Source organism: Chlorocebus sabaeus, chromosome 1 (genome assembly GCF_047675955.1).
Source record: "Chlorocebus sabaeus isolate Y175 chromosome 1, mChlSab1.0.hap1, whole genome shotgun sequence".
Lineage (NCBI taxonomy): Eukaryota > Metazoa > Chordata > Mammalia > Primates > Cercopithecidae > Chlorocebus > Chlorocebus sabaeus.
Window position 1 is genome coordinate 97,963,306 of NC_132904.1, and position 288,358 is coordinate 98,251,663.

At 37.7% G+C, this 288,358-nt stretch overlaps 1 protein-coding gene and 1 pseudogene across 2 annotated transcripts; one reads left to right on the forward strand and one right to left on the reverse strand.

Annotated features, from left to right (window-relative positions):
- Positions 1-22,413: 22,413 nt before the first annotated feature.
- On the reverse strand, positions 22,414-154,334 carry TRPC6 (transient receptor potential cation channel subfamily C member 6). Of its 2 annotated transcripts, XM_038005285.2 has the most exons (13): positions 153,740-154,333; positions 76,270-77,044; positions 64,529-64,711; positions 61,874-62,038; positions 55,629-55,845; positions 48,979-49,212; positions 46,253-46,517; positions 44,862-45,057; positions 43,912-44,115; positions 41,863-41,937; positions 26,248-26,331; positions 24,902-24,977; positions 22,416-24,355 (listed from the first exon to the last, which is right to left on the reverse strand). In XM_038005285.2, exons 1-13 carry the CDS (start codon positions 153,907-153,909, stop codon positions 24,204-24,206), a joined length of 2,796 nt encoding a protein of 931 aa, XP_037861213.1. In that variant the 5' UTR covers positions 153,910-154,333; the 3' UTR covers positions 22,416-24,203. The 2 variants fall into 2 exon arrangements, with proteins under 2 accessions (XP_037861214.1, XP_037861213.1); XM_038005286.2 differs by lacking the exon at positions 26,248-26,331 and having other exon boundaries at positions 22,414-24,355; positions 153,740-154,334.
- A 13,120-nt stretch (positions 154,335-167,454) lies between these two features.
- LOC103248324 (putative monooxygenase p33MONOX pseudogene) lies at positions 167,455-168,362 on the forward strand (annotated as a pseudogene).
- The last annotated feature ends 119,996 nt before the right edge of the window (positions 168,363-288,358 follow it).

Consider the following 288,358-nt stretch of genomic DNA (forward strand, 5'->3'; position numbering starts at 1 on the left):
AACCCCCTTTAGCATTTCTTGCATTCTCTTTGTCATTGAACTTCAGTGACCCTTATATTTACTCTTTGGATGTTGTCCCTTAGACCCTGTTAGCTTTGTTTCTTTTCGTTTTGAAAATCTTTTCTCCTTTGTTTATTTTCAACTAGTGTATCTTTGAGCCTGCTGATTCTTCCTTCTGCTTGATCAATTGTGTTGTCGAGACCTTCTATTGTATGTTTGAGTTCATTCATCACACTTTTCAGCTTCAGGCTTTCTGTTTGATTTTTAAATTTTTTTCAATATCTTTGTTAAAGCTATCTGATTAAATATCTGAATTGCTTTTTTGTGTTATTGTGGAATTCACTGAGTTTCCCCAAAACTGCTATTTCAAATTCTTGATCTGAGAGGTTACACATTGCCATCTTATTACAGTCAGTCATTGGCTTCTTATTTTGTTCATTTTTGAGGCCACAGTTTCCTGTTTGCACTTGTTTATTTTGGATGTATGTGTCTGTGTCTTTGCACTGAAGTATTAGGTATTCCAGGCTTTCTGTCTGTCTGGGTTTGTGTTGATCTTTCTAGAGTATATATGTCTAAAGGTCCTAGGCAGACTGTTAAGGTCCCTTATCTCAAGATTGCTGACTCCTTTTCAGCACTAGATGGTTCTCTAAGCTAATGTTTGCTGTAGCTCTTTCACAGGTTCAGAGTTTTGCATAGTGCCTATTTTGGATGGGCCTGGAGGTGGGATGAAAAGTGGATACACGGCTGTCTGGGAAGGCTGGCTGAAGGTTTGTGCCCAAAGCACTCGTGGATAATGCCTCCTATAGCATGATGCTTCTGAGTAGCCTTTCTGATTTCTGCCTCCCTAGGCAGAAGTGAAGAACAGCCACCAGTTTTGCATGCTGACTGCTGCTAGCCTCACCTCCACTTCTTGTCTCTGGCTGACCTAAGGAGTTTTTACCCTACAGACACTTGGAATGATTCCCACAGGTTAAGGCAGGAATGTTTTTCCTTCTAAGGAACCCAGGATGGTGGGGAAGCCAGACGTCTGCCTTGATCACTGATCTCAGTTTTTCCAAGTGTAGAGGCAACACTTTTCCAGTGTAGAAGTCCAGAGGCAGTTTTCCATGTGGTGCCTGGCAGCTTGCTGGAGGGGCATCAAGGTTAAAGAAATTCATTTCCCCTACCTTCTGCTCCTGGTTTTTCACTTCTCTGAGGCTCTAGGGATTGTCATAGCCTCAGTTGTAAGTTTTGGGATATTCTGGGTGATAATCTTGGCACTGGATAGTTATTTTTGCTTTCCTATGAGTGAAGCCAGATTGCTCCTACTCTGCCATTTTGATGCTATCGGTGAATCCATTTTAAATTTTCACTAAATTATCTGCTGGAGGTAATTAGAGAAGAAACTCCGTTTGACATGTTAACAAAAGGCAGCTGAGTGGTTGCAAACGTCACATGGCAGAGTCAAAAATCAGCAGCTATTGCAAGGGAAGAAGGAGGGCAAGAGCAGTCTCTTAAGGTTTCTTTTTCTGAGTCCAGCACACAGTCTTGCAGAGAAGCAACCTTTCTTCCCCTCGTATTTCTTGAATTGTGTGGTTGTTGTTATTCTTTTTCATCTTCTGGCTGCTACTTCATTTTTGAGTTTTCATTTTGACATAAAAGAGGCACTGCTACACCCGTCAGTTTGTGTTATCTTCTTTTTTGTCCACTTTATTCCATATTCTCCTTCTGCCTCTTGGCTTTCACCCATCTTTCATTTGGAGAGTATCAACAGAAATCAGCCAGAGGGATAGTTTGCTGTCTATAGAATGGCCTCTTCAAGCTATAGACAGACTTCCCCAGAAGGTCATTTCAATGTCAGACAGGTCTTCAGGGCAGCCACACAGTACCTGGAAGGATGGGATGGCCATAAAAATGTGCCAATCAGATCTCTTGCTTCGGGGAGCATAAATGATTGGTAGCCTCAGCTGCTCTTCTTCTGGGCTCTTCCCTGCTTATTTGTTTGCGATGAGATCATGTCTCCCATGAATTCCCCCCAGATAACAAATGAGCATAGTGGGGATACTGGCCTAATAGATGCAGACCTATTCCTGTAAAACACAGGACTCCTTTTTTTGGTGACTTTACTTGAGAATTTCCATATGGCTAAAGCCTTCTTAGAACTGTGCTGCAGCTTGGAAGTCTTATTACTTAATCCCTCTTTCTCCTTTGTAAGCCCCAAAGATGTTTAAATGCTGAGAAAGGTTGAAAATGGTTGAGAAAACTTGGGACCCCAAAAAATGAGATGGGGGCAACTGGATGGATTTCCTGAGGATATTGGCTCTGCACACTCCTCCCCATCCTGACAATTCTCAGAGCTTTCAGCAGTTAGCAACCCTTCCCTAGCAAGAACTAACACAACCCTCTTGCTAGAAGATAAAGCAGTGAGTCAAGAAGAATCCCACTCAAGAGCTGCCCCTACTTCCTCTCCTAGATTCCACACTGATAACTATGATTCCAGCTGAAGATGTGCTGGGCCAGATAAGGGAAGGAAGAAATTATATACTAGAGAAACTATGAATTTTAGCTAGCTTATACTTGTATTGGAATTTTAGGGATATTTGATGGAGGGTACTGGAATGTAAGAGTGGACAAGCAAGAATTCATTGACTTGGGGGAACTTTCTTGACACTGAATTTACCATTCTCATGAGGACCCCTGGAGATAGGGCAAACTCACTGCTAGGGTGGCTATTAGAAGCCTGGAGCACTGTGGAGGTAAATTGCAGGCTCCTTCCTGTGAGAAATGCAGTTTTGCCTGGAGTACTTCAACAGGCACCCTCAGTTGTTGTGTTTGCCATTGGCCTGGCTGACACTTACTTAGAACCACACTGCAGTTTGCTGCAGACTGAACTGCCTTCCACCCAGTCACTCTTCTTTCCCCCTCTTTCACAGCTGTCTGTCTCTGCCCACTCTTTGAATTTCCCTCTTCTTTATCCTTATAGGTATTTCCCCCAATGAATCTCTTATATGCAACATATCTCATCTTGGTGTCTGCTTTTAAGGGAATTCAAATTAACATACGGGAATATTCTGGTATTAGTCTATGAGAGGAAAAGCCAGGAAGAGGTAGAAACTCCATAAGAACTTGTTTTTCTTGAGGAATTATTTTCCCTGGATTTTCCCCCAAATCTCCAGTAAATAAGCAATGAGTTGTTTGTCCCCAAGCTATCCTTACACCCTCAGACTTAGAATTCTATTTCCCAAGGCTACTCCCTTTCACAGGCGAATATAAATTATAACACTCACACAGCAGAGATTGAAGAGCTTGAGCTCCAATTTAGACTTCTGAGGCCAAAGGGCTCTGATTCTATCCTCAGAGTTCCCATTCCAAGTCAGTTTTAAGCTGATAATTATGGAAACAAAAGGAAGCTTGCTGATCGCAGTCCTGTGTGGTCTCTCTGTGCAATGTGTCTCCATCCCTCCCTTTACTTTCATACTTAATAATGTTGTCAGTGACCCATTAGGGAGCCATAAGATCTGTTCCCACGTAAAACCCACCGCAGATAAATCCTTGTGTGGTTCTGATTAGGTTTCAGGCTCCCCCCTGCCCAAAGCTTTTGTAATTTGACCGGAAGATCTGCCTTGGGGTTTAGTGAAAATATGTAGAAGTGAGAGCCCACTTTGTGCCAATTTCCTTCCATTTGAGGGAAGTTACTTTTACTTTGCCACTTTCACTTTCATCAAACACACCCTCACTTTTGAGCAAGAATCACCTGGTTGATACTGGCTGCCTTCCCCGAGGCTCCTGTATTTTGAATTTTTATAAATATTCTTCTGCATCCCTCCTCACCTGTGAGTAGTTTGTGCACCTACTTGCCAGTGTTCATTTGCTGTGTGAAGTGTGTGTTACTTTGATATGCCTTTCCCAAAATGTGTATCATAGAACATCGATTCCTTGAGATGTTAATAATTGTTCTGCAAAAATGGCTTCAGAGTCAAATAAATTAGAAAAGTCTGCGTTAAAAAATACATTATGTATAGGAACACATAAAACATTTTGGCTTTAAGACTTCTCAGGGTCTTTAAGGTGATCAAGAGTGTAGTGAATATTCAGGAGGAAGATAAAGTATGTAATAACTTCCAAAATTACTTACCACAAAATTCATGGAGTCCATTTTGATTTTTGCAGTAACTTCACAGCTGATGCCTCAGGGGCTGGCATGCACAAAATTCAGGGCTGTGTGCTGAGAAGGGTGTGGGGTGCCTTACCCTGATAAGGAGTCTCTACTGAAATAAGACTGATCCCTGTTGCCCCTCCAAGGAGCTTCCTGCAGCGAGAGACATCGGGACTGCGAATGATTTGATTTTAACATCCTGGGTGCTTCTATGGCAACATAAAAGGGTTTAATGCTAGTCCCTGCCTTCAACTTTAAACACTGCCAGACACAGACTCTGAGATGTGCAGTTAATTATTTTAGTTCCTTTTCTTCCTGGATTCAATTGGGTCCCATCAAAAACACAAAGCTCATCATGGCTGAGAAAAACAGGTCACAGTTGGAATTCATTTGGCAATAGAGGATATTGGATTATGTCCCTGAACATGTGCTTTGGAAACACTAAAACTTCCAAGCTTTTGCTAAACAAACTGTTCCTGTTTATGTGACACACCATAAGCCACGGGTCCAGACTGTACTTCTGTTCGAAGGCCTCCTAAATTGTAGTTTATATTCAAATCTATTGCGCATCAAAACCCAAAGTTTAGCAAACTCCAGGATACATATACATTCGGAGACTTCCTGATATGTGCTATGGTCTAAACATAACCTGAATTGCTTTAGAATGAACATCTTTGTCAATTATTCTCTGGAATTAGGGACACCTTTCCATGTTGATCACCTGACAAACCCAGGCGGGGAATACAGCCTAAGTCAAATTGAAAAGATTTAAGTGCTTAGCTAATACAGCAAATCCTAGGGATCTAGGATTCAGGGGACATTCCCTTATTGGTGGTTTTCTTACAATCTTGAGGCTCAGTCTGATGGTTGGACATAATTCAATGTTTAAATACTCCAGGAATAACTCAATGAGCCTGGGAATATAAAGAGAACTGCTGTCACACTGTGGAATATTCAGTTATTACTTGCAATTTCTTTAAAAGTTTCCATACATTTTCTTTATACACCACTGAGGATTTACTTCAGTATTTATTTTTATTTATATATTTATTACTCACTTCCTTCCACTGAAGATCTGAGGGCATGGATTTATTCCAAGAATCTGAGATCTTTCCAAATACACAAGACTTGGTTTCTATTCATTTGTTGTTCACTCTGCACTGGTCCTCCAAAAGCAAACCACATTGCTATTCCTATAGTGATAGGACATTGCAACTCCTTCTTTCCACTTGGTAATTTTTTTCCTCGTGAAGGATGACAATGTCTACGAGGGAGACCTGTTTGTTTTGGCATGTGGCATAACAGGGAGAAGGTCCATAAAGGGAGGAGTGATGGAAGGTGTGGTTAAGAAGGGATAAGGGGAAATGAGGACAGAATTAATGAGCACGTTAGGAACAAGAAGATGTCAGGAAACTGTGTATTTGACTTTCTGAAGTTCACAGTTTCAATACATGCATTTGTCTTGTGGTTTAACTACATGGAGCTTTGATAATGCTCTTTTCCTAAGGGAAACACTGGCACTTCAGGCTTGCAGAGACAAAAGCAATCTAGCTCAAGCTTGTCCAACCCACAGCCCACTGGCCACATGTGTCCCAGGATGGCTTTGCAGCGCAATTATGTAAACCTTCTTAAAACATGAGACTTTTATTTTTTTTGCAATTTTTTTAGCTCATCAGCTACTGTTTGTGTATTTTATGTGGGGCTCAACACATTTCTTCTTCCAATGTGACCCAGGGAAGCCAGAAGTTGGAAACTCCTGCTCCAGTTGAACGCGTTTTCCAGGATTTTTTTTTTAAAGTCCAAAGGAAATAAAATACAAATCACAGAATATTTTGCAAGACAAAAAAATATATGATATTAATGTAGTTGGAGGCCACGACACTACAATCTAGGAAGGGGTGGGGGTCATGAGCAGGGAACCTGCTAGGGGTCTGGTCACAGTAGCAGAGGTCCATCACTTGGCAAGGGAGGTTTGGATAGGCAGAGAAGAAAGTCTATAAGGATGAGGCTGTCTTTTTACCCTTCAACACTTTTTAAATCACCTTACAGGAGGGAAGAATTTGAATTATGCATTGGAAAGTTGCATTCTTTAATATGGTCTTCTCATTTCTATGAATTGAGATGTTTTCTACATGCTCCTTATTCTACAGCAATAGAGGAAAGTGCTCCCTTATCTGTACTGCATCTCTGTAGCTTTTGTGCATAGATCTGTTATCACAATTACCACCCTATTTGATTACTTATCTGTCTTCTGTATTAAATGAATCTTCAAAGGACAGGGAGTATGCCACACTCTTCTCACTTCCTCAATGCCCAGCATGGTGCCAAGTATTTAACAAGAACTAAAACAAAGTTTTTGGACTCAATTGAAGGTGGCCACAGTGGAAGTGGGGAGAGATACGAAAGGTATAAAATCTACCTTGTTTTCAGAATCAGAAGGAAATTAAGGACAGAGTTCTTGGAATCATTAAGCTTCATTTTCCACCTGCAGCAACAAATCTGTTAACTACAGTTAAATTTGCACAGACATGCAAGCATTAACCACAAACCCTTCCTCCATTGTAGCTCAGGCTGAAAACCGAGGCTCTATCCTCATAGTTCACAGCCTGACCAAGCCAATCTGAGTTTGTACCAGCCACCAGCTGCTCCTCGTCCTTGTCAGACAGAAAAATAGATACATGACCTATAGCTGTCACAAATTACAGTGCTCATGCTACCCAGAATAGTACAAGCTGTTCTTTTCTCAACAGTCAATCAACCTAGATGTGGAAAACCCATTAGGGCACCTTTGCTGTGCTTTCCCCTGCCTCCTTCATCCTGTCATTGCATCCCCACATGAAGAGCTCTAGGCTGAACTATTTCTTTTACTAAGTTAATTAAGGCAGGGGACAGCCATTGCTGCTGGTGGGAGGCAATTATACACACGAGCAGATTTTATCATGAATGGCTCCCCCTTAAACTGTTTCATACTCAATTTTCCAGTTCCGTGTATTACTTATAATTAGAGCCAGCTCCTCCTTACTCAGTTCACGAGATACTTTTGAAGCATATATGGTGAGACTAAGGCTGTGTCTGTAACCACTGGCAGGGACAAGACACATGTAAACATCTTCTATGCTGGATACTCAGCACGCTCACTCCTGACACATACAAGCAGGGCAGCTCAAAACCGCAGCAGGATGCGTAGCTGGGGAATGTGCAGATCACTTTGTTGCTGTTGGGGGTATCTAAGTATTGAAGCAGGGGCGGCACTCGCACATTCAACCACTGTTTATTACGTGCTTCCTGTGGACAGAAGTCCTCGTGTTGTCCACTGTTGAATAGGTCCGGGGAGGTGGCTGGATGAGAATTTAGGATTGGTGGTGGTGGTGGTGGTGGTTTGGGGATGGGGTTAGAAATCATTCTAGGGCAGTTTAAACTCTGATTCTTCTGGTAGGGCTGGGAAAAGCTGCTGCTTCACAGACTAATCCTCTCTTCCTAAAAGAGAAAATTAAAGTTATTCGAAGTCAGACAGCAGGGACTATTGTTTGTCCTCCCAGGTCTCATTTAGTCATTGAAAAAACATTTTCTAGTGAGTTCAAAAAAATTCTTTAAAGCCAGTTTCAAAGACACTAAGTTACCTGTATCCATAAAGCTCAGCTCCTTGTTTGCTTATTGGAAAATTTTTGACTGATGTTCTCAATTTTGTGGAAAGAAGATGCAGGAGCATTATGACCTGAGAAGTCTGGGACCTCTCGCCTGGACCTTTTCCTTTAGGCAAGAAAGGCGAGCCCCGTGGGCTTGCATGATTACATCTACAGGAAGGGGCAACGGCACCCTCTGCTGGCTTACCTAGGTCAAGATGCTTTTTGCTTCTATCTTTCATTGGCAAATTGAAAGAGGAATTGTTCTTTAACTTCACTGCTGATAGACAGAAGCAACTTGACCTGAGTTTGAAAATTGCTTCAACACTCTTCCTCTTGAGAGAGCCTCTTCTTTTGCAATTACTCTACATGCTTGCATACATAAAGTACTGGCCTTGGTCTTCAAAGTGTTGGGTTTAGAATTCTGGTCTTCAGCAAGAACAATGATTGCTACTTCTCTAAGATGCAAGATAGGGACTACTGTGAAAATTAAATTAGCAAATGTGTTAACATAGAACATGAAGTGCACCCAGAGAAAAATAAGATATATTAAAGAAGCATTATGTAAGCATTCATCTACTTTTTTCTCACTATGAAGTACAACTTTAATAGTCAGATGGGATCCATATATATATGAAAAAAGGGGTACAGTGATGATTAGCAAATCTTTTTGTCTTCTCCCCAAGGTACTGAGTCAAATGCTCTGCAAGGAAAAATAAAGAAATGCTATACATTTATCAGAACCTCTGTATCCATCTTTGATCAGTTGCAGAGCTTAGGCTCCAAGGGTTTCTTACTAAAGAGCTAGCTTTTGTTTTAACCTATGTGATGAGGAAATAGAATTCAGAATAAACCAGCAACAAAACCAAGAGTCTCACCAAAACAGATCATTCTTTGTATGCTAGCTTTATGTTTTTATGTCTTTATAACCACAAAAATAAGTCTTGTGTGTGTGTGTGAACTCTGGACATGGCAGTGCAAAATGGACTGTCTCTGCATGACCTGAGCTTCTCTAGTGCTCTGCCCGTCACAGCTCCTCTGAGTGACTGGCTTACCTGGTGGGCTGTGATAGTGTGTGGAGTGAGTTGTTTTTCTTCTCAGAGTGGGAAATAAAGTGGGAGCTGAAACTATATCCTTCCATTTTTGCAATGCTATAACATACCGATGCAACACCATTAAATGTGTGTAAATCATCCTCCATCCACAAAAGTCAAACACAGTCAGGTGAATTAAGGCACTTTACCTCCAATACCTGTACTTCTTGCGTTTTACTGTTATTTCCAAACAGATCTTACTTAAATCCTGAGTCTATCACGTATTGGCTATATAACTTTGAGCCAGTTATTTGATCTAACTGAACTCCAATGTTCTCATCTCTGAAAAAACATTATCTACATCGTAGGGTTGTCATACTCAATGAGGTGAAGTAGTTAGAAGACCTAGCACAGAATCTGCCATTTATGTCTGTTTAATAGATGACAGTTATTGATTAATATTACTAAATCTTCTACAAGAATTAGGACTTTTACGTAGCAAAAATTAAAAATAAGTTATTTATTAAAAATCTTTATTTTTTCAGATATATTAATGTTATATTTGAATATATTTATTTGCAAAACTCAAATATTGCAGCATCTCACTCACTGCTGGGGAAGATGACATGAAGGAATGACTTGTATATGGCCCATGTACAAGTCAAGGCCATAATTGCTTTGACTCTGTGAATGGTCTTCAGGGCCCCATCTCCAATGCCATTGTTATGAGCAGGGTTATTAGAACCTACCAGCTACTCATAAAACCAGTCCCTGTCACAGTGCTCCAGGCCTCCTGGCAGGCTGCTCCAGAGCTGGAGCACAAGCTGCTCCCTGCTGGCTGCTCCTTGCCTTGGAGACGGCCAACTGGCTCGTCATATGAAGAAGCCTGAAACTGGACCCCTTCCTTATATTGTACATGAAAATCAACTCAAGATGCATTAAAGACTTAAATGTAAAACCCAAACCTATAAAAAACCCAGGAAGACAACCTAGGCAATACCATTCTGGGTGTAGGCATGGGCAAAGATTTCACGATGAAGATGCCAAAAGCAATTTCAACAAAAGCAAAAGTTGACAAATGGGATCTAATTAAACTAAAGAGCTTTGGCACACCAAAATAAACTATCAACAGAGTAAGCAGACAACCTACAGATTGGGGGAAAAGTTTTACAAACTGCATCTGACAAAAGTCTAATATTTATATTTATATTTATAAGGAACTTAAATTTACAAGAAAAAAAAAAACCCTACTAAAAAGTGGGCAAAGGACATAAACAGGACCCCTCTCGAAGGAAGACATGCATGTGACCAACAAACATATGAAAAAAAGCTCAATGTTACTGGTTGTTAGGGAAATGCAAATCAAAACCACAATGAGATGCCATCTCATACCAGTCAGAATGGCTATTATTAAAAGTCAAAAATTACATATGCTGGTGAGGTTGTGGAGAAAAGGGAACACTTACCTTCTGTTGGTGGGAGTATAAATTATTTTGACCATTGTGGAAGATAATGTGGTCATTTCTCAAAGACAGAAAAACATTTGACCCAGCAAATTATTGGGTATATACCCAGAGGAATATAAATTTTTCTGTTATAAAGACACATGCACACATGTGTTCATTGCAGCTCTATTCACAATAGCAAAGACATAGAATCAACCCAAATGCCAGTCAATGATAGACTGGATAAAGAAAATGTGGTCCATATACACCATGGAATACTGTGCAGCCATAAAAAAAGATTGAGATCATGTCTTTTGCAGGGACATAGATGGAGCCGGAAGCCATTATCCTTAGCAAACTAACGCAGAAAACAAAACACCAAATACCACATGTTCTCATTTATAAGTGTGAGCTAAATGATGAGAACACAGGGACACATAGAGGGGAGCAACACATACTGGGGCTGATTTGAGGGTGGAGGGTGGGAGGAGGGAGAGGGTCAGTAAAAATAATTAATGGGTACTAGGCTTAATACCTGGGTGATGAAATAATCTGTACAACAACCTCCAACTCAGAAGTTTACCTATATAACAAACCAGCACATGTACCCCTGAACTCAAGAGTTTAAAAAAAAAAAAAAAAAAAAAAAAAAAAAACGACTTCACGCATCACCCGTTCTCCACCACAGGGTAGTGCTAGAGAGTGATGTGGGCACTATGGCTCAACGTGGCTGTGGCTTGATTTAGTCACAAACCACAGTTGGTTTGCGCTGAAATGCCAGCTCCAGTTAGTCAATTTCAAAAAGAAAAATGAAGAGATTTTAGAAACTCCTTTTTGAAATCAGTGTTCATTTGGGCCTATAATTTCCTGAGGCAAGCCCTATGCTAATTTTATTGCCATTTCTTTACATAAATAGGTGGGAGGATGAAGGAGGGGAAGCTTCCAGGGAAATACCAGGTAGCCTGGTACACTGTCAACACTGGCTTCTAATAGGTATTTAGAAAACCCTGAGGTTAGCATCAGGTTTTCTAGGGCAAAAGAGCCCATGTGAAGGAAATTATGGGGAAAGGGTGGGAGAAAGGAGGGGGAGAGAGATTCAGCTAGAAGCTAGCAGGAAGGAGGAAGGCTTGTGGGGAGGGTAGGCTGGTGTTGGAGACAGTGTGAACTGGATAGTGTGTTCCAGTTCAGCTCCGGCCGTTTGTCAGAACGAAAGTCTGCGCGGAATGTCACAATGTGGGTCTTTGACCCGACCCAGCCGGTTCTGATGCTCCCAATATCACAAGAAACTGCCGTTCAGGAGATGATGGCCAAGTAAGATGAAGAAAGGAAGATCTCAGCTCTAGAAGTGAGGGTAGGAACAGGCCCCACAGACAGCCAGCCAGAGAACAATGTTACTTTCACTGTCTTCAAAATTCTGCTAGGCCTTCCTTTTCCACTCAGTGTAAAAGCCACAGTCTCCCTGTGGCTCTCACAGCTGTCCATGCTCTGGCCCCTCTTGTGGCCTCTCTGGCCTCATCTCCTCCTGCTGTCCCCCTCCCTCCCTCCAACCCCCTCCTTCTCCTTGCTGTTCCGCAACCCCCTGCCAGACATGCTCACGCATCCCAGTCTTTGTACTCAGGTTCACCCAGCCTAGAATGTTCTTCCTACATATCTACTTGTTCCCTCCTCTAGCTCCTTTAGATCTTTCCTCGGGTGGCCTTTCCTGACCACCCTATTTAAAACTGCAACTCCTTTACCTCTAATTATTTTGCTTATAGTCTGTTTTTACCTCCCTGAATACAAATCCCATGGGGACGCAGAGGTTTTCCCTGTTGTCTTCATCATTCAGAACAGCTGCTGGCACTTGTTAGGCACTCAGAGCGCATTTGTTTTTCAACAAATGTATCTTGGACTTGCAATTCTCAGCACTGCATCTCTGACGGGGCACACATGCTCCAGGGAGTCTTCAGTCCTGAGCAGATGGGGCTGTCACAGAAGTATCAAGGAAGGGGCTGTAGTCCAGTGGTGCCTGGGAATGCTTACGGAGTGTTTAAGATTCAGTGATAGATCCCTGGCAGTTTATGGGATCATAACCCAGCCGACTTTGAGAATAGGCATAAGACTAGGGTATCAATGACTGAGCCCCTATCATCAAGATCAGGGAAGTGTCAGAAAATAAAGCCCGGTTGAAGCCACGTCCCCACCAGAGACAGCAGCCACGTATAGAAGAGAAGACCAGTGTGAAGTTTGGAGGTGAAATTTAGCACCTAGAGTAACCAAGAGTTATAGACAAGAGCAGGTGTGTTTGTCTTGTTGCGGCTCTGGAACAGAGCTCCCCATTTCCCACTCTGCTACCTGTCTGCTCCCCATCTCCCCAAGACTGGTCTGTTCATGTCTCAGCCTTGTCTTTATTAGCCCAGATGCATACCCCGGGTCTTGCCCTGGGATTATTTTACAGGCACAAATATCATCTCAAGATTGAGTTGGGCCTGTAGGGCAGACCTGATGCAGATGTATAAGGCATGGTATTAGCCCAGTTCCTGAGAGGGTTGCTCAATTTTAAGACCCTCAAAGAAGAAGCACTTCCTATACATTTTCTTGTTTAACCATCACTCAACCTCATCAAATAGGTTATTTTTAAACAACTGAGGACAGTGGGTCTCAGAAAGGCTCAACATTTGCCCAAGTTCACCTGGGAGGTGATGAGTAGAGGCTGGTAGGTTTTGCTCCAGCTATGACTCTGGAGCTGTGTGCATTTCCTTGAATCACTTTGCCACATGACATCAGCACCAGCGGCAGGGGGTGGGTGCTTCCCACCTACTTCTTCACAGGCCTTGTCACCAGCCTGCCTGAACTGTGTCAGTGTGACCTCTCAATCTGGAGTACTGTGTGTTTTGACCAGCAGTCAGATGTACAGGAAACAAAGAGAGCCCAAGTCAAGCCAGGTTTGTGTGTTCTTTCTGGCAGTCTGTAAGGAGATCCCTGTGCCAGCCAGCCAGAGATAGCTCCCCTATTACCGTACAGCATGTCCTCCACCAAGTCTCAAAGCTGACTAAGCCTGGAGAAGGTTACTGAGGCATCTGTGTCACAAGGCTCAGCCAGAAAGTCTTGAAATGGTCCCTTGGGAGTTTTTCTCTACTTAAGGCCTGTTCCACCTTTTCCCTCCCAGGCTGTGACTACCAGTCCTTCTGGGGTTGCAAGTCGCACCAAACAAAGGCTTCATTCAACAAATGTATTCAGTCAGTCAATATTTTTGAGTACCCAATGTGTGCTAGAATGCCTGAAAGTGACTGTGAACTAATTCCTTGGGTTATGAGTCTCTAAAATTTGTGCAGGGTTGTTTTTTTGTGGCAATAGGAATGTGAGTACTGTGAACAAGGCCACCTAAGGGAAAATTAGTCATTCGTGCTGCTGGCTGCCTATTCTCAAGGCCGCCCTTGGCCCTTACATTTCCCATAGTTATCTAATACATTACTGCTGCCCCTCAGGCCGAGGACATTGCTATGGTATTCTCGGTTATAACGCAGCCTAACAAAATGACCCCATATTCTGGATATTTTCTTAGACCCTCATTTAAAGTTATCGATTCTGGGTCTCCTTTAGAGGTCCAGATAAATTCTCTCATGATAACTGGTTCATGTATAACCCTCATTAAAATTTCATTTCAAAGAAGCATATCTTCACTTAAAGGAAGGACAATGAATGTGCAATTTGAAGGGCCTAGCTGCCTCATAAGGTGGGGAGGTGGGCCTGGGATATTGCTGTAACCAAATTATATAACTTAATGGAGTAAGCAGCCACCTATAAAAACAGCCGTGTCCCCAGGGGACAAAGATGTCACCTGGTTTAACCCCATGTAACCCCGACATTCCTTGATTTCAAGAGGATACAATGCATTTCCTCTACAGACTCAAAAACAAGGAAAAAAAAAATTTTTTCAAAATCTCAAAGTTCCAAAACAAAATTACAAAGTACCAAAAAATCTGCCATCAAATAACATTTTAGAATTCTGATGCAATCTATGACTGCAAAGAGTACTGTTTCTGGTGCTGTGCGTTGGATGTGGAATGGATGCTGTTAGCGTTCCTCCGTGATCTCTTATCAATGTGTCTGTCCATGAAGACTGTGTGGTTTTGCTTCTAAATGCCTACACCTGCTGCTTTCTCTGGAAGCCTACCCTTGGGCTACTGGAGCCTTTGCTGAAAGTGCTCGAGAGTTTACATCCGCCTGAGGCAGCCCTTAGCCAATGACTGATAAAAAATGGAAAATGAAAGTCCAGCTCAGAGAATTCCTGTGCAAGATCTGTTTGAAGTTACCCTTAGCAGGATTTTGCCTGAATTGCACAAGTGCTTGGCTTTCTCCTTCCTTGTCCTGCCTTCCCTACCACTTTCAGTTCTTTCTTGGGAGCATTTCTTCATCAATTGATTGCACATGAATCCTTGTTCTAGGGTCTCCTTCTGACATCGTTGTCCCAAGGAATGGAAGTAACAATGCTTCCGCCTCAGTGCAGGGTTCCCCAAAATGTATGCTACTTCCAAACAGAAGTATCTTTGACCTGAAATTCCAGCCCACCCACCCCCTTCCAAATACATACCTAGATGCTTCTCCTGGGGGCTTTCACAGCTAATTTCGTAGGCTGTATGTCTGACTCAGAACTCTTTGAGAGCATAAAGTGTCTTAGTTATTGTGTGAATTTTAAGTGAAATGATTTGTGATCCCAGAATGATTTGTGAAATGACTGCGAACCAGTCTGAATCAATTTAGAAAGTTTATTTTGCTGAGGTTGAGGACATGCCCATGACACAGCCTCAGGAGATCCTGACAACATGTACCCAAGGTGATTGTGTTATAGCTGGTAGTCAGACGGACATGAACAGGCAGGAGAAGGTCCCCCTCAACCGGGAATGTCAGGCAACCATCAGGTGATGGACAGTTATGAAACTATCTCTAAAATAATTGGTTGCAGCCAGCACCAGGGAAAGGCGGTCTCCCTATAAACAGAAACACCAGAAACTGGTAATCAGCAGCTTCCTGACAAGATCTCAGGAGTTGGGGGAATGGGCTCAAGCGTGTACATTAAGAGGCAAAAAAAAAAAAAAAAATCGCAGAATTTAACTGGTGTCGGACCTTCTAGGGACGTTTGACTGGTAAGGGAAGAATGCCTCAAGTGAGCGTGCATACAGCTCCAGTAAACACACTGCGCATGTGTCCGCTCCCAAGTGCTAGCAGGCCACTGTGCATGTGGACAACCCACCCCAAGGGAAGAATCAGGGCAGAAGTAGCACAAGATCCTGGAAGCATGCCAGTGAGTCGGAAGGCAGAATTGTGCACTTCATCTCTCAAGTCACCCACTTGGCCCTCTTCCAAGTAAGTGTACTTTACTTCCTTTCATTTCTGCACTAAAGATTTTTGATAAACTTTCACTCCTGCTCTAAAACTTGCCTTGGTCTCTCTGCTTTATGCCCCCTTGGTCGAATTCTTTCTTCTGAGGTAGCAAGAATTGAGGTTACTGCAGATTCGTAAGGATTCACCGCCGCTAACAGTCAGGACACAGCTTGGTTTTGTCCGTTTCAGGGACACATGAGACATCAATCAATACATGTAAGATGTACATTGGTTCTGTCCGGAAAGGCAGGACAACTCGAATCAGGAGCTTCCAGGTCATCAGTAGATTTAAACATTGTCTGATTGGCAATTGGTTGAGCTATTACCAGTAGAAAGGAACGTCTGGGTTATAAGAGGTTGTGGAAACCAAGATTTTATGTAGATGAGGCCTCCAGGTAGCAGGCTTCAGACAGAGTAGATTGTGAATATTTCTTATCAGACTTAAAGAGTCTGTTCTACCAGTAATTCCAAAACACAGGAGGGTATAATAAAGCATTCTAGCTCCCCGTTCACATCATGGCCTTAATGAGTTTTTTAGGATAACTTTGGAATGTCCTTGGCTGAGAGGAGGGGCCCATTCAGACAGTTGGGCGGAACTTAGAATTTATTTTTGGTTTACAGATTGAATAAATCACATGTTGCTGGGCAGCCACAAAGTCCGAGGAGCTCTTCCAAGCATGGAGACACATAAAAGTCATTGGAATGAAAATGGCATTAGATACTTCTCTTGCAAAGCACAGGTCAAGACACATGGAGTACTGCCTTATTTTGATTTTCTGATAATGCATTTCTTATGGATATATTTGCAATTCTCATGAAATACTGGAAAATACTAGAAGGCTATAGGCCTGGTGCCTGCTTCGAGAGGAAGGAATTGGGGATGATTTAGATTATCTCATTGGATGCAGTCAGCAGCAGGTAGGTTACAATTAATGTCTAGATTGTAACACTAAGAATAAATGAATTGCTGGAAAAGTTATGTCCTCATGATGTCAACCTCAGGCCAGACTTCTTATTGGAAAAAGTTTATTTTAAAAAATAACTGCTGATCCTGTGACATATTAAATGTCTTTTACCAACCACAATATTGGAGGATTTCTGGCTTGTCCTGATTGATAGTAATTCAAAGGCTATAAGGGGCCATAACTGTTCCTCACACAGATTTTCTTTATAAACTCCCTCAGGGCTCTTAAATCATGAGTGAGATGTCAGTGGTTTAGGAGAGAAACACCTACCCTAAGTTCAAACCTAAATGTTTTGGGGATTTGCAAGAAAAAATAATTAGGTCTCAGAGTGGACAGTATCAGGCAGAAGTGATGAAATTGAGATAGGTTCTTTGTGTCCTGCTTGTCAGTGAGGCTAAATGTCAAATGAACTAATGACACAAAGTATGGATTAATTATATCCTATTAGTAGATCATGAAAGAAAACTGGATCATGGCTCTGAGGTGGCCTGATAGGTTAGACCCATAAGTGGAATAGCAGAAAAAGCTGGCATGTGATTCGTTGATTGTTTACTTCCACTTCTTCAGCCAAAAGATAGCTTTCTTATTAAACAAAAGCATGAGTGAATGAGTCAAAAGTCATCACCTTCCAAGAGGGAGATGCAAATCACTCAGGAGCCACCCGGTGACTGGACAATGTCAAGGCTTTCTTACATGGATTTGGTATGCCCTCTACAAAATAGGATGAAACCACAAGCTGTGGCAGGTGAATTAACCCAACACAAATTAGTCCAGGCTTCACTCTCAAGAGTTGTATAGCTATCTAGGATGAATAAATTAAGATGGGCCTCATGGAAGTAGATTGTATTAATCAGGTCTTTTGCTTATAAATAGACTACTTGTATTCTGTTTCTAGTACTATTACTGGCAATAGCACCCAGAACACTGCAATGAATTTCACAGGTTTCAAATAAAAGTTTTGTGAGCTGGACCTAGTATGGGAGTTGCCCTAAGCCATCTTATGAATGATACTGTTATAAAATGATACAAATTATCATGCTCAAAAGTAATAAAAGTGATTTGAATTTTTCCCACATATTGCTCAAATGTGACTCATCTTTTTCAAAAATGGCAAATATGTGGCATGAGGGCCAACTTCCCATGGCCATGGCAAGCATTATTCAATGTCTCTATGTCATTCTTTCCTACCAATTCTGACTGGGCCTCAGAATCCTTAGCACAATGCACTAGACATGATGTACCAAGTGATCAGAGAAACATGAGTTAGAACTTCAGTTTCAACAGATTTGCGAGGTTTAAGGGAGAGATGTTTAAGACAGAGTGGAAAAAGAAATTTTGAAGCCACATGCTTTCTCTATGATTGCTAGTATTAACTGAATGCTTGTCATCAGCCTAAAATGTATTGACTCATTTAATCCTCACAAAAACTCAATGTAGAAGATATTAGTGTTTTGTTTTTCACCTGTAGAATTGGGATAATGAGGTCCAAAAAGGTTAAGAAACTTGGTGAAGAGTATACAGCTATTGTCAGAGCTGGGATTTACCCAATACTTCTGGCTATAGATGCTATACTCTGAACCATTGGCATGAAAAGAACTCAGAGATAAATAATATAGAGAGACTAAAGAGAGAGTAAAATCACTGAAATGAAGAAAAAAGAATATAAAAGGATATGTGGGAAAAGAAAAAGATCCATATTTATAATTTTTGATAGAATTATAGATAGCTGTGTTTTGAAAAATGTCTTTGAGCATATATACAATTACATATATATGTGTTCTTTGGCTATCCATTGTATATCATGGCAGACTTTATATATATATGTGTGTGTGTGTGTGTGTGTGTATGTATACATTTTTCCCAATGTTAACAAAGAGTAGCAACAACAGGACATGTTAACATTTTTCAAAATATAAGAAGACACTTTACAATTTGACCTTTTCCAATGATTCTGGTGAAAGTCCATTTTCTGAAGAAGAGTGAAGGGTAAATGTCACACGGCTGAATCACAGACTACTAAAAAGGTTAAAGCAAACTCAGAGCATTGCCACAGTTCTTTTAGCCTGAGACATAATAATAAGTAAACTTACTTTATTTTGAAAAAATTGTTCCTATGGTGGTATAAGAGTATCTTTTCATAGACAATAATTAGCACAAAAATGCAGGGACGTGAAATTCCAAACTCACTTCCTGAATGTCAGCACCAAGGTTTTCTTTCATTATTTAGGGGAAAAACAAGTGTGCTTTCGATGCATTTGCGAGAGGTTGTACCTCTCTGTCAACTTTTGATACACTGCTCCTACAGTTTATCAATGTACAATGATGAAAGCCTTGTGACTTCCAGGGTGGACATTAGAAAAAGGTTAAAAATTCATTCGATTCTATACAAACCAGTTGTTATGATCTGAATACTTGTGTCCTCCCCGAGTGTATATGTGGAAATCCTAACCCCCAATGTGATGGCATTTGAAGATGGGTCCTTTGGGAGATGATTATGTCATGGGGCCACAGCTCTCATAAATGGGATTAGTGCTCTTATGAAAGAGGCCCTAGAGGACTCACTTGCCCCTTCCTTCATGTGAGACACAGCAAGTGGACACTATCAAAAACCAGAAAGTGAGCCCTTATCAGACACTGAATCTGCCAGCACCTTGATCTTGGATTTCTCAGCCTGCAGAAGAGTGAGAAATAAATTTCTGCTGTTTATACGCTATCCAATATGGTATTTTATTTTAGCAGCCCAAATAGACTAGAATATCCATCTTTCTTCTGTTTTTTCTTCAGTGTTCCAGGTAACATTATACTTACGAAGTATTACAGTCATTATGAATATATGATCTTCTTAGTAGATAAAATTACCTTTGCCATTGAATAAAGTGCCTTTTTGATATGTAATTTTCATGAGATTTTGAAAAATATGAGCCACTAGATCTGTGATCCACTTATATTGGATAAATTGATTATCCATCAAATGGCACTAATATTAAAAAAAGAAATGATCATACAGTTGGTCAATGTCTCTAGCTATTTACTCAGCTACACAAAAATCTCTAATTTACAATGAAATATTTTTGATAGGTCTTATCATTAAATCCATCCCAGGAAAGTGTTTTTGAAAAGCACTTCCGGTAACTTTGATAGCCGTAGCTATGAACACAGAGTAAGGAAGAAATTTCAAGCAATCATTCCAAGATTCATGAAAAGAAGAAATGAATTTGCTTTAATTACGAGGTCTTTTAGAGAGTCTCTGCTGTGTCTCTCACCTCAGCTAACCACATATAGAAGTAAAGACTTGGACTAGCATTCCATGTTTTGTACAATAACAGATAACAGCTGAAGTTTCAGTTTCCATCCATTTTAGGGTTCTGGGCTGCACTACTGCACAACCTTGGTTTAACTTGGAAACATGTGCTGTCTACATCAAAGGGCAGAGACTCTAAAGTGTAGGAATTCATATTCAGCAGCATTCATCAGATCTGCCAGGATGACTGGCATGACGCTCACAAACCCTGCTTGGCACACAGTGATGAAGCAGGGTTTCAGAGCCAAGAGGGAGATGATATTTATGTGTTCAAATCAGAACTGATGCGGGGCATGCTTAGAACGTACCACCTGGAGAAACATCATCTGTGTCTGGGGCTCTTCCTTGGTCTGAAGCTGGTAACCAATCCTGACAGTGATTTCAGTAGGGGACTGGCTGGCAGGCAAATACTGACATATAGTCTCTCCATTTTAATTGAAAGTTCAGTTTGTTTTCACTATTCACATGGCAGTAAAATTCTTTCATATCGAAACAGTCCTGGAAGGGTGGGAAAGACCGTCCAAATAAAGTGAAAACATTTGCTCCTGAGTCAATCCATTCTCCTCACTGACTCATAGCCATTGCATTTACTATTGCTCTCCGAAGAACTCCCTAAGTGTCCCACACTCATGGCCAGTTCTTGGTTTTGCTCATACTGTCCCTGCCAAGAAATATACATCTCCATCTTTTATTCTTTTTTTATAACTATGACGGGGTTCAGGACATGCTACTCGAAAATATGGCACCCTAGCATATTGAATATTTTGAGCTGAAGGAATTCAAGAAACAGCAGAAGCAGGAAGGTTATTCTCACCTTCCCCTCATCCTTCTCTCTTGAAGCAGGTTTCCCTTTCTAGGGATCTTCCACTGAAGCAGGTCATGAGACCCTCATTCCAGAAGTGTCCTTCCTATACATGGAAGACAGGAACCTCCTTATCTCTGAAGACATGGGGTCACAGATAAGACACACACACACACACACACACAGAGGCTTCACATCTCTCAAAGCCCCAGGCCTTATTGGCTTATTGACTGTAAATAGATTTCTGTACCCTATATTTAATCACATACTTAATCACATCAGTGGTTTTTCAAAGATACTCAACTTTACCCAGACCCCTAAAGAGAATGTTATAGATAGATCATAAATGATTAAAAGAATAAAAGACTCTTGTTATAGAACCAAAGAATAAGAGAAGAATTTGAACAGGCCTTGCTAAGTTCCCACCACTTCAGTACCATTACATAATACCCCCCCATCCAATTCTACTCTTCGTCAAACTTAACATAAAAATACATAAGTTTAAGGGTTTCTTTGAGTCCTCATTTCTGAAGGCTCATGTGCCACATAAAACACAGTAAATAAATTTGTACGCTTTTCTTTGGTTAACCTGTCTTTGGTTATAGAGGCCTCAGTCATGAACACAGGATGAGTGAGAGATATTTCTCCTCCCCTATATCTATAATCCTTTTGAAACCAAATCCTCTTTTAACCCACAGCCGCCTTTGCCTAATGCTCATTTTTCCCTAGACTGGACATATAACAGAAGCTAGGGGGTTCAGGTACCACGTATTCTTCCTCACCTAGAAACTTAAATATAAGCTACACAATGAGACGACCGCTCTTCCATAGGGCTCATCAAGACCTACAATGAATGTGAGGCAGGCATAGTGTTCATTTCTGGCTTTGACACTCCATGTGTAAGTTACCTAGCCTCTAACTCCCTCAGTTGTCTCCTTTCCAAAATGAGAAATGTGATAGCATTTACCTCATATAGTCATTGTAAGCATTAAGTTAGATTACATTTGATAATTCATAGAAAATATTTAACATTTCTCACACTTGTATCAAGGCCCATTACCCCATTCGGCTGCAAGTACTTTGAGTTCATTTTCATCTCCTTTCAATCCCTGGTAGTTTTAAGCAGACAGCAGTTTCTGTTAATTTCTTTGATATGCCTCATAAAATCATACTGAGTTTGTGCTATTTCTCAGTTTCAGAGTCATAAGAGCAGCAGAGAGGAAACCCAGGCATTGATTGACAAAAATGAGGACTTTGTTCTATTCGTTGGTGGTGAATCTGTGGTGAGACGGTGAAGAGTGGGCAGGGCTCAGCCCTTGGGGAGCAGCTGTGTAGTCACAGAGAAAAGCAGCACTGCTTCATCCTCCTCATGGGTGCATGAGCCTCCAGAAAGCATCCACTTGGAGGGGAGAAATAGGATGGAGAGAGCAACTGGGATAAAAACGTTTCAACTTATTATCTTAGTTTCAAAGATGAAGACGACTGCGACGTGAAGGTAGGATTTAAAACCAGTGGTCTTGAGACTTTTCCCACGCTTATGACCACCTTTTGGCAATGTGCCTGTAATTAAGCTCTTGTCAGAATTTTAAAAGATTTCTTAAAATACGTTTAATTTCCTTTTTCATCTTCCAACTTAGAAGAAATGCCTGGGCGACAGAGAGACTCCGTCTCAAAAAAAAAAAAAAAAAAAAAAGAAAAGAAAAGAAATGCCAATTATTCTAAGTTGGAAGATGAAATTCGAAGAGATGTCAATTCAGTTGCACTTTGATGGAAATCTGACTTCAGGACATTAATTTGAACCATAGAAGCCACCAGGAGGGTAGTGCCTTTTGCTGAGGAACCCACAGTCGTGCCTGTTGAGTTTCCCAAAACTTATATCTTGTCAAGTCAATCCAACTTAGAAGACACTGAGGAATCTGAATATCTTTTCTTGAGTCTTCTGGAGTCAAGCCCATGTGCTGTCATAGAGCATCCTTGGGATGAAGGTCCATCTCTTGCATGGCACAACATACACTTTTTGTGGATGTTAGACTATTTTAATTTGCTGATAGTGCATTTAGTATGAGGTTGACTTTTTACAACTGCTGATTCAAATATTGTCACAAAATATTTGAAAATCGATCTTTATGTATCACCAAGTAACTTTTCCATAAGTAACATCCACAAATACAAAATCACTGGATATAAATCTTCAGCTGTATTTTCTGATCTGGTTACATAAATATTCTTTGATTTAAATTAAGCCAAAGTCAGAGCTAAAACAGATTTTCTGCGACCATTTCATCTTTAAGATGAAGTTAAAGACCTGCATTTGAAATCTCCTGTTATTGAATTGGTAGTAGCATTTCCAGTTGATGTCCATCATTCTCTGAATGCCAATGGTCTCTGAGTAAACATATGAACCTTCATCTCTTTTAGTTGTTTAAGACACCACTTCACATGATCAGTAAGTAACAACAACCACCTCTTGATAAATGCACATGAATGCAAATTCCTGTTTTATATATTTGGGTAGGATAGAACATATTGAAAATGACAGATAAGTATTACAAATTCCCACTTTATTTTTCTCCTTTACATTCAATGGCTAAGTGTGGGAATTCATCTGTAAATGCCCCCAGAAATGGCACAAAATTGTGCTATAATGGAACCAAATAACCACAATGTTTGGGGTTTTGATTTTTCTCCAATAAAAGGTACTTATTTAGACAGTAATTTTTTAGTCACAATAAAAATTTATAACAAAGAGCTTTCATGTGCCCACATTAGCCACAAAATAAATAGGGCAATTACTTTATGTATGTGTGTACACATTTATATGTATACACACATATTTATGTATGTATGTGTGTGTGTACACACACACACACACACACACAACTGGATCATGTTTCCAGGGTTCAGTGGAGGAAAAACTTTTTTCATTGTTAAGTGTAATGTTTTCAAATAGATGAATCAGGAAATTTTACATAGATATAAGCCCATTTTGTATGAACAGTATCAGTCATGTGCTTTGAGGGGTAAGTAGGGTAAATGGTGGTTAAACAGCATTCTAAAGAAAGGACTAAAGCATTCTAAAGGCCCATGGACGACTCTCTCCAAAATTTCAGAGCTGGGAGACCCTAGCAGGGGATCCACAGAGCAGGGAAAAAGGAACCTGAAATAACCTTCAGAGGAAAAACTGCATGGGGAATAACGTAGGTCATACCCTGTCTGCTGGGACCCATTTTCAGGCAGACACTACATGGCAATGACATCATCACAACAGTTATATCCAAGAAAGCAGTTTATAAAACAAGCACCAAACAACTGGACATAATATTCATCATAATCTACAGTCTTCACCCTGAACAATGGAGTTTAATCAGCAAAAAAAAATTAGATACTAGGGTTCCAGAAGATAGGATGGCCCAAAGTATCATTTAACTTCTTCTCGTTTAAAAGGTGGGCACATTGGCACTTAAGAAAATAAATCAGAAAATAATATGGCTTCAAATGGACAAATAAATATGAATTTCTAAGGAAGTCTTTGCATTATCTATTGGTTTCCTCTTGATTTGGTTCCATGGATAATTTCTCTCCAAGTTCTCTAATAAGTTCTGCTAGGTCTTCTGTATTCTGAGATTTTTCTTCAAGGAGTTCATAGCGGAGACTTGAGATGTCCTGCTTAATTTCCTTCAGTTCCCCTTTGAAAGCAAGAGTGATAAGAAGTCAACTATAAATACTCACTGCAGTGACTCACTAGTGACTGTGGGACAGGAGGAAATCAGCTCTAGTTTCACACACAATTTTATTTTGAATTCTTTGAAAGGAAATAACTTCCTAATGAACCAAGTTTTTGTTTTCTAAGCTCAGTGTTTTGGTGAATGAAGAGATTATAGCAGAATGGTAACAAAAGCCCTCAAGTAAGTTAAAACGAAACGGTGGTGAATCATTCAGGGGTTGAGGCAGCAGCCCCTTCCTTGCCTTTCCCACCCACTTCCTCCTCCCTCCAAGTCCACCATAAGAATGAGAGCTTTTTATCTAGCAAGGGGTACCTGTCCCCGCCTGTGGAGAAATAGCCTATTCCCCACTCTTTAACAGAATGGTGGCTGGTGAGATCCTGTTCTACTCTGCCCCTTCCTTGAAGTTCACTCTCCCCATGCCCATCTCTGCAGCTCTCCTGCCACTCTGCATCAGGCTCCCGTCCTGACTCACATTCAGGGGCTGATTTGCTTCTGCGTTCAACTCACCTTCGTTCACTTCGTCACTCTCCTTATCTATCTGGGCCTGCAGTACATATCTTTTAATGAGCCTTTTCATTATTTTCTAGAAAACAGAGAAAGGAGAAATCTATGTCAGTTTCAGGTTCATGACAAATCTCTCATTTGGAACAAGTTTCAGAGTCCTCCTCCCTGTAGTGAGCCCTTTGGAAGTGATGGCTGTCAAAGACTAAGATGATTCAGCTGGGATGCATGCGATCGCCACATTTTGCTTTCCTTTTTAAAACAGTCTTCACATCACCTGGGCTAATGGCTCAAAAGTGAGTTCTTAGAAAGAATGTTTAGAGCAAGTATGTTATCCTTTATGTCCATTGTCTGTATTTGATTTGAAAAGTATTAGAGCAAGACAGTCTTTCAGTAGGGTAGGTAAAAGATACACACTACCGCTCATGGAAATGGGGGATTAAGCTAATGTCTACTCATTGGAGCCCAACATCTGACCCACCAAAAAATGGAACCAGTTTTTATTTTAAACTTTCTATTAATTTGGAAATGGCTAGTTTCAATGTAATATATTTTTCAAGTACCTGGGCTTCTGTCATGCAAACACTGCCTTTACTATATATTTTTCATAAAAAGAAGGCGTCTTAGTGGGTGCTCAGAAAGTCCTGATGGATATAGAACTAAACAAAATTTTACACCTAAGCCAAGGTTAAATGATAGATGGTAAAAATCTACCTTCAAGAATCTATTCTAAATATATGGTTTAGTACATTAACAAGTATGTTCATAGAACTAGTTATATAAAAGACAAAAATGAAACTTTAAATGTCCATCAATAAGGAGTTATTTTTAGTAAATTATATATTTGTGTAAAGGAATATGATAATTCACTGAAATTAATAGGAATATATATTTTGTGGAGAGAAAAATCACGAGCTAAAAATGATTACTCATTATATAAGTACAATTAACTCATATAGTATTATATATGCATTTTATAATACTAAAATATATGTAAAATTATGCACATCTAGACATATAATCAGCTAGCAGAATTTTCACCAAAAACAAGCAGTCTTTGTTTCTCAGTGGTGGAATCTGAAATGAATTTTACTCTCTTATGTTTTTTGTAAAGTTTGCCTTTTTCAGTGAACATGGAGACTCTCAGATCTGTGATTCCAAGACTTTATTTTTTTAACTTATATATCTCTATCACTTACAAAATGCCTGGTACTGATAATTAATAAATATTTGTTGAATTAATGCATTATTTGATATTGAGAAAAATATCCTAATACTTTAAAGAATCACATAGTTCAAGAATCTAAATATTGCAAATAACTAGTCTTGTTCCTTTAAAAATCCATGCTTACCTGATACTGTCTTGGAGGATTATTGAAACTATTGAAACGGAAATCTTCTGAGCTCCTTACACTTGGTTGCTTATTGTACCCACCCTGTAATTTGAAAAGATTTAGAAATGGATTCCTAAATTTTCTTTCAAATAATATAATGAAATTAGTTATCTAATGAACTAAGAGTCTCATACACACAAATTATCTGTATGTATAGTGCCATTTATTGTGCTTAATATTCTGTCTTCCAAGACAAATCAGTGACATTTTAGGTGTGTTAGGTTAATGGCTATTAGAGGTTGTCTGAGGAGTCTCTTAGACTTTGTGGCTGCCAATCACGCTGTCATGAGAATCACGCTTTAACCTTCTCACAGAGACATCCGTGGTAGTCAAAGAGCCAAACAAATTGAGGAAATAATGGTGGTGATCTCAGAAGTCCATTGATGAGGGATCAACAGTGTCACCTGATTACCTAAGACATTCACACCTGCAGCAGGGTCTGATGTGGATCCTGCAGAAACACCAGGGTAAGACTGGTGGAACAGAATTCAGTTGCAAAAAAAAGCTCTAATTAATGTTTGAATTTTAAATACTGAATACTATCCCATTTGGGCAGCACTTTTCAAATTAAAATACATTTACCCAAATAGGCAAATAACAAAAAATTAAAGCAATCTGCAGTAAAGATGGTAGCATACCATATTAACATCCTAAGAGGATGATTTAAAACCTCTTTAATGCATTTTCTAAAGGAAAAAAACCACTGGTTTTACAAAGAAATAGGTAGAAGAACTGAAGCAAAACAAGCAGCTCTAAATTTGCATGTTTATGATACACAACTGTTTCCTAGGGGAAGAGACACCTCGAGATTGTCTTCAAAGATACACAGTGATTCATATTTCCTGGTGAAATCTATGTTGCTGTAAGTAAAGCTCAATGAGACTGAATTAAAATCCTTGCATTAACTTCAGTGCTTTGCTTTGATACCTTAAATAGCCACATACCGAATTAAAACAGCTACTCAGACATTCATCTATTGAACAAGTATATATCGAGGGTCCTCAAAATGTAAGCTGCTGTGCTAGGCTCTGTGTACAAATGAACATAAGCAATTATGGTGTAGCTGAGTTATGGTAATAGCTCAATTATGAAAAATATGACAAGATTGATAAGATTAATAATAAACAATATATAAATTTGAAAATAATTTAGATAGCATCATTTTTCATGTATCGATTTCCTTTTTCCTTCACTCTAAAAATGTCTGTGTCCATATATTTTTACTTATACTGAATTTTAAAATCACTCTGATAAATTATATAATTCATCAAATTAACCAAAGAGAGGCAGTTTAGGTTCTCAAAAAGAGCACTTGACGGGAACTTGAAGGATAAATACCATCCGGCTTTGCCACAAGCTAGCCATGGAACAGTAGGCAAGATGCTTCAATGTTCTGTCACCTTGCCTGACAGTGAAGGAAGTGGTCTAGCTAGCTTCTATCATTCAAGCCCCACCAATTTATAAATTTGCAAAATGCATAAAACCTTCCACATAACATTTTAAATAATATAATGGGAACCCTGGTTTGAAACTATGATTTACGCCTTAAGAATATCATAAAAGGTGAGGACTAGTGTGAAGCTCCCATTAAGCCCATTATGATAAAGTGTGCAGGTGAGGACAGGCTCATAACCATCATGTCTCTGATTTATTTACCATCTATTCATCAACTCACCATTGACATTTTTGGCTAGATAATTCTTCAGTGTGGGTGGTCTCCTGTGCATTATGGAATGCTTAGCAGCATCCCTGGCCTCTCATCTACGGATTAGATGCCAATCACAGCTCCCACCACACCTCATTGTGACAACCAAAAATATCTGCAGGTATTATCAAATGCACTAGATTGGGGTGGAAGGCACAATCACCCATGGCACAGTTAAATGGTATGAAACTAAATATCTATAAATTCACATGGAGCATTGTTATGTGACTAGTTTTTTTCTAATTATGAAATACCAAGTTTTGGATGCATATATAACATATTTTATTTTCAGAAAAAAATTCTAGTCAGTTTCTAATATATCATAGAAATTCAGTAAATGTTTCTCAAAAAACGGAATGATACAGAGAAGAGTGAACCTATCCAATGGTGCAAGGAAGTATTATTACCACTTGGTGGCAGAAAATCCTAATAGACAATCATTTACTGTCTGGAAATCCAAGTCTGCAACACTTTTATACATAAAAGAAAATTCAATTTGAAAATTGAATAGTATTTAAAGCTTCAGGATTTGGGTATTTATAGATGGTGTCAACATGTATACTGCCACAGAGGTTGGAAGTGGGAAGCTTGTTGACTATAAGCAAGAAGGACTGGATGCACGTTTTGTTCCTAATATGCAAATAAATACTCTCTCCAATTCTGAATGACCCATTGCCTGCCCCCTTTGTTAATACCTTCTACCACATTTTATGCATTCTTTATTCATTTTTTTATTTCCTAATAATTAGTTTGATATTAACATTTCTCATCTTGTAGGTTCATTGTAGGATTAGAGTGAGCGACACTAATAATTTGTTTCTAATTCATTAAAAAGAACAAGTAATCTTAAGTCTTTAAAGTTTCTTATATTGCTGGATATAGGAAGAGTTCATGGAGCCACCTATTTCCCACAAGCATTAAATGTCCTGCAGCCAGGAACAGAGCAATGAACTGAAAAGGTATGGACAATATATTCAGTCAGCAGTGAATGCAGATATGAAATGAAGCTGTGTTATACAGGGCTTATAAACATACTGCTCTGAATCAAGTGGATGATGGTTCAAATTCAGGCTCTGTCACTTGTTTGAAATGGGACTGTAGGCAAATCATTTCACCTCTATATCCTTAGGATCCTCAGATATAGAACAGGGAAAATAGTATTACCCACCTCCCAGAGCCATTGCAAGAATTAAAGAGATGAGGTATAGAGAATATATAGCTTGAAATACACTGGACATTCTATAACTGTCAATAGCTATTATTTTACAGAAAGATAAATATCTACTATGTGGCTTTTGGTCTATTTCATGGTTAACTTTAATCTACACATACCCCTTTACTTATGATGGGGTTATGTCCTGATAAATCCATTGTAAGTAAGGTGAAAATGCACTGAATACACCTAACTACTGAACATCATAACTTAGCCTCGCTGACCTTAACCATACTCAGAGCACTTTCCTTTGCTTACAGTTGGACAAAAGCATCTAGCACAAAACCTATTTTATATTAAAGTTATTACACAAAATTTGAATCAACAGTCAAACTTTGAAGTACAGTTTCTACCGAACACATATTGCTTTCACACCATCATAAAATTGAAAAATCATTAAGTTGAACTATGGTAAGTCTGGGACTGTCTGTAGTCAATTCATCCTAGAGATATTTTGCCAAATATTACATTTAACTGATGTGTCCAAGTCCATGACTAAGTCCTTCAGGGAATGGATAGTGATTCCCACATTCAGATGAGCATTAAAATCTCCTAAGCTCTACCCTACATGGTTTAAACACCTACCCTAAGACGACAACTGGAATGTGATCTCTTCAGAAGTTGGAACAGGGCAGTTATTCAAGAAGTTATCTGGCATTTTCAGGTTTACACACGTAATAGACTATGGAAGAGATCAACTTTTAATTTATGCTATCCTTTCAGACTGTATATCTGAAAAGCTAATGCTAGCAACCACCACACTCAATGACCTTTAGAATTAAAGGACATGATTGAAGATAATGAATAGGTCTGCTTATTATATGAAAAGCTAATGCTAGCAACCACCAAAGTCAGTGACCTTTAGAGTTAAAGGATACAGTCAGAGATAATGAATAGGTCTGCTTACCTTGTTTCAAAATACATTTTTATATATGGTTCATCCTACTTATATCTGTGGTGCACCTGGAGCAGTGTTTGTGCAGCTAACTAAATACTTTAAAATTCAAGAGGTCAGAGAGAGAAGACTTGAGTGAATCAGAAATTCACTTACCATCTTAGATATAGATGTTATGAAAATAAGATTAAGCATAAGCCATATGAGTTGAGTAGGAAAGAATGAACCATGAGAGTTTTTCTTAATATGTATACACTAGGGCCAAACTATCTCATTAGCAATGGGCAAAAATTATTTGAAATATAAATGATTGCCTTAAAATTTTTTCTCAGGAATACAGTTTAATGTATGTAGTAAAACCAAGCCATGTGAAATGTATCTCAAGTTTTGTTCACCACAGGCTCATATGGCAAGGGAAAGAGATACTTTTGTTGATTTAAGCCTCCAAGAATCAAATGCCAAGACTGAGTTGGAAGTATGAGATGCACCCAGGATTATACCTATGGTATATTATATATTATACCAGTGTGGCATAATATGTGGGAGCAGGAGAAGGCAGAGAAAGCCTCTCCACTGTGAGGCTCTGCTCACCTGTGAAACAGGGAGAGGTAAGAAGATTGTCTGGGAAAGTCAGTCAGCCCAACGGGGAGCGGCACATCTCCATGGCTACCACAATACACAATTACACAAAAGACTCTCTAGATTCTTAAATGGACAGTGGAATCAACGTTTTATTCCAAACTTCACAATTGAGGTCAGACATCACAGGGTTAGTATTTCTTCTACAATTGGTTTTAAGCTATGATTAAAATATGTGTTATTGAAAACTGTAACTCGTTTACAATATATCATATATATTTTGCTGATGATTAAAATAAATTTTGATTTTCCACATTTTTAGAGAAGCTACAGGGAAAAAAAATTATTTCATTTGATAGATACCATAGTTTCTATCATAAAGAAAAGGCATTTTGATTCTATTTGAAATTTTCTCGTATCTGTCCAGTGACTTATACATCCTTCATGCTTTCAGGATGAGTATTTTCTTACCGGAAAAATATAAGATCCAATTACACTGACCTATCTTTGCAAAAAATTTATTGAGTTTTTTACAACCAAATAACAAAAAGAGCCATTTCTTTATAATACGAGTATATTACATTTGCATAGTGTCTGTGATTGTCAAAGTACCAATTTAATCTTTCCAATATGCTTGTGTGATGGGTTGTACAACTTGATTATTTCTGTTTTATAGATGAGGAAACTAAGGTTCAGAGAAGTTAAACGAATTGCTGAAGGGGCAGAGATATACACTTACTATAAGATCTCAATCTTCTGAGTACTTGGTTCAGTACTCTTATTATATCAATTTCCAAAGTGCAGTTTTGATAAGGAAGGAAAAAAAGTGAATATAAAATATTGACCAAACAAGCTGAATTTTATATATTCATATTAATCCATAATATATGTTATATGCAGTCAATTGTATATTATATAAAGTCAGTACATGTACCCCTTGGTATCCACGGGGGATTTGTTCCAAGACCCTTCTGAGCACACCAAAATCCACTGACACCCAGACCCCTTATAAAAAATGGTGTACTATTTGCATATAACTTACTCATAGCCACTGGTATACCTTAAATCATCTCTAGTACTTACAATGCCCAATATAATGTTATGTAACTATAATATAAATATTGTTATACTGTACTGTTTTTTAAATTATTATTCTTACGATCATATTATTTTTGATGTTTTTATTTAATATTTTTGACCCATAGTTGGTTGAATCTGCGAATGCAGAACATATGGACATGGAGAGTGGACTGCATGTGCGTGTGTGATATTTAATTGAAATGCCCTTTGCAAAATTGTGAAACAATTTTGTCATATCACACATTTTATAGCTCATAAATGGGAGGTAGGTGGAAAAGAGCCAGAACCATCTCCTTGGAATATTCAATTAAGAATTAGTTGTCTGCATTGTGAATGTACTTAATGCGCCTGAACCATATGCTTAAAAATGGTTAAAATGGTAAATTTTATGCTATATATATTTTATAACAATGAAAATAAATATAAAAAAGAAGTCATATACATGCCTGTATATGCCAACTCCAAGGGTTGCTATGAATATTTAGGCTTTAGATAAGGATACTGTTATTCTTGAGATTAATAATCCATAACCTCTTATCGGTAAGAAAACATAATGGGCCACATTGTCAATTATAACACAACTCTCATAAGAAAGACTAAATAATATGACTAGCTGAAATGGCACCCCTTAATGCCATTAAGGGGTGCCATGAAATGCTTAAATATTTAAGCATTTCAATATTTAAAATACATACAGTGAAGTTAAACTTGTAAGATAGACTTGATTATATAATGCTTGGTACACATGTTACAAATGATTGAGACCAAACAATATGTCACCAGGAATAATTGAATTCTTTTCTGAATATATCCACTAACTAGGGAAGGCTTCGAGAAATTAAATCATTTCACCTTACTCCAGTTTTCTTATGTGATATGTGCAGATAATTTAATTCACACAAAAGAATTTACTAAAATGTCCTAGCAAATTATAAAATTATTTGGGCCAGGCACAGTGACTGATGCCTGTAATCCCAACACTTTGGGTGATAGAGACCCTGTCTCAAAAAATAAAATGAAATAAAAATAAAATGTTTTGAGTTGAACACTTTTTGGAGAAAAGCTATTTCATATTCTTTCAGTAACTTTTTCCCCTTCATCTTTCTGTCCATACATTCCCTCTGTACATTCATGCATTCTTTCTTTCCACAGACACTTGCAGGTACCAAAACCAAAGAAGTATTAAGGATCAGAGTTAAACTAAGACATGGGCTCTATCTTCGAGAACCCACACCTTCATCAGTTAGTTTGCCTCTTCCTGGTCTGGGGGATTGGTTAACGCACCATGAGCAATATGATTTCACCAAGGAAGAGGAATGGGAGGAAGAAACGGGCATGTGAGTAGCAAAATATACTTCCTACCATGTTCCTTGCTAGGTATGTTATTTCATTAATTTAATGACCCTTCAAGGCTGTAGTAATGACAAGTGAGGAAACTCAGGCCTGTGAAGGCCATAAAGTGTATCCACATCCATTGCTGGAAAGTGGTGGGAAACCAACATGACCCTGTGTGTGTGTGCTATGTAAGTGTATGTTGCTGCTGCGTTCTGATATTACAATTCTCCATTATTGTTTTTGTTTCTTTTTTTTCTACTTTAAGTTCTGGGGTACATGTGCAGAACATGCAGGTTTGTTAAATAGATATACATGTGCCATGGTGGTTTGCTGCACCCATCAACCCAACATCTACATTAGGTATTTATCCGAATGCTACCCCTCCTCTAGTCCCCTACCCCCTGACAGGCCCCAGTGTGTGATGTTCCCTTCCCTATGTCCATGTGTTCTCATTGTTCAATTCCCACTTATGAGTGAGAACATGCAGTGTTTGGTTTTCTGTTCTTGTGTTAGTTTGCTGATCCAGCTTAATCCATGTGCCTGCAAAGGACATGAACTAATCCTTTTTTATGGCTGCACAGTATTCCATGGTGTAAATGTGCCACATTTTCTTTAGCCAGTCTATCATTGATGGACATTTGGGTTGGTTCCAAGTCTTTGCTATTGTGAATATGGCCACAATCAACATACATGTGCATGAGTCTTTATAGTAGAATGATTTATAATCCTTTGGGTATATACACAGTAATGGGATTGCTGTGTCAAATGTTATGTCTGGTTTGAGATCCTTGAGGAATTGCCACACTGTCTTCCACAATGGTTGAACTATTTTACATTCCCCCCAAGAGTGTGAAGCGTTTCTCCACATCCTGTTTCTCCACATCCTCTCCAGTATCTGTTGTTTCCTGACTTCTTAATGATCACCATTCTAATTGGCATGAGATGGTATCTCACTGTGGTTTTGATTTGCATTTCTCTAATGACCAGTGATGATGAGCATTTTTCATATGTTTGTTGGCTGCATAAATGTCTTCTTTTGAGACATTCACCCACTTTGATGGGGTTGTTTTTTTCTTGTAAATTTGTTTAAGTTCTTTGTAGATTCTGGATATCAGCCCTTTGTCAGATGGACAGATTGCTAAAATTTTCTCCCATTCTGTAAGTTGCCTGTTCACTCTGATGGTAGTTTCTTTTGCTGTGCAGAAGATCTTTAGTTTAATTAGATCCCATTTGTCTATTTGGGCTTTTGTTGCCATTGCTTTTGAAGTCTTTGCCCATGCATATTTTCCTGAATGGTATTACCTAGGTTTTCTTCTAGGATTTTTATGGTTTTAGGTCTTATGTTTAAGTCTTTAATCCATCTTGAGTTAATTTTTGTATAAGGTGTAAAGAAGGGGTCCAGTCTCAGTTTTCTGCATATGGCTAGCCAGTTTTCCCAACACCATTTATCAAATAGGCAATCCTTTCCCCATTGCTTGTTTTTGTCAGGTTTATCAAAAATCAGATGGTTGTAGATGTGTGGTGTTATTTCTGAGGCCTCTGTTCTGTTCCATTGGTCTATATCTCTGTTTTGGTACCAGTACCATGCTGTTTTGGTTACTGTAGCCTTGTAGTATAGTTTGAAGTCAGGTAGTGTGATGCCTCCAGCTTTGTTCTTTTTACTTAGGATTATCTTGGCTGTGTGGATTTTTTGGTTCCATTTGACATTTAAAGTAGTTTTTTCCAATTTTGTCAAGAAAGTCAGTGGTAGCTTGATGGGGATAGCATTGAATTTGTAAAGTACTTTGGGCAGTATGGCCATTTTCATGATATTGATTCTTCCTATCCATGAGCATGGAATGATTTTCCATGTGTTTATGTCCTGTCTTATTTTGTTGATCAGTGGTTTGTCCTTGTCCTTGAAGAGGTCTTTCACATCCCTTGTAAGTTGGATTCCTAGGTATTTTATTCTCTTTGCAGCAGTTGTGAATGGGAGTTCACTCATGATTTAGCTCTCTGTCTGTTATGGGTGTATAGGAATGCTTGTGATTTTTGCACATTGATGTTGTATCCTGAGACTTTGCTGAAGTTGCTTACCTGCTTAAGGAGATTTTGGGCTGAGATGATGGAGTTTTCTAAATACACAATCATATCATCTGCAAACAGAGATAATTTGACTTCTTCTTTTCCTAATTGAATACCCTTTATTTCTTTCTCCTGCCTGATTGCCCTGCCCAGAACTTCTAATACTGTGTTAAATAGGAATGGTGAGAGAGGGCATCCTTGTCTTGTTGATTTTCAAAGGGAATGCTTCCAGTTTTTGCCGATTCAGTATGATATTGGCTGTGGGTTTGTCATAAATAGCTCTTATTATTTTGAGATACATCTCATCGATACCTAGTTAATTGAGAGTTTTTAGCATGAGGCACTATTGAATTTGAATTTTGTCAAAGGCCTTTTCTGCATCTATTGAGATAATCATGTGGTTTTTGTCATTGGTTCTGTTTATGTGATGGATTACATTTATTGATTTGGGTATGTTGAACCAGCCTTGCATCTCAGGGTTGAAGCCGACTTGATCATGGTAGATAAGCTTTCTGATGTGCTGCTGGATTTGGTTTGCCAGTATTTTAATGAGGATTTTCACATCAATGTTCATCAGGGATATTGGCCTGAAATTTTCTTTTTCTGTTGTGTCTCTGCCAGGTTTTAGTAACAGGATGATGCTGACCTCATAAAATGAGTTAGGGAGTATTCCTTCTTTTTCTATTGTTTGGAATAGTTTCAGAAGGAATGGTACCAGCTCCTCTTTGTACCTCTAGTAGAATTTGTCTATGAATCCATCTGGTCCTGGACTTTTTTTGGTTGGTGGGCTATTAATTACTGTCTGAATTCCAGAACTTATTATTGGTCTATTCAGGGATTCCACTTCTTCCTGGTTTAGTCTTGGGAGGGTGTATGTGTCCAGAACTTATCCATTTCTTCTAGATTTTCTGGTTTATTTACATAGAGGTGTTTATAGTATTCTCTGATTGTAGTTTGTATTTCTGTGAGATCAGTGGTGATATCCCCTATATCATTTTTTTATTATATCTATTTGATTCTTCTCTCTTTTCTTCTGTATTAGTCTAGCTAGCAGTCTATTTTGTTGATAATTTCAAAAAACCAGCTCCTGGATTCATTGATTTTTTTGAAGGGTTTTTAACATCTCTATCTCCTTCAGTTCTGCTCTGATCTTAGTTGTTTGCTCTTGCTTCTCTAGTTCTTCTAATTTTTGATGTAGGATGTCAATTTTAGATCATTCCTGCATTCTCTTGTGGACATTTAGCGCTATAAATTTCCCTCTAAACACTGTTTGAAATATGTTCCATAGATTCTGGTATGTTGTGTCTTTGTTCTCATTGGTTTTAAAGAGCATCTTTATTTCTGCCTTCATTTCGTTATTTACCCAGTAGTCATTCAGGAGCAGGTTGTTCAGTTTCCATGTAGTTGTGCGGTTGTTATGACTTCTGTTCTTTTCCATTTGCTGAGGAGAGTTTTACTTCCAATTATGTGGTCAATTTTAGAATAAGTGTGATGTGGTGCTGAGAAGAAGGTATATTTTGTTGATTTGGGGTGGAAAGTTCTGTAGATGTCTATTAGGTCTGCTTGGTCCAGAGCTGAGTTCAAGTCCTGAATATCCTTGTTAATTTTCTGTCTTGTTCATCTGTCAAATATTGAGAGTGGGGTGTTAGAGTCTCTCACTATTATTTTATGGGAGTCTAAGTCTCTTTGTAGGTCTCTAATTGCTTTATGAATCTGGGTGCTCCTGCATTGGGTGCATATATATCTAGGATAGTTAGCTCGTCTTGTTGTATTGATCCCTTTACCATTATGTAGTGCCCTTCATTGTCTTTTGTTCTTTGTTAATTTAAAGTCTGTTTTATCAGAGATTAGGATTATAACTCCTGGGTTTTTTGGTATGTTTTTGTTTTTTGTTTTGTTTTTACTTGGTAAATATTCCTCCATCCCTTTATTTTAAGCATATGTGTGTCTCTGCATGTGAGATGGGTCTCCTGAATACAGCACACTGATGGGTCTTGATTCTTCAGCCAATATGTCAGTCTATGTCTTTTAATTGGGGCATTTATCCTGTTTACACTTAAGATTAATATTGTTATACGTGAACTTGATCCTGTCATTATACTAGCTGGTTACTGTGCCCATTAGTTGATGTAGTTTCTTCATGGTGCTGATGGTCTTTACAATTTGGCATGTTTTTGCAGTGGCTGGTATCAGTTGTTCCTTTCCATATTTAGTGCTTCCTTCAGGAGCTCTTGTAAGGCAGGCCTGGTGGTGACAAAATCTCTCAGCATTTGCTTGTCTGTAAAGGATTTTATTTCTCCTTCATTTGTGAAGCTTAGTTGGGATGTGAAATTCTGGGTTGAAAATTCTTTTCTTTAAGAATGTTGAATATTGGCCCCCACTCTCTTCTGGCTTGTAGGGTTTCTGCAGAGAGATCTGCTGTTAGTCTGATGGCCCTCCCTTTGTGGGTACCCCGACCTTTCTCTCTGGCTGTCCTTAACATTTTTTGCTTCATTTCAACCTTGGTGAATTTGACAGTTATGTGTCTTGGGGTTGCTCTTCACAAGGAGTATATTTGTGCTGTTCTCTGTATTTCCTGAATTTGAATGTTGGCCTGACTTACTGGGTTTGGGAAGTTCTCCTGTATAATATCCTGAAGAGTGTTTTCCTATTTGGTTCCATTCTCCCTGTTCACTTTCAGGTACACTAATCTAACGTAGGCTTGGTCTTTCCACATAGTCCCATATTTCTTGGAGGCTTTGTTCATTCCTTTTCATTCTTTTTTCTCTAATCTTATTTCATTAAGTTGATCTTCGATCTCTGATATCCTTTCTTCTGCTTGTTCAATTTGGCTATTGATACTTGTGTATGCTTCACAAAGATTTTGTGCTGTGTTTTTCAGCTCCGTCAGGTCATTCATGTTCTTCTTTAAACTGGTTATTCTAGTTAGCAATTTCTCTAACCTTTTTTCAAGGTTCTTAGCTTTTTTGCACTGGGTTAGAATATGTTCTTTTAGCTCAGAGAAGTTTGTTATTACCCACCTTCTGAAGCCTACTTCTGTCAGTTTGTCAAACTTATTCTCCGTCCAGTTTTGTTCCCTTGGTGCCGAGGAGTTGTGATCCTTTGGAGGCGAAGAGGCATTCTGGTTTTAGGAATTTTCAGCCTTTTTGCACTGGTTTCTCACCATCTTTGTGGATTTATCTACCTTTGGTCTTTGATGTTGGTGACCTCTGATGGGGTCTCTGAGTGGACGTGTTCTTCTTTTGTTTGTTAGTTTTCCTTCTAATAGGCCCCTCTGCTACAGGTTGGCTGGAGTTTGCTGGAGGTCCACTCCAGACCGTGTTTGCCTGGGTATCACCAGCAGAGGCTGCAGAACAGCAAAGATTGCTGCCTGTTCTTTCCTCTGGAAGCTTCGTTCCAGAGAGGCACCTTCCAGGATACACGGGGGTCAGGGACCCACTTGAGGAGGCAGTCTGATCCTTAGCAGAGCTCACACACTGTGCTGGAAGATCCGCTGCTCTCTTCAGAGCCACCAGGCAGGGATGTTTATGTCTGCTGAAGCTGCGCCCACAGCCGCCCCTTCCCCCAGGTGCTCTGTCCCAGGGACATGAGGGTTTTATCTGTAAGTCCCTGACTGGGGCTACTGCCTTTCTTTCAGAGATGCCCTGCCCAGAGAGGAGAAATCTGGCAGTCTGGCTACAGTGGCCTTGCTGAGCTGCAGTGGGCTCTGCCTAGTTTGAACTTCCTGGCCATTTTGTTTACACTGTGTGGGTAAAACTGCCTACTCAAGCCTCAGCAATGGTGGATGCCCCTGCCCCCACCAAACTCGAGCATCCCAAGTCGATCTCAGACTGCTGCTGTGCTGGCAATGATAATTTCAAGCCAGTGGTTCTTAGTTTGCTGTACTACATGGGGGTGGGACCCACCGAGCCAGACCACTTGTCTCCCTGGCATCAATCCCCTTTCCAGGGGAGTAAATGGTTCTGTCTCGCTGGCATTGCAGGCACCACTGGGGTGTGGAAAAAAAAAAACTCCTGCAGTTAGTTCAGTGTCTGCCCAAGCAGCCGCCCAGTTTTATGTTTGAAACCCAGGGACCTGGTGGGGTAGGCACCAGAGGGAATCTCCTGGTCTACTGGTTGTGAAGACCATGGGAAAAGCGCAGTATCTGGGCCAGAGTGCGTGGTTCCTCAGGCTCAGTCCCTCATGGCTTCCCTTGGGAAGGGGAGAAAATTCCCCGAGCCGTTGTGCTGCCCAGGTGAGGTCGTGCCCCACCCTTCTTTGGCTCACCTTCTGTGGGCTGCACCCACTGTCCAACCAGCCCCTATGAGATGAACTGGGTACCACAGTTGGAAATGCAGAAATCACCTGCCTTCTGCCTCAATCTCGCTGGGCGCTGCAGACCGTGGCTGTTCCTATTCAGCCATCTTGCCAGCAATCCTGTTTTTGTTTCTTCCACTCACTACTTCATTTATTTCAAGTTTTTTTTTTTCCCCCAGATATGCCCATTTATGACTTTTAATTGGACCCCTTCTTTATTTTTTTGCATTCTTTTTATAGGGCTTTTAGGCCTAGTATTATTTCTCTGTCCTCACTGGATTAATATCACTACCAAATTATGTGGTATACTTACTGTTCCTGCTCTCTAGTAATAGCAATAAAAATAATAAGTAGCTATTACATACCCACTATGTGCCAGGCCCTGTTGTCAGAACTTTACAGTATTAAGTAATTTAATATTCAAAAGAACATTTGGGTGTTGGTGTGATTACTGCCTACATCCTGTGAACAAGTAGAGTCTTAATGAGACAACATTCTAAGTAGAACACACACAGGCATGCGTTAGAATCATAGAAATTGCTCACAAAATATTTGAACTTAATTCTGTGTTTCCTATGTATTCTCTTCATCATAACCATCATCATGAGAACAGGGGTGGTAGGCTTCTTCTGTAAAGAGCCAGATAATAAATATTTTAGGATTTGTGGGCCATATATAGTCTCTCTCACATATCCTTATTTTTTTCACAACTATTTAGAAATGTAATTTTTAAAAAATCTCGAACTCTCAGTCTGAAAACAGGCTAAAGACTAAACGTGGTCTGAGGGCTATGATTTGTTGACCCCCATACACTAGCCTCCTAACCACTAAACTATCCTTTCTAGAGTGAAATGACTTTGTGGCTCTGTTACATTCCTTATTTTCCATTTCTTAAATTTCCTTTATTGGAATCATTTTTAAACCCAATCTAGATTCACCTGGATAGGCAAGCCAAACAAAACTTGTCTGAACAGCAAGAATGTGCCAATTTGCAATGACCCTAATCTGCTGACTCTCTTGGATGACCAGGGACAATTTCCACTTGCCTTCTTGCTGTCTTGCTCTCAGCCCATGCAGCCCCATTGCTGTGACCAAGCCCCAGACTGTGGCAGGGCTCGCAGAATTCATGCACAGGTCTCTCACCCACGTTACCTCCCATTGAAGCCCTTCTCACCTGTGATATTGTTCTTTGGAAGTTCTTCCCAATCAAACCTCCCAATCTTACTAGAACTAATGGCTTAGGGTTCCCCTTACCTAAAGCTCTCCTGTTTTCTGATTTGTACTGGGTAATGGTTGACATGCTAGTAGAAGGGATGGTTAGAAAGGAAGCTGGGAGGTTGGATATCAGATAGGCCTTAACGGGATTCCTATGTTGTTGGGGGAGGTAACATAACGAGCTTAAAAAACACACACAAAAATGGTCTCCCTCCTTATCATATGTATTCCATGGGATGGCCATGTATCACAGTTCTGGTCAATGAGCTATAACAACAGAAATTGTTGGGAGATTCTTCTGAAGGTGGTGGCAGATTTAGCTAGCATCCCCTACTTTTCCATTGCCCTTACTCCTACATGCCTGAAAAGTAGGTAAAGGTAAAGCTGTCCTCTTGCATCTGACTACGACAAAAATCCAGAAGAATCACAGAAACTCATGCCTGGTAACAGCCCCATACTGCCTAAATCTGGAGAGTTAAATGAGGCGGGGAACAAACACGTGTCTTGTTTAAACCACCATGATGTGGATTTTGTATTACTGTGCGTAATTGAATGCAGGTCCTACCTGATACATTGCCCTTTTCCTGATTCATTCCTTTATCATTTCCTTTTAGCAACAAGCATTTATTGTACCCCTACTATGTACATGCCACAAAAAAGGAAACATGTCCTCATCGTTGAGGATTTTGCTACTCTCAGTTATGGAGCTGATAGATCTCTAGAGCACATTGTTCATTATACACAGTGTCAACCACAATAGCCATTAAGGTCCCACAGTGCCTTTTTCCATCACTTCTTGATTATTGACAAATTGGGAGGCACTGGGGACTATGCCTGCTCTTTACCTGAGCTGCAAAGAGTGAAGTTAATCATACCCTCCATCAGGTTCCTGACAGATTCATCTCTTAATATTCCTTTCTGTAGGTCACTAATCTTATATTCCATCACCATAAGTATATGTAAGTATTTGCTTAGTATATGTCTTAAATATACATGCTATTCTTTTTTGCTTATGAAATATAGCTTACTTCTACCTCTCAATAACGGAATTGTTGAGAACTGTTAAAACAGTTGAATTATTTAATGTATCTGCTCTCTACTTCCTAAAATTACTTCTGAACATCTGTCCCTTTCTTTGAAAAGATGAGCCCGATCATGTGCATGCCTTCATATTTTCAAATATGAGCTTACCTGTTTTTTGTCAAGTGATAATTTTGAAAGGTCTTCATGACTTCCTAAAATTCCAAGTTTCTTTTCTTCATTTATCTTTTAAAGATAGATAGTAAAATGAGTATAACTGCATAACCAATTTCACTCTTCATTCTGTATTTTAAAAGCCATTTTGTCTAATTCCCCACAAGTTTTAATGAGAGAAACATATTCTTACGGGGTTCTTCCCTTTGCAAGTGCTTGGACATTTCCTTTGGACTCTGAATTCCCTCAGGTTGCAGTTCTAAACAGACCTGTAAACCACTCATTTAATTACATAAAATAAAGGAAAGGAAATTTTTGCCACTCAATCCACTGAATTCTACAAGTTATACTTCTGGAAGAATGTCATAGATGGTATTTTTTCTAAAAATTACTACACAAATTAATCATAACTACATTTAAAGAAAGCTTTAAAATTCTCTAAGTACTTTTATATGCTTGAATTGATCTTCAGGATGTAGATATAATTTTTTTCACATATTACAGTTGAGGAAACTAGAACTCAGAGAATGTGTTACTTGAGAACCCTAAATAGTAAATGGTAAACAGTGCAGGATTACAACATTTTCCTTTTATTTAATGATAGAATCTTATTGCAAGGAAACTTATAATCATTTGGTCCAATTGCCCACGCAGTGTAAAAAGGAAAAATCTTCAGTAAATTCCCACTGTCGGCCATCTGGCATTTATTGACTGCTTACAATGGTGGGAAACTCACTACTTTGAAAGGCAGCCCCCTCTTCTGTTGGGCAGATTTTCTTGTTAAAAGTTTGTTCTTATATCGAATTAAAATTTAACTATTTGAGGCCGGGCACGGTGGCTCACGCCTGTAATCCCAACACTTTGGGAGGCTGAGGCGGGCGGATCACGAGGTCAAGAGATAGAGACCATCCTGGCTAACACGGTGAAACCCCGTCTCTACTAAAAAATACAAAAAATTAACCAGGTGTGGTGGTAGGTGCCTGTAGTCCCAGCTGCTGGGGAGGCTGAGGCAGGAGAATGGCATGAACCATGACAGAGCAAGACTCCGTCTCAAAAAAAAAAATTAACTATTTGAATTTTTTGTCCGTTGCTTTTCTTCCCATTTTTGAAAAACAAGTATACTTCCTAAAGATGGAAATTACAAAGATATTTTTAGTCAATTTCAATCTTCCTTTTTCAGAAGAAACAGCCAGCTCCTTCAGTTCTCCCTCGTATGACACCGTATCCCTATGTGTCCCATTCTGGTCTTCCTCCTCTGGATGCACCTGGTATCTCAGTGTTCCTTCTGAGTATAGTGGTCTGTGCTCAGCAGAGATCTTTGCACAGCATAACCCCTCACCTTCCACCTCCAGTTAGACAAAATTCCACATGTTCTCTAAACGTATCTGAACAAGCTGTGGTCGCCCTACTGCCTCATCTAAGCACTAAATCTTTTTATTTTTTTTAAAGATTGCATCGCCTTGTGGGATTATTGTTTTCAATCAATATCCTTAGCTCTTTCTTTCTTGAACTACTTATTGCCAAGCCTGGTCCCCTAAATTACATGTGAGCAACTGATTTCTGAACTTTTCAACATAGAAGTTATCTAAGAGTTAATCAAGCTGCCCCCCAGTCATAACGAGCTGCTGCTGATTTACCCGGCTCTATAAATTGAAGGAGAAGTGAGGGACGTGTAGCCACAACAGCAAAAAAGCAGCCCAGAATAGCTCTTCTTTCAGTGCTCGCTCCAGATAACATATTATTTTAGTTATACTTCATGATTTTTTCTTATATTCTTTTAAGTAGGAAATGTCCAGTGTGCTCATGTTGAACAGACACAAGCCAAAGGACTGTGCTGTGTGAAGTGACTGCATGTGGGAATGAATGGACGAGTCATCAGGAACCGATTCTCTTTAAAGGGATGTGGTACATGTAACAAACCTGCACATTGTGCACATGTACCCTAGAACATAAAGTATAATTAAAAAAAAAAAAAAAGATGTGGCACAGTGGTTACAGCAGTCTCAGCATTTAAGAATACAATTATACATTATCAAGCTAAGTTACCTTGTTCATCTCTGCATCTTCCTGGAAACCTTTTTTATGACCCTGGAACAGCTCAGAAATCCATTTTTTAAGCTTCAGTAAGAGATAAAACAGGGACTTTGGACTTGGCACCAGATTGAAAGGTACGGGAAGTGTTCTCCCCTCCTCAAAGTAGGAGAACCAGAGTTTGGCTCTTGCAAATTTCCACTCCACGTCGGCGTCATCCTATACAAATACACATGACAGTTCAGCAAGGAAATGCATAAACAGAATTACTGGGATGCTTTTACCATTGTGTGGCTAGATGGAGGACAATGATTATAAACACTCCCAGACCCCAATGATCATTCCAAGATTTTTTCAAAACGTTAACATTCTATTCACACACTCTTTCTTAAATTTGTCTAAAATTTTGACAGTCGTACAAGACTGTGAATCTCCAAGTTCCCATGTGTTTATAAATACCTGATAGATATAAATGTATTTTCCTATGTTCTGAAAAACGCTATGAAAAATTATTCTTCTTTTATCCCACAATATACCACTCATTTATTTGGGACACAGAGAAAGATTTCTGGAATAAAAATTTACACTATTAATCTCAACTTGAGAAAAGGTCAATTTTGAATATCACTCAAAAAAGACTTGGAGAATAATAGTATTCATAAGCAGTAATTTTTTGAATAAAATATAAATTCATGCTGATATAGTATTTCTAAAGTTTTTTTATTAAATCGATATCAAATCAGCATTTCTGCTTCTTATGCCTTACTGCCCCATGACACCTTATTGATGTTGCATGTGGAAGCAAAGAGTTAAAATTTTCCAGATTACTGGTCAAATGAGTGTATAAAACAGGGAATGAACAAAGGGGGAAGAGCAATCCATACTTTCATCCTCATTGCTGAGTTAGTCCTTGGAATAATTAAAACATGTAGGCACAAATGATAAAAATGTATTGAAGATTATACCTCAATTTCCTGGAATGAACTGTTGATCATGGCAATTAACATATTTAGCAAAACAATGACCATTGTAACATTATAGACTCCATAAAGAACGTAACCAATGTTTTCAATGAATTTGTGGTTATAGTTGATGACCACTGATTTCACTTCAGAAAGTCCAAATATAGCCCAGAACAGTGTCTTAAAACTCTCTTCAACTCTGGGGAAAAATAAAAGAAGAAAAGAAATAAAGTGTATAAGTAAATAACAATATTACCATAATAAAAGTGAGTTGATTTAGTGTCTTTGCAAATTACTATTTATTAAAAAAAAAAAATCTTCACTTCTCGGAAGCTCACTTTTCTGTAAAATGGTTACAATAGGATTGCTGCAAGGATGGGGTAATATTGTGCATACGAAGTACATAATCATAACTCAATAAACACATAAAAAGCACTCAATAAATGCTATTAACATAATTTCTAACCACAGATATGAACACTTAAATAATCCATAGCTTTGGCAATGGAATTGTTAAATGTACTACTTAAAAATAACATAATTTGTTAGAATCCTTTTAGTTTTCCTGCTGATCTATACTTCTACTCATACCCAATAAATAGATAATAATCATATACATCTTAATGGAAAATACAACAATATAAACAGACAATGTTACCAAAATCACTGACATGTCTTAGGTAGGAATTTCAATGCTGTAGGCCTAATTATTGACCAAAGCTAAGGCAATTTGCTTAACTTAGGTGGTTACATTTCCCTGGCAAACTGTATTTCAGAGAAATATGGAAAACAGTAGGCTTATGTTTCAGTTGTTGCTTCTCATTGTAACACTGCAGACCTAATATTTAAATAATCTATTCCAAACACACTTTATTTAAAAAAAAATGTGTCCATGGTGAACGTAAGTCAAAACTCTTGTCAGATCTACTCAGTAATAAGATCTGAGCAATTCAATTAGGAAAGCAGCTATTTGCATAGTTAGTGTCCCCAGGAGTCCCCTGTAAGCAGGAGGGTAAGGGAGTTCAGAGCAACAGATCCTAGAGTCAGCAAGCAAGGGTTACACCCTGGCTGTTCCACATACAGCTATGGAATATTCAGCAAATTACTTATTTTTTGTGAATTTCAGTTTCCTCTTGGTGAAATAAAGATAATAAAGGGAGGCATGCAAGGTATTTACCTGGCTCTAAAAATGTTAGTTATTATTTAATATTAGAAAGGTTCCTACATTTTAGAGTCCCTCCAACTCATTTTTAAAATCCCCTCATTTTGCAAGAGGAACTAGAGCTGAAGTCTTTACCAAAACATTATTTATCCCATGGACTTACATAAACACTGTTAAACTAATATTTATTTAATTTGCAGTAACTATCATCAAAACATCTGAGATCACATACGTTGTGAAGGCTTCATTTTGTTTTGCACCGATGTAGTAGGAGTAGAGGTTGAACATTCCAATCATAAAGGCCACAAACACCATAATGAATATGACCATGAACTTGAAGATGTCTTTGACTGTTCTTCCAAGTGATATCTGCAGAGGTCCAAAGCTTTCATTTGCTGGCAAAATATAAGCTATCCTAGAGAAACTTAAAACTACAGCAATTGCATAAAGACCTTCAGATATTATTTGAGGATCAGAGGGGTCCCACTTGATCCTGGCTAGGAAAAAGCAAAGATACAGAGTTGTGTGAGTTTCTTCAAGTTGTTTATTTAGGTAACTTCTTTTTCTGCGAAAGAAATATAGTTATGTTAGAATCCAGTTTTCAAATGGAAGTCTCCTATCTTAAAGGGCTTCTTAAGTGTCTGCTATAGTTGAGCTTCTTAGTTTATTGAGAACATGACTCTCCTGGTTTGCTAGCAATTTCCCATAAGGGGATAGCATAATAGTTAAGAGTTCAGACTATAGATTCAGTATCTGTAAAAGTTCATGTATATATATGTACGCACATACACGTATATCAAAGAACTTACAAAACTACTTCTCTTAGTTTTGTTTCTCCATTTTTGAAAATGAGATAATGTCCCCTCTAACTCTCTTTGTGAGAATTCAATAAGTCAACATATGTTCCGTGTTTAGCAAGTGCCTGGCACTTAAAAAATGATAGTGTTTATTATTCAGTCTTAAACTATAATTATACTATAATTTTAGGCTTGTAGCATATTTGTAGTCATTTAAATTTATTAGGAGTAACTTTTATTGGTCACTCAAACAAGTCTATTTTTACCATAAAATGTAGCAATTATTCACTTAGGAATTTTTCTGGCATTATTACATCAGGTCATCAAAAATGCAATTAAGAAACCATTATGAAGAAAAATACAAAACAGTGTGTAAGAAAGGGGAAAACCTAATTACAAATTTGAATTTGCGTATTTGCTGAGAAGTGGAATTAGGAGAGGATAACAAGAAACTAATAAAAGCAGTTTCCTTTTTTATAGTGCTTTGAATATAAGTATTATCTACAAATAGCTTTGAATTTTTTTAATTAAGTGCATTTTTAAAAATCTTTCATTAAAATAAACATTAATAATAATGGAGCCCTTATATGATATTGCCAATAAACTCACAAGTGAATGTTAACTAATGTCTTATCAGAGGGTTTGAAATGAGTATTCAAAGGGAATATATTTTCCCCATCCAGGTTTCTACGAGGTGGTAGTCTCCTTAAGTAAATAACTGAACCAGTTTCCATCCCTTAGTCACTTTCTTCCTGGAAAGCTGGAACGACTTATTTGATTGCTCAATGTGGATGAATAACGGCATAGCTGGCTCTGCATTGCATTCTCTGTCCTGGGAATTCTCCTCTGGTCCTCCATGGAGCTGCCATCCTCTTTTTGTGGGGAGGACTGCCCTGGTCCATTGCTATCTAGAAATTGGAGGATATGTCTGCCTAATTCTGGGGTTCAGTATTACTGAACCCATTAGCTAATAGACTCAGACCTATGTCATCCACCCCGGATTTTATCAGTGTTAGAGGTGATGATCTGGCCTCCATATTAATGTCTTGTTTTATTTCTCAATTCTAAGCCTGGTTGGGAAGCAGTGGTGTTATTGACTGGGAAACCTCTCAGAGATTCCAACAATTCCTTTGTTTTCAAATACTTTTTATATATCTTAAATGAAAATGGCACTCAAATGTGAACTTTATTATATGTATTTATGGGGCACAACTTGATGTTTTCATATATGTCCGTCTACACTATGCAAAGATTAAATGAAGCTAATTAACATATTCCTCACCTCGCATATTTACATTTTTGTGGTAAGAACATTTAAAATTTACTCTCTTGTCAATTTTCAAGTATACAGTACATGATGATTAACTCTAGCCACCATACTGTATATCTCCAGAACTTATTCACCCTAACCGTGTACTCTTTGTAAACTTTGTACCTTTCACCAACATCTCCCCATTTTGTGCCCCTTAACCCAGCCCCTGACAATCACCATTACCTTCTACCTCTTTGAGTTTGACTTTTTTTAGATTCCACAAATAAGTAAGATCATATACCATTTGTCTTTCTGTGCCTGCCTTATTTCACTCAGCATAATGTCTTCCAAATTCATTCATGTTGTTACAAATAACAGGATTTTCTTCTTTTAAAAGGTAGAATAGTATTCCATTGCACATATATATATACACACACACATACACATATGTGTGTGTATATCCGTATACATATATATACACATATGTATATATCCATATATGTACACACATATATATCCATATACATATATACACATGTATATATGTATACAGAGAGATACAGATAGCTAGCTAGATCAAATGTGAACTATTTTTAATTAAAAAAAAAAAAGGGGAAAAATAAATCCAGGACATAAGACATGTATTCTCAATGAAGTTTGGTAATTAGCCAATTGATCCAAGAGATAAAGGGAGATGGGTCTTGTGATTAAGAGAGTTTTCCAGGGAGTTGAAAAATCAAAGGAAGAAGTGGAAAGCATGCTTCCTCACATATAGATGCTCATTCTTCAGATACAGATGTTGGAAACGAACAATTTTATGAGAATTGGGCAGTAACCAAACTACTACTGACATCTGTTTTACAAGAAAATTCTACATTTTTAATTATAGTGACTCTACTGTAAACTCACCCAAATTGTAGTATTTCACATTGTCTCCCAATGTTACTTTCGTCAAGTCCTTCAAAGTGTCATTTGCGTCAATGATGCTCTGGGCTTTGGAAGCATGCCAAAATGCCATGAATCTCGCAATGAATGATGCTGCAAAAATTGCTAACATACCAAAATCAAGCATATTCCACAACTCAAACAAATATTCCTTGGGGCCTTGAGTCCAAATTTCTTTACATTCAGCCCATATCATGCCTGTATTAGAAAGGGGTTAAAATATCAATTCAGTTGCATTCAGTCTTAGCTGTTCTATAAAACAAAATATGTTTGAAAGGTCTCAGCCTGACATTACAAAACCCTTCAAAGTTTGGCCCCAGCCTGCCATCCCACCATAATTCCCATATCCTCACAAATATCATAGTCCAGAAATATCAGTGCATACCTGAGAGCAATTTGACAAAGTTCATTGAACACCTTAAAATAACAAATGTCCTGCTGATCAATTAATTCCACACATAAAAATACATTTAAAAGATGATTATTGTAGGATACTTTATAATAACCCAAACACACCCACACACTCAAAATAGAAGTAAAATAGAAGTGGGACTTCCACAGATGGAGTATTATGAAGCCATTTAATGTGATATTTGATTAATTACCATGGGACAGTGACCATGAGAATGTGCCTCAGTGACATCCAACTATAGGAATTTGATTGGTCACAGGCCTCACCTACTGTCTTCTGAAAACCACTGCCATTTTTGTCCAAAGCCACGTCTCCCCCGGGCTGCTCTCAGCCAATTACTGAGGGTACCTCTTCTTGGGAGACATGGGACTCTTCTGACGGCTGACTTTGGCTCAAGGATTCATGACAGCCTTGCCAAGCTTTCCTTAGACTGTGTAAAGATCTAGGATGCTTCTACTCGACCTTCCTGCCTTCTCTCTGTCCCTTGGGGTTTGACTTATAGCCCTGCCTGAGAGCCTTTGAGACCTTTCTCAGCTTTCTCGCCATTTCCTCTCACAAGAAATGTTCCTTAATAAAATTTCCATTTCCCTTAATAAACCTGTTGAACATTTCATCTTTGTGCCTGCTTCTTGGAGGACCTGGACTAACATACATTGCAAAAACCTTTATATTGTAATGCTAAGTAAAAATGTTTCAAATGTTATGTTATGATGTATGGTTTATATTTAAAACCAGCACAGTGAAAGCCTAGATGGGATGACAGGAACTTATTAATAGTAGTTGCCTTTTTCTGGTGGAATTATGAATAGTACCGCCTATTTCTTCAAAATTTTAGTGTAGTATTTAGGAACACTGGATTTGAGGAATTTAGGTACACAGGCTACCACGGATTTGAGAATTTGTTCTTCCATTTGTCAGTTATGAAGTCGTTGATAAGGTATTAAAACTATCTAAAACTCAGGTTGTAAAATGGAAATGATATTGGTTCATTCCCACTTCACTGGATTGTTATGAGCCTTAAATAAAATAGTTCATGTGAAATACACAGCTCAGTGTCTGGCACTTGGAAAAAATTATTACTAACATTTACTGAGTGCTTACTATTTAAAATTTTCCACGATTGGCACATGTATGTTTTTCTGAATTTGAAGAATCCCACTTTTTTAATTAAAAAGAAGTTGCTTTATCCCTATTAAGATACTCTACTCTGACATCCTGTCTCCTTCTGGAGCCATCTGGAGAAATACAACCCAAACTCCAACAACGGATCAAAACTTGTCTCCATCAAGAAGTCCTTCACAGCTTCGAGTTGAAATTAATCTTTTACTCTCAGCAACCACCTGCCTCAAATTCTCACATTGGTCCTAAATGTCAATCACAGAACCTGCTATATGAATAGCTGCAGAGACCTGTGGGGATTAAGGAAACACCCCATCTCTAATCTCCAAGAGCATATCATGTGCCTTTTCTTAAAGCCAGTATTCAATGCAACATAGAAGATATGGATTTAAGAGAAGACTTCATTACTTATTTTGAGTTGTTTCAAGTTAAGAGGGGACTAGGATTGATTTAATATAAAATCTGGGGGATCAAATTTGTGACAGGAAATACGGCAGTTTTTTTCCCCCACTGTGGTCACCGGGTTCCTGTCAGCCTCACTAGGAGATGAGGATGGTTCAGAGTAACAAGCATGGGGACTAAAGGGACATTTCAGCTCATGCAGCCTAGTTGTTTTCAAAACGTCCCTTCCTCTTGTTCCTCCCACTTCTCCATCTTCTTTTCTCTTTCTCTCTTTAAGAAGTAGAATTCGTGGCACAAGTGATGTCTTCCTGAAGCTTAAAAACTAAAACAAGTAAGTGAGCTATTCTGCTCAAAGGAGAAGTTCCTGTCTCATTTGTCCTGAGGACCCCTGAGAGCTGCCAAGGAGAGTTTGAAATCCCGCATCAAGTCTAAGCTCGCGGCAAGCAGGAGACTTCACAGGGATCAAGCCTCTGCTCATACAGATCTTGCGATAAGGTGCTTCGCTAATTCTGAAGGCTGCTCATCCCACTGTTGAATTTTCAGAATATTCCTTCAACGTGGATGCAGTGGTTCTATTTTTGCCCTCTAGAGAGGTAGCAAATGAGTCAGCTCCGTCTGCCTTCAAATTTATTTTTACAAAAAACAACCAAAAGACCTACCTGTGTGCTCATTAAATCTGTTTTTCTCTAGCAGAGGCAGGTTAAACATGAAATTGAAGCTTCAAGATGTCTTTACTTGCCCAGGCTCCTTCTAAGTCCTCCCTTTGTCTTCTTTTTCTCTAAATGGGGCCCTCTGAATAAACAAGCCTCAGATTCCACTGGGTCTTACCCCAGGCCTCACCCTCTAGGGTAAGCTTCGCCAGCACCTCAAGTCCTGTTCTGAGAACGACTCACTCTCCTAACTGCTGTTGTGCTTGAAATGCTCCTTAGTTTGCCAACGGGCTGCACGGGGCACCCGGGGCCTGCAGATGTGGTCTGGCCATTGGGTAATTACTGCCCTCAACTGCCATCTTCTCCTTCTGTTGAAGAGTCAGCCCAGGACTGCATCTGCTTTCTCAGCAGCTCAGACTGACCATTAAGTCACAAGTGCGCCTAAGGCCCTTTTCACAAGTGTCTTCAAGCATGTCCGCCTCCCTGTGTTCCTGCTATACGTCCTCTCATTGATTTGAGCTCACTGTTCTGCCTTGTCAACATCTCCTGACACATCAGTTTTGTCATTTAGCCTTTCAACTTTCTGTCAACTAAACATTAGATAAATCTGCTTTGTGACTAACAGTGTTGTCCTCTCCCTCCAGCCCACATAACACACCCAACACCTCATCTAAGTAGGCCACTTCTTATTAACATTTCCAGAAAGTACAACAACTTTCTTTCAAGAATAACTTCCAAAAAAAATACCAGTGTCAGAAACTGAACCAGGAATCTAACATATGCTACAAAAGCATCAGCTGTCCTGAGTTGTTCATTATTTTCTCTTTAAATAAACACTGTTAGCTAGTCTCTGAAGTCAAATACAAAGACTGGTGGGACAAAAGTTATAAGGAAAATGCTTTTGATTAAAGCCTCATTTACTATTCCCGCGTTAGGTTTCTAAGTGAAAAAGGAAAACATATACATAAAATTTAAAATAAAACTCAGATGGTCGGGCACGGTGGCTCATGCCTGTAATCCCAGCACTTTGGGAGGCTGAGGTGAGCGGATCACCTGAGGTTGGGAGTTCCAGACCAGCTGGACCAACATGGAGAAGCCCCGTCTCTATTAAAAATACAAAATTGTGGTGGCGCATGCCTGTAGTCCCAGCTACTCGGGAGGCTGAGGCAGGAGAATTGCTTGAACCCGGGAGGCGGAGGTTGCGGTGAGCCGAGACCGCGCCATTGCACTCCAACCTGCGCAGCTAGTGTGAAACTCCGTTTCAAAATAAATAAAATAAAAAATAAAACTAAGACTAGTATGAGGAATTTATCGTAAAGAATAAAATGAACATGTTATATAAAACATAACTCACTGAACTCGTGCAGTCTAGTTGTTTTCAAAGCTTTTCATTCCTCCAGTCCCAGGCATGATCTTCCTTCTGTATCCTCCCTCTTAGAGACTGTAGTCACTACCTACTGATCCAAGGCAGAGCTCACAGCTCCTGCCTTCTGATGTGCAGTAATCACCAAGTTGTTTGGGGTTTACCTTTTAGGGTGCTCTCAAGTTTATATGTATTTTATATGTAAAATATAATATGTTCAATTTATTCTTTGCCATAAATCATTCTCCTCATACCCCTCTCTATAAAATTTAATTTTAAAAAATATTTACCCCTTATAGAAAATTTAATTTTTCGAAGTTTCATCTTGTCCTAAAACAGTCATGTTTTGCCTAATAGGATATAGCCCTCCTATGTAAAAGTGACATATAAACGCTTAGTGAAAAGTTGAATAATAATTATAATTTTCTGAAATTTCTTGAACATGTCCATCGTGCCAAGTACTGTATTATTTACCTTACATATACTAACACATAAAAAATAAACTATGAGACATAGGCTTTTAGTTTAACAAGATAAAGGCCATGCACAAGTGATTGTTTCTTCTTATTTTAAATCAGACATTAGAAGTGAAATATAATTTCTTTTTATAGCCTCATCAATTAAATTAGAAAAGAATTAGAATAAAATCAAAGCCATCTTCTGTGTCCAAGATTTATCATTACTTTGGTGATACAATTCACATTTTATGCCACTATCCATATTTTTCCCTAAAACCTATTCAGGAAATGAAGTGATTTGAAAGTTTTGAATAATTCAAATGCTATTGAATTACATTTAAAGTATTCCTATGGTAATTTGAAAAATACTTCTTAATATTTTGATTGATCATCTCATCAAGCTCCAGCATGAAACCAAGAAGACATGTCCTGCTTTAGAAGTGATACAAAACTGACAATGCTTCTCCAGGTCCCTAGAGAGGGAGTTGGGATGTTATGGGGGGAATGGAGAAGTCTATGGATTATTAAAGGATTTATATGAAAACCCTTGAGCCTAATTTTCTTTACATCTTACATATGTTAACCCGAGGTAATTTTATGCATAGTCAGGGCCTTAAGTACCATCTGGAATTGAGGATTGCTAGAACTTGACTCAAAACCCAAATACTCCCAGGGATCATACTTTATATTACTGAATGGACATTTCCACTTTGAAATTCCATGGGCACTTCAAAGTCAATCATAACCTAAACTTTATCAGCTTTTCATTCCTCCAGTCCCAGGCATGGTCTTCCTTCTGTATTCTCCCTCTTAGAGACTGTAGTCACTACCTACTGATCCAAGGCAGAATCCACAGCTCTCCCTTCTGAGGTGCAATAATCACCAAGTTGTTTGGGGTTTACCTATTAGGGTGCTCTCAAGTCCTTTGCCCTATCTCCTGAGTTCCAGGCCTCATCCTCCTCGCAGGGAGTACTTCCATTGAGTCTCAGCCTCTGGACTCTTTTAAGCCACCCTCTATTTCACAACCACTGTGACCTTTCTAAAACATGATCAGATCAGATCACCAGTTGCTGAAAAGCATCCTCTAGTCATTTCTCCACCCTTATCTCCCATCACTCACATCCATAAATGCACCTTGACTCCTTCTCTGCCTAACTCATCATATTCTGGGTGTGCCAGGGGTTGCCATAGTCTCACATCTCTAACATTCCCGTGCCTTGTAGTATCCTTGTCCCCCAAACAGGTCTGGTTAACATTCTCTTATCCTCAAAGTATCGAATTGGAGGTACTGTCCCGGAAGGGCTTCTTGCCTCTTCCACTTCACATCCCACCTCAGATTTAGATACCCCCAATCTGTGTATGTTCATAATATCCCAATAACTCCTCAATTATAGCATTTGTCACATTGAATTTTAATTATTGATTTACTTACTGACCTGCCTCCCAGACTTAACTTCCTTGAGCACAGGGACTATGTCTCATTCACTTTAGTATCCTCATTACTTACCAAAGGCACTTAACAGTCACTGGATTTATTTATTCATAAATATCTAATTGAAATATCTTTCTTGTTTGCATTATATTTAATGGCAAGCTACATGTACGATTGATTCTTAAGACAAATAGTATAGCAACTAAGACCATATTCCTTCTCTTCCACTTACCACCCAGGAGTCCTAAAGAAAGTTACTTGATCCTTAGATAAATCCTATAAAACAGATGTGATTATACATTATAGATTAGAAAACTGAGGTGCAGAGAAATGATGTGATTTGATGTCTATAAAGTGCTCAGAATAATTCTTGGCACATAATAAATGTTCAATAAATGCAAGTGTCTATTAGCTTCAATTCCTGTCAAATCTCAATGTAAAATTGTGGTTGTGTTGAAGCTTGAAATCACAGCTCTCTCTCGAAATATGAATGGCATAATAGCTTTGTGTCACTGATGGGGTGTGATTGATAATATCCTGTTGGTTTTCTTCCTGGGTTTTCCTTGGAAATGCAAAAAAACGCACAGCATGTGAGAAGACTGTGGCACTGATAATGAACCCAAGGAACTGTACTTTAAGAACACAAAGAAAATTATGATGTGCGGTGCATTGTATCATGCTGCATACATTTGTATAACTGATGTGTGAAAGAATCAGTGTCATTCAGTCCAACTGCTAAGACTGCAAAAAGAAAACATGACAGAAAATCAGTCTTTACCTATTACCCAGGATATAATGAGCATCTCCATCCATGAGAAGCAGGATGTTTTCATCCTGAACAGCTGTTTTGCATTATCTGTGCTGGTTTCATTAGGAAGGAGTTTTGTGCCTTCAAATCTGTCAGCTGCATTCATGACAAGCAGTCCCAGAAAAATGGTGAAGGAGGCTGCGTGTGCCACAAACTTCATGAATGGTCCACGCATTATCTTCCCCATCTGCCACAACACACACCAAAAGAAAATCTTAACTTTGTTTTGTACGCTTTGCAAAGCACACATACATACATGCAAGAATAAACATTTGCATATTCCAACCATCTCCTAATTGTTTATATTTATGCAATTCGTGATAGAGTAATATCTTTATGCTGTTATAAATTTTGTTCACATTCCTTACCTACATGTGCTGATGTTCTTGATTAATAATGAAATACATGTGTTTTTCTAATAAACGATATTTAAATTCTTAAAATATATATTGTTGACAAAATATGGAGCATAATAATGTCAGCATTATTCATATAAAGCAACTAATTTAGTGGGCCTAAGGTATTGAGGAAGTGGCAATGAAAATATGAAACTGAGTCTACTTTCCTCACACTGTTAACTTGTAATCATTACAACAATTCAAAAGGGTAGATGCCCTCAAATGCCCACTTTGGATGAAGAAACTGAGGAAGTGAGGTCAAGAAACGTGTTCAAGGTCACATATCTCCTAAGTGGTAGAGCTGGAACTTGGACCCAGGCATTCTTGTTCCTAACTTAATACTTCTATTTGGTTTACAGAATAATTTCATACTTTGCAAGGTATAGAACCTTGGTGGGTGTCCTCACACATACTTCATTGACAGGCATGCAATTGAGGCCTGAGTGGATGTTGCTATTTTGGTGATCTTGTAAATGCAGTAAAAGTCATGAGTACCAAGAAGAGAACTCCCAACTGAGGACAGGGCAGCAGGGCAGTTCCTATAGTGTACTGGAACAATGTCCTGGAAGGACACTGGATTTAATGTCTAACATTTTAAGTTCAGGTTCCAGTTTCATTCCCTCATTAGCTGAGTGACAATGAGCACACTTCCTAAATTATGTGAAAACCAGATTCTTATATGAAATATGGGGACAATAAAAGCTAGTGTGCCTTTTATAGTATAAGATTCATTTCTGTCTAAGATGTACAGATCTTCACTTAGGCAGAGTGAGGATCTAGGATATGACTAAGGGGTCTGGACACCCTCTGAAATGAACAAAATTCAAACTGTGTGTACAGTTTCTCCTGCCCTTTAGGAGATGGTCCATAGCTTTCAACAGCTTTTCAAATGAGTTTATTACCACAGGAAACTTTACAAACTAATAAAATGCAACCAACACCTAGTTGGCACTCTTTTAAGTGCTTTACACTGTTAACTTGTAATCATTACAACAATTCAAAAGGGTAGATGCCCTCAAATGCCCACTTTGGATGAAGAAACTGAGGAAGTGAGGTCAAGAAACGTGTTCAAGGTCCCATATCTCATAAGTGGTAGAGCTGGAACTTGGACCCAGGCATTCTTGTTCCTAACTTAATACTTCTATTTGGTTTACAGAATAATTTCATACTTTCTCATCAAGGGGCCTACATATGTAAATTATTAGGAATTATCTTTTAAGACTCGGAAAAGATAAATGCTATCATGGAAGGAACACAATTGGTGTTCTCTATTTCCATACCTTTATTTGTCTATATGGTTTTCAAAATAATAAAACTTAGAGCTGGAACCAATTAACTTATCTTGACATTCTGAATGTTAGGCCAGAAACAGGAGATATTGTATTGTATCTCTCTCTCTCTCTCTCTCTCATGCTGTATGTGTGTGTGTGTGTGTGTGTGTGTGTGTGCAGTTGTCCCTAGGTATCCATGAGGGATTGGTTCCAGGTCCTTCCATGGATACTAAACTCTGAGGCTACTCACATTCCTGATATAAAATCATAATATTTACAAATAACCTAGGCATATCTTCTCATATACTTTAATACTGAGATTACTTATAATATATATTATCATGTAAATGCTATGTAAATTTTTGTTATAAGATACATTTTTAAATTGGCATATATTTGTACATATTTATGGGGGGTACGCAGTAATGTGTCAATACATACAACATATAGTGATTAGATCAGGGTAGTTAGCATAGCCATCATCTCAAACATCTATCATTTCTTTGTGTTGAGAATATTCAATATCCTGTTCATAGAATAATGCCAAAAGAAGTCTCTACCTGTTCAGCACAGACACAATTGTTTTCAAATGTTTTCAATCTGTGGTTAGTTAAATCTAGGGATGCAGAACCCACAGCTACAGAGGGCCAAAGATTAGACATAGACACATAGACACAGACACACATACACACACAAACATTGAGTTTTAAGCCAATAGATTCTAGGATTGTAGAGCCAATCCAAAGTTACTTTGTAAAAATTTGCTGTGAAAAAATGCTTAGATAAGATCACCTACTGAATTGATTCAATTTTTTTTTTTAGATCCTTTTAAAATCTAACTCTCAAATAATCAAATGATGGCAAAATTAAAACAAATGGTAGAAAAAGTAGGTTTGATTTTCTTCTGCCTATTGTCCTTTGCTATTTTTCTTTTTAAATATAAACAGTTAAAAATAAACATCAATGTTATATTTCCATGATGTGTTATACATAAAATTTTAATTCTATAATATTTTATGTATGATTTGTTTTAACTGCGTATTAAAGCAAATGAAAATGTAGGAATCCATATCTTTCTCATGGGAAAATCCATTATAAATCCTAAACTATTTTTTTAAAATTCTCAATTTATTTGACTGTTTGGGGAAACCTGGGATTAGAGGCAATGACTGTTAGTGAAATTCATGAAAATGTTATTTGTCACCTGCCTGGTTACAGGAGGAATGAGAAGCAGCTTTCAAGGACATCATACAGTAGAGCATAAGTTAAAATAGAACCAAATAAATAACATAAATAGAAAACATGAGGTTGGGGACACAAAATGGAGTTGAAATAAAGCTATCTACATTAGAATGAGCCACAAATCTGAAAACTCTGGAACCTTAGTTTAATTGTCCCGAACACCTCTGAAGTCAATCTTCAGTTTTCAGGGCAAGGTGTCTGATCTGTGTGCCTGGCCCCTACCTGGCTTCCCTTCTTCCTCCACTGGCCTACTGACCTTTCCATAATATTACTCTTCCTTTATTTTATTCTAAAGGGAGTGTCAATCCAGGCATCTTCTTCTGCTTACTAAAAGTCTTAGGGTATTTTTAGGTTTGTTTGTTGGTGTTTTCTTGTTTTGTTTTGCTTTAACAATCAAACAAAAGCTGGTTGCCTAGAAACTAAAATGGGCATGTTTGAAACCTCATAGCCCTTATTTTTCTTACAAAAGTTGAGAATTATATTTCTCTTTAAACTGAGGCAGATTTTGGCATGTCTCACTAGACTTTAGGAATTACCCTTTTTAGTAAGATTTGCCATCTATATACTCTGGGATATAGACAAATTTCCAAAAAATAATTGTAAAAGAGGAGAGCTAGATGAAGAAATTGAACAACTGATGTACCTGGAAAATTACTGAGGGTAAGCATTGAAATAAATACTTGTCATTAAATATTATATGTCAGAGTCTTTTTAGGTGTTTATTGATGACTAAATACCTAGCTACTCAACACCACATAGAAATGAAAAAGGTTGAGACTAGCTTAAACTAAAATGATTTGTAATTGCAGTGTGACTATTCTTATTGTAATGAACAAAAACAAGTGATGTTTGGATTACAGTAGAAGAAAGAGGGTAAGTAAAACAAAAGGGATTTCAGAAAGGGGAAAAAAGAAAATCAACTTTTGTTTCCTATAGCAAAACCAACTTTAAACAGAAATGGGGACTCAGTCACAGTGCATAGGCCTGCAATTTGATCTTATTGATGTTCACGGATATATTGGAAAATCCAAAATTTTAAAAATATATTTGGAATAAAAGCACCAATTTAGCTGAAGCAATCTCCTCCCGCAAAAAAATTCCTGTGGCCTGTAAAGCATATTTATGTTCATTACAAATGGAAAACTATAAAATAGATTTTATCATCATGACTCAAAGGATAAAAACAGTAAAATAGGTATTGGATAGGAGAAAAAATACCTTGACAATGTCCTTTTAATTTGATTATTTGCCTCAATGTTCATAAACGAGGATGGAAAACAGATGCCAGAAAGAAATATGGCCAGGGAAGAAGAAATAGTAAAGGAAATCAGTTTAATTAGAATTCAATCAAAATTTAAGAAATATGTAACTCTAAGGACTGCCAAAAATAGTCTGTGTCAAAGCACCAGACACTCTGGAATACATTATGCTTTCAAACACATTGGTTATGGAAAAGGAAAATTATTCAGTTTAGGAAAGAGATTATAATTTAACTGGTCACAGAATGAGAACAGGGATAATTCAAAAACTCCCCCTATTTTAATTCAGTTTAAATCTCAGATGACTCAGGAAATATAAGGAGAAGAAGAACAAAGAGACGACCTACATAGATATAACTCATGTTCTAGGGAAATACATTTAGAAATGTATTTGTCTAAATTTAAGGGGTACCAGTGCAATTTTGTTACACGAATATACTGCATAGTGGTGAAGTCCTGGCTTTTAGTGTACCAGTCACTCAAATAATATACACTGTACCCATTAAATAATGTGTCGCCACCTGTCCCTGTTCTGAGCCCCCACTTTTCTAAGTCTCCGATGTCTATCATTCCACACTCCATGTCCATGTACACACATTATTTTTCCAGGCAAAATCTGTCATTTCTAGTAAAAAGGGGAAAAATTTCAACTCTCTAGATGAAAATCTGTACTATAGATGTCATTTCTAGTAAATTGCACTATTTTCATTTTATGTTCTTCATTTATATTTTATGTATCTAAGATACCATATTTTGGCCTTGTATATTTTAAGGAGCAAATGTCTGTGATGATGGATTTTACTCTCATGAGAAAAACGTCCAGTTTCCTGTAGTTCCTATCATCATCACTAGAAATAATTAGGATGTTTCCACTGTCTAAAAGACTTTGCACAAGCTTTCTAGCATGAGTCATTTTGAACGGTCCTTATATGGCTAAAACACCAAAAATATGACAAATTAGAAAACAATATGTTAGTAATGGTGATGTTTGTGTTTGCGCCCACATATTACAGATGTTTGAAAATGAATCATGCCCATATGTAAGCACTGGAAGTAACCCAACTGATAGTTCTTTCTACATAGCACATTAATAGATGGTCCAGCAGACATTTAGCCACTAAGCTTCAGAATTATTTCAATCTGCCTCTCAGAGTTCAACAGATCCAAAAATGTGGCTTCAAAAACATGAAGAATAGGCTTGTTAGCAATGCAGGACACAAATTTCTCCACTTGTTAACAGAATGATAAGTCAATATTTCTCAAACCTGTCCTGTCACGCTAATGAAAGGCTAGATCCATCTGAACATAGCATTTTTACCAAAGCATAGGTAGATAGCTTTTGCTAAGAAAATAGGCTATTTTTGCTCTCAGGCTCTGGTGTACTTAGTCCCTAATATATATATATATATATATATAAAAATATATATATATTTACTTTCTTTACTGAAAGAATATATATATAAAGAATGTCTTAGAATATATATATATAAAGAAAGAATATATATATATATTCTTTACTGAAACAAGTATTACACTAGTATTTACATGACTGCCTTTGATTTAAGATTTATCTGGTCATATTAGCTAAAATACATACAAGACAAAACTTTCATCTCAATTTTTTCCAGAGGAGAAACAGAAAATGTTTTCATCTTTTAGGATGTCATTTGAAATATATGCTCAATGGTACTATGACCTCATTAACTAATATAAAAGTATATGCATGGATGTACATAGAGAAAAGAGTAAAAGGAAATAAACTAATAGTTACTGAGTTTCCTTTCATACATTAACAGTGGTGATATTACAGGTGAATTTTATCTTTTCCATTTTTTTGTTTCCTATAGCAAACATGTATTATTTTATGATAATAAAAGCAAGAAAATTATTTAAGCCCAAACAGGAGTTATTTTGTAATATTAAAAACAATAAAGATTACTGAAACTCAACTACAATTCCTTAAATGTTCACTTTAAAGGTAAGTTTTTACCCCACTTAAGACATTCTTCTAGTAGATAATAGAGGTGTAGGCTTCACATACATACCTTGCTGCATGGAGCAAACCAGTAAATGAGAGCCAGGAAGGGCAGTCCAATGGCAACAGCAAGGACCACAAGGAACTTGACCGCCATTGTCTGCTGTCGTAAACCAGAAAGATTCTCATACCAAATGGAGAGAAGTTGCTGTTGGCAGTTCGGATGAGCTACAAACTAGCAGGGAAGAGACAAAACATTTAAGTTTGATTAAAGAAAGGTTCAGCATAAATGATTTTCATGTGTTCTAATAGTTCCATGCTTTCCAATGAAATATATTGTTAGAATTAAAGAACAAACATAAAACATCAAATGAACAGGCAACAAGCAAATGGGAAAAGGTTCTAATATGTTTTACATAAATTTGAAGATTTCAATTTATCAAGCTTTTCCTTTATAACAAGCTTTCTTTCAAAGCACAGAAAAAATTTTAATGGAATATTATAAAAAGATTAATCTACATTTTATGTAGAGCTTTTATGATTATATAGTTTTTTCATCTAGAAAGAGATCATATTAACTCAGTTGCCTAAATACTTTTTAAAAAATATCACCTTTCCTGCATTGACCTACAATGTCACACGGTTAATACTAAATTCCCATTTGTATATGGGTCTGTTTCTGGACTGCCTATTTTATTCTACTGATCTCTCCTTTTATTCTTGTGCCAAAAACTCTTTCAATTAAGAAGACTTAAATTTTCAATATTTATTTTTTGAGGGAATCTTTAAATTCTCAGGTATTTATTTTTACAACTGAAACACACATATGGCAGAGTTATTTAATATACAAAAAGCAATATCCCAAAATAAAAATTGGTAAAGTTATTAAAAAGTTACAATATTTAATATTGATATTAATATTAAAATATGACAAAGGGCAGGTTATATAAAAGAACTACAAGTGACTCTTAAGGGTGATTAACCTCAAAGATAGTTTGAGCGGTAGGTAGAAAATGGAGTTAAGTCTAAAACAAGATAGAATGTTTATCTACTCAGAATGGTAAAGTTGGATAAAACCCACTGTGGGTGGAAGAAATAAGCCCTGTCACACACTGTTGGTGTTTATGGAAACTGGTACATCATTTTTGAAGGGAAACCTAGCAAATGTTTGGAAACCTAAAAATAAAAATTGACATATTAATTCCACATCTAAGAATTTTTGTTTACAAGTAAAAGTCATGCAAGTAAGCAAGCTATATGAACAAATGTTTACTGTATAACAAATAAAAATCTAATTTAAAAAATCTGAAAATTATAATAAACATCCCTAAATAGTAAACAGATGTGAGTATAATGAGATAATAATACAACCTTTAAAAAGATAAACTGGACATTTATTGACTGTTATGTAAAGTTGTCCAAGAAAGAAATTTGTGTATAGAAACATAACAATGGTTCATTATTCTCCATTCAGAACTGGAAAAATTGGGAGGAGACATGTTTATACTATTTGAAAACTTACCATAAGCATATGTTACTTTTATTAGAAAAACCTACCTTTAAAAGCTATCTATCTATCTATCTATCTATCTATCTATCTATCTATCTATCTATCTATTTATTTATTTTGAGACAGAGTCTCGCTCTGTCACCCAGCCTGGGGTACAGTGACATGATCTTGGCTCACTGCAACCTCTGCCTCCAGAGTTCAAGTGATCCTCCCACCTTAGCCTCCCTAGTAGCTGAGACTATAGGTGCATGCCACCACACCCAGCTAATTTTTGTAGTTTTAGTAGAAACGGGGTTTCACTACGTTGCCTAGGCTGGTCTCCAACTCCTGACGTCAAGTGATCCACTCGCCTCTGCCTCCCAAAGAGCTGGGATTACAGGCATGAGCCATTGTGCCCAGCCAGCTTTTTAAAAGATACCTCACATAATCTAAGAAAGCAGAGAATGGGACCAATGCTTGAAGACAGAGACTAAAAATATTTCACAAATAAAAATGCAGCTGGTGGAAAATCTAATGTGGCAAAGAAGGAATTTAAGGCATTATTGGAAAACAGGAAGAAATGGGAAAATGGAATTGAGTCTCAAATAACGATGTTCCTGTCTTATAACAAATGTTTTAGAATTTGGATTCACAATGTCATTGTTATATAATTATCCCAGTCAAAGAAAAGTGGCAATCTCTGTAAGGTTCTACATAGATGTGTCTAGATTTTAAAGACGACTGGCATTTAGTGTAGGTAAAATGCCTCACAACTAGTATAGACGCTTATGATTTGTTAGAGAATCTGCCTAGTGCAACTGTTAGTTAGAAAATCCCGGCCGGGCGCTGTGGTTTATGCCTGTAATCCCAGCACTTTGGGAGGCCGAGGTGGGCGGATCAGGAGGTTAGGAGTTGGAGACCAGCCTAGGCAACGTAGTGAAACCCCGTCTCTACTAAAAATACAAAAAATCAGCTGGGCGCGGTGGCGGGCGCCTGTAGTCCCAGCTACTCGGGAGACTGAGGCAGGAGAATGGCGTGAACCCAGGAGGCGGAGCTTGAAGTGAGCCAAGATCGCACCACTGCCCTCCAGCCTGCGTAACAGAGCGAGACTCTGTCTCAAAAAAAAAGAAAAGAAAAAAGTAAATTCCAGCTCAATCTAAAACTATCAACCCTTTATCCTTATTTAGCACCAACAAGAACCAAAATAATGTAAATAGGCTTCATGCCTGACCTTACTTTTTTTACTTCATATTTAATGGCAAGTTTTAAACGGCTGAGATTTGGGCGACCGTGATCACCACTCTGGAGCGTTTCAACATCCCCATTCAGAATGGCCTCGACTTCTTCAGTGTTTCTGCACAGATCAAGGAGTCCAACAACAAAGTCTTTGCACTGCATTGACAGTTTTTTGTAGTCATTCTAAGAAAGACAAAGAAAAACAAAAGCAATAATAAAGAATAGTACATTTTACTATGCTTCAGAGACTTGAAGGATTTTACACTTTAGGGGAAACATTCTACTTTTTTTTTTTTTTTTGAGACAGAGTCTTGCTCTGCTGCCCAGGCTGGAGTACAGTGGTGTGGTCTCAGCTCACTGCAAGCTCCGCCTCCCGGGTTCACGCCATTCTCCTGCCTCAGCCTCCCGAGTAGCTGGGACTACAGGCACCCACCACCACGTCCGGCTAATTTTTGTATTTTTAGTGGAGACGGGGTTTCACCGTGTTAGCCAGGATGGTCTCGATCTCCTGACCTCATGATCCTCCTGCCTTGGCCTCCCAAAAGTGCTAGGATTAGAGGCGTGAGCCACCGTGCCCAGCCGAGAAACATTCCATTTTTAGTTTTACTGTTCATTTATCATATTTCAATTGCAGTTTCTGCTGACCTCTAAAATACTTTAGCACATGAAGATTTTCTTCATACCCTCAAAAAGGAAATCTATCTAAAGCATAATCAAAGTTATTTAAAAAGGAGTATGCTGGCCAGGTGTGGTGGCTCCCGCCTGTCATCTCCTCACTTTGGGAGGCTGAAGTGGGCAGATCGCTTGAGCCCAGAAGTTGGAGACCAGCCTGAGCAACACGGCAAAACCCTGTCTCTAAGCATTAGGAGATATACCTAATGTAAATGATGAGTTAATGGGTGCAGCACACCAACATGGCACATGTATACATATGTAACAAACCTGCACGCTGTGCACATGTACCCTAGAACTTAAAGTATAATTTTAAAAAAATACAGAAAAAATTAGCCATGAGTGGTGGTGTGTTCCTGTAGTCCCAGCTACTCAGTAGGCTGAGATGGGAGGATCACCCGGGCAGGTCGAGGCTGCAGTGATCCATGATTGTGCCACTGCCACTCCAGCCTGGGCAACAAAGCGAGACCCTGTCTCAAAAAAAAAAAAAAAAGAAAAAGAAAAAAAGAGTATGGTGTACTAAACTCACCTGTTGATTCAGAAGAAATAAAAAATAACCAGCTTTTTCCACAGCATGATCATAGGACCTTTGCATATATCATCTCCTTCATGGGCACAACTTCTTCAGTTAGGCATGCAATATATATTTAATAGGTCTTTGGAAGACCTTGTAAACTGTGCTAGTAAACTTGAGAAGCATAGAACATTTGGAAAGTTTCCAGAGAAGAGCAAGTACATGTCTATTTAACAGATTTTAATTGAAGAACTTTATATGGCAGGCACAGGGTCAAAAGATGAAATCTAGACATAGAGTCTGCAATTTAAGACTCATCTCTTTAGAGAAAAGAAAGTTTAATGAAACACTGTTGTAGCTTCGTAGTTTGTTGCTGATGACCTAATACTCTATTGGGAAGACTTATATTGTGCAGGTCACATTCAGATTACCATAAACTCATGTCATGCTTCTATATGACATCATTTTACATCTTCATTCATGCCTTTCTAATATTTCCTCCCTCTATTTTCTTACACTAAGACCACCTATAACTAAATGCTAATCAAGAAAACCTATTAGCAGGGGTGTTCAATCTTTTGGCTTCCCTGGGCCACATTGGAAGAAGAATTGTCTTGGGCCACACATAAAACACACTAACACTAATGATAGCTGATGAACTTAAAACGTTTTCACAAAGAAATCTCACAATGATTTTAGAAAATTTACAAATTTGTGTTGAGCTGCATTCAAAACCATCCTGGGCCTCATGTTCAACCCACATGTCCCTGGGGTGTGGGTTGGACAAGCTTGAGCTACAGCTTGTTGTATTGCAGGTGGATGGTATTATCTCATTTAATCTTTACAATTGCTCAGGTTGAATTGTGTGTCCAAAATCATGCAGCTAGTAAGCACCAAAATCAAGCTTTAAACCTAAATCTTCTTGGCCCCAAGCCTTTTGCCTTTGGGATAATGCCACTTTATCTCTCTTATCTGCAGAGTGCTTTTCTACTTTGATTTTTGAAACAACTGAGGGGGCGAGCAGAGCAAATACTGTTACCATTTTGCACATGAAAAAACTAAGGTTCTCACACAGCTTCAATGACAGACTTTTCTCTTAAACCCAGCGCTGCAGATTCAAAGTTAATTGTCTCCTCTTCCTGAAACCAGTGTGTTGTAGGATGAAAAGATTTCTTTGGAAAGATCCAGAGAAATATATGTGATTCTGGATGTCAGTCAATAAGGCCATATTTGGGGGGTGTCTGCATGGAGAACAGCTTAATACTAGGTATGTGTAAGGTACCTACCTGGGCTCCTTTCTGTAAATCATGCCAAAAGTGATTATCAGTGCAATTTAGTAACTGCTAAACAGGCTACAATTTGCTAAAATGCAGGTCCAAAAAGATTCCAGAAAAGCAAATTAATAAAGCAAATTGTGTCTTACTTGAGAATGTCTAGCTAAAAATGGCTCAAACTACTTATAAACAGACATCTAGGCAGACAGTATATAGAGTGTTACAAGGAAATGGCTTTGCCCATTTTATAAAATAGTCTGTTAGGGCCATGGGGACAAACTCTTAGATACGGAGGTACATATTTGTCCGTGTCCACTATACTATAGTAGTTACGACTTGGTAGCTTAGAGCTGGATATATGTAATCAAATCCCAACTCTTTTACTTATGAGCTATGTGACCTTTAATAAGTCAGAAGCAGTCTATCAGGTAGGGGTTCTTATTACTCTCATTTTACAGATAAGAAAAGTGAGGTTTAGTGAGATTAAATAAGTATTAAAGAGATTATGCATGCCAAGGACTCAGCATGGTTGTGAGCATTTAGCAAGCATTCGATAAAGTGTAACTACTTTATTTTACATCATCAAAGAGAAGATCTGAAAACAGGCCATCTCTTGACATTCAAAACATACCATGGAGCTAAGACAAAATTTAATGTACCTGGCTTCTTTGGACTGTAGAGTTCAAGTATAGTGAATTCTTAGTCCTTTTAAAAGCAACAAAGTAATTATCAAAATCAGTGCCCTCTAGAATTCTAAGAAAGCTCAGATATATTTAGATATTGGAAAAGAACGTATGATCTTACAAATGTAGGTAACAATTTTTTAAAGCAGGAACCACATGGACTGAAAAAGTGCAAGAGTTTTGTAGTATTTAATACCTTAATCTATAAATTTTTGTCCAATTCATCACTAATTCCTAAGACATTTTCTTAAGCAAAAATACCTATTGAAAAAGAGAGAGAAAGAAAGAATAAGACTATGATTTCAGAAATATGTACTTTTTCTACTTGGGAATTCATTCACAAATATTTTCATATTTTAAGTTATTGACATTACTATTAATTCATATTTTAAGTAACTGACATGTAAGCTCACTCAAATACAACGTTGGTGGTAGTTCATTAGCTAGAATGCAGCACTATGATGTTGGTTCCGTGAGAGGAAAAGTGAAGCTGATGGGTTAACTTAATTCTGGGTCATGTCTTTGGATCACACACCTACACCATACGTTCATTAATCAGATATGGGTGCTTGCCTATTAACCTTTGAAAAGTTGAAAAGAGATAACTCATAGTGGGCTAATGAAACACAGTTTAGGAACTACAAAAAAATGCCCCTGTTAAAATGATCCTTTCGAAAGTTCCTCTTAGCTGGATTTTAAATAATAGATGTTATGATTTGTGATTTTAATCTCTGGCTCTTCTTTCTATATGAAGAATGAAGTTTACTTCATAGAAATTAACAGGGTAGAGAAAAATGTGTGCCTTGATTCTCAGTAATCTACTATGTGGGCTTTGGAGATGGCAGACCTGGATTTGAAACTTACTAGCTATGTGACTTTAGATAAATGATTTAATCTCTTAAAGCTTCTAACCCTCATGTTAAAAAAGGGAATTAGTACCCATGAATTAGGGTTGTTGTGAAGATTTTACAAGACAATGAATGCCAACATCCTGGCACAGGGCAGTGCAGATCAATGGTAATCATAATTATTACTGTCTTCATTATTTCACAAATAGTATCTAGCTCTTTGCAGTCCCCATCACAAAGCTATGCTATCAAATATCAAGTCATGTTGGAATTCCTGGATATTATCTGCAAACGTTGGAAATAAAACAATTATTCATGTATTTTCACAACAAATATTTTATGCACAGCACTGTGATAGATACCACTCTCTTACTAAAATGGGAGTTTGTAAAATGAGATTATATATGTGAAGAGTAAGCATATTCGTCCCTTCCTCTTTCTCAGTCAGCAACAGAGGCACTGACACTCAAGGACTACCTGAGACTGGGTGATTTATAAAAAAGAGAGGTTTAATTGGCTTATGGTTCTATGGGCTATACAGGCTTCTGCTTCTGGAAAGGCCTCAGGAAACTTACAATCATGGCAGAAGGCAAAGGGGAAGCAAGCACCTTCTCCACGTGGCAGCAGGAGAGAGACAGAGTGATGGGGGAAGTGCCACAAACTTCACACACATCAAATTTCATGAGAACTCACTCACTAGCATGAGAATAGCAAGAGGAAAATCCATCCCCATGACGCAGTCATCTCCTACCAGGCCTCTCCTCCAATTAGATATGAGATTTGGGCAGGGACACAAATCCAAACCATATCAGTAAGATGAATGTATAATACTATGATATATACAGTGTTGCATTGGCCAGCCCTGCTTATTGGGACCAAGTGTAACTCTGGGGCTCTCTTGCTCCTCAGGATAAATGTCACCAAATGGCACATTGATCATGGAGCTCTGTGGTGATGATTAACAAGCATTTATAAAGCATCTACTCTGTGGGATTCTGAGGATATGAAAGTTAATTAGGGACTATTCTATAGAAAAGGTAAAAAGAAATGGAATACAATTTCAAAACAAGAATTGGAGAAAAACATTTTCCTAGATATGTCAGGTTTTTTCTATTGATTGTTGCCATCAGCAGTGGCTGCTCAGTTACCTTAATATAGTGTTTGGTTATATACACTTAGTATAATGTCTGATTAGCTTTCACACTTCCCTTTGCATAAGAATTTTCAGGTCCCATTGAAGCTACGAAGCTTGGAGAGCGCGATGAAGGTACACAGTTTCAGGGGCTGGGGTTGCTCATCAAGCAAACTGTTGCACTTAACTCCCTCCCTAACTGTTGGCTTGTCACAGACCTACAGTCCTATGAGAATGAGATTTTCTCTGCCCATCTGTTTCAAACTACAATAGGACATTCAAAGACATTAACACACATACACACACACACCCATATCACTTTATTGCATTTATTTATGTTTCTGCCTCTCTTGAATAGACTCAATATCCTTCAAGACAAAGATTATATCTTACTCACCTTTGAATCCTCCCAACCTAGCATGGTGTGAAGTACATAGTAGGTAATCAACACATTTTGCTAACTGATGTAACGAAAGGAACATAGCTGAGTAGAAAGCATACCTGGATTTGAATTTCTGCCCTGCCACTTCAATAACTATATGACCTTGAAAAGGTTATTTCATTTGCTGGCCTTCTCCTAATTTCACGTCATTATGGACAACTTAAATTTTGCTATAGCATAGAGTGTAAATAACAGAATAATTCATAAAGCTCAGCTAAGGTACACTTTCTTCTTCCTCTTTGGTCAGGATCCAAGCCCTGTTCTTCTGGAGCTGTGATTCTGCCTCATAGACTATTTTGCATGTGACACCCTTTGTCACCCTGTTAAGTTCTGATAACAGTCACATCATCTTCATCCCAACAAAAAGTACTTTTGAAAGCAGCCATTTTCTTGGAGGATAGTTATCTTTGAAACAATGCCAGGCATTTTTTGAATATTATACACATAGCAACCGTTTAAAAACAGATACGGCGAGAGTTTCTCTACCCTTCCTCTTTCTCAGAGTCAGCAGCAGAGGCATCTGGAGGGCCATGTGCACATCCATGCACAGACCTCTAGGAAGATATAAAGGAGCTGGAAGACCTCCAGAAAAGCTCTCTATCCAGAATGACAGAGAAGAGGACAATTCCTGCTGTATAAAAGAGGGGATTATTTTCCCTTTCCCTTTTTAATTTTTATTTAAGTTCTAGGATACATGTGCAGAATGTACAGGTTTGTTACATAGGTATATAGGTGCCATGGTGGTTTGCTGCACCTATCTACCTGTCATCTAGGTTTTAAGCCCCGCATGCATTATGTATTTGTCCTAATGCTCTCCCTCCCATTGTCCCCCACCCTCTGACAAGCCCCCAAAGAGAGGATTTTTAAGGGGAATAAAAGGAAACATTGTGTGTCACTACAAAGACACAAACCTAAAAGGTAAATAGGTTCAAAAAAAGAGGGAATTAGAGACGTAAGTCATAGACACATACTGAGAACTAAAAAGAAATTAAGAATGCTGGGGAATGTATTTGTGGACAAGACCATCCCTGGTATTGATCTCTTTAAGTCTGTTGTCCCTTATTTGAATGAAAACTCAAGTCAAGGAGAGAAACCAAGAGTTTTCGCTGTCCTTCTTTGGTATCAAAGTCAGTCAAAGTTTTGGGTTTTCTGGTTTTTACTGACTTTGTGTGTGTTGCCAAAATTGTCTTAACCCAATTTTAAGCTTAAGGTGGCTGAGGTCTCATGCTATCAAAACCTAAAACTATTTATAAAGATTCAATATAAAAATTGAATTTGAATGGGTAAAAATATTTATATTTCCCCCAGTTTCTTTTAAAACCTGCAACTCCCCAATATCTCCTGGTTTTCTTCTTATTCCTATGGCTCCATCTAATTGTTAGATTTCTCTGCTGAGGTCTGGTGTCACCTCTATTTGGAACCAGCTATACCTGTGGTGATATGAGTAACAAAAAACTTAGGCTTGGAAGGTTCAAGGCACAGGATAAAACTGCCTCGGAAACCCAGGAACATCTCCCATGGTCTCTTTTGTTAATGGACTATGGGTTATTGTAGTAGGGGACAATTTGGAAGGTGCTTAGAAAAACAAGCTATATATTGGAGCTTATAAAATCTTTATGAAAAGTCTCATTCTCTGACTGTCATAAAATAGATGAATTGTCTTCAAACAGAGGTATATGAATACTTTCCAAGGAGCTGTAGAATATGGACAAATTTTAGGGAATCAATTTGCAGATCTTCCACTTTCCTAAAATGGATTTCCTTGAAAATGCATCTTTTGCTCACCCACCCACCCATGTAGCAAACAAGAGAGAGTCCCCCTTTAAACAACAGACAGTCCCCCTTGTATAGTATCCAGGTACTATAAACCCTGAAGGGCTTCCTATGTTTCCCTGAATAAATACACACTTCTGCTGAAGATGAAGCTTAGTGATAGAAATGCAGCACCTTGGCTCATGTTGGGATGTTCTGATTTCAGATGGCGAGTGCAGGGTGGACACAGAAACAAAGGCCATTTTTAATGACTCTTCCCCTTCATTTGCCAACAATTGTCAAAGAATGAACACTTCTTGAGTGAGAGTCCAGAAAGAGTTAGGCAAAGACAGCGTCAGTAGGGAATACCGAATACCAAACAATACTTTGTCAAGTATTGAAATGTAAATTATTCCTTATATTATTCTTAATATCTTTGAGATGTATCATTAGCTAGAAAAGAAAAGTGTCTCAAACAGGTAAGGCAGAAAAGCTTAGTGAGAGTGATTCTTTTAAATGTGACTTGGAATAGTTTACAGATTTCAAAATTTTTACAGGAAAATGGTCAAAACCCATGGATGAAACTTACATGTGATTTCTTTCTGATTTAGAATTTTAATCCAGTAAGATAGTTATCAAATCATATCTAGAAATATTTATTCCTACTACTATTTATCCTCTTTTAATTTTATTCCATAAAATCTTTAATAATTTATATATCCTATTAACAAAGACTAAAATAACATACTGGCTGCCATACCAACTTTTAGCTACATATACATAAATATATATAAATTGTGTATATATACATATTTTATATTGTGTATGTATATGCACATTTTTCTTTCCTTAAATATATAGCGAAAGTATGAACATCATTAATACCACTAAAAAATACGTCCAATAAGAATTGTGTCACATAGTTAAAATTTATTTTTCAAAAAAAATTTTTTTTTTTTTTGAGACAGAGTCTCTTTCTGTCACCCAGACTGGAGTGCGGTGGCACAATATCAGTTCACTACAACCTCCGCCTCCCAGGTTCAAGCGATTATCCTGCCTCAGCCTCCTGCGTAGCTGGGATTACAGGTGCGCGCCACCATGCCCAGCTAATTTTTTTGTATTTTTAGTAGAGACGGGTTTTACCATGTTGGTCAGGCTGGTCTCAAACTCCTGACCTCGTGATCTGCCCGCCTCAGCCTCCCAAAGTGCAAGGATTACAGGCATGAGCCACCGCGCTTGGCCCATATTAATTAATTTTAACAAGTGGGTTTATTTTTGTAGTTTTTGATCTAATATGCTAATAATAGATATAATGACAACTCTTTCCAGAGTATTTTCAATATCCAGAGCCTTTTGGCAAGAGGAAATGAAACAAATTCTAAAATTTCATATATATGTGTGTTATATGTATTTTATTTATATATGATATAAATGTTGATATCTATATAAAGCGATTTTAAGAGACTTTACAATAATAAAAAGCTATAATATGAGGAATCACAGTTGTGAAGGAAAATGGACTGAAAATATAACCTTAGGAGTAAAAGGAAAGATGCAGCTATTCTGAACATTAAAGATGTTGTTCGCTTAGTTGATGGTGGGCATGAAATCATTACAACATTTAGAGTCCTTTGCATGTATCTGAAGGAGAATTGAAGAGTTCTATTCTTAAATGGCAATATGTATGCCATGCAGAAATCATATCCCTTAAAAACATTTATACTTACAGAAGACAAAAAAAATAGGTATTAATTTTAAACTGTGCAAATGAACACATGAACACAGAGTTTTTCAAACATCTTTCAGATGGAAAGGGAGCAAAATACATACATACATACATACATACATACCTACCTACCTACCTACCTACCTACCTACCATGAACAGGGAGGATCTCGTGTGGCCAGTGCAATCTCTCAGGTCCCTGTGAGGCTGACCAGGCCTAAGTTATCCAGCCTCAGTGACATTTATTTCCTGAGACTCTAAGGGAGTTGACTATTTAAAAAGATTAAAAAGAAAAAAAAAGACTAAAACGGTATGTGCTGGCATGTTTGTAGTATATCAGTGTTTATTTCTTGACGGCCAAAATTAGGAATGATTTTTAAAGCTTCCTTTATTTTTATATTATTATTTTCTAACATGGCGATATATTATTTAAAGTAGGAAAAAAGAAGTTATTTTTAAGGTCAGAAGCAGCAGACTCAGCAGCAAACCTCACCTCAGATACATCAACTTCTCTATTCCTGTAAGGTCCCATCCTGCTGTAAACTGAGGCTGGGATGCTGGGACAAGAGTGAGTGTCGCAGTAGCCATGGGTGGTGGGGGAATGCGATTTCTCTGTGAGTTTACACGTGAAGGCAAGGAAGGCTCAGCCCTGTATGTGGCAAGGCTGTCCAGACTAATCTCAGAGAAAAAGAGTATTTGTTTTAATGAGTGATATCTGGCAGGGAAGAAATCTTTTCTTGTTTGTTTTTGTAAAAAGGCCTTAAAAATCAGCCAACAACTGCCCTTTCTCCTTGTGCAATAATTTTGAGTCAGGTTTCTAATTATAAAAATTGTCAAGTTCTAGGATATACTTTATAAAAGCATTTTTTTAAACTGCTACTCTTGTTTAACAGTAATCAAATTTTTGAAAGTGATTTTTAAAAGCATTAATAACATACTCCTAAATACATTCATGTTTTCGGTTAGATTTATCTTTTCTTTGCCTTGAAACCTTCACAGAGGCAGGGCATTAGAGAAAGGTATGCATGTTCAGAGGTTCTGGGTAACAGCTCAAGACAATGGAGCAAATAGAGAAGCATAAATGGGAAGAAAGTGGCTAATCCATACACTTCACACTGATGAGAGCAGAAAGAAGGATGTGATGAACAAACAGAAGAATGTCCAGATCTTTACGTCTTCATCATCATGTGGAGGCCTCAACATTTTGCAATGCATTTAGGGATCATGAAGAGTTTACATCCTGGTTAAATGTGATTCTTCCCACCTTTGAGCCACTAGCCCCCTCCTCACTCCATAAGGTCATGCCTAATATGATAGTTACTACACACAGATCTTTGCTATCACATTGGATTATAAACTAATTGAGGACAGGGTTGCTGACTGAATTATCTTTGTATTTTGTACTGCCTCGCCATCATCATCCTCAACTATCCCCAATAAAAAAGAGCAGGGACTCAAAAGATGCAGGCAAGTGAATTAATGAACAAATAGAGAATATAATAGCCTTCAGTGGTTTAGAGAAAGCATGTAAACAGGGATACAGTAAAGCAAACAAATGTTGAAACTAGGCAAATTTAGTAATATAGATTTTGAAAATAATTAATATTCATCAGAGTTCAAAATGCTTTAAATTGAATCAGGTGAATTTCTCTGTGTCCTAGGAGGCAAACAAAAAGTAGGTAAGAATCTGAGACAGGGTTGAAAAGGACCATTTGCTTGTCTTGCCCTGTTAGCTGCCAGGTAGCTGCAGGAAAACACCTTCCTCTACCTTGAGAGCCAAGCACATACTGAGTGGTTCCGTAGCCATTTCCTCCTTCTATCCTTTCTGGACAGACTGGACCTGAGGATAGATGGACACATGACATCTGATACTGGGGTGAAACATCAGTGACAGTGGAACCAAGAAGCTGCCCAGGAAAGCCTGGGCTGCAATACCTCAAGAACAGAGTATAGAAAAACAAGCCTTCTCACAGCATATAGAATAGAAAAAAAATGAAACCAATATTCACTTTTGTACAACATTGTACTTAATGAATCAAACCTGTTTCCAACCTGCATTATTTAGTAAAGGAGATAAGCACATCATAAATAACAATAATCCATGGTAAAAGGTGATGGGCACTAGAAGATAGATCAGAACTACCTCAAACAGGTAGAGGGAGTTTAGAGATAGTTTTATTTGGTAGTTTTATTTTTTATTCATGTGTGTATTTGTCTCTCAAGTCAACTGTGACTTCCTTAAGCTTATTCTTCTTTCTGACCTCAACAGCATCTATCACTGTGCTCTGAACATAGAAATAGTGTTTTCTGGGAGGAAAATGCCTGGACTTTTCAGAGAGCACTATACCTGGATTCTGAACCCAGCTGTGTCATTTCCCATTTGTTGATCTTGGGCATTACCAAAACTTTCTATGCCTTCATTTACCCATCTAGACAGGAACTAATAATGTCTCCTCAAGGGGGAGGGATAAAGATTAGACATAATAAATGTAAAATGTCTGGCACACAGTAGAGCATCACTAAATGGTAGCGATCACAACTTTTGCTCCAATGATTATAATAAAAAGCTTGTTGAATAAACTTATAAAATTACCTAGTGTCCACAGTAACTAACACAGTGCTGAGCACATGGTGGAAGCTGGTAAATACACCTTGACTGTGGCTTGTGGAGGGTGAAGTCTCTGTTGTTAATGACCTACCTTGAACTCTTTCTCAATATTGGCCAGCACTGCCAGTTCATTGCTGAGTTCTAAAGCCGTCATGACTGGATCTTCACTAGACAATGACAGGTAAGCCGGACTTGCCAGGCCTTTATAGGCATTAATCCTAGATCTGGAGTGGCTAAATGAGTCATGCTTCTGTTTCTGGTTGCAGTCATTGCACTTGCAGAAATAATCATGAGGCCGTTCAATCCTAGCACCCTTCCGCAGGAGGGTGTGCACAATTTCATATTCCTGGCAGTGGGCAGCCAGAATGATTGGAGTCACATCATGGGAGAACCGTGTCCCATCTTCATCATAGGCATAAAAATCATCTTGCTGGAGTTCAGACTGGCTAGGGCTGGTTGCTAACCTCTTGCCTTCAGCAAAAGCTGGATGACTGAGAATTGCTTCCACAATCCGAACATAACCTTTACTAATAGCTAGAAGCAAAGCATCCCCAACTCGAGAGAGGTTTTCTTTCTTGAGAAGAAGTTCTGTAATTTCCAGATGCTCATTGGCCACTGCCAACTGTAGGGCATTCTGGCCCATGTAATCCACACAGTTAACGTTGAGTGAGTGGCATTCTTCTAACATCTTCCGCACCACTGGGACGTTACCATATTCAGCTGCATCTAAAAAGCGTTCCTCCTCTATGGATAGGCTTGTTGAGCGATCACTAAACATGTATGCTGGTCCTCGATTAGCTAACCTTCTCCCCTTCTCACGGAGAACTGTCTGCCGCCGGTGAGCCAGTCTGTTGTCAGATCCCCGGCTGCAATAAAACAGAAAGATTGTAAACAAATCATATTAAGAGCATTTTAGTGTGCCAAATGACTTGCCATTCATCTAATACAATCCTCAAGTATATTAGATGTTGTCTCATCATCTCTAGACCTACTATATTATAAAATGAAGATGCATTTATTTGTTAATGGATTCCAAGAACTTCACGTCTGAGAAAGCCAAGCACTTTACAGATTTTAACATTCCAATTTGGGGTGGAGACTAGCAATTGCCATAATTACTCTGTGCCATTCAAATAGAAACTAATGTACTATAGATGGTATAGACTTAGGAAAGATGGACTCTCTTATTCATAATCAGTCACAATGTGATAGAGAATATAAGACTACATTTTAAGAAGTAGAGACAATAGCAAATCCAGCCAAGCTAACAATTATTTATTGAGTCCCTCTGATGCCAGGTCCAGGAACTATATTAGGTCCAAGAAAGCCAATAGTTTAAAAAAAAAAACAAAAACAGATGGGTTTCCTGCCTCTACAAGTCTTATAGACTAAAGGGAGAGACGGGCAATCAGCATATTGATTTGTTATCAGCTGCTTAATTATAACGATAAGCCTATAGCGGGGCATCTATCCCAGATTCTGAGGGAAAATGACAAGCTGAAAATGGAAGTATGAGTAGAAGTCAGGTGAGAGTGTTTTTCGGGAGGGTGAGACAGGGGTTGGGTATAGGTAGAAAGTTTTCTCTAGCAGAGGTATCAGCTAGATGTTAGAGTATAGGTTTCATTAATATGGGCAATAAATGCTTGAACTCTGTTGTCCTAAAAATCACTGCAAACTGGAGAAAATTGCGATCAAGCTGTCAGGTAGGAAAAAACACTTTTGTGGTGCAGGCAGTGTTCAGAGCAGTGGCCAGCCGTCAATGTAGTCCTTCAATCTGTTATAAGAACGGAAAGTAAGCCGGGTGCTATGGCTCATGCCTATAATCCCAGGACTTTGCAGGGCCAAGGTGGGCAAATCACTTGAGCCCAGGAGGTCAAGACCAGCTTGGACAACATGGCAAAACCCCATCTCTGCAAATAATAGAAAACTTAGTGGTGCATGGCGGCACATGCCTGTAGTCCCAGCTACTCAGGAGGCTGAGGCAGAGTATCAGTTGAACCCAGGAGGCCAAGGCTGCAGAGAGCCATGATTATGTCTCTGCACTCCAGCCTGGGTGATAGAACAAGATCCTGTATCAAAAAATAAAGGCGGGGGGCGGGGGAGGGGATGTGATTCTTCCTCTGATCAAAATGCTATAATGAAGATTTTTTTTGTTATTAATTCATAACTTTGTTGTTCCTTAAGGTCTTCTGAGCTTGAAGGGATCTCATTCCAATTCGAGGTTCAACTCTTACCAGTATCACTAACTGAACCCAAAGAAGGCATGTTTTTGCAGAACTGGGACAGGACCAGGTTATAGGGGGGGCTAAAGAGAAAGAAAAAGGTATGATAAATGAGTATTGTTTCTTCTCTTTATGAATGTTCAAAGATTCATCCCTCTTTAAAAACTGTCACAAACTTCCCAGTATAAAGAGGACAATAAAAAGATCCAAGGACCTCATAAGCCATCTTTCCCTCCAATATGTTCAGGTCTGGAGAATCTTAGTTGCTTTCCCTACTGGCCTTTATCAATCTTGATTCCACGTCTCCAGACAATGCTGTCTGTGGCAGTGTGATGGCCAGGAATAGAAAGGAAGATAGTAAAGTTTCAGCAACTCACAAACAGATTTTGCTTCTTGGAGGAGCTTGAAGAGTATGCTGCCATATTCACAAATATTTTTCATAGATTTTCATTCAACAGTGATTCCTTTAGCTACCCAAGGCCTATTTAAAATCAACCAAACTGATGTTTTTTTAAAGAGACAACTTTGTAAGTTTCAAAAAAATTACATGAAGGACCAATATCAAATTATACAATATAATAATAATTTCTAAAATGGGTCAGTAGATAATATATATGCCACTTTTATTATAAAGGAATAGCATCTGTGACTATTTTGTCCTGTAGCTATTACTTGATTTTTAATTCCATTTTTAATTTTAGTAAAGTTATACATGTGCATATTTTAGTTTATTCTCTCCATGTCTTGATCTCCAGAGGTGGTAATACATTTCAATTTAACTGTTTTCGCTGGCTATTTTATAATTTTAAATGTTATAACCACATAGCTTTCGTTATATTGTTACTTCTTGATTTTTCAGGTTTGGCATTACCTATGGACTTCCCATTACACCATACCTTCACACTTCTCTCTCTCTTACACACACACACAGACCCCCTTCATGGTGCCGTATCATTCCAGAATCGTTATATCATGACTTTTTTTAGATAACTATTTACTGTTTAAAATATGACAATGCAAGTGCTAATCACAGCTAAGTGGTATACTATAGTGTCTTTTCAGGTATAGCTTCCTTATAACCTCAAACCTAGTAGATAAAAATTATCTTCATTTTCTCAGTGCTCTATATACATATGACTAATTCAATCAAACTCTCTTCTCCATCAATGTAAGTCTTATATTAATACATTCGACATATTATGTGGGTATTTTTCTTCAATTTTGGAAAATCTGGACCAGTTGCTGTTTAGACTTGATGCATGTATGTTGTCTTTGAATCTTCCTTCAGTATCACTCCAAGGATTCTCTTTACTTTGCTTCTGTATTGTAGTCCTTGTTTTCTGTATCCCAGATCTTCTTTTTTCTGAGTTGACTTCTTCGTTCTAGTGCAGCAAATCTTCCAATAGCTGCCTAATAAAGCATGCATAGGTGAATTTTTAAAGAAGGTGTACATCTAAAACTGACTCTGTCCTACCTCTAAACTTAACTGATAGTTTGGCTGGGTAGAGAATTCAAGTTGAGGATAATTTTGGAGGCCTTGCTCTAATAAATTGTAGTTTTATGGCTACTATTGAGAAGCATGACGCAATTTTGATTCTGGATATTGTCTTTGTCTCTGGTGTTCTAAAATTACATGGTTGTTTATTAAAGGGAGTCTCTTCTTCTCCACAGTGCTGACCATTTAATCTGGAAAAAAAATGTGTCCTTTTCTAAGAAATATTCTTGCCCTATTTATCTGATCATTTTGTTTCCTGCTTTCAATGTACCATTTCTGGAACTCCTTCTTTTTAGATGTTGGACATCTTGGAATTGTCCTTTAATTTTCTTATCTTTTCTATTTCCAATTATTTATGTTCAATATTATTTTATTCTGGGAAATTTCTTCAACTTTAGATTATATATATGAAAATTGTTATTATATTTTTGATTTTCAAAAACACCTTGTTTATTTTCAAATGTTACTTTTTGTAAGACTTTTCTGCTTTTAAAGGCCCCAAAATGTTCTCTTCTCTCTCTGGGGATGTTAATGATAAAGATTGCACAGATCACAATTCAGAGAACTTACTCCTGAGTTGCTTTTTTGTGTTTGTTTGGTTTGGTCTCTGTATTTCATAGAATTTTTCCTCATATAGCTAGTGATTCTTAGTAGATATTCTTTGCTTCTTTTTAAAGAAATATTCCTTATAATGTCTAAGAGAGTATAATTTCCCCTTATAAAAACTAGACTGAGCCTAATGTTGGTTTTGGCAAAAGGTGATTCCTGAGTAAGGGGTGAGTTTCTAGAAGAATCACATTATTTCTGAGTTAACAAGATGGATGAGGTAGAAGAGACAGGAGATCATCAAGGTTTGTTACATGAGGAACCATCCATCATCTTCCTGCAGAAATTCTTAACCCTCTTCCCTTCTCTCTCTCACTTTTCTGGCTTCTACTAACCTCTTTAGGTTTTCACTTCCTCTCTCTTATCTTCTGTATTTATTGCTTTGCATAGTTTCTATTGTAGACAAGAGGAAGTTCAAAAATTAGGGGGAGAGACAATATCTTCCAAACATGAAGAATGCTTTGAAAAAGAAAAACTGTAAAATTAAGGGAGAAAAAAATAGGATCAGGGATCTATAAAAGTAAGATGAAAGAACTGGGACTGAGAACTTGCAAGATAAGTTCTCATGTAACTAAAAAAATGACACAAAACTGACACAAAATAGTAACATACTAAAACATCAAGAACAAGCCTCCATTTTGTTCATCCATTAAAATGGGAGAAACAATTATTCTGACCTGTCTCAACAGACTATGCCTCCTGTGTAGCTGGGCTAAAGGCACATGCTACCTCACCCAGTTAATTTTTGTATTTTTTTGTTGAGACGGGGTCTCACCATATTGCCCAGGCTAGTCTCAAACTCGTGGGCTCAAGTGATCCTCCCACCTCAGCCTCCCAACATACTGGGATTACAGGTGTGAGCCACCACACCTGCCCTTTGTTTGTCTTTTTAAAGAAAGAAAAATAATAATTAGCAACTTAACTTATATCTCAATTTTTAATCTGGTTTACAAAACTTTATTTTTTCATCCAATACTAAGTTTACATTGAGCTAAATAGAATGTCTGAGTTGTGACATCTATTATTCTAAAATTTAAAAATAACAATCTATGATTTTCCTTCCCATTTATTTGAAAAATGACAAGTGCTGTCTTGGCAAGCCACTAATCCTAATGATGTGTCCTATTTCCTTCTAAATTACTATCGCTTTTGTACTTATAACTTCTTGAAGGAACAGCAAAGATATTTCAGTAGAATTTTTTTTTTCAGTTTTAAAGCATCTTCTGTCTTAGTTGTTGTGACCACACATATTAATCATATGCAATCATATAATTTTCAGATACATTTTTATAAAAAGTCCTGGATTATCATAATCTCTTTAGCACTCTGTCAACTATATATGAGTCTGTGACAGAATTACAACTCTGTCATTCTGTATCTGAAAAGCCAGAATGTATCTGATACATTTTTGTTTGTTTTTGCTGATTTTAGGAATATTACAACTGCAGGCACAATGAATTTTTATTGTTTTAGGCATATTACAAATGCAGGCACAATGGATTCGGCACCCCTTGCATGAGCAGTGAACACAGTAAAAGCTGCTCGCATGTTGTTGACAGAACAAAACGCATGCCTTGCTGCTCGCCTTAGCTTTCTTAACTGCAGCCTGGAGAGCCAATACAAGATTCTATTTGTATTTTTATGTCACAAGTGGTGTCGCTTAATCCCTGCCTCTCCTACGCAAAAGCAAAATGTGTAAAACAACTTTTTAAGTAATAGGTATTTGAAAGCAATTCAAGAAAGATACTAGATGTTACTAGATTATATCACAAACCTCTCTGCAAATGGTTTTTATAAAACTATGTTGTAGAATTTTACAATAGTAGCGAATGAAACCCAGCAAAATCATCTATTAAAAAGAGGAACAACTCAGCCCATAGCTCCATAGCACTACTTCAACGAAAGACCTGTTCATTTCAGCTCAAGGGCACACTTTTCAAATACAGCTCTTCTATTTATGAAAATATTTATTAAGAAATTTTCTTCACCCATTTAGCCACATTTAGCATGGTTAAAAGCTTAGTAACCTACATTTTCATGTGATAAGGTGTTTATCACAACATATAAATACTGGTTCTAAGAAAGAGTGTAATTAGCCACCACCCCTATGGCACTCAAATATAGATTAGGTCATGAAAACCGTGTTTTTACATACTTCATTTTCCTGATCCCTTTAGTGCTTGTTCTCCCACATAGTGAGAGATCGAATAATCCATCTCTATTGAAAATGCCAGCAATGTAAATTAGCTTCTGAGTAGAGTGGTTTGCATGCTTGAGTCCAGAGCACGTGTAGTAATTTTCTCTACTTCCTGTTCAACTATGATACACTTTTATCACATGGAACTGCTTTTATACAAACTATGCTCCATATTAAGTACTCAGCTTAACTTTGACTTTGTGCTTTAAAAATCCTTACAAATATTTTAAAGCACAATTCTATTACAGCAGAAGTTTTAAAATTGTAAATGGAATGTAACTATTCCAGGCAGTGTGGTCAGCCACAAGAGTAATGTAGATTCATCCTAGGAAAGTAAAAATAAAAGAAATTCCAGAATTTGCATTTTATTACATGCACAATTATAAATGGGAATAATTAGACTCAGATATTTAGAGATTAACATTATACACAACTAGCAAGTTTGCAAACCACTTTAGGGAGAGGAATGAAATAAGTCATTGGTTCTCATTTTACAACACTGACACTGTTTTTGCCCTGACTACTTAATCTCTGGGCACATACCCTAGGCCCTTCCTCTGGGGTTGAGGAAGCAATAAACAATTAAAGTGGTTTTCCTTAGTCCTATGAGAGCAATGATGACTTTGCCTTATTCACACTGAATTCACCCCTCTTTGCAGAGGGACACATTGTAAACTCTCAGAACATACTGCGGAATACATTAATCCCTCCTGTCAAAGGAGTAAAGTTTAAAGCCTGTTTGTTCCCTATTAACCTGACTGCAAATGACTACAATGTACAACCCTACACAGAAAAAAGGAACAAAATATAAATGTTGAGCCACAGTGTGTTCTAGTGTATATATAATATTTTATATTCATTTCAAATAAGTAGTGAGCTCAACAGGGGACAAAGGAAGTTGAAAGCCATGTTTTTAATGGCATCCTTGTGACTTGTTCATGATCCAGAAGCAGAGATTTTCTTGACTTTAAAGGCAGAACTAGGGCCAGTCATGGTGGCTCACGCCTGTAATCCCAGCATTCTGGGAGGCCTAGGTGGGTGGATCACCTGAGGTCAGGAGTTTGAGATCAGCCTGGCCAACATGGTGAAACCCTGTCTCTACTAAAAAATACAAAAATTAGCCAGGCATGGTGGTGGGCGCCTGTAATCCCAGCTACTTGGGAGGCTGAGGTGAGAGAATCGCTTGAATCCAGGAGGCAGAGGTTGCAGTGAGCCGAGATCACACCACTGCACTCCAGCCTGGGTGATAGAGCAAGACTCAGTCTCAAAGAACAAAACAAAACAAAAAAATAAAAATAAAACCAGAACTAATATTTTCTTACCCTGTTCTCTCTCCCTCTTGTTTACACTGTACATAGAGTGTGAGCACCCATCTTCACAATGCACTACCAAATCCCTTGAACTTCCAAATAGTCTTCTAGATAGCAATTCTTTGTTTTGATTCAAGTAGTTTCAATTTTCCCCATGAACTCTTCTCATTTCTTCAAATATGAACTTTCTGTTTGATCAGTCACACTACATCACACCCTGCCTTAGTATTATATGAATGAAATGATAAGAGCCTGAGCTGCCTGTCACTTTCAGTCAGGAGCCAGCTAAAGTATGACTGAAAAATGTCAGGTGCATGTAACAAATTTTTGGTTTGTGTGTATCATTAATTGACATCTTTTTTGTATAAATTAGAACTCAAACTGTGTGAGAGAATGAAATTGTGAGTAAATAATGGAAGTTATAGGAACTTGCCTTTTTATAAAACAACATCTGAAATGTCATTGTTCCCTTTTAGCTTCTCCTTGGTGGTTTAGTTTATTTCATGTGTCATGTCTTCCTACTTTGAAATGCTCTTTGGAAAAGTTCTGGGGCCAGACACTTATGGTGAGAATAATTAAGGACAAGTTGAGGGAAACTGAGAACTGAGTCCTTGGGGATCTGAACTTGAGAAAACTTTGGGGAACCTTGCAAAATATTTGGAAGAACAAAGCTTTAAGAACAAAATAGAGTACTCTTGGGAATATTAAAAAGTTTCTGTGTAATACTAGCAAACTATATCCAAATTATCTCATCAAAGAAGAGGTTTAAATTCTTTGCTTCTATTATCAATGACTGCCATAATCATGTGTATTACACAAGCATTTTCCAATTCCACAAATATCCCGTGCATAAGATAGATTCCGGGGAGGAAAAAACATACTTCAATTAGAAGACAATCTAAAAAAGTTAATGAAGGAACTCTAGGAGTATGTGTTCCGAAGTTAGGGAAATCCAACATGGCACCATGCAGTACTCACATCTAGGACAATGTAGGCTTAAGTCTGAAGGGGCATAAGGAGGGAACAGTTACCAGAACAGGATAACTATAAGACAAGGGACACTTGACAGTGGCCCCTGACCTTCTATAAAGGCTGACAGCCCACCATCAAGGAGAGCGCCAAGGGAACTGATACTCTTACCTCATTCTCCTGTCCTCTGATATCCCACAAGTGCCTCTGATGGGCTGAATTCAGCCCAGTGCTGGGGGACAAAGAAGCCCATTGATGCAGTCTACACAGGCCTGCATTGGTGCTATTGCCACAGTCAGAGAACAGTATGCAAAGCATCAAGAGTAGGCCAAGAGGACCAAGTCAACAACACCCAGCATGTGCTCTATATACGATAATTTGACTTTGCCATAATTAACTCCTTGCTCCAGTGATAAGTGCACTAAAATCTCAGAAATCATCACTAAAGAACTTATCTATGTAAAACACAACCTGTTCCCCAAAAAACCTACTGAAATAATTTTTTTAAAGTTTTTAAACTACTAGAGAGAGAGAGAGAGAGAGAGGAAAAGAAATTACTGATGAAAACATATGTACTAAAAAAATGGTAAGTGTATTTTTGATGATGAGTAATTATGGCATCATCAGTTCACACCTTTCTGAGCTTATTTTTCCCTTCTTTAAGCTGTCAGGAAAGACACCCACATTCAAGTTCATGCAGTCCATTATCTTAAAAAATGAATCTGTAACTAAGATTCATCCATAGAAATTCTAAGTTGATGTTCATATGAGGCTTAGGATGAACAACTCTGATGTGGAGGGTGAGAAGAAGGATAGTCTGATGTCATAGAAACATTCAAAATGTGAAGAGCACACGCTGAAGCTGCTGATTACCAGATATAATGGTGCTGAAGAAAGATTTTAAATAATAGGTCTGGAACATGCTCTAACTCTCCACAATGGGGGACAGCTCCAAATGCTCACAGTACAGGTTTCAGTCTGTATGAGGCTGCTATGTGTAATAGAGTACATGGACAGAGAAATTGGCAGGACCATGCAGCACATAGCTTTCATTTATTGAAACCAAAATTGTGAAATGCTTTTCTTTGCTGATGTGGTATGATTTCAGACATCTTTATCAACCCTCACACCCACCACCACCCAGATCGTGACAGTTCATTCATTCATTCATTCGTCAATTCAAATATTTACTGAACCTCAGCTTCAACATGTTCTAGGTACTATGTTAGGCACATGGGGGTACAGCCAGAAAAAAATAGGGTATGGCAGAAAAAAAAGAGAATAAGCAAAAGATTACAGGGTGATGAATGTTACCAAAAAGGAAGTAGTGTGGTATATAAATGATTAGCAAACAGTTTTCAACCCAATCGGAAGGTCCCGGAAAGCCTTCTGAGGACATGTCACTTAGCCTAAGAATGAAGGAGAGTTAGTTGAGAGGAGGGAAGAGGAGACTCAGCCTGCAGGCAGAGAAAATCACAGTTGTATAAGTCAGCGGCCCAGAAAAAACCCTGAAGAATGTTTATTATGGCTGGAACACATGAGAGTTCCCATCCCCAACACGATTTCTGGTTCCGGGCTCAGTTTAACTAAAGGTCTAGCACTCAGGTTTAGAAGGGAAACATCCATTGATATTCACAGTTTAGCACTTAGCACTTCCACCATAGGGCAGAAAGGTAAACATTTAGGTAATTCCTTAACAGCTCAGGGTTCCGATTTAGGAGATTCAAGCTTCAAAACTCGGAGACTGGATTGCCACCCCACAAGGTTTTGTTCTGAGGGGGGTTTAGAGCTTTTATAATTCAAGATCTCAAGTTGAGAGTAATTGTGGACAAATTGAGGGAAACCGAGAACTGAGTCCTTGGGGACCTAAACGTGAGAAAACTTTGGGGAACCTTGCAAAATATTTGGAAGAACAAAGCTTTTAAAGAAAGATAGACTGAGTTGGGAATCCTTACTCTGTCAGGTACTACCTGTGTCATCCCTCTCAGCCTCGGATTCCTTAACTGTAAAACTGGAAAGAGAACAGCATCAAGGATGGCAGTTACCTGTTAGGGTTACTATGAAATTGGTGATTTGTGGAATTCTGCTTAAGGTAATTCAATGCCTCATCTGTCATGGACCTCAAATCCTTCTTAATCATAATTATTCAAAACTTTCCAGTTTGAAGATGCTCTGCTTATTAAATGAGATGGAAACTAAGAAATCATTAAATGGCTTCTCTTCCTTTAATGCCAGCTGTTAAATCTGCACCACGTATCCAAAGAACACAGTTTGATCCCCCTTTTTTGTTTTTCCCTTGCTGTGATGTCAACATGGCCAAAAGGGCATTATGTTTTTAATTTTCAGAATACTCTGTGCTTTGTTTTGCTACCACTGTTCTTAAAGTGTGTTCTATTCTTATACCTTCATCTGTGACTATATATTTCCCTTTCCCTTCTAACCTGTATTCTTTAAACCTGAACTTATCTTTGAATTCCAGTGCCAAGCACAGAGCCAGGCACAAAATGTTTTATGCATCTACAAATGAATAAAAAAGCAATAGAAAAAAGAATATGAAAAGAAAAATGAGTGGAGAGCACCCTAGTTTGTCACAGTTTTAGAAGTTTCTCAAACTATTTTACTCCCTATCAAAAACGTTTTTAAAAATTAGATAGAATTTCACTTATCGATCAATAATCAAATGCATAACAACATACTACTACACAAACTACCTCTACTGTCAGAGTTAAATTTTGCAAGGAAGTGTATCCTGTATTTACCAAGTAAGTTCTCAGTAGTCATAACTGTATTTTTCACAGTATTTTAAACTAATTTTTACTTGTCATAAAGTGAAATGTACTTATCCACCCTAAGTAAAAATGAAATATAGCAATTCGATAGTTTGATTTTTGAGCATACTAATTGTGTCAAGTAAATTATGTTTACTATATATTTACCCGTTTCTCTAGCTTTATCAATAAAAATATTATATAAACTTGTAAGTACACATATATTAAATTAATTTGACTAAGGCTAGGAGGATGGAAACTGATATTTATTAAAAGTTTTTACTATGATCATATAACTTTATAGGTGTTATTTTATTTAATTTTCACGGCATTTGGTGAGGCTGGCTTTGTTATTTCGCTACATGAAGAAATGTTTGGAGATCACTCCTGAACAGGCATGGCAATATAAGGAAAAACGTTTGGGGGCTTTCTTTGTTTTCTGAATTTCTTTCATAATGCAGCTGAAGAAAAAAAAAAAGCAGAGTTTCAATATCCCCTCCCCCAAAACTGTGAACATTTATGGATTTCAACAATACCTAGAATTGGTTATAAACTGGTTAATATCTAGAAACTTCCCTCTTAAGTTCATGCTGGCAATGAGCGGTAAGGCAAGACTGTAAACCTAGGTCTGCAGATGTCCTATTTCATTTTTTAAATCTTATTTTTTATTATTGTGAAGCACACATGCTGAAAAGAACTACAATTTTAAGATTAATAACAAAATTAACATCATTTTCCTACCCATCTCCACTTAAGAACGTGATCACTGATCACTTTGAAGACTTCTGTGTGCCTATTTAAATTATTATCTTCCCCTGAACCCCAACAACCAACCATTATCTGGTTTTTATGTTAAGAATTCTCTTATTTTTTTATAGCTTTTCCAGCTTTGCATGCCCTAAACAACACAAATTAGCTCAAAAAAAGTAAGTACTTAGCACAAACTTGGTAAAATAAGGAAGGGACTGCTACACTCTTAGAGGAAGGCTCTTAAAATAAGATAAGCAGAGCAGAGTCTGTGGTTCATTATCTGGCTCCAGCTTCCCTGAGAGTTTGTAAGAGCCCCTGTAGGTTGGTCAAAGGCTGACCATGAATTTCATCCTGGAACACAGGGCTCCTCAGAGCTGCAGCAGCTGGCAGGGTAGCCAGCAGGGCATCTGGCCATACATCTGCTGCTCTCTACTCCCTACTCCGCTATAAAAGAGCAGGTCAGAACACATTACCTCAGAGGCGAGAGAGGGGTCACCCTCATTGAACTCTTCCACATTGCCTTTAGGAGTAAGGTTGTCAATCAAGGTTTTTTGCCATGTTTCCCCTTTTGCCCACATTTTAAAAAAATCAATTTTACAAAAGCAAAACACTGAAAGCTACATAATATGAGCAGCTAGTAGCTGGAAAGCTACCCATTATATTGAGCCAATAATGGAATTTGTCTATATCCATTTGCAGCCGTATTCAACTTTCAGGGATGTGATCAGTGTGCCTCTACTTAGAATAGTGTGTTCACTATAAAAGTTATATGACTTCCCTAAAGGAAGGTGAAAAGGAAAACAAATTCAGTGAAACTAGTGAAGCCATTGCTTTGGTACACCATAAAGCAAATCTAGTTGACTAAAGCCTTGGTGTTTGGGTACAACATGAAAAAAAAGTTCTATTTTCCATGGACAAGTGATTCTTATCTTACCCTTTTTCTCTTATGGTAAGAACTCTCATTTTCAGTCTTTACAGATATAACTCAAACCACTTTTACTAATTGTATTTTTATTCCTATGCTAGTAAATTTAAATTTGAGAACTCTGCCGAAGGCTTATATTTCCTCTATGCATCCTACTCGGTGATTCTTTATTACTGCCGTTAGTCACTGACTGAATGCTAGTTATTTAAGTGTTTGCATGCATGGAATACATTTCTACATTACTTCCACTTTACCCACCAAAGTAATAATGATAGACCTACAAACTATAAGTACCAGAAGGGTATTTAAAATTGTCTGTTTCAACCTTGTCACTTTTCAAGTACCTCTTTAAGTTTTCCTGGAGGAGGGAGTATATAAAAATTATTAATTATATAGTTAATTTCTACCTGAGGAAATCAAGATACAAACTAACTTGCCCAATGTTAAACAGCTGCTTAGAACCCTGAGCTGTTAATTCATTTTTATTCCAAAATGCTATTACCTAAAAACAAATGTTATTGAAAGGAAATTAGTTTCTGGTCCCGTTAAGGAGAATTTTCTTATGATGAAGATCCAATTCAATAAACAACATATTCTTCCCTACATATTCCCATAGCTGGTGTTAAATTTGTTACCATTTATACTGTGGCCAAATAAAAGCAGAAGAATTGGCCTAGATTAAGAAGTTGTTTGAGTCAATATTCCTCAGATCTTAGCTGGAGCCCCGAGTTGTGATATACCAGTATATCTGCTCATGAGATGTTATTGTGGAACTTAATCAATAGAATCAGCCAGATTTTTGCCACCATTTCAGTTGAAAGAAAAGCATCATTTGCCCTCTTTAGTCTTCTGTTTCCTTGCTTCTAAAGTAATCTCTCTTCTGCACAGCAAAGGATACAATCAATAAAGAGACAATCCGCAGAATCGAAGAAAATACTTGCAAACTACCCCTCTGACAAGGGATTAATAGCCAGAATATATAAAGTGCTCAAACAATCATATAGGAAAAAAATTAATAATCTAATCAAAAAATAGGCAAAATATTTGAATAGACATTTCTCAAAAGAAGACATACAAATTGCAAGTAGGAATATGAAAAGATACTTAGCATCACTGATCATCAGAGAAATGCCAATCAATATTACAATGAGATGTCATCTCACCCAAGTTAAAATGGATTACATCCAAAAGACAGGTAATAACAAATGTTGGTGAGGATGTGAAGAAAAGGAAACCCTTGTACAGTGTTGGTGGGAATGTAAATTAGTACTATGAAGAATAGTTTGGAGGTTCCCCTCAAAAAACTAAAAATTGAGCTGCCATATGATCCAGCAATCCCACTGCTGGGTATGTATCCAAAAGAAATCAGTATATCAAAGAGATATCTATACTCCCATGTTTGTTGCAGCACTGTTTACAATAGCTAAGATTTGGAAATAACCTAAGTGTCCATCAACAAATGAATGGATGAAGAAAATATGGTACTTATACACAGTAGAGGACTAGTTAGCCTTAAAAAAGAATGAGATCCAGTCATTTGCAACAACATGGATGGAAATGGAGATATTATGTTAAGTGATATAAGCCAGGCAAGGAAAGACAAGCTTTGCATATTCTCACTCATCTGTGGGAGCTAAAAATTAAAACAATTGAATTCCTGGACATAGAGATAGAAGAATTGTTACCACAGGCTGGGAAGGGTAGTGGAGGTTTGGGAGAAGTTGGGGATGGTTAAGGGTACAAAAAGGATGAAAGAACGAGTAAGAACTACTATTTGATAGCACAATAGGTTAACTATAGTCAATAATGACATAATTGTGTATTTAAAAATAATGTGAAGAATGTAATTGGATTGTATGTAACTCGAAGGATAAATGCTTGAGGGGATGGATACCCCATTCTCCATGATGTGCTTATTTCACACTGCATGTCTATCAAAACATCTCTTGTACCCCATAAATATATATACCTACTATGTACCCACAAAAATTTTTAAAAATAATTTTAACAAATAAAATAAGATAAATAAAGCAACCTCTAAGGACCCTTCCAGTTAATACAACATTTAATTCTATTTCTCTGTTTTAACTAAGTGGAACATTTACCTTCATTTTCAACAGCTTTGAAGACAAAGACTAAGCTAAATAACCTAGTCAGGTGAGAACTTGGTGAAAACATGCTGCAAAACAATGTTCTCTCCCATATCTGCTTCACCCATCTTGTTCCTTAAGTAAGTTAGTGGCACCCCAATTTTCTAGTTACTCAGAAAAAAAAAATCATGGTGGTGTCCTGGGCTTCTTTCTTTCATACTCCAAAACCATTTAATCAGGAAATCCTGCTTATTTTTCAAAATTCTGAGCTGTATCTCAAAATGTATCCAGAATCTGAACACCTCTTGCTACCACCACAGTCCAGGCATCTAGATACTAGATCTAGATTCGATGACCTGAAGGCCTGGCACAATCTGATCTTTACTGAGTGAGAGTGTCAGAGAGTTAAAAGAATCAGTACAATCTCACCTGTACTAATTCTCTTAACTCTCTGACCCCTTCACTCAGTCTCTCTCCTCCAGCCACACTGATCTTCTTGCTCTCCCTTAACATACCAAGCGTGCTTGTGCTTTTGCACTTTCTCTACCCTCTGCCTGGAAGCTTTTATCCTGATACCTGAGCACACACTCTCAATTCATTAGGGTATTTCCTTATTTAGAAGTCACTGATATAGTTTGGATTTGTGTCCCTGCCCAAATCTCATGATGAATTGTAATCCCCAGTGTTGAAGAAGGGGCCTACTGGGAGGTGATTAGATCATGGGGGTGGATTTTCCCCTTTCCATTCTCATGATAGTGAATGAGTTCACATGAGATCTTGTTGTTTAAAAATGTGTCTCACCTCCCCTTTCACCCTCTTCCTCCTTCTCTGGCTATGTAAGAAGTGCCTGCTTCCCCTTTGCCTTCCACCATGATTGTAAGTTTCCTGAGGCCTCCTCAGCCATGTTCCCTGTACAGCCTGCAGAACCTCTTTTCTTTACAAATTACTGAGTTTCAGGTAGTTCTTTAGAGCAATGTGAGAATGAACTAATATAGAAATTGGTACCAGAGAAGTAGAGCATTGCTATAAAGATACCTAAAAATGTAAAAGCAACTTTGGAACCAGGTAACAGACAGAGGTTGGAACAGTTTGGAGAGCTCAGAAGAAGACAGGAAGATGAGGAAAGGTTTAGAACTTCCTAGAGACTTGTTAAATTGTGTTGGAGGGCTCAAAAGAAGATAGGAAGATGAGGAAAGGTTTGGAACCTCCTAGAGACTTGTTAAATTGTTGTGACCAAAATGCTGATAGCAATATGGACAATGAAGTCCAGGCTAAGGTGGTCTCAGATGGAGATGAGGAACTTATTGAGAACTGGAGTAAAGGTCACTTTTGCTATGCCTTTGCAAAGAGGTTGGAGTCACTGTGCCCCTCCCTTAGGGGACTGTAGAACTTTGACCTTCAGAGTGATGGATTTAGGGTATCTAATGGAAGAAATTTCTAAGCAGCAAAGCATTCAAGACGTAGCCTGGCAGCTTCTAACAGCATTTGCTCATATACATGAGCAAAGGAATGATCTGAAACTGGAACTTATATTTAAAAGGGAGGCAGAGCATAAAAGTTTGGAAAATTTGCAGCCTGACTCTGTGGTAGAAAAGAAAACCCCATTTTTCAGGAAAGGAAGTAAAGCTGGCTGCAGAAATTTGCATAAGTAAAGAGGAGCCAAATGTTAATAGCCAAGACAATGGGGAAAATGCCTCAAAGGCATTTCAGAGACCTTTGTGACAGCCCCTCCTGTCACAGGCCTGGAGGACTAGGAGGGAAGAATGGTTTCATAGGCCAGGCCCAGGGCCCAGCTTCCCTGTGCAACCTCAGAACACTGATCCCTCTTTCCCAGCCACTCCAGCTCCAGTAGTGGCTGAAAGGATCCCAGATATGTTTTAGAATGCTGCTCCAGAGGGTGCAAGCCATAAGCCTTGGTGGCTTCCATGTCATGGTAAGGCTGCAGGTGCACAGAGGCAAGAGTTGAGGCTTGGAAACCTCTGTCTAGATTTCAGAGGATGTATGGACACTCTTCGATGTCCAGGCAGAAGTCTACTGTAGGGGAAGAGCCCTCATGAGGAACTTTTAGTAGGGCAGTGGTAAGGGGAAATGTGATGTTGGAGCCCCCACACTAAGTCCCCACTGGAGCACTGCCTAGTGGAGCTGTGAGAAGACAGTCACTGTCCTCCAGACCCCAGAACAGTAGATCCATTGACAGTTTGCACTGTGCACCTGGAAAAGCCACAGGTACTTAACACCAGCCCTTGAGAGCAGCCATCAGAGCTGAACCTTGCTGAGCCACAGGGGCAAAGCTGCCCAAGGCCTTTGGGCATCGGTATGGCCTAGATATGAGACATGGAGTTAAATGAGATTATTTTGGAGTTCTAAGATTTAATGACTGCCCTGCTGGGTTTCAGACTTGTACAGGGCCCATAGCTCCTACCTTTGGCTGACTTCTCCCCTTTGGAACAAATGTATTTACCCAATGACTGTACCCATCGCCTCTTAGAAGTAAGTAACTTGTTGTTTACTTTATAGGCTTATAGGCTGAAGGGACTTGCCTTATCTCAGATGAGACTTTGAACTGTGGACTTTTGAGTTAATGCTGAAATTAGTTAAGACTTAGGGGACTATTAAGAAGGGATGATTATATTTTGCAATGTGAAAAGGACATGAGATTTAGAAGGGGCTAGGGGCAGAATAATATGGTTTGGATTTGTGTCTTCACTCAAATCTCATGTTGAATTGTAATGCCCAGTGTTGAAGAAAGGGCCTGGTAGGAAGTGATCAAATCATGGGGGTGGATATTCCCCTTACTCTTCTCATGATAGTGAGTGAGTTCTCACAAGATCTCCTTCTCTGGTCATGTAAGATGTGCCTGCTTCCCCTTTGCCTTCCACTATGATTGTAAGTTTCCTGAGGCCTCCCCAGTCATGCCTCCTGTACAGCCTGCGAATTGTGAGTCAATTAAACCTCTTTTCTTTATAAATTACCCAGTCTTAGGTAGTTCTTTATAGCAATGTGAGAACAGACTAATACAGTCACCTTTTCACTAAGGCCTTCCCTGGTTATTATTTAAAAGTAAAATCTCAACCTCTAACGTTCCAGGTCTATATTCTCTTCTTTATTTTTTTCATCTTATCACTAACATCTGTACATTTTACTTATTTATCTTGTTTATTGTTTGTCTCTTTCATAAGAATGTAGGTTCTATGAAAGCATTTATTTTCCCCCAAAGTATTCCCAGGGCCTGCACCTGGTAGGTACTCAGCACATATCTGTTGAATGGATGAAAGCAGGCATAGAAATAACCTAGGTATCTATGTCTGCAAAGAAATGTTAGGCATAGCCTCAGTGCCAGCATTATAATAGAATTATTTGAGAAAAATCCACAAAATTTGTAAAGCTCTAACAGACTAATTAGAAACAAAAATGATAGAAAACACAAATAGCCAATACCAAGAATGAGAGATGATATCATTACAGAGTCTAGAGATGTCAGAAGGATTATAGTATATTGTGGACTAATTTATGCCTATACATTTGACAGCTTGAATTGGCAAAAGACTTTTAGATATGACACCAAAAGCATGATTCCATGAACTTAAAAATTTGACAAATTGGGCATCATCAAAAGAAAGAATGCTTACTCTTTATGCTCTGATCTACCAAGGCACTTTTTTAGTATTCTTCAGACTTAAGGCCAAGTGAGTCTTTCTGGTAGTGGTTTTAGATCAACTTGTGGCTGTTCACTAGCTGTCTTTGCTTGTCCCAAAACAGGTCAGAGTGAAAGCAGGGAGCAGGAGGATGAGAGACCTGCATTAGGATGTAGCAGAGTTTCTTCTTTTACCGGTCAGAGTATTTTTGAAATTGCTGTTTCTCTGTCTTCAAGTTATGCCATGGGCATGACATCTGTGAAGTTTTATTTCTCCTTTCTTAGTCTATATCATTTCTAAGATATATTAGAAAATGGAACTGAAAAGTTGCCATTGTCTTCAACTATCTGTAATTTTTCTTATAAAACATTTTAAATCAATAATAGCAGAAATAAAATATAGATTACACTAACCTTAATGGACTAAATCTTTGAAGAAACCAATTTGAAACTTCACTGGAGAGTGAAAAAGCAAAAATTCCACATTTTCTCTTAGGTTAGACAGGAGTTCATTTCACAGATACTTATTGTTAGCTGAAACTGAATAGAGCAAATTGAAAAAGACTAAACCATTTCAGTGGTTCTACATTTGAGATGAAATATATCTAATCTCTACTCAAACACTTTGCTCCACTTACAGTGATCATTTAAGGCATGTGCATACAAGTAGGAAACAAGGTTGTTTTAAAACTTTCTATTATTGCATAAAATGATTCAGAATGAAGATGGTGATTCATGTGAAATTTTCTGCTCTTTTCCCTGCCTACATTTTAGTAAAATATATTGTCCCCTGTTATTCCACTCACCCTGATTCTTCTGTGGTTTTAAAATTATAATGGCTGTTAATTTAGAAGGCATTCCTCAAAAAAGAACAGCCATTGTCTTTGTCAAAGTCAACATAGGATTACCCAGAGATACTCAGCTGCCTACATCCCATTGTTTAGTCCACATTCCTCCAATCTAAAAGTAGCCTCTCATTCATTTTACTTTACAACAGCCTTCCATTTTCAAATTTGGGATTATAAGTTTATCAAGGTCCCTTAAGTGAATTTACCAACAAATGGAGAGGTAGGGGCTTCAGCCTCAGGCCATTTTTATCCCTTAAATTTAAATGTATTTAAATCATAAATGTAATTCTACCATTAAATATAATTCTACCATGCTGCAAGAGTTTTGATTTCAGCACTTTGTTTTTTGTTTTTCCATGTCAATATTCTCCATTTATCAAAATAGTGAGTAGCAGCTAGTAGGTGGTATGTATACAATGTGATACATAGACTTCATTTAAGAAAAGCAGACAGCAAAATTTCATGCAGTGTTATCCATAGAAGGAATAAGTACAGGTGATTTTATCTTTCACTTGTTTTTTGTCATTATTTTATGAATTTCCCATGGTGTGCCTGCAATACTTTTTAAATAATACTTTTTTCCTTGATACAAAATGAAATGCTGCTTCAATTCACTTTCCAAGTATTTCTCCATTTCTATGCCTTAAAAATACCTAAGCAACAATCAATCAAGTCTCATTGCCTCACTTGAAATAGCCTTTGCATTAAGTAGAAATCTTAAAGGAACTGTTGAAGAGATGAATATGTTTAAAAATCTGGTGCCAGTTACATTAGCCACTGATTTTTGCATAACCACAGAAGAAACAATTAAACAAAATGAAAAGTATCAAAGTACTATTGTTTTGGAACAAGCACGTAATGGTCATTAGCATATCTCTTGCAATGGAAAGGCAAGGTAGTAGAGCATTTTGGCTTTGGAGTCAAATGGACTTTGGCTCGAATCCTAGCTTATGAGTTATTAAGAGTGTGATCTTGAGTGACTAACTTAGTATCTCTCAGCTTCAGTTTCACCACCTTTGAAAGAGGAACAAGAAAACCAACTGTGCGGTTTTATTTTAATAAGTAGGGGAAATTTAAAAAGTAACCCACAGCAAAGATGCTTAGTCTTAGAATTTCCAAGACATGGTGATGAATTGAACGGAAAGGAGGAAGTCAAGGGAAAAGACTAGGACAACACTCATAGTTCTAGCTTGGATGAACAGATACAAACTGAGACCTACAGGATGAGTATGAATCAGCCAGGTAAATGTTCAGTAAGAGGAAAGAGACTATTCTAGAACTTGGGAGTGCATGAACAAAAGGCAGAAGAGAGAACATAACACATTTTTGGAACTCAAAAGTATTTTGATATACTTTGACAGTCAAGTACAACAGCGTAGCTAGAGATTAAGATGGAGGGAAAGGGCAGCCAGTCATGAAGAAACTTTTGAGTTATGATGCAATGTTTGTACTTTATCCTGAGCATAATGTGGAGACACTGAAAACTTCTACATCATATTTGAAGTTGAGAGGAGAAGGGTCAGGAAGCAGGATGACCAGGCAAAAGACTATGGCTACAAGCCACAGGGATGGCCTAAAGGAGGTATCACCAGCAGGAACTAAGAGACCACATCAGGACAACCTTCCCTGATTCCATAGGATGGGCGGGGCAGCTGCTTTTCTTCTGTGATCCATAGTCCTTTGTACTCATGGCCCTCATTGCAGAGTGCTTATCACAGTATATTTTAATTACATGGTAGAACAGATTCCAACAAGACAAGAGATGTGTCTTGTTTCCAGTCCCTCATGTGATTTCTGGCACCTGAAGTGTTCCATATATGTACATTAATGAAAGGGTGTAAATATGTATCTCTCTCTTTGTTCCTCTCTTTTTAACAATGACCACTCATGTGCATGATGCAGAGCCCTCTAATTAATGGAACTGTTTCTTCCAATAGAGAGAAAACCGCTGTTATTCTTACAGAAACTCTCAGTGCTAATATCTATGCGAAATGGTATTACATGCTGAACATTAAGTTAAATATGGCACATTTTCTGACCTCAGAAACTTTTATATAAGATACTTGCTTTGAACTTAAAAAAGTACATTTTGGCATAGTTTCTCTTCCTTTTATTAAAGTCAAGATCAATAAGTATAGTTGTTTTCTTACTGAGTGAATCTTTTCAGATGTGTTATTCCTAAACTATCTCTTTATTTCTGTACATAAATTCTTTCCAAAACTTTCTGATTAGAAGATGATTTAATTAAATAGTCTTGGCCGGGCGTGGTGGCTCACACCTGTAATCCCAGCACTTTGGGAGGCAGAGGCAGGTGGATCATGAGGTCAGGAGTTTGAGACAAGTCTGGCCAACATAGTGAAACCCTGTTTCTACTAAAAATACACAAAAAATTAGCTGGGCATGGTGGCAGGCGCCTGTAATCCCAGCTACTCGGGAGGCTGAGGCAGGAGAATGGCGTCAACCCAGGAGGTGGAGCTTGCAGTGAGCTGAGATGGCACCACTGCACTCCAGCCTGGGCAACAGAAGGAGACTCTGTCTCAAAACAACAACCAAAAAAAATTAAATAGTCTTAGTTCCTGGACAATAGAAAATGTATTTTTAAAGTATATCTGATTTGGTCATGTTTCTGGTGAGTAATACTATTCACTGTTTACGTACATGTTAAATGAATGAACAAGGCTACAATTTCAAAAAATATTGTATAGCTACAAGGCTGTGTAGTATTTTATAAAGCACACTACTAACACTGGAGAAGAAAAACATGCTGAAAACATGAACAGTTTTAATTATTTATGACTATTCAGGAATAAAATTTTTTTTTAATCATTTACTGCAATATATTATTTGCCTCTGAAATCTATACTTCCTCTTAAATACCAAATAGGGTTTCTTGGTTTGACAAGGCTCTGTTGAATTACTGCCTCCAAGTCTTGGTTAAATATGTTTATGTTTTCACTAATTACTCTGAAGTTTGAAAAACAATACTTGAAAGCACTATAATCATAATAGAAACCTCTAGGACACTTAATAATTTTATGAAGCAAGTCTTTTGCTTGATCATTTTTTGCCCATCATGATTTGACTGGGCTAGTACATGTTTTTATATAACATTCAAGGAAATACTTATTTCAAAATTTACATTTTTAATGACAGAATTCCAATACTGTATCCTAGGTTAACAGGAGATTATATGCATTCATGAAGTGTGTGTGGTTGGTGGATGGTGTGCACACATGCATGTTATTTAATTCTTTTCATGGACATTTTGAAGCCTTTATAAAAACAATGGTATAAAATTTGAATTTGGCTAATTGACTTTATTATTTGCAGAAAGACATTTTAAAATAAAGCAACTAAATAATTGATTAAGTTTTTTTCTATAGTTCTGATAAAATTCATGATAGTACAAACATTTTTTGGAATGTGATGGAGTGTAAAATATTTTTGTTGGCCAGGCACAGTGGCTCACACCTGTAATCCCAGCACTTTGGGAGGCCAAGGCGGGCGAATCATGAGGTCAGGAGTTTGAGACCAGTCTGGCCAACATAGTGAAACCCTGTCTCTACTAAAAATTTAAAAAATTAGCTGGGCATAGTGGTAGGCACCTGTCATCCCAGCTACTCGGGAGGCTGAGGCAGGAGAATCGCTTGAACCTGGGAGGCGGAGGTTGCAATGAGCCGAGATCATGCCAATGCACTCCAATCTGGGCGACAGACTCCGTCTCAAAAAAAAAAAAAAACATATATATATACATATATGTCTATGTCTGTATATCCATATCTATAAACAGATTTATTTCTATCAATATGAATAAATAAATCTATGTTATATTTACATATTCTTTATTATCTTAAAGAATGTGTAATGGGAAAGGTAAAAGTCAGATTAGTGGAGCATTATCTAATCATTAGAACTTAAGATACTGACATGGAAAATTATCTACCACATGGGACCTGGAAAAATGAGGTAGATCATAAGGCGGTATATGCAATATGGGAAGAGTTTTCAATCAGCAATATTGTGCCTTGGATAAACCTCATTGCCTACACATTGCAAACCTCATAGGCACTGTCACTGCATAAAGCTTAATATATGCAATATGATCTCATTTTTTTATATGATCTATTATGAAATACTTAAAATTATCTTTAAATCATTACTACTTTAGAGGGTTGTTGGCATCTATATTACATGAGGCAACATGTTATAAAGAGTTGCACATAATATGCACTCAATAAATGAGCTTATTACTATTGTATTATTGTTTATACTATTATGTGTAGTCTGCTTTCTCTTACAGAAATCTGTGCAGATACGGGACCATCACCTTTGCCATATGGCACTTTCTTAGCCTGTGCATATCTGAAAAACATAAATATGCTTAGCAGTATGAGGTAAGAATTAATTGCATCAATAAAAATTCATTGGGCCAAACAGAATTTCAACAGACTGAAAGATTCTTAAATGTTTTCTGGAAGGCTGAGTTGACCTAAGAATGCGTATGAAGAAATAATTTGTAAAAAATACTACAGGCCAATTGGCATCTGGAATCATGAAACTATTAATGATTCTTCCCAAGCCATATATTCTGGAAAATTCCAACTAATAAGCACACAGCTGCATTAGCAAGCAGGAGACATGAACAGTGGATAGGCACCATTTTTCTCCTTTGAACAACTCATGTACTGAACATTAGTTGAAAGTAAGAAATAATAATTACGTTTTCTAAGGAGTTTCCACATACTTTAAATAGACTTCTGGATCCACAAGACTTCATGTTGTGACACATGGGTTCACAGATCAAACGGTTCAAAAAAGCTTCAGACTTCACTAAAAACCTAGAAAGATCAGAAAGGATGAAGGGAGTTCACTGCCCAATACCTGCTCCTGAGGATGGGAGTAGGATAATGCATATACAGTCGATCAGGAGGGATGGTGAGACATAGACTAAATGAGAGGTCTACGCTAAATATCAGGGCGGTATCTTGGCAATGAAAACTCCTGCCTTCGGAGCACTCCCCTAAGGGAAACAGTAGATGCTGCTGCTTCATCAAAGGAATTAAATTGCCTGGATAAAAGCATGAGCACACACTGAGTCATCTCTTGCCCTTTAACTAGGACTTCGGACATACGTAGTACTTCAAAATTCTTTGTTTCAATGCAGAATCATCTGAATGCAAAGTAAACCAATGCTAAAGCCTGGCTAGAATAGATCGTTCTACAGAATTTCATAATCTCGGAATTAAGAGGGACCTTAAAAAACATGCACTTATTTATGAGCTACAGATACTGCTTCCTATGTACACGCCAGGTACAATTTTAAACATGATTTTATAAATAATAAGTCAGTCACAGTTGGCAGGATAATGGAATAGGATGCCCCCTGCTCACATACCCACACAGCAAGAAGGATTGGCAGCCATCCACTGATAAAAGTGCCTCAGTGGGAGCTTTGGGATCCAGGGAGATTTGAAAACTCTGGTACAGGCCAAAACCAAGTGGGCTCATTTTAATAGGGCAAGCCCACACTTGGGTGGCCATTTTGCTGACTATGGTATAAGCCATTGATCAAAAATGAACCCATCCCCTGTGGACCCAGTGGATCCTGTTTAGCCTTGGTCCTGCCATCAGAACCATCCTCCAAGGAGTCATGCTCATTCATGCCTGGGGTGAGAGGTCCACCAACCACAGGCCTGGCAGCAGATGCTAAAGTGCCCCTGTAACTCAGCTCCAGCCCCTCATCTACAGTCTGAGAACAATCATGCCTGCTCAGAGACCTGCTGGGAGACGCACCCATCTGTGCCACGGAAAGCAGGCTTGCTACCCTCAGTCCCACAGCAGACCCTGAAAAAGCTCTAACTTGGCTGTAGCCCCTATAAACTGCAGTCTGAAAGTAGTCCTGCCTACCCAGGAACCTGCCAGGAGTCACACCTGTATGTGCCCTGGGAAGCAGGCTTGCGGAACTCCATCCCATAGCAGATCCTAAGACAGCCCAGAAATGTATCTCCAGTGTCCTTCAATTGTGATCCATGGTCAGTTCTGCCTGTTCAGGAACCTGGCAGGAGACACGTCCATCTGTGCCTCCAGAGGCAGGTCTGAGACATGAGGCTGGGCTGTAGACCCTGAAGCAGCTGGAACTCACTCAGTTCTAGCTCCTCTTTTCTGTAGCCTGGGGTCAGTCTTACCCACCCAAGGACCCAGAAGAAGCCACGCCTGTCTACAGACCTGGTAACAGGCCCATTGTCTGCAGACCCTGAAGTGGATCCTTGTATCAATACCAGCCCTACTGACCAAGATCCTGGAAGTCCAGTCTGCCCAGGGACCAGACAATATTCATGCCAGCACGAGCCCCTGGTAACAGGCCTGCCAACCACAAACTGTGATCTGGAGGCAATCCCATCAGCCCTGGGACCCAACCAAGCACAAAACCAATGCATCAACAAAATAAGATATTTAATAAATAAATAGAAACCATAAAAAAAGAACCAAACAGAACGACATATGTATTATCTCACTTATAATGTAGAATCTTAGAAAGTCAAAAATATAGCATTGCCAGGACCTGGGGTTGGGGGTTATGGGGAGGTGTTGGTCAAAGGATACAAACTTTCAGTTTCAGAATCTAATGTACAGCATGGTGACTATAGTAAATAATACTGTATTGTTGACTTGAACTTTGCTAAGAGAGTAACCTAATGTGTGCTTAACACACACACACACACATACACACACACCAGTTACAATGTGTGGTGATGGATGAGTTGGTTACTTTGATTGTAGTGATCATTACCCAATGTATACATATATCAAATCATCATGTTGTATACCTTGAACACATATAATTTTTATTTGTCAATCACACCCTAATAAATCTGGGAAAAAACTCAATCCCTGTAAGAACTCTATGAGGTACATAATATTAGTACCACCACTTTACAGGTGGGAAGACTGAAGAACAAGAGTATAAATAACTTGGTCTTGGTAGCACAGCTGCTTACTGGTAGAACAGAGACTTGACTCCAGGAAGTCTGGACCCAAAGTCTGCATCTTAAACCTTTCAAATGCATTGCCTTTTACCTTGGTAGGCATTCAGTATTACTTTTTCTAGATATGAAAGATTGTGTTAATGTGTATGAACAGCATGCATAGCATTTATTCTAAAAAAGCATTTGACTCACAGTCTTGATTCTGGGAATATCTGATTTTACTGAAAGAAGATTATTTGCTAATTACTCTTCCCAAATCTTATGAATAGGATGAATGAAGCAGGCATAATTTGAGACTTTTTGTATTTAATACTATTTTACTACCTACCATATTTTCACCCAATCTAAATATACAAGGCCCAAATCAGCAGCTTTTCCACATCCATTGTTCCCACTTCCAGTTAGTATTGACATTATATACTACATTTTATTTGCATCTTCTATAACCAGCTGAGTTCATTGTCTCTTCTCCCCATTCTTTCTGCTCCACTGAGGTTCAAAAGCCCATTCCCGGGTTATTGCAGAACTGCCCTAAGCATTCTCTCCCTCTCCTGTCTGCCTGTTTTAGTCATAGCAGAGATTGCAGGTTCGGGAGACGTGGGAAGGTGTTTCTGGGCATGGCAAGAAGTGTCCTGAGGCAGACACACAGTTAGATGGACAAGGACCAAAATGAGATCATTCATGGTGCTAAAGCAAAAGCAAGTCCAGGGTTTAGGTCAAGCAACAACATCATACAGTTGAACCCAAGGGCACATGTATCCTGAAACGAAGTAACTCAGTCTTCAGAGTATCTCAGTGGTATAGTTCTCTTTCCAAGTCTTGAGAAAGACTCTAACAAAGGTCCCTAAAATTATATAAGTGCAAGAATCTACAAAACCTAAATCTTCTCATGGAAGCTACGGCTTTAATCACACCGTCAAGGTGGAATTTGGTTCAGCTATTTAGAAAATTGGAAACCAGACAAAATGTGTATCTGGTGTCCTACAGTCTGCTTCACTCCACCTTTGAGGAATTCTCACTTTGTTTTATAAATTATTGAAGCTAACCTGAGTTTGAGATAGATCTTGTTCTTTTCCTAAAAGCATCCAGGAATAAAAATGATTTGCCAGCATTTTGAGTACTAGCCTAGGGTCAGTGTGCATGAGGGTCACTCATAGTATGGTATGAGAACAACTGAAAGATGCATGGCCTGTTCATCAGGACTGTCCAAGTGGTGGAAGTAACTGGGAGAGGACAATGTAGTGAATTTAAGCAACTTCTGAAAAAAGAAGGGGGCTAATGAAAAGTGTGGCTCCAGCCCTCAGCCAACATTGTTTTGCTGGTGAAATTCAGCTGCTAAGAAGGATGCTTTGATTAGGAGAAACAATTAGCCAAGAGCACCCAGTAGCATGACAGAGGAGTGTGGGAGAAAGGGAGAAGCTGTTCCCCTCCCTGTCACTTGGGGGTGGCAGTTAAGAGGGCGAGGCAGTGTATGGGAAGGCACATCAGATTTCCAAGAACAAAGGTTCTTGAGACCATGTGGCAGCCTCAGATCTTTCTTCCTCCCAGCTTCCCCAAGGATTCATTGCCAAGCCAGCAGCCCCTCTGAGCTCCTCAGAAAAAAAGCATCACAAAACCTCAGTGCTGGCTGAGCTGCATGGCTAGACATTCAACAGTGCCATGGTGAGCCACAAACTAAGAAGGTCAGGGTAGAGGAAGCACTTAGAAAAATGGGCTTGAGAATATAGAAAGTGAACAATGAATAAGGTTCAGTCTTTGGGAGGTGATCAGAGATGAAAAAGACGGGAGTAAGAGTTTGTATTAGGCTGTTCTTGCACTGCTATAAAGACATACCTGAGACTGGGGAATTTATAAAGAAAAGAAGTTTAATTAGTTCACAGTTCTGCAGGCTGTACAGGAAGCATAATGGCATCTACTTCTAGGGAGGCCTCATGAGGCTTCCAATCATGGTGGAAGGCAAAGCGGGAACAGGCACATCACATGGCAAGAATGGGAATGAGAAAGAGAGTTTGGTTGTGGGGAGGGGGGTGGGGGGAGGTGGTGCCACACACTTTTAAATGACCAGATCTCACTAGAACTCACCATCACAAAGATGGCGCCAAGCCACGAGGGATCTGCCACCATGACCCAAACACCTCCTGCCAGGCTCCACCTCTAGCATTGGAGATGACAATTCAACATGAGGTTCGGGCAGGGACAAATATGCAAACTATACCAGAGTTGTAGGTCTGAAGTGCCAAGTGGAACTCAAGTGTCAAGGTTTCACAGCAGAAAGAGCCTGACCATATTGGGATCTTGGTGTCACTCCTAAATTTAACTGGGGCTTTGCTTAAGCTTTGGCCATTTTTTTTTTTATGGTATTTCAGTTTATATACAGGGACTTATCTTTCTCACCATTCCTTTATTCTAACTTGCTTTCTGCTTAGGATTCTGTTCCTTTCTGGGACTTAATCCTACCCTGAACCTCAGCCCAATATCAAAGGCCAGTTTGATGTATTCACAGCCCCGCTCAGGCAACTGAGGGCTCCATAATATATTGGCTTATGGCTGATGATCATCCACTCCTGTAACTCCACATTAGCTATTAATAGGTTCCTTGATGCTGTGTGCTATACACCTGTCTGGAAGCTCCCATTCCATCTAGCTCAGGAGGCAGCTCTTCCAAAATCAGGCTCTGCCATCAGGAAGGTCCCTCTGTTCTTACCCTTCCTCAATGATGGATACTGAACTGGGCCCCAATTCCTTCCTCCCTTCCTTCCTTTCCTTCCTTCCCTCTCTTTTCTTTCTGATGGAGTCTCGCTCTGTTGCCTAGGCTGGAGTGCAGTGACACCATCTCGGCTCCATGCAACCTCTGCCCCCCAGGTTCAAGTGATTCTCCGACTTCAGCATCCTAAGTAGCTGGGACTACAGGTACCTGCCACTATGCCTGGCTAGTTTTCGTATTTTTAGTAGAGGTGGACTTTTACCATGTTGGCCAGGCTGGTCTCGAACTCCTGACCTTAAATGATCCACCCACCTCAGCCTCCCAATGTGCTGGGATTATAGGCATGAGCCACCGTGACTGGCACCCCTTCACTTCTTATATAATCTGAACTACTACTGCCCACACTAAAGTATCATTTCAAGGTATGACAGTAAGGATTTGGTGTAAACATAATCCTAAAACAAATGAATTCACCTAGAATTATGTTTTGAAAATGTCAAGGATGTTTATTTAAAAAAAAAAAAACAAAACCCAGGTTGCTAAATAATACTATAGAAAAAATATTAATAACTCCATGTATTCCTAATTAAAAGAAAGATTAAATAACTGATATATATTTAGAATTAGTGGTTCATTTAGCAAGAGATGGCTCACATCTTTTTAACACAACTACTTCACAGCTGAGTGAGGTTTCCATCCAATCTGCATTTCAAAAAACATTTTAAAAGGTTTATTAGGAGATTTCTAAACACCAGAAACATAAATGGTTCATATACACCTGTAAGATTTACATGAGAAAATAAACACACACCAAGCTGGGCGTAGTAGTTTATGCCTGTAATCCCAGCACTTTGGGAGGCCCAGGTGAGCAGATCACCTGAGGTTAAGAGTTCGAGAACAGCCTGGCCAACATGGTGAAACCTTGTCTCTACTAAAAATAAAAAATAAAAAATAATTAAAAAAAAAAATTAGCCGGGCATGGTAGTGCATGCCTCTAATCCCAGCTACTCAGGAGGCTCAGGATCAAGAATCGCTTAAACCTGGGAGGCAGAGGTTGCAGTGAGCCAAGGTCGTACCACTGCACTCCAGCCTGGGTGACAGAGCAAGATTCTGTCAGAAAGGAAAAAGAAAGGAAAAGAAAAGAAAAGAAAAGAAAAAGAAAGGAAGGAAACAAACACAAAGTCTTTGAGGAGCCAAAGTGTTAAGAAATAATATAGTATTTAACATAAAAAGTATAATAACATAAAAGTAAAGGTAAAAACTTTCCAGAATGCTCAGAAGTAGCATGTTCTCGTTAACTTATTTTTATGGATACCTTAGTTACTAGCCAGCTAATTCCTTAATCTTTTTTTTTTTTTTTTTTTTTTTTTGCTTTAAACCTTTGTTACTGAAAGTATTCATAAAAGATATTTGTCTATTTCTGTTTGAAACTTTCTGAATCTTTTTAATGACACAGAACTTCTGAGGACTACAGAGTCATTATTCTGAACATTTATGTTTACCTCAAATATAGAACATACAGAAAACTGGGCTGACTAGGATATGACTTAATAGATTTTTTTGTTTACTTGTTAGTAAAATCCCTGATCATAGACTATTTCTCCTTTGTGATTTGTCTAGTGTAATCACAGCAGAGCATAAAAGCATTATTGATTAGGCATACCAATCAGCTTTTATTGAAGTTAGAAGTTAGGATGGAAAGAATAAAATGCTCTGTAGATAAATGAAATGACCTGCCTGGAAAAATTTTAATAACAAAAAAGCTTGTAACCAGATTAATGGCTATAGAATGTGAGAATACCCTTTAAATAATATTCCTATAAATAAAATAGATGACATCACGCTTGATTTTAATTAATGCAAAGATTAACAAGGAAAATGGCAGACTGTTTAAAATGCTCCAATCCTGTCTATTCAGACAGTAATTCCCGTATCCATTCAATAAATATTTATTTAATCAGCATTGCTATGTGCTAGGAAATGGGGAAACTGTGGGATATAAGCAGACAGATTTCTTTCTTCATGGAACTTCCATGTTAATGAGAAAAACTGCCATTGAAAATGTAACTGCAGTGCCTCATGCCTGTAATCCCAACACTTTGGGAGGCCAAGATGGGCAGATCATCTGAGGTCAGGAGTTTGAGACCAGCCTGGCCAACATGGCAAAACTCTGTATCTACTAAAAACACAAAAATTAACCAGGCTTGGTGGTGGGCGCCTGTAATCCCAGCTACTCGGGAGGCTGAGGCACCAGAATCGCTTGAACCCGGCAGGCGGAGGTTGCAGTGAGCCGAGATCACACCACTGCACTCCAGCCTGGGCAACAGAGCGAGACTCGGCCCCCTACCCCTCCCCGCCCCTGTAAAAAGAAAAGAAAGAAAGAGAAAGAGAAAGTGAAGAAAAGAAAAGGTCACTGCAAGTGCTCAGAGTGTAATAAGAACTGCAGAATGCAATACACTCCCAGGTATATTCTCTAGTCCAGGGTAGGAATCAGGAAAATCTTCCTGGAGAAAACGATTTTTAAGATGAAAACCAAAGAAAAAGTAAGATGTAGTAGAGGGGAGAAGAAAGCATTCCAGAAAGGGAAAATAACTAATATCATGGCCCTTAAGATCCTGGCATGTTTGAGGAGCCAAAAGTGCAGTAGGTCTGGGGGATCAGAGAGCTGAAAGGAGAAGGATGCCTCTCTGGGCTCAGTCATTGGTCAGAGGCCAGAGCATTCAGGCCACTGTACCATTCTTAGGATTCTGGGATGTCATTGACGAGTTTAAAACCTGGAGTGATGCAATCAGATTTGTTTTGTAGAGATACTTTGCAATCTGAGGAACAGATGGGAGGGTGGCAAGACTAGATGCAAGGAGACCAGTCAGGAGACTATTGCAGTACTCCAGGTGAGAGATGGCACCATTAGGATGGAAAGGGGTTGATGAATTTGAGAAATCTTGGAAAGGTAGAATGAATAGGATTTACAGACTGGCTGTGAGCAAAGAGTTAAGGATGTAAAAAGTTAAATGTGTTTACCAAGTGTCAAGTGTCGGGACTGAACATCTAGGGTTACAGTGCTGCCATCTACATTTGGAGCACTTTGGGATAAGATAATGCAGACTTTGAACCTCACTTCCTTTAGAAAATTTTAAGATAATATTCAAAATAGTACTTCCGATTTAAATCCAAATTCAGGACTACAATGTTTTTCACTTAATCTCTTTTATATCTTTTACTCAACTACACCAAGAATCCTGATTCCCAAGGACACAAGGGATGATAGAATATTCCATATATATTCATTTACTTTATCCCACATTACAGTCATTAAGTCTCACTGTTACACTAATGCTACTGTTGCCTATGCAGTTACTGAGAATGGGTTTATTTTTTTCTCCCTGCATTTTTTTTTTTTTTTTTTTGTAGTTACACCATATTCTGTCTGAACATTTGGCCATATATACTACATTCTCTCTCTTTCAAAAACACTTGTCTGAATTCTATAAGTAACTTATAGAATTCTTTAATGCTGCCACACGGCCTTATGTTGATGTTCCTCTAGTCATTTTGGATGTCCGGGGCACATTTTCTAGAAGCTTCTTCAGGAATGGATCTTGGGAACTATTTCCCTGAGTTCTCGTATGTTGTTCACAGTTAAACTGCACCCTTTCTACTTGAAGGTCAGTTTGCTGAATATAAAAATCACTGTCTAATATTTCTTTCCTGGAGTATCTTAAATATGTTATTCCATTTTCTGCTAGCAAAAAAAAATTGCTGTCAAAAAAAAGTCTGATGATAATTTACATTTCTTTGCCTTATAATTCACCTACTGGTTTTGCTTAGATGCCAAATTATTTTTTTCTTTAAAACGAATAATTTTACTAGAATGTGTCTGATGTTGGTCATTTTGGGTTGATATTATTAGGTACTCTATGTACCCTCAATATATAGTTTTAAATGTATACATATTTTTTGCAGTTTTCTTGAGTTGCAGTTCTTAATTTTTCTCTCCTCTTGCTTTGTTTTTAATTTTTTTCCATAGATCTCAATTACCTTTATGTTGATTCTTCTTTGCCTATTCACAATTGTTAACTTTCTAGTTCTTTTTAAAATCCCTTTCTTCATTTTAAAAAAATTTTTTACTTAGCACTCTCTAGTGTATTTCTTCTCTCTTGTGTGGATTTTTGTTATTTCTAATACCTCAGTTCTGTTACTTCCCTTCTGAATTTTTCTCATTCTGATGAATATTGCTCCTATATCATCTTTTTAAAGTATTTCAGCTTATTTTGAAAAAGCTATTTCTATACTTTTCTACTGCCTGTTTTTCTATGAAATTAGTTTCTTTGAGTTTTTAGGAGGTATATAGTTCAGGGTAACCTTCTAATGTCACAAAACTCTCTCTTTTGTCATTTTTGTACAGCAGCTTTGCTTCCCAAGACTTCCTGGCTCTGTGGCCCCTTACCTTATCCCCTCAACCAAATCCTGTGTGGGAGGCTGAATGGTCTCCCAAAGATGTCTGTGCCTTAATCCCTGGAACCTGTAAGTATGTTACGTTACATGGCAAAAGGGACTCTCCAGATGTAATTCAAGTTATAGACTATGAAATACTCTGGAGAGATTTTCCTGGATTATCCATGTAAACTCAATCTAATCACATGAGCCCTTAAAAAGAGAAAACTTTCTCCAACTGAAGGCAGGAGACATAAGGCAGAATGAGAGATCAGAGAGATCTGAGACATGATAAAGACTGGACCCATGTGAGAAGGCCACTGCTGCTGGCTTCGAAGATGAAGAGAGCCATGAACCAGAGAATGCTGGCAGGCTCTAGAAGCTAAGAATGATCCCCAGAACAGACAGCAAGGAAACAGAGACCTCAGTCCTTCAACTATGCACTCCAACGTTCTGCCACCAGCCCGAATGAACATGGAAGTGAACTATTTCTAAAGTCTCCCAACAAGAGCCCAGACAGCTGATACCTTGGTTTGTGCTTCGTGAAACTCAGAACAGAGAAATCAGCCATGCCCATCCAGACTGCTAACCTGCAGAACCATAAGAAATACATTTATGTTGTTTCAAGTCACTAAATTTGTGGCAGTGTTTTACACTAGTAATTTGAAAACAAACATATCCACCTTTATCTGAATATTTTTCGTTTCTTTCCATCATCTTTATTATGCTCAATTTTGACTCCAACCCTCACTGTGAGGTCTAGTCCTAGAAAGCAGCCCTAAAGTCTCAGTTTTCAGATTCCTTAGAGCTAGACTGCTCCAACTCTGAGGCTAGACTGCTCTTATGTTTAGAAATGACCGTAAGCCTTGTGCACTTTGCTATTAGAGTAAGGAAAACCCTCCCATTTTCAGCTGCTGTTCTCAGACTGCCTGGGCCTTCTATTAAATATCTATTTCTGTGTGGAGCTAACCTGTTCTCAGTTTCTCAGATGCTACACTGAGTTTTCCTCTGAAGGCACTTATTCTAAGCAGAACTTTTGGCTATTACTGACTTGCCTCATCAACGTACATTTTGGGGTTGTTGTCACCAATTTTGTCATAAATATTGTCCATCTTTTTTGGTTTTACTAAAGAGTTGCCTTGGCTGTTTATAGGAGGGAGTTTGAAGACATTTCTAAAAACTATGCTTCTTCTGCCATAAACATCTTTCCAGAATCCTGGGCCTAATCTAAACATACTTTAGAAAAATTACTCATATTATTCTTAAAACAGGACATATTTCAATCTTCTAAAGGCAGTTGTCTTTATAAAGAAATTTAGTAATAAGTTTCCTCATAAAGAGAGTGACATTAAAATTTATTTAAGTCCTAGGCCATCTGTTTTATGAATTTGGGAGTGTTTGTGAAATGAAACCCACCTGTCTAGACATCAATGCTGGAGAATTGGCAGGTGGTGAAGGAACAGCCATTCAGAGTCAATCATGGAAGTTTCAATGGGAGCATTTGTTTTTATTATGTAATTAATTATAGATTTGAAATACGAAATCATTTTTAAACCTCTAGTTATGTCAAAATACAGCAAATAATTGAGCGAGTTATATAAGATTAAAAAGCTATTCAAAAGTCCTTTAGCTTCTCTTAGCTCTGAACCACACATATGTGTAAAATTTCCTGTTCTCTAGGAAATGCTGAAACAATTATCAGCAGTGGAAATGAGGCAACACCGATGGGGTAGACACATAAAGGACTGCCTAAGGCCTCTGCTCTTCAGCTGTGATGGGAAGGGCACAGGCAGAACAAGAGCAGATGAGGAAACAAAGTAACGCAGGGTCTAAGGAACATTGTGAGAGTTAAGCAGACTTAGGCACTCAGAGCAGGACATTAAATTACAGCAAATTAAATTATCTTCTGATGTTTTAATTTTTCTTAAAGACATGGAGGTAAAGAACAATGTGATATTCTTCACACCATAAAGTATTTTATCCTTTGCATTTCCTAGGCATATGTAGTGTTAAATGGCCGCATCCTACATGCTTGGAGTTTCCTGAATTTCATTCTATGTTTTCTATGATGAAAACATATCTGACATTTTTAAACTCATTCAGCTTGTTGGTTATCTATCATCCATTTATGTGAGGTTTTTGACAAAATGGGGTAGAAGAGTTATAATGCTTTAAACAAATAAATTTCTTCTTAAAGTGACTGTATTTTTTGTTTTTTATTTTGTTTTGAGACGGAGTTTTGCTCTTTCGCCCAGGACGGAGTGGCCTGGCGCAATCTCAGCTCACTGCAACCTCCACCTTCCGGTTTCAAGCTATTCTCCTGCCTCAGCCTCCCAAGTAGCTGGGATTACAGGCACCTGCCACCATGCCGGGATAATTTTTGTATTTTTAGTAGAGATGAAGTTTTACTGTGTTTCTTATAGTCTATATGAGACAGAAAACTTAGGCCAGAGGCAGTAGATGGATATGGTGAGGGAATTCTCCACGGGCAGTTTCTGACTAAGGGCTCCACTCATGCCTACTTTTGCCAAGGACTGAAGAACACCTTGGAGGATGTCAGGCTGGAGGATGCCTTCTTCAATTGCTATGCAGCACAAGAGAAAAAAAAAAAGCATTACATTATTAATTTTCTTAATAATTCAAGAGCTAAAGCACAGAGCATGCTAATGTATATGCATGTTTAGCATTAGTAATGACAGTGGGCTCTCAAGAGGCTTACAGGGAGGAGTCAAGCAAAGAGCCTCCAACCAAGAACCACCCTATTATCTTGACATATATACTATGTCTAGAAGTTTGGAATATCTTGAAAATATCAGGCAACTCTTGGATAATTCAGTTGAAATCAGCAATTGTCTGGTCTAAAATGTAATCGGTAGAATGGCTGGTGCATTCTCTACTGGAAGAGAAAAAGAAGGATTCCTAAATTTTTTTAATAATTGAAAGAACTGAAATTAGAGCCATAATTGTACTTAGCATATTTACTGTGTCTTAATCTATAGTTTTGACCATTGTAATTTCAAGGATGGAATCAGATGAGACACAGAGTAAAAGAGAAGTGCAAGGACTGTTGGGCACCTGCCTGTGGCAGCCTATCTAAATATGTAATAAATGAATACCAGGATCAATTATAAATAGGGTGCCAATTAACTCCTCTTGACCGAAAAAATGTACATTGGCCACGCTATCCAGACCCGCTGATAAAGACAGTCCCCTTAAGTAAAAATCTAAAATACATCTTTCTGGGACCCATCTAGCTTTGTTAGGTAGTTTTGCAAGTTTGTCTTGTGTAAATGCTGATTTCAACTAGCTGATAGTCACCACTAAAGTCAGCAGTCAAACTCAACTCATATGCGGAAACCAAATGATATATTTGGGTTTTGCATCCTGCATTTTACCCAGAATGAGTAATTAATTGTCTGAAGTTTAAACCATTTATTATGAATCCTAAAAATTTACATTAAAAAAAAAAAAAAACACAAAAGAAAACTAAAGAGAGAATAGTGTCTGCTAAAAAATAAGCATACTTTGCCATTATGAAGACTAGTGAATAAAACAAATTCTGACTATCTTTATAGTTAGATTTATATAATCTATTATGCCTAGTGAATGTGATATATATATAATTTTTAAATGAAAATAAAAGACACACCTAAACAGGTTAAAATTCTATGAACTTCAGACTTCAACACAAAAGAAAAACCTTAGGAAAACATGAGAAAATCTTTGTGACCTTAGACTAGACAAAGGTTTCATAGACAGGATATTAAAAACATTAACTATTTTAAAAATTGGTAAACAGTTCTTCATTAAAATTATAAGCTTCTGCTCTTTGATACTCAAGAAAATGCTAAAAACAAATTATAGACAGAAAATATTTACAAAATACATACACAGTAAAGAACCTCTATGCACAATATATAAAGAATTATTACAACTCAATTAAGACAACCCAAAACAAAGGGCAAAAAATGAAAACATAAATATGCAAATGTCCTTAAGCATGTGAAAAGGTGCTACATAATTAATCAGGAAAGAGCTAATAAGAAAGATTGACCACATCTAGTTTGGCAAGGATGTGGAACACCTAGAATTCATACAGTGCTGGTGGGAATGCAAAATGGTGTAGCCATTTTGAAAAGCACTTTGGCAATTTCTTATGAAGTTCAGCTTACACGTACTTTATGACCATGCAGTCCCACTCCAAGATAAATTGGAAAAAACTACTTTAAATTTCATATGGAACCCAAAAAGAGCCGGCATAGCCAAGACCATCCTAAGCAAAAAGAACAAAGCTGGAGCTATCATGCTACCTGACTTCAAACTATACTACAAGGCTAGTAACCAAAACAACATGGTACTGATACCAAAACAGATATATATATCAATGGAACAAAACAGAGCCCTCAGAAATACCACACATCTACAACCATCTGATCTTTGACAAACCTGACACAAACAAGCAATGGGGAAAGGATTCCCTATGTAATAAATGGCGTTGGGAAAACTGGCTAGCCATATGCAGAAAGCTGAAACTGGATCCCTTCCTTACACCTTATAGGAAAATTAAGTCAAGATGGATTAAAGACTTAAATGTTAGACCTAAAACCATAAAAACTCTAGAAGAAAACCTAGGTAATACCATTTGGGACATAGGCATGGGCAAAGTCTTCATGAATAAAACACCAAAAGCAATGGCAACAAAAACTAAAATAGACAAATGGGATCTAATTAAACTAAAGAGCTTCTGACAGCAAAAGAAACTATCATCAGAGTGAATAGGCAACCTACAGAATGGGAGAAAAATTTTGCAATCTATCCATCTGACAAAGGGCTAATATCCAGAATCTACAAAAAATTTAAACAAATTTACAAGAAAAAAACAACCCCATCAAAAAGTGGGCAGAGGATATGAACAGACACTTCTCAAAAGAAGACACTTATGTAGCCAACAAACATGTGAAAAAATGCTCATCCTCACTCATCATTAGAGAAATGAAAATCAAAACCACAATGAGATACCATCTCACACCAGTTAGGATGATGATCATGAAAAAGTCAAGAAACAACAGATGTTGGAGAGGATGTGGAGAAATAGGAACACTTACACTATTGGTGAGAGTATAAATTAGTTCAACCATTGTGGAAGACAGTGTGATAATTCCTCAAGGATCTAAAAGTAGAAATACCATTTGACCCAGCCATCCCATTACTGGGTATATACCCAAAGGATTATAAATCATTCTACTATAAAGACGCATACACACATGTTTATTGTGGCACTGTTCACAATAGCAAAGACCTGGAACCAACCCAAATGCCCATCAATGGTATACTTGATAAAGAAATTGTGGCTCATATACACCATGGAATACTATGCAGCCATAAAAAAGGATGAGTTCATGTCCTTTGCAGGGACATGGATGAAGCTGGAAACCATCACTCTGAGCAAACTAACACAGGAAGAGAAAAACACCACATGTTCTCACTTGTAAGTGGTAGATGAACAATGAGAATGCATGGACACAGGGAGGAGAACATCACACACAGGGGCCTGTTGGGGGTGGCGGGCTAGGGGAGGGATAGCATTAGGAGAAATACCTAATGTAGATGACGGGTTGATGGGTGCAGCAAACCACCATGGCACATGTATACCTATGTAACAAACCTGCATGTTCTGCACATATACCCCAGAACTTAAAGTATAATAATAGATTTTTTAAAAGTTAGTTCAGTGGTCTTCAAATTAATTGACACTTTGTTAACTTTTCTAGGAATGTACCTGGAGCACCAGTAGTGCTATATGTAGAAACCCTGCCCTGTGAAATAACATTGTAGGAATTCATTCAATTTATGAAGGTCACCTAGCCTTTAAGTATGAGACTCCTATAAGAGTTATTGTTCTGAATGAAAAATAGGTCTGTATTAGTCTTTACACACACACACACACACACACACACATCATATACAGTTAGCCCTATGTATCCATGGGTCCTACACCCACTGATTCAACCCATTGTGGATCCAAAATATTTGAAATAAATAAATAATAACCATACACAATAAAATTATTGCAAATAAACAATACAATATAACAACTATTACACAGTATTTACATTGTATTAGGTTTTGTAAGTTATCTAGAGATTATTTAAAGTATATAGGAGGCTGTGCCTAGGTTATATGAAAATACTACCCCATTTTATATCAGGAAATTGAGCATCCATAAATTTTGCTATCTGCATGGGGAGTGGGGAACCCAAAACCAATCCCCTATGGATACTAAGGAACAACTGTATATATATATCCATTACGTTGCCACAACAGTTGAAATAAACAAAACTTCTGTTTTACAAGGCACATTGGCTCATTTTGTAATCCGTAGAATAGCTTTCTTGAAATTATTAGATCGTCTGCGTCTTTTGACTGCTAATCCAATACTCCGTTAACATCATGAAGTCTCCTGACAAAAACCGAATAGTCGGATGAAGCACTCATTTGGATTCAGGCTTAATACATTTCTTCTAAGTAACACATTAGGAGTTTCCCCCCATTCCTTAAAATAATTTTTAGGTAGATTATGGAGAGGCCTTTATCATTTACCTTCCTTTAATTAAGACATCTTCCCTCTTGCTTGAGATAGACTTTATTTTTCATATCAGCTACTAAACATAGGCATCGATTTTGCCTGACCTAATCACACATGTAGCATTCCTGGTGTTTTCTGGTTTTCACACAGATAGGCCCTTCATTTATTTGCTTGCCTATGATGTTCAACTTGTTTCATTCTGTGAATAGGGCTATAAAGAACAAGAGAGAGTGAAGATAAACTGAGTTCACAGGAAACAGAAAACGAATGGATCTAGTATCACATTTACAACTCCTTATCGTCAGACTCGTGTGATGAGATAAAAGAAGCATTGCAAAGATTTCAAGATAAGATAGAGGTTCCTCGGTAATAAGTTAGTGAATAAACAAATGCATAAATTAATGAATGAGTGAGTGAAGTGGCCAGAGAAACCTGACTTTGAAGCTTAGCTCTTCCACTTAGTACCTAGAAATTTGGACAAGCTACTTAGCCTTTCTGAGCTTTGGCTTTTTGATGTACAAGATGGGAATTGTAACACTTACTTGTAACACTGATCTGAGTTTTAAGCATGATGTATATAAAGCATCTATCACATCATCTGGGAAGCAGTGGCTTTCAAAAAAAGTGAAGTGCAGCTGCAGGAAAATGGATGAAATTTTACTTCTATTCATTATTTTTTTAATAAAGATGTCTTTTACCAAACAGAGACTATATACATGTAACACAAATATCTATCAATAATAGAATGGATAAATAAATGATGGTATATTTATACAAGAGATACTGTACAGTAATAAAATGAATGAACTAGAGAGACACTAACATTTTATGAATGTCAAAATTATCAGATGGGTCGGGCTCAGTGGTTCATGCCTGTAATCCCAGCACTTTGGGAGGCCGAGGTGGGCGGATCACGAGGTCAGGAGATCGAGACCATCCTGGCTAACACGGTGAAACCCCGTCTCTATTAAAAATACAAAAAATCAGGCAGGCGTGGTGGCAGGCACCTGTAGTCCCAGCTACTTAGGAGGCTGAGGCAGGAGAATGGCGTGAACCCGGGAGGCAGGGCTTGCAGTGAGCCGAGATCGCGCCACTGCACTCCAACCTGGGCAATAGAGCAAGACCCCGTCTCAAAAAAAAAAAAACATTATCAGGTGAACAAAATAAGAAATAAAAAAATACAAATGACATCATCCACTTATAGAAAGTTCAAACACATTATATTGTTTAAGGATAAATATATACATGTTAAATGATAATGAAAAACAATAAACGATCTTCACAAGAGTCAGGTCAGAAAGAGGTCCATGGGAATCTCCTGGGTTTGGTGGCATTTTGTTCCTTGATCTTGACCATTGCTACATGGAATTCATTTTATAATTATTAAACTTTATATGTATTATTTACTTTTCTATGTGCATATTGTCTCCCAATAAAGAATGAGAACAAAAATGTCATTATCATTACAAAGTATTAATTATTTTTAGTTAATTAATGTTCCTTTTCTTTCACAAACACATGACATCTAAGTATATATGGGCCCTGAGATTCCCACGTACTCACAAACATTAATGTAATATTTCCTTTTTGATGAGAATAACAAAGCATCTCAAGTACTCTAGAGCACAAATAGGATGGTGTGGCATGGAACAAAGGCTCTGCTGCCAAGAACATTTTGTAGGAATCTAATAGCTTATTTAGAAATTCCCAAAACCTTCTTGGTTCAAACTAAGGAGAACTTACATTCCCTGTGTGTTTAGCACAAGCCCTATCAATTACGTCAACCATGCCCCCAGTATATCAATTGAGACCATCAATTTCTGTTATGAATATTTCTTCCTGTCTGTAATTTAGAAAGCAATAAGTTATCAGAAATTTTGTGTAGACGACATACTATGTTAACAGGTATCCAGGTAGTAATCTTTCTGACTTGTATCCTAGAAAACTGCCTGAAGGTCCAGCATACACTAACAAATGGACATGGAGAATGGAACAGGTGCACACAGGTGTGTATCTTCTTTAATCCCAGTAGGCACTATATGCTCTTAGCCTGCTGCCTGTCTCCTTCTACTCATTAATTTCCAACATTCAGAATCATATAGCAAGCTAAGGAACCCTGAAATAAGACTACTAGACAATTCTGACACCAAAATGTAACTGTTATGTCAATAAATATGCTGCAAATATATTCACACATACTTCTCACATATAAACTGTCTCCAGGAGATGCCAATTATGACTTTAAGATTCCTTAAGACTATTGAGAGTATGGAAGTCTTGCCATGTACAGTGATTCTATTATTTCAGTAATGGGGCTAAAATAGGATTTCTATTCAACCAACTGTAAGAGAACTTCAACAAATAAGGTTTCCTGAAATATTCTCTCCTTTCACTTCTTGAACTGTATGCCAGGCATTTAAAATTTACCATCTCATTTAATCTTCCCAACAGCCTAAGAACTAGATCATATATATATATATAATATATATAATTATAATTTATATGTAATTATATATAATTATATAAATATATTATGTATAATATACTGATATAATATTATAATTATATATACTGAAATCTCTCTCTCTCTCTCTCTCACACACACACACACACACACACACACACAGAGATTAGGAAAGTGAGGCTGAAAGAGATTAAGTAACTTATCCAAAGAAGCGTCAAGCCCTTTAACCACAGTAAGAATCCAATTCTATTTTTTTATTCATGCCATTTCTGTGTGATAGCAAAGCTCATACCACTCTGACTTCAAGAGATGCTGCATCCATAAACAATCATGCTTATTTATAAAAAGAAAACTGAGATAAAATGGTTATTTAAAACTTTTAAGAATATTTCCATACAATGAAATATAGTGCAGCTATTAGAAAGAATACAATAAATGTATATTTGCTAAAATGCAAGATTTTACAAAATAGATATACTATTGAGTGAAAAAAATCATGGTGTAGAAGAGTATGAAGATATCATATAATTTTGCTTTGTCAAAAAGTATATAGGGTTGCATATGCATTGACAAGTTCTGAAAGAATGTGCAAGGAAATATCAGTGGGTAACTCTGGGGGTAGTACCAAGGGTAGGGTTCATGCAAAGAGACTGACATTTTCCCTTCGTATCCTTCTGTCTTTTTTGATGTTTCATGTTCAAATATCACTTTCTAAAATTAAAGATAATCCAATTCTAGAAACGATTGTGAGATGTACAGATCAGAACAAAGGCCTACTAATGGGAGGAGCTGAATACTAGACACGCCTGCTTTAATCACCTGAAGTGATTGAAGAGCAAGTGAAGTACAAAATCAAACACTTCTGTAAGTTGAACAGAACTCAAAACCTAGAAATACATCTAACTTATTCAATAGGTTGATTTAAAAAGGGATATATTGTAAAATTGAAAAATAATTATTGAAACAATGTGAGGATGGTCAGCTATATGGAAAAATAGTTATATATCCACACCTCATATTACACCATAAAGCAAAACAAACATATGTAAATAAAATATTTATACATGTTTTATTTAGCTAGCTAAATAAAAACAAATCCAAGAAAATAGTAAAAAGGCAAGTCAACATTTATCAGATCTTATATTGGTAGTTACAAACTTTGATGAGTTACAAGAGGTTATAATAAAAAGAAATATTTAAATCTTTATGATAAAATCATTTCAATGAAAAGTGGCAGAGAGCAAAACATTGTATTGAATAAGATAGAAAAGAGGAGTTATGTTTAAAATTGAGAGAAAAATTGACAAAGAAAAAAGGGATAGAAAAGAAAACTCTTGTATGTAAAACGGAATATTACAAAATAAATAATAAAAATATAAAACACAAATAAAAAATGCCAAAAAATAAATAAATAAAATAAAATTGAGAAAGGACTAGTATGGCCCTAATAGATAAATAGGTAAATTTCATGTAAACATAATTTTAAAAATATAATAAAGCAATACTTAGAAAAATATTTACTCAATGAATAGACAAATAAATGCAAATTAAAAACACTATGAGGTATTACTTTTTCCATGCTGAGTTAGTAGTTTAAAGAATGATACCGAAAGTATACAAGACTGATACAAAATTATAACCTCACATTTTTCTGATGACACAGAAATTGGAACAGTCTTTTTGGAAATTATAATATAGTCTAAGACTCATGAAAATAATTCTATTCAGATTTTTTGCTTTGAAGATTATTATTGATGAAATTTAGTCTAAAAAGAATCTAAATTTTTTTAATTAAGATTTTTTTGCAACATTATATATAAGAATAAAAATTTAGAATCAACTTACCTATGCCCAACAGTTACAAAATCATCATATAATTAATTCCTTAACAAAAAGTTCCTTTACAGAATTTTATCTGCCTTTTATAATAATTATTATGAAGAATACATATTACACATATGAAAACACAAGTATGATGTTACATTAAATTTAAAAAGACACAAGTAGATAAGCTATGGATGTAAAATCACGCATATATATGGATAGGTAAAGTTAGGTAACTGAGAGAAATATAATTTGATTTGTTAGAGTGCAGATTTATTGATACTTTTTTCTTAATTTCAATTTTATTTCTGCTAATGCTATTACACAAATATGTGTTCAACTGTTAATTTTCATAACCTTAAAACACACAGTAGTGTTTTTAAGCAACAGAAATAAAGAAAAAATAATTTCAACAGCAAAATCTGTAATATTTATCATAAGCATTAATACATAAGGATAAAGGGCAATTGAATAACAGTACTATTCTTTATATATAAATGTTGCCTAAGGCCTTTGTAGGATGATACATTATAAAACACAAACAGATTAAGTAAAAAATACACACAACATGGAGAGTATGTGGTATAACCTCACTGTACTGAAAAAAATGTATTCTTATCAAATGTAGTACTTTGAAATATTGCATATTTATATATTTCATTTTTATTTTAAAAATAACATATGTGCTTAACTATACGTTCATTGAGCTCACCTAATATCATTGTGATATAAAAAATGATTCCCATAGTTTATTAGATCATAGTATTTAAAGTAAATTGAACCATGTGATTTAATAAGGAAATATTTAATTTTGGTGCTGCATTGACCAAAATTAAAATAATCTTTTCATTAAGAGCAACTATACGACTACAAATACATAAGTACACAGGACAAAGTGGTCAGTATCCCTAGTCTAGTTTGCTTAGAGAAAATGCTTCTGTACTTTAGGAATCAGAAAATAGTTTCTCCATATAAGAGCATATCTTCAAGTCAACATCCTTCTATAAATAAATAGTTCAATTTCAAACTTCCTGGAAATGAGTATTTAACATTTAATCATTAAATACAGTGAGTGAAACTACTAAATGAATTCAAAGGACTAAATCAATATTATGAACTGGCAGTCATTAACTGCAACCATAAAGTATTAAAGAATAAACAGTATTGATGGCCAATCTGGAGGGACAATCTTAGTAACAAAATATTTTTATAAACTGTTTGTCAAAAAGAAGGCCAAAAAATACATTAGATTTGACCACTTAAAGTATTTTATTTGTTGGCATAATTTCTCTTTTTAAAAATTACCTAATACAAATTATTCTTCTAAGAAATAATATTCTTTAGAAAAGAAAACTTGATTCATCAGTGCTCCATGAAACTGCTTTTCATTACTCTCCCATACAGTCATAAAGTTGTACATTTTTTCTGTAGTTCTAAACAAGGTTTAAATCAACTTCCCCCTTACCCACCAACAATTGTCTCTGCCAATTAATGATTCAAAAACTTGCCTAAAATTCCATTATTTACAGACGGGTCTAGAGTTTCTACACATACTGTATGCAAGGCAATGTTTGCCCTTTGATCCAAACTATATTTTCAAGGACATCTCTAAAGCAAACAAACAGCCTTGGAAGATAGAATGTCTCCCACCAGAGCCTCAGGGCCATCATGGTTATTGCTCATTACAAAAGATTTAGGTTCTCTAAGCTGAGAGATCCTTTCTGTAACGCAACTCACTGTGAGTGCAGGTACCATCCCATCCTGTTGTGTCTCCTTGTAGAAACTGGGGCTTGGGGAACTGATACAAAAATGAGAATACACTAGCTCGTGTTATTGCTGTGATTAAAGGCTGTCCAACTTTGCCCAGGAGGTTTGTGTCTTTTCTCAGCATCCATGAAACTGTGTCAGGCCATCTTGTAAGTTTGCAAATAAAAATCTCAGACCCCTCACATATACTTTATTTACCCTTTATAAGTTATTTTCAGAACTTAGAAACTTATAGTTTTCTTTTGTTAAGTGAAGCCAGGGCCATTCAGTGCACATTTTCCACTGGGCAGCAGGTCACCCCTAGCTGTAAGAAACAAGAAAGATGATGAAGAGGAGAAATCAAGGTAACCCACATTTGAAACACACAGTGGCCTATATTTGAAAACATAGTAACAAAGCCACCTGAGGCTGGCTTTTCTAATCACCCAAAATTACTTGGCTCTAAATACGTTCATCACCTTCTGTCTCAGCAGTTTGTATGTCAAGAAACAAAATGGTCCAGAAAGTATTTGTACCCAATAATAAAGCTTTAGTCAATCCATTCTGACACAAGGCAAACTAAGGAGGTGAGTCAGAAAGTCCAAGTTTTGCTCTTCAGACATCTTTCTTCTATGTAGGCTTGTTTATTTGTTGCCCAAATCAAAAAGAGAACACTGGTTTACAATCCAACAACAAATCCTAAAAGAAGTTTAGTCTTAGCTATTAGATTACCCATTTAAAAAAAAAAATTCTCCATCTAATTAAGATGATAAATGTCTCAAACTCCGCATCATTCCTCTATAATTCCTACATTATTATTTTTCAATTGGTACTAAATACACATCTTATAGAAGCTGAGGATCAGGTCTAATTCTGGGTTCTGGTTAGTGTTTGGAATAACGTGAGTAAATGATATGGCATAAATATAAATGACAGTGACAAACATTGTCAGACTTTATCCAGTGTGGTTCTTCTGTTTCAAGAAGCAGAAATTAAGTGAAAATATCAGAACCAATAAATATTTATTCTTTTATCAGATAACGGCAAAGAAATATGTGGCATTTGGCTAATGTGAAAAGAGAAGCTTCCTTAAAGTCTGGGTTTGCAGAAATTTGGGAAGTAGAGTATTAATGGGAAGTAAGATGGGGTGAGGTAGAGTATTAATGGGAAGCAAGATAGGTGATGTAATCAAAGAGTCAGTGCCTGTCCCCTCTTTCTTTGTCTGATTCAAGATTGTGAACCTGAGCCAGCTCTGATAAATGTAATAACTCTAGCCAGTGAAGTTTACCATTGAAACACTGAAGTTTACTGCAGAAGCCAAATGCCGTTCTAAGCTAACTCTTTCCTGTAACTTAACCCATCTCTGCCTACTCTGATACCAGCCTTATTTTTTTTTTTTTAATTTTGCTTTTGTTTCCTCCTGACTAGACTTTGTAACCCTCTCCCTGAACCTTTATCACAGCTAGTATTCTATTTCAAACTGGATAAACAAAAGAGTAATTGAGATGAAACCATAGGCTAAATGTAAATATCTCCCTGCCTATTACCTCCTACTGCCTTCCTCACCTGTCACATCAGCCCCTCTTGGATACCAATGTTAGTTTAAAGCAAGTAATGTTAGTCCCATGCCTTTGGACAACATACTCTAGATTGCTGATCAATACTTTAGAATCCACCAGGTTGTGTTTCTAAAAGTTTCCAGCTTTCCTCCCTCTCAACCAGCTCACCTACTGAGAACTTAGCATACATAGTGGATCTCATTCGCTAGGAATTATAACATATTCTAGCACACATGTATGGATAAGCTCCTCTATTTTATTTACGTCTCTTTTGGCTCCCATAGTTACTTTTAGAAGAACAAGTGTACTCATACATTATTCTCTCCACAAAAAGGGTCTTAAGATGTATCATGTTCCAGACACCAAGCTCGGTAATAGGGTATATGTAAAGGAAAATGAGACAATTGAAAAAAAAATTAAGTCCTTGCTCTACACTAGATGCTGTTTTAAGTGTTCATAGTTCTGTGAGGAAAACGTTCATGTGAACACATTTCACACATAGTTTAAATGCTATGCTAGAGGTATGCACAATGCACATAGAAATACGGATATAGACACAATGGACTCTGCATCAGTTGAAACTGAATTCACCGGCCGGTGACTTTTAAAGCACACGTGGTCAGATGCAAAAGCATTCCATAAACAAAGAGGAAGGAGAAATCAGCGCTCCAGGCAGACAGAACAGCACATTCAGTGACATGGATGTGTGAGACAGTATATTCTATACTGTGTATATTCCTTTTCACTTCTGCTTTTCGTTAAGAGGCCAGTAGCAGAGAAGCTGGAACAACAAACATTAACTGGGCATCTAACAACAAATATTAACTGGGCATCTAAGCTTATTTCAAAGTGGAGCAATAGTAAAAAATAAATAAATAATAACCTGTTAAGAGAATAAACAGTAACCTGATTATGTTGGAATCCTTAATGTTTCCCATGTTTGCATGAATGTATATATAAAACATATATATAAATTGGGAATATGGTGGGTTTTCCTGGTTTCAGTGTGAGACACTGACCTCTACAGTATCCTTCAGTGCCCTGGCCAGTTTCAGGTGATGGTTGCCCAGTGCCAGGCAATGGGAAGTAGCAAGTTATCAGCCTCACTATATTCCTTTCCCTGCATCACCCAAAAAGTGAGGAAAATTTTAAAAAACAAAAATGAAAAATAACCAATCAACAAAATTCTTTATTAACTAAAAGTTAATGAAAGTTATTGTAAACGCCAGTCTAAGATGGATAGCAGCTGATCTTCTTTCAAAGCTGAGTAACACCCTCAACCAATCCCAGCCCTATATCCTCGCCCTACCTTGTCCTCCCGCTGGGTGTAGGCACACCACCTGCTTGACTCCCTTCCCTCTCTGTCCTCTCTAAGTTTGTCTTGTTCTCTATGCCTGAGTCTTAAAACAGGCCACAAAGATGCCACTCCATGGGTTAAGGTTGTTCCGGGTTCCATTTGTGTTTGCTCTTTATTCTTACCTAGATAATGTTCAGTGCTATGACAGTGCAGTCTGATAGTCACTGAGCCCTCACTCTGTGGTAGGCCAAGGGACACTGCCATGAGCAGGAGAGTTTCAGGCTTTGGGAACTCATCCTTGTGACATGTACATTCACTAGATGACTATACACCTCAATCTCTTTTTGATGAAATCAGCCTTCACCTATTATTCAAAGGCAGGATGTTTTAGGCTTGGTGTCAACTGGTCATGGAACATACAAGGACTCCACGTTATTTCTTCCGTTCCAAAGGTTGTACCTTTCTTTTCAATTTTGTCACATGGCATCCTACTCTTTCACCATCCTGCAATGGACTTCTCTTCTATTATTTAACAACGACCACAAAAAGGCTTCCTTTTCCTGTCTAGGAAGGGTCCTGTGTACTCAATGTATTTGCTCATGACCTGAGCTTGGTAGGTGGTTGAGCTGATATATTCTGCTCATAGTTATCAATGTGAGTCATCTGCTTTTCCGCATCCTGGTATGAATACCCCTGAGCATGCGGTGTGACCTAAGGACACACAAAGTTATGGATAAACATATTTCATCTTTTTGGAAGAAGGGATGGTGGAAAAACAATTTTATTTTTAGATGAACATGGGAACATTATGTAACAGAATGCAAACTTTTAATGTAAAACAGATGTCAAAGAATATCTGTGTTTATGGTGGACTGTACCAGATTTCTATGAGAACCAGTTTTTTTTTTTTTTTTTTTTTTTTTTAGTCAGGAACATAAAATGTGGAGAATTTTATATAAATAAAAATTTATTTATAAAACTTGAAGAACAGTGCATACAAAACATTCTTCAAGATAGATCACATGTTAGGGCATGAAATATACCTTAGCAAATTTCAAAAGACTGAATTACAGAAATCAGTAACAAGACGACTTTGGAAAAATTTGCCAATGCACAGATACTGAATAGCATGCTCCTGAGCAACCAATGGGTGAAAGGAAAATTAAAAGGGGGTTCTAAAAAATATTTTGAGGTAAATGAAAGTGAAAACACAATATACCAAAACTTACAGAATACAGCAAAAGCAGTTCTAAGAGGAACGTTTATAGCAATAAACACCTATATCGAAAAAGAAGAAAGATCTCAAATTAACAACCTAATATTATACCTCAAGGAAACAGAAAAATAAAATAAGCCCACAGTTAGCAGAAGGGAGCAAATAATAAACATTAGAGCAGAAATAAATGATATAGAGACTAGGGAAACAATCGAGAAGATCAACAAACGAAGAGTATTTTTTTGAAAAGATAAAATCAATGAACCTTTAGTTGGGTTCACTAAGAAAAAAAAGAGAGATGATTCAAATAAAATGAGAAACAAAAAGGAGACATTAAAACTGATGCTAGAGAAACAAAAGCTCCTAAGAGAGATTACTAGAAATAATTATATGCCAACAAATGGGATAACCTACAAGAAATAAATTCCTAGATACACAGAACCTGCCAAGACAAAGAAATAGAATATGTGAATGACCAATAATGAGTAAGGAGATTGAATAAATAACCAATAATTAAAAGACTTTCATCAAAGAAAAGCCTAGGACCTGATGGCTTCACAGCTGAATTCTACCAGACATTTAAAGAAGAAATCATACCAGTCCTTTTCAAACTATTCCAAAAAATTAAAGAGGAGGGAATACTTCCAAACTCTTTTTAAGAAGCCAGCCCTACCCTGATATCAAAGTCAGAAGAGAGCTCTACAAGAAAAGAAAATTATAGGCCAGTATCCTCAATGAACAAAGATCCAAAAATCTTCAACAAAATATACAAGCAAACAAAATTCAACAACACATTAAAAAGATCATCCACCATGATCAGGCGGGATTAATCCCTGAGATGCAAGGATGGCTCAACATACACAAATTAATAAATGTGATCCACTACATTGAAAAACAAAAGGACAAAAAACCATATGGTCATCTAATTAGATGCAGGAAAGCATTTGACAAAATTCAACATTCTTTCATGATAAAAACCTCTTACCAGATTACATATAGAAGAAAGGTACCTCAATAAAATAAAGATGGCCGGGCATGGTGACTCATGCCTGTAATCCCAGCACTTTGGGAGGGTGAGGCAGGCAGATCACTTGAGACCAGGAGTTTGAGACCAGCCTGGTCAACATGGTGAAACCCTGTCTCTACTAAACATACAAAAATTAGCCAGGCATGGTGGCACACGCCTGTAATCCCAGCTACTAGGGTGGCTAATGAATGAGAATTGCTTGAACCTGGGAGTCAGGGGTTGCAATGATCCGAGACTGTGCCACTGCACTCCAGCCTGGGTGACAGAGTGAGACTCTGTGTCTCAAAAAATAAAATAAAAGTCAAATATAAGAAGCCCACAGCTAACATTATACTCAATGGTGAAAAAATGAAAGCTTTTTCTCTAATATCTGGAACAAGACAAGGATGCCTACTCTTACCACTTCCATTCAACATAGTACCGGAAGAGCTTGCCAGAACAACTGGGCAACAGAAAAAAAAAAAGGCATCCAAATTAGAAAGGAAGAAGTTAAATTTTCTCTGCTTGTAGATAATATAATTTTACATACAGAAAACTCTACTGATTACACACACACACACACACACACACACACAAACCTGTTATAACAAAGGAATACAGTAAAGTTGCAGGATACAAAATCAACAGAAAAATCAGTAACATTTCTATACACTAACAAAGAACTCTCTGAAAAAAGATATCAGGAGAACAATCTCATTTACAATCGCTACAAAAAGGGTAAATTATTTAGAAGTAAATTTAACCAAGGAAGTGACTGTCTCCTACAAGGAAAACTATAAAATGTTGATGAAACAAATTGAGGAAGACACAAATAAATGGAAAGATATTCCGTGTTCATATATTACAAGAATTAATATTATTAAAGGTTTATACCAGCCAAAGTGATCTACAGATTAGTGATCTACAGTTTCAATGGAATCCTTTTGAAAATTCCAATGTCGTTTTTCATAAAAAGAGAAAAACAGTCCTAAAATTCATATGGAACTGCAAAAATCCTCAAATAGCCAAGGCAATTCATAAGCAAAAAGAATAAAACTGAAGTTATCATACTACCTGACCTCAAAATCTAGCACAAAACTATAGTAATGAAAAGAGCATAGTACTGGCAAATACACACACACACACATATATATAAACATACATATATACGTGTGCATACATATATACACATATGTATACACACGTACATGTGTATACATATATACACATATGTATATACATGTACGTGTGTATACATATATAAGTATATATACACACACACACGCACACATGCACACACACACACACCAACCAGTGGAACAGAATAGAAAGCCCAGGACTGACTTATGTATGGTCAATTGATTTTTTGTGTGTTTGTTTGGGACAGGGTCTTGCTCTGTCACCCAGACTGCAGTGCAATCACAGCTCACTGCAGCCTTGACCTCCAGGCTCAAGCAATCCTACCTTTTCAGCTTCCAAGTGTGCTAGGATTACAAGCATGAGTTATCATGCCCAGCCTATGGTCAACTGATTTTTTGACAAAGGTGCCAAGAATACACAATGGTAACTATCGAAAGGATAGTCTCTTCGATAAATGGTGTTCAGAAAACTAGCTATCCACATGCAGAAGAATGAAATTGGGCCCTTATCCCATGCCATATGCAAACATCAACTCAAAATGGATTAGATATTTAAACATAAAATCAAAAACTGTAAAACTGCTGGAAGAAAACATAGGGGAGAAATTATACAACACTGACCTAGGCAATGTTTTTTTGGATTTAAGCCCCAAAGCACAGGCAACAAAAGCAAAAAGAGACAAACGGGATTATATCAAGCTAAAAAGCTTCTGCACAGCAAAAGAAACAACAGAGTACAGAGACAACCTATGAATTGGGAGAAATATTTGCAAGCCGTATATATAAGGGGTTAATATCCACACTATATAAGGGGCTCAAACAACTCAAAACAAAACATAGCTAATAAATGAGCAAGAGACTTACATAGACATTTCTCAAAAGAAGACATCCAAATGGCCAACAGACGTATTTTTAAATGTTCAACATCACTAATCTGTTCAGCTAGTCTGTTTAGTGATTAGCCTAAATCCCTAATTTCACGCCATATTCATAAATCATAACACTTTGTACCCCATAAAATTATACAATTATAAATTGCCAATTTACAATTTTAAAAAGTTTGAGGAGCACTAGCCCAGCTATTCCCTAGGGAGTTATTTTCCATGAAGTTATCATCATAGATTTTAACAAAACAAATAATGATCATGACATATCGTGAATACACCTCTAAATAAAAGTGAACTTTTTTTCACAGGGAGCTAAGAGAATTTATTGGCAATTTGAAAGAATTGTTATTTCAGTGATTTTTCAAAATTTATTTTTCTCAACACCTAAAAGCATCTACTATAATGTCTTTTCTTACAGTTCATTTTTGAAGCAAGAACTGACCATCTTGTGAAAAAGTAACATCTGTCAGATCAAGTTTTGAAATAAAAATAAAACCTGTTTGACAACAAGATAACTTCAATTTTGTTTTGGATCAACAGAGTTTTAGATTTCATTATGGTGGCCTAAGAGTGGGCAAAATGTATTCAATTTCCAATTAGAATTTCATGGAAACTGACCTATTATTCATTCTAAATCTTTTAAAAATGATTAGTCTGTGGGTGAGCCTGGTGTATACTTCTTTTGGACCATTTAGCATTTGAAAAAAATCAGAACACTTCACATATAAAACCTTAATTCTGGCTTCTCTTTAAAAAAATAAAGAGAGAATTTGGGAACACAGGCCTCTAGAGTCTCCAGGCAACAACTGATCAGAGTTGAATGAACACTGTCAATTTTATGTAAGGCTCCTCTCAAGGTCATGACGTCCCCAACCGTGCTTTACAACAGATATGCTTTACTTGTTTTCATTTCTTGCACTTACACATTTGAGTTGGCAGGAGTGATTCATTCAACCATCCTTCCATGCATTGAACGTTTTTAGATAATATGTGTGATAAACTGTTCTATAACTAACAGGTATATCACAAAGCTATAGCCACTGCCCTCAAATACCCGAAAGCCCCATACAGCAGACACAGAAATAAATCATTATACTACAGTGTGATTTAAAAAAAAAAATAGCATAGATCTGCTCAGAACATTATAGCATTAGCTGCCCAGAGCTCTGAGAAGCAACCCAGAGTGCAGAGGAAAATTCAGGGAAGGATTCTCTGAAGGGCTGTTCCTGAAGAAAAAAGAATCAGAGTCAAAGGTAATCTAGGCAGAGAACAGTGTAGGAATGGCACAGCAGTCAGAAGCACTGATCATTTATTATTAGCGCACAAAGATAGGGAAGAACATAAGGAGAATTAATGTTGGTGAGGGAAGGCAGAAGTCAGAGTGAAAGTCAACCTGAACTATCCACAATAGGGTCTCAGACTGTTGTCAGTGAGTTAATCCATATAAAAGAGCATTCCAGTTTAATACGATGTCTTACAGCATGAACATTTTTGTTGTATTGGATTTGAAATCTTTCTAAAATACATTGGATACATCTCTCTTTTCTTAAATTGTATTCACAATGATCAGATTAAGCATCCTTGGATGACTCAAGGATACATTATGAATGTCAATCATTATAGCACGCTGCTGATAATGTATCAATGCTCTCAGTGGGTTTGAAGGTTACGGGACTTTTCCTCCTATACTAATAATATTCCACTTGAGTAACTCATCTTTTTGAAATATAAAGTGTTAAGCAAATTGACAACCACAAAATCTCATTCTCAAGTACTGTCCTCTGCTTCTCATTTGTTCTGATATACTATAAGTTAAAAGAGCAAGTTCATTAGATATATATAAAGTAAGTCATTTATTTCAGTTAGAATAAGCACCCTTATAAATTATATACGAGTTCCATGCCAACTCTTTTACTTACTTAGAAGCCTCTCCATACTTTTTATTTTAAATTTTCATGGAAACTGTTGAGAACATTTGAGAACAGTGGATCTCATCCTTTATATCCTTCTACTCTACATTTGACCTGGTGGATATCTAATGAGAAAGAGCTCCCTTACTATATAGAGGCTATAGTGCTATATAGAGGCACTGACAGTGTAGGCTGGGACTTTCAAAAGCCTGATTCCCTTCTCTTCTACTCAGGAAACATATAAGAGAGCATGCCAATATCAGAGTTCCAGGGCTAAACTTAAACCCCCTAAAATTCATAATCATGTTAAATGGGAAAGGAAAACAATTACAATATAAGTAAGCATAGTATGACCCCATTAAAAAAATATATAATATAGATAGGAAGACATTAAATAATATATATTAAATATACATATATTAGTTTATATATTTATACATATTAGTTTATATATATTTATAAATACAAAGATATTAAAGAATATACATTACAATGCTTTTAAAAGTAAATCATTTTAAGAGTTTGGTTCTTTATTCTGATTACTAACAAGTTGCCTGGGGCACAGCTCACAAATGCCTAAGATATACCATAGGGTCACAAAAAGATGGTGCTGGTTGCCTGAGTGGGTGAAGTGAACCTGTGGTAAATAAATATCCTGGGAAACTAAAAATTCAAACTACCTTTGACTGGGGATGGTTCCTATTTCTCAGCTCTTGTCCTTTTCTAATACTCCTGAAAATGGATAAACCTGGTCATAAAATGGAAGAAAAAGAGACACAATTGACTTAAAAATAAAGATGGTAACAGAAAAAAAGGAATACAAAGAGGAAGGTACGAAACTAGGGGAAATAACCCAATTTCAGTGGGACTTGCAAGGATTTAAATGAGCGGTTATGTATTTAGTACATAATTTAGTTAACTATTTAGTACCTATGAATTCGGGATAGTCCCTAAATTCAAAAAGCTTATGGCTTCATCTTGAGTTCCAGAATATTTCCAGGGTAAATCCCTTTGCAAATCCCATGTTTTAAAATTATTTCTCTGTTCTCTTTTTCACTGGATATTTTTTATATATTATATGAAAATGCTTGTTTCTGTAACACCTGAAATTGTAGAACTAATCATTTAAATTTTGCTCTATAGACCTCATACCAAAAATCCCAGTATACATAATAAAATAATCTGAGCCATACTCATATGTAGGTAGCTACCTACTGTTGTGAGTTGAAGCATAATGGGAAAAATGCCTTTATCCTCCTTTCTGACCGCTGTGAAATATGACATTGAAAGTAAGTACTAAAAACACCTCGTCCAAGAGGGTAAAGAATAAGCCCTAAAAATAAACTCTGGAGTCAGACTGCTTGGATTTGAATCTCAGTTCTCCGAATTACCTACGTGACTTTGCGAAAGTTAGTTTATATCTGGGCTTTCACTTCCTAAGCTGCAAAAATGGAGAAAATAATAGGCCTACTTCATGGGGCTGTCATGAGGGATTAATGGATTCCTATGTGTAAAACGCTTAGCATCATGCCTGGCAAATAGTATGTTCTTCATTAGCGTTTCTTCTGCCAGTAATCTGGAAAACTAATCCATGTAAAGAGGTTAGAATTGTGTTGTCCAGTATATATAGTAACCTCTACCCATATATAAAAATTTAAATTCATTAAAATTAAATAATGCTGAAAATGCAGTTCCTCAGTTGCACCAGCCATGTTTCGAGTGCTCAATACCAGTGGTGGCTACATTGGGCAGAGCAGATAATGAACACGTCCACCACTTCAAAAAGTTCTACCACATAGTGTTTTACTAGAAACTGATTATGAGATTGATTACAAGAATAACAGAGACCCAAGGGAACAGAACAGGATAAGAATGTGTTGTTGAGTCAGGTAGTTGTGAAAACACTGAGTGAGGGTTTACTCTGGACCAGAAGCTGCGTGAAGTGCTGAGGATGCTTGTATGTGCATGTGTCTGTCTTTTCCCATGTGTCTGCAAGAGTGGGGCAGGGCTGATATGTTAGAAAACTGAAGCTTAAGGAGTCTTGAAGAGTGAATAGGTTTTAGGTAGGAAAACATTACAAAAAATGTTAAAGCTATTTATTTTCTGTAGGCTGTGTATGTCCTGTAAATCTTTTTTTTAATTTCTTGTTCCTAGTACAATAATTACTGCCTAATAGTACTCACCATACATTCGTTTAATTTATAAATTTTAAAAGTCAAGTATGAATGGAGTGAGGATAGAGAGGATGGGAATATCTGAAAATGGGGCTGGAGGGAGAAGAAAAGAGAGGGGCAGCATGGGAGGAGACACTGGGGGTTTGTGCACAACTGGGTATGCAGAGCATGAAGGACGAAGTGAACACACAGAGGGGCTATAGAGTGAAGGTGAGGGCAGTACAGGCCTCTGCATCCCTCTACCCAAGAATCATCCAACTAGTTTCATATTAAATATTTTTCTTCTTTGTTCCATTTTCTATTTGTACATTTAGAGTGAGAAAGAGATGGCCAGAGGAAAACAGGGTTATATGTTTAACTGCATAAAGCTACAGAAACAGAGAATGTTACTGCACACATTGCAGTATTTAACAGACTTGTCCTTCCTACTCCCACCTCCCCAATAAAGAATCCAATGTGAGACATCAGTTCATAAAGAAAAAGAAAAAGACTGGCATCTTTAATACAGAGTTTTATTATCTGTGAAGATGGTGTATACTGTATACTTTTGCATTGTATGAATACTCTTTAATGTCTTTCAATATAATTTTAAATTTTATTCCATTAAAGCCATGTTTTTTGCTAGGTTTATTCCCAGTGACCTTAAGTTTTGTTGTTTATGTGAACCATATGTTTTCTAACAGTTCATTGCTGATATGAGTATGATTGATTTTATATATCAACCATATATACAACAATTTGCTAAACTCTCTTACTGTATCTAATAATTTTTCCATGGAATTTTTGAGCTTTATTATATAATCTTATGCTAATAGTGGCACTTTTATTTCTTCCTTTACAAACTTATCATTTTTATTTCTTTCACTTTCTACTGTGCTAGTTAAGGTTCCAGTACATGCTTATAGAAGCAGCAGTATAGGCATCATTGTCTGCCTCCTGAATTTAAAAAGAGATGCTTCCAATACAAAAGAAATTGAAGAAGGCACAAACAAATGGAAAGATATTCCATGCTCATGGATTAGGAAAATTGATATTGTTAAACCTTTCATATTACCCAAAGTGATGCAGAGAATCAAAACAATCTCTATCAAAATTCCAGTAGCATTTTTCACAGAAATAGAAAAACAATTCTAAAATGTATACAGAACAACAAAAGACTCCAAACAGCCAAAGTAATCTTGAGAAAGAAAAACAAAGTTGGAGGCATCACACAGCCTAATTTCAAATTATATTTGAAAGTTATAGTAATCAAAACAATATGGTACTGGTTTAAAAACAGACACACAGATCAATGGAACAGAATAGAGAGCCCATAAATAAACTCAAGCATATAGGGTTAAATAATTTTCAACAAGGGTACAAAGAAGACATAATGGAAGAAAAGATAGTTTCTTCAATAAATGATACTGGAAAAACTGGATAGCTACACACAAAAGAATTAAACTGGATCCTTCTCTTACACCATACACAAAAATCAGCTCAAAATGGATTGAAGACCTAAACATAAGACCTTTTCCTAGAAGAACACACGGGAAAAAAGCTCCTTGGCATTGGTCTTGACAATAATTACTTGGATATGACACCAAAAGCATAGGCAACAAAAGCAAAAGTAAACAAGTAGGACTTCCTCAAACTACAAGCTTCTGCACAGCAAAGAAAACAATCAACAAATGAAAAGAAGTGTTCAAACCTACATAATATTCAGAAAAAGAAGAAAGCTACATAAGTGATAATGAGTTTAGTTACTAGCAAAATTTTCATCCTTTGGGGAAATTTTACCCTAAAATCTTGAGTGATTTGAAAAAGGTCAAATTTCCTCAATACTTTCTGAAATTACAGAACTTGAAGTTTACACTGAGAATCCAAATAAGAAGTCAATATTAAGATAAAAATAAAATTCTGAGAAATTCTTTTATCCTTTAATTCAAATATAAAATTATTCCAACAGGCGGTTCTTTAAGAAACAAACTGGAACAGGAATTTTTTTCATATACTTTCTCAAAAAACAACTCTCTGACATTACTCTCCTGACATTTTATCAAGCACATCATAGAGACCCATTATTTCTGCTCCTAAAATATATTAAGAATAGCACCTTTTATATAATAGGTATTTGATGAAAATTTGCTAAATTAGAATATATTATTTTCTAATTTATTTGACAATATCTGATCATTGGATCCTAAATGGCATAGTTTTTTAATCTCATATGTTTTTTCTTGGATAAATACACAGTAACAGCTTCCTTGATTGAAACTAGGTTTATTTTCAACTCTGGTTTTCATAATGAATCTAAAATAGTTGAAATAATAGGTTCCAAAACTACCTACATATTAGAATCGTCTGGGTAGTTTTTTAAAAAATATGTCATTGCTAGGCTCTATCCTCAGAAATTCTGATTTATTTGGACTCTTGTCAGTCTTAGGGAATCTATATTTTTAAAAATCATTTAAGTGATTCAGAAACATAACCAGATGTGAAAACCACTAATTAAAACATTTGTTAATCCCCATCAGCTAGCGTACATGTTTAGACAAGGGCTTGCTAATATTTTCTCTATGTTCACTTAACACACAACACTCTTTCTTCAGTGATATCTTCCACCATAAGTTTCCAGTAAAAGAATATTAGATTCTTGCAGGTAAGAAGTGACATGCGGATAATTTCTAAGCCACTTGGGTATATGGGGCATATGTAATCTAATTTGAAAATGACTGACCTAATTTCTAGAAGACAGATTACAATAAAAATCAACTAAATCACTTTGTAAGTTTTGCCTAGGCACAACATACTACAAATCAAAATTATATTATCAATAATGTGTAACTTTTAGACCATTTTTTGCTTACCCATTCTTTTCTAACTTTCTTGATTTTAAGTTGGATTTCTTCATTTCAGTATTTAACATTTTTTTCCTGGAGATACTGAGCTCTGGTCTCAGGAAGTTTAGTTTTCACAAATTCTTTCAACTTAAATAAAAATTTATACCCCTTTCCTCTTATTAAAATAAAAACAAAAAAAAAGATGTATCCTCACAGGCATTCTATCAACATGAAAAGAAAAATTGTTTATATACACATCTTGTTTGTAGGATTGTTAAAAAATATTTAACAAGCACCATTTTAGAGATCAAGAATGTATCACAGAACTCTTATTACTCATCAAGGTTGCTGGCAAGATGGCAGAATAGGAACAGCTCCCTTCTGCAGCTCCCAGCGAGATCAACACGGAAGGCGGGTGATTTCTGCATTTCCAACTGAGGTACCCAGTTCATCTCACTGGGACAGGTTGGACAGTGGTTGCAGCCCCAGGAGGGCCAGCCGAAGCAGGGTGGGGCATCACCTCACCCAGGAAGACTCCTTCTCGCAGCCAAGGGAAGCCATTAGGGACTGTACTGCGCACTCCAGCCCAAATACTGAGCTTTTCCCACGATCCTGGCCACCCGCAGACCAGGAGATTCCCTTGGGTACTTACACCACCAGGGCCCTGGGTTTCCAGCACAACACTGGGCAGCTGTTTGAGCAAACACCAAGCTAGCCACAGGAGTTTTTTCATACCCCAGCGGCACCTGGAACCCGAGTGAGACAGAACCGTTCACTCCCCTGGAAAGGGGGCTAAAGGCTATCTCTGCCGGTCCAAACCCCATGAAGCCCAGCAAGCTAAGATCTGCGGGCTTGAAACTCTCATGGCCAGCAAAGCAGTCTGAGATCACCTGGGACACACTAACTAGGTGCAGGGAGGGGCGTCTGCCATTGCTGAGGCTTCACTGGGCGGTTTTATCCTCACAGTATAAACAAAGTTGTGGGGAAGTTCTAACAGCGCGGAGCATACCACAGCTCAGCAAAGCCCCTGAGGCCAGACTGCCTCTCTAGAGTCCCTCCTCCCTGGGCAGGGCATCTCTGAAAAATAAAAGCAGCAGCCCTAGTCAGGAACTTAGAGACAAAACCCCAACTCCCTGGGACAGAGCACGTGGGGGAAGGGGCCGTTGTAGGCACAGCTTCAGCAGACTTAAACGTCCCTGCCAGGCAGCTCTAAAGAGAGCAGCGGATGTCCCAGCACAGTGTTTGAGCTCTGTTGAGGGACAGGCTGTCTCCGCAAGTGGGTCCCTGAACCCGGTGTATCCTGACTGGGATATACTTCCCAGTAGGGGTCGACAGACACCTCATACAGGAGAGCTCTGGCTGGCATCTGGCCGGTGCCCCTCTGGAATGAAGGTTCCAGAGGAAGGAACAGGCAGCAATCTGGGCTGTTCTGCAGCCTCCGCTGGTGATACCCAGGCAAACAGGGTCTGGAGTGGACCTCCAGCAAATTCCAGCAAACCTGCAGCGGAGAGGCCTGTTAGAAGCAAAACTAACAAACAGAAAGGAATAGTATTAAAATCAACAAAAAAGACGTCCACTTAGAGACCCCTTCTGAAGCTCACCGACTTCAAATACAAAAGGCAGATAAATCCACAAAGATGGGGAGAAACCAGCGCAAAAAGGCCAAAAAATTCCAAAAACCAGAATGCCTCTTCTCCTCCAAATGATCACAACTCCTCACCAGCAAGGGAACAAAAGTAGATGGAGAATGAGTTTGATGAACTGACAGAAGTAGGCTTCAGAAGTTGGGTAATAACAACCTCCTCGGAGCTAAAGGAGTATGTTCTAAGCCAATGCAAGGAAGCTAAGAACCTTGAAAAAAGGCTAGAAGAATTGCTAACTAGAATAACCAGCTTAGAGAAGAACACAAATGACCTAATGGAGCTGAAAAACACAGCACGAGAACTTCGTGAAGCATACACAAGTATACATGCCAAATAGATCAAATGGAAGAAAGGATATCAGAGATTGAAGATCAACTCAAAGCATGAAGACAAGATTAGAGAAAAAAGAGTGAAAATAAATGAACAAAGCCTCCAAAAATATGACACTTTGTGAAAAGACCAAATCTACGTTTGATTGGTGTACCTGAAAGTGATGGGAAGAAAGGAACCAAGTTGGAAAACATTCTTTACGATATCATATTATCCAGGAGAACTTCCCCAACCTAGCAAGGCTGGCCAACATTCAAATTCAGGTTATACAGAGAATACCACAAAGATATTCCTTGAGAAGAGCAATGCCAAGACACGTAATCGTCAGTTTCCCCAAGGTTGAAATGAAGAAAAAAATGTTAAGGACAGCCAGACAGAAAAGACTGGGTTACCCACAAAGGGAAGCCCATCAGACTAACAGCAGATCTCTCTGCAGAAACCCTACAAGCCAGGAGAGAATGGGGGCCAATATTCAACATTCTTAAACAAAACGATTTTCAACCCAGAATTTCATATCCAGCCAAACTAAGCTTCATAAGTGAAAGGCAAATAAAATCCTTTACAGACCACCAAATGCTGAGAGATTGTGTTACCACCAGACCTGCCTTACAAGAGCTTCTGAAGGAAGCACTAAACATGGAAAGGAACGACAAATACCAGCCACTGCAAAAACAAACCAAATTGTAAAGGCCATCGATGCTATGAAGAAACTGCATCAACTAACGGACAAAATAACCAGCTAGCATCATAATGGCATGATCAAATTCGCACATAACAATATTGACCTTAAACGTAAACGGGCTAAATGCTAAATGCCCCAATTAAAAGACACAGACGGGCAAATTGTATAGAGTCAAGACTCATCAGTGTGCTGTATTCAGGAGACCCATCTCACATGCAAAGGCACACACAGGCTCAAACTAAAGGGATGGAGGAATATTTAGCAAGTAAATGGAAAGCAAAAAAAAAGCAGGGGTTGCAATCCTAGTCTCTGAAAAAACAGACTTTAAACCAACAAAGATCAAAAGAAACAAAGAAGGCCATTACATAATGGTAAAGGGATCAATGCAACAAGAAGAGCTAACTATCCTAAATATATATGCACCCAATACAGGAGCACCCAGATTCATAAAGCAAGTCCTTAGAGACTTACAAAGAGACTTAGACTCACACACAATAATAGTGAGAGACTTTAACACCCCATTGTCAATATTAGAGAGATCAAAAAGACAAAAAATTCACAAGGATATCCAGGACTTGAACTCGGCTCTGGCCCAAGAGGACCTAATAGACATCTACAGAATTCTCCACCCCAAATCAACAGAATATACATTCTTCTCAGCATCACATCTCACTTACTCTAAAATTGACCACGTAACTGGAAGTAAAACACTCCTCAGGAAATGCAAAAGAATGGAAATCATAACAAGTATCTCAGACCACAGTGCAATCAAATTAGAATTCAGGATTAAGAAACTCACTCAAAACTGCACAACTACATGGAAACTGAACAACCTGCTCCTGAATGACTAGTGGGTAAATAACAAAATTAAGGCAGAAATAAAGATGCTCTTTGAAACCAATGAGAACAAAGACACAACATACCAGAATCTCTGGGACACAGCTAAAGCAGTGTTTAGAGGGAAATTTATACCACTAAATGCCCACAAGAGAAAGCAGGAAAGATCTAAAATCGACACCCTAACATCATAATTAAAAGAACTAAAGAAGCAAGAGCAAACTCAAAAGCTAGCAGAAGACAAGAAGTAAGATCAGAGCAGAACTGAAGGAGATAGAGACATGAAAAACCCTTCCAAAAAATCAATGAATCCAAGAGCTGGTTTTTTGAAAAGATCAACAAACTAGATAGACCACTAGCCAGACTAATAAAGAAGAAAAGAGAGAAGAATCAAATAGATGCAATAAAAAATGATAAAGGGGGTATCACCACTCATCTCACAGAAATACAAAATACCATCAGAGAATACTATAAACACCTCTACACAAATAAACTAGAAATCTAGAAGAAATGGATAAGTTCCTGGACACATACACCCTCCCAAGACTAACCCAGGTAGAGGTCAAATCCCGGGACAGACCAATAACAAAATGGGGCAGCAATTATTAGCCTACCAACCAAAAAGAATCCAGGACCAGATGGATTCACAGCCAAATTCTACCACAAGTACAAAGAGGAGCTGGTACCATTTATTCTGAAACTATTCCAAACAACAGAAAAAGACAGAATCCTCCCTAACTTATTTCATGAGGCCAGCATCACCCTGATACCAAAATCTGGCAGAGATACAACAAAAAAGAAAATTTCAGGCCAATATCTCTGATCAACATAGATCCAAAAATCCTTGATAAACTACTGGCAAACCAAATCCAGCAGCACATCAAAAAGCTTATCCACCATGATCCAGTGGGCTTCATCTCTGGGATGCAAGGCTGGTTCAAAATACACAAATCAATAAATGTAATCCATCACATAAACAGAATCAATGACAAAAACCACGTGATTATCTCAATAGATGCAGAAAAGGCATTTGACAAAGTGCAATAGCCCTTCATGATAAAAACTCTCAATAAACTAGGTATTGATGGAACATGTCTCAAAATAATAAGAGCTATTTATGACAGACCCACAGCCAATATCATACTGAATGGGCAAAAGCTGGAAACATTCCCTTTGAAAGCTGGCACAAGACAGGGATGCCCTCTCTCACCAATCCTATTCAACATAGTATTGGAAGTTCTGGCTAGGGGATTCAGGCAAGAGAAAGAAATAAAGGGTATTCAATTTTGAAAAGAAGAAGTCAAATTGTCTCTGTTTGCAAAGGACATGATTGTATATTTAGAAAATCCCATTGTCTCAGCCCAAAATCTCCTTAAGCTGATAAGCAACTTCATCAAAGTCTCAGGGTACAAAATCAATCTGCAAAAATCACAAGCATTCTTATACACCAATAACAGACAAACAGAGAGCCAAATCATGATTGAACTCCCATTCACAACTGCTACAAAGAGAATAAAATACCTAGGAATACAACTTACAAGGGATGTGAAAGACCTCTTCAAGGAGAACTACAAACCACTGCTCAAGGAAATAATAGAGACACAAACAAATGGAAAAACACTGCATGCTCATGGATAGAAAGAATCAATATCATGAAAATGGCCATACTGCCCAAAGTTAATTCATAGATTCAATGCTATCCCCATCAAGCTACAAATGACTTTCTTCACAGAATTGGAAAAACTACTTTAAAGTTCACATGGAACCAGAAAAGAGCCCACATAGCCTAGGCAATCTTAAGCAAAAAGAACAAAGCTAGAGGCATCACTCTACCTGACTTCAAACTATACTACAAGGCTACAGTAACCAAAACAGCATGGTGCTGGTACCAAAACAGAGATACAGACCAATGGAACAGAACAGAGGCCTCAGAAATAACACCACACATCTACAACCATCTGATCTTTGACAAACCTGACAAAAACAAGAAATGGGGAAAGGATTCCCTATTTAATAAATGGTGTTGGGAAAATGGCTAGCCATATGCAGAAAACTGAAACTGGATCCCTTCCTTACACCTTATAGAAAAATTAACTCAAGATGGATTAAAGACTTAAACATAAGACCTAAAACCATAAAAACCTTAGAAGAAAACCTAGGCAATACCATTCAGGACATAGGCATGGGTGAAGACTTCAAGGCTAAAACACCAAAAGCAATGGCAACAAAAGCCAAAATAGATAAATGGGATCTAATTAAACTAAAGAGCTTCTGCACAGCAAAAGAAACTATCATCAAATTGAACAGGCAACCTACAGAATGAGAGAAAATTTTTGCAATCTATCCATCTGACAAAGGGCTAATATCCAGAATCTACAAAGAACTTAAGCAAATTTACAAGAAAAAAAAAAAAACCCCATCAAAAAGTGGGCAAAGCATATGAACAGACACTTCTCAAAAGACGACATTTATGCAGCCAACAAATGAAAAAATGCTCATTTTCACTTGTCATTAGAGAAATGCCAATCAAAACCGTAAATCAAAACCATCTCATGTCTGTTATAATGGTGATCATTAAAAAGTCTGGAAACAACAGATGCTGGAGAGGATGTAGAGAAATAGGAACACTTTTACACTGTTGGTGGGAGTGTAAACTAGTTCAACCATTGTGGAAGACAGTGTGGCAATTCCTCAAGTGTCTAGAACTAGAAATACCATTTGACCCAGCATTCCCATTACTGGGTATATACCCAAAGCATTATAAATCATTCTACTATAAAGACATATGCACACGTATGTTTACTGCAGCACTGTTCACAATAGCAAATACATGGAACCAACCCAAATGCACATCAATTATAGACTGGATAAAGAAAATGTGGCACATATACACCATGGAATACTATGCAGCCATAAAAAAGGATAAGTTCATGTCCTTTGTAGAGACACGGATGAAGCCAGAAACCATCATTCTCAGCAAACTATCACAAGAACAGAAAACCAAACACCACATGTTCTCACTCATAAGTGGGAGATTAACAAGAAGAACACATGGACACAGGGAGGGGAACATCACACACCACAGCCTGTCAGGGGGTGAGGGGTTATTGGAGGGATAGCATTAGGAGAAATACCTAATACAGATGACAGATTGATGGGTGCAGCAAACCACCACGTCATGCGTATACCTATGTAACAAACCTGCACGTTCTGCACATGTACCCCAGAATTTAAAGTTTAATTTAAAAAATGCAACTTGTCAAATGACCTAAGCTTCAAGAATATAAAACTCCAATAATGTGTTTCTAAAAATGCTAAGATGAAAACTTGATACCCTAAAGGCAAAGTCTGGTGATACCGTATGATGTCCGTAGAGGAAAGAATTGTAAAGATAAGGCCAATACACTGAAATCATTTTGTATAAGACGGGCATTGATTTATTCATTTCACAAATATGTCTTGAGTCCCTACTGGATGCTAGTCATTTTTTACAGAGTACATCCTTTCCTCATCAAACTGGTATTCTACTTCAGAGGAAGCGTAGAACAGTAAAAGCAAACAAGCAAATAAGCAAAACAGTCAAATATGAGCCCAAATTCTGAGATACTTAAGAACCATTAATTCTTTGGCAAATTATTTTACCTTTCTGAACTTCTTTTTCTGCATTTACAAGTAGAAATAATATTACCAACCACCCAGGTTTGTTGTGAGGATCAAATAAGCTAATGTAAATAAAGCAAGGGCCTGGCAAGGTCTTATCTGTGTTTTAAAGTCAGCTAGAGAATAAAATCCAAACTTCTTAGCTTTTGGACAGATCATAAACAATACTGTTTGCCTTGTAATCTGTCATGTTTCCTCTTCTTCCTCATTTACAGTGACTCTAGCACACTGAACATCATATTTCATTGATTCTAAGACACATATTTCTCCCATTTTAACTTTTCCAGATACAACACGTCTTATCACCTAAGCCTTCTTGCAATCACTATCAGTCAAGTGTCAGTCATTACCGTAACATAGTTTTCAACATCAGTGCATGTGCCAACATTAAAAACAATGGCATCCAGAGTTTCAGAATGAATGGCATGGCTTGACAAAAATCCTGGGAACAGTAGTGAAGCTCCTTTCAAGCCTGAGAAACAAATGTGTGTGTGTGTGTGTGTGTGTGTGTGTGTGTGTGTGTGTGTGTGTTGAGAAGGGTGGAGAATACATGAGGAACAGTGTGGAATCAGATTTGTTTAGCAACATTCTGGAACTGTTAGTCAAAATAGGCTAGTTATATGTAATTGCAAAGTCAGTTTAATTGTCTAGCACCAAAAGCTTTTGGTCTATTATGGATTCTTTAGATTGTTTTAAAGAAATCCTTCATCACCAATGTCCTTTTGGCACAGAGCACAGCACTGTGAAAAAAAATATGGGCACTGAAGCTTCTGAGTTGAAAAGCGATTCTGAAGACTCCACCCCTAAATGTGAAGGAACTTAGGAATACCATAACAAATGTATTTTGTTTATATCTTCTCTTTTATTATGTGCTTGAGTTATAGATGATCCAAATCTATATCTAATTGAGTATAAAGAACTGTTTAAGAAGTACAAAATAAAAACCTAAGATATAATTTAACTGATAACCCTTCTTTTTGCTTACTTCTTAAAGATACATAAAATGTCAGAGCAGGTTACAATTGATAGAAGCTTAGACTTCATGCTATATGGTATTCATGGTTACCCTAACATGGTGCCTAATGTACCAAAGGAACTTAAACAAATGTTTGTTGAAATAAATTAAGCATCTTTCCAGACGGAATACAGTGTCTGGCCTTCAATGCCCCTCCAAGAAAAGGGTTCCCGCAGAAATCCTTCCTCTAGGTAAGTGTGAGGATTTTCTTACTGCCCAGGGATCAGCTTTTTGTAGCTGCTTCTGCCACCCTTCAATCTACTCCATGTAAAAGTCTGTTTCAAGAAGGCTAACACAGCAACAACAAAAATGATTTTTATCTGTAACAGTTTAACTCCTTAAAAGAATTTTTAAGTTACCTTTAGAAATTGCCATTTATAATTCTTATTATGACTCATAACACTTAAGATAGTTTTGTTAGCGAGTCCCATGAAAAGAATTCTTCCTAGTTTTTTTTTGGTTGTTTGTTTTGTGTGTGTGTGTGTGGTTTTTTTTTTTTTTTGAAAGTTTTGTGCTAGTGCAAGTCAGGACAAAATGCTTTTTGTGTCAAAAACCAAAGCTGCTGCAACTGAAACATGAACTCTGCTTTGAATAGGCAGTCAATCTTAACATGACTATCCACACTATAATTGATTCCCAGCAACTTATATTTTTAGATGAATACCATGTAAATGCTTTAAAATTATGCAAATCTTGTGGTGAAATCCCCAGTTTCACACTGTCATGTGAGTCAATGTCTCTAAAACAACCTGCATTATAGCACAGAAGCAATTGTATCCACATGATGGCATTGAGAAGTAAAAGGAAGCCTTGCCTTTCACAATCTTTAGTCATGATCAGTCTGTGGATCTTTGGTAACATTAGCAATCGACACACAAGTTTGTTACATTCATAGTCTTCCTTTGGTGACAAAGATTGGCAATTTTTCAAAACCTAGTTTCACTGTTTATTGAAATAAGAGATAAAACGAAATCCTTTGCTCTTCCCTTTCTTTCTTCCCATTTGTGCCAACTGCTAGCAGTGTAGCATTTGGCAAGTCACCTACCTTCTTTTTACCGTGATTCCTTTTCCTTATCAGTAAAGTGAGGATTATAAAAATGCATATCTCATAGGTTATAAGGATTAAATGAATTAATACCTACAAAGCACTTGGAGAATGGCCTAGGACACAGAAATCTCTAATAAATCTAGCTATTATTTCTATGCTTGCTGGACATAATCATATAAAATCAACAGAGGTGAATGAATAAATAGATTAATCAATTAATGAAATAAGGGAGATATAAAGCTTGACCTTCAAAGATGACTAAGATTTCAACAGAAAGAGAAAGTGAGGGTTAAACATGCTTATTACTGCTATTTATGCCCCTTTCTTCCAGTCCTCTGCCTGCACCCGGGATATAACTTAGATATAATGAGCACAGCACAAGGAATGTTAGTTCAGTAGATCAGAGCCAATGTGTGGCTCTTCAAATTCCTATGAAAAGGGAGAAGAGAAGGAATGGGGGTGAGTGCACTTTTGAAGAGCATAATCCACCTGTATCCAGCTGTGCCTGGCTGAATACTGAGAGAATAGAGGACTGAGATATGGGATACTGAGAGAATAGAGGACTCCGTGCAACCTGCCAGCCCTTCGGTCCACGTGTTCCAGCCCAAAATATACTGGGTTTTGCCCACTTGACAACGACTTACTGGCTGTATAACTTTCTGCACATGGTTTAACATTTCTAAATTTCAACATTGTTCTTTATAAAATGGATGCTAAAAATAGCTGAGTGGATGCTCTGAAGATCAAATTACATTTGTATGACAACTAGAAAATAACCTGCTACAGAATAGGTATTCAAAAAATGTTAGTTGCCCCAAATATACATAAATATTTTGGATTAGTCCTTCACAGAAACAGCAACTTACATTAAACTGTATCTAATTCTAGTTAACATCATTTCTCCTCTTTGTCATGGCTGAGAGCTGAATTAGGTGGAGAACAGTTATGCTGCAATCATATAGGTTGTTTGAGTATGTGTAACACTCATTTCTGTATTCTGCTCTAAACAGAGATTCTATAAGAACTGTGATTCAGTCAGTTCCAATGGCTTAAAGCCTCTTGAGCAGCATACCAAATTTTAGATGCCAAAGTTTAATTGAAATTTGGCATATGGATGAGCACTTCTGCATGTATTGAAAGCCATCAGAAGATTCCTAAACAAAGAGCAATCGCACATGGTAATTGTATCCAACTGGAACCAATTATATTTGGCGCTTTTTATGAAAGAGGGAGAAAAATAAGAATGGACTCAAGAAAATGTTTTCCTTTTATGACTTTTACCTTCTTTAAGATGAATTGCCTTATGAAGTTACTTCTTACAACTCAAGGAGCATAACTGTCTAGAGAAAAAAAAAATTACGCAATGTCTTCCTGGAGGCAAACATTTTGTTACAGAATAAATGTGGGCTTTTAAGAACATCTGGCAATCATTCCACAACCTACAATGCTGGCATCCTAAAAACGTTTCACGATAATAATGTGTTACCAGTGGAGTTGATTACTTCAAGCCAGGGGAGGTTTCAACACAAAACAGGTCGTTTCCATGCAGAACACAGAGCTTCAAAGTCATCAGCTATGAGACCCACTATTAATCCAAGTGGTTGGGGGAGATGATTACTCCTAATAGAAGGTGAGCCAGATTCAAAGGTGTTTTTACACATGCTTTTCCCCTGGAAGAGCAAGCTTCCACACTGCAAATCTTTCACCAAAGTCCAGGTCTTGGCTTTATGGTTATAGATGCTATTTCAAAGGGTGTAATAGATTATAGGATTCTTTCTGCATTCTAAACCACTGCGTATGTATAAGAAATCCTGGTGTTGTGCATGTTCTCTTTTATTGATTTCACGTATCATTCAATAAATATGTCTTGTAAGAAAATCAGCCCTTTAATTTTATTTGGAAATACCTTATACTGCTGCTGGGCTGTCGTGTTCTGATGTGACTGCCCCTTTGGGGTCAGAGAGTAAAGCCACACCTCTGTGGATCAATGGTGGTATCTTTGCTCAAAGCAGCAGACATATCTAATGTCAATCATCTAGGAAAGAAGGAGAATTTTTAAAAGACAAAGTTTGGAAAGCAGATATTACACCAAAGAAAAAGGTTGTGGTAGGAGGTGGGAAGGCAGTCATTCTTCAGTCTGGGCTAGGACTAAGGACTAGATTAATTGAGGACAGTCTGCAGAGGGAAAGCAAGAACACTCACTGCCAGAGAGATGATGCTTGGGTCCAGGCAAGGGTCAGTCCCTAGGAGACTCCATAAATGAGCTGGAAGAGCAGTTATAGCCAGCCAGGAGTTTTTCCCTTTTCAGTAATTCTCTCTGGTAAAGATATAGCCTCACCTCAGGTGTGTAGAGAGAACTTTAAGGGAAGAGCCTCAGGCTAGAAAGCTAAAAGAAGCGTGTAGTGATTAGTGAAAGATTCCCTGAAAGATGAGTCTTTGTGACAGGCAGCTGGAATATAAGATAAAGGTATCTCTTTCGATATGGACATTCACTCTTCTACTTAACTTAGCTGATCCAGATGCTATTTTATTAAAGCAGCTGGCATCATTGTATTTCTTACTAGAATAAATACCGAGGAGGAAATATCTTTGTTGAGGAATAAATTACAAGGCACCTTCTCTTTGCTAGGTACTGTGTTAAGCATAGGGGGATGAAGGACAGACCCACTTCTTATGGCCTACGCTCTAGTAAGAGGAAAAGGACATGTGAACAAATAAGTGTAGAAATGTGTAGCAGATGTTTCAATGATCAGGGCTGCCAAAAACAAGGGAGAGATAACAAGGGTATGATAATGTAATACTATGCATAGGCCTGAGTCCATGTTCTTCAATCTTAAACTTCTTTAAGAGAGTAAAGTTACCCTAATGGCAAGTAATATCAGGAAAGATTCTCTAGCCTATAGTCTGAATGTTTCATTCCCTTATTTATTTATCAATGTGTTCAATACTAACTTTTTTTGCCTGGAGAAAAGAAAGCACTATGTGGGCTATTTTATTTATTTGTGGTCTCTTACATTACTTTAAACTGGGAATTCAAACTCTGGATCTTGGGGTTCATAAATGGGGTTCAAGTCATCCAAAACCCTCTTGAAGTCAATAAAGTTTTAAAGGATCTGTGACTCATTTTTAAAAAGTCATTTTTTGTGTTTTCATATGAAATAGAGGATAAAATTAAGAATCACTTTCAGTTTCCCCTAAGACTATGATTCAGTAAGTCACCTTTAAAAAATTTTTAGTACATATCCATCAGAGACTTTATCAGCAGTGGAGCACTGACTCCATTAAAAACTAGAGAGTAAACCTTTTATGTAATGGCAAATCCATTGTTCTTACAAGCTATACATTCTATAACTAAGGTAATATCAAAATATATTATGAGTGCATTTCCACTGTAAATACTTTGAATTTTAAAACTCTCATTCAAATCTCTGTTTAGATTAATTTTTAGTATTTCCTCCTGCCTTTGGTGTTCTGCAATTTAAATGATATGTTTAAATGGGTTTATTTTTCTGTTTTACAGTAATATTGGTATACTTCATGAACATGAAAATTCATTATTTCTGGAAAATCCTTACCCATTATCTATTCAAGTGTTGCCTCTCCCACTTCTACATGTTTTCTTTTCCTGGAATTCTTACCTTCTAGCTCCATTACTCTTAACAATGTTCATATAAAATATTTTTTATGTCTCTGCATTTTAGGTATTATCAATTATGCTCTAATCTGCATTTAACCCTTCCATTGAATTTTTGTAAGAATTGTATTTTTTACTTATAGATGTTCTATTTGTCCTTTTCTTTAAAAATGTCATTTTTTTCTTAAGGTTTGATTTCTTGTTTTATATTGTCAATATTTATACATACTTTTCAATATTCTTTTTCATGTTGTTGATTATCTCAACTTTTTTAAAAATCCACTCGTCACTGCATGTCTTATATTGCCTCTCACTCATGGATCGTATTGTCCACTGACTCTCACTCTTGGTTGACTATTTCCTTGTGTGTTTTGTTATTCATCATAGCAAGCATATCTTTAGCAGGACTTGCTTTCTTCTTGAAAAGCCTAGGCAATCTAGATGCTTGGCACTAGTCTTTCATAATGATTTTATGTTTTACTCTTGTAGGAGCCTCAGGAGTATTTTCCAGGCTGAGAATTTCTAGGCTAGTTAGGTAGGATATAAAAACAAAAATCCCAAAAACTATATTCTCAAGGGGGAGAGTTCTTCTTACTAATAAAATTTCCTGTTCTCACTCTATGCTGGTGGGCATATATTTCTAGCCTACATTTTTATTTAATGGTTTTATGCAGGGGGACAGAGATATCTCAGTTCCAGCTCTCTGCCTCATCTGGCACCAAGAGTTCGCCTTCTTTCTGTCTCATATGGACATTAGATTCCAGGCTCCTTGGTCACTGAGATGCATAACTCACAGAACAACCACATCATCACTTCACAATCTTTGTCTCTGTTCTTAGCACATGGTAGATTACCCTTTTATTTTTCACAAAATTGGGAAATGTTTTAAAATCATTTAAAATCTTTTATTCAGTACTGCTAGGTGTCTGTAACCATAAATTTTTCAGATTGTCTTAGTCAACTGCATTGCCAGTGCTTTAGTTTACAGTTTACTGCTTCATTATTCATAATTAATCAATTACTCCTTCCCAAGTAGGAAGTTTAGTTGGACTGTGTTTCCAGATCCTGAGATTTTAGAACTGCTTAACTTTTTTTAATGTCTGGGATTCTTCCCCAAGTTCAGAAGTGATGAACTATAGACATACCTTTAAAGTTCTAAATAAAGGAAATCTGAAATGCCTCCTGGGACCTTGGCAGGACATGGGTCTTTCTTGCTAATCACCATTACAAATCGATAACAATAGAGTGTATTAATTGATTTGCTATTGAACGTCGAACAAAGAGAAAATCTGAGTCATTTTCTTCTAAACACCATTTCAATTTGTTACTACTTTAACAATTAAGGCCTTATAACACATAATTGCTCACAAATAAGATAATTTACCACAATTTTCAGCAGTAAAAGCCCCGTAAATATATGTCAAATCTTTCTAAATAAGAAAACTGAAAGAGAAATTTTTGGCAAGAGTCATATAATTCATTCCACAGAAATGACAACTTACAAAGACTTGGAATCTCATAAGGGAAAATCTCAGTGATTTGAGAAAATGGCAATATTCATATCTAAAATGTACTAGTGATTGCCACTTTTAGAAATGGTATACCCCCTACTCTGAAAAAAAAAAATGAAATTGTGTAACTCACAAGTCAAAAGCATATGGAAGAGTTGATTTCTACTCTACCAGAGGGAGTAATTTTCTTTAGCTCTTTCTTATACATCATAGGTGTGAAGTACTTTTGTTTATTGGTTAAAATGTTTCTGTTAGTTGATTATTCAACTGGAAAAAAATTAAAACCTTGTCAGAGAAAACAGTGGATGAAATGTAGCTATAGAACCTTTTGGAAATAATAGATTCACATAAAACTAAGCTCAAATTCTAGAGCATGGCTCACTCTTACATGTATTATAGTACCTCTGACGTCATGCAGAGGATGGATGTTATGAATTGAAGCACACTAAAATATTTCTGTTGATCACTCTGCTGCTCAGTTCTACTTTTTAAGAATAGTCCAGGATTCTTGAACTAAGGGAGAAAAATACATATTCACTAAATACTGCATGTTGAGGACAGCCTGGGTAACAGTGAGAACCTATAGCTAAAAAAACGTAATGACAATAATTAGACAAATTAGGCAGTAAGGCACATTTGAAGAAAGCACTAGGGAAACTTTTCAGGACAACTTGGCATTATTACTTTATTTAGTCTCTCTCACTACTGATATATAACCACAAGTTTTTTTAATCAAATAATTTTTTGACAGACACAGTGACAAGTGATTATAGGGATTACAGAATGAAAAAAGGTTTTGTTCATGGGACAGTCTAATTTTTAAAAAGCAGTATAAATTTTTAGTCACCTAGTTTAGCCAGGAGGTAATGTTGCCAAACCTATAACCCTCAGACATCGGAGATCTCAAGTTTAAGCCAATAAAAATTTCATCTATATCTTAAACTTACACCTTCAAAGCAAATTTTAAAATAGCATTTCAGAATATCCAGGATTAATTTATTTTTTTCCACTCTTTTTTCTTGTCATATATCACCTTGCTATTCAGGTGATCCACGGACTAGCAACCTTGTCATCATCTGAGGGATGTCAGAAATGGAGAATCTTGGGCTGTAACCTAAGACCTGCCTTCTCAAAATCTGCATTCTAACAAGATTTCCAGGTGATTTGTATGCTACCCATTAAAGTTGGAAGAGCCTGTACTATGAGAAATAAAAATATCTTCTAATATAACACATGAAGTATAAGATTTCTTTGAAGGACGATGAAATTGCCCTGGAATTAGATATTGGTGATGGCTGTACAACTTTAAGGATGTATTAAACAATAGTGCATTGTACAACTTAAATGGGGGAATTGTATGGTACGGAATTATGTCTTGAACTTTTAAAAAGAAAAATATATGCATAATTGTAAAAGATCTTAACTTGCACAGCACAAAGATGAATGAAACCAGTTCTAACTATTTTCCTTTATCTTTGAGAAAAGTTAGATGCTCCCTTTACTGGGGCTCACCTCTTACTTCAGAAGGGCACCGCAGGCCTTGAGGCTGGGCAGCCCTGACACAGCACCCACCTATCAAGAGGGTATGCCAGGCACCTATGGGGAGGAATCCTCCCTACAACTAAAGCTGTTTATAGAGTTGAGAACCTCGGGAAACCGCCTGCGGGTGGATGTGACAAGTCAGGAAACTTGACTACTCAATCACCCAAAGGGCAATGGGACAGAAATGCTATCTGCCCGCTGCACATGTGGTCACAGCAGTGTTGGGGAAGCAGAGTCTTTTCTTCTGGAGTCCACTCTGCTTACTCCCTGCCTCCCCTCCCGTCACCCACCCAGCCAAAAGAAAAAAATACCCTAGATTCATAAACAAAAGCTTGTAGTTACCCATAGCCCAACACAAACGACCCCGACACCCTCACTTTTACAGCCCGTGAGTCTCCCAGCCCACGCCCTAACAGCCTCGTCTCCCCAGACGCCCCTGGTAAAAAGCTTCGCGCCGCCGGTGGAGAGGCCTATTGGTTCTACTTCTGTCTTCACCCCAAGGCCCCAGGAGCGGGGAGAGGTCCTGGTCTAACTTTGGATGTCCCACGGTCCAAGGACTTGAGCGCTCAGCCCGAAACGCTAAGCCAAGCGTGGAGACCGCTGCTGGGCGCACGAGTTCATGAGTTACCCGCACGCACCCAGGCGGCTCCAGCCCTTGGAGTTCTAGTCATCTCTCCCACGGAAGCTAAGAGTCACCCGAGCGCACATCTGAATCAGCCCCGTGTTCAGATCATGCCTGTTACGCAGCGATCCTGTCTCTTGGAGAGCACAGGATGAACGGGCCTGGAGAAATCGACCACCCATCTGATCACCTGCAACGGTGTTGGTACTCTGCGCTCTCACTCTCGTGGGCAAACATATCCATGCGTACCTACGAGGAGCAAACCTAGACACCCCCTTCCCCCAACTCCCCGCGCGCCCCTCCACTCACTCAGGTCCCAGCCCTGGCTCTCGCTGACCTCCCAGCACCGTCCTAGAAGGTACACACGCGGGTTCAGAACGCGCGCGGACCGGGCTCGGCCACTCCTGCTAGTGCACAGCCTCCCTCCGCGCAGCCCGCGCCCTATCCGCCCCGCGTCGCCGGCACTCACAAGCAGGGGTAGTAGCCGTAGCAAGGCAGCGGGGCTTGCGGGCAGCCGTCGTCTCCCAGCTCCGAGTCCATGAGCAGATAGTCCTGGCTCTCGTTGCGCCGCGCACCGGCTCCGACAGCGCCCCGGGGAGAACCGCCCCTCCGGGGACCGAACGCCGGGCTCTGGCTCATGGCGGGAACGCCCGACTGGCCTGGGTCCCGCTCCCGGGGGAGCCGAGTGGGCAGTCCCAGCGGGCACCCGGTGCCGAGGGCGCGCGTCAGCGGCTGAACTGGTCCTGGGCAGACCGGTGCCCAGGGAACGACGATGAGGCAGGGGGTGCAGCCGCCCACCGCAAGTGGCTCGCCCACTGGCCCGGGGAGAAATCACCACTTAAGGGGGTGCAAAGGGGACCTTGACCTGAGCGGGTCAGGCCGAGGAGACCCCGCGAGGATGCGTCCGGGACTCCTGGGCAGAGAGGGCACAGGCGGGGCCGCTGGTGGTAGCGAAGCGTGAGAGCGGAGAGCAAGGGAGACAGAGCTGAAGAGTTACTATGTCAACAGAGACTCTCCAGCCCTCAGCTCCCGCCTTCATCCCCCGGCATTCTCCGTCAAGATCCCCACCTTTAAAGGGATCCGAGCGACGTTCTAGAAAACAGCCAAAGCCTGTGCTGTAGCCACAACTTTCAGGAGGCGGTATGAGCCTGAACTAGGAGGAGCCAGGCACGCACTATTTTTTTCCCCCTCTACTATTTAGTTGGCTTATTTAGTAAGGATACCAACTGCGGACTTTCTAGGAAGCTTCCTTTAAATATCACTCTCGAAAAGCCAGGGAAACCTGTTCCTTAAAAGGGACACGAGCCTCTTCTTTCTCCAAACTGCCTTCATTTTCTTTGGGCATTTTCTCTCTTACTCTCAACTCCTAAAGTTATTATGACTCTGCTTTAAAAATGAACTTTTTATGTTCCCAGCGTCAGATGTTCCCAGTTCCTGAGAAAATCAACAAAAATAGGCAAGCATTTTCCAATGATACCGATAAAGAGGCCAACAACCTGCTTACTTCAGAGAAAAAAATTTCCCTTCCATCACTGCGAATGCCACCATGATTTCTCTGCCAGATGTTTCCCACGTTTCCAAGCTGTTTTTATTTTTAAGACTTAAAGTCTGATTAATATGCACACGTGTGAGAAGTAAAAACTTGTCAACAAGGATGAATCAGTATTTGTAGACCTTCAAGCAGTAGTAGCCAATTAAGAATCCATTCATTCAGTCAACAAATATTTAATGAATGCCAACTGCGTTTCAAATCATTTCAGAATTCGGAGGCAAACAAGCAGATGAGGCACCTGTCTGCCCTCATAGAGCTTTCATGGCAGAAAGGGGGACCAATTAAATAAGTAAATGAAAAAATATCAAGGACAAATGCTACAATGAAAATAAAACAGGTTGATGTGATGGAAGCTGGTGAATGACTACTTCAGATGAGATGGTTAAAAGAGGCCCCTCCAAGGAGGTGCTTGTTGAGACGAGCATGGCAAGCAGCCAGCCATGAAAAGATCAGAGGCCCATTGCAATTGGATGAAAGAAAGCCAGACTGAAATCTGTCTGCAAAGGGTATCTTTGCTTCCCATGAACAGGTGGACAACAAAATGAATGTTGGAAGTGTGGGAAAAAGCAATTGATTTGATAGAGGGGAAAAGAGGCCACACATTTAGAAACTTCTGAGTTTGCCTTTAAATTTAAAACTGAAACTCAAAGCAGAAGCCACTGGGTCCTGAGGATCCAGCTTTGTATTTGGCACAGGTGTGTAGGGTGCATACCTGCATAGGTGGGTGGGTGGGTGGATGGATGGATGGATGGAAGGAATATAGAAACAGTAAGAAAATGCTCTTGGCCCTGGAAAGAACATTTTTCCTGGGGAAACAAACAACCCCCGTATCATTCTGAAGTCTGTTCTTTCTGATTTAAGTTAGAGCCTTCCTTTTTGATCTCTCAACATGTGGAGCCATGATTTAAAATTCTTACAATTTTCTAGTTTTTATGCCTAACAATAAGATATTCTGCCTAATATTTGTTTGTGGCAACTGCTATCTGTAAGTATTCATAAGCTTTGATGCTTGAATGAATTAGTCAATAAATGTTAAGTTAAACAGTGCCAAGGTAATCTCTTTGGCAACACCAAGTATGGGGAAAACATTCATGGGAAAAGTAATATTCAAAGGTTTTCTACCCAATTCAAATTCTGTGAGCTAAAGCCAAATTAGTAAACATTTGTAGTGTCAGTTGAAGTGTTAACCTTTCATGTAAAAGGAAAAAAAACAAAAATTGAGACATAATTTATTTTGCTGTTGTTAACAGTTAGTTGAGCTGTTTGTGCCTTTTCTCATAACTGTTTTTCATTCACAGGTAACAACCTTCACACTGAAAAAATTACTACAGTAAACTTTTATTCTGGCATCAATTTATCATGTGGGAAGATAAGACATGTTTTTCTCTGTTTTTTTTTTTTTTTTTTTGCAGTATAGTGAGTACCGGACCAACAAGCCCAGGCATTTATTGAGTACCCGGAAGGAATAAGGTGGTGTACAAATGTTAGAAGATTCTGAAAGAGCTTATGACATGATGAAGTGGAATCATTAGATCAGAAGTCTCAAAGCCTGGATTTTTATTTCGGCCACTTCCCTAACTGAAGTTGCATGATTTCAGAGAGGTCATTAAATCTCTCTCTGCCTCAGTTTTTTCATCAATAAGCTGGTATACAATTACACCTCAAATCTCCAACTTCCTGCATTCTGTAGTTATCTATGCAGTTTTATCACTTTACATTAAAAACATGGTGAAACCAATTTTTTTAAAAGACCAAATATGATTAAATAATGTATTTTTGAATCCAGTATGGAAGTATTGAGTAGATCTGGAGTCATGAGGAAAGCTGAGTGAACAAAGAAACGATCGTTTTTAAAGTTAAAAATATTGTTGGGTGAATGCAGGGCTGATAGTTCTTACAGAGTTGGAAGTTGCTGTGCCAATTATAGGTTATGTAAGTTTATAGAGTATGTTTATGCCATTGAAATAAAAAAACATTCATTCATTCTGAGAAATGAGGATGAAGGTGAGTTATGTGTCTCTGGGGGCGGAGGAAGCGATGTTACTGAGAGAGGACCTTTGCCTCATTATACATCTGCACTGTTTGATTAATAGTTTGATTTTGCAAAAATTGATACTTTACATATATACATGTGGTGTATATATATTATGTGTATATATATTATACATATAATATATGTAACACAGTGTTTTGAAAAGCTGATAGAAGAAAAATGAGTAAAGAAAAAGGGTTGTCCTCTAGAACAGTGGTCCCCAAATTTTTTGGCACCAGGGACTGGTTTCGTGGAAGACAATTTTTCCACAGACCTGTGGGGTGGGATGGATGGTTTGGAGATTATTTCAGTAAATTAAATTTATTGTGCACTTTATTTCTATTACAATTACATTGTAATATATAATGAAATAATTATACAACTCACCATAATGTAGACTTGATTGGATCCCTGAGCTTGTTTTCCTGCAACTAGGTGGTACCATCTGGTGGTGATGGGAGACAGTGACTGATCATCAGGCATTAGATTCTTGTAAGGAGCACACAACCTAGATTCTCACGTGCATGGTTCACAATAGGGTTCATGCTCCTAGGAGAATCTAATACCTCCACTGATCTCACAGGAGGCAAAGCTCAGGCGGTAATGCAAGTGATGGGAAAAAGCTGTAAATACTAAATACAGGTGAAGCTTTGCTGGCCTGCCCACTGCTCACCTCCTGCTGTGTGGCCCAGATCCTAATAGGCCGCAGATGGATAGCAGTCCATAGCCCGGAGGTTGCGGACCGCTGTTCTAGGAAGTCTCAGGCAAGGAACCTAAAGGGAAAAGAAAATAAATTGCCACCAGGAGCAAAAGGTTGAGAAAACATTAAATGCTTAATGACTCAAGAAGCTCAAAAGTTACACAAACCTGCAGTTTGTGAGTTGCTGTTGCTGATGGAAAATCACTAACATAGGAGTCTCTCTGGGAAATGTACTTCTGGTTGGCCAGAAGTACAGATAAAAGTTTAGTCACGATTTCATCTGGATATTTTAAAGCATGGAAACCCTGAGCCCTGATTCCTATCACATGTAGAATTGACCAGGTGAAAACAGAAACACCTCAGAACCTTCAGAGGGGCTGCTGATTCTCTATGAATGAAAGTACTCTGCAAACTCCAGTTTGAGTAAAATCTGAGCAGGTGCTGCTATATCTTTGAACCTCAATTTCTTAATGTTTAAAATAAAGAGGTTATAGTAATTTACATTTGGTGTCTCTCTTGCAGCTAAAATGTTATGTTATTAATCATCAGAAACAAATAGAAGAATCTATGAATTGCTAATTTCATTTTTGCTCTAATTTGAGCTTGACATAGATGTTGTCCAAAATTCTGACATTATCATATGCTTATTTTGTAAGCACTTGTGATAAATATGGTTTCACTTAGAGAACAATTGTGTGATATGTTTGTCAGCGCAATTGAAAAATAAGAACTGGGTAACAAAGGAATGATTCATAAATAGTTAGAAGACCGTTGAAAAGATTGTTGATTTATAGATCAATGTCACCCAAGTTAAATAAATGAAGACATATCAAGAATGGACTGAGCTGCTTTTGGTTTTTTGTTTTATTTTGTTTTTGGTCATTTTTGTCTTGTTTTGTTTTGTTTTGTTTTGTTTTTTCACTGGACATGTTCAAATACAACCTGGACCTCAATTTTCCACATATACTACAAAGGAAATTAATATATTTATGGAAAATTAAATGAACACTAAGGTCCTTTAAGAAAAAGTCTAAAATTCAAAAACTAATCATCTCCATGGATCCAAAAAGTTGATAATATTTAATATCTATTCTTCATTTTATAAAAGAAAATAAGAAAAAGCTTAGTAAACTAAGAGTAACAGACAAATTTTTAACATGGTGAAGAAAACTATTTTAGATAAAAACAACATGGAGAAACACCAGAAATGTTTCCATTAATGTAAGAAATCAAAGATGTTGTCATTATCATTACTATTTTACATAAGAACTTCAACAATAAGTAAAATAAAACATGATAAAAAATGAGATGAAAAAGTTTAAAATAAGAACATAAATCTATTACTTTACAGGTTATCTAATAGTCTACTATAAAAAATTCAAGATTTTTAATGAAAAATAGTTAGATTCAGAAGTAAGAAATGTGTTTGGTACAGTACCAGATAATAAAAGTAAATATTAAAAATTCAGTAGTTTTCCCTTATATTAGCAATAGCTAGCCAAAATACAATAAAAGCCATAAAATATAAAGTAGAAATATATTTAACAGAGAATTGTAAAACCTATGAAAATTCTAAATCTTCACTAAGACCTAATTGGAAAATAATCAAAGGTCTGTATCAAATTATATAATACATTTTATTGATAGTTTCATTATACTTGTATTAAATTTATACATTTAGTTAGAATGTAGTAGTTTCAATACTTATATCTTCCTAAGGACAGGTTTTTCTCTGCTGTTTATTTTTTCACATTTCTAAAAATAAATATCTAAAAGAAAAATCCAAAAAAGAAAATAAATGAAAGAAACTTGGATCTAAAAAATATCAAACGATTTAATAAAAACACAATAAATAATATAAATTAGTACTCACAAACTAGAAATATATAAAGAATGTAATAGAATAAAGGATACAAAATATTTTGTGGTATGATAAAGAGCACATCTTAAGTCAATGGGAGATGTGAAGGAACGTGGAATAAATCAAACTGGATAAGAGATTTCTATCTCATACTTTTGTCAAAAATGGCATGCATTAATAAGTCAAATGTAACTCAAGAAGTTGTAAAACCTACTAAAGAAAGATACAGGTGAGCCTTTTAAAGCGTATAATCAACACATTTAAGAAGATTAAAATCATATAAAGTATCTTTTTTGGCCACAATTGCCTGAAACTAGAAATAAACAACAGGAGGAAGACTGGAAAAGTCACAAGTATTTGGAAATTTAAAAACATGCTTCTGAACAACCAATGGATCCCAGAAGAAATCAAAGGGAAAATAAAAGAATATATTGAGACAATGACATGTAAACACAACTTACTCAATTATGGGAAGCAGCAAAGGCAATTCTAAGAGAAAAGATTGTAGCAATAAACACCTACATTAAAAAAGAAGAAAAACCTCAAATAAACAACCTAACATCATTTCTCAAAGAAACTAGAAAAAAAGAGAACAATCTAAGTCCAGAGCTAGTAGAAGGAAGGAAATAACAAAGATCAGAGAAGAAATAAATAAAACAGACTCAGAAAGCAATACAAAAGAGCAATAAAATTAAGAATGGGTCTTTTGAAAAGATAAAATTGATAAACCTTTATCTAGGCTAACAAAAAAATGAAAGAAGACTCTAAAATCAGAAATGAAAAGGGGAACATTACAACTTATACAGAAATACAAAGAATCTTAAGAGACTATTACAAATAACTATACACCGACAAATTGGATAGTTTAGAAGAAATAAATTCCTAGAAACTTACAATCAACCAAAACTAAACTATGAAGAAATAGAGTATCTGAACAAACCCATCACAACTAGGAAGATTGAATCAGTAACCAAAGTCTTTTTCAAAGAAAAGCCCAGGACCTGATGTCTTCACTGGTGAATTCTACCAAACATTTAAAGAAGAATTAGTACCAATCCTTTTCAAATTACTTCAAAAAACTGAAGCAGGGGAAATACTTCTAAGCTCATTTTATGAGGCCAACACTACCCTGATTCCAAAGCCAGACAAAGGCATTACAAGAAAACAAAATTATAATATCCTCAATGAACATTGATGTAAAAATCCTCAACAACATGCTAGCAAACTGAATTCAACAATACAGTAAAAGGATGGTATACCGTGATCAAGTGGCATTTTTCCCTAGAATGTAGGATGGGTCAACATGTACAAATCCATAAATGTCATACACCACATTAACAGAATAAAGAACAAAAACTATATGACCACCTCAATAGTTAAAGAAAAGGCAGTTTACAAATCTCAAAAAAGTTAAATCTTATAAAAGTTAAATTGTCCCTGTTTGTAGATGATATAATCTTATAGTTAGAAAATATTAATGACTCCACCAAAAAAAAACTGTTAGACCTAATGAACAATACAGTAAATCTGCAGGATACAAAATCAATATACAATAGTCAATTGCATTTATATTTAAAAAAAAAAAAAGCTATCCAAAAATGAAATCAAGGAAACAATCCCATTTACAATAATTTTTTAAAAAAATATTTAGGAATAAATTTAACCAAGAAGGCAAAAGACATTGACACTGAAAACCATGAAACACTGAAGAATGAAAGTAAAGACATGGATAAATAGAAAGATACTTTATATTCATGGATTAGAAGAATTAATATTGTTAAAATGTTTACACTACCCAAAGTTATCTACAGATTCTCTCCATCAAAATTCCAGTGACATTTTCCCAGAAAGAAAAAGAATTCTAAAACATTCATGGAACCACAAAAAACCCTGTGATGGTTAACTTTGGAGTTGACTTGATTAAGGCATACTCGGATAGCAGGTAAGGCATTATTCTTAATGTTTCAGGAGGAATTGATTCCTCTTTTGCTAAAAGGGAAGCCCAGGTAGTTGTGGTTTTGATTAGATGGTCAGGCTATCCCAGGTATGTCTGTGTGGATGTTTCCAGAGGAGATTAGCATGTGAGTTGGTGGTCTGAATGGGGAAGATCCACCCTCAATGTGAGTGGGCATCATCCAATCAGTTTTGGGCCTCATGGAGCAAAGGCAGAGGAAGGTAGACTTCTCACTTTTTCTCCCTGAGACAGGATACCCTTCTTCTACTGCCCTTGGACATCAGAACTCCAGGTTGCCTGGTCTTTGAACTCCAGGACTCATACATGTAGCCCTCACGCTCACCAGCATTCAGGATTGAAAATTACACCACAGCTTTGTTGGTTCTGCAGTTTGGACTTGGACTGAGACACATTACTGTCTTTCCTGGTTCTCCCACTTAAAGATGGTCTGCAAGACTTCTCAAGCTGTGAAATCAAGTGAGCCAAGTCTAATAAATCCTTTTTCATATATCTCTCTACATATTCCATCAGCTCTGTTTCTTTGGAGAACCCTGACTAAAACAACCCCAAATAGTCAAAGCAATCCTAAGGAAAAAGAACAAAACTGGAGGCATCACGTTACCTAATCTCAAAATCTGCTCTAAAACTATAGTAATCAACACAGCATGGTACTGACATAAAAACAGACACCCAGACCAATGGAATAGAATAGAGAGCCCAGAAATAATAATAATAATTTTTTTTTCTGTGCTGTTATTATTTTCTTTCCTGTGCTGTTCTCATGATAGTGAATAAGTCTCACAAGATCTGATGGTTTTGTAAAGGGGGAGTTCCCCTGCACATAATAATAATTATTATATATATAATATAAAAATATGAGTAATCTGTGAAGAATACATAAATATATGTATACAACAATATGTATAAATACATAAAATTTATATCCATGAATGCATGGTTAGTGAATGAAAAGTTTTTTCTTTTTCTACCATTCATTCATTATCCATGGATTCATGGACAGATCTTTGATTGAAGTGGTTATTATCCATTATCATCATAATTTTGCTGCTCAAATGGTTCTAGATTTGGCACTTTTGATCAGCCTCTGAAAATCCCTCCATATCAGTTTGTAGAAATCCTCTTCAATCTTTTTAAATTGATGCATTGTTGTATAAATCCATTGTGTAAATAAAGGATTTACAAATTAAGGCCCACAGGTAAAATCTGACCCAGCATTTGTTTTTGTAAGTGATCTTTCATTGATGTGCCATGCACATTTGTTTATATGGTTTTTTTGTTTTTTTTTTTTTTTTTATGGTGGCTTTTGGATTACTACTACAGAATTAAGTAATTGAAATGAGAGACTGTGGGCCAAAAATTCCTCCCTGGTTTTTAAGAAAATTTTGCTGTCCCTTAGTGAAAATTAATCAAAATTTGTTCAAACAATATCCAATGCATGGATATTGAAACTGTACCCAATATTTTTAACTATTAATCATGTTATTCATGTTATAATGAATAGTCTTGTGCATGTGTGTTGTCATATTATTGGAGATTGATATGGTTTTGCTGTCTCCCCACCCAAATCTTATCTTGAATTGTAGCTGCCATAATTCCCACGTCATGGGAGGGACCTGGTTGGAGGTAACTGTATCATGGGGGAGGGTCTTTCCTGTGCTGTTCTCATGATAGTGAATAGGTCTCACAAGACCTGATGGTTTTACAAAGGGGGAGTTCTCCTGCACATGCTCGCTCTTGGCTGCCTCAATGCAAGATGTGGCTTTGCTCCTCTTTTGCCTTCTCCTATGATTGTGATTCCCAGACATGTGGAACTGTGAATGCATTAAACTTCTTTTCTTCATAAATTACCCAGTATGTCTTTGTTAGCAGTGGAGAACAGACTAATACAGAGGTAAATCTCTAGGATGAATTCCTAGAAGTGGAATTGATGGATCAAAAGCAAGCAAGAGTTACCCGAATCTGAAAACCTGTGCCTAACTAAATTTGGATAAAATTTGGGTGATTATATGTTCAAATATCTTTTCCTGGCCCATTCTCTTGTCTCTTTCTCAGACTCCAAATAAATACATGTATGTTATTTGTTTACTTTATTTCGATCTTATTTTTCTGGTTCTTCTTCGTATTATATATATATATTTTTAAATTATACTTTAAGTTCTAGGGTACACGTGCACAGTGTGCAGGTTTGTTACATATGTATACATGTGCCATATTGGTGTGCTGCACCCATTAACTCGTCATTTACATTAGGTATATCTCCTAATGCTATCCCTCCCCCCTCCCCCAACTCCACAACAGGCCCCAGTATGTGATGTTCCCCTTCCTATGTCCAGGTGTTCTCATTGTTCAATTCCCACCTATGAGTGAGAACATGCGGTGTTTGGGTTTTTGACCTTGTGATAGTTTGCTAAGAATGATGGTTTCCAGCTGCATCCATGTCCCTACAAAGGACATAAACTCATTCATTTTTTATGGCTGCATAGTATTCCATGGTGTATATGTGCCACATTTTCTTAATTGAGTCTATCATTGATGGACATTTGGGTTGGTTCCAAGTCTTTGCTATTGTGAATAGTGCTGCAATAAACATACATGTGCATGTGCCTTTATACTAACATGATTTATAATCCTTTGGGTATATACCCAGTAATGGGATTGCTGGGTCAAATGGTATTTCTAGTTCTAGATCCTTGAGTAATCGCCACACTGTCTTCCACAATGGTTGAACTAGTTTACAGTCCCACCAACAGTGTAAAAGTGTTCCTATTTCTCCACATCCTCTCCAGCACCTGTTGTTTCCTGACTTTTTAATGATCACCATTCTAACTGATATGAGATGGTATCTCATTGTGGTTTTGATTTGCATTTCTCTGATGGCCAGTGATGATGAGCGTTTTTTTCTTGTATCTGTTGGCTGTATGAATGTCTTCTTTTGAAAAGTGTCTGTTCATATCCTTTGCCCCCTTTTTGACAGGTTTTTTTTTTCTTGTAAATTTGTTTGAGTTCTTTGTAGATTTTGGATATTAGCCCTTTGTCTGATGGATAGATTGCAAAAATTTTCTCCCATTCTGTAGGTTGCCTGTTCACTCTGATGGTAGTTTATTTTGCTGTGCAGAAGCTCTTTAGTTTAATTAGATCCCATTTATCTATTTTGGCTTTTGTTGCCATTGCTTTTGGTGTTTTAGACATAAAGTCCTTGCCCATGCCTATGTCCTGAATGGTACTGCCTAGGTTTTCTTCTAAGGTTTTTATGGTTTTAGGTCTAATGTTTAAGTCTTTAATCCATCTTGAATTAATTTTTGTATAAGGTGTAAGGAAGGGATCCAGTTTCAGCTTCCTACCTATGGTTAGCTAGTTTTCCCAGCAACATTTATTAAATAGGGAATCCTTTCCCCATTGCTTGTTTTTGTCAGGTTTGCCAAAGATCAGATGGCTGTATATGTGTGGTATTATTTCCGAGGGCTCTGTACTGTTCCATTGGTCTGTATCTCTGTTTTGGTACCAGCACCATGCTGTTTTGGTTACTGTAGCCTTCTAGTATAGTTTGAAGTCGGGTAGTGTGATGCCTCCAGCTTTGTTCTTTTTGCTTAGGATGATCTCAGCAATGCAGGCTCTTTTTTGGTTCCATATGAACTTTAAAGTAGTTTTTTCCAATTCTGTGACGAAACTCATTGGTAGCTTGATGGGGATAGCATTGAATCTATAAATTATCTTGGGCAATATGGCCATTTTCATGATATTGATTCTTCCTATCCATGAGCATGGAATGTTCTTCCATTGTTTGTGTCCTTTGAGCAGTGGTTTCTAGTTCTCCTTGAAGAGGTCCTTCACATCCCTTGTAAGTTGTGTTCCTAGGTATTGTATTCTCTTTGAAGCAATTGTGAATGGGAGTTCACTCATGATTTAGATCTCTGTTTGTCTGTTATTTGGTGTATAAGAATGCTTGTGATTTTTGCAGATGGATTTTGTATTCTGAGACTTTGCTGAAGTTTCTTATCAGCTTAAGGAGATTTTGGGCTGAGACAATGGGGTTTTCTAAATATACAATCATGTCATCTGCAAACAGGGACAATTTGACTTCCTCTTTTCTTAATTGCATACCCTTTATTTCTTTCTCCTGCCTGATTGCCCTGGCCAGAACTCCCAACACTATGTTGAATAGGAGTGGTGAGAGAGGGCATCCCTGTCATGTGCCAGTTTTCAAAGGGAAGGCTTCTAGTTTTTGCCCATTCAGTATGATACTGGCTATGAGTTTGTCATAAATAGCTCTGATTATTTTGAGATACGTCCCATTGATACCTAATTTGTTGAGGGTTTTTAGCATGAAGGGCTGTTGAATTTTGTCAAAGGCCTTTTCTGCATCTATTCATAATATCATGAGGGTTTTGTCTTTGGTTCTGTTTATATGCTGGATTATGTTTATTGACTTGTGTATGTTGAACCAGCCTTGCATCCCAGGGATGAAACCCACTTGATCATGGTGGATAAGATTTTTGATGTGCTGCTGGATTTGGTTTGCCAGTATTTTATTGAGGATTTTTACATCGATGTTCATCAGGGATATTGGTCTAAAATTCTCTTTTTTGTAGTTGTGTCCCTGCCAGGCTTTGGTATCAGGAGGATGCTGGGCTCATAAAATGAGTTAGGGAGGATTCCCTGTTTTTCTGTTGATTGGAATAGTTTCAGAAGGAATGGTACCAGCTCTTCCTTGTACCTCTGGTAGAATTCAGCTGAGAATCCATCTGGTCCTTGACTTTTTTTGTTTGGTAGGCTATTAATTATTGCCTCAATTTCAGAGCCTGTTATTGGCCTATTCAGGGATTTAACTTCTTCCTGGTTTAGTCTTGGGAGGGTGTGTGTGTCCAGGAATTTATCCATTTCTTCTAGATTTACAACCTGCTTCTGAATGACTACTGGGTACATAATGAAATGAAGGCAGAAATAAAGATGTTCTTTGAAACCAATAAGAACAAAGACACAGCATACCAGAATCTCTGGGACACATTTAAAGCAGTGTGTAGAGGGAAATTTATAGCACTAAATGCGCACAAGAGAAAGCAGGAAAGATTTAAAATTGACACTCTAACATCACAATTAAAAGAACTAGAGAAGCAAAAGAAAACACATTCAAAAGCTAGCAGAAGGCAAGAAATAACTAAGATCAGACAGAACTGAAGGAGAAAGAGACACAAAAAGAAAAACCTTCAAAAAATCAGTGAATCCAGGAGCTAGTTTTTTTGAAAAGATCAACAAATTGATAGACCGCTAGCAAGACTAATCAAGAAGAAAACAGAGAAGAATCAAATAGACGCAATAAAAAATGATAAAGGGGATATCACCATCAATCCCATAGAAATACACACTACCATCAGAGAATACTACAAACACCTCTACGTATTAGATATTTTCTATTGGTCATCTTTAAATTCTCCATTCTTTTCCTCTTCCATCTTGATTCTGCTAATATGATGAAATAAATTTTTAAATTTGATATTACTTCCAAAATTTGGATACTTTTTTACACATAAAGGATAAGATATGAAGAATAAAGATAGAAGCATGTCTATTATTTATTTCTATATATATGTGAGCTACATCTTCCTTTACTTTAGACATTTTATATTAATATTTTATTTTACTTCATTGCACATAGTTATAACAATTCCTTTAAAGCCCTTATCTTCTACTTCCAACAACTGCATCATCTTTGTTCATTATCTTTTCCTTTAACAACAGGTTGCATTGGGGCAGTGTTGTCTGGTGGGAACTGGAGACCTTCTGTGTCACTGCTGCTCTCACCATGGCTTGGGTCCAGACTGCGCCACATCCTCTTAGGAGACGTGGGCGCTCGGAACCTATTTAGTGCCAAATTCCAGGCTGCAAGCAGCCCCGTGGCAGCAGGATAACAGAACCTCTGGATGGATACTTCCTGGGAAGTTTTGCTAATTTGCAGCAGCTGGATCGTGTTTCTCCTTAACATCTGTCAGCTTAGTCATCACATCATTTCACTGTGGTGGCAGCTCAGAATTCTAGATAGAAAAAGCACCTGGATCCCAGTTTTTCAATGGCTTCAAGACAACCAGGAGTGCCTGCTCTTGAGGCTAGTGGGTCTCTAGGCAAGACGTTCCTGCCCATCAGGATACACCATTGGGCATCCAGCTATCATGATGCCCTCAAGGACCCTGCGCCCATGACTCTTCCTCCATCGGATATGGGCACTGTCCCCTGGAAGCCAGTTATTCCAGAGCACCATATCGGTGCCTCACCAAGGTGGAGCAAGATGAGGCCAGCCTACCCTCCCCAGCCATGACCCTGGCCATCGACAGTGTGGACAAAATCCCAGTGGTGAAGGCTAAGCTACCCATGTCATCATGAATTATCTGATAACAAAACAGACCCACGAAAGCATTCAGCATTTTGGGTGACAGGCAGGGCTGAGAGATGCTGGCTACACACCCCACAGGGGCCTCACCACCAAGGAGACCAACTACCTTCCAGTGGCAGAAACACTCCACAAACTAAAGCTACAGAGTGGACAGACAACAAAAGAAGAGAGGCAGCCTGTATCAGCCCAGTCACCCTAAGCACCACTCCTCATTCCTCCTCTAGGCAGAAGCCCAGAGGTTGGTTCACTTCTGGTTCTTCCACAGCCTTACCTGGCCCAAATCCTAGCACCATGGATTCTGGAAGTGGGGATAAGGACAGAAACTTGTGAGATAAGTGGAGCCTCTTTGGACCAAGATGCCTTCAGAAGTATGATTCTGGAAGTTTTGCCACCCAGGCCTACCAAGAGCCCAGAAGCCTTCTCCAGTGGAATTGATCCATGCCCAGGCCAACTGAATGGCTGAAGATGCAGTAACCTTGAAGCTGCCCCAGACGAACATCCTAGTGATGGAAGGGAAGAAACAGCCACCATGGACCCATAAGCTCAAACCGCCTCACTTGAATGTGCTCACACCCACTGGCTTCTAGAGCCCTTTCTATTCTAGGGACTCTACCTTGGCTGTGACATGGGAAATGTACATTTTAAAAAACCTGTTAAATTGAGGCTAGCACTGGAGACATAATTGGTGTTTGAGAAATATTAGTACCAAGCTTGCCCTTGTTGTGTGCAAGAAGCCATTTTGTACTGCTTTAAAGTTGGACTAAATAATCTCAGCAGTGATGTATGGGGGATCTCATTACCTATTTTTTCATCATTTACCCTAGATAAGAACTTCGATCATTGCTTACTAGGTAAAGAATGTTTGTGCTGTTCTGAAACCCAGGCTTCCTTATTCCTTTACCACTATCCATATGAGCTTTGACAAATCATGGCATAGAGGTATTCACTGACTCGTTGAGAGGACTGTGACCCTCTTGACTACATGTGCCGTGCCCCCACCTTGTCAGTTAGGGGACCCAAGATCTGTTTAGAACCTGGGTACAGGTAAAAGCCACACTTGGCATGGACCCCTCTTTCTAGGCTGAACCTTGACTCCCCCTGCTTTTTGATAGACCTAATGGATCACTGTCCTGCAGCCAGTTCCTCCTGTGGGGCCTCTTAGGCCAGTGCTGGGGGAGGCATGCTTCTCTTTCTATGCCACAGAACAAACACTAGTCTGTCAAAGGCTTTCTTGCACTTCAAAGTGAGATTAATTTAATTCCAATTTGGTTGAAGACTTCCTAAGAGAGAAAATACAGTCTACTGAATTGGCATTGGTAAATGGATGTTAAACTTTTTTAAAGTAACGTAAAGTAAGATGGTAAGTACAGTTAGATTACAGTCTTGAGGCTCATGTGAAACCAGTGTTACCTTGTTTTGATATCCTTGTTCAAGTCAGGGCCTGAAACATCTGCACCGGGAAGTGAAAGAATTCAAAATTTTTTCTACGAAAGCATTTTTCACCAAAATGAGCCTCATTCCTTTACGCAACACATAACTTTACTGGGGAAAAGAAATAGGGAAACTGCCTTTTTATTTCTCCTCACTGTGTACAAGTTCAGTCATTGTCTTCTTGAACACTGTCTCAAACACCCACTTTTGTTTTGGGTAGTATCTCATCTGCATAAGAAATTGACCTTTCCATAGAGAGGCCTGGGATCTAGAATTATCAGAACAATCAATTTATTTGCATCTTCTATTACAATTTCTTGTTTAACAATACAAATTCTTACTACTTTCTCAAAAAAATAAAAAGGTCACATTTCCCTATTTTATTTTTATTTTTATTTTTTTCTAAGATGGAGTTTTGCTCTTGTTGCGCAGGCTGGAGTGCAATGGCACCATCTCGGCTCACAGCAACCTCCGCCTCCCAGGTTCAAGCAACTCTCCTGCCTCAGCCTCCCTAGTAGCTGGGATTACAGGCATGTGCCACCATGCCCAGCTAATTTTGTATTTTTAGTAGAGATGGGGTTTCTCCACCTAGTTCTTTATTTGTCAATTAATAAGAATGAGACCCTGTCATTTGCAGCAACATAAAACTGGAGGTCATTGTGTTAAGAGAAATAAGCCAGGCACAGAAAGACAAACTTCCCATGTTCTCACTCATTTGTGGATGCCAAAACTTAAAACAATTGAATTCATGAAGCTGGAGAGTAGAATAGTGGTTCTAGAGGCTGGGAAGGGTAGTGGGCATGGAGGGGGAATTATTAATGGGTACAAAAATAGATAGAATGAATAAGATCTAGTATTTGATAGCACAACAGGGTGACTACAGTCAACAATAAATAAAATGTAATTTATTGTACATTTAAAAATAACAAAAAAAGTATAATTGGATTGTTTGTAACAAAAAGAAAAGGTAAATGCTTGAGATGATGGTTATTCCATTTACCCTAATGTGATTACTGTGCATTGTATGTCTGAACAAAAATATTTAATGTATACCATAAATATATACACCTATGTACCCACAAAAATTAAAAAATATATATATGTATATATGATTGTAACCTGAGCAAAGTGAATATAAGCTTTTGAAGACTCTGGAAAAGTCTTATGTTTTTACTGGAAAGCAATTCATTTGATCAAACTTAAGTTGCAAACTATTTCTTTGGCGTGGCCGCTCAAGGCAGTTCTTTTATTTTTAGATGTGCTACTTTGGATCTACCCCTATGTATGCTTCGTTCCAGTCAGACTTGCCCAGAGTTGTTTACATAATTTGAAAATCACCCCCATTCTGGCTCTCTTCTTTTAGGAATCTTCCCTGACCTCCCAGCAGCTGAGACTGCCCTGAATTTTGTCCTCTTGTCTACATGCCGTAAAGGTTATGAGTTTTCTACTGAAGATTTGGTGGCAATTTTGGCCTGGCCTCCCATAAAAGTCAAAAAAAGAGAAATGTACTCCAAATAAGACTCTTCTTTCAAGTTTTCACTCCCCTCAAGAATTATTCTGCTTTTATTCATTCTCAAGTGCCTTTGTGTATTTTTTTTTTTTTTTTTTTTGCTTTTTTTCCCCAAATTCATAGTTTTTATATATGGCAGGTGTGAGTCTTGTAGAAACTTAATTTACCATATAGAAGCTGACACATAGTTTAACCACTGCAAAACTGAAGACCATAATCTTGAAAGAAGCCAGTAGAAACACAAAATATACAAAGGTGAACAATAATTCAATTAGCCAATGATTTCTCTCTAAAGTACCAGAACGTAGTGATATAACTTCTTCAAATCTTATCTAATCTGAATTTTGAGTCATAAATTTCCTTTCCCTACAGCCAAGGTATAAGAGATGATACAATTCCCAGAGCTTATATGGCTTTGTTTTTATATCTATATATCTGATTCATTTTGAAATTTATTCTTGTGTATGGTGTGAGTTATGGATTCAATTTTGTCTTCTTCCAAATGACTATCTACTTACCCCAACAGCATTTACTAAAAACTTCACCTCTGTCCCAGTGTTCTTAGGTAGCATCTTTTTCACATATTAAATTTCCACATGTACTTGGGTCCACTTCTAGATTTGGTTTTCTATTTCATTTATATGTTTATTCACTTGTGAGTTCCACATTGTTATAATTGTAGAGGGTTTATATTTTAATGTATTGTAAGACTAGTCTCTTAGCATTTCTTTTCTGTATATTCCTAGCTATTCCTGTATGCTTATTTTCTCATATGAATTTTAGTATCACAATTCCTGACACTGGAAAAAGTGTCTGGTGGTATTTTTATTGGGATCACATCTTTATGTGTTTAGTCATTATATCCAAATACAAGGGATGTCCTTTTTATCTGCTCAAATCTATGTCTTCATCTTTCAGAACTGTTTTAGTTTTATTCACACAGGTTTTGTATATTTCTTGTTAAGCACATTTTTAATTTTTAAAATTTTTATCAATCTATTTAAATATAGTTTTATTTTCCATTATGTTATATGCATAATTATTTTTATTTACATTAAGGTAACTGATTTCTATATGTTAATTTTATATCCTGTTGCCCTACCAACTTCTTTGTTTCAGTTACTTCTGTCATTGATTATTCAGGGTTTTCTAGGAGTACCATCATACCATTTGCAACTAGAAACAGCTTTTCTATTCTTTTCAAATTCTTATGAGCCTAGTTGTTTTCTTTTTTCTAACTGCATTGGTTAATACCACCAGTATAATGCAAAATAGTAGTGTAGTATAGATAATATGATATATTTTGAATTAGTAAAATTGATAAACCTATTGCAAGCTTACCAAGAAGAGAAAAAAAAAGCAATTTTAGAATTGCAAAACAGAATGTCACTGTACATCTTAGAGGTATACAGTTCCATTAATAATGGAAAGATATTATAAACAAAGTTATACCCAAATGAAAGCTGAAAAATTCCTGGAAAAATACATCTCATCAAAACTAACACAAGAAGAAATAAGAAATCTTTCTAGTTCCTGAATAAAACAGTGAATCAGTGTTTAAAACTGTCTCACAAAGAAAACAATGTTAAATCACTTCACTAGCTAATTCTACCAAACATTTCAAGAGGCAATGAATCCAATCTCACACCAACTTAGCCACAGAATAATAAAAGGGGTAATACTTGCCAATTATTTTTATGAGAACAGCATAGCCTTAATATCAAAGCAGACTAGAAAATGTAAGAAAATAAAATTATAAGCCAGTTTCACTCATTACCATGCACTACATAAATACCTAAAAATTATGCACATCATGAACAAATTGATATTATCTTAGGAACATACCAGAAATTTAATATTAAAAAATCAAACAAGTTGTTACATTAATCGCATAAAGGAAAAAACTCAAAAGATCATTTGTCTCATAACTCCTACTTTTGACGTTTATTCCTTAGAATAAGCGGGGATGTGGGTAAAGATGTTCCAAGTCCCAGTTCTTCACCCATTTCTCTTTCTATGTTCTTTGCCATGTGACTTTGCAGTTTTTCCTGTTAAAGATGGAGCTGATTTTCTTAACTTTGACTCTGAGTTTGGCTGTATAACTTGCTTGGCTGTGGTATTAGCAGATATGGACCCTGCAGAAACTTGCAAACATGGTGGTTCTACACCTCCATTTGTTTCTTGCTGTTTCTCAAACAGGCAGAGAGTGCTTCTGCCTTAGGGCCTTAGTGTGTGCTGCCTCCATCTGGAATGATCCTCCCTGTGGTAATCAGCACAGTTGACTCTTTGCCTTCATTCTTGTCTCTGCTTATTGCTACCCCATCAGAGGAGCCTTCTCAGAATATACAAACTAAATAATGTATCCTAGCAAAATAAGTACAGGGCATCACTATCCTGTTTTCTGGTTTTCTTTTTTGCACTCATAACATGTAGAATGTTCATGTATTAATTGGCCATCTTCCATGATTGGATTATGAGATCCACCAGTGCAGGAACCTTTTCTATTTTACCATTGAATTCTTAGTGCCTAGAAGAGTACATAGCAAATCAGTATTCAAGAATTATTTGCCATATCAAGACTATGCCTTGGGCCTTACTGACTCAATCAATCTTTATTAATTTAGCAAAATGCAAGGCACTGGAGCCTCACACATGTTGGGGGTGGAGGTGATAAAGTGAGGTGGAAGTTAGAAATTGCCTAAAGATGGAATACTCAATACTTTGAGAGTTCTTAACATGATAGAAATATTAGAAATATACTGCCCTTGACCTTGTTCTTTCCAGCAATCCCATACACTGAGAAAATCACAAACTGAACCTTCATTAAAAGCCACATGAAGGAAACAAGATGATAGATATACTTGGAGAACATGAAGGAACTTTAAAGGAAGAACTTGAAAGATATAATAAGTAAGAAACATAAACATGGATAAAACATTAATGAATGATGATCACAGTGTGCACAGAAGAAAATGAAGGAAATATCTTGACTTGAATAAAATACATATATATATATGTATGTATGAGTGTGTGTATATATATATAAAAACTACAAAGACTCAGGTACTCAATATGAAGTAACCTATGAAATCCAGAAGTCAAAGAAATGAAAATGTATAAAACTAATTTTCTCCTTTTATAACCAAAATATTTAGGTGTTGAGAATGTGGTTGTTTGTATAGTTGAATGTGTTGTCAATAATCAGGCAGATAATAAAGAATTTGTGGCTATAATACGGAAACATAAGTTGTAACAAAATGCAATTGAAGAGAGAAATAACAGATGCTCAACAAAAGTTGAATTCTGAGAATTACTTTCAGGGAAGTGACTCAATATGTACAGCAGTCTTGTCAGTCTTGTTCATACCACATAGATGTTTTCATAGCATTAATAGAATAAACTAGATGTTTCAGAAGAAAAAAAACCCAACTCTGTACAACAGAAGAAATAGCTTGCCTAACGGAGCCTAAATTAGTCTAATCTATTTTTAGTCTGTGATTCTGCCCTAGTAGGCCCTTGAGAATTGGAGGGAAATATGGATAGAAAAAATTTGTTTTTTCCCAGGTTAATGACACTGAGATAGTCCTGAAATACATTTAAAAAGGCTTTATGTTCCAAAGATAACTCAGCTTCCGTCAGTCATAGAGAAAATAGGTGGAAAGTTTATTTTTATAACACATTTCCTCCAGTGGCCCTCTCCAGGGTAACTGCTTTGCAATACTACAGGCAATGGAAATAGAGAGGGATATCAACTCTGTGAGTACATTAAATGTTTGTAAGTTACACAATGAATGCAGTGGAAAAAATTCTTTTTGTTAATTTTGTTTTTCTGAGTATTTCTGATCTCCCTCTCAAATCTAAGTCTAGATTATTCTCAGTCCAACATTTCTTCTTTAATATCTTTAAAAAATGTATTGAGTTCCACTTGGTGCTTGGCACTGTTGGAGGCACCAAGAATACAATGGTGAAAATTTGTATGGCACCGGCTCTAAAACCCTGTCTACTTTTTGTCTTGAGGGCAGAATGGATGCACTGTGATAGCACCTACAATAAGAATAAACACAATGGTATGGAGGTGCTTGGGTCAGAGACTTACTTTGTTTTGAGCATCAGAAGAGATATCATAGCATCTGACATCAGGAGACTGATAACCCTAGGAGTTAGGGGAGAAGGTGGTCATGTTCCAGGAAGAGGGAATAACCTGAATGTGAAAGGCAGTGTGGAAGATTCAGGGATGCTGCAGACTTCATGGTTGGAACACAAAATTGAAACAGGAAGTGGAGTGAGAAGAGGCTACCTTACTCCTAAGGGAAATCTAAGTTCTCTTTTCAAAGTATCTCCCTTCTCTTCTTAAAAATTATTGTCTCTTCAGTGAAAGAGAACTGACCTAACCAATTCTACCTTGCTTCTAACTTCCAAGATGTCCTTGTTTGTTCCTGGGCATAGGCTGAACTAACTTTGGGAGGAAATTTCTAGTTTAAATCAAAGATGATAACAGCCCTATATCAAAACAAACCCCCTTCTGATGTGGGTACTAGACTGCCTTTGCAGAACTAACAAATTAGTGAAAAGATTAGAAATTATGGCTTAGGAGTTATGTAGCTGGAGGCTACAAGATTCTGATGCTCCCCAAATTGCTCCTGGGGATAAAATCACTATTGTAAAACCTAAGCCCAGGTTTGGGCTCAGATGTTTTGCAGCGTATACACTTGATGGATCACCTGGCACCACTTAGATTGATAAACTGGCTCATCTGGTCTTGGGCACCCCACCAGGAACTGACTCTGTAAGAAGACAGCTTCAACTCCCTGAGTTCAGCTCTGACCAGACCAATCAGCACTCCTGGCCCAATGGCTTACACCTACCCACCAAGCTGTCTTTGAAAACTCTGATCCCTGAATGCTCAGACAGACTGATTTGAGCAATAATAAAACTCTGATCACACACACACAGACACACACACACACATAACTGTCTCCTTTTGAAAATTGTTTATACTGAAAATCTCTCTTTCTTCCTCACACGCTCCTATGTGAAGTTTGATTCCATTCACTGTGTTTACCCTAAGATCTTAACAGACTTTTAAAAACTAGGAATATTTGTTTTCCACAAAATAGACACTCCATCCCACCCTCTCATCTCCTGCCATTTAGCGTAACCTGAGGATAACAGATCCTCACACTGCCTTCCCTTCTCATATACAGAAGATAACAGAGCATGCCCCGCAAATGTGTTCTCAAGATTTCCCTGGCTCAGCAGTAAAGAAGGAAGCATTTCAGTGTGTGTGTGTATATATGGCAAGGAGACCTCAAAGGATGTCAGATGTGAAATTAGGCCAAACTGGAGTCCTGAATTATTCTGCTGATATTCCTATATAATGTTCTTCTAATCTAGGGTGCATCTCCTAAAGATTGCTCTGTCCCCGACACTATTTGGCAAAGTCTCTGGCTGGGGAATGAATGATGCATTTCTCAGAGCCCAGGCAGCTATTGTGTGGGTGGGAATTCACACTCTGGAGGTCTGAAGGAAGATTTACACTCTCAAGAGAAACATGGCGCAAAGAACATGTTAGCATGGCTAAGTTCCAGAAGCTCACCATAAGGAAATTCTTGTGTAAGGCTTTAACTTTTGGTGTGGTTTTCTCAAGGACGATAGAGATTATCTCATGAAGCATACAGGGTAAAAACTGTGGTGGCCCCTTTCCACCAAGCACACACCATATCATTGCTTTGTTAAGATGGTCATTTCACTCCATGTGAGGATAATGTGGGGAGCAAAAGGAAGTGTGCCCTGTTGCACATTTATGTCTCCACTGACTCATACCCAAGGGAATCAGCAATGCAGCAGTGTCCCTGAAGAGCCTTCCTCATCAGGAGCTTCTCAGCCAGTTAATTCTATTTCCTAAAATATTTTCCTTTTTATATTACAGACCAAACATTTATGTTACAAAATATAAACAGATGAAACACTGAAAGTAAAAATCATACCACTTCTATCATTCCAAAACAACCATTGTTAACATTTGATGTAGGTTCTTCTGAAAATTTTATCTTTCTATTTATACTTTTCTCTTTTACAAAATCTATAAATATGACTTTGTATCCTACTTCTTTTATCTAACCACAAGTAGTAAATATTTACCTGTATACTTTAAATATTCTTTTATAATAACATTTTTATGTCTGTATAGTGTTCCATTGTATGGTTTCATTAATTTTGTATTGTTTGTTTATTCGTAAGCTCAAACTTTCAGAAATGTTTGAACAATGGCTATCTCAGAGTGCTTAAATATTTGAATTTTGGTTATAGTATTCTCTCTTCGTTCAGTAAACATTTAAAAATTTTTATCTAGGTGCCAGGCATTATTTAGGATTAATGAGAAAAAGGACCAATAAATGTAATAAGTCTTCTGATTCAAAGTTATGTGATTGTGAAGAAATTTTAACCTTCTTGACTCTAACTCTAACCCTACTTGTGGAAGAAAGGTTCAGAGATGAACCTTGATGAAGAATCGCTTTAGTTGAATTTTGAGGGGTGATTTGGTGTTAGCCAGTTGAAGAGTGAGGGGAAGTGACGTTTCAGACAGAGAAAGCCATTATGTCCAAAACCCCCAAACTGGTTAATTATTCTTAAAGTATAAAAGAGAGGACAGGGACAAGAAAGATGAGACCGTGAAAATACAAATGGTCAAACCATGCCTAGAGGTTGAGTCATAATCCTGAAGTATATGATGAATCTTTGAAAAGTTTTAAAGTGGCAAGTGACAGAGTGAGGTTCTAGAAATAGTGCTCTATTTCTGTGGTAAGAGTGTGGGATGGGGATGGACTAGAAGGAAACAAAACTTGAAAACATACTGAGGAAGAATAGGAATACTCACTTGAATCTTCGGACTCAAGCCCATTCAAATTCATGTTGATGTTTGACATATTACCAGATACCACCTTCCAAGCTGGCACCAGTTCATTTATCAGCACTCATTGGACATAACTACTTAGTTTTAAAACTAAGTGTACCAAACTCTTTCCTGTATTTCCCTGTTAACTCACAGAGCTATCATGGTGGTCTTACTAACTACAGTAATCTAAAGGATTCCTGATCTACTGGCAATCCCATCAGAAAGAAAATTAAATGAAACCTAATAAGGAATAATAAATTTCCTTTCTCCCAATTTCTCCTCCCATGTTACCAGAAAACTCTCTGCAGAGGGTCAGATCTGCCTGTGGTTTCAAGCAGAACTTAAGTAATCCCCAACTATCATGAAATATTTAGGTCTCTGAAGGTCTACCTGTTTCCTCACTATTCCAACAAGGCAGAAAAACTTAAATGTTATTAACTATACGAATTTTTCATCAGAGAGGGAATTTAAGTGAAGACTTAGAGTATAATCATCCCAGGAGTTTTTAATACAGGATGTGGCGTGAACCTCTATTCTCCACCTTCTTTGACCCACCTTGCTAAGTGCAGCTCCACCGAGTGCTATAGACAGAAGATATATTATTTCTCATAAATTAAGCTTATTTGATAACATGTGAACTTAAGCCATAACCTTTTTGCTTTTCCCACAAATGTTTTTTTTATATTCTAACTGCTACTGATGAAACTTTGTGTACATTATTTTGAAAAGCTGAAGCTGGATCCCAGAGGACCTTGCTGGGTTAGAGGAGGTCATGAGACACCAAAATCTCCCTTTGTACCTTTTTCACATTTGCTCACTTGAAAAACACTTTTGCTTTTTCATCTTGATCTTACATTTAATGGAATCCCATCTTCCCCATATGTAGTCAATAATAATTGTTTAATATATTATAGAAATTTAATGCTAAATATTTAAGTTGCATATTGTGTTAGATTTTGTTAAGAAACCTTTCAAAGCTATAAATTAATCTTGGAATTCTTTGGCAATATAAATTCCAACTCCTTACTGTGGCTCGAAAACTTTCCATGTTACCTCTTATGGCTTCTTGGTTGTTGTTGTTGTAGCTTTGAGATAAGATCTTGTTATATTGCTCAGGCTGGCATGTCATGGCTATTCACAAGTGCTAGCATAGCACATTATGGTCTCCAGCTATCTTCTGTGCCTCAGCCTCCTGAGTAGCTGGGAGTACAGGTGTATGCTACCATGCCTGGCTGTCTTCCTGCTTCTTTATACTTCTTCAACATCATATTGTATGCCTTCCTTCAATTTGTAGCCCTTCCCACTGAATGTATCTATACAGGTCCCTCATAGCCCTTAGTCTCCAATGTAAGGCATTATCTGCATCAAGTCTGTTTCACCCTGGATTTAGTACTGGAATAACAAAAATGCATATAACCCAAGGAATTGGCTCACCTACCATTCAGTCAATCTGGGCCCAGTGCTATCCAAACTGGGCAACAAACCTACTTTTTCCTAGTATCTACTATTGCCAAAGAGCAAATACAATAAGGTCAGGGCAACTTCATATTGGATTGCAGCAACGTGGTGCAGGTTTTCTTTGCCTTCTCCAATGGCCAGAGAGGAAGATTACAATTACTTGATTCTTTATGCATAAAACAACTACTTGGCTCTATTTTCCTCTGAAGAAAACAGTGTTACTGGAAAGATTTGGGGGTTTCATGCTGTACCCAGCACCAGTGGTTCAGTGGTGAGGCCCCTGGGATACAGCAGAGAATGTCTGGGTTCTTGTCCTGGTTTTGTCACTATCTGGTCCACATGCCTGGCACATTGTAGACCATAAAAATACTTAAAAATAAATGAATGGGTTATGTGACTTTGACTCTCTTCCAACCTTTTCAGCCTTCTTTATCTCCATTTCCAAAATGAAAATGTTAGATTATCTGATGTCTAAGATCCTTGAAACTCTAAAATTGCATGATCTAAGCTAAGAATGCCCTCTAGAGCTCTGTCCTTACACTAAACCCTTTTGAGCAAAGTGAAATTGATAATTAATCAATAAAAATGTTTATGTATTTTTTATTACATGTGTACCACAAGCAGAGAACTCAGCTATCTAACCTGCCTTGATAACAAGCTCCCATTTTGCTGATACAGGACTCTCTCAAAAACTTTCTATCAAATTTTCATTCTGTAGTCTCCTAACCCAGGTTTTGTTTAGTCTTTCTCTTAATAACTAAATTTTAGCATGAAAATATAGGTTCTCATTCCAAAGTGGAAAAGATGTAAGGATAGCCTTTACTGGCTGTTGGGCAGGAATGGGTGTCTGGTGAGCAGAGTCCTCCATCAGTGACCAAAAGTGATGGAGAAGAAGCTGCAAGTCTGCTTTCAAGTCACCAGGGACAACTATCCAGGGCAACTCAAACATTGCAAATGTTTCCCATCTGGCCTTTCTGCATCACCCACAACTTCCTTGGGAGTTTAAAAATCACTTGACTCCAGTGCAATGTTCTCAACTGTATATTGTTCTGTATTCTTGTTGTTGTTGTTCCCTGCCTTCATTCTTCCTAGGTTTGACCTAGAACCCCATCTTTCATCCAAAGAACCTAGAGTTCCAGGAGAGTAAAGGGCCCAGGCATACACTACCTCAGCTCAGATCAGATCTGAGTGATTGTCACTACTGGCCTTTGGTTTGTTTTTTACACCTGGCTGCTTTCCTGCTGGTGAGGAAACAAGTCAATACTATCTCGCTCTCTTGCCATCCAGTCTTCACCATCAGGCACTTTAATAACGCATAGGACACATGCACATTTAAAGAAGTATACAATTATGTAAATACGTTGAATGTTGGATAAGTAGATACTAGACAAATCAGTACTTGATTGGTTATACTAATGTTTCTTCACTCTAAAAAAAGAATTTTAAATAGAAATGTGGTGCTGTGTATCCAAATTCCCTTTCTTAAATTCTGTGTCAAAGTTCACATATTTACAAATTTTTCAGGAAGAAAGTTAAGTGAATTTCCATACGGTGCTGGGGTTATGAATCAGTACCTTGTTTTATAATTATTTACAGGGGATATTGACATGTGGAAAGTCATAAGCCCTGCACATCAGCTCTTTTCAATATGATTTGCTTTCCAATGAGTCTTTGTGGTTCTATGTCCTCTGTTTTCTCAGCACGGATTTTGAACATTGGAAACACAGATGGATTCTGTTTAGAATCTAATGGAACTGAAAAAGTCCAGCAGTCAGATAACCCAGACAGTCTCAACTTCATTCTGTTTTAAGCTCTTAAATATATTTAGGTCTGCCTCTTCTCTCCCTGAAGCAGCAAAAATAAGCAAGGGTGACCTTTACTATTCTGCTTAAACAGAACCTACTCTTTCCTTTGAATTTCCCACTGAGGATTTATTGGACGTTCCACCACAGGTTCAATGATCCCTATTTCCTGTACTTACCTGCTCCCATACTCCTTGGCTTGCCTTTTCATATACATGGAATGAATACTTCGGGGAAGAATTTTGATTAATTTTTGTTTCTCTGAAAGGATGTGACGTATTCTATTAATAAGTTGAGCTCTGATGACTACTAATGTAGATCTCAGGAAAAATTAGGAACTCATTCTCTGCATATTGGTAAGAGGACATTCTAAGAAAAGCATCATTAGGTGATGTCCTTGTGCAAACATCCCAGACTACACTTACACAAATTTAGATGGTATATCCTACTACACACCTAGGCTATGTGGTATAGCCTGTGGTCCCTAGGCTACAAACTTGTATGGTATGTTACTGTACTGAATATTGTAGGCTACTGTAACACACTGGTTTGTGTATCTAAACATATTTAAACATAGAAAAGGTACGGTAAAAATATGGCATTATAATCTTATGAGACCACCATTGTAGACGCAGCCAGCCCCTTGCTCACTGAAAAGTCATTATGTTGCATATGACTGTAGTTTCTGCTCTGTACAATAGTAGAAAAAAGTGAATAGTGTTAAAACGGTTTAAGATAAAGGAAGTAGATGACTCAGAAATTTTAATTCCATTTTGTTCATGACTAAGAACCTACAAACAGTTCTGAAACACTTTAACCTTTTCCATCTTGTTCTCATGTCCTAAAATAAAATTAAAATGTAACCACCAGGCCGTTATGGGTGGGGGCGGGGTGCATAATCCAAGCACTTTGGGAGGCTGAAGCTGGCAGATCACGAGGTCAAGAGTTTGAGACCAGCCTGGCCAACATGGTGAAACCCTGTCTCTACTAAGAACACAAAAATTAGCTGGGTGTAGTGGCACGTGCCTGTAGTCCCAGCTACTTGGGAGGATGAGGCAAGAGAATCGCTTGAACCTGGGAGGTGGAGGTTGCAGTGAGCTGAGATCACGCCATTGCACTCCAGCCTGGGCAACAGAGCAAGACTCTGTCTCGAAAAAAAAAAATGTAACCACCAATCATTAAGCAACTGTGATATATCAGGAACTATAATGTACCAGACATTTTTACACCAAAATTTTTAAAAACTTGTCTGAGTTTGTCAGACAGTTAGGCAGTAGACCTGAGACTTCTAATGCAGAGCTTCTTGAGTTCAAAACTCATGATCTGGTGTACGTGGCCACTCTGCATTTTGTTACCCCAATCCAAGTGATGAGCTATGCAGAATGGGTGTGATCAGGGTTGTGAGGACTGAAACCTTCCCCAGTAGCAATGGGTGAATGGTGCAATGGGACACTTAATTAGGTTAGAGAGGTGAGCGGGGGGAAAGACAGCAAAGAGTCTAGTTTAGTAGAGTTAATGGAAGAAATTATTTCCATTCCTTATACTGCCCTTCATTCTCACATCCTCAGCTACTCATTGGGGCTTGGTTTTAGAGATTGCTTTTGGCTCCAAATACCTATTAGAGGAGATGTATATTTTAGTGTTTCTGAATGCTTGTGGTGAAATTTTTCTTTTTATTTTTGCCAACCAATGTGAAATTTTTAATGATCTCAGTTAAAAAGTAAAAATAATAACACTATCTGGTGAATTCTACATAAAGCTAAAAGTACCACATTGATGTAATAGCCTATATTCTAAAAGACATCTATTCTACTATCTTCAAAATCATTGCATTAAAAAATGTTAAAGGAAAATTAGGTTTTAGCTTTTATTTTGTTTTTGCTTTTTGAGGCTAATTGGAAATACTCTTTGAAATTCTGTTTTGTTATCACAGTTCTAATTGATGCAAGGTTGAGAGGGGAAGATTCAGGAAGATAAATACAGCAGGTGTATATAGAAATGGAGAGGCAGAAATACAGGAGTTGAAGAAATGGTTAAGAAATTATTGCAGTAATTTATCTTGGGGTCTAGAGCTTATAGGTATGGCAGCAATGAAGATAGAAGAATTGGGATATAAGGCATATTTCAGAGGAAGAACCACAGGACATTGTGCCATAGGAAATAGAACAGAACGGGTGTTAAAGGCATGTAATGATGACATGATTAGCTAAGCAACTGGAATGCACCTAGTCAGTTGTCTTGAAATTAACCTCATAGCTTCAATTCAATAAGACTTCACGTCACTATGAGGAAACTCTCTCAGCGCAGCCCCACTGAGAATAAGTAGTGTCCTAGAAGATTAGTAGCTAAGTAAAACCACTCCAGACTCATAGTAGGTGGCTAATAACTGTTATTCACTCCCAGCTACATGATTTTCTTTAACCCTCAGAACTCACTGAATGTAGGTATGGGTAGTCCACCTTGCAAATGCAAAAGCTTATTTTCAGAGAAGCTAATTTCCCATGACCCAAGACCGGTACAATGAAGATCTGAATACAGGTCAGAGAACATCAGAGGAGGCCCAAGAAGTCTGCCCTTCCTCAGAAGCACTACTTCAAGCCTCATTTGCATGACATTAGAGTAACAGAAAGAATAGAAATGGGATCCTCTTGTGGCCTCCTTAGTAAGGATATTCTGAAGTGAATTTAATGAGAGCAAATTGGCAAACATGAACTTGGCTCCTGCCATGTGCCAGGCAGTGTGCTAGGTCCAGGGCATAAGAAGATATTTCCAAAACATAATGCCTCAGAGGAGATCAGTGCCTGGCAGCAAATAAGCAGAGACAACATTGTGGGGTAGTTTCCTGGGGTATGAACTCACCACTGTCAATTTCCTCCATGGAAAGAAAGAGATCTTTCTGCATCGTAATCTGCATGGATCACTAGATTTATATTACACAAAGGCTTCGAATAAAATTCATTAAGAGAGTGGAATTTTATGAGACTATAAATTTTCAAAGAAGTTGTAAAAACATTTTGCAAGTCATCTTTGAGTTAAAAATGATGATTAATCAGGCCAGGTGCAGTGGCTCACACCTGTAATCCCAGCACTTTGGGAGGCCGAGGTGGGTGGATAACTTGAGGTCAGGAGTTTGAAACCAGCCTGGACAACATAGCGAAACCCCATCTCTACTAAAAATACAAAAATTAACTAGTCATCGTGGTGCACGCCTGTAATCCCAGCTACTCAGGAAGCTGAGGCAGGAGAATTCCTTGAACCCAGGAGGCGGAGGTTGCAGTGAGCCAAGATCACGCAACTGTACTCCAGCCTGGGTCACAGAGCAAGACTCTGTCTCAAAAAAGAAAAAAAGAAAAAAGAAAAAGATGATTAATCTAGTTATATATGTTTTGAATAAAATCAGGTATATTTTAATTACAACTAAATCATGAGAACACTTGAAATCAGTCTCCTTTGCATTCATATGCTATTCCCTTGAAAAGTACAAGTTTTAGTTTCTTACTATCCAGATGGACGAGCACGTAGAATTATTAAGAATAGCCATCATTTAAATTTTAAACACTGAATGTAAAAGTATTTAAAAGCAGAAATATTGGTCAAAGGGTACAAAATTTTAGTTAGGAGGAAAGTTCAGGAGATCTATTGTGAAACATGGTGAGTATATTTAATAACAATGTAATTAATTCTTGAAAATTGCTAAAAGAGTAGATTTTAAGTGTTTTCATCACCCCAGAAAATAATAACATGTGTTAGGAAATCGATATATTAATTAGCTCAGTTTAGCCATTTCACAGTGTATACATATTTCAAAACAACATATCATATACAATAAATGTATATAATTTTTATTTAGCAATTGAGTAAATAAAATGTTTTAAAAATAATCTGTTTTGCTCTCAGTGCAATCACTGCTTGTAAGGTCCTGGCTTAGATATTATACTTATCTTGCTATTGCTCTTACTCAGAAATCCACAATGACTCCCCACTGCCTACCCCTTCAATCTGGTTTTCTTAAATATGACCATTTGCCACTTGCCACTTTGGGAGGCTGAGGCAGGCAGATCATGAGTTCAGGAGATTGAGATCATGCTGGCTACCACAGTGAAACCCCGTCGGTACTAAAAATACAAAAAATTAGCCAAGCGTGGTGGCATGTGCCTGTAGTCCCAGTTACTGGGGAGGCTGAGGCAGGAGAATCGCTTGAACCCAGGAGGTAGAGGTTGCAGTGAGCCAAGATCATGCCACTGCACTCCAGCCTGGGTGACAGAGTGAGACTTCATCTCAAAAAAAAAAAAAAAAAGAAGAAGAAGAAGACGACCACCTGCTTACTGGCCTAGGCCTACTCTCTCTAGAACCCCTACGTGATCTCTCACCCTAGTCGTGTCAGGCATCTCTCCAGCACAAACACCATACATCTGTGACTTCATCCCCCACCCCATCCACCCTACACCCCACCATACACACGCATACCCAAGGCAAGTGCTGTGCCAATGCTGGACAGGCTTGTCCTTAAATCTCCTTGTCCTTACCTTTGTGTGCCTGTATTGCAAGGGCAGCCAAGGAATAGTTGGTGGGGTGCAATAAATCTTTGCAGTTGCTGTCTTTATTTCTGAGTAAGCTGGATTCAGCTAATGAAAATTATCTCCTGAAGACTGCGGGTAGAGGAAGGAGGAGGAAAAGGGAAAACAAAGTATCTCTCCCTCTCTCAGTGCCAAGGGCTTGTTCTCCAGCAGCAGGGGCAGCTGCTCTGTGGCTCCTACTCCTACTCCACACATCACTGTGGTTCCAACTTTCGATGGGTGACCCTGCTTATAACCCAGATCTTCCCCACTCCCCCCAGCCTAAGGATGGTAGCGACTTCCTGCTGCTGCTAATCTCTGGGCTGCCTCCCTCACCTCCTGCGATCTTTGTGTATTTTCTACCACCTGTGTAACTAACTGTGAGCATTGCATTTCCTGTTTCAAATACTCAAAGTCTTTTCTGTTTACCCTATTGAACACTTACTGAAGCAGTGCTCAAAAAATGGGAGCTTTTCAGTGTGTGCCACACGTTCTATTTTCATCTTCTTGGTTGATCCTCACAATAATCCAAAAGGATATGTTTTAAATTCCTATACTATAGGAAGGGAAAGTGATTTACCTTTCTAAGCCTCACAGTTACACAACTAGTAAGAGAGCTCAGATTGGTACTAGGGTCTAATCATTCACTACTTGTATTCACTTTTTATTAATCTACTCGATTAGATCATACACTCTTTAGAGTATCCTTTTGCCTCCTCCGTGCTGTTGGGCACAGTTGGGAACAGTATGGGTAGAGGCTCAATAATATTGATTAACTAATTAATTCATTGTATAAGAAGTATTCAGTCATGAGAGACCTGTCTTTTAAGAGCAAGCTTGAACCATTTCAGTTGTTTGCTCCCATCCATTTTCTGTCATCCGACACAGGAAGACATCAAGGGAGAGGTAATTCACAGGAGTAAGAAGGCACCACCAGGGGCAGAAATGTTTGATCCTAAGAAAGTGTAGCCACAAGATTTAGATCCAATGGCAGAGCCTTAAGGTTTGGGGAAGAAACAAAAGTTTGATTCCGGAGGGCAGAGCAGAGACAGAAATGGCAACCGGATGTCAGAGATATGCCCTGGATAATCTCTTTTTGAGATGAACCATGGAATACTCAAAATAGGGCTGAGTCCAAAGAAGCAGAGCTGGGTAGGAATGACAGAGGAATGCAGGCCCCAGCCAGCTGGCTTGGATACAGTATGAGAGGCTTGATAGAGTTCAAGGACCTAGCAGAGAGAGAGAAATCCTGGAACCCAAAACACTGGATAGACTGGACTCCATGGAGTGGCCATTTGTTAGTGTTGCTGTGCTTATGCTGAAGAACTTAATTTTTCTCTATCTTTTAGCCCTTGGGTATGAAGCTATATAGGAGCCTTTCCAACCACTGGTGAGGGTGATATGCCCGGCTCAGCCTCCTTGCATTATGAGGACAGCTTGCATATGGCAACTGGCTGGTAGCTAGGCCTGAGGGTGGAAGCTGAGAGAATCCACTCTGCTGAGAACTATTTGAACTACAAGATTTCCTTTCCTTTTCAGAAAAATGGTGGTAGTTTTACCAGGGATTCCACAGTTATTGGTATCCATTTAATTGGCACAAAATAGGGGGTTTGACCAGGGAGATTGTTGGGGATGTTGAAACTCATCTTCTAACTTCTTTCCAAGACTCTTTCCAAAAGTCATCTATTCTTTCCCAGCCTAGCATTGCCTTCTCCCCGATTTCTTCTTCCCATGGAGAAATGTCACCCTTCCCTATTTAAGAAAGAAAAGAAAAAACTTACAGGAACTGGTCTCACAGAGACAAGTTATAAAACAATTTAAAGGAGGGAGAGAGAAATAGAATCAAATTCAGTTTCAAAGTTTTATAAAGGGGTAGTCCCATTCAATTTGGTGAGAGATGAGTTATTGGAAGACTTTGTCAGATGTAAAGACTGTAACAGCAGAAATCAGATTAAAGTGAATAATAAAAAGTGTAAAAACCAAGTATATGCTCTTTTGCAAAGAATCTTGGCTGAAAGAATAGAGAGGGATGTAACATATTTGAGGACACATGGATTAGTTGGTGGAACATAGTCATGGCGGGATGACATGAGCCTAGGTAGATTGTGATACTTAAGGAAGAACAGTCCTTTGATAAAGGAGGTAAGAGAGTAAGGATGGGTTCAATGAAGAGCTCAATAGGTTGATGAAGGGTAGTGGGGAAAGTGCATGATTAGGTTTCCTCTAACTACCTGTCCAATAAAATTATATCTTGCAAGTTTCTTATTAGTTCAAACACAGATTATGAGAAGAGCATTTATGCATGTCAAAATTCCATTTCCTCTCAGATCCATTTCTTATCCTTCCTTTCCTATGCCCTGAATTATAAGAAGCTACATTGCCTAGGCCATTTCTTTTGGTCTGGTGGTAAGTTTGGGTACTTGGTGGCAATTGTGGAAGATGGGAGGAGAGAAGGAAGCAACCAGTGCTCCCTTTAGGCAGACCTGTGAGTAATTTGAGATGTTCCTTTGTGAACCTTGACTTACAGCAAGGGGACTGAAGTCTGCTTCTCAGAAAGCTCTTTCTCTACCCTGCATTCTGCAAGGCAGCAGCTCCATCATGCAATAAACTAACTTGGGCTTATAATGTGTCTTTCCCTCCCTCTTTCTGTCTGCTTCCTATGGTGTCTGGCAGCAATTACACCTTCACCATGGCTCACAATCTGACCAAGCTGGGTTCCCAGCTCCCATCCAGGTACCCACTCTTCTTCTAGCACCTTCTACACAGCCCTGGTGTCCAAGGTCTGGCATCACCCTATTGTCTTACTGGTGCTGCTAAATCTCTAGGTTGCCTCACCACCTCATATTAGCTTTTCATCCTTTCTACCCCAGTACCACCACTTCTTGTATCAAATTAACTCTATTTGAAAGAGCTAGAGTGATTTCTCTTTTCCCAGCTGGAACCTGACTGATAAAGCAACTATCCCTCCAAATCATTTATATAACCACATGGAAGGTGTGATTGCAGTAGACTTTCCTCAATTATATGTCTTCTTTCTGAGAAACATACTCAACTACAGCCAAAGTTTTCCAAAATACAGACCACTATGATAATATTTCCTTTTTCATAATTGCTATTAATGACTAATGGTTTTAACACAGTAGACTAGCTTTTTTCCTAGCCTTTTAAAAGTTTTATTTTTGACACATACTAATTGTATATATTTATGAGATACAGTGTGCTGTTTCAATGTGTCTATTTTTCAGTCATTAAATATAATTAACCAGTCGTTCCACAGAAGAGTATAGAACACTACTTTTAAATAGCTCTCTAATCTATAAATATAGAAGTCTGTAGTTTATTTTTATTTCCATTGTTCTAAATGTTTCAGAAAGAAATAACCTCACCTCTGTAGCATATTAACAGACACACAGGTAAAAATAAGAGTATTCTTTATATTATTACATAATAAGGAACTGTGATATTTGTCTCTTAGAAGCTAGTATAAGAATTCCTCACACAGTAGGTTATCCTCCATGGAGAAATTGCTTATAAGATTCTTGAGATGGACAATAAGTCCTCCAAAAATGACTGGGCAATTTCAAATTCCTGGAGGAAAATCTGGGGGAAAAGGAGCAAGCATCAATGAGGTACCAGTGATTCTACTTTAAGAAAAATGCTCCTCTGTAGCCCAGCATCCCTGGCTAAAAAAAAGAACTTGGACAAACAAAAATCTATTGTCATGTCTTTTCTTCCAAAATTTTGGCTGTGGAATGTATGAGGAGAATTTCCTCTGTCTCCTCTATGATGTCTTTAGAGAATTTTATGTATTTGACTCATGCTTTCATGTAAGTGAATTCAAAGAGGCTGATAGAAGAAAGTTGGTAAATGGAGGGGATCGTTTTTAAGAGAAAAATGTGTCTAACTGAGTTTCCATGTATGTATTGTGCACTTTGTGCTCTTCTGAATTTGAAGATACAGAATGCTGCATAAGTGGAACACTTCACTCATTCATCCATATGGTCATCTCCTGTCCTGGGATGTGGTGTTAATATATGTGCACTAAGCATGTTCAATGTTCACACACTAGAGTTGGAAAATGACAAACTAAGGCTAAAACATTCGGGTGAATTTTGAATTTTATGGCATAAAGTTTTATTGCACTACTGAGTTTCAATCTGGTTCATGCAGATCTGAGGAATCAGGAAGTGGGAGCAAGGTCACAGAAAGGGATGATGGCAATTGTTGGCATCAGTCACTTTCCATGACCTGCCTCAGGCAAAAGAAGAAGGAGAAGAAGAAGGAGAAGAAGAAGAAGAAGGAGAAGAAGAAGAAGAAGAAGAAGAAGAAGAAGAAGAAGAAGAAGAAGAAGAAGAAGAAGAAGAAGAAGAAGAAGAAGAAGAAGAAGAAGAAGAAGAAGAAGAAGAAGGAGGAGGAGGAGGAGGAGGAGGAGGAGGAGGAGGAGGAGGAGGAGGAGGAGGAGGGAGGAGGGAGGAGAAGGAGAAGGAGAAGACTACATTTCTTTTTAAGAGCACATTCTCTTGTAATTTTATAGTAAATCACATGCTGACCTTAGTGTCCAAGATTCCCTTCCATGGCAGCCAAGCAGGTCTCTAACTATGTTTATTTCTTTCATCTAAAATGTGCATGCTCTGAGTGTGGGACTGTGCCTTTATGCGTGGGGAAGCAGCACCTTCTAAGAAAATGCAACTGGATGTAGCCCTCTTCTGTGAAGGCTCAGAGACATAATTGGGTCAATGCCTCAAGGTGGTCAGATCCTGGGAACCTGACTCATGCTTAGTAAAATGCACAAAAGAACTGGTGTTAGCCAGGGAAAAAACAACTATCACAGCAGTAAAAGATGTAGGACAAGCACACTCTTCTCCTGTGGTAAGCAACATGGGAAGTTGTTGAGAAATGATGAAAAGTGCCTGCCTCAGAGCCCGGAAATATCTGAAAGCCTTAATATCCACACACTTTTCCCTGTAGGCAGACCTATGAGTGATTTGAGATGTTCCTTTGTGAACCTTGACTTATGGCAAGCGGACTGACGTCTGCTCTCAGAAGACTCTCTCCCTGCCCTGCACTCTGCAAGGCAGTGGCTGCATCATGCAATGAAACTGACTTGGGCTTATAAGCACTGGTATGCTGATGAAGCTAAAACTTGTCCTATAGTGTCTCATCCCGACACAGCGTACTCATTTATGGGTATTTTGCAAGTACGCCACACTTTGTGGGGGGTTTTGATTAACAAATGTTGCTCTGTAATCACATTCTTCACATTACAGCATATATTCTATTGTATTTTCCCCTTCATGCTGGCTTCTCTGCTTCTCATGAAACAAATCCCAGTTCAACTTGGATATTTCGATCATGAGATGTCCCACACTGAGGAGTTACTTTTTTTAATGCTATCTGTCTGGCAAAGGCTTGCAGACTTGCCCTGCCCTTCTAGTTATCTTCTTGGAAATCTTTGGCTTTTAATCACCTTTTGTGCTTTCAGGTTAATGAAGTAATTGAAGTATAGTTGTTCCCATTTTATGAATGAGGGTGATGAGGTATAGAATGCTTGCCTGCTAAAACTGCAAGATGGCAAAGCTGGTTTCTAGTTCATGTGTGTGTGAATCAAACCAGGAGCTCTCTTCAGTACCTGGCATTGCATTTGTTGCAGGATTTTTCTTAGTTCAGCTAAAGACAGGGTCCTTGTCCATCGCACAGCCACGAAAATTTAGGCTTATAGACAGTTTGAAGGGTGAGTAAAGCAGGGTTTTATTGGTTGAAAAGGAAGGCAAGGGGAAAACAGGGACTCTCCACAAGGCCAGAGTCCCCTGTTAGAGAGCTTCCCTCTGGCAGTTTGATTTCCAGGTTCCACACACAGGAAGAGAAGGGGCCAGGCTGCAAAGGGGGCAAACTTCCCAAGGACCCACCTCAGTGAGCATTTCTCCCAGTGCGACATGTGAGGACATGTGAGTCTCGTCTCTGGCACTTAACCTGGTCTTGGGCAGGTGATTAAAGCTCTATAAGTTTCTGTTTTCTCATGTTTAACATGGCGATAATACAACGAGATAATTTATGAAAAATATTTGTAATATTTTAGTGTCCTCCAAAGATTACTATTACTGCTATCACTCCTTCTATATTTACTACCTATACTTCTACAACCCTGCTGAGTTTTCTATACACTATCTCATTTAACAGGGTGTAGATTACTGAAAATTAGTATATATTAGTCTAGCCTCATTAAATTCTCACACAGTGAATGTGTATCTGTATTCAGAATTTTATTTTCATGTTCTTGGGAAACGTTGAGTAGAAGAACATTTATGCAGTCTTAAATTAATATTAAATAGAAATTGATTATATCTTTCAAGGGTTTATTAAGCAATTGCTCTATTTAAGTCACTATGATAAATTATATGTACATAGACATTAAACAGGCTGGGGACATGGGCTTCTGAAACTGGAGTTAATTTTACTATTGACTAGAATGATATTAGACTATTTGTATAATAATGTAGATCTGCTTAACACTACGTGCCTAACGTTATGCTAGTTGCTTTAACCGTTATGACCACTCTCTAAAGAAAGCATTTATTATTGCCATTTACAGACTAAAAAACTGAATATTAGAAAAGGTAAATGGCTTGCCTAACGTAATATCTTGGTACATGGTTGGGTCAATGCTTGAATCTAAAGCTGGTGCACTTTTCGATGGGTCCCATTGCTTCTAATGAATGTAGCTAGCCCCTAGTTTTCTTGTCTATAAACTGTAACTATATTGCAGTACTGTGTGAAGGTGAGATGAGATGACACAAAGTAAAGCACTTAGAATACGGCCTGGCACATAAGAGACAACAGAATCCTCATCTCTTCCTCTTTATCTGAAGAGACAGTGGCCCAGAATGAAGAAAGAAAGACAGGTACAGAGACACTGGCTTTATCTCTGAGTGACATCTGCAGGCAGCTCAGTGACATTAGAATTGGATTTTTTGTGTGTGTCAAAAGGGTCATCTCTCTGTGAGCTCTGTGCATAGATTGATGGATGCGTGATCTTCACAGGATGGAATTCAACAGTAGAGCTAATTCTTTAGGAAGTTTCCTATATATGGGAAGTATAAATCTCATGAAAAACAACTGGTGGTGAGAAAAAAGAGAGACACTCTTAACCAGAAATCTCCCATATTCCACTCTCTAGCTCCAACATATCCCCTGTCTGCATTACAAGCAGGGAAAGAGGCAAAGATCTAGTATTTTGTACTTATTCATCTCATCCATCCATGTATCCATCCATCCAACCATCAATAGTTATTCAGCAGTTACTCTGTGCCAAGCTCTCTGTTAAGAAAGAGAGGGGATGAACAATCAGATAAGACATGATCCATGACCTAAAGAAGCTCATTGTCCAGGAGGGAAACCAACAAATATACTAAAATCAAAATACAGAGCTCTGAGTGCTCGGATAGATAAAGTAATGCCTGGGTCCCGCGAGATCACAGAAAAGGGGAATTTAAATTAACCAAAGTGTCTAGTAAGTCTTCCTAAAGGAGGAAATCCATGAGGTATGTGTTGGAAAAGAGTGTTAGCCAAGGCCCTTGGCTTGAAATAGCAAGGGGTGCTCCATCTTATGAGCCTGTTATGGAGGGAAGCAGAGGGGTATTGTGTGGCTTCATCATAAACTTCCATATTTGGATGATGCGTCATAACCTTCTCAGCACTTTTACATGAGATCATTCCTCCTATTCTGTCACTTTTGTCTTAGAAATTCTACATAAATCTCCAGTGTTTTAAAAACATATATAACTCTTCAAATGTTTAAAGATCAACTGCTTATCACTATTTTTACATATCAAAATAAAAATAATATTCTATCTCCAGTGAGGACAGATTTGAGCTACTCCAAGATGCAAGTAATGAGGTGTAATACAAGTAATAAAGCTAGGCCCTATCAGATCTCATTTAATTTCTCTGTGGTTGTAAAAATAGCACAAAGCTTAGAAATATAAAATTTATTCTCTTTTAAAAAATATTTTCCTTGAAGTATAGTAACTTTGTCAGCCCCTCAGTGCTAATATCACTCATGTTGTTATTGAGATACTTTCTTAGGAATAAGCATGTGATGCATCACTGTCTAAGAAATAATAAAAGGATAAACACAGCATCAAGACTTCTGAATGCTTATGTAGATTACTGAAAATTAGTATATATTAGTCTAGCCTCAATAAATTCTTACACAGTGAATATGTATCTGTATTCAGAATTTTATTTTCATGTTCTCGGGAAATGATGAGTAGAAGAACATTTATGCAGTCTTGAATTAATATAAAAAGAAATTGATTATATCTTTCAAGGGTTTATTAAGCAATTGCTCTATTTAAGTCACTACAGTAAATTATATGCACATAGACGTTAAACAAAAACAGTATCTCTGGCTTCAAGAGCCTCATGATTTAACTGTATGAAAGACCAGAAAATAAACTGGAGGAGTCATGCAGAGTGCTCCAGGAGGAAGCCTATGGGAGACACATAACTAAAAAATCCTTAGGGATGAGAGGAGCCAAGGAGGTTTCCTAGAGAACATATAAGACATACACTACATATGACATATAGGACAGCTTTTGCTGGGCAAAGAAAGCAGAAAACTACGTACTAGACAAAGAGAGGAGCATGTGCAAGGACATACAAATAGGGAGGCAATAGTTTGGACAGTATCAATAAATGATTAAGGCTGAGTGCAGTGGCTCACACCTGTAATCCCAGCACTTTGGGAGGCTGAAGTAGGAGGATTGCTTGAGGCCAGGAGTTCAAAATCAGCCTGGGCAACACAGCAAGTCCCCATCCCTCCAAAAAAAAAATTATCTGGGTGTGGTGGCACATGCCATGCCTGTAGTCAGTCCTAGCTACTCAGGAAGCCAAAGCAGGAGGTCGATGCTACAGTGAACTATAATTGTCCCACTGCACTCCAGCCTGGCTGATAGAGAAAGGCCCTGTCTTTACATAGATAGACAGATGATAGATAGATAGATAGATAGATAGATAGATAGATAGATAGATAGATAGTTAGATAGGAGAGAAGAAAAAGAAAGAAAGAAAGAAAGAAAGAAAGAAAGAAAGAAAGAAAGAAAGAAAGAAAGAAAGAAAGAAAGAAAGAAAGAGAAAGAAAAAGAAAGAGAAAGAAAGAAAGAGAAAGAAAGAAAGAGAAAGAAAGAAAGAAAGAAAGAAAGAAAGAAAGAAAGAAAGAAAGAAAGAAAGAAAGAAAGAGAAAGAAAGAGAGAGAGAGAGAAAGGAAAGGAAAAGAAAAGGGGAGGGGAGGAAAAGAAAAAGGAAGGAAAAAAGGAAGGAAGGAAGGAAAGAAGGAAGGAAGGAAGGAAGGAAGAGAAAAGAAAAGAAAGAAAGTAAGTTAAAAATAAAGAACTAAAATGGTGAAAGTTTGAATCTGGGCTAGATAAGAAGAATCTCATAGTTTAGGAAAAGATGGAGGACTTAAGCACTGCTAGTTTTAATGAGGTCTCCGAATATATATTGTGCAAATAAGGTTTATAATGAGTTCATGAAATGTCCATGAAATGAGCAGATGAAATGGAGTGAGAAGGAAGGTCATTGGAATGGAGAGGGTCAAGGAATTTTAACAATGGGATACTTTATGGCCATCATGTGGACACTGATGTCCTCAAGATGCTAAAAGCTCTTGGAGCTACAGAGAAAGACTGTGATCCTGGTGTCAACACTAAGTGTCTACCTCCTCTGCTCCTGGGAGCTCCTCCTCTGCTCCTAGAGCAGATTGCACAATTAAGTTGACTGGAATTGTGAAAATCCATGATTTTCACATTTCTGAGGAAAACCTCATTTCCTCAGACCTGCTAAGGAAGTCTCATATGATTTCCAGTTTCCTTCACAACCATTTCCAACCTTCACAATTCACAAGCTGTATCAGCTTCCTCCTCATTCTCAGCAGACTGACTCACCTTCTGTCTTACAGACCAAAGTGAGGCCCACCAGAGCAAACATTTCAATTTCTTTCTCCACCCAAAAACTTGCCTGGCATCTACACTACTCCTCTTTGTGTCTCACTTTCCTAAGCTACCATTAAAATATGGGATAATAATTATATACATCTAACAATGTTATAGGGAGGTGAAATAACATATATAATCCTTAGGCAGGCATAGCACATAGAGATCAATGCTTATTAGTTATCATTATTGCTATGACTCTGGTGGTTGTTGAAACGCATCCTCAACACCTATCTTCACAGTCCCATCCCCGGCTGCCTCTTAGGGGATCCCATTTCATTTATCTCCTCACTCTCCTGTATTTTCTGCATTTTCCTTTCTAGTAGTTTTTATTTCTTCCTCTCAGCATATAAGATCAATTATTTCACATCTGTAAAAAAGCTTCTTTCTCTGCTTTTATTCCTCTTCCCAAATCACCACCCTGCATTTTTCCTTTTCTTCACATAGAGTTCCCTGAAATCTACTCAGACCTGCTGTTACCCTGGCGTGGTGGCACATGCCGGTAGTCCTCGCTACTCAGGAGGCTGAGGCAGGAGGACCACTTGAGCTCAGGTGTTCGAGGCTGCAATGAGCTATGACTGTGCCACTGCACTCCAGCCTGGGTGACAGAACTTAAACACACAGACAAGCAAACAAACAAAAAACTCAAAGAATCTGCTGTGTCCACTTCCTTCTCTTGATGTGAAAATATGAACCCACCACATTTTGTCCTCCACCCTGTAGAAACTGCTTTTCAAAAGTTGCTTATAATGTACAAGATATTAAATCTAAGGAATGTTTTTTGGTTTTTATGTTATTTTAATCCTCAGGAATAGTGACACTGTCAAGAGTTCCATTCCTCCCTCCCCTCCTCCCTTTCTCCTTGAGTGCTTTTATTTCTTACAACATTAGATCCCCCTGCTTAGTGTGTTATTTAGTACATTGTTAGTCCTCAATAAGTATTTGTGGAATAAAAAATATATTTGATAAGAATAATATATTACACAACAATACATATTATCTGGAGAGTAGGTATGTTTTAGTGTCTAAGGATTAGTGTGTCTGAGCTATGGACATACTTAGGGTGGGAATCTGACTGCATTAAGCCATCCCCTGAACTGTCTTTTCTTAATGGGATAAAAACCCAATCAGCAAGTACCTAACTGATAGTATGTAAAATTATCCGGGTCTTATTCTTTCTATGTTTAGGAGAAAGAGACAAATTACAACAGAACAAGCTCATTTACTGTAAAATTTGTCTTATTTTATTTTTTACCACCTCATAAAATGAAAGTGTTGAAAAACAATTTCCTGGCTGATTCACAGTTAACAAATACTGGGTGAAATTCCAGTGTATCCTTTTATAAATCTGATACCTTAAATGCAAAACAAAAGGTCATTTCATGTTTCCCATCTGGCAGTGGACTGTGGTAAGATATACCTGTTTAGGATATCTCAAATTCCTGATTAGCATGTGTGGAACTTGCAATTGTAGTATGGTAAATATCTCATTGAAAATGCTCTGTGCTGCTTTTCTGATCACAGTCTTTGTATATACAAGTACAGCCGAATCAGATGCAACAACATAGACAGCCAGTCAGCTTCTCTACGGCTTGTTACTGTTACCCTACAAACAGTGGAATAAGTATTTCTGGATCCACTCTATTCATGAGATGATAAATGAAGTTACCACATCTGTTGTGCTTACCAATTCATTCATGGAATTATTCACTCATTCGTGTTTTCACATATGCTTCGAATGGACTAGGCTGAATCATTTCTGTAGTCACAGGGACTTGGTCCTAGTGAATCCTAATTACAGAATCCCCAGTAACATCTACATGGCAGCAAAGCTATACCATGGAAGAACCGATTCCTTTATATCTGAACTTTCTATTCCAGATGACACAGTTCTAATTCAGGTCTTTACTGCCCCTAACCTAGACTAGGATAATCACGTTCTAATGAATGTCTCAGATTGGCTTCTCTGGAAAAGAAATTGAGATGTCGTTTAAGGTGCCAAATATTGATTAAAGTGTGCCCTTGGGATCAACACCTGTGGAAGGGAAAGGAAAGAACCTGAGTGCATAGAGATAAAATCAGGTCTAAGGACAGCCCAAGCCCACCACCCACCCCAGGAGAAGCTCAGAAGCTAGATAGACACTACAGGGTTGTCCCGATTTGGGCCTGTATGTCCAGGCCTTTATGCTTACACATACATCAGTCACTAGAAGTGAGCCACTACTCCAAGGGGTCTGCCATTGGCTGAGAGAACTCTCGGTAGGTGGGCCAATCCACGGCAAGTCTGACAATAGAAGGCTGTCTATGATCAACACTCCCAGGAGCACTGCCCCACTTGGGCAGCACATCCCTCTATTGGTGACAGCTAGCCTTCCTCTTTTCACCTCTCCCTATTGTAATTTAGCACATACATTATTCCCATATTAATCTTCCAACAACCCAGGTTTGGTAATGCAACTCCATTGCTCAAAATCCTTCACAGGCTTCCATCATACACATCGCATTTAGCTAACTCTCCATTATTTCACCCAAGCCACCTCTCTAGGTTTTATCCACAGTACTGACTTACACATCTTCCATTTAGCAAAATCACTGTTCCCTAAGACAGTTCAGAGTACTATTGTTGCCAGATGAATGGTGTGTATGTCAGAGCAGTGGTGGACAAGCAGGGAAGTCATTTTTGTGAAAAATTTTTGTGCATGCCCCATCCTTGACTTGTACCTTTGCTTCGAATGTTTCTTCTCTACGTGTCCCTACCCCCAATTTCTAACTTTAAAAAATTCTATTGTTCTTCAGGGCCCAACTTATGCTATTTCTTCCATGTAATTCCTCAGGTAGTGGATGTCCAGTTGCTATTTATGAACCAGGATATTTAATATTAAATTGTACAGGGTTTGGCATGCTACAATGTATCTCTCCTTTCCCCTCCAAACTACAGACTGCCTGCTGTGGGTGATGCTCCAGGGACATCACAGACAGGCAGACAGGGACTATGATAAATGACTTAAACATCTCAGAGACAAGAGGACAGAATGGCCACAGTGGGGAAGACCTGAATAGGATCAAGTGTTCTTAGAAATATGACACTGGAGTGGGATAGAACTATTAAAATTTAAATCCTTGCCAAATTGCTAACATCGTACAAGGCATTCTACTCCTCCAATACATGGAATACAGCCCTCTTACAATTTAAATTTTAATTATTAAACTAATGAGTGACTCCATGAATTCAGACCTGGGAAGTGCATACACTAGTTGGGTTTATAGTTCGGTTTCATGTGTAAGATGAGGAGGACGGATTAGATGTTTTCAAAGTGTTTCATGTGCTACAACCTGGTGACCTAGGTCACACTTTGTATTTGTATGGTCACTTTGTTTATGTTCATGTTTATGAGCATTTTGTGGGCACAGGCTGTACCTAGTTCATCTTCCTATGTTGACACAGTGTCTTACACATAGCAGATATGCAGTAAATACTAATTAAAGGAATCTTCCTCCTAAGTCATTTCACCATGAAGAAAATTCATCTGTTTTCATTGTGCTGTTTCAGGTGACAGATGTAATTAGAGAAATAAAATGTTTTCAATGAATGAGAAAAAGAGATATCTTGGTATACACTCTTTCAACCTCTCATCATCTTGACAGCTGTCAACTAATGGGGCCAAACATTACAGTGTAGAGTTATATACTCAAATGCAGTAAAATCCCCAGAGACTGAGATGAGTTTTATTATGTTTTATTGGAGTAGTGGTGGTAGAGTTATAACTAAATGACATAATGAATGTAAAGAAATTATTCCAATGTACACTAAGCATTTGATAAATGTCAGCTATTGTTAACTATTTTTATAATATTTGTGTCCAGAGGACCTTAACTGACATAATTCATTCCATGCACTGTTCCTTCTAGGAGGAGGCCTAGCAAGTTTCCATACTAATGGTAATCCCAGGAATTTCTAGGTAATAGCAAGATTATTCCCCACACCTAATCTGTGTGACTCCTGAGATAATTTCACGAATCTGAGCATGAAAATCTCATGGGTTTAATCTTGATGGCTAGCTGGAAAAGTAGCATATGTGTCCTCAGAGATCGTCACATATTCAAGCCTCATTTATTTATGCCAAACAGGGGTATCCATCAAGGTCTTGAGAGAAGTCATACCAAAAGAGGAAAGCAAAGAGAATTTTATGAAGAGATCATTTGAAAAGCTGTAGGCAAGTTGTAGGAACACACAGGAAGGATTAAGAATTCTGGGACTAGAAATGGCTAGAAACTTTTACACTCCTTTAGTCTAATGGGGTAAGAGAAGGTAAATATTAACAGAACTCAGCAAAATTACAGTTGTGGGAGAAGAGTTACCCAATAATAATGATGACCGTAGAGAGAGGGTGCAACCACTGCAGAATCTCAAAAGCAAACACCTCCATCTTTCTTTACTCCGACTCACCAATATCTAGCCAATAAGAGTCGCCTGCAAAATCCACCCACAAACTAGAAAGTGAGGGAATGTGAGTGATGCAGTTAAAGAGGTCAGGCTCCTAAGGCACAGAACCCACTGGAAAAGGTGGAGTGTGAACTTGGAGAAGGAAACAGAAATTTCCAGAACATTCGATGATTCTATATATATTATGCGTGAAGATGTGAACATACGAAGGACATAAACAAGACAGATCAAGAATGCCAGCAAAAGGCACCAGTGGAAAATACAACAGGAAGTCATTGCCTCATTGCCTTGAATGATAGAGTATGGTTGAGTGGATCATGAGAAAGTGATAGAGAAAAAAGTTGGGCAAATAACATCATGAATGCATAAAGGAGAACACATGTGAAAAAGATGGGGAATAAAATGGGGATAACATTTAGTAACAGAGGTCATAATATAAGCTTCATTCAGTCAGTTGAAAAGCCTGTCAACCTGTAGATGTCATTGTTAAAACTGGAATCAAATAATAATATAGCAAAAATGTCACCTTTACTGTACCATCTTCACTCCCTATGAGAAATGCTCAAGATCTTGAATTATGGTGTGTTTCTGGGAATTGAGAAGGCAGCGGTGAATATGAGAGATACAGTGAGAAGAAAAATCACAGAATTTGAAAACCATGGAGAAGAATGTGAAACATACAAAGTATGGTTATTAAATATGTTCCATTTTTGCTGCTATCTGAGATAAGCATTCTGTAACTTATTTAGGATGTTAAACTGTTTGTCTCATGAAACCATCAGGGAAGGTCATCTTGTTGTCAATTATAGGTTCATAACTGCTGTCCAGAGTATAATATCATCTGTTGGCAATAGTCTGACATGAGGGAAATTTCTGTTATTTGTAAAATTAAAATCATGGCTTTCTTCTTTCTTAAGTTAAACTTCTGGCTGGAAATTCTGAATAGCAATTTATATTAGTTATTTAGCATATATAATATTTTAAAATAATAGGCAATATGAATAAGTGAAATAAATGGAGATAAATGTAGTTCTGAAAGAAAAATGTATTACAACCTTCTCTGAACATTTATATTTGTATAGTAAATAATTTCCGTTTTTTCATTCAACATATATTTTCCATTTTTCTTAGTATAATTGTTAATAAATTGTAATTTAAATGTAGGAAAATGCATAGATCTTAATTGTATAACCAATTGTATAAGCAATACATATAAATTTGTATTAGTCAGGGTTCTCTAGAGGGACACAACTAATAGGACATATATATATATATATATATATTAGTGATTGTGTGAGTTAATACTCCTTAATAAACTCCCCTTTATATATATATGATATCATTTTATATATATTATATATACTATGTAATATATATGATATAATGATGTCCTTAGAGATATATGTATATATAAAATGACAACCTTAGAGAGAAGCTGCTATATATACTTATATATAAAGGGGGGGTTATTAAGAAGTATTAACTCACACAATCACAAAGTCCCACAATAGACCATCTGCAAGCTGAGGATCAAGAAAGTCAGTCCGAGTCCCAGAGCTGAAGAACTTGGAGTCAGATGTTCGAGGGCAGGAAGCATCCAGCATGGGAGAAAGACGTAGGCTGGGAGGCTAAGTCAGTCTAGTCTCTCCATGATCTTCTGCCTGCTTTATATTCTGGCCAGGCTGGCAGCTGATTAGATGGTGCCCACAAAGATTAAGGGTGGGTCTGCCTGTCCCAGTCCACTGACTCAAATATTAACCTCCTTAGGCAACACCCTCACAGATACCCAAGATCAATACTTTACATCCTTCAATGCAACCAAGTTGACACCCATTACTAACCATCACAACATCCATGTAACTACCACCCCATTAAATATATATATATATATATATATATATATATATATATATATATATATTTTTCTATTACTTACTTGTGTACCTTCGCAGTCAATAAGCTTAACTGATCAGTTTTGTCTGCTGTTGACCTTCATATAAAAGAAATCACATAGGCCAGGCACAGTGGCTCACGCCACCATCCCAGCACTTTGAGAGGCTGAGGCAGTTGGATCAAGAGGTCAGGAGTTCAACACCAGCTTGGCCAATATGATGAAACCCTGCCTCTACTAAAAATACAAAAAAATTAGCTGGCATGATGATGCACGCCTGTAGTCCCAGCTACTTGGGAGGCTGAGGCAGAAGAATTACTTGAAACCAGGAGGCGGAGATTGTAGTGGGTGGAGATCGCACCACTGCACTTCAGCCTGGGCCACACAGTGAGACTCTGTCTCAAAAAAAAAAAAACAAAAGGAATCACGTACTATTACTCTTTTGACTTCTGTCACTCCACATGCTTTGAGATTCTTTCATATTATTGTCTGTATCAGTTTGTAATGCATTCACATCATTATCCATTATCCTGATGATGAACATTTAGTGTTGTTTTCAGTTGATGGGCTTTTATTGAAAAAAAGTTTCTGTTTGCTCAAAATTCTAGAAAAACATACTTGTGTTGTCAGCCATTTAAATATCAGTCATTTAGGGTGGATGTGTGCTGGTATATTATTGTGTTTTTAATTTGTATATCCTTGATGGCTAATAACGTTGAACACCTTTTTATATGTTTATCAGCTGTTTGGATGTTTTATTTTGTGAAGTACTTTTAAAGTACTTTTATTTATGTTTATAAAATAGGATTGTTTTTATTTTTCTTTATCTGTTCTGGATATGACACCCTTGACAGATATATGTATTATAATCATTTTCTTCCAGCCTGTGGCTTGCATTTTCACATTCTTAAAGGTATCTTTGATGAGCAGAAAATTTTAATTTTTATAATGTTTATTATTTTTATCTTATAGCAAGGGCTTTTGGCTTCCTATTTAAAACATCTTTGTAGACCCAGGTCTTAAAACTATTCTCTTATGTTTTCTGCTAGAAGCTTCACAGTTCTAGCTTTCACATTTAAGTCTCTGATTCATCTTATGTTAATTGTTATATGTGGTATAAGCTGGAGGTAAATAATCACTTATTTCCATATGAATGCTCAGTTTCTTCAGGACCACTATTGATAAAACATTTAATTTGCTTTTAATTACCTGGCGAGATCTGCAAAAATCAATTGTCCACATTTGTGTGTTCTATTTCTGGTGTCTCTATTCTGTTCCATTGATTTATTCATTTATTCTTGTATGACCATCATGCCATCTTAATTATTGTATCTTTATTGTAATCTTATTCATAAATATTTATTAAATACTTCATATCTGGAACAGGAAGCCAATATGGTCCACTGGACCCCTAAAGAAAAAGAACAAATGGAACCAGGGACCATTCCTATGGTCTGTGTTGAGATACCCCTACAATCCGTTTTATATAGGAAATATATTGGAAGTGCCACAGATACATAGGAAGTACCAAATTCTGTGCCAGGTTCTTCTCTAAACTCTGTGAATATAGGAGTGAACAACAGAGACAAAGTTCCTGCCTTCTTGGGATGCAAGTGGCAGCATGCAAGCCTGTGTTCTGTAAAGTAAATGAATTAATAACATAATTTTAGATAATGATAAGGTTCTGTGCTTGGGAGTAATGGGGGAGGAATTTTAAATAGAGTGGTCCAGGAAGAAAGCACAGAGCCACAATAGACTGTGCACTGCCCAATTCCAGTGACATTTCCATAGTCCCTAATATGAATAATGTCCCCTCAACTGTGCTACACAGCAGCCCTAAGTGTTTGGGGAAGGGCCTCTTTGAAGAGATGACATTTGGGTGGAGTCCTGGTTAATAAAAAGTTATCACCCATATAACTCTCTGAGGTAGAAGTGTTCAGGCAAAAGGAACCAAAAATCCCAAGGCAGGTAGGACTTTTGGCGAGTTTGAGAACAGGAAGAAGACCTTGGTGGCTGGCATAGCAAAATGTGAAGATCATGTTAAATGAGATTGGATGGCAAGCAGGAGCCAAACCATGTGAAGCCTTGCTAGTTATGGTAAAGAGTATGGCTTTTACTCTAAGTGCTCTGAAAAACTTCCAGGGGTGCTAATTAGAAAAGTGATCTGAACTGATCTGTGAATTGAAAAGATCCCTTTGGCTATTCTCTGTAGAAAAAGGCTGGCTAGTAGGGATTTCTGCTTTTGTCTATGGAGGATTATCTTGTATTAGACTTACCTTAAAAATAAGAACAACTCCACTTTAACAGTGATGAACTACTCTTAGCTATGATTTATACCCAACCATCCCTATGGGATACCACACACTACCATGATCAACAGTCATGTTGCGATAAATCCCTCCAGGGGAATATATCAAAATTCACCTAAGGAGGAGACATCATCAACATGGTTGACTAGAGGCACCCAGCACTATCCTCCTCCATAACAAGGACCAAAATAGCAAAGAGATAACTGCACATCAAGTAGATGTTCTAGAGGGGAATTCTAGAAACCAGCAGGAAGTGACAGGTACTATATGAGGAACAGAAGCTTGACATGACAGCATAGAGAGGGAAGCAAGGGAGCTGGCCAGATTGGCTCAGAGCCTAGAGGGACTCCCCAATGAGGGGAAAAGGTAAGAGGTCCTCAGCAGTCCACATTTCCACTGCAGACTCTGACAGTTCTAACTGCAGGAAAGCCCCTCAGCCCTCATAGTCCTTGAGCCTAGTATAAGGGGCTGCCTGGAGTCCACATGATGGTATTATTCCAGAGAAGGAATTTATGTTGGGTTCTACCCCTGAGACTCAAGCTGCTGAAGTACAGCACCATTTTGAGTGTGGAGCCAACACCAAGCTACAACCTGCCTGGGAGCCCAGTAGCCCCTGCATTTTCCACATCCCTGGAGCCCCACCAACATTCCCCCACATCTACTTAGAGGGTTACAGCATTGTGGTACCAGTTGGACCTAGTGGTACAATCACATCACCAACACCTGAGCCAGCAAAGTGCCCTGTACCCTCTGGAATATACAGTCTAGTACATTAGGGAGGCTTCCCTGGGACACAGGGAACTAAAGCATGCACTCCCCAAAGCCTGAGCTCCACCTGTCCAAGGCTGTAGCTACCAACAGTGACCCCACTTGAATTCAAAGCTGCAGCACTTGCAGAATGACACAGCTCACTAGGAGTCTGGGAACTGACCCGACATGGACATTTCCAGTGTCTGCACGCCCTGCCTAGGGACCTAGGGACTAGTCCAGCTGACCCATCATCAATGCCATTGATACACACAAGGCCCACGTAGGTGCCTGATGACTGACTCATTTTTTGCTACTGCCAGTGCCCACATGCCCCACTCAGTGCCCAACACTACCGCCACCAGTTACTGCATACCTCACCTGAGGCCTGAAGAATAGCCGGCTAAGGGCATATTTCGACCACATCTGGTGACTGCACAAACCACCTAGATAGGTGCCTGAAGACCAGTCTGCCCGGCACCTCTATCCTCAGAAAAGCCTCCGCAACCTACCACAGCGTAACCCACTAAGGACACCACTGATACTTATTATAACCAAAGTAATCATATGGAGACTACATTATGTTGCTCACTCAAAATCAAAGCCCAAGAACCTTGCCCAATTGACCTTATAGATACATCTATAGGAAAAAGTCTTTCCCTATGAAAGTTATTCAATAAAATTAAAAGAAGTGACAGTTACACCAGATATTAATATAAAGACACAGAAACATGAAAAAGCAAGGAAACATGATACCTCCAAAGGAACACAATAATTCTCTAGTAACTGACCCCAAAGAAAAGGAAATTTGTTAAATAACTGAATAGGAATTCAAAGTATTGCTTTTAAGGAAACTCAGTGCAATGCAAAACAACACAGAAAAACATTACAAAGAAATAAGGAAAATAATTCATGACCAGAATTTAAAAATCAAAAAAGAGGTATCATAAAAAAGAACAAAATTCTGGAACTGAAGAATTCAAGCATTAAAATAAAAAATACAATCAAGAGCATTAACAATAGACTAGATTAAGCAGAAGAAAGACATTCTGAACTTGAAAACAGGACTTTTAAAATAACTTACTCAGACAAAAAAAAAAGGAAAAAGAATGACTATAGGTGACTACAAGGGTGACTGTAGGTATCTATAAATTTTTGTGTATTTTAAATAGCTAGAAGATTTGGAATGTTCTCAACACAAAGAAATGATAAATATTTTAGGTGATGAATATCCCAATCACCCTGATTTGATCATTATAGATTGTATGCATGTATCAAAATATCACATGTACCCCACAAATACATATAAATATTATGTATCAATAAAAATGTACATAGGAACATAGATAACTTTATGTATCTCTGCTCACTAACTCCCCCTTGCCCCAAACTAACCATACCAAATTCATTGTTATCTAATAAGAATCACTTATATACATATTTCTGGCATGCCAGAACCTGAGGGAAACTACAGGCTTTGAGGAATCAAGGTCTTGCCTAGCAGTAAAGTTGCCAGTGACTTTTCTGGTGTCAGATGGAGACTAAGAGGTACTATTTAACCATTTAACTTTCCTTCACATGTTTCACACACGTACATATGATCTGACTGTAGGAAATCTGAGAACCTGAACTCTGGACCTGGACCCTTTGGAACCAAGAAGCACCACAAGAATCTCTGGGGTGAGGGTATATATGAGAGTGTGTGTGTGTGTGAGAGAGAGAGAGAGAGACAGACAGACAGACAGAGAAACTAAAAATGACTTATACTTCCATCACTCTGAGACAGTTACTACTAATATCTTGTTATCCATCAGCCAGAATATGTTCCATGCATGTGCTCACATATACATAAATGTACATGATTTCAAAAGAGTAATAATTGTAATCTGATTTTTATCTTTTAATAGTTTTGCATGTTTACATGCCATTAAATATAGTTCAAGGAAAATAATCACAATTAATAAATGAGGATAAAATATTTTTAAATATATTTTTGAGGGCAAAAGAAAACTCACAAAGCAACCAACACTGAGTGAACAAGATTCAAAAGAGCAACACAGTAAGGAAAGGTGAACCAAACATTCTGTGTTGATTCTCTCCTCTAGGCATTTTTTCAGTCCGCAAATGGCAATCTAGAGACTAACAGACCTTTCAGAGCTTTGAATAATCTCACTGTACTAGGGAAATAAACATTGATGCTCATGGCTTGTTAAGGTGAAGAACTGTTGGTGAACATCTTTGGCTTTCAGTAAGAACACATAAAGGACTATTTACCCCAGGAATAGGAATGCACTGAAAATAATCTGCACTCTCATTAACACTAAATTCCAGACTCAAATCAGCTTAATTCCCAATTGAATTACAGTGATCTGCCACTAATGTCTAAAAGCATACTTAAAGAAGTAAATTCTTTCTACTTGTATATGCTATTATCAGAATCTCAAATGTTCTCTGTTTTATTTTTTCACATAAAGGTTGTCATTCAATAAAAGAAAAAAAACATCCAGCATTGAAAAGGTAAGATTGGACTGATAACCAAGAAAAAAATAGACAATAGAAAAAATTAAATTCAGCCAAAGCTGTGCTTAGAGAAAATTTTACAGCCTTAAATTCCATATACTAGATAAAAAGAAAGGCTAAGCATCCATGACCTAATTATTTTTCTCATGAAGCTAGAAAGAAAACTGTAAAATCAACTCAAAAATACTAGAAAGAAAAAATGGTAAAATAAGAACTTAATGAAATAGAAAATAAATGAACATTAATGAAGCCAAAAGCTGTTCCCTTAAAAAGATGAGTAAAATTCATAAACCCCTAGGAGAAAAAGAGAAAACACAATTTAACCAATATAAACAGTGCAAAAAAAAAAAAAGTCATTCTCATATAGACAAACCTTTTGAAAAACTTTAGGAGGAAACTGAAAAATCTGGATAGTTCTAAAGATGTTGAAGTCACTGAAAAACCACACTATAAAGAAAATTCTGGACCTAATGGCTTTAAAAGTTAATTTCCCCAAACACTAAAGGAATATATATTACAATATAACCAGAAAAGAAAGGAAAATTATTATAGAGTGATTTTCTAAGATCAAAAATCATAGATGTGGGAGAGGCTGAGATGGCCAATTAGATGTAGCTCCCAACTGTAGCTCCCAACAAGAAGAATGAAAATTGCAAGTGAATTCTGCACCTTCAGCTGAGGTATCCAACTTCTCTCACTGGGACTAAGTAAGTGGTTGGTGCAACCCATGGAAAGCAAGGAAAAGCAAGGTGTAGTAATAGCCCACCCAGCAGCTACACAGGGTAAGGGGAACCCTCACCCCCAACCGAGGAAGACGGTGAGTGATTGTGCTACCCAACCAGGGAAACCATACTTTTTCCACGGATCTGTGCAACCAATGGATCAGGAGATGCGCTGCTGAACCCATACTACCTGGGCCTCGGGTCCTGAGCACAGAACTGTACAGACTCTTGGCAGTTGCTCGGGTTTTGGGCAGTGGCAGCAGGCTAGAGACTGCCCAAGACCACTGATTCCAGAGGGGTGAGGGGCAGCAGCCATCACTGCAAATCCAGCCAGCTATCTTCCCCTGCCAGTACCAGGGAGGCTGGGTGGTCTGGACTGGAGGGAATTCCTCACAGCACAGCACAGAGGCTGAGGCAGATTGTGGCCAGACTGCTTCTTTAGGTGGAACCCAGATTCATCCCTCCTCACCAGGCAGGACCTCCTTGTGGGAACTGCAGCAACTCCAGCCAGGGGTTTATGGACAGAACTCTGATCTCCCTGGAATGGAGTACCTGGAGGGAGGGGCAGTTGCTGTCTCTGGTTAAGTGGACTTAGTCTTTCCTGCCTGCTGGCTCTGAGGAGTCAGGAAAGCAAGTGGAACTCCCCCCAGCACAGCACATACACTTTGCCAAGGGGCAGCCAGACTCACTCAAAACCACAAAACTACATGGAAATTGAACAACCTGATCCTTAATGACTCCTGGGTAAATAATGAAATTAAGGCAGAATCAAGAAATTCTTTGAAACTAATAGAACAAAGAGGAAATATACCAGAACCCCTGGGATGCAGCTAAAAAAGTGTTAAGAAGGAAATCTGATGATAGCTGAATAGAAACAGCTCTGGTCTGCAGCTCCCAGCATGACTGATGCGGAAGATGGGTGATTTCTGCATTTCCAACTTCTTTAAGCAGGTCCCTGATCCTGTACCATCTGACTGGGTGAGACCTCCCAACAGGGGTCACCTGACATCTCATACAGAAGAGTTCTGGCAGGCATCAATCTGGTACCCCTCTGGGACCGAGATCCCAGAGGAAAGCACAAGCAATCATCTTTGCTGTTATGCACACTCCACTGGTGATACTACCAGGTGCAGGAGAGACCCAGGAAAATAGGGTCTGAAATAGACCCTCAGCAAACTGTAGCAATCATGCAGAAGAGGGACCTGGATGTAAAAAAAAAAAAAAAAAAAAGGAAAAAGAAAGAAAAAACAACATCAATAAAAAAAGACCCCATAAAAACCCCAGCCAAAGGTCAAAAGCCTCAAAGATTAAAGAGAGATAAACCCATGAAAATGGAAAAAAACAACACAGCACAGAAATGCTGAAAATTTAAAAAGCCAGTGCCTCTTCTTCTCCAGATGACTGTAACACCTGTCCAGCAAGGGCACAGAACTAGGCTGAGGTTGAAATGGATGAATTGACAGAAGCAGGCTTCAGAAGGTGGGCAATAATGAACTTCACTGAGCTAAAGGAGTATGTTCTAACCCAATGTAGAGAAGCTAAGAGCCATGATAAAACATTAGAGGAGTTGTTAACCAGAAAAACCAGTTTAGGGAGGAAAATAAATGGCCTGATAGACCTGAAACACACAACACGAGATCTTCACAGTGTAACCACAAATATAAATAGCTGAATAGACCAAGCAGAGAAGAGAATCTCAGAGCTTGAAGATTATCTTGCTGAAATAAGACAGGCAGGAAAGACTAGGGAAAAAAGAATGAAAAGGAATGAACAAAACCTCCAAGAACTATGAAATTATGTAAAAAAGACTGAACCTACAACTGATGGGTACCTGAAAGAGATGAGGAGAACAGAAACAAGTTGAAAAACATACTTCAGTATGTCATCCAGAACTTCCCCAACCTAGCAAGACAGGCCAACATTCAAATTATGGAAATCCAGAGAACCCCAGTAAGATACTCCCTGAGACGATCAACCCCAAGACACATAATCAGCAGATTTTCCAAGGTTGAAATGAAGGAAAAAATGTTAATGGCAGCCAGAGAGAAAGGTCAGGTCACCTACACAGCAAAGCCTGTCTGATTAACAGTGGACCTCTCAATGGAAACCCTACAAACCAGAAGAGACTGGAGGACAAATACTCAACATTCTTAAAGAAAAGAATTTCCAACCCATAATTTCATATCTAGCCAAACTAAGCTTCATAATTAAAGGAGAAATAAAATCCTTTCCAGACAAGCAAATGCTGAGGGATTTTGTCACTGCCAGGCCTGCCTGGAAAGAGTTCCTGAAGGAAGCACTGAATATGGAAAGGAAAAACCATTAAAAGCTACTACAAAAACAAACTGAAGTACATAGACCAATGACACTATAAAACAATTACTTTAACAAGTCTGTGAAATAACAGCCAGCATAATAATGACGGGATCAAATTCACACATAGCAATATTAACCTTCAATGTAAGTGGGCTAAATGCCCCAAATAAAAGACAAAGACCAGGAAGCTGGATAGAGTCAAGACCCATCGGTGTGCTGCATTCAAGAGACCCATCTCACATGCGAAGACAAACATAGGCTCAAAATAAAGGGATGGAGGAAAAATTACCAAGCAAAGGGAAAACAGAAAAAAAAAAAAAAAAACAGGGGTTGCAATCCTAGTTTCTGACAAAACAGACTTTAAACCAACAAAGATCAAAAAAGACAAAGAAGGGCATTACACAATGGTAAAGGGTTCAATGCAACAAGAAGAGCTAACTACCCTAAATACATACGCATCCAATACAGGAGCACCCAGATTCATGAAACAAGTTCTTAGATACCTACAAAGAGACTTAGACTGCCACACAATAATAGTGCGAGATTTTGCACCCCACTGTCAGTATTAGATAGTTCTTCAAGAGAAAACAAACAAAGATATTCAGGACTTGAACTCAACTCTGGATCAAGTGGACCTGATAGATAGCTACAGAACACTCCACTTGAAAACAATAGCATATACGTTCTTCGTGGTGCCACATGATACTTACTCTAAAATTGATCACATAATTGGAAGTAAAACACTCCTCAGCAAATGCAAAAGAACTGAAATCATAACAAACAGTCTCTCAGACCACAGTGCAATTAAATTAGAACTCAAGATTAAAAAGCTCACTCAAAACCACAAAACTACATGGAAATTGAACAACCTGATCCTTAATGACTCCTGGGTAAATAATGAAATTAAGGCAGAAATCAAGAAATTCTTTGAAACTAATAGAACAAAGAGGAAATATACAAGAACCCCGGGATGCAGCTAAAAAAGTGTTAAGAAGGAAATCTGATGATAGCTGAATAGAAACAGCTCTGGTCTACAGCTCCCAGCATGACTGATGTGGAAGATGGGTGATTTCTGCATTTCCAACTGAGGTACCTGGTTCATCCCATTGAGACTGGTCAGACAGAGGGTGCATCCCATGGAGGGTGGGCTGAAGCAGGGCAGGGCATTGCCTCACCGGGGAAGTGCAAGAGGGCAGGGGATTTCCCTTTTCTAGCCAAGGGAAGCCATGACAGACTGTACCAGGAAAATTGGGACACTGCCACCTAAATACTGCACTCCTCCAACCATCTTAGCAAACGGCACACCAGGAGATTATATCCCACACCTGGCTCAGTGGGTTCCATGCTCATGGAACCTTGCTCACTGCTAGCACAGCAGTCCAGGATTGAACTGCCAGGCAGCAAGCCTGGCTGAGGGAGAGGTGTCCACCATTGCTGAGGCTTGAGTAGGTAAACAAAGTGGCTGGGAATCTTGAACTGGGTGGAGCCAAATGCAGCTCAATAAGGCCCCCATACCTCTGTAGACTCTACCTCTGGGGGCAGGGCATAGCTGAACAAAAGGCAGCAGAAACTTCTGCAGACTTAAACGTCCCTGTCTGACAGCTCTGAAGACAGCAGTGGCTCTCCCAGCACGGTGTTTGAGATCTGAGAACAAATAGACTGCCTCCTCAAGTGGGTTCCTAACCCCTGTGTAGCCTAACTTGGAGACACCTTCCCAGTACGGGCTGACTGACATACAGCTGGGTGCCCCTCTGAGATGAAGACTCCAGAGGAAAGATCAGGCAGCAATATGCTGTTCCATAATATTTGCTGTTCTGCAGCCCCTGCTGGTGATACCCAGGCAAACAGAGTCAGGAGGGGACCTCCAGCGAACTCCAACAGACCTGCAGGTGAGGGAACTGACTGCTAGAGGGAAAACAAACAAACAGAAGGGAACAGCATCAACATCAACAAAGAAGACATCCACACCAAAACCACATCTGTAACTCACCATCATCAAAGACCAAAGGTAGATAAAACCACAAAGATGGAGAGAAACCAGAGCAGAAAAGCTGAAAATTCTAAAAACCAGAGAGCCCCTTCTCCTTCAAAGAATTGCAGCTCCTCACCAGCAACGGAACAAAGCTGGATGGAAAATGACTTTGGCAAGTTGACAGAAGTAGGCTTCACAGAGTTGGTAATAACGAACTTCTCCGAGCTAAAGGAGGATGTTTGAACCCATTGCAAGGAAGCTAACAACCTTGAAAAAAGATTAGACAAATGGCTAACTAGAATAAACAGTGTAGAGAAGACCTTAAATGACCTGATGGAGCTGAAAACCATAGCATGAGAACTACATGACGCATGCACAAGCTTCAGTAGCCAATTCGATCAAGTGGAAGAAAGAGAATTGTGATTGAAGACCAAATGAATGAAATGAAGTGAGAAGAGAAGTGTAGAGTAAAAGAGTAAAAAGAAACAAACAAACCTCCAAGAAATATGGGACTATGTGAAAAGACCAAATCTACATTTGGTTGGTGTACCTGAAAGTGACGGGGAGAGTGGAAACAAGTTGGAAAACACTCTGCAGGATATTATGCAGGAGAACATCCCCACCCCAGTAAGACAGGCCAATATTCAAATTAAGGAAATACAGAGAACAGCACAAAGATGCTCCTCAAGAAGAGCAACCCCAAGACACTTAATTGTCAGATTCACCAAAGCTGAAATGAAGGAAAAACTGTTAAGGGCAACCAGAGAGAAAAGTTGGGTTACCCACAAAGGGAAGCCCATCAGACTAACAGTGGAACTCTCGACAGAAACCAGAAGACAGTGAGGGCCAATATTCAACACCCTTACACAAAACGATTTTCAACCCAGAATTTCATATCCAACCAAACTAATCTTCATAAGTAAAGGAGAAATAAAATCCTTTACAGACAAATGCTTAGAGATTTTGTCACCACCAGGCTTGCCTTATGAGAGCTCCTGAAGGAAGCACTAAACATGGAAAGGAACAGCCGGTACTAGCCATTGCAAAAACATGCCAAATAGTAAAGACCATTGATGCTAGGAAGAAACTGCATCAACTAATGGGCAAAATAACCAGCTAACATCATAATGACAGGATCAAATTCACACATAACAATATTAACCTTAAAAGTAAATAGGCTAAATGACCCAATTAAAAGACACAGACTGGTAAATTGGATAAAGAGTCAAGATCCATCAGTGTGTTGTATTCAGGAGACACAATTCACATGCAGAGACACACATAAATAAAGGGATGGAGGAAGACCTATCAAGCAAATGTAAAGCAAAAAAAAAAAAGCAGGGGTTGCAATCTTCGTCTTTGATAAAACAGACTTTCAACCAACAAAGATCAAAAGAGACAAAGAAGGCCATTACATAATGGTACAGGGATCAATTCAATAAGAAGAGCTAACTATCCTAAATATATATGCACCCAATATAGGAACACCCAGATTCATAAAGCAAGTCCTCAGAAACCTACAAAAAGACTTAGACTCCCACACAATAATAATAGGAGACTTTAACACGCCATTGTCAATATTAGGCAGATCAATGAGACAGAAGGTTAACAAGGACATCCAGGACTTCAGCTTGGCTCTGGACCAAGCGGACCTAATAGACATCTACAAAACTCTCCACCCCAAATCAACAGAATATACATTCTTCTCAGCACCACATGGTACTTATTCCAAAATTGATCACATAGTTGGAAGTAAAGCACTCCTAAGCAAATATAAAATAACTGGAATCATAACAAACAGTCTCTCAGACCACAGTGCAATCAAATTAGAACTCAGGATTAAGAAACTGACTCAAAAGGGGGGTTCGAGCAAGATGGCCAAATAGGAACAGCTCCAGCCTCCAGCTCCCAGCGCCAGCGACACAGAAGACGGGTGATTTCTGCATTTTCAACTGAGGTACCAGGTTCATCTCACTGGGGAGTGCCAGACAATTGGTGCTGGTCAGCTTGTGCAGCCCAACCAGTGAGAGCTGAAGCAGGGTGCAGCATCATCTCACCTGGGAAGCGCAAGGGGAAGGGAATCCCTTTAGAAACTGAGACATACAACACCTGGAAAATCAGGTAACTCCCACCCTAATACTGCGCTTTACCAAGGGTCTTAGCAAATGGCACACCAGGAGATTATATCCCACACCTGGCTGGGAGGGTCCCACACCCATGAAGCCTACCTTATTACTAGCACAGCAGTCTGAGATCTAACTGCAAGGCAGCAGCGAGGCTGGGGGAGGGGCGCCCGCCATTGCTGAGACTTAAGTAGGTAAACAAAGCCTCCAGGAAGCTCGAACTGGGTGGAGCCCACCGCAGCTCAAGGAGGCCTGCCTGCCTCTGTAGACTCCACCTCTGGGGACAGGGCATAGCAAAAAAAAAAAAAAAAAAAAAAAAAAAAAAAGCAGCAGAAACCTCTGCAGATGCTAATGACCCTGTCTGACACCTTTGAAGAAAGCAGTGGATCTCCCAGCACAGAGGGTGAGATCTGAGAACAGACAGTCTGCCTGCTCAAGCAGGTCCCTGACCCCTGAGTAGACTAAATGGGGGACATCCCCCACTAGGTGCAGACCGACACCTCACACTTCACACGGCTGGGTACACCCCTGAGACAAAGCTTCCAGAGCAAGAATCAGACAGCAGCACTCACTGAACAGCAATATTGCATCTTCTGCAGCCTCCGCTGCTGATACCCAGGCAAACAGGGTCTGGAGTGGACCTTAAGCAATCTCCAACAGACCTACAGCTGAGGGTCCTGACTGTTAGAAGGAAAACTAACAAACAGAAAGGACACCCACACCAAAACCTGATCAGTATGTCACCAGCATCAAAGACCAAAGGCAGATAAAACCACAAAGATGGGGAAAAAGCAGGGCAGAAAAGCTGGAAATTCAAAAAATTCAAAAAATCAGAGTGCATCTACCCCTCCAAAGGAACGCAGCTCATCACCTGCATCAGATCAAAGCTGGACGGAGAATGACTTTGACGAGTTGAGAGAAGAAGGCTACAGTCGATCAAATTTCTCAAAGCTAAAGGAGGAACTACATACTCAGCGCAAAGAAACTAAAAATCTTGAAAAAAGAATGGAAGAATGGATAACTAGAATAATCAATGTGGAGAAGGCCATAAACAAACGGACAGAGATAAAAACCATGACACGAGAAATATGCGACAAATGCACAAGCTTCAGTAACTGACTTGATCAACTGGAAGAAAGAGTATCAATGATTGAAGAACAAATGAATGAAATGAAGCAAGAAGAGAAGTCTAGAGAGAAAAAAGGAAAAAGAAATGAACAAAGCCTCCAAGAAATATGGGATTATGTGAAAATACCAAATCTACATCTGATTGGTGTGCCTGAAAGTGACGGGGAAAACGGAACAAAGCTGGAAAACACTCTTCAGGATATCATCCAGGAGAACTTCCCCAACCTAGTAAGGCAGGTCAACATTCAAATTCAGGAAATACAAAGAACGCCACAAAGATACTCCTCGAGAAGAGCAACTCCAAGACACATAATTGTCAGATTCACCAAAGTTGAAATGAAGGAAAAAAGGTTAAGGGCAGCTAGAGAGAAAGGTCGGGTTACCCACAAAGGGAAGTCCATCAGACTAACAGCAGATTTCTCGGCAGAAACTCTACAAGCCAGAAGAGAGTGGGGGCCAATATTCAACATTCTTAAAGAAAAGAATTTTCAACCCAGAATTTCATATCCAGCCAAACTAAGTTTCATAAGTGAAGGAGAAATAAAATCCTTTACAGACAAACAAATGCTTAGAGATTTTGTCACCACCAGACCTGCCCTACAAGAGATCCTGAAGGAAGCACTAAACATGGAAAGGAACAACCGGAACCAGCCATTGCAAAAACATGTCAAAATGTAAACACCATTGACGCTAGGAAGAAACTGCATCAACTAACAATAAAAATAACCAGCTAATATCACAATGACAGGATCAAGTTCACACATAACAATATTAACCTTAAATGTAAATGGACTAAATGGTTCAATTAAAAGACACAGACTGGCAAATTGGATAAAGACTCAAGACCCATCAGTTTGCTGTATTCAGGAGACCCATCTCACATGCAGAGATATACATAGGCTCAAAATAAAGGGATGGAAGAGGATCTACCAAGCAAATGGAGAACAAAAAAAAGCAGGGGTTGCAATCCTAGTCTCTGATAAAACAGACTTTAAACCATCAAAGATCAAAAGAGACAAAGAAGGCCATTACATAATGGTAAAGGGATCAATTCAACAGGAAGAGCTAACTATCCTAAATATATATGTGCCCAATACAGGAGCACCCAGATTCATAAAGCAAGTCCTTACAGAGTTACAAGAGACTTAGACTCCCATACAATAATAATAGGAGAATTCAACAACCCACTGTCAACATTAGACAGAACAACGAGATAGAAAGTTAACAAGGATATCCAGGAATTGAACTCAACTCTGCACCAAGTGGACCTAATAGACATCTACAGAACTCTCCACCCCAAATCAACAGAATGTACATTCTTCTTAGCACCTCATCGCACTTATTCCAAAATTGACCACATAGTTGGAAGTAAAGCATTCCTCAGCAAATGTAAAAGAACAGAAATTATAACAAACTGTCTCTCAGACCACAGGGCAATCAAACTAGAACTCAGGACTAAGAAAATCAATCAAAACCGCTCAACTACATGGAAATGGAACAACCTGCTCCTGAATGACTACTGGGTACATAATGAAATGAAGGTAGAAATAAAGATGTTCTTTGAAACCAATGAGAACAAAGATAAAACATACCAGAATCTCTGGGACACATTTAAAGCAGTGTGGAGAGGGAAATTTGTAGCACTAAATGCCCACAGGAGAAAGCAGGAAAGATATAAAATTGACACCCTAACATCACAATTAAAAGAACTAGAGAAGCAAGAGCAAACATTCAAAAGCTAGCAGAAGGCAAGAAATAAGTAAGATCAGAGTGGAACTGAAGGAGATAGAGACACAAAAAACCCTCCAAAAAAATCAATGAATCCAGGAGCTGGTTTCTTGAAAAGATCAACAAAATTGATAGACCGCTAGCAAGATTAATAAAGAAGAAAAGAGAGAAGAATCAAATAGACACAATAAAAAAATGATAAAGGGGATATCACCACCGACCCCACAGAAATACAAACTACCATCAGAGAATACTATAAACACCTCTACACAAATAAACTAGAAAACCTAGAAGAAATGGATAATTTCCTGGACACTTACACTCTCCCAAGACTAAACCAGGAAGAAGTTGAATCCCTGAATAGACCAATAACAGGCTCTGAAATTGAGGCAATAATAGCCTACCACCAAAAAAAGTCCAGGATCAGAGGGATTCACAACCGAATTCTACCAGAGGTACAAAGAGGAGCTGGTACCATTCCTTCTGAAACTATTCCAATCAATAGAAAAAGAGGGAATCCTCCCTAACTCATTTTATGAGGCCAACATCATCCTGATACCAAAGCCTGGCAGAGACACAACAAAAAAAGAGAATTTTAGACCAATATCCCTGATGACCATCGGTGTAAAAATCCTCAATAAAATACTGGCAAACCAAATCGAGCAGCATATCAAAAAGCTTATCCACCATGATCAAGTGGACTTCATCCCTGGGATGCAAGGCTGGTTCAACATACTCAAACCAATAAACATAATCCAGCATATAAACAGAATGAAAGAAAAAACCACATGATTATCTCAATAGACACAGAAAAGGCCTTTGACAAAATTCAACAGCCTTCATGCTAAAAAAACTCTCAATAAATTCGGTATTGATGGAACATATCTCAAAATAATAAGAGCTATTTATGACAAACCCACAGCCAATATCATACTGAATGGGCAAAAACTGGAAAAGTTCCCTTTGAAAACTGGCACAAGACAGGGATACCCTCTCTCACCACTCCTATTCAACATAGTGTTGGAAGTTCTGGCTAGGGCAATCAGGCAAGAGAAAGAAATCAAGGGTATTCAGTTAGGAAAATAAGTCAAATTGTCCCTGTTTGCAGATGACATGATTGTATATTTAGAAAACTCCATCATTTCAGCCCAAAATCTCCTTAAGCTGATAAGCAACTTCAGCACAGTCTCAGGACACAAAAAAAATGTGCAAAAATCACAAACATTCTTATACACCAGTAACAGACAAACAGAGAGCCAAATCATGAATGAACTTCCATTCACAATTGCTTCAAAGAGAATAAAATACCTAGGAATCCAACTTACAAGGGATGTAAAGGACCTCTTCAAGGAGAACTATAAACTACTGCTCAGTGAAATAAAAGAGGACACAAACAAAGGGAAGGACATTTCATGCTCATGGATAGGAAGAATCAATATCATGAAAATGGCCATACTGCCCAAGGTAATCTATAGATTCAATGCCATCCCCATTAAGCTACCAATGACGTTCTTCACAGAATTGGAAAAAACTGCTTTAAAGTTCATATGGAACCCAAAAAGACCCCGCATTGCCAAGACAATCCTAAGTCAAAAGAACAAAGCTGGAGGCATCACGCTACCTGACTTCAAAGTGTATGCTACAAGGCTGCAGTAACCAAAGCAGCATGGTACTGGTACCAAAACAGAGATATAGACCAATGGAACAGAACAGAGTCCTCAGAAATAATACCACACATCTACAGCCATCTGATCTTTGACAAACCTGACAAAAACAAGAAATGGGGAAAGGATTCCCTATTTAATAAATGGTGCTGGGAAAATTGACTAGCCATAAGTAGAAAGCTGAAACTGGATCCTTTCCTTACTCCTTATACAAAAATTAATTCAAGATGGATTAGAGACTTAAATGTTAGACCTAAAACCATAAAAACCCTAGAAGAAAACCTAGGTAATACCATTCAGGACATAGGCATGGGCAAGGACTTCATGTCTAAAACACCAAAAGCAATGGCAACAAAAGCCGTAATTGACAAATGGGATCTAATTAAACTAAAGAGCTTCTGCACAGCAAAAGAAACTACATTCAGAGTGAACAGGCAACCTATAGAATGGGAGAAAATTTTGGCAATCTACTCATCTGACAAAAGGCTAATATCCAGAACCTACAAAGAACTCAAACAAATTTACGAGAAAAAAACAAACAACCCCATCAAAAAGTGGGCAAAGGATATGAATAGACATTTCTCAAAAGAAGACATTCATACAGCCAACAGACACATGAAAAAATGCTCATCATCACTAGCCATCAGAGAAATGCAAATCAAAACTACAATGAGATACCACCTCACACCAGTTAGAATGGCAATCATTAAAAAGTCAGGAAACAGCAGGTGTTGAAGAGGATGTGGAGAAATAGGAACACTTTTACACTGTTGGTGGGATTGTAAACTGGTTCAACCATTGTAGAAAACAGTATGGCGATTCCTCAAGGATCTAGAACTAGAAATACCATATGACCCAGCCATCCCATTACTGGGTATATACCCAAAGGATTATAAATCATGTTGCTATAAAGACACATGTATACATATGTTTATTGCAGCCCTATTCACAATAGCGAAGACTTGGAACCAACCCAAATGTCCATCAGTGATAGACTGGATTAAGAAAATGTGGCATATATAGACAATGGAATACAATGCAGCCATAAAAAAGGATGAGTTCATGTCCTTTGTAGGGAAATGGATGAAGGTGGAAACCATCATTCTGAGCAAACTATCGCAAGGACAGAAAACCAAACACCACATGTTCTCACTTATAGGTAGGAATTGAACAATGAGAACACTTGGACACAGGGCGGGGAACATAATACACCGGGGCCTGTTGTGGGTGGGGGGATGGGAGAGGGATAGCATCAGGAGAAATACCTAATGTAAATGGCGAGTTAATGGGTGCAGCAAACCAACACGGCACCTGTATACATATGTAACAAACCTACACATTGTGCACATGTACCCTAGTACTTAAAGTATAATAAAAAAAGAGATTTTTAAAAAAAGAAAAAGAAGGAAATTTATAGCACTAACTTTATAGCCACATCAAGAAGATCTCATATATAACATCCTAAAGTCACACTAAACGAACTAGAGAACCAAGAGTAAACAAACCCAAAAGGTAGCAGAGGACAAGAAATAACAAGATCAGAGCAGAACTGAAAGAGATACAGACACACAAAAAAACCCTTCAAAAAAAAATCAACGAATCTAGGAGGTGGTTTTTTGAAAAAATTAATAAAATAGATAGACTACTAGCTAGAAAAGAGAGGAAGTCAAATAGATAATAAAAAATGATAAATAAGATATCATCATGGACCCCATGGAAATACAAACAACCATGAGAGAATACTATAAACACTTCTATGTAAATAAACTAGAAAATCTATTAATAGAAAAAAATGGATAAATTCCTGGACACAGACACTCTCCCAAGACTGACCCCGTAAGAAGATGAATCCTTGATTAGACCAATAATGAGTTCTGAAATTGAAGCATTAATAAATAGACTACCAATCAAAAATAGCCCAGGACCAGATGGATTTACAGCTGAATTCTACCAGAGGTACAAAGAGAAGCTGGTAACATTTCTTATGAAACTGTTCCAAACAGTTGAAAATGAGGGACTCTTCCCTAACTCATTTTATGAGGCTGGCATCATCCTAATACCAAAAGCTGGCAGAGATACATCAAAAGAAGAAAACATCAAGTCAATATCCCTGATGAACGTCGATGGAAAAATCCTCAATAAAATACTGGCAAACCAAATCCAGCAGCACATCAAAAGCTTATCCACCACAATCAAGTCAGCTTCATCCCCAAGATACAAGGCTGGTTCAACATATGCAAATCAATAAACACAATTCATCACATAAACAGAACTAAAGACAAAAACCACATGACTATCTCAATAGACACAGAAAAGGTGTTCAATAAAATTCAACATCTCTTTATGTTAAAAACTCTCAATAAACTAGGTATGTCAAAATAATAAGAGCCATTTATGATAAACCCACAGCCAATATCATAGTGAACGGGCAAAACCTGGAAGCATTCCCCTTGAAAACCAGCACAAGACAAGGATGACCTCCTTCACCACTCCTATTCAACATAGTATTGGAAGATCCGGCCAGAGCAATCAGGCAAGAGAAAGAAATAAAGGGGATTCAAATAGGAAGAGAGGAAGTGAAATTATATTTGTTTGCAGATGGTATGATCCTATATCTAGAAAATCCCACCATCTCAGCTTCTTTTTTTTTTTTTTTTTTTTTTTTTTTTTTTTTTTTTTTGAGACGGAGTCTTGCTCTGTCGCCCAGGCTGGAGTGCAGTGGCCAGATCTCGGCTCACTGCAAGCTCCGCCTCCCGGGTTCACGCCATTCTCCTGCCTCAGCCTCCCGAGTAGCTAGGACTACAGGCACCCGCCACCTCGCCCGGCTAGTTTTTTTGTAATTTTTAGTAGAGACGGGGTTTCACCGTGTTCGCCAGGATGGTCTCGATCTCCTGACCTCGTGATCCGCCCGTCTCCGCCTCCCAAAGTGCTGGGATTACAGGTTTGAGCCACCGCGCCCGGCAAAGCTTCTTAAACTGATAAGCAACTTCAGCAAAGTTTCAGAATACAAAATCAATTGCAAAAATTACAAGTATTCCTGTACACAAACAACAGACAAGCAGAGAACTAAATCGTGAATGAACTCCCATTCACAATTGTTACAAAGAGAACAAAATACCTAGGGATACAACTAACGAGGGATGTGAAGGATCTCTTAAAGGAGAACTGCAAGCCACTGCTCAAGACAGTAAGAGAGGGTGCAAACAAATGGTAAAACATTCCATGCTCATTGATAGGAAGAATCAATATCGTGAAAATGGTCATACTGCCCAAGGTAATTTATAGATTCAATGCTATCCCTTCAAACTACCATTGACATTCTTCACAGAAACTGAAAAACTATTTCAAATTTTACATGAAGCCAAAATGAGCTATATAGACAAGATAATCCTAAGCAAAAAGAACAAAGCTGGAGGTCTCACCCTACCTGACTTCAAACTATACAGTAAGGTTACAGTAACAAAAACAGCATGCTACTTGTACAACAACTGACACATAAATCAATGGAACAGAAGAGAGAACTCAGAAATCAGACTGCACATCTACAACCGTGTAATCTTCAACAAACCTGACAAAAACAAGCAATGGGGAAAGGATTCCCTATCTAATAAATGGTGCTGGGAGAACTGGTTAGCCATATGCAGGAAATTGAAACTGGACCCCATCCTTAGACCTTATGCAAAAACTAACTCAAGATGGATTAAAGAGTTAAACGTAAAACCCAAAACTAAAAATAAAAACCCTAGAAGAAAATCTAGGCAATATCATTCAGGACATAGGCACAGGCAAAGATTTCGTGACGAAAATGTCAAAAGCAATTGGAACAAAAGCACAAATTGACAGATGTGATCTAATTAAATTAAAGAGCTTCTGCACAGCAATAGAAACTATCTGAGAGTGAACAGACAACCTACAGAATGGGAAAACACTTTTGCAACCTATTTTTCTGACAAAGGTCTAATATCTAGAGTCTACAAGGAACGTAAACAAATTTATAAGAAAAAAAAAAAACCTCATTAAAAAGTGGGCAAAGGACATGAACACACACTTCGCAAAAGAAGACATTTATGTGGCCAACAAACATATGAGAAAAAGCTCAACAGCACTGATCATTAGAGAAATGCAAATCAAAACCACAGTGAGATACCATTTCATGCCAGTCAGCATGGAGACTACTAAAAAGTCAAGAAACAGCAGGCCAGGCACGGTGGCTCACACCTGTAATCTCAGCACTTTTGGAGACCAAAATGGGTGGATCACCTGAGGTCAGGGGTTCGAGACCAGCCTGGCCAACATAGTGAAACTCCATCTCTACTAAAAATATAAAAATTAGCTGGGTATGGTCATGAACCTGTCATCCCAGCTACTCAGGAGGCTGAGGCAGGAGAATTGCTTGAACCCAGGAAGTGGAGGTTCAAGTGAACCGAGAGCCAAGATTGTGCCACTGCACTCCAGCCCAGGCAACAGAGTAAGACTCTGTCTGAAAATAAAATAAAATAACAGATGCTGGAGATGCTTCTAAGAGATAGGAATGCTTTTACACTGTTGGTGGGAATGTAAATTAGTTCAACCATTGTGGAAGACAGTATGGCGATTACTCAAAGACCTAGAACTAGAAACACCATATGACCCAGCAATCCCATTACTGGGTATATACCCAAAGGAATATAAATCCTTCTGTTATAAAGATACATGCATATGTATGTACATTGCAGTGCTATTCACAATAGCAAAGACATTGAATCAACCTAAATGCCCATCAGTGATAGACTGGATAAAGAACAATGTGGTATATATATACCATGGAATACTATGCAGCCATAAAAAGGAATGAGATCATGTCCTTTGCAGGGACATGGATAGAGCTGCAAGCCATTATCCTTAGCAAACTAACACAGGAACAGAAAACCAAACACCACATATTCCCACTCATAAGTGGAGGCCAAACAACGAGAACACATGTACACAGGGAGGGAACAACATACACTGGGGCCTGTTGTGGGGTACTGGTGGGGAGGGAGAGCATCAGAAAAACTAGCTCATGAATGCTTGACTTAATACTCAAGTGATAGGCTAATAGGTGCAGCAAACCACCACGGCACATAAATATGTATAACAAACTTGCACATCTTGCATGTACACCAGAACTTAATAAATAAAATAATTTTAGGAATTCATAGATGAAAGCTTATAAATAAATATTAGGAAATAATATTCATATTCCCAAATTAAGTTTATTTCATCAATGCAAGGATGGCTTAACAGTCAGCAAGCAATCTATGTATTTGATCACATTAAAATAATAAAGGAGAAAAATCGTACTTAGGGCTCCCAACTTATGACGGTTCACATTTAGGGTGATGCAAAAACATTATGTATTCAGTAGAAACCATACTTTAAGTACCCATGGAACCATTCTGTTTTTCACTTTCAGTCCAGTATTTAATAAATTACATGATATATTCAGGACTTTATTATAAAATAGACTTTTTGTTAGATAAGTTTTTCTAGTTGTAGGCTAATATAAGTGTTCTGAGCACACTTAAGGTAGGTAGGATAATCTATGATATTCAGCAGGTTAGGTGCGTTTTTGACTTACAGTATTTTCAACTTATGATGCATTTATTCGGACATAATTCCATAGTATGTCAAGGAGTGTCTGTAACAATCTCAAATGATGCAAAGAAGTATTTGTTAAAATTTAATACCTGTTCATGATTTAAAGCTCTTAGGAAACTTAGAACATAGGGGAACATCCTAAATTCACACAAACCAATAGCAAAATTATTTTTTTATTTTTATTTTTTTAGATGGAGTCTCCCTCTGTCAACAAGGCTGGAGTGCAGTGGCACAATCTGAGCAGTCATTCTTAATATGCAACACTGAAATCTTCCCATTGTAATCAGGAGTGACACAGAATACTTGTTATTAACACTTCTATTCATCATTGTATTGGAGGTTCTAACCAATGCAATAGGCAAAAAAAAAAAAAAAAAAAAAAAAAAAACACACAAAAATTAAAATAAATAAAAGTTATACAAATTGGAAAGAAACGAACTGTGGTTGTTTTCAGATAACATTATTTTTGTCAATAAAAATCAAATCCAAAAGACAATCCCACTACACTTAGCAAGGGAAGTTAGAAAGGTTGCTGGATGTGATGCCAATGTAAAACAATTAATTCTAATTCATATAATATCAATGTACAATTTAAAAATTAAATGAGACCATTAAAGACAGCATTAAAACAACAATTACCTATGAATAAAATAACAAAAGATGTTCAAGACTGCAACATCAAAAACTAAGAAACATTACTTAGGAAAACAAATACTTTTATGAATTCATAGTTATAACATTGTCACGAAGTAGCAGATTCAATATTCTTAAGATGGTAATTCTCCCCAAACTAATATATACATTAGCTGTAAGCTCAAATTTTTAAAAATACCAACAGATTATTTTGAATAAATTAACAAGTTGATTCAAAAATTTACAAGAAAATGCCAATGGCCAATGGTAGTCATGATTTTAAAGTAACATACCAAAGTTGAAGGATTTAAACTCCCATATGTCAAGGCTTAATAGAAAGCTACTGTAATCAGATGATATAGTATTATTGCTAAGATAAATAGCCCAATGAAGTAAATTAGAGTCAAAAATCAGATGTAAATATATACCTATATTTATGATGTAAATATATACATATATTTATATTGGTATATAATGTGTATATACATATATTTACATATATACATAATGTACATATGTATCTATGTATTTATATATACATATATACATATATTTATAGATTCAAATAAAAAATCAGATGTAAATATATACATTATATTTATATAATATATAAATATAATATATACATTATATATTATATACACATTATATTATATAAAAAATATACATTACATATTACAAACATATAATATATAAATACATATAAATATATGAATACATATTATATATTTATATGTGTATATATACATATATTTATAATGTGTGTATATAGTATGTGTATACAAATATATATATATTTTTAATATGCATCTATACACATATTTATAATATGCATATATACACATATTTATATGTATATATAGACATATTTATAATATGTATATAGACATATTTATATGTATATGTAGGCATATATTTATAATATGTATATATATGTGTATATATAGAAAGATATATTTACAATAAGTATATGTAGGCATATATTTATAATATATAGACATATATTTATAATATGTATATACACACATATATAGAGAGTCCAAAATCAGACACATATATATATCAGATATATATAGAGAGAGACTTGATTTATGATACAAATGGTACTGCAAAGCAATGGGAAATAATATTCTTTTACACATGGACACATGGGGGGAAACACACACTGGGGCCTGTCAGAGAGCGCAAGGTGGGAGGAGTGAGATCATCAGGAAGAATAGGTAATGGATGCTGGGCTTAATACGTGGGGGATGGGATGATCTGTGCAGCAAACCACCATGGCACACATTTACCTACATAACAAACCTGCACATCCTGCACATGTATCCTGAACTTAGAATAAAGGTTGAAAATATTTTTTAAAAAGAATGCTCTTTGCAATAGGTGGTGCTGAGTTAATTGGATATCCATATAAAAATAGAACAGATATCGACTATTCTTTATACTAAGCATGTAAGTCAATTCCAAATGGACTGTAAATCTAAATTTTAAAGGTAAAACTATAAAACTTTTGGAGAAAAACACATGAATATCTTCATGGCATTGAGGATAGGCAAATGCTTCTTAGAAAGGACAGTAAAAGAATTGACCTAAACAAAAATTTGATATATTCTAATACATTAAATGTAATAACTTGTTTATCAAATAACAGTATTAAGAAAGTAAAGAGACAAGTTTAGTTTATCAAAAGACAGTATAAAGGAAGTGAAAAGATGTCTTAAATACACATATATAACAGTTGTCTTAATTTTGTAAAAAAGGTCATCCCTTATCCAGCAAGATTAGAGATCAATCTAGGAAAGCACAGATTCTCCACATTAACTGAAGGCAAGAAAGAACATTAAGTCATTGGCATTGCAGGACAACAGTCCTAATGACCATAGGAAGTTACAGGCATAGCCACCCCTAGAGAACTACTTGACTTGTGCTGCAAAGTCTGCAGAGGGTGTGGGTGATTACCCTAGGTTCCAGCAGTGGGGACATATAGGGTTAATGATACCTATTGCCACACCTGATATATTCAAGTACTATAGACCAGAAGTGGTACCTTGGTACACAGATAGCAAGATCCCATGCGCAAGCCTACAAATACAACTCAAACCCTTAAATTGTCTTGTGTCCAACATGACTGGGAATCAAATCAATGTTTCAGCATGATTCTGGTGGCCCAATCTCTGGGCCAATGGGAGAAATCCATTCACTAGACTAGAATCAGGGGTAGTCTACTGGAATCAAGGCCTGGCCAGGGACCAATGGAATAACCTCATAGGTGCAAGTTCCAGAGATTCCAGGAGCAACTGATAAAGCCCATGTGTTTGGGGAGGTAAAATAAGAGAAGAGCACAAGAGAGAGAAACAGGAACTGGGACCTATATACCTCCCATTCTGGGATTGGAATAGCCTATTAAAATGGCACTGCCAACCCAAACATATTTCAGATGTTGTAGAAAGACTTATAAAATTCCCCAGGCAATTACTTCTAGTGGGGTCTGTAGAGACAAAAGCCTAGGGCAAGTGTCTGCTCAAGTCTATCTACGGGTAGCATTGGAGACAAAACTAACATGACTTACTTGTGTATTGGATGTGAGAAGTGAAAAAAACTAGATTTTTGGCTTGAGTGATTAGGTGAATGAGGTCATTCACTGAGATGGGAAGCATGGGAAAGGAATAGGTATTAAGGAACAAGTAATTAAGAATTTTACATTGGCTAATGAGATTTGAGACTCCTACCAGATATACAAATACAGATGTTTAGTAGGCTATTAGGCCCACAAGTCTAAAATGTAGAGGAGCTGTTCAGTGTGAGGATTTACCTTGGAAATCATTATAATATAGGGACATTTGAAGTGAGGGAGTTTACTAAGACTTACTCTGGAGAGGATTTAAGTAAAGAGGGAAAGAAAACTCATGACCCAGCCCTGAAGCACTACAATATGCAGCAATCAAGCCAAAGAGAAAGGGCCAGCAAATGAGTTTGAGAAAGATTGGTCCCTGAAGCTGTAGGAAAAACAGACAAATTTTATGACTTCACAGTTAACTACCAGCATAACTTACTGCTTGTGTAATCTAGCTCCTTGCTAAAAGTGTTCCCAGACATTAAATGTGAAATGAACAAGGCACGACTATTTATTTTAGTGGTATTATTTTGAACCAAAGCTGCTGACACTGTGATAGTATGTATTAAGCTGATACTACCTTAGAAGGTTGATTTCTTTAAGAAAAAAAATTAGAATTAGTGTTCTCTTTATTAATATTTAATATTAATGTCAATTAATTAAGAAGTATTACTTTAGTATCTGTCACATATTAATATTTAATGTTAAATATTTAATATTAATATAAAGCATTAAGAAAAATTTAGTTAATATTCTTTTTATTAATATTTGATATTAGAGTAAGTCATGTAAGCTCTGTATGTATTCAAAATATTCTACTTTAAGCTATTCATAATCTAAGAAGTATTTCTGCAACTTCTAGTTATAAAATATTTTGTCATGGCAATTTAAAAAAATAATCTCTGTATGCATTCTGAAATCTTTGAAAATCTATATTGGTATGAGAATTTAGATTGTATGAGTTAGTTTTGGAGTCAAATTTGATTATGCCCATGATTTCAATGTGTTTTCAAATTTATAGTATCATTTGAATTATAATGATTCTATAGTGGTACGTTATAGGATTCACTTCAGAGCTGGCACTTAAGAAGCAGGCTGTCATTTCTAACTACAACACAAATATGTGTCTATTATTCACCTTACCAGCCAGTACTCAGGGCCCGGCTACCTAATGAATAATGCCTATTATTGAGTAAAATATGAATGTGCTGGGCAGGCTCTAAAATGGCTTCCAACAATCCCCACCTCCTGGTATTCACACCCTTGTGTAATCCCTTTCCTGGAGTTTGGGCAAGACTTAGAAACTGTCTTCTAATAAATAGAATATGACAGAAATGACAGTATATCAATTCCAACATTTGATTATACAAAGCCTGTGACTGCCATCTTGGGAGCTCTTGCACACACATGCCCTTGCTCCCTCTTGGACAGCTCAGTCTGGGAGGAGTTAGTTGACATTTATAAGGACACTCGGGCTGCCTAATGGGAGGTTCATGTGGTAAAGAATTGGCCAACAGCCAGTGAGGAACTGAGGTCTGCCAACAAACACATAAGTGATCTTATAAGTGAATCCTTCAGCTCCAGTCAGGTCTTAAAATGACCATAAACCTGGCCAACAGCTTGACTATAACTTCGTGAGACAATTTAGGCCAGAGATGCTCACTTAAGTTATACTCAGATTTCTGAACAACAGAAACTATGAGATAATAGATGTTCATTGTTTTAAGCCACTTAAGTTCTGTTGCACATCTATAGATGATAACTAATATAATGAGTAAACATATTCACACTAAAGTGCTGTTGACTTCCAAAGGAGGTCATTAAATAATGATAAAATTATAATTTCATTAAAAAGATATAACAATTGAAAATATATATACACCCAACATATATATTTAGAAGCAGTTAAATATATAAGGCAAATATTAACAGAACTTAAAGGAGAAACAGACAGCAATACAATAATAGTAAGGGACTTCAACACTGCACTTTCAACAACCTAGACAGAAAATCAGTAAGGAATCATTGGACTTAAACTACACTTTAGGCCAAATGAACCTAACAGACATATAGAACATTCCATCCATAAGCAGCAGAATACACATTCTTCTTAAACAAACATGGAAATTTTCCAGGGCAGATCATATGTTAGGTCACAAAACAAATCTTAAACTTAAGAAGATTGAAATTGTATCAAGTATTTTTTCTGACCGTAATAGTATTAAGTTAGAAATGAATATGAAGAAAACCATAAAATCAACAAATACATGGAAATTAAACAGCACACTCCTGAACAACCAATAAGTCAAAGAAGACATCAAAAGAGAAATTTAAAAGTTCTTGAAAGAAATAAAAATAGAAATACAATGGACCAAAACATAAGGGATGCAGCAAAAGCAGTGAAAGGGAAGTTTATGAAGATAAACACCTACATTAAGAAAAAAGAAAACTCACAAATAAACAATCTAATATTAAACCACAAGGTACTAAAATGAACAAACTAAGTCCAAAGTCAGTATAAAGAAAAAATAATACATATCCACGAAGAAATCATAAAAGGACTAAAAAAATCAAAAACAATAAAAAAGATCAATGAAACTAAAAGTTGGGTTTTTTTTTTTTTTTTGAAAAGATAAAATTAGCAAATCTTTAGCTAAGAGAAGACTCAAGTAAAATCAGGAATGAAAGAAGAAGCCCTGACATCTGATACCACAGAAAATTAAAAGATTATAAGAGACTGCTATGAACAGCTAGATGCCAACAAATTGTATGACACAGGAGAAATGGATACATTCCTAGAAACTTACAAACTTCCAACACTAAATCATGAAGAAATTGAAATATGAATATACCCGTAAGAAGTAAGGACATTGGATTAGTAATCAGAAATCTCACAGTAAATAAAGTCCAGGACCAGGGGAACTGGTGAATTCTACCAAATATTTAAAGAAGAAATAATACCAATTCATTTCAAACTCTTCCAAAAAATTGAAGAGGAAAAATACTTCCAAACTCTTTTTATGAGGCCATCATTACCCGGACAAGGACATTACATGAAAAAAAAAAATTACAGACCAATTTCCCTAATGAAGATAGATGCAAAATCCTCCATAACATATAAGCAAACCAAATTCAACAGCACATTAAAAGGATCATGCACCATGATCAAGTGGGTGCAGGACGGTTCAACATATGTAAATGTGGCACAACACATTTACAGAATGAAGGACAAAACCATGCAGTCATATCGACAGATGTAGAAAAGCCATTAAACAAAATCCATTTTCTATTCCTTTTCATAATTTAAAAAAACCTCTCAACAAATTAGATATAGAAAAATTGATAGCTAACATCATACTCCACACTAAAAAGTTGAAAGGTTTTCTTCTATGTAAGAAACAGGACGAAGATGCCCACTCTTGCAATTTCTAAAAAACATAGCACTGGAAGTTCTAATTAGAGCAATTAGGAAAGAAAAAGAAGCAAAAGTCATAAAAATTAGAAAGAAAGCAGCTAATTTTTTTATTTGCAGATGACATAATCTATATATTGAAAATTCAAAAGACTTTACCAAAAAACAGTTAAGTGAATAAATGAATTTAGTAAAGTTGCAGCATACAAAACTAACATACAAAAATCAGTCATGTTTCTATACAATAACGATGAACTATTTCAATAAAATAACTAAGAAAATGATCTCATTTACAATAACATCAAAAAATAAAATACTTAGGAATAAATTTAACCAAGCAGGTGAAAGATCTGTACACTGAAAACTGTAAGACATTGATGAAAGAAACTGAAGAAGACATAAATTAACGGAAAGATATCCCACTCTCATGGTTAATATTATGTGACAACTTGACAGGGATAAGAGATACCCAGAGAGCTACAAAACATTATTTTGGAGTGTATCTGTGAGCATGTTTTCACTGAGAGCCCAAACAAAACAAAAAAGTAGGAGAAAGGGTTATATTATTTGTTTTTATTTGTCACTCGGTTTTCTCCCCTCCATCTCCCTTTCTTTAGGATTAACAGAATAGTTGTATTCCTTTTGACTATTTGGGTATAACTCTTTTTTTTAAATTACTGCCTGACTGGATTAAGAAAATGTGGCACATATACATCATGGAATACTATGCAGGCATAAAAAAGGATGAGTTCATATCCTTTGTAGGGACATGGATGAAGCTGGAAACCATCATTCTCAGCAAACTATTTCAAGAACAGAAAACCAAACACCGCATGTTCTCACTCATAGGTGGGAATTGAACAATGAGAACACTTGGACACAGGAAGGGGAACATCGCACACCAGGGCCTGTTGTGGGGTGGGGGAAACGGGGAGGGATAGCATTAGGAGATATACCTAATGCAAATGACGAGTTAATGGGTGCAGCACACCAACATGGCACATGTACACATATGTAACAAACCTGCATGTTGTGCACATGTACCCTAGAACTTAAAGTATAATAAAAAAGAAAAAATAAATAAAATAATATAAAATAAATTTGCTGCCTTAGGGATTACACTATGCACCTTTAACCTATCACAGTATTGAGCTAATTAGCATTAATATTGTATCATATTTTGTAAAATATACGAATGTTACAATATTATCATTCAATTTACTGCATTTCTTTGTGTTACGGTTTTATATTATAGCTCTTCATACATTATAAACTTTGTTTCATTTGATTTTATGTGTTTTATGCAAATTAAAAGAAAAATAGGTTTCTAAATTTCCAGTGCTCTTCATTTCTAACTATAGATGTGATTTTCTCTGTTTCTCTGCTTAAGAAATCCCTTCAGTATTTCTTACAGTGCAGACCTGCTGGTGAAGAATTTTCTGTTTTTACTTATCTGAAAATTGTTTATTTTACCTTTATTTTTATTTTGAAGTATATTTTCATGGGATATAGAACTCTTAGTTGACCTTTTTTTCTTTTTCTTTTCTTTCAGTACTTTAAAGATGCAGTTCCTGATATTCCGCTTCTCCATTAGTTCTGAGAAAGCAGCAACCATTCATATTACTGTTACCTTTTATACAACAAATCATTTTTGTCTGCTTTCAAGATTTTCTATCATTAGATTTCAGCAGTTTAACTATGATGTGCCTAAGAATAATATTTTCTTCTTTTTCTTTCTGAGACAGAGTCTTGCTCTGTCACCCAGGCTGGAGTGCAGTGGCATGATCTCGGCTCACTGCAACCTCTGCCTCCTGGATTCAAGCAATTCTTCTGCCTCAGCCTCCTGAGTAGCTGAGATTACAGGCATGCGCCACCATGCCTGGCTAATTTTTGCATTTTTAGTAGAGTCGGGGTTTCGCCTTGTTGGCCAGGCTAGTCTCAAACTCCTGACCGCATGATCTGCCCGCCTCGGCCTCCCAAAGGCTGGGATTACAGGTGTGAGCCACTGTGCCTGGCCAGAATTATATTTTCTGTATTTATCTTCTTTGGAGTTTGCTGAACTTCTTGAACCTGGACATTTATATGTTTTCGGCCATTATTTTTTTTAAAAAAATTGGTCCCATTTTCTTTCTCCTTTCTCTGTGAAACTACACTTACATGTTTGTGTTATTTTTGTCACAATCTTCCACAGGTCCGTAAAGCCCTGTTAACTTATTTTTTTTGTTTTCTATTCTTTCCTTTCTTCTGAGATACACAGAGATATTAATCAATCTTTAAGTTCATACTTGTTTTTTGTCCTGTTTAATCTGCTGTTAAGTAAGCCCATGACATGCATTTTTATTTTGGATATTTTATATATTATTTATATTATTTTCATTATATATATTTCATATTTTAGTCCTTTTATTTTTAGCTTCAAAATCTCTACTGAGATTTCCCATGCAAATTTTTATTTTTTAAATTTATTTTTTATTTTTATGCGTACATAGTATGCATATATATTTATAGGGTACATGAAATATTTTGACACAGGCATGCAATGTGAAATAAGTACATTATAAAAAATGAGGTATCTATCCTCCCAAGCATTTGTCCTATTTTTGGGAATAGTTTGAGCAGGATTGATATTAGTTCTTCAAATCTCTGGTAAAATTCAGCAGTGAAGCCATTAGATCCTGGGCTTTTCTGTGCTGAGAGACTTGTTATTATGGCTTCAATCTGATTACTTGTTATTACTCTGTTCAGGTTTTGGATTTCTTCATGGTTCAGTCTTAGTAGGTAGTAATTTACCCATTTTCTCTAGATTTTCCAATTTATTTGCATATACTCGCTCATAGTAGCCACTCATGAGCCTTTGAATTTTTGTGGTATCAATTGTATTGTCTCCATTTTCATCTCTGATTTTACCTATTTGGGTCTTCTCCCCTCTTTCTTTATTAGTCTGGCTAAAGGTTTATTTTGTTTATCTTTTCCAAAAATCCCAACTTTTTGTTTAATTGATCTTTTGTATTGTTTTCTTCATTTCAAATTCACTTATTTTGGCTGTGATCTTTATTATTTCTTTTCTTTTACTAATTTTTGGTTTAGTTTCCTCTTGTTTTTCTAGTTCTTTCAGAGGCATCATTAGGTTATTTATATAAACGTTTTATTTATTTATTTATTTATTTATTTATTTATTTATTTATTTATTTTTTGAGACAGAGTTCCACTCTGTCATCCAGGCAGGAGTGCAGTGATGCAATCTTGGCTCACTGCAACCTCCACCTCCCAGGTTCAAGCAATTCTCATGCTTCAGCCTCCCAAGTAGCTGGGATTACAGGCATACACCACAATGCCTGGCTAATTTTTTGTATTTTTAGTGGATACATGGTTTCACCATGTTGCCCAAGCTGGTCTCAAACTCCTAAACTCAGGTGATCCACCTACCTCAGCCTCCCAAAATGCTAGGATTACAGCATGAGCAACACCCAGCCTGAAAGGTTTTTTTGTTTTGTTTTGTTTTGTTTTGTTCTGTTTTGTTTAATGGAGTCTCCCTCTGTCACCCAGGCTGGAGTGCAGTGGTGCAATCTTGGCTCTCTACAACCTCTGCCTCCTCGGGTCAAGCGATTCATCTGCCTCAGCCTCCCAAATAGCTGGGATTGTAATTCCAGGTGCCCACCACTACACTCAGTTAATTCTTAGTATTTTTTAAGTAATTTTTAGTAAATTTTAGTATTTTTAGTAAAGACGGAGTTTCGCCAGGCTGGTCTCGAACTCCTGACCTCGTGATTTGCCTGCCTCAGTTTCCCAAAGTGCTGGGATTACAGGCATGAGCCACTGTGCCTAGCTGAAGTTTTTCTTCTTTTTTGGCCCTTATAGCTGTAAGGTTTTCTCTACTGCTTTCACTGTATCCCATAGGTTCTGCTATGTTGTTTCCATTATGATTTGTTTCAAGAAATTTTTCAGTTTCCTTCTTAATTTCTTCATTAACCCACTGGTCATTCATGGGTATATCATTTAATTTCTACATGCTTGTATAGTTTCCAAAATTCTTGTTGTTGTTGATTTCTAGTTTTATTCCATTGTAGTCAGAGAAGATGTTTGGTATTATTTCAGATTTGTTTAATGTTTTAAAACTTGTTTTGTGACCTAACATATGGTCTCTCCTTGGGAATGATCCATATGCTCAGGAAAAAAATGTGTATTCTGCAGCCATTGGATAAAATGTTCTGTAAATATCTGTTAGATCCATTTGTTCTATAATGCAGATTAAGCCCAATGTTTCTTTGTTGAGTTTCTGTCTGGAAGATCTGTCCAATGCTGAAAGTGGGTGTTGAAATCTCCACCTATTATTATATTGAGATCTCTCTCACCCTTTAGCTCTAATAATATTTGCTTTATATAGCTGGGTACTCTAATGCTGGAGACCTACATATTTACAATCATTATATCCTCTTGCTCAATTGAAAACTTTATCATTATATAATGATCTTGTCTCTTCTTGCAGGTTTTGTATTGAAATCTATTTTGTCTGATTTAAGTACAGCTACTCCTGCTTTTTTTGTTTTCCATTGAGATGGAATATCTATTCTCATCCATTTATTTTCAGTCTGTGTGTACCTTTATAGGCAGAATGATTTCTTGTAGGCAACAGATCATTGGGTGTTGTTTTTTCATCCGTTCACCCATTGTATATCTTTTGATTGGCAGGTTTAGTTCATTTATATTCAGTGTTATTATTGATAGCTAGAGACTTACTCTTGACATTTTGTTATTTGTTTTCTGGTTGTTTGTGTTATTTGTTTTCTGGTTGTTTCTTTCTTATCTTCCTTTCTGTCTTCCTTTTAATGAAGGTAATTTTCTCTGGTGGTATGTTTTAATTTCTTGCTTTTTGTTTTTCGTGTATGCACTGTATGATTTTTAATTTGAGGTTACCATGAGGTTTACAAATACTAGCTTATAATCCATACTAGCTTATAACCTCAAATAAATTTATTGATAATACTGAATACAAATATAGACAATTTTAAAAATTTTATGTTCAGGGGTACATGTGCAGGATGTGCAGGTTTGTTACACAGGTAAATGTGTACCATTGTGGTTTGCTGTACAGAGGGACCCATCACCTAGGTATTAATCCCAGCATCCATTAGCTATTCTTCCTAATGCTTTCCCTCCTCTCCACACCAACCCCCAAACAGGCCCTAGCGTGTGTCATCACCACCTCCACCATGTATTCATGTGTTCTCATCATTCAACTCTCATTTATAAGTGAGAACATGTGGTATTCAGTTTTCTGTTCTTGAGTTAGTATGCTAAGGAAAATGGCCTCCAGCTCCATCCATGTCACTGTGAAGGACATGATCTCATTCCTTTTTATAGTTACACATTTTATTTATCTAGTCTATCACTGATGGGCATTTAGGTTGACTCCATGTGTTTGCTAATATGAATAGTTCTCCAATGAACATATGTGTCCATGTGTCTTTATAAGAGAAGGATTTCTATTTCTTCAGGCATATACCAAGTAATGGAATTGCTGGGTCAAATGGTATTTCTGCCTCTAGGTCTTTGAGGAATTGCCACACTGTCTTCCTCAGTGGTTGAACTAATTTACACTCCCCACAACAGCATAAAAATGTTCCTTTTTCTCCACAATCCCACCAGCATCTGTTGTGTTTTGACTTTTTAATAATAGCCATTGTTATGTGAGATGGTTTCTCACTATGGTTTTGATTTGCATTTATCTAATGTTAAATGATGTTGAGTTTTTTTCATGTTTATTGGCTGTATGTGTATCTTCTTTCCAGAAGTGTCTACTCATGTCCTTTGCCCACTTTTTAATGGTTTGTCTTGTAAATTTGTTTAAGTTCCTTGCAGATGCAGGATATTAGACCTCTGTCAGATGGACAGATTGCAAAAACTTTCTCCCATCCTGCAGGTTGTCTTTTCACTCTGATGATAGTATCTTTTGCTGTGCAGAATCTCTTTAATTAGATCCCATTTGTCATTTTTGCTTTTGTTGCAATTGCTTTTGGCATCTTTGTCATAAAATCTTTGCCCAGGCCTATGTCCTGAATGGTTTGCCTAGATTATCTTCCAGGGTTTTTATAGTTTTGATAACTCATTATTTTGATCTGATGACAACACTAAGTGCATAAACAGACAAACATGCAAAAAGAAAACTAATAAAACTCTGTACTTTAACTTCATTCCACTGCTTAGCTTTTTGTTTTCTCTTTATGTTTTATTATACTGCCTATGTCTTGAAAAGTTATTGTAATATATTACTTATGATTGGTTCATTTAGTCTTTATACTTAAGATAAAGATAGTTTGCCTGCCACAATTTCAGTGTTATAATATTCTATATTTTTCTGTGTGCTTACTATTACCAGTGAGTTTTGTACCTTCAGGTGACTTCCTTCTTGCTCATTAACATCCTTTTCTTTCAGATTGAAGAACTCCCTTTAGCATTTCTTGTATGACTGGTCTGGCGTTGATGAAATACCTCAGCTTTTGTTTGTCTGGGAAGATCTTTATTTTCTCTTTATGCTTGAAGAATATACTCACCAGATATAGTATTGTGGGGTAAAAGTTTTATTTCTTCCCCTGTGGCACCTTAATTATGTCATGTCACTCTCTCCTAGCCTGTAAAGTTTTCACTGAAAAGTCTGCTGCCAGATGTATTGGAGCTCCATTGTATGTTGTTTCTTTTCCCTTGCTGCTTTTGGGATCCTTTCTTTATCTTTGACCTTTGGGAGTTGAATTATTAGATGCCATGAGGTAGTCTTTTTTGGGTTAAATCTTCTTAGTGTTCTATAACGTTCGTGTGGTTGAATGTTGATATCTGCCTCTAGGTTTGGGAAGTTCTCTGTTATTACTAGAATTTAGGCTTGATTCTTTGTAGTTATTTCAATCTTTATGTTAAATTTATGTGACAGAATTCTAAATTCTTTCTCAGTGTTTTCTTAAGTTTCCTCAGCTATTCTGAATTCTCTAAAAGGTCACATGACTCTGTTGCTCCAGGATTGGTCCCTGGTTCCTTAGTTTGGTGAGGTCCTGTTTTTTGCATTGATATTAATGTTGTAGATATTCATCAGCATCTGGGCATTGGAGAGTTAGGTATTTACTGTAGTCTTCAGTCTGGGCTTGCTTGTGCCCATCCTTCTTGGGAAGACTTTCCAGGTATTTGAAAGAACCTTGGGCCACAAGCCCAATATCACTGTTGTTTTTGCAGACTCAAAGAAGTACCATCTTAGGGATTTGGGATAAGATAGGAAATAATTCTCCAGATTACCATGCAGAAACTCTTGTTCTTTTCCCTTTCTTTCTCCCAAACAAACAGAGCCTTCTCTCTATGCTGAGCTAACTGGAACTGGAGGTGTGGTGATGTAAGTAATTCTGTGGCCACCCGCACTGGACTGTGCTGGGTCTGACTTAAAGCCATCACAGCATTGGGTCTTGCCCAAAGCCTGCTGTAACCACTATCTGGCTACTTCCTATGCTCACCGAAGGCCCTAGTACTCTATGATTAGCAGGTGGCAAAGCCAGCCAGGTTTGCATCCTTCCCTTCAGGATGGTGAGTTCCTCCAGGCCCCAGGCAGGTCCAGAGATGCTATCTGGGATCCAGAATTTGAGTCACAAACCTTAGTAATTTGCTTGATGTTTTATTCTACTGTGGCTAAGCTGGCACTCAAACCACAATACTAAGTTTTTCCTACTCTTCTCTTCCCTTTCCACAGGCAGACAGGCCTCTTTCTGTGGCCACTGCTGCCCTCACCCCATAGGGGAATTCTGCCAGTCTACCACTGATGTTCACTTAAAGCCCAAGGGCTCTTCCATCAGCTTGTGGTGAATGCTGCCAGGCCAGGGACACACCCTTCGAGGAAGTACACTCCCCTCTCACCCAGGGTAGGTCCAGAAATGCTGTCCAGGAGCCTAGGCCTGGACTCAAGACCCCAAATCCCTGCTTATTGCTCTATCCCACTGTGGACAAGCTGGTACCTAAGGTGCAAGACAAAATGTCTTTTGCTTTTCCCTCTGCTTTTCTCAAACAAAAGGAGTTTTCACCATAGCCACCACATCTGGGAATGTGCTAAGTCATACCTGTAGTCAGCAGGTCTCAGAGCCCAGGACCCATGGGGTATTCCCTGAACATCACTGCTGCTTATTTAGGACCCAAGGGCTCTTTAGTAAGTAAGTGATGAGTCCTCCTGTCAGGTCTGGGTCATTCCCTTCAAGGTAGTGGGCTCTTTTTTGGCCCAGGGTGTTTCTAGAAATGTCATCGAGCAGCTAGGGCCTGAAATGGGGACCTCACCACTCTGCCCAGTGCCCTATCCTATCCTAGAATCCAAGATGCAAGACAAAGTCCTCTTTACTCCTCTCCTTAGACAGAAGGAAGGAGTTACTTTCATTGCTGTGAGCTGTGTAGCCTGTGGTTGTGGGAGGCATAGCACAACCACTGCAGTAGCAACGCTGCCTGATGTCTCCCTAAATAAAATGCCACTCTGAGCCCAGCCCAGCACTAGGAGTTGCCCAGGAATTGCAGTCCTTGTGTCCTAAACTGTGTTTACTAGGACCCTACAGCACTTTGGACTGCAGTGGTGATGCTTGCCAAGAAACTCGAGTACCAACCACTGGGATGGGTGATTCCCTTCTGACTAGGTCTGATTCAAGTGCTCCCTCTTTGCACAGGTGCTGGCTGAGCCCAGCATGGCTTTGCTCTCCGCTATGACAGGGCAGCACTGAGTTCAATGTCAACCCTTCAGTCACCACACTCTCCCTTTGCCAAGCACACACTCTCTGTGCCACAGGGTCACTGCTTAAGGGCTTGGGGGTGGGGGTGTGTCAGCAATTCAAGACTAAAACTGGGAATTGTAATTGCTCACTTGATTTTTGGTTCTTGTGGCGGTGCTTTTCTGTGTACAGAGTTGTGAAAATTCGGCATTCCAGCGGTGAGGAGTTGGGGACAGGACAAATGGTGTAAGCTTTTATTCTGCCATCTTGCTCTGCCCCAGATTTTCTATTCATTTGGAACATATTTTATTGCTGTATTCTAGAGCCCAGTCAGGAAGTAGAAAACTCATCAAAAATTTGAATAGGAAAATGTAATTAAAATAATTATTAACTACTAAGAAATAAAAATAATTCCAAGCCATATTTAAATTACAGATAGAGCAGCCACTGTTTCTAGGACTGAAGCAGAGTAACTAAGGAATAAATAAATATAAAATAAGTTACCTCTATTCCCAGGGCTGAGATTCAGATGTGATTGGAGGGGGTATGGCTGTGGCTCCCTGGATGGTAGGAAAGCTAGTGATGTGTTTAATCTAGGGATGGCAAACAAAATCACCTCCTGAAGTGCCCAGCCCAGTGATGTACTACTGAGAAACTGCCTGATCAGGTGTTGCTGAAATTCACCGGAAAGCCACTTTCTGGGTGTCATATTCTACAGGCTACCTCACACACAGCAACCAGAATTTTCAAAAAATAAAAAATAAAAAGCGTATCAGAATGAGGAAGAGAAAGAAGCCCTTCTCCTGCAATGTTCCTTCAGCACCTCCTATTACCAAGCCTTAAGGGCTCATGCCAAACCTGGGCAACATAGGGAGACCCAATCTCTACAAAAAGGCATTAGCCAGGCATAGTGGCACATGCCTGTAGTCCTGGCTACTCGAGAGGCTGAGGCAGGAGGATCGCTTGAGCCCAAGAGTTTGAGATTCCAGCAGGCTAGGATCATGCCATTGCACTCCAGCATGGGTGACAGAGCAAGACCTTGTATCCAAATAACATTTTTAAAATCTTAATATTGTGCTGACAAAAGAGAAAAGTGTATTCACTGTAGCTATAGATCATAAAGCAGGGAAAAGAAAGATAGACTTGGAGCTGAGAGACAATAAACTGATAACATAGTTACAACAGCTGCTTTAAAATTGTTGTCTGCTAGTTCCAATGTCTATGTTATCTTAGGGTTGATTTATTTTGACTCATTTTTCTCTTGACTATGAGTCACAATTTTCTGTTTCTTTGCATGCCTGCTGATTTTTAATCTGTACTGGACATTGTAGATAATATTTTGTAGAGACTCTGGATTCTATTATCTTCTGGATAATGTTGGTTTTTATTCTAACAGGCAGTTAAATTATTGGATGATCACTTCAAACTTGTAGAGGTTTCACACTTTTTGGAGTGTCTCTCACAGTTTATGCATAGATCTAGTATGAATCCTTATGGTTTAAATTTTGGGATACTCTACTCCTGCAACATGAAATTAATGGGGTTTCCATGAAGAGCTTGAGTTTACCAAACTGTTTCAATATGGCCAGACTCAAATTCCAAATTCTGTCTCCCTTATGAAGGGCAGCAATTGAAATCTCTCAGGATTTCAACTGTTGCCTTCTGCTGGGTTCCTTAGAATCTCCCGCCTTATATGCATATCAGAGGGCAGCCAAGATTCGAGGACTGCTTACATAAAGATTTGGAGGTTCTTTCTTCTATGGCTTCCTCCTTGCCAGGATTTCCCGCTCAATTTCCAACTTCTCAGGCAGACCTCAATTCTGTTCTCTGGCACCTTAAGTCAGTAACACAACAGCTTTCATCTTATTTCTAGCTGTTCTGTGCCTTTCAGGCTAGATAGTTCCCACAGAGAAAAAGCCATGTTAAAGTGTACCTTATCCAGTGAAGTTTTTCCTCCTGTAAGGGTCACATCCTTCACAGTTTCTGGCCTGCTTTTTGGTACTCATAAGTTTCTGAAACAAACTCCTCCTCCTCTACGGTGGCAAAACTAGACAAGACTATTTCTAAGGGACGTTCTTACTCTAAGAGCTTTGGATACGCCTTTGAGCAATAGGTAGATCACAACACACATAGAAATGAATCTGTTTATTTTAATTGAAAGAGTTATAAGTCGTCACGTTAGTACAATTTGCACTGTATTCAATGCATACTGACTATAGTTCTAGATAGCATATTAATAATACTGGGGTATAGTAAAGTGGAAAAATAGGACAAACGTAGCCGTATAATAATTTATCTGATTCCTTCTCTCAGAATCAGCTATACCTCTTCAAAATCAATAACTTTAAGTTAATGGGCATGCTTATAAAATGTGTTTATATATATAAAAGAAATCAGCACAGAATAGAATTTATATTGTTCCTGAACTTTCACTTTGCTTCTCTTTGGAAATATATTCATGTTTCTGGATGGGTAAACTATTGCTCTAACACAATCTGTTGAACATGGATGGTCTCCAGGGCAAAGCATCAGGTCGCATAGCACAGCTGGCTGAAGAAAAGTAATTGGAGAAAGGATTTATAGCTCAGTAACAAGCAGACATCTTCAGTGGCCTGTTTCCTTCTTTTCTCATTAACCTGTCTGAAGTTTCATTTCTTTGCAACTACGAGCTGCACATGGCTTCATCCTTGTTCAGCTGGATCTCAAATAAATCTAGTCTTAGGTAGTACTTCATCTTGTGTAAAAGAAAAAAAAGTGTGAGGAACAATAAGAAGAGCAGCTCCCTGGTGTAATGATGAAGAGTCACTAACCTCTGACTGCAGAGGGGAGATGTTTAGGGGAAGCCTAACTGCACTCCTTTCTTTCTATTTTATTAAGTGCTTCTATGCTTTTCTTTTCTTAATATAAGAGAAAATCTTATACACTACCAAAAAAATCCACATAACACCTGAAAGTAAAAAGGGAAAAATTTTTAGTTCACAATTCACCTCGCTATATACTGTAAAAAATATTTATAATTATTATAAACATTTTGCTGTATAAACTTGCACAAAGTAGCACGATTCACTTCTTTACCTAAATGCATATCTATATTATTCATTTTAGTTGCAGTATATTGTGTGGATGTACATGCTTTTAAACTTTATTTTATCAATCTTCTACTAATGGGTGCTCAGTTTATTAGTTTATTTTGTTCCTGAATGATATTATGATGAGTATCCTTATACACGTATTGTTTTGCATTATTTCTATAACTTTACAGAAGACTGTCATATCAAAGGCATAGATATTTTTAAAGCTTTTCATGGACATTAACATGCATCCTTCCAGATAGAACATATAGTATCTACTCCCACTATAATGTGAGAATTTTCTTCACCCTGAGACACATGTTATGTGTACTAAAAATTTGAGTACAAGTAATAGCAAAATCTAACTTTTTGAAACATTTGCTACATAGCAGCATCTGTTCACAAGCATTTTAGATCCATGGTCCCATTTACATTTAAAACAATTCTGTAATGTAGGGACTGTGATTATTATTCTCATTTTATAGATGAAAAGCTGAAGCACAAGGAAACAACTAGTCAGGTCAACATGTCATAGAGGTAATGCCAAGATTTAATCTCAAGTAGTCCGATTTCACAGGCTGAACTTTTAATGGAGTCTCAGGAAAAACAGCTTGGCATAACTAAAAAAGTGGCATAAAGCCCTTGGTGTGAGAAAAGTTGCAACTTCCGTTCTTGCCTCTGGAATGCCACACTTTCTTGGCATCCATCCTATTTCATGGGCAATTCCTTCCTAACTCCTTTGCTGACTCCTCTTCCATCTAATTTCTTAATGGTGCAGTACTCAAAGCTGAGTCCTGGGCTTTGATCTGTTCTCTTTTTACACTATATCTTAGGTGACCTCCCACAGTCTTGTCACTTTAGAGATCACATAAAAAACAATGATTCCCATACTGTATTTACAGTCCTGACCTTTCCTTGGGCTCATATATCTAACTGCCTTCCCAATACCACCGCAGGGTCTAATCAGCACCTCAAATTTAAGATGGCCAGAACAGAATTCATAGTTTCCTGAATTTGTTCCTCATTTGTCTCCCACATCTCAGTAAATGATATCACTAGTACTAAGTTGCTCAGAGCAAAAATCTGAGTTCCCATGATTTCTTATTTTTTCCTTTTATCTCTACATCCATTTTATGAGTAGCTTCTATCTACTGTACCTCCGAGCTATATCTCAAATCCATTCTTTTTTCCCTGTCTTCACTATCACTCCCTTAGCTCAAGCCACTGTCACATCTATCAGCCACTCCAACTCTCTCCATAACCAATTCTCTATATAATATTAAGAATAATCTTTGAAAATATAAATCTGATTATATCTCACCATAATTTGAAATTGTCAACGACTTCCCAGCAGATTTAGGATAAAATTCAAATCCTTACGCAGTTTGCAATCCCCTCATTACATGGATCTTGCCTTTCTTTTGCGTTGGGTACCACTCTCCCCTGACCACCATGCTACAGATATACTACTTTCCTTTCTGCTACTTCAAAATATCAAACTTATCTCCAATGATATAATTTTGCACGAGCTGTTCCCTTTGCTAGGAATGCTCTTCTCTTAATCCAGTGGTTCTCAAATCAGAGGGAATTTTGCCCCAGGGGGATATTTGGCAATGCCCAGACATTTTCTTGACAACTGGGGAGGTGCTACTAGCTTCTCATACTAGAGACTAGGGATGTTGTTAAACATCCTCTAGCGCACAGGATAGCCGCCCACAACCAATAATTATCTGGTCCAAAATTTCAACAGCGGGAAGGTTGAAAAACTTCACTTTTATCAACACGTAACTAGCTCTTTTTTAGTTTTTGGATCCCAGCATATATTTTAATTCTTCAAAGGCCTGTCTTGGTCACTTAAACCCAAGTCACCTACTATCACAATAGTTTAACTCCCTGCAATGTGTTTGTCATTCCTTGAATTTTTTTCATGTTTATTCATTTAGTTTGCTTGTTCTTTGTCTGTGTATTTCTGTACAATATAAACAACATGAGAGTAAGAATATTCTCTTATTAAACATTGTATCCCAAACACCAGGAACAGTGGTTCAAAGAAACCACAACTCAAAGAAGAGCTTCAAAAAGATAGTAAGGGGAATGAAAAACCGACACTGTGATGTTGTTTTTACTGGAGAGGTGAGAATATTGGCCACTGTACTTGCAACTTCATACTAGAAACCTAGGGTTCAAAGTAGGTCATACACTAAGGCAAAAAGATGAGCTTGGAGGGTGGGTGGGATGACCTAGGGCAATCACCTGACGAAAAAGGATAATTTTTATAAGACAACATTACTAACATTTGTAAGATCTCCAACAACAGTGGTGGAAGTGGAAGAAGGAGGGAGGTTTTAAGCAACAGTGGCAAATATAAATGTGGCAGCAAAAGTCCCAGACAGCTCAGCAAAATTCTAACCTACCTTTCCTTTCTCTCTTCCTCCTGACAATCCTAAACTTAGCATCCAAGTCACAGGGGGCTCAAAGCATTAAAAAAGCTCCCAAATATTTCAAATATTTCACCACTGATTAAGATTCCCACCCAAATTGCCTTTGGCACTGACAAAGATAGGACCCAAGTCTACCATCTGCAACTTAAATGGTCTTAGGCCTGCACCGAATTGTTCTCTGAGAAGAGCATGACCTGAGTATGTGAGGGAGATTGGCATCAGTGAGATCAATTTATCTTTTTCTAAAATACAATACTTATTAGGCCCAGTTTAATTAATATGTCAATCAAACCAATCAATCAAATATTCACCAAGTACCTACTACACACTTAAACTAGTATCACCAGCTGTTCTGCCTCTGGCATAGCCTAGATAACTGTCATAGGACTGAGGCTGAGGGTAGATAAAATGTGAACAAGGTCCAGACAGTGAGAGATGTCAAGCATGAAGTTAGTTCCAGCCATAGATCACAGAGCAGCTCATAACCAGGAGCATGAGGACAGAGAACAGGATCTGCTCCAAACGAGGACCTGGCATCAAAGATGCAAAATATAATCTGAAGTCCCGAAATGTAGACAGTGAACAGTGATGGGGATTCCAGAACAGGCAATAAATCACCAAGTGAAAGAGAGGCAGGCACTGATCCAGGACTCTAACCCAAGAATTTGGGGATCTAAAGAGGGGAGATGAAGGACAGGATTAGTAAAAAAACAAAGCACAGCCCAAGTGCTGTTGATTCCCAGCATGTTACCAATGCAGGAACTCTGGCAAGGATGGAAAACTGAATGTGTGGGACTTTCCCTGGTGAAGACACCAGCGTAGCACAGGCAGGGATCAACATATTGTATTTCTGTTTAGGGCAGAGGTGGGTCCAGGTGAATGGTTTCCATAAGGAGGTCAATATTGGATAATAAGAGTCAGTATTTAGTCAGGGCAAGATTGGAAGGGGCTCTGAATGCCAGTGTGGCAGAAAGAGCAAGTTATCATCTAATATTTATTATTTCCTTTCCTAGTAAAAGAACCATTTTTTTTTTGTAAGAATACCTTTAGTTAAGAATCATGTTTCTCTCTGCCTCCCTCTCAGCTATGTGTAACTAAGTTGTATGTAACCTTCAGCTATATGTAACTAAGAATTGGTCAGAGATGGAGTGTTCTGTGGGGTATCCAGGAAGACTAAGGGAGCTGCTTCAGCCAGTGTTAATTTCTTTATGTCTATTGTTCCTCCTTTCTGTTGGTGATGACTATAAATGTTAACAGTCATATTAGACCATGAGGTAACCTTGAGTGAGACCAGATGCCATGACTAGAAGCCATTAACTAAAAATTGCACATCACATAGATAGAAAGAGTATTGGTCCCAGATGAACAAATGACTGCCGTACCAGTCATGGCATGCACTCCTCTGGATTTTTTTTTTTAAGCAGGGTCTTGTTCTATCACCCAGGCTGGAGTGCAGTGGCGCAACCATGGCTCACTGCAGTCTCAACTTCGCAGTCTCAAGCAATCCTCCTACCTTAGCCTCCTGAGTAGCTGGGATTACAGGTGGGTGCCACCATGCCAGGCTAATTTATTTTATTTTTAATAAGCTAATTTTTTATTTTTTGTAAAGATAGGGTTTCCCTATGTTTCCCAGACTGGTCTTGAACTCTTGGACTCAAGCAGTCCTCCTTATTCAGCCTCCCAAAGTGCTGGGATTACAGGTATGAGCCACTGCAGCTGGTTGGATTTATCTTTTTATTTTTTTATTTTTTTTTTACACAAGAGAAATGAAGATCTATTCTGCTTTAGTCACCATTAACTTGGCATCTCCATTATATGCAGATTCCCTTCATCTCAGTTGGTACAGTGGAGGAGTCAGGTGGACAGACTCTAGGGTAGTCCTCCATGATTCCACCTCCTACTGCTCATGCCCTTGGGCAATCGCCTTCCCCTCAGCATGGGCAGGACCCATCACTTGCTTCTCACTACAGGAAATGGCAAAGGCAAAGTGGTGTCACTCCCGTGTTTATGTATGTAAGACTGTGTCTTCTTAGCAGATTCTAGAGACTCTGTCTTCCTAGCTGGCTTTGAAGAAATAGCCAGGTTGAAAGTCCACATGACAAGAAGCTGAGGGCAGCCTTCAGGAGCTGAGAGTGGCCTCTATATCCAAGAGCCAACAACAAACCAGGGTCCTCAGGTCTGTGACCACTAGGGAATGAATTCTGCCAACAATCTGAAGAGGCTTGGAAGTGAGTTCTTCCCAGTCAGCCTCCAGATGTGAACACAGCCCAGTGAACACCTTGCTTGCAAACTTTTGAGATCCTAAACAGAGAAATCAACTATGCTGTGCCCAGACTTCTGAGCCACCAAAACTGTGAGATAATAAATGTGTACCGTATTAAGCTCCAGCATTTGTGATAATTTGTTATGCCAAGGTAGACTGCTAACACAAGGAATCTGAACTTAATCTCAAATTTTCCATGACTATAGTTCACCTTATGCTACAAATTTACCATTCTGTTATTCTGTGGAGTGTGTACATGTGGAGTTCACAGTTATCTGATTTCACCTATAATGCAAAATACATTGAATGATTATCAAAAAGTAAAGGTATAGTCTTTACCTCCAAGAAGTCTGTTAAGTACTTTTGCATGCTCATTAACTGCCTTCACTGGCACCTTCATCAAAGGCAGGCAGGAGACTAGTTAGGGCTCATTCAGGCTCCTTGAACACAACAACTGATGGAGACCCTCCTTTTACTTGTACAATGAGCCACACAAAGTGGATTAATACACTTTTTTATAATATAAAAAGAAAGAAGCAGAAAAGATTCCTATCTTCCCAAAAACATGAAGATTAACATTGAGATTAATACACATTTTTATACTTAAAAAGAAAGAAGCAGAAAAATAAATATTGCAGATTCACACATGCTTGAAAATATGATGAAGATTAAGTAGTGAGATTTTTTCAGACAAAAGAGTGCCATGGAACTGCAAAACATTATTATTAATTAACATAGTTGTAAAATCTCAGGTTCCAAGAAGAGAAAAATCTTGGAAGCAATTATGAAATTCATTGTATGACGTTTAGATTAAATAAACACTTATCTTAAGAATACAAAACATTGAATACGTTCTTCAATCTGCCAAATAATAATCCAATTTGAGAGCCTTCCACCTTTCAGTCAGGGGTATTGAAAAACAATGGATGACTTAATAAACATACGAAGCTTCTAACAATATCAACATGCTCAAATGCATTACATCAAACAATTGTTCTCTGTGTCATAACTGGATAACATAAATGTCATAGAAAGGGTCAGAGATAAAAGAGTTTCATTAACTTTCTTTTGTGTTAAACAATAGATTAATACCAGTTAATAAAGCAGTTGTGAGTCAGTGTTTTCCCACTAAGTGCTGTTTTTGGGGGTGGGGCATGGATTAGAATAAAGAGAGCTTACAACATACTTTCAAAATTTTTTTCCAGAAGTGGAAGTTCTAAGTATGTTAATTACTTCTGCTATGTCCCCATTACAGAAAAAATATGTGATGTACTGCTTTCATTCCAATACTTACAACTGAAATAAATCTTTTGATATGTGGCTTAATTATCTGGATATAAAATTCTTTTCAAACTAAGAATTCTATCAACTATAAGCTTGCCCCAAATGTATGACACATGGCAGTCTTTGACATTTCCTTCACCCCCCCAACCCCACCAAAACCAACAAATAACTAGAAAAAAATTGTATTGTGATCCTTAGATATTCCATATGACTTTTGGAAATGAAATATTCAAATGGAAAATTACTTTGGCCAGCAATTGTAAATCTTAATTCCGTTCAATAAGCCTTATGGTTAGGGGAAATCCCTCCATATTCTGGCAATACAATGACTGTCACTCCTAGTTGTTGGTAATGGTATGAGTTGATAACATTTTATATCTTCCAAGGAAGTTGTATATTGGAAAGCAGAGGGGAAAGAATTTGACAGACTGAATTAGTTGTCGTTTGTCACATATCAATGGGATATAAGATTAATATTAAATTTCCACATGCTTCTGAATTTCAAACAAATGATATACATATAATCCCTATGTATTTCATGTCATATTACTCTAATTTCCTAAGTTTAGGTGTTTGATCACCTTTTGGTATGACTGTTTAAGTAAGTATTCATATTACTGATAATAGTTCACTGTTAATTGAAAAAGATTGAAAAAATGATAATGCTGACTCTTTCGGGAGTAGAGTGACTCACGAGTTCTAGAGTAGAATAAAGAATAGCAACAAAATTAAAAACACCTCAAAAAAGAATTCAGGAATAGAGATCAAAGAGTGTATCTTTATGAGAGAAAGTATTGTCAGCCAAGCAGAAGCTGAGAAGTAAGAGATCTTCAGGTTGCATTTTATTACACAGATCATCCTGAAGTTACACATTCTCCATGAAAAAAAAATTTCTAAAAATACAGATAACTTTCATCTCTATATCATTTGGTAGTTCTTAGTTTTCATATCCATCATCTTGAATTTGAGTCTCATGGTAATCCTGTTAAGTTGATTTTAGTCATTCCCATCATACAGCAGTTCATGGACACACACTCAAAAGTGGCCCCAAAAGAACTAAGTCCATATGTTCTTGAGTAGTGCTTCTCAAAGTTTAATTGAGATTTGTCAAAATGCAGATTGTAATGTAGTAAATATAGGATAGACTCTGAGAGTCTGAACTTCTAACAAGCTCCTAGATGGTGCCGAAATGGCGGGTTCATATGGACCACAGATTGATTAGCAAAGTGTAAGGCTAGATATAGTGCTTTTTCTATTACAGTACACTCGCCTCTCCTCTTCCATAGGTACTGATATTTGTACCAAATATTTTATTTAAATATATCGTATTTTGTGTGCATTCATTTTTTTCTATTTTCTTATGTACATCAACAAAGTATCTGGTAAAGTTTTGTTAATGAATAAGCAAAATACATTGTAAAAATCTGAAGGCATAGTCCATGTCAAATAAGCTTTTAATTTCCTAAATAGCTAGGAACATAAAATATATGCAATCTGATAATTGAAATAAAAATTTTTCCAAATAAAAATTGAGCTGATGGTTTTGACTATCCAGAGAACACAGCTGGTATCTATCCTGTACCATAGTGGAGAAGTAGGATGGAATTCAGCAAAATAGGAAGCAAGTTCTGAATTGAGAAGAGGCTGGGGTTTGAGGCAGAATTGAAAAGACCTGAGAGCATCTCTAAGTAAAACTCAAGATTCATGATTCATGTGGAGCTGAAACTCTCTACCTCTTATTACCCATCTGCTATAGTTTGCCACCTTTATCAATCCGGACATCTGTAATAAAGCAGTGTAATAGATGTTAACATCAAGGTTTCCACCAAGACGCAGTGATTCAATAGAAGCTGTATGCCCAAGTGAATGGGCTGATCACAGTTTTCTGATTCTGGGAGTCCTCACCCAGAGCTCCTGACACGACCTCAAGGTTCCAGAACAGTATGGGGCCTGCTTGAGACAAAGATTTCATCCTGACACAAAGACAAAATCCACCCTGCTGAATACATTTTAAAGGGGGTAGTGAGAGGCATAAATTATGTTTCTATTAGAACTTATGAGCCATGGTTGTTTAAGATATGCTTTATGTAGTCTGGTTGTTTGGATCGAACTTAGAGGGCTGTTTTGAAAGTACCTTAGACTACGCATAGTAAGGACAAACGAGAGATGAAGGGGAAAATGGTGATGATGTGGCCACAGGCAAAGGAAAGAGCTTCACATTTTAGTGAAGTCAGAGAACGAAGTCGTGCTGCCATCATCTCACACCACAGGGCGTGCAGAACTGGTGCGAGAGCCCACAGCTCTTCCCTCTTAGTCGGCTAAGCTGATGTTAATCAGAAGTTTGATTTTAAAATGTTCTAGTAGCTAATAATTTTTAAATTTATGACCCAGTTTTTCTACTTAGAATGGAAATCTGTCTTGTTTAAAATGAATGTACCCTTCAGCTCACAAGATAAATTAGCCTTAAAAAGAGATGTTACCTAAAATGGAGAAACGCTAAAAATATTTACATTTTATGCTTGTATAATCTAGTAGGTACATTGTACAGAACAATATTTTTCTTTCTCTCAGGACAAAAAAAATTTTTGAAAGCAAAGCATTGATAGTTATTTGACAAGACAATATTGAAAAAATAAATAACTGATTCATTATTATGGATGCTTTTTGGACCAACCCAACTGTTCCTTTCAGTGGTTCCAGGTTGTTACTTAAAATATTTATATATTTATCAACTTGGATTTAGAATTAAATTTAGAATTAAGTCCAAGTTGATAAATCTCCTTTTAAGCTTCTATTTTCACACAGATACATGAAAAATATAAATGTTCAAGCAAAGAAGTATTATTTTCCTAAAGGAGACTTTTTCCATATGTTTAAGGTATCACTCAGCAAGATGGTTAAATATAACTAACAAAATTTTCTAATTTTCAGAGGAAATTTGACCATTCAAGTCACTTTCTATTTTTGTTTTCTTTATCACTATGAAATGCAATATCTATTTCACAGGTTGTAGCTTATTTCCACAGCAATAAGCCATTTTCAGGGAAGGACCATTTCAAAAACATATTTCAACAAATACAATGATGAAAATTCAAGGGAATAAAAAAGACATATTTAGACTTAAGATTTAAATTATCAATATTTTAATTAAAGAACACTAGGAAAAATTAACAATACACCTTTTCTACTTTTATTTGAGGTAGCAATATTAGCATAAAGAGATTTCACTGTGTAAAACATTTTATGAATGCGAGCAGATGGCTGAAGATAACTCTTGTGGACAGCTTCACTTGAAATTTTCTCTTTATGTAAGAAATGAAATAAAATACTAGATTTTATTTGATCTTTTTTCTTGAAAGAAGTACTTTTGAAAAAAATTTCAATCCATTTTAATTAAAATAGGTACTTCTGAATTTCTTTATGTAAGCCCTGCTAGATATTATCATTCATTCATAAAAAACATGTCACATCATTGACATCAAGACAAGTATCTAGGGACGTAAGATTAACATAGGAAACTACAAAAAAATACTGAAATCTAAAATGTACATTCAATAATTAATACAGAAAACAAGAAAGAAGAGAAATTAGTTTGAGCTACGTTGCTTGCAAATAGCCTCCTTCTAGGTGAGTACTCAGTCACTGAATTATTCTACCTCTGATCTGTTCTTTTTCTAGATATGAATAAAATATTAAACCTACTTTAAGTTAATGTTATCTTTCAGAGCTAAAGCTGTTCTATCCTGATCAAAGATCATCAAACAGCATCGAGTGAATCTTTTGTATAAGTGATACCTAGTTAATCATCTGACAAACATGCCTCTCCAGCTGTTACTTACTTATTAATTCAAACTTCAATATGACAAAGGAATTTCTGTGCTGACTCATACGTTTTTTAATACATTGGATTTTTTACTTTTCACCTGCTGCTTAGAAGGGCAATAACAGAGGAGTATATGGAAGAAACTTATAGCTCCTCTTTGGTACCATACTTAGCACAGGTGTCTTATACTTAGCATAGCTGCCTTCAATCCCTGACTCAACTTCCACCTGTCATTGCTATTCTTACATTTATTCCTTCCTTACTTCCTTTCATCCTTCCCTTCTTTCTCTCTTCTTATCTCTCTCCTTCCCTTCCTCTCTCCTGCCTTCCTTTCTTTCAAAATCAAATACATGACTGAGCACTTTCAGAAACTTGACTTTGGAATTAGAAAGGTCGCAAAAATGTCTTGAAAAGAGCACTGGGTTTAAAAATCACAAGTAGATACCAACTGAAGTTCTATCATTTACCAACTGTGTGATTCTGGCCTGGCCCTCTGTTTCCTCACGTGTAAAATGGAAAGAACAAATTTTTGTCATAAATATTAAATAAGATGTACCTGAAAATACTCTTGAAACTTTTATAATAATTTTTAGGGTGTTGCATTTGTCTACCAAAATGCCTGCAGTTGTCACTATTAAAACTTATTTTCAAATAAAATCAGAAGGGGAAAATGTATTTTGAGATTCATAATTAAAATCTCTTATATTTCTTAACGTGTTATCTGGGTAGGGTAAACTATTCACTTACTAACATGTTAGGAGTGACTTTTTATCAGTTTAGAGTAAAGAGATTCTAGACGAATAAAACAGAAAGAGTGAGTGTTGATGGAAGAATGAAAAGGAAGAAAAAGATAAAAGTTAAACCAAGGCAAGAAGTTTGAGCACCATGAGAATACTCAAGATTGAGGAAACCTGGGAAGAAAAAAGCAAAGGGGGGGGGTCCCAAAAACTTACACCTTGATTACATGTCACCTGTCACAATATGCTGTAGTTTCTTGTTCATGTATGCATCTTCCTGATTAAAATACAAGCATCTTGATTGCAAGAATTATATTTCCTAAGCTTGTATTATGGTATATAATTGGCAAACAAAAACTGAGTAAATCAGTGAAGAAAAGTATGTTTCAATTTTTTTGAGACCTGTCCTTTCATCCACCTGTCCATCCTTTCATCCTTCTTCCCCTGTTGCCTTCCAATCTTCAGACACTTATTGAGCAAGTACTAGGAATGGGCACTGCAGTTAAGTGCTGTCAGTTAAGAGACAGGAACGTCCTGCATAAATTTGAAACTTTCAATATCAGATAACAGCGTTTTATCTGAATTTTATTGTAATTGTTAATATGGATTGCATTAAAGATTTGTTATCCTGTGATACAAAATTGAAGCTATAATACAAAAGAATAATTTGCTCCAACAAGTTATACAATAGCAGATAAGTATTAAAGATGGTTTGAGAGTGACAGTTTTTCTTTGCAGTTAATAGTTTCAAAAGTACTCATCTCAGGGATTTCTGAAAGTTTCTAACCCATAATGTCAAAGATAGTTTACTTCCTGGGGCCATGAGAGGTGTGTTTGTGTGTTTGTGTGTGTGTGTGTGTGTTACATTTTGGTTTCTTGGTGGAAGGGTGGGTTGGTGTGTTGGCTGCTCCCTACAGTTCTTTGGATGATTATTTGTTAAGTATGGTTACGAGCCCTTCGCAGTAAAATTTGTTTCCAGTGATCATGATAGATGGAGAAATGCCTGCAGCTTGGACAGATGCCAACACTGTGTCTTTCTTTTTTTTTTTTTTTTTTTTTTTTTTTTTGAGGCGGAGTCTCGCTCTGTCGCCCAGGCTGGAGTGCAGTGGCCGGATCTCAGCTCACTGCAAGCTCCGCCTCCCGGGTTCACGCCATTCTCCTGCCTCAGCCTCCCGAGTAGCTGGGACTACAGGCGCTCGCCACCGCGCCCGGCTAGTTTTTTGTATTTTTTAGTAGAGACGGGGTTTCACCGGGTTAGCCAGGATGGTCTCGATCTCCTGACCTTGTGATCCACCCGTCTCGGCCTCCCAAAGTGCTGGGATTACAGGCTTAGACAGCAATGAATGACTCTGGGTCTGAGTCAGTTTAACCGGTATGCCTGGGAAAATGTTTGAACAAATTACAATAAAATCAATCTGCAAATTCTTCTAAAGGAATATGGCTTTTTGAAGAACAAAGCCTGTAAAACTAATCTCTTCTGCCAATTCTGAGTTCAGAGTGACAGGAGCTTAGTAGATTACAAAGACACATTAAAATTTGACTTTATAAGGATTTTAATTCTTTGTGCATGACACCACCAACCCACAGGAAAAATAATGGAGGTAAACTCAGGAAACAGAGTCACATCTTCCTACACAGGGCTCCCGTCAAATTATACTGTAATATCAAGAAGACTGCATGTGGGACATCTGGCAGTAGATAAAAATGGGTCCCAGTCAGCCATGATTCTCTACTATTACATAGTAAGCGCCAGACTAAAAAGTAACCAACCTAAATTTAAAAACTCTCCTTTGACCCCACTTCCTCCTCTGGCTCCATTTTTCTGATTCTATTTATATAAAAGTCCTTAAAAGAATTATCTATAATCACTGTCTCCAGTTCCTGTTCCTCCACTGTAGGACCAGTTACATAATTTACAGGGTCCAGTGCAAAATAAAAGTGTAAGACCCTTGTTGAAAATTATTATTAATTTCAAGACAGTGAGAGCAGAGCACTAATCTCAGTGTGGCCTCTTCTAAGCATAGGGCCTTGGAGCTGGCCCTGTTCCATTGTCTTCTGAGCCCACCCCAATCAGGCATTCATCCTCCACCAATTCTACTAAGAAAAATGATTTTTCTTGATGTCTGCACTGATTTCCATAGAACAAATCTGACAGTCAACTCTCCCCTTCATCATACTGAATCCCTGAGTGATATTTAGCAGTGATCACTGTGTTTTTGTTGGAGCATGTCTTCAACCAGTTCCAGAACTCACTTCTGTTCTCCATCTACCTCAATGGACACTGCTCCCTTTAGTTTTATCTTCCAGTTCCTCCTTGTGGTAGGTTGAATATTGGTCCCCCAAAGGTGAGGGGACAAAAACCTGTGATTGTGTTACATTATGTGATAACAAGGGGTTTATATATATGGTTCAGTTAAGATCTGGGGATAGGGATTATCCAAGTGGGCCCAATGGAATCACAAAGTGGATCAAAGTCAGTAGTAAGAGATGTGTTGACAGAACCAAGAGATTGGAGTAACATGAGAAAAGAGCCATGAGTGAAAGAATGCAAGCAGCCTTTACAAACTGAAAATGTCAAGAAACTAAACTATCCCTTGAAACCTCTAAAAGGAACACCATTCTGAAGCCCTGACGAAATCTTGATTTTAAACATCTGACCTCTAGAATTGTAAGAAAAAACTGGCATTGTTTTAAGCCACTAAATGTATGGTAATTTGTTATAGAAACAAGAGTAAACTAATATACTCCTCACCAAAGAAACTCTACACATTGACCTGCCCCAGGGCTCATCCCTAGGACCTCTCGCCTTCTTTATGCCAACCCCTAGGATACCTCACCCAGTTTCAAGGCTTTAAGATGCCAGCTAAACACTGATGACTCCCAGATTTATTTTTCTGGATCAGGGTTCCGTAAACTCCAGATTCTGTTGGCTATAGCCCACAACTCACTTGACATTTTCATTTAAGTATCTAAAAGGCATCTCAAATTTAATTTAACATATCCTCCAATGCACAGTCCTCCTGTTATCTTCCCTACATCAGTAAATGGAAGCTCCAGCTCAATTCTTCCCATTTCGTGGACCAGAAACCTCAGTTATCCTTGATGCCTCTCTTTTTCTCACACTCCACATCGTATCTGTCAGGGAATCCTATTTGCTAAACCTCCAAAATAAATCCAACCCGATAATAAACCTGTACTTCTCAATACTTCCCCAACTACCACTCAGGGTAGAGCCACCATCATGGCTCACCTGTAATATTCCACCAGCCTCAGACTGTTCTCCCAGCTTCTAACCTTGGCCCCCAACAACCTAGGTTCAACCCAGCAGCCAAAGTGATTCTCTTTCAATATTTTCAATGTCATATCTCTTCTCTTAAAACCCTATAATGACTTTCCATTTCACTCAAGAGGCATAACCCTTACAGTGACCTAGATGTTCTTTATAATCTGACTCTTCTGCTACTTCTGTGACCTCCTCTCCTACCACTCTAACTCACTCACTCTGTTCCCATACCAGATTCATTGCTCCTTTTAGAACATTCTCAAGAAAACTCTTGCCTCAAGGCCTTTGCAATTGTTTTTTCTTCTACCTTGAATGGAAACACAGATATCTACATTACTCCTTCACTTCTTTCAGGTTCTCAGCTCAAATATTACGTTATTATTGGAACGGTCCCTGAATACTTTCTCCCATTCAACTCCCTGTCTTTCTTATCTTGCTTTGTTTACCTCCATAGCTCTATCACCATGCAACATATACATTTAAACATTTTCTTATTTATTGTTTGATTCCTACTACTAGAATGTGAGCTGTATTAGGCAAGTACATTGTTTTGGTTCTCTAATAACTTCTCAGTGCTAGAACAGTAACTAGGTAATACTAGGCACTTGATAAATACCTGTTGAATGAAATTAATGAATAATGGCACAAGACTAGGAGTGTTGTATGCATCATTTGCCAATATGTAACTAATGTATCAATGAAGATCCATGAGTACACCATAGCCCAAGCCCACATTTTCAAATGAAAATTTAAAAAACTATCAGTAAATTCCAAAATGCCCACTAATCAACCTAAGCATCCATCAACAGATGATTGTATAAAGCAAATTTGGTATATCTACACAGTGGAATACTATTCACCCATAAAAAAGAATGGAATTATGTCTTCTGCAGTGACATGGATGGTACTTGAGGCCATTAAACAACTCAGAAACAGAATATCAAATACTGCATATTCTTGCTTATTAGTGGGAGCTAAATAATATATACACATGGACATGAAGTATCGAATGATAGACAATGAAGACTCAGAAGGGTGAGAGGGTGCAAGGCAGTGAGGGGTGAGAAGTTATTTAATGGGTACAATGCACATTATTTTGATGATGGTTACATCAAAAGCCCAGACTTAACTACTGAACAAGATATCTATGTAAAAAAAAACTACACTTGTACCCCTTAAATTTGTATCAAAAAAAAGGCAGTGTGTGACCACTGTGACCCAGGAACGGTCTTAATTAGAAAACCAGCTAGTCTTCGTTTTCCCCCAAACACATATTTCATGGCACAGCTATCTTCTAAACTGGGTATTTTCAACTGGGGATGATTTTGCCTCCAAGAGGACATTTGCAATGTCTGGAGACAACTTTGGTTGTCATAACCAGAGGAAAGATGTTACTAACATCTAGTGGATAGAGACCAAATATGCTTCTAAGCACACCACTATTCACAAGACACCCCCTACCAGTAATTATCCAGCCTAAAATGTCAACAGTTAAGACTGTGTATTCTGCTATTGTTGGGTAGAGTGTTTTTAAAATGTCAATTAGGTCACTGTATTAGTCCGTTTTCACACTTCTGTTAAAGATATACCTGAAACCGAGAAGAAAAAGAGGTTTAATTTTACTTACAGTTCCATATGGCCTGGGGAGGCCTCAGAATCATGGCAGGAGGTGAAAGGCACTTCTTATATGGCAGTGGCAAGAAGAAATGAGAAAGATTGAAAAGCAGAAATCCCGATAAAACCATCAGAACCCATGAGACTTATTCACTACCACAAAGACAGTATGGGGGAATCGACCTCATGATTCAAATTATCTCCCACCAGGTCCCTCCCACAACATGTGGGAATTATGGGAGTACAAGTCAAGATGAGATTTGGGCGGGGACACAGCTAAACCATATCCGTCACATTGATCAACAGTGTTACTTCAGGCTTCTATATGCTTACTGATTTTCTTTTTACTGCACTTTCAGCTATTGAAAGATGGGTGTTGGATTTTTCAATTATAATTAGAGATCTATTTTTTTGTAGTTCTACTTGCTTTTGTTTCCCATATCTTGAAACTCTGTTATTAATATATAAACATTTAGGATTTTTATGCCTTCTGGATGGACTCACCCTTTCATCATTATCAAAGGACTCCCTTTATTGTTGGCAAGATTCTGACATCTCCTTTGTCTGTTATAAATATAGCCACTCCAGCTTTCCTTTGATTAGTGTTAGGATGGTTTATCTCTTTATATCCTTTTACTTTTGATGTTATTTGCATTTTTATATGAAAAGTGGATTTATTAAAGATAGTACATAGTTGGGCCTTTTTTCTTTCTCTGAGCTCACAGTCTCTTCCATTTAATTGTGATATTTGTACTATTTAAAATTAATATGATTATTGACATGATTAGGTTTAAATCTACTTTCATGCTATTTGCTTTCTATTTGCCTCATCTCTTCTTTGGTTCCTTTGATTTTTTTCTGTCTTTTTGGTGGTGGCAGGTGGGGAAGAAGGGTGAGTCTTCTTTATAGTCCCATGTGGTAGGAAGGATTCTAAGATGGCTCCCAAGGCAGCTACCGTCCAGCATACATATGCTGTACATTGCTCTTCCTTTGAGTGTAGGAAGGACTTGTTAATATGATGGAATTTCAATCTCATGACTATGTTATACTACCTGGAAAAGATAAAGAGATTGTTCTGTGATTAAGGTCTCTAATCAGTTGACTGAACTAATTAAAAAGATTATCTTTAGTAGAACTGACCTAATCAGGTTAGCATTTTGTAAAAGGCCCAGGCCACCCTTAAGAAGGAGACTAGAAGTAAGAGGGATTGTCCTGCTAGCCTTGATAATGTAAGCTCACATGATGCGAGAGGGCCTATGAAACACAGCAAGGATGTGAGGGCAACTCTAGGAGTTGAGAGTGGTCCCTGACTGCTATAGTCTGTGTCCTTCCAAAATTCCTGTGTTAAAATTCTAACACCCAAGGCATTGGTGTTAGGAGATGGGGCCTTCAGAAGCTGATTAGGTCATGACAGTAGAGCCCTCATTTATGAGATTAGTTCCCTTATGAAATAAGTTAAAGAGAGACCCCCTCACCCCTTCCACAATGTGAGAACACAGCGAGAAGATACTGTCTATGAACCAAAAAGTCGGCTCTCACCAGACACTGAATCTGCCAGCAACTTGATCTTGGACTTCCTGGCTTCCAGAAATGTGAGAAATAAATTTCTGCTGTTTATTAGACACCCAATTTATGGTATTTTGTTATAGCAGCTCAAAAACACTGACCAATAGGACCTAAGTCATACAACTGCAACAAATATAAGGAATTTAGAATATAAATGAAATCAGTCAATAATCTGAATGAGCTTGGAAACAAACCTTCCCTAATCAAACCTCCAAATGAGAATGCAGCCTTGCTAGCCCCTTGATTTCAGCCATGTGCAATCCTGAGTAAAGGATCAAGTTAAGCTGTGCTCAGATTCCTGACACACAGAAACTGTGGGATAATAAATGTATGTTGTTTAAGGTAATAATACATTAAAAACTCAGGCTCAGACAGGCGGAGCTACTTGCTGCAGTTTACAGGTCCTAAAGACAAAGCCAAAATTGAAACCCAGGCTGTCCATCCCCAGAGGCCTCATCCTTAACCATTAAGCTACACTGTCTCTTTGTACCAGTTATCAATAGATTAATGCAATTTTGTAGAGAGTTCAGAAATATACCTAAGCATTATACAGTATGAGACAGAAGTTGGCTTTTGAATTACTGCGACATCAATTTGTCATCTTTTCTCCAATCAAAAGATAAGCCCCTGTCCTGTACAACTTTGGCTCTATCTCCAATATGACCTGATTGCTCCCTTCATCTCAGACTTTTTCAAAATGACTTCCAAAAACTTAAATCTACAACAACTCTCAGGTCATTATTCTTCACACCCCAGCAAATACTTGCCTTTGTGCTATTTTTGAGCCTTCTATCCCTCTGTATCGTTGTCACCTGCCAAAAATCTAGTTACTATATGCATCTTCCCGTTTTAGAACATGCTACTTTAACTTTCTGGTTGAACTCTAGATCCTCAAAGGTGGGATCCTTGTCTTTGTAACCACAGTCCCAGAGGTAATGTAGATGTTCATAAATGTATGTCAACGGATTAAATAAATGGCTTAAAAAATTAATTCCTCCAAGAATAACAAATGCTACTATATATACTGCATGTCTGCTATTACCTTTCAACAGCGCCATCCTTATCTGCAGAACCAGGAGTGATTTCTTCCCACAGACAAAACAAAGCAGTCTTTTGGGACACAAACCAATGGAAGGCTGTTGCCTTTAGGTGTCTTGGCTCCAGGTAATAACTTGCTGATTCATTAACAAATTATAATATACATTAGAATGACTTTTTTCTTCTATACCGTGTACATTCACACAGAGGGAAAATTGTATACAGTAAATGCTGACATGGATAAAAACATGGATGTTTCAAGCAGAAAGGATGCTTACACTCAAAATAAAGTACAGTTTTTTGTTGCCATTTTCTTCTTTTAGAGAGAGGTCCTCACTCTGTCACTCAGGCTGGAGTGCAGTGGCACAATCATATGTCACAGTAACCTTGAACTCCCGGGCTCAAGTGGCCCTCCCACTTCAGCCTCACAACTGGCTGAAACTACAGGAACATGCCACCTCACCTGGCTAATTATTATTATTATTTGTAGAGATGGGATTTTGCTGTGTTGCCCAGGCTGATCTAAAACTCCTGGCCTCAAGCAATTCTCCCACCTCGGCCTCCCAAGGCAATGGAATTACAAGTGTAAGCCACCGTGCCTGGCTCAGAGTACAGTTTTAATATCCAAATTTCCAAGCATTCACCCATATACTCTAAGATAACAAGAGGGTAATAGTGAAAGTGTTTAGGGATTACTTTGTCCTTATTCTATAAGTCAAGTAATACATTCTAATTTCACATTACTTCTGAAAATAAGAAAATATTTATAAAGTTGCATAAAGCAGACTTTTTGAGGTAAATAAATTAGCATTTTAGATGAGGAAACCTAGGCTTATAGAAGAAGTGTGACTCGAAGATCACACAGAAAATAGTAAAACTGAGACTAAACCTAGATCTAACACCATATCCATGATGCATTGCAATTTAGCTATGCCCTGTCCCCGCATCAAGACAAGAGGAACACTGGAGAAAGGTCTGGATTGCAGGGCTGCCCTCTGGGGAACCAGGTGGAGCCTGGTGGTAGGGTGTCTTGCCATGGCTGTGCACTCCAGCCCTGAGTGCAGCAACTGAGAGCTGGCATTGTTAAGAGGACCAGAGACTGAAAGTTGGGCAGAACATGCAGTCAAGCTGTGGGTCTGGAAAGGCTCTACAGAGATGGGGAGCAGGGCAAAATCTGGAGAAATTAGATAAGAATAGAAGTTCCAAGCAGGAAATGTGAGGCCAAGTCTAGAGAATATCCTAGGCCTGGAGAACATGGCACTTCATTATAGGCAGCTACCTCCCACACCAGTGAGGAGATAGTGTCAAGGATCAGTTACAGCTCAAATAGGCTGCTCCCTCTCTGCCATGGCTCCCCATGCAGGGGAAATGCATTCCTCCTCATAGCCTCAAGATGCCCACACCCCCTAAGGCAGGAAATGGAGAAAGTCAGATTTTCTTTTCTGTGTTTGTCTACCATAGAGAAAAAGGTAAAAATTATAGACTGAGAAAGGAGGGGAAGTAATACTCTCAAGACATATTTACTGGCAAATTGTAAATCAGCAGTTGGTGAACTCATCATCAACACAGGGAATGCAGCTCTGAATCTTGTGTCAATTTTCTCCCCTAAATCAACTCTCATAACTCGTCGCACATTACATCCTTCCACCTAATGAAACTGAACTCATCAAGAGGGAATACAAATACTTTAGGAAGAATCATCCAATTCATTTGCAATGGTAAATTGGTGTGGGATTTAATGGCATGGCTACCACTCAAATCCAACTTGGGTATCACTGTCCTCCAACTGACTTTGATTCAAAACATTGTTTGAAACTAGGTCAGATGAGATTTCATGGCAGTCGGGTCATTGTCCACCGGTCTGTTTGGGGTTTTGAGTTTTTCTGACAAGTCGACAAACATTTTATGTCTAATGTATCTGACTCTCACCCTTCTGCATAATATACAGTTCCCTCAGTTAGAACAACATAGCACTGTCTTAGGGCTAGGCAGGTTGTATAACCATTAACATTTCATTTTATAAATAAAACTTTTGCTAACACTGTGGCTCAACAAACACTTCCATACTCAGAAAGGAAATATAATAAGATAACATATACTTGATGGAGAAGAACTTTGATATTGTGTTTCTCCAGCAAAATCTTTGTCAGAAAAGCAATAAATACAGTTTGTAAAATTTTAAGTGATTTTGCCAGGGATGGGGAGTTGACAGGTTAATGAGGTGGAACGGAAAAATACTTAGTAAGTCCAGAATGCTATAAACCCTTTTTGTTTTACAGTTGTTATTGCTATTCTTATTTAATCATTTCAATAACCCTGAAAGGTACTGATATCCACTTTAAGGATAAAAAAAATCCTGAGCCCCATAAAAGTTAAGTAACTTGATCAAGGTCAGCTGGAGAGACCAAGGTTTCTTTAGGGCTTGAATCCAGATCTACCTGATTCCACAGCCCAGGCTTCCATGCATAACATAGTAAGTGGTGCAAAGGGACATGGCAGGTGCTATAGGGTGCCTACACAGCGTCTTTTGTCCCTTATTTCATCTTAATAAAATCCAAATGTTGTTAAGATAACCATCCTCCCACAAATCACTGTGTATTTCAGAGGATGAGACCTCATCCCCTACTCAAGGGGTGCCTGTTGGAATGGTCATTACCATTCCCTTTGCCGTGAAGGCTTTAGGGTTCGAATGTAACTTAATTCTAGCCAATTTCATATGAGGGGAAATCTGCTCACCGAAGGGCAGATGATGGATAGCACTTTGGGGGGAAAAAAAAAAACAAAAAACAAAACAATTTTCTCTCTCTTTAGAGAGTATATAGTAAATGCATCTGATAGCAATAACTTAAGCATACCCTGAGAATTGCCCTGTATGGCAGACATACCTGAATACGTGTTCTGAGCTAGGGAATCCAGGAGAGGCCAGCCAGCAAATTAGTTCCTTATCTATGGGAAACTCTGAGTCTTTAGCCCATCCCGCGGCATACGGGCTACACACAGGATCAAGGCCCACGTTTTGGGTTGCATGAAGGTTACCAGGTGGAGGTTGTTAGGGAAAGAGTGTTATGATAAAAATACTATATAAACCTCATGTTTTTTGCAAGTAGTTGTAGTTCTTCTGCCCAGTCTGCTCCCACCGAGCTGTGCAATTATTCTCTCTGGGCTGCCACCAGTGGACTCTCTCCCCGGCGTGTAAGCCCTCAGTGAAACCCCATGTCTTGTTTGCTGGTTTTGGGTCTCTTCCTCAGCCTCTTGAACCTGGTGCCATCCCCACTGGAGTCTACAGGGTTTCAGTATGACAAAGAAAACAAACAAGAAAGAAATAATTCTCTTCATCTTGGGGATATGGTTACATTTGGAAATGATGCCTGGAGCTGCTACCAGCAATTTGGTATCAGCCTGAGGATAAAGTCTGCCCCAGACGACATAACGGAGGAACAAAAGAAACTTGGCTCTTGAACACCTAGTGTAATTCACCAGTTAAGTAATCCTGGAGTTTGCTATCCCCCCCCACCGGGATTCCCCTTATAAAATAACATATGCCTGTGTTCACCCCAGTTTAAATTCTGGTTTCTTTCATTGGACCCTAAAGCATCCTAATGGTATAACTAGATGCCAGGACTTCAGGCAGCAAGATTAGACTGCCTTCGCTCCTTGTAGATTTCAAAGGGGTTGTAACAGGAGATCTTAAACTGAAATAAATTCATCCAAGCAGAGCAGATGAAGGGGTCAAAGTGGCTGAGACTTGCCACTGTGACTTCTAAGGCAGGGGGGTTAGGAAACCAGGGGCCAGCTGTTATGGAGGCAGGAACATTTGCAGGAATGAAACCTGGGACTCATATCAAAGCAACCTGGCTAGTGTAATAAGCTGAAGTTGAGCCCTGTAACCAATACACAGAACAGGTGGTCAAGTTCTATCAAGCTGAGGTCATTTACAAGAAAAGTAGAAAGGGGTTGCCTAGCAAGAGCCAAGTTAATTAAATTCATCTCCTAAGAATTTCTTCTGGACAGTGATTATTTTTTAATTTAAGGGACAATTTTGAAACCTAATTATCCTCACAATCACCCTCAATTCATTGGCTTGGCGATTTAAATTTAACATGTTAAAAGTTTTTATGTTAAATATTTAAAACACATTGAATTAGCAGCAATTTTAATAAATCTAATATCTCAGTGAAGATTCTAAGTATATAAGCTATTTAAATTCTTAACATAATATTTGTATTTATCAGGGGAGGAGAGATTGAAAGGAAAGAGAGAGAAAATATTAAGAAACAGCATACCTTAGTCATAGTTCTTGTCATTAGTCATATTGCTTATTGTCTGTTAGTATGCATAACAGAGAAACACTCCAGCATTTGTTGATTCACTGCATTTTATTTGTTAGTAATAGAATGCCTCCTAAAGAACCATATGTAGAAAAGCACTGAAATTGCTTCCCTGGAAAAATTGAGGGTAGTCTCCTTTTAAGTATAGAATCACATAAACTAATGAACACTAAATTACCATTTACCTTCTTGTACATTCCTGGATTTTCTTCAGTGAATTTGACCACAAAAAAAATACGCCGGCTTCACAGTAGACCTTTTTCTTTCATAAATTGCCCAGTCTGGGGTACATCTTTATCAGTAGTGTGAAAACAAACTAATACAGTAAACTGGTATCAGTAGAGTGGGGCATTACTGGAAAGACACCTGAAAATGTGGAAGGCATTTTGGAACTGGGTCACAGGCTGAGGTTGGAACAGTTGGGAGGGCTCAAAAGAAGACAGGAAAATGTGGGAAAGTTTAGAACTTCCTAGGGACTTGAGTGGCTCTGCCCAAAATGCTGATAGTGATATGAACAACAAAGTCCACGCTGAGGTGGTCTCAGATGGAGATGAGGAACTTGCTGGGAACTGGAGCAAAGGTGACTCTTGTTATGGTTTCGCAAAGAGACTGGCGATATTTTGCCCCTGTTCTACAGATTTGTGGAACTTTGAACTTGAGAGAGAAAATTTATGGTATCTGGAGGAAGAAATTTCTAAGCAACAAAGCATTCACATGTGACTTGGGTGCTGTCAAAGGCACTCAGTTTTACAAGGAAAAAGGAGCATAAAAGTTTGGAAAATTTGCAGCTTGACAATGTGATGGGAAAGAAAATTTCATTTTCTTAAGAGAAATTCAAGCTCACTGCAGAAATTTACATAAGTAATGAGGAGCCAAATGTTAATTCCCAAAACATGAGGGAAATGTCTCCAGGCCATGTCTGAGATCTTAACAGCTAACAGCAGCCCCTCCCATCACAGCCTGGAGGCCTAGGAGGAAAGAGTGCTTTCTTGGGCCTGGCCAAGGGTCCCAGTGCTGTGAGCAGCCTAGGGACTCGGTGCCCTGCTTTCCAGTCACTCCAGCCGTGACTAAAAGGGGCCAAGGTACAACTCAGGCCATGGCTTTAGAGGAGCCTTGGCAGCTTCTAGGTGGTGTTGAGTCTGTGAGTGCATAGGAGTCAAGAATTCGGGTTTGGAAACCTCCGCCTAGGTTTCAGAAGATGTATGGAAACACATGGATGCCCAGGGAGAAGTTTGCTTCAAGGGTAGGGCCCTCATGGAGAACCTCTGCTAGGGCAGTGCAGAAGGGAAATGTGGGGTTGGAACCCCCACACAGAATCTTTACTGGGGCACCGCTTATTGGAGCAGTGAGAAGAGGGTCTCTGTCCTCCAAATCCTAGAATGGTAGATCCACCAACAGCTCGCACCATACGCCTGGAAAAGCCACAGACACTCAACACCAGCCCATGAAAGCAGCCAGGAGGGAGGCTGTACCCTGCAAAGCCACAAGGTCAGAGCTGCCCAAAACCAGGGGAACCCACCTCTTGCATCAGTGTGACCTGGATGTGAGACATGGAGTCAAATGAAATCATTTTCGAGCTTCAAGATTGGATCGTACTGCTGGATTTCAGATTTGCATGGGGCCTGTAGACCCTTTGTTTTGGACAATTTCTCCCATTTGGAATGGGTGTCTTTATGCAATGCCTGTACACCCATCGTATCTAGGACATAACTAACTTGCTTTTGATTTTACAGGCTCATAGGCAGAAGGGACTTGCCTTGTCTCAGATAATATTTTGGACTGTGGACTTTTGAGTTAATGCTGAAATGAGCTAAGAATTTGGGGGAAGGCACAATTGGTTTTGAAATGTGAGGATGAGATTTGGGAGGGGCCAGGGATGGAATGCTATGGTTTGGCTGTGTCCCTACCCAAATCGCATCTTGAATTGCCACGTGTTGTGGGAGGGACCTGGTGGGAGGTAACTGAATCATGGGAGCAGGTCTTTCCCATGCTGTTCTCGTGACAGTGAGTCTCACAAGATCTGATGGTTTTAAAAACAGGAGTTTTTAAAAACGTGCTTTTGAGAACACAAGCTCTCTCTTCACTCGTCTGCTGCCATGTGAGATGTGCCTTTCACCTTCCACCATGATTGTGAGGCTTCCGCAGCCACATGGAAATGTAAGTCCATTAAATCTCTTTCTGTTGTAAAGTGCCCAGTCTTGGGTATGTCTTTATCAGAAGTATAAAAATGAACTAATACAACAACCATATTCAAGTGCTTACTAGTAAAAGCTGGGACAGGATTTACATTGTCTACTATTAATATTTTCTAGAACATTGTATTAGTCAGGGTTCTCTAGAGAAGGAGGGCCAAAAGGTAAGTATGTAGGTAGGTATTTATTTATTAATAATAAATTGGTTCACATGATTATAGAGACTAAATCTAGAACCAGGAAAACTGATGGGATAGTTGCAGTCTGAGTCCAAAGGCCTCAGAAGCAGAGGAGCTGATGGTGTAAACTCCAGTCTGAGTTTGAGGCCAAAGGCAGGAGAAGACTGATGTCTCAGCTCAAAAACAGTCAGAGAGAAAGACAGAATTCCTTCTTATTCAGTTTCTTATTCTATTCAGGCCATCAACAGATTGGGTGAGACCCACCCACATTGGGGAGGGCAACCGGCTTTCCTCAGTCTATCAATCCAAATGTTAAATGTTCTTCTCATTCAGAAACACCCTCACAGGCACACCCAGAAATAATGTTTAACCAACTCTCTGGACATCCTTTGGCTCAGTCAATTTAACACATAAAATAACCATAATAAACACTTTTCAATTGTTTTCACCAGCTGATGCAGTGTAAGGTGGTTTAAAAAAAAAATGGCAGGAAATGAGCCATCTTTTAAGGCCATAAAAGGCTATTTTGTTTAAAGATACCCTAGAGATTTCTACTAGCAATAAGGAAGATTAGATCTAAAGGTCTTTCTTCTACAAAAAACAAAAAAAAATTAGATGTAGTGTAAATTTAGAAAAGCTTTCTAATACAAATCATATCCACAAGTAAATAAAGAAAATATCTATGAGCTAGTAAGATTAATAATAACAACAGTAAAGATCATAATAAACGGTAAACTGAAATCAGAAAGGTAAGCTCTAAGGATTCCAAGGACAATCGCCTTGCCATTACTGAATCACTGGAACTGGAGGACATATCCATACGCTCTATGCAATGTCAAGGAACTACACCTGAGGCACATGAATTTGGCTGCCTCAGAAAGGGGGAAAGGAATACTAACTCAGTAGTACTTGCTGGAAACAAGAAGAAACCAACATAAATCTCCATAATTTGGAGAAAATTCTTTTCCATAGACTAAGTTTAACCAAAGATAAAATCACAATAAAAATTATTAACTCTACAAAGAAAAAGCCACAATTAGTTAAAACAAAACAAAGCAACTACAAAAAAAATCGTCAATGATACACATAATGAAAATTAAAATTATTAGAAAAGTAACATTAAAAACTAAGTATGAAATGTTAACAAATTGAAATCTTAAATGAAAATAAGGAACAAAAAACTATAAAAATGACCGGGTAAAAAAGAACCAAACAAAACTTAAGAAACAAAAAATACATAGTAATTAAAATGCAAATTCAATGGAAAAAGAAATTACCGAGAAAGACAAGGAAAATAAAATCATGAAAGACAAGATAAAAGAAATGAAGAATAAATAAGATTTAATCAGAACCCTAGAAGAGATAATAGAAAGAATGGAGGAGAGGCAATATTGAAGCAGAAAATACCTATGACTTTAACAGAATGACACAGCTAGATTAACAATGAAAACAAAATAGAAGATCCAAATAAGTGCAATGAGAAATAACAAAGATGTCATTACAACTGATTCCACAGAAATACAAAAGATCTTCAGAGACTATTATGAACACCTCTATGCACACAAAACAGAAAATCTAGAGGAAATGGATAAGTTCCAGTAAACACACAACCCCCCCCAAGATTAAACAAGGAAGAACATGAAACCCTGAACAGACCAGTAACAAGTTTTGAAATTGAATCAGTAATAAAAAGTCTACCAGCAGAGAAAAGCCCTGGATCAGATGGATTCACAGGCAAATTGAATCTACCATATGTCCAAAGAACTGGTACCAATTCTACTGGAGCTATTCCAAAAAAAATCAAAGAAGAGGGGCTCCTCACTAACTGATTCTATGAAGCCAGCATCAGCCTGATACCAAACCCTGGCAGAGACAAAAAGAGAAAAGAAAACTACAGGCCAATGTCCCTGATTTTAAAGATGCCAAAACCTTCAACAAAATACTAAAAAAAAATAAATTCAGCAGCATGTCAAAAAGTTAATTCACCACAATTAGTCTTTATTCCTGGGATGCAAGACTGGTTCAGCATGAGCAAATCGTAAATGTGATCTACCACTTAGAATTAAAAGCAAAAAATGTAGGATCATCTCAATAAACACAGAAAAAGCTTTTGATAAAATCCAACATACCTTCATGATAAAAGCCCTATACATACTAGGCATTGAAGGAACATACCTCAAAATAATGAAAGTCATCTATCACATATCCAAGACCAACATCATACTTAATGCGCAAAAGCTGGAACCACTCCCTTGTCTGGAACAAGACAAGGATGTCCACTTTCACCACTCCTATTCAACGAAGTACTGGAAGTTCTAGCCAGAGCAATCAGGGAAGATAAAGAAATAAAAGGCACCCAAAAACGAAAAGAAGTCAAAGTATCCTGCATCACTGATCATGTGATTATATATCTGGAAAACCCTAAAGACTCCACCAAAAGGCTCCTAGAACTGATAAACAACTTCAAAGTAAAGTTTCAGTATACAAACTCAATGTACGAAAATTAGTAGCATTTCCATACACTAATAATGCTCAAGCTGAGAGTCAAATCAAGAACACAATCTCATTTACAATAGTCACAAAAAGTTGAAATACCTAGTAATACATAAATCAAGAAGGTGAAAGATTTCTATAAGGGTGTGAAAGATTTCTATAAGGAGAACTTCAAAACACTACAGAAAAAAAATCAGAGACAACACAAATGGAAAAACATTCCATGCTCATGGATGGAAAGAATCAGTATCATTAAAATGGCCATACTGCACAAAGCGATCTACAGATTCAATGCTATTTCTATCAGATTACTCATGTCATTTTTCAATGAACTAGAAAAAATATTCTAAAATTTATAAGAACCAAAAAAAAGAAAAAAAAAAAAGCCAAATAGACACCGAAGCAATCCTAAGTGAAAAGAACAAAGCCAGAGGCACCACACTACCTGACATCAAATAACACCATAAGGCCACACTAACGAAAATAGCATGGTACTGGTACAAAAACAGACACATAGACCAATAGAACAGAATAGAGAACCCAGAAATAAAGCTACACGTGTGACCATCTGATCTTCATCAAAGCCAACAAAAACAAGTAGTAGAGAAAGGACTCCCTATTCAGTAAATAGTGCTAGGATACCTGTATAGCCATATGCAAGAAAATGAAACTGGATCCCTACCTTTTACCACTTACAAAAATCCAGCTCAGAATGTGTTAAAGATTTAGGTGTAAGACCTCAAAGTATAAGAATCATGGAAGAAAATCTAGGAAACATCATTCTGGACATCTGCCTTGGGAAAGAATTTATTACTAAGTCCTCAAGAACACTTGCAAAAAAATGACAAAAATTGACAAGTGGGACCTAATTAAAGATCTGCACAGCACAAAAACAAACAAAAAACTATCAACAGAGTAAATAGACAGCCTACAGAATGGGAGAAAATATTCGCAAACTACACACCTGATAAAGGTCTAATATCCAGAATCTATAAGGAACTTAAACACTTCAACAAGCAAAAACAAATAACCTTGTAAAAAATGGGCAAAGGCCATATATTAGTTCATTTTCACACTGCTATAAAGAACTGCCTGAGACTGGATAATATATAAAGGAAAAGGATTTAACTGACTCACAGTTCAGCATGGCTGGGAAGGCCTCAGGAAACTTACAATCATGGCGGAAGGCAAAGTGGAAGCTAGGCACCTGTTTCAAGAGGTAACAGGAAGGAGAATGAATGCAGGAGGAACTACCAAACATTTATAAAATGATCAGATCTTGTGAGAACTCACTCACTATCACAAGAACAGCATGGGGGAAACCACCGCCCTGATTCAATTACCTCCACCTTGTCTCTCCCTTGACACATGTGGATTACAGGGATTATGGAGATTACAATTCAAGAAGAGATTTTGAGTGGTAACAGAGCAAACCATATCAGGATATGAACAGGAACTTCTCAAAATAAGATATACAAGCAGCCAACAAACATGAAAAAAAAAATGCTCTTATCACAATCATCAGATAAATGCAAATCAAAACCACAATGAGATACCATCTCACGCCAGTCAGAACAACTATCAAAAAGTCAAATAATAACAGATCCTGGTGAGGCTGTGGAGAAAAGGGAATGCTTATACACTGTTGATGGGAATGTAAATTAGTACAGCCACTGTGGAAAACAGTCTGGAGATTTCTCAAAGAACTTAAAACAGAGCTACCATTCAACCCAGCAATCTCATTACTAGGTATATACCCCAAAGAAGAGAAATAATTATGAAAAAAGAAACATGCACTCATATGTTCATCACAGTGCTTTTCACAGTAGCAAAGATGTGAAATCAGCCTAGGTGCCCATCAACAGTGGACTGGAAGAAAATGTGGTACATATACACCAGGATATACTACACAGCTATAAAAAGAATGAAATTATGTTCTTTGCAGCAACCTAGATGCAGCTGTAGGCTATAATCTTAAGCAAAATAATATGGAAAATAATACAGAAAACCAAATACTGCATGTTCTCACTTATAAGTGGGAGCTAAATATTGAGCACACAAGGACATAAACATGAGAACAATTGACAGTATAAACTACTAAATGGGGGGAGTGAGGGAGGGAAGCATGGTGTATTAGTCCATTTTCATGATGCTGATAAAGACATACCCAAGACTGGGCAATTTACAAAAGAAAGTCATTTAATGGACTTACAGTTCCATGTGGCTGGGGAGGCCTCATAAATCATGGTGGAAGGTGAAAGACACGTCTCACATGGTGGCAGACGAGAGAAGAGAACTTGTGGAGGGAAACTCAACTTTTTAAAACCATCAGATCTCAAGGGACTAATTCACTATCATGAGAACAGCACAGAAAACACCTGCCCTCATGATTCAATTACCTCCCACCAGGTCCCTCCCACATGTGGGAAGTGTGGGAGTTACAATTCAAGATGAGATTTGAGTAGGGGCACAGCCGAACCATATCACATGGATTGAAAACCTACCTATTGGATACTATGCCCACTACCTGGGTGACAGGATTTATACCCAAAACCTCAGTATCACATAACATACCCAGGTAATAAACCTGCACATGTACCCCCTGTATCGCAAATAAAAGTTTAGGAAAAATCCACCTATATCTTCTTTAAATATGCATGCTCAAAATATAGAATGTACAATGATAAAATTATATACTGTCAAACACTAAACCAAGTAAAGCTAGTATAGCAGTATTATTGTCAGCTAAAGTAGGTTTTATGTAGAAGCCCCTACAATCCTAATAATTTGGTTTAAACTCTTTGGAAAGCAATTTGGCATTATAATATAAATTTGAATATGCACTTACCTTACCACTCAGCAATTCCACTCCACTTTCTAGAGAAAGCCTTGCACATACACCCCAGTAGATACGCAGGAATGTTTATATCAGCACTGGTCATAAAAGCAACAAACAAAAACAAAATTACCTAAGTGTTTAAACATGGGATACTAAATGATATGGCATATTCACACACTTCATTATTGTAGAAAACAAAAATTAAGGAACTCTAGCTATATCCCACAATATACATGAATCCTATAAAGAAATAATGAAAAATGGAAAGTCACAAAACACTTCATATAAGATGACACCACTTTTACAAAGCTCAAAAACAAGCTGAACAATATACTGTTTAGGGACACACACATATGAGGTAAAATGTGTTTTTGAAAGCACACATTTTAAACACAAGATACTGGGAATTAGTTATTTTGGGGAGTGAGTCAGTAGCTTGATATCTAGAATATGCACATGGGGTAACATCAGTGATTAAGACAATGTTCTGTCTCTCAATGTAGGCAATTGTTTCAGAAGTGTTGACTTTATTGTTATGCTTTATAACTTAAAAATATACTAGACAAATTCATTTGTATCTAACATAATAACAAATGTAAAAATACATACAGTTTTTCTAACACCGCTCTAAGTATATCACTCTCAGATACTGTAATGAAATGCAATTAAAACTCAAAAAAGAACACATCTAATATTGAACCCTTGCTCATATAACAGTTCTTAAATAGCAGATCTTGAACTAACTATATCTCTGAAAAAGAGAGCACTACAGTGCTCTTTTCCCTGCTTGGGAAATATGTTCACGTCTCATGTCAAAGGAACAATTTCTGCCATAAAGTTGTGCTTTAATATAAAAATGTTTTATTTCCACCTTCTAAAATGGCTAGAATCAAAAAGCTAGATAACAAATGTTGGTGAAAATGAAGTGAAATCTGAACCCTCACACACCACTAATAGGATGTGAAATGTTACAGACACTTAGGCAAACAGTCAGTTTCTCAAACAGTTAAACACAGACTTACCACGTGACCTGCCAGTTTTATATTAGGCATATACCCAAGAGAAATGAAAACATATATCCAACAGAGAAACATTTACACACATCTACAGCAACATTATTCATAATAGCCAAAGATGGAAATAACCTCAATCAACTGACAAACTAATAATAAAATGTGGTATAACCACTCATACATGGAATAATAATCAGTCATAAAGGAATGAAATACTGAAACATGCTATAACATGAATGAACCTCAAAAACATTACACTAAGCGAAAGAAAGTTAGAAAAACTATATGTTATATGATTTTATCCATATGAAAGTCCAGAACAGGGAAATCTAAAGTGACAGAAAGTAGATTAGATATTTCTTAGGACTAGGAGGCAGGGCAAATGGGGGAGTATAGGGGCAATAACTAAAGAGTAAGGGGTTTCTTTTTGAGGTGATAAAAATATTCTAAACATTGACTGCGGTGATAATATCACATATCTGTGAATATGCAAAAAATGAATTGTGCACTTTAAATGAGTAAAATTTGGCTGGGCGTGGTGGCTCACACCTATAATCCCAGCACTTTGGGAGGCCGAGGTGGGTGGATCACGCGAGGTCAGGAGTTTGAGACTAGCCTGGCCAGCATGGTGAAACCCCATCTATATTAAAAATACAAAAAATTAGTTGGGCATAGTGGTGCATGCCTGTAATCCCAGCTGCTCAGGAGACTGAGAGAGGAGAATCACTTGAGCCCGGGAGGTGGAGGTTGCAGTGAGCCGAGATCACGCCACTGGACTCTAGCCTGGGCAACAAGAGTAAAACTCTAACTCAAAAAAAAAAAAAAAAAAAAAAAAAAAAGTGAATTTTACAGTATGTGAATTATATCACAATGAAACTATTTTTAAGATGCATTATTTACAACCTCATAATGGCCACTAGAAAATGGGGCTAAAGTGCATAATAGCAGTATAAAATTGTAAGCAGTAGGGTCTAGTAATATTTTGTCTAGACTTAGCAACCAATACCAATACTTCAGCCAATCACAGGTCCTCCAAATATTCCAAGCTTAAATGATTCATAAGAGGTTAGGATCATGTAGATTCAGGCACTAAATAATAAATAATGTGGGTGCCAGTACTGGCCTATGTGATCTCATATTCATTCCTCTCCCTTCTCCTCTACTCTGCATCATAGAGGTCACCCCTTCAGGCCCTATTTTACAGACATCCGACTGGATTTGTGCACTAGGAGGCACTGTCAGGAGACTGTAGGGTGGAAGGAAAGAAGAAACCAGAGTACTTTTTGCCTTTCTCCTCTGACTCAGTCTGTGTCCACTCTGTAGCTCCAGCTCCTAGTAGTTAGACTGCAGTGGATCCAGTGCTTGCTGCAGAATCCTGTCCTTGGGCCTCCAAAACATCCTTCTCCAGCCAAGGAGTGATAGCATTTCCTGCTTTTGCTAATTTCTGAGTTGCTTCAACATATCTTTTATAACTTCTTTGTTACACACCTGCGTAACTGATGCTTTATTCCATTCTCTTGATTTAAATGTGGAGAGGTGATTTGTGTTTTTCTGGTTGAACCCAACAAAGCTCGATTCACTGTTTCACGAGTATAATAATGGTATAATAGTTCAGTTTATCTCTGATTATCTTTCTGTCCACTGTTTCTATCCTGCAAAATCAAAGTACTTTATGAGATAATTATATTTCAACGTTGTAGCATTCAGAGCAACTTCAATTTGTTCAATTTAATATGAAAAGAGAACTGATATAAAGAACATGAATAAAATTTGAACCATGAAACAAAAAAATAACGTTTTAGAAAGTAATGATTGGAATTATTTTCAGAAAATTCACAATCTAAAATCACAGGAAAACAGCCTTCCACTCTATATTCAGTCAGATGGTAGGGATATATGAAGAAGAATTAAAAATCATTATGCTAAACGTCTATAACATATCAAACATTGATGTTAAGAAAGCTGTCTCTAAAGATAATGGAGTTGATTCTCAAAAATAGCAGTGAGCTAATAAATTCTTTAAGATATATATTTTAAGCACAGTCATAAAAGCAAAAATTGGGATTAATTTATGATCTAAATTTTAATCAACTAACTACAAATAAAACTCAATAATAAATTAGGAATCACTATTTGTAAAGGTAGAGACTCAAAACCACAGTTTTCCAGGACAAAATACATGGCAGAAGAATGTCATTAAATAAGATTAAATAAGAGATACCAAGGCAAGTTTAAGAACATTAACACTTACAATGAGTGCAGTTTATAATCAATGCTCTTTATAATCAGTTAATTTGACAGACATTATTGAAGCACCATGCCATGCAAGGGACAGAGCAAAACACTAAGAATGCAAAGATGAATAGGACATGGTGTTTGCCCTCAAGAAATTGTGTGTAACTAGGAAGAGAAACACATGAATCACTATAAGACAATGTGGTAAAAGTTGTGACACATTCCCAACAAAATGCATTGTGGGAATACAGATAGAGCAATTCATCCTGCCTAGACCAGTCAGGGAAAGCTGCTGAAAGGAGGGGACTTTGGAGTTTGTCTATTCTTGGATTCATTAATTAGGCCAAAATCATTCCAGCCTGAGGAAAGAAGATGAGCTAAAACAGAATGAAATGAAATTGTATCCTGTGTTTGGGAAACTGTCTAATGTGTTTAAAGTCTAATGTCTTTTGGGAAAAAATAATAGGAAATAAGTCAGAAAGGTAGGCAGGAGATAGATAATAAAGAGCATTTCCCGAACATGCAAATAGATGTGGACACTGTTCTGTGCCACTGCAGTAAAAATTTGCATCAGAGGGTGGACTTCAGCATATAAGCTAAATTATAATCTTTTAAGTGGTTGGAGATTATTACCAGTAATAATTAGACAATAAAAATGTTCATTTCTTAGTCATGTATGTACCTATTTATAAGTTAATGTTCATTTCTTAGTCATCAGTTAATGTTAAGTGATTAATAAAAGGCTTCTGTATAAAGCTAAAAATAATAAAGCATAGTGGAACTAAATTTGGACTCTAAAAATTTAGAGCCAAGGTTGCTAGTTACTATATGAATAACCATGAGCAAGTGATTTACCGTCCCTAAACGTCACTCCTCACGTATATAGTAGAGGCATACTGTCTGTTCTTTCTATCTCACAGGAGTGTTGCAACAGTCTAATGTAGTTGTGCTCATGAAAGGGTTTTGCAAAATACTTGTGATGTATTGCTATTCTCAAGGCAAAATTTCCATTTAACGTCTTCAGTAGATGAGTCATAATCGTGAAAGAACATGACATGCATGAAAACGCACACACTCAAATACTGTTACACAGAATTTCACATATTTCACAAATATCCACAAACAACAAGAACTCTGTTCAGTGGACACAAAATTTTGAAAGAGTTCATGCTAGATTCTTGTACTGTACCTGGCACATGGTAATGGCTAATAAATATTTGTGAATAAATGAATAAGTGAATTCATGTCGCAACTATTTTAGGATATGATTTTATTGAGGCTCCAAAACTAAGGAGGAAATCCAATAGCTAAGCCACCAGGAAACACCTACAAATGTTGAAGATGTTCCCCAACCTAACCTCCAGGGAAAGACTCCAGTCTACTACCCCTCTGCACCTGGGACTCCTGTACCTACTTGCACTTCTGACAGGCCTCATATTATTCAGTCTTTTATCCCACTATCTTTTAATCTACCCTGTGGCAGCAACCTTCCTAGTTGTGGAGAAAGTAGAGGTAACTATAAGATACTTGCTCTCATTATAGTCTCATTATAGCCTAGTTGGGAATGCAGACAAGTAAACAAAAGACCATAGTAAAGGTTACCATGCAGACCACTCACTATGCAGTCCATACCCTTTGGACATGCTCCAGATGAGTTACAGCTGCCTAACCCTAACCCCTGGCCATAATCTACATCTCTGGGCCTGATTGCTTTACTCTGAACCACACAAGTCTGCTCTGCCCAAAGAACAGTAATCCCCCCAAATCTGAAAAGCAGCACCTTCCAGACACTCTTAATTTATACACAAGTGCTGGTGTATAAATATTTCAGCTCCCTCCCACCTTGGGTGGTTTAATTCTGAGTTGTGTGTTTCGTGCCAATTCCTAAAAGTTTTCTGGTCAGATTTAAGATATACTGTCCCACCGTGGTTAATCACATACCCTTTTGTTTCTGATTTCTCTTCCCTGTGTCACTGCCCTTCTCCCTGCCAGTGTTCCATGCACATCCCAAATAAACTACTTATACTTGAATCCTTGACTCAGGGGTTTGCTTTTGGGAAAGTACAGGTGAAAAAATGAAGTCTCTAAAATGGAAGCACGCACAGGGCATCATAGATGAAAATGAAATTGTCTAAATAAAAGACAGAATTATCAAGGAAGACTTCTTACAGAAGGTAACATGAGCAAGCCTTGAAGACATTGGCCTAGCAGAGAAGGTGGGTTGGGGGCACCCAAGTAGACCAAAAAGCACATGAGAAGGTATTAAAGGATGAAACAGCATGATGTATTTGGAGAACTAAATGTTGCTTCTGTGACTAGAGGGAAGTGTGCCTGTCCTTGATGAAATGGCAGACAATGAAGCTAGAGAGGTAGACAGAGGCCACCTCATGAATTATCTTGCGGGCTAAGCCAAAGGGTCTGGGTTTTATCTTGAAATACAAGAAAGGCAGAGACACGGAAGGATTTTAAGGATAGGAGTCACACAATTGAATTTGTATTTGAGAAAGATCACTTTGGCAGCCATATAGAAGTGAGATTAGAGGAAAAACACGTGGAAGCAGGGAAACCAAGAGAATACTTTCAAGAATTTTCATGAAAGAAATTGATGAGAAAGTTGAAAATATGGGATTTGGTGAAAGTGTGAAATAAGTTTTAATCCTGGTTTCATCGGATAACAGCTATGTGACCTTGGGAGAATTATATTACCTAATTGAGCCTTAGTTTATTCCTAGGTAACATTAGAATGATATTACTTTCCTTCAGTGTTTTAAGAAGACTAAATAAGAATGTATATGAGAAGTCTAGCACAGTTCCTGGCAAACCACAGCTCTCATTTGCGGAGAACCATTATTATTAAGGCACTGAGATTGATGCTGAAGAACAATGAACAACTGTGAGAGATTTCTGATAGCATTTACCAATTAAATGCATATGGATTGTGAGTTCAAGATGACTCATACATTTGTAGGCTTTTGTTTTGGGTGATGGAAGGAGTGGTGGGATAATTCAGCAAGGTAGAAGAGAGCTAGGTTTTGAACATATATACCTCAGTTATTCAGGTGAACAGAAGATGAACAGATCTTGAGCAAAAATGCGGGGCCCAAGCATGGATATTGACTCAAGAGTCACCAGTACTCTGGTGGCTAGTGAAGTCCTATATGTGGAGGAGTCGGGGCTGGGGAAGAGGGAGGCTTGGAGAATATGACATTTAGAAGGCGAAAGAAGAAAGAGCAGCTTGAAATACAGACCCCCGCTGTGGACTCTTGCCCTGGAAAATGTAATACCTATTCAGTTGGAGAACAGTTCTGCAGTTTCACACGTGAGGGAGGGAGAAGAAATAAGATTTTGAACTTCACCTAAAGAAAAAGGAGACAGGACATCAGACCTGAAAGAAGCTGTTTGGATAGAAACACTTGTTTGTCTGATTGTTTGAATAGAAACACGTATCTGTCTGATTCTCTATAACATGAATAGTAGCCCAAATCAGGTCAATGGAACAGGCCATGTTCTAGACAGGAAAACAAATAGTGCTAGGAAGCACTCCACATTCATTCAGTTCCCTCATTCTACACTGGGCACTGCAGGCAGGCAGGCACGTGTTCGCTCTATGAAAAGACTTTCTAAAGGTATGATTCTTTGAGAGTAGATGGACTGCCTTTTAAGGTACTGGGCCCTTAGTCCTCAGAAAAATTAGTCAGAAACTGATTTTCTTCTCAGAGAGGTTTGTGAAGGTGCTGTGTTCACTAATTAGGAGTGAGATTATAAGAATGCAAGATACCTTAAAATGTTTTCTATTGGAATAAATTTGCAACCTCATGGTATAATGTATTTCAATAACCCGAAATCAATCTTTCTCAATGACTTTCAAAGTATTGGCTTAATGCTACGGTAGCCCAGTGATTTTTCAAGGGAACGATGCTTCCTCCTAGTGAGGAGCGTTTTGGAAACATGTATGAGTGTTTCTGCATGTCACAAAGGTTAGAAAGACACTATTGGTTTTTAGTGATCAGGTGCAATGGATGTGAGAAGTCTCTGAAAAATAGTTTAAGTGATTACAAAGTGTGTTAAACTGTATGATTTTGTATAAAAATTTGTCATACCAGCTTCTAAAAAGATTAGTGCGATGATGGAAACATTTTAATAAATTATCTTTTCTATGTTATTGAACAATGGTGACATTTCAAGAAGAATAAATGATTTGATAAAAGTTGCCAAAAGCAACTGAAAATGAGTTGCAATCAACTGAGTTTTCATTTCAACAGGATGAACATGTTCTGTAGAATAATAGTCTTACTATACACATATGTTGGTTCTTACCAGTGAAATGAAGAACTTACTGAGATAACACTATTTTCAAAATTATTGGAAATGAATACAAAAGTGTCATCAAAAATTAGATGCTTGAAACCACTATAATTACTTCAGAGGAAAAAATCTTTTTCTAATGCCTTTACATGAGAAAAACATGGAATGTCATCAATATTTAGCAATGTACATGTATAGCCAACTTTTTTAAAGTAGCACTAAGTTCTTTAGAAATTCATAATATTGTTCTTTGGCCACATTTGGTCACCAAGTATCTTGGTAGAAAGCTCCACAAATCACCGAGTGCTGTTCAATGCTATTAATACAATTAAGAGTTGTCTCTGAACTATGCAATAACAGTGAAAGAGAGTTTGAATGTTTCATCCTAAACAGAGAAGATGATGGCTTCTAAAGGAAATTATTTAAAAATATTTTGTTTACTATTTGATACTAAGTTTTAATTCAACCAGTGAAAACTTAAATATTAAAAACTGAAATAGTATGACATGATATACATCTTTCATATATATTTGAAAAGCTAATGAGGGTCTTATTAAGATGCAAAGATCAAATCAGTATCAAAAAGTGATGAGAATTATTGTGGGACTTAAGCATAGACATTATTACTTCGGACAGAGAGTATTTTTGAGTTTCTATTTTTACAGCAGCTAGATAAGAATACATTTAAAGAAACGTATTTGAAAAAAATATTGCTCTTGCAATGGACTGCATGTTTGTGCTCCTCCACAACTCATATGAAATCTTAACTCCCAATGTGATAGTATTAGGAAGTGGAGCCTTTGGGAGGTGATTAGACCATGAGCATGGATCCCTCATGAATGGAATTAGTACCCTTATAAGAAGCACCACAGAGAGTTCTCATACTCTTTTTCTACCATGTGAGGACATGAAGGGAAGACAGCAGTCTGCAGTCCAGAAGAAGACCCTCATCTCACCAAATTCTGCTATGCTGGCACTCCAATCTCTTCCACCCTCCAGGATTGTAATACATTTCTATTGTTTATAAGCCCCTCAATCTGTGGTACTTCATTATAGCATCCTGAAGGGACTAAGGCAGCTCTCACATGGATGCTTTTATGAAAGATCATCATTTATTCTGTCACCTAATGACAGATATAGTCTCTCCTACTATATAGAGCCCCAGCCAGTATAAATATATGCGCATTCAAATTAAATGATATAAGGAACATTCAATAAATAATTTTCTAAGACATCATTAAGGAGTAGAGAAACCACAAATGGTGATGTATACACTGACACTAACAAAACTAGGGCACCAGATAACTAACTCCACAATCATTGTAGTCATATTTGTTAACTTAGTTGCTAAATTCTACAGATATTTGACAGCCAATGACTTGCTCTCCACCCCATGCCAACACCAAGGACCACTGAAGTAAGGTTGGTATCACATGACATGTCTTACTTGTGCCTTATTTCTCCCAATCAATCAGGAAGATTTTCCCTGCTCCTTAATTATATGAGCAATCCACTCCCACTTTGAGTGTGTCTTCATGGAGCCATTTTGAATCCCAAGTACTATATTACTCAGTGCTCCAGTGAGAAATAAACGGCACACTCAGATTGGCTGACTTAAGGAGAATTTAGAGGGACCATTTGTAAAGGTTTAGGCAAGAGGCAAGAGGAAGAGAATACTTGGGAACTTGCATCCAAGGCCTGAAGTGGGAGGAGTAAAAGAAGGCTGAGTTCACTTACCAGACTAGCAAACGTCCATCGGTTTCCACTTTAAAATCTGTAATTAGTTTCTACCAATTCTTTCCTTTTATCTTTTTTTTCTTAAGTACAAATAAATCTGGCCAAGTATTAACTCAGTTTTTAACCTTCTTTGGTATCTATACTCTTCAATTTTCCCACTTTGGTATGTTCTCTGATCATTTTATTCCCTTAAATTCACATTTATGTTTTACAAATAGGTGAAACCATCTGACTACTTCATTACAGTTTCGATCTGCCTAAATATTGAAACTGACATTTTTTGAAATAAATATTTTAATGTATAATTATATGCATATAATTTTCATTCGGGGGCTAAAAGTTTATTCATTATAAAAGAGACATCATTGATCTGACAGTGTTGACATTCATTGTTATGATCTCATTAGTCAGGTACAATATGGCTATGAAATTGAGATGATCATGAAAACATAGACCTTTTCAATTATAGGGAAAATAACCTAGGTAGTGGTGTCTTTATTAAATATTCCTAGTATGGACATTCATTTCCTCTATTCTTGGAATTTTTATTAGTCTACATTTAATTGAAATGAATAATTGTGTTAAATAGACCTTTGAAAGTCAACAAATGAAGAAACTCAGAACTAAGAACAGTTTAACAACTCTAAAATTTAGTGATTCAGAATGTTATAGTAAAGAAAGATTGTCTTTACAATAATGACAGAAATATAAATACCAAGAAATAGATTTTAAAAGAAATATGCATCACCTATATCACAGAAACCATGGAACTTAATGCAGGGATCTAAAACAAAACCTGAAGAGATGAAAAGTTGAAATGTGTTCCTTGATGACAAGTCTCAGTGAAATATACCTGACAATATATTATGTCCTGTCAAACTCATTTATAAGAATAGTACAAATCCAATTACTACTTAAAGTACATGGTTGGGAAAACTGTATAAAAAATCACACACACACACACACACACACAGAATCAGAAGTTTCTTTAAAACATAAAAATAAGGAAGATAATTTGCACTTCTAGATATTTATCACTAATACTTTTAGATACTTACTATGTGCCATTTTCTATAATTAGTACAGCTGACTGTAAAGTTCATGTTTGTATTCACTCTGGTATACAACTTATCCTTTAAAAGTGGAGAAGAGGCTTAGAAATAATTAAACATACAATAATAGGCAATTATGTAAATAATTTTAGTAAATATTTAAGATGAAATCCAGTAAATCACTGAAAATGTACACTTTGAAAGAACATTTAATATGGGAAATACTCATAGTGTAAATCAATGATAAAAAGTACAAGTAGTAAACTATATGTCCAACATGATCCTATCTATAAATAAAAATATATATGACCACAAAAGACTAGAAGGTACTATATTAAATTATTAATAGTAATGTAATCTCAAAGTAGATTTACTTTGTTTAATCTTTTTGAAAACATATTTTTCCCATCAGAAAAACTTTTTAAAAACATTTAAATCATCATTTTGGCGCTGTAATTATGTTGAGTAAAAGCTCTCTTAATGCGCCCTCCTTTCCTTCTCTAAACCTCTTCTGATTCCCATCCATCCTGAGGGCTTGCAGTTAGGATGATGCTCTCCAAGACATTCCAGCACTAATGCTCCAACAGTTAAATTATGTTTATCAAGGGCCTATTATTGTTTCCCAAGCCTGTTTATGCCAGTTACACTTATTATTGTTATTCTGTAATTTAATTAACTAGCATGAAAATAGATGCAATAGGAGCAGGGAAACAGATGTTGTTTCTAAGAACCAAGTTAAAGATTAGAAAAGACTCCATAAAGTCCAGTCAGTTAAAAAGAAAGAAAGAGATAGAAGATGGACACAGAAAGACAAAGATAGGGAGAAGAATGAGAGAGTAGGGAGGAGAGGGGAGGAAGGGGAGAGAAAGAAGAGGAGGAGGAGAGAGAAGAGAGGGAAAAGGGAGGGAAATAGGAGGGAGGGAAAGAAAGAGAGAGACAGAGAGGAAAAGAAGGAAGAAAATAAGAGAGGAAGGGAGGGAAGGAGGGAGGGAGGAAGGATTAACTATATGTTTGCTGGACTAAAAATTATTTAAATTGGAAGAAATGATAAAAATCTAGAAAGATTCAGGACTCAAATTACTTTGCAAGTGTATTGAAGTTCCCTAATAACCTAAAGAAATTGATGCTAGTATAGTAAGTGCTGTACTGTCAGCGTGATTTATGGGAAAAAAAAAAAAAAAGCAGAGGTAACCTAATCAATTGGCACACACCAAAAGATACGACCTGGATCCTACACCAAAAGATGGTGAAAAATGTTTATTTAGGGTTTTAATGTAAAACAAAATATTTAAAATATGTGAGTATTTTTTTTTCTGAGTGTCCTGATCAAACTTTTCATTTAATCATCTACCAATACTGAAAGACTAATAGGACCATGACCATGTTGTGGTATTGTTAAAGTTTTAGGTTTAATCTGCGTTGTGGCAGAGTAGGAAGAACACAGGATGGGGTCTTCTGATCTAAGTTATGGTACTCAGTTGCTAACTAGCTAAGGACTTCTGCACAAGTCTCTTAACCTCTCCACTTTAATTTCCTTATTTGTAAATGAGAACATTGGGCTAGAAAATTGACTCAAAAGTCATTTGTACTTTTCATAACAATCTATTATTTGTGAATAAACATTTATAACGTGACCACTAATTTACAACAGTAGAAAACAATCCTTTTTTTGGATAACATAGGGAAAAAATGGCATATCAATTTAGCTCTATCTAAATTTTTTTCCAAAGAAAAGCAGAAAATCACTCTTATAAACTTGAATAAGTATAAATTTATATATTTATTATTTAAAATCATTAAGATTTAGAGAAACTTATCTTCTTTAAGCTACATCTGGTCTGAAACTATTTTATTGTTAAAGAACTTAACGCAACTGAACTACAAGTCTAGATCTATTATCCTGGTAAAAGTCTGGTCTGGAAAAGTCTCCTAATCATAACTTGCCAAGAAAACATCTATTTTGTCATTTACTCCCTACCCAACCCTATCCTAGGGCATGAATTAAACCAGTAATATTCTCAACAATTGAAGAGTAGGCAGAAACATGTTCCATAAATTAACAGTTAATAGTTATAATCTTGGCAAGGAAACTGCAGTGCCTGTAGTGACCTCTCTGTTCACAGGCCCACTGGCCACAAATTGTCCAGAGAACTGCAATTAAAATTCCTCGTTTGTTTTTAAGGCCTCTACATCGTGCTGAATTGCATATTCACAAACAGATCACAAACAGAAGATTTAAAACATTCACCCTAAATTAGTTCATATGTCCTAGGGGAAAAAATGCCCCAAATATCTCAATAACCAAGTTGTGTTTTATATAAAAAATCCAATCAAAAGGAAGTCACTCAACCCGCTGATTAGTAGTAACTCTATTCAGAGTTAAGTTTAGCCTTAAAACTGAAAGAGCAAAGAAAAACACATTGCAAGTAAAATCAGTTCCATTTTCAGTAAGTTCAGCTTATCCAAATTCTTCAGATAAAAACCAATAAAAATAAGATAAAGAGGCAGAAACAACATATATTTCATTTTAACACTTAACTTTTTGATTCTCATATAACAACTTTCATACTCTGTATTTTGAGAGATGACAACCACAAGGGAAATGACCTAGGAACCTGAAGTGAGGATTTGAGCCAAGTTTGCTACTTTTTGGATGTGTTACTTTGAATAATTCACTTAACCTATCAGAATTCCAATTGCTATTAAGAAAACTGGGATTATAGTACATATTTCTCCTGTATTATAGCATGATTCAAGGAATAATTTGAAAAATATTTGTGCTTTGTAAACTCTACATTCTATAAATTATTTTGTGCTTCAACATAAGAATTCAACTATATATATTGCTTATATTCTTTACAAGAGTATAACTTTCACAATATCTTACACATCTTAGTATCTTTCAGAAAAGAAACTTCATTTCTTTAGGTATTCATTTGCTTATTTATTAATATAATGAATACTATGAATCTGCTGTTCCAGAGAAGAACGGGAGCATCAACAATTACTGCACTATAATCCCAGCACTTTGGAAGGCCAAGGTGGGAGGATTGCTTGAAGCCAGGAGTTCGAGACCAGCCTGGGCAACATAGTGAGACCCCATTTCTACAAAAAATTAAAGCATAGCTGAGCATGGTGAGGCACACCTGTAATCCGAGCTACTCGGAAGGCTGAGGTTGAAGGGACCACTTGAACCCAGAAGTTTGAGGTTACAGTGAGCTAGGATCATGCCACTGCACTCCAGCCTGAGCGATAGAATGAGATCTTGTCTTTAAAAAAAAAAAAAGCAATACTGCATCTGTGCATCTGCCATCTACCTCCTCCCCATCTCATCTGAGCATCTCACTATCTCATCATCCAAGCTTTTTTTTATTCTTAATATCATTTTATCATGTATGTATTTCTTAGGAGTATATTGTTCAAGTTGGTTTTAATTTCTTTAAAAAAAAAAAACATGATCATAACAAAAAAATTAGCCGGGCATGGTGGTGTGTGCCTGTAATCCCAGCTACTCGGGAGACTGAGGCAGGGGAATTGCTTGAACCAGGGAGGTGGAGGTTGCAGTGAGCCAAGATCGTGCCACTGCACTCCAGCCTGGGTGACAGAACAAGACTTCATCTAAAAAAAAAACCAAACATGATTATATCACAACTAACTATAAATAGGAAGCAGATCAGCATGATACTCAAGAGTCCTTTGGAAAGTTAAGAGGTCTGAGATTATCCTAGTTTGTAGCGAAGTCATAAATTCTGGATCACTGTTCTTGAAACTGAAAAAAATATATTTCACAACTATGCTTTGAGAAATAATAGCTTACTAATTTAATGAAAGTGTATTCTACTACATGTAATCTTCTGACACTTGCTCAGAAAGCTGTAGGACTCATTTTGAAGCTATGGTAATTAAAATAGCATAGGAAGAGCAAAATTGACCAATAGTGGAATAGAGAGCTTACAGCAGACCTATGTAAAAATACATTTTAGCTTCTTCATTTATAAAATGAGAGTTTTAACTGGGTAATCTCTGAGCTCCCAACAGATGAAGTAATCAACCCAAGGTTATACAAATACTGAAATGCCCATTTATGAGACTCGTGCTTTATATTTGCCATAATTTTTACTATAAAAATATATCTGATTTCCAAAGTCTATTTTGTTGTGGCAGAGGTTATTTTAACATCTTTATTGAGATGCAATTTACATACCATACAATTCATTGCACATTTAGAGTTCATTTTTAGTAAATTCATAGAATTGTGCAATCTGTACCTCAATGCACTTTAGAACATTTCACCATAAAGCTTCCCTTGTGCCTGTTTGCTGTTAATCCCCACTGCCACTCTTAGGTAACCACTGATTTGCTTTCTATCTCTATAGATGTGAATTTTTTAGAAATACCATATAAATAGAATCACAGTACATAGACTTTTGTGTCTGGCTTTTTCACATAGCACAATATTTTTCAGGTTTTTCCATGTAGTAGTATTTATCAGTAGTTTGTTCTTTTTTTATTTCTAAGTTGCATGCCACTCTGCATAGATATAACATATTCTGTTCACCAGTTGATAGACATTGCGTGTTTCCAGTTTGGAGCTTTGAGGAATCATCTGCTATTAATATAGCATATGAGTCTTCGGAGGGACCTATGTTTTTCTTTCTTTTGTGAAGATACCTTGGAGTGGAATTCGTAGGTTATATGGTAAAGTTATGTTTAACATTTTAAAGAAACTGCCAACTGTTTTCAAACATGGCTGTAGGATTACATTTTCCCAGTATTCTATAAAGGGTTCCAGTTGTCAGTTGTATCTGTTTTAATTGTATCCATTGTAGTTGATACGAAGATATACTTCAATATAGTCTTAATATACATTTCTCCGATGACTAATGATGT

Bases quoted from the DNA above. Each gene is read 5' to 3' on its own strand.
- TRPC6 (XM_038005285.2), bottom strand. From the start codon at position 153,909: ATGAGCCAGAGCCCGGCGTTCGGTCCCCGGAGGGGCGGTTCTCCCCGG. The intron at 44,116-44,861 runs GTATAATCTTCA...GTATTTGTATAG, and splicing joins GTTCATTCCAGGAAATTGAG to GATGACGCCGACGTGGAGTG. The intron at 41,938-43,911 runs GTAACTTAGCTT...TATCTTTAAAAG, and splicing joins AAGATGCAGAGATGAACAAG to ATAAATGAAGAAAAGAAACT.